The 288,358-nt window shown below is 37.7% G+C and overlaps 1 protein-coding gene, 1 long non-coding RNA gene, 1 other non-coding gene and 3 pseudogenes across 11 annotated transcripts; 4 read left to right on the top strand and 2 right to left on the bottom strand.

The window, feature by feature from the left end:
• Positions 1–130,758: 130,758 nt before the first annotated feature.
• On the bottom strand, positions 130,759–134,116 carry LOC143680813 (E3 ubiquitin-protein ligase RNF19B pseudogene; annotated as a pseudogene).
• A 405-nt stretch (positions 134,117–134,521) lies between these two features.
• Positions 134,522–199,014, bottom strand: LOC143648176 (uncharacterized). The gene is made up of 3 exons (XR_013158423.1): positions 198,723–199,014; positions 148,597–148,727; positions 134,522–136,854 (listed from the first exon to the last, which is right to left on the bottom strand). It is a non-coding gene; the product is annotated as an uncharacterized LOC143648176 (long non-coding RNA).
• LOC143678325 (zinc finger MYND domain-containing protein 11 pseudogene) lies at positions 153,372–154,810 on the top strand (annotated as a pseudogene).
• Positions 198,929–259,209, top strand: LOC143648126 (uncharacterized). Of its 9 annotated transcripts, XM_077117713.1 has the most exons (9): positions 198,929–199,011; positions 231,742–231,855; positions 232,467–232,540; positions 238,989–239,045; positions 247,297–247,382; positions 248,987–249,113; positions 250,647–250,742; positions 251,275–251,357; positions 251,798–259,209. In XM_077117713.1, exons 5-9 carry the CDS (start codon positions 247,371–247,373, stop codon positions 253,169–253,171), a joined length of 1,692 nt encoding a protein of 563 aa, XP_076973828.1. In that variant the 5' UTR covers positions 198,929–199,011; positions 231,742–231,855; positions 232,467–232,540; positions 238,989–239,045; positions 247,297–247,370; the 3' UTR covers positions 253,172–259,209. The 9 variants fall into 9 exon arrangements, with proteins under 9 accessions (XP_076973828.1, XP_076973822.1, XP_076973855.1 ...); XM_077117740.1 differs by lacking the exon at positions 231,742–231,855 and having other exon boundaries at positions 198,932–199,011; positions 251,801–259,209; XM_077117699.1 differs by lacking the exon at positions 231,742–231,855 and having other exon boundaries at positions 198,932–199,011.
• A 4,593-nt stretch (positions 259,210–263,802) lies between these two features.
• LOC143648083 (polypyrimidine tract-binding protein 3 pseudogene) lies at positions 263,803–269,975 on the top strand (annotated as a pseudogene).
• On the top strand, positions 264,786–264,889 carry LOC143653270 (U6 spliceosomal RNA). Its single transcript, XR_013161214.1, has one exon. It is a non-coding gene; the product is annotated as a U6 spliceosomal RNA (small nuclear RNA).
• Positions 269,976–288,358: the final 18,383 nt, after the last annotated feature.

The raw sequence follows: 288,358 nt of genomic DNA, 5'->3' as shown, positions 1-288,358 counted from the left end.
GATAGACAAAGTGCACAAATATAAGAATCATTGGTGTCACAGAAGGAAAAGAAAGGAGTAAAGGGCTAGGAAGAGTAGTTGAGGATGTAATGGGGGAAAACTTCCATCTTTTAAAGGACATAAATACAAAAGTCAAAGAAGCCAAATTAACTCCAAATAGAATAAATCCAATGAAGCATCCCCCAAGACACATACTAATCAGTCTGTCAAATGTTTAAAAGAAGCAGAAAATTCTCAAAGCAGCAAGAGAAAAGCAATCTACTGCATACAAAGGAAACCACATAAAATTGAGTTCAGACTACTCAACTGTACCACCGAGGTGAGAGGCAGTGGTATGATATATTTAAGATCCTGAAAGAGAAAGACTTCCGGCCAAGAATTCTGTACACAGCCAGATTGTCCTTCAAAACTGAGGGAGAGGACAGGCCATGGTGGCTCAGCAGGTAGAGTTCTTACCTGCCATGCTGGAGACCCAGGTTCAATTCCCAGTGCCTGCCATTGCAAAAAAATAAAAATAAAAACTGAGGGAGAGATTAACATTTTCACAGACAAACAAATCCTGCAAGAATTTGTCAACAAGAAACAGGTCCTACAAGAAATACTAAAGGGAGTTCTGCCAGTTGTAAAAAATAACAGGAGATGGAGGTCTGGAGGAGGGCACAGAATTGAAGAGTACCAGTACAGGTAACTTAAAGGATAAAAAAAAGAAAGAGGGAAAAGAATATATAGATCTGACAAATAAAATCCAAAAGATAAGATGGTGGAATTAAGAAACACCTTTTCAATAATAACTTTGAATGTTAATTGACTAAACTTACCAATTAAAAGATACAGCTTTGGCAGAATGGATTAAGAAATATAATTCAGCTATATGCTGCTTACAAGAGACTCATCTTAGATGCAAGGATGCAAATAGATTGAAAGTGAAGGATGGAAAAGGTTTTCCACACAAGTTGTAACCAAAAGAAAGCAGGAGTAGCTATATTAATATCAGACAAAATAGATTTTAAATGTAAAGACATCAAAAGAGACAAAGAAGGATGCTATACATTAATAAAAGGCACAATTCACCAAGAAGAAATGACAATCAGAAATTTACATAAAATCTGATTGCTTTTTGCTTATAATACAGAATATAGGGGACTTAGAGACACATAGAAGTTAGAGATGGGTGAATGATTAGCTAATGAGGTTGAACTTCAGTGTAAGGGAATAGAACTTAAGGTGATTCTCTAGTAGGTCTATAAGTAATATTACCATATTGAAGATGAACAAGATTGAAAGGGGTTGTGGTTTGAAAGGATTTATGTACCCTAGAAAAGCCACATTTTAATCCTAATCCCGTTTTGTAAAGGCAGCCATTTCTTCTAATCTCTATTCAGTACTGTAAATTAGATTATCTCCAAGGAAATGTGACTCAATCAAGTCTGGGTATTAAACTTGATTAGGTGGAGATGTGTCTCCACCCATTCCAGGTGAGTCTTGATTAGTTTACTGGAATCCTTTAAAAGAGGAATCATTTTGGAGAAATCTTCAGAATAACATAGCTATGAGAAAGCCACAACAGAGAATGTCAGTGAAGTGATATCCAGATAATCTAGTGGTTCTTCATTTTCCATTTTGTCCGACACTGTCATTAGACTCCTTCAATTTTAAGCTATACTTTAGCTCTCTGCTATCTACCAACATCATTTTTGCATCATGCCTGATATTTATAACCTCATGAACCTACTTTTTCCATTACCTGAACATCTACACATCAAAAACAAGGGAGTTTTCCTTACATTCTTGTGTTCCAGGCACATTCCTTCATCTGAGCCCAGGGAAATTTTCAGCCCCTCAGACTGGCAATGTTTTCTACTGATATCTTATGGTCATGAGATGTATGGAGCCATCACATAATCCTTTGGGGCTTGCTTGACCTACCACAAAGCATGGCATTTGTACAATTTGGGTAGATAAATGCATCTCAGTCCTACAAACATCAAGGTATTAACATTTTCAGGGTTAGAAGAAATAATAAAAGCTATGCAAGAAAAGACTTATTTTCTTTGTTTCTCAACCCTATATACAGAAAATAATAATTGGAAACACTCAAATAACCATAATTAAAACTGTTCTAAAAGGTTTGTAGTTCATAATCCATTTCATCTATACAAGTTTATAAGGCAGGAACTATTGGTATTTCCATTTTATAGATGAGGATACTGAGGCTTTTCAAGGTAACTAACTTTCCCAACCGGTAGGATTTCCACAGACTCCTCTTCCCTTCTTTCTTTCAACATGCACACTATATTGACAGCCCAGAGGTTGATGTAAATTTCAAACTACTATGTTATTAAGCCAAAGGGATCAAGCATTACCTTAATCCTGTCTCTAAAAATAGCCTTCCACACCAAATTTCCCTATGGAAAAATGTGAACAAATACAATGAATAATAAGAAAGCAAACTATTTTAACTTAGCTTGTCCTCAAAAGTTTAATGCATAATATTGGTAAACTGGATTGAGGCACAAGACATAAGTTGACAGTCAACACAGAACTCTTTCAGTCTAAATTCATGATTAGCATAGTCTTCTTAAACCACTGACCTCTGGCATATTTTTTGAGACTGCCATGTTTTCTTACATTAATTATTAAATGACTGAAATTTAACTTCATTTTTATTTTAACTGAGCAATATTAATATAAATAATTTGTGGGCTTTGTGGTTAATTATTTTAAATCTAAGGATGACAAGTGATTTAATTTGCTTTTGCATGCTTTACTGGTTACATGTTTCTTAATAATTTTGGTTGGTTAAGCAGAAATGGATTTGATAAATGTTGGATTTTTATTCTCATAAAGGTAAATTTAATTTCAGATCAAAAAAGAATATATATTTTGCAATCTTTGAATATAGGAAAGTGTTAAGAAAATTTAACCACCTCCAGAAACAGAGTAGTGGAAATTGGCCAAAGGAAAACAAAAGAGGGCAGAGCAGCCAGTACAGTAGTTACATACTAAGGTGCAATATGGTTTTGCTTATTTATTGATGTGCACTTTATTAGTTTCAAAAAATTTTCTTATTAAATAATATATTTATACTTTTAAAGTTGTGTAAGAGATGCAAAAAGTGATTTTAGATATATTTATCCTTATAGGTTTACATAATTATAAAAAAAAATGCTCAAGTGCATTTAAGTTAAAAAAATTTAACTAGTATCCTGAATTCACTCATTCATGCAGACACAAAAGCAACATCACTACTCCTCTGAAATCTTCCTATCTGACATATCAACAAAGTGGGACAGTTAAAAAATTTCAAGGGCTAAATCATGCAAAAGCTGGACCCCATGCCTCACATCTTGCAGGCACAAAATGCAGTGAGAACATATTCTATAACTTAGATAGATACTTATTCACTAATATAATTGTTGATGGCTTTCTAAACAGGGTGTTCTATAAAGTTTAGCTCTAGCATTATGGAATACTGGAAGATAACAATTGTGACACTGAGTCAATTGGTTCATTCACTCAACCAATATTTATTAAGTATACTGGACACCTAACAAGATTGTGTGGATACAATACTGATTTTTAAAAACATTTCATTGTCTCTGCCTTCATGGAGCTCACTATCTAATAGAGGAAAGAGCTATTAATCCAAAAATTGTGCAACTAGAGAGTAATAGCCAACTGTGGTATGCACTCTGAAGTCACCTAGTGCCATGAAAGAGTTGTACAACTAACAATGTTAGGTTTAGCAGACCCAATATCCTATTACTGTAAAAGGAATTCTTGTTTTCATATGAAATTTGATGTAGATCAATTTTCTAGCCATCAACACAAAATACACAAACCTGGAAATCACACAAGTCATATGTTTCATGATAGTATCTGCAAATCAAGGCTTCAAAGGCATAACTGGCCTGAAACTGAGATTAGAGGGAAATATTGATTGTTGAGCTACCAGAAGGAGAAGGAGAATGTTTTAGTTTGCCAATGCTACCAGAAAGCAATATAACAGGATTTGAATGGCTTTTAAAAAGGGAATTTAATAAGTTAGAGGTTTACAGTTCTAAGGCCATAAATATGTCCTAAGTAAGACATTCAGAGAAAGATAACTTGGCTCAAAGAAAGTTCATTTGGGAAGGCACATAGCTGGTTTCTATTGGTCCTTGTTCCCAGATCCATTGCTTCCAGCTTCTGATGCCAAGGGTTTCCTCTCTAAGCATTTGTGAGCTTTCACTTATCTCCTCTCATGGCAGGACACATAGTGACATCTGCTGGGCTCTACCCATGTTTAGGCACCTGCTTTCTCTGTCAGTACTCCAAACATTTTCAAATATCTTTGTCTTCATCACCTCTGAAGCAATTGTTTCCCAAACATCTGCACGGGCTCTGGGCTTTCTCCAAAATGTTTTCTCTTTTAAAGGACTCCAACAAACTAATTAAGACCCATCCTGAATGGGTGGAGTTGCATCTTCATCTAACCAAAAAGCCACACCCGAAATTGGGCATACCACAATTGCGCAGATATAATCTCATCAAAGGTCATGTCCATAACTGGGCACACTGCATCCCCACATAGGTAATCTAATTAAACAGATTTCCACCCTAAAGTATTTTTTAAACACTTTTTATTGTAAACTATAACATATATACAAAGGGAAAAAAAAAAGCAATGTTTAAAAATACACTTCAACAAAGTACATACAGAATAGATTTCAGAACTTGTTATGGGTTACCATTCTACTATTTCAGATTTTTCCTTCTAGCTACTCCAAAACACTGGAGGCTAGAAGAAATATTTTTCTTTCTTTTTTGTGGAAAGTAATATATATACAAAAAAAAAAAGCAGTAAGTTTCAAAGCATGCCACAACAATTAATTGTAGAACAGATTTCAGAGTGTGGTATGGATTAAAATCCCACCTGTTTTTTTTTTTTACTTCTTGCTACTCTAAGTTACTGGACACAAAAGGAAATATCAATATAATGATTTAGCAATCATATTCATTTGTTAAACCCTACCTTCTCTCCACATCACCTTTGATCTTTCTCCCACTCTTTAGGGATATTTGGGCTATGGCCATTCTAACTTTTTCATGTTGGAATGGGCTGTTGGTAATATGGGATAGGGGGATGGAACTAGGTATTCTGCAAAGTCTGGTCCCTCTGCATTTCAGGAGTTATCTGGACCAAGGACTCATCTGGAAGTTGTAGTTTTCTGGAATGTTATGCATTTGTAGAATCTTATATAACCCCCTAGGTGTTCTTTAGGATTGGCTGGAATGGTTTCAGTTGGGGGTTGGCAAGTTATGGTAGATAGCAATGTCTAACTGAAGCTTGCATAATAGTGACCTCTAGAGTAGTCTCTTGACTCTATTTGAACCCTCTCAGCCACTGATACTTCATTAGTTGCACTTCTTTTCCCCATTTTGGTCAGAATGGAATTGTTCATCCTATGGTGCCAGGGCTGGACTAATCCCTGGGAGTCATCTACCGTGCCACCAGCTAGACTTTCACCCTGAATGTCATGCCCTATGTAGGGGGGCGGGCAATGATTTCACTTACAGAGTTGGGCTTAGAAAGAGAGAGAGAGAGAGACACTATTTCTGAGCAACAAAAGAGGTCCTATGGAAATGACTCTTAGGCATAGCTCTAGGTAGGCTAAGCTTTCTCTGTTACATATATAAGGTTCTCAAGGGCAAGTCTCAAGATCACAGGCTTGGCCTATTGATTTGGGTGTCCCCAGTGTGTGACACGGTATTGGGGGTTTCTCCAGTGGTAAAGTTTAATAGTTCCATATTTTTCTCCTATCCCTCAAGGGACTTTGCCAATACTTTTTGATTATCTGCTTAATATACTCTTGGATATACCCAGGCATTACATTAAGCTATATAAGATTAAAAGCCCTTATTCTTATTCTGGGTTCCCTGTGTTTGGATTATCTAAATGATCTATCCAGACAGGTTGAGTTAAATTATGTGCTAAAGAAAATTTAGATTCTGGACAAAATAAATCTTCTTCCTTTTGTCTCAAAGAGTAGATGAAGTTCTAAAATATAGAAAATGTCTTCCTTATAATCTGTATTCTAAATTACCTTAATCCTGACATGATCAGCTTCATTCTTAACCGTAAGTTCCAGGTTAAGCACATAAAATAACAGCCTCTTAAAATCCAGAAATAATTACCACTCTGGGCTAAACATGACTGCTATATGAGCTTACAAACTAGGCCCCTGTCTTCTCTTAAGTACTTCCTAAATGATACCATACAATAATTACTCTTTTGTTTCTGGTTTATTTTGCCTCACCAAATGTTCCACAGGTTTACTCACACTGTTGCATGCTTCATAACTGTATTTCTTTTGTTGCAGCACAATATTTGATCATATGTATAAACCATCATTTGCCAATCTACTTCTCAGTCAGTGCATCCTTCACCCACTTCCATTCATTGGGCATCATGTATAATGTCCAAAGTCCATCAACACTCTTAAGTTTAGATAATTTCATTGTTCCCAAGAGAAAGATAACCAATAAACATATGCTTACCAAATAGAAAATGTTAGCCTCCCCTTAAATCTTGTCTCTCCCCTCAGTCTTTACTCCATGTGTTGCTGTGGTTCTGTTGATGTTTTCCTGTTAAACATAGTCCATAGCATGCAATAGCAATTTTCACCCTTAGACCCTGAATTTATATACTCTTTGTATAAGATTCATACCTTTGACATAGTTTATGTGAGAACCTATTTATACTTGTAGTGTTAATAAGTGAGACTCATGGATCCATATAACCCATTTCAGTCATGTTCACTTTCTATATAGTAATGTTACTTATAGACCCACTAGTGAACCACCTTCACTTCTACCTATTCCCTTACATTTAAGTTCAACCTTAGTAGATAACCATTCACTCTTCTCTAGCTTCCATGTATCTCTAGGTCTCCTATATTCTGCATTATAAGCCTCTGATTTTACCTTTGCCATGCTAAAAGGAATCATACAGTATATGTCTTTTTGTGTCTTGCTTATTTGATTCAGCATTATGCCCTCAAGGCTCATCCATCTTGTCATATGCTTTAAGATATCTTTTCATCTTATTGCTACATAATATTCCATTGTATGTTTATACCACATTTTGTTATTCACTCTGTTGATGGGCATTTGGATTGTTTCCATCTTTTAGCAATTGTGAATAATGCTGCTATGAATATCAGTGTGCAAGTGTCTGTTTGTGTCACTGTTTTCAGCTTTTCTGAGTATGTACCAAGTAGTGGTATTGCTGGGTTATAGGGTAACTCAATATTTAATTTCCTAAGGAACTGCCAAACTGTCTTCCATAGTGGCTTTACCATTATACATTCCCATCAGCAGTGCATAAGTGTCCCAATTTCTCTATATCTTCTCCAGCATTTGTAGTTTCCTGTTTAATAACAGCCATTCATATGGGTTTGAGGTGGTATGTCATTGTAGTCTTGATATTCCCTTATAGCTAAAGAAAATGAGCATCTCTTCATGTGCTTTTTAGCTATCTGTAATTGCTCTTCAGAAAAATGTCTATTCATGTCTTTATCCCATTTTATATTTGGGTTATTTGTTCTTTTGTTCTTGAGTTGTATGTTTCTTTATGTGTATAGGATATCAAACATTTATCTGATGTGTGATTTCCAAATATTGTGTTGTATTGCCTCTTTGCCTTTTTGACAAAGTCTTTTGAAGTGCAATAACAATTGATTTTGAGGAGTTTCCATTTATCTTTTTTTTTTCTTTTGTTGGTTGTGCTTTGGGTGTAAAGTTTAGGAAGTTAACACCTATTACTTTTCTTCCACCCTACATTATTGAATCAAGATTAAAGGACATGGCTTTTCTGCAATACACAACACTTTCAAACTGAAACAAAGAGGAAGAGAAAGAAGAAGAAGAATGGAAAAAAGGCAGAATGAAAAGACAAATGGACAGACAGAGGAATGAATCTGAGAAGAAAGGCAGGGAGAGAGAGAAGGGGAGAAAGATAAAGAAAGATAAGATTATGATATACAAGCCAAACAACTTATTCTCCATTCATATCCCACAATTACCCTCATCTCACACAGAATATCTCACATTAGAAAGACCAACAAGACCTAATGGAGCTGCTTCAAGCCACACCTCAGTCCCGCCTTCTCCATCCCCCAACTCCAACCACATCATCACATGCTTGCCATATTGCTCTCACCCCAATGGTCCCCTGAGTATTCCTTGAACACAGCAAGAACTCACTCCCACATCATATCTTTTGGGTGAGTACTCTTACCCCAGATATCTGCTGTGTCACTTCTACTTCCTTCAGGTATTTACTAGAATGACTCTTCTGGTGATCCCCTGCATGGCAACTGTTCTAGTTTGCAAGCTGCTGGAATGTGATATAGCAGAACTGGAATGACTTATAAAAAGTAAAGTTTAATAAGTTGCAAGTTTATAGTCTTAAGGAAGTGAAAGGGTCCAAATTAAAGCACCAACAAGAGGTTGCCATAACTCAAGAAAGGCCAGTGTGTCTACAACACCTCTGTCAGCTGAGAAACCACATGGCTGGCATCTGCTGGTCTCTTGCTCTTGGGCTCTGTTGTTTTCAGTCTCTGTTCCTGTATGGGTTCCTCAATTTTTTTTCTGGGGCTGGCTTTAGTCTCTTGTCCTCCCTTGGCTGTCTTCAATTTCTGCCTTGTTTAACATCTCATGGTGACATCTTTTGGGCTCCAAGCATCTCCAAATATCCGTATCTCTGTTCTCTGACTGTCAGCTCTTCTGAAGTTTCTGTTGGCTCTGAGCTTTCTGTCATTTCTGAAGTTTCTCCAATTTTTTCCCCGTTTAAAGACTCTACTAATCTAATCAAGACCCACTGAGAATAGTTGGAATCACATCTTCATCTAATCAAAAGGTTACGTCCATAATGACATATCAAATCTCCATGGATTAATCTAATTAAAAGTTTTCACCCTGCAATATTGAATCAAGATTAGAAGAAATGGTTGCTGCCACAAGATTGAATCAGACTTAAATTATGGCTTTTGGGGGATATGTGATATTTTCAAACTGGCACAACCTTTAAAAATTCCCTCCCCTCCTAACACTCTCCTCTGATAACATCTTTCTCTCATACTGTTTCAATAGCACGCATGTTTTAAATAAATGATGTACTTATTTCTTAGGTATATTCCATCCCCACCTTTTTAAAGACCACTGTTATTGAATGATTTTCATTGCTCTATTGACAGGACAGGAAATATTTCTGGCACAAAACAGGGTATCCGTGAATACCTGTTGAGTAAATGAATGCTTGAAAATTTTGGCAAGATCCCTACCACGACTCCACTAGCAGAACTCTGTTATGTAATGTGACCTCAGGCAAGTCAATGATAACATGCAGAGATTTAAAAAGGTATTGAGGAAGATAGCAGAATAGGATAAGCCAATTTCACCCTGGCTCCAAGGAATAGCTAGAGAACTGATAGAAAAATGACTGGGTCAGTGATATTAAGGTGCAAGTGACCTGAGAGAGTCTTCTACACTACATAGGGAGGTCCTGGATGAAAAAGCTGAGGAACTGAGTGAGGCACAGAGAATTGGAGACCATCCTGCTAGTACAAGAAGCCTAATGCACCCTTTCCAAACAGAGAACTGAAGAACACAGGAGTGCATGGAGAGGGAGGTAGAATGAGGAAGTACACCAATCTGCACTCCTTGAATGTGCCACACTCAAGTGCCTGCATGGGCTGTCTCCACACCACACCCCACAGCACATTCACCCAAGCCCTAACCTCCACCTGAGCTCCAAGCAGTCCTGCACCACCATACTGTGACCCGCGACTCACAACCACCCCATGCACTGTTCATGTGCCACACCCCAATCACATGCACTCATTCCCCACTCCCATACCCGCACCCCACAGTCCCCATATGCCCCACATGCACTTGCACCCATGCCCCTATCTCCCCCCATAACCTACACACATGCACCCATTGCCACACCCTGGATCCTTGCCCTATGTCCCACCAGCACACACCCACACCTGTGCCTTGCCCCATGACCCAGAACATGCCCCCACCCCATGATCCATGTCATGTGAAATTCTACAAGAGTCCTAAGTACTATGACTATTTCCAGAAACCTACAACCTCCAGATGGGTTCCTAGACCAGATAAGTTCTGAAACCCAGAGGGGCCAGCCTCTCAAGAACATCAACTAGTTCTATCCCCCATCCCATATTATTGACAGCCCTTTTCAACATGAAAAAATTAGTATGGGCATAACCCAAATACTACTAAAGATCTGGGGAAAGTTCAAAGGAGGAAGTAGAGTTAAAACAGAGAAGATAGGATTTAACAAATGAGCATGACTGCTTAATCATTATATTGATATTTCTTTTAGCTTCCAGTGTCTTGGAGCAGCTAGAAGAAAAAAAAAACTAAAATTGTGGAACTGTAACTCATACCAAAGTGTGAAATCTGTTCTATAACTAATTGTTGTGGTATGCTGTGGGATTTATTGCCTTTTTCTATATATGCTATTTTTCACAATAGAAAATATTTGAGTACTGTTTTAGCCTCCTTGGTTGCTCAAGCAAATACAATGCAATGGGTCAGTTTTTTTTATTAATTAAAAAAAATTAACTAACACAACATTTAGAAATCATTCCATTCTACATATGCAATCAGTAATTCTTAATATCATCACATAGATGTATGATCATCATTTCTTAGTACATATGCATCGATTTAGGAAAAGAAATAGCAAGACAACAGAAAAAGAAATAAAATGATAATATAGAGAAAAAATAAAAATAAAAAATACAAAAATAAATAAGAAAAAAACTATAGCTCAGATGCAGCTTCATACAATGTTTTAACATAATTACATTACAATTAGGTAGTATTGTGCAGTCCATTTTTTTTTTTTAGAAATCATACCATTCTACATATGCAATCAGTAATTCTTAACATCATCACATAGATGCATGATCATCGTTTCTTAGTACATTTGCATTGGTTTAGAAGAACTAGCAATATAACCGAAAAAGATATAGAATGTTAATATAGAGAAAAAAAATAAAAGTAATAATAGTAAGAAAAAAACAAAACAAAACAAAAACCTATAGCTCGGATGCAGCTTCATTCAGTGTTTTAACATGATTACTTTACAATTAGGTATTATTGTGCTGTCCATTTTTGAGCTTTTGTATCTAGTCCTATTGCACAGTCTGTATCCCATCAGCTCCAATTACACATTATCTTACCCTGTTTCTAACTCCTGCTGAACTCTGTTACCAATGACATATTCCAAGTTTATTCTCGAGTGTCGATTCACATCATTGGGACCATACAGTATTTGTCTTTTAGTTTTTGGCTAGACTCACTCAGCATAATGTTCTCTAGGTCCATCCATGTTATTACATGCTTCGTAAGTTTATCCTGCCTTAAAGCTGCATAATATTCCATCATATGTATATACCACAGTTTGTTTAGCCACTCGTCTGTTGATGGACATTTTGGCTGTTTCCATCTCTTTGCAATTGTAAATAACGCTGCTATAAACATTGGTGTGCAAATGTCCGTTTGAGTTTTTGCCGTTAAGTCCTTTGAGTAGATTCCCAGCAATGGTATTGCTGGGTCGTATGGCAATTCTATATTCGGCTTTTTGAGGAACCGCCAAACTGCCTTCCACAGTGGTTGCACCATTTGACATTCCCACCAACAGTGGATGAGTGTGCCTCTTTCACCGCATACTCTCCAGCACTTGTCATTTTCTGTTTTGTTGATAATGGCCATTCTGGTGGGTGTGAGATGATATCTCATTGTGGTTTTGATTTGCATTTCTCTAATGGCCAGGGACATTGAGCATCTCTTCATGTGCCTTTTGGCCATTTGTATTTCCTCCTCTGAGAGGTGTCTATTCAATTCTTTTTCCCATTTTGTAATTGGGTTGGCTGTCTTTTTGTTGTTGAGTTGAACAATCTCATTATAAATTCTGGATACTAGACCTTTATCTGATATGTCGTTTCCAAATATTGATTCCCATTGTGTAGGCTGTCTTTCTACTTTCTTGATGAAGTTCTTTGATGCACAAAAGTGTTTAATTTTGAGGAGTTCCCATTTATTTATTTCCTTCTTCAGTGCTCTTGCTTTAGGTTTAAGGTCCATAAAACTGCCTCCAATTGTAAGATTCATAAGATATCTCCCTACATTTTCCTCTAACTGTTTTATGGTCTTAGACCTAATGTTTAGATCTTTGATCCATTTTGAGTTAACTTTTGTGTAGGGTGTGAGATATGGGTCTTCTTTCATTCTTTTGCATATGGATATCCAGTTCTCTAGGCCCCGTTTATTGAAGAGACTGTTCTGTCCCAGGTGAGTTGGGTTGACTGCCTTATCAAAGATCAAATGTCCATAGATGAGAGGGTCTATATCTGAGCACTCTATTCGATTCCATTGGTCGATATATCTATCTTTATGCCAATACCATGCTGTTTTGACCACTGTGGCTTCATAATATGCATTAAAGTCAGGCAGCGCGAGACCTCCAGCTTCGTTTTTTTTCCCTCAAGATGTTTTTAGTAATTCGGGGCACCCTGCCCTTCCAGATAAATTTGCTTATTGGTTTTTCTATTTCTGAAAAATAAGTTGTTGGGATTTTGATTGGTATTGCATTGAATCTGTAAATCAATTTAGGTAGGATTGACATCTTAACTATATTTAGTCTTCCAATCCATGAACACGGTATGCCCTTCCATCTATTTAGGTCTTCTGTGATTTCTTTTAGCAGTTTTTTGTAGTTTTCTTTATATAGGTTTTTTGTCCCTTTAGTTAAATTCATTCCTAGGTATTTTATTCTTTTAGTTGCACTTGTAAATGGGATTCATTTCTTGATTTCCCCTTCCGCTTGTTCATTGCTAGTGTATAGAAATGCCACAGATTTTTGAATGTTGATCTTGTAACCTGCTACTTTGCTGTACTCATTTATTAGCTCTAGTAGTTTTGTTGTGGATTTTTCCAGGTTTTTGATGTATAGTATCATATCGTCTGCAAACAGTGATAGTTTTACTTCTTCCTTTCCAATTTTGATGCCTTGTATTTCTTTTTCTTGTCTGTTTGCTCTGGCTAGAACCTCCAACACAGTGTTGAATAATAGTGGTGATAGTGGACATCCTTGTCTTGTTCCTGATCTTAGGGGGAAAGTTTTCAATTTTTCCCCATTGAGGATGATATTAGCTGTGGGTTTTTCATATATTCCCTCTATCATTTTAAGGAAGTTCCCTTGTATTCCTATCCTTTGAAGTGTTTTCAACAGGAAAGGATGTTGAATCTTGTCAAATGCCTTCTCTGCATCAATTGAGATGATCATGTGATTTTTCTGCTTTGATTTGTTGATATGGTGTATTACATTTATTGATTTTCTTATGTTGAACCATCCTTGCATACCTGGGATGAATCCTACTTGGTCATGATGTATAATTCTTTTAATGTGTTGTTGGATATGATTTGCTAGAATTTTATTGAGGATTTTTGCATCTATATTCATTAGAGAGATTGGCCTGTAGTTTTCTTTTTTTGTAATATCTTTGCCTGGTTTTGGTATGAGGGTGATGTTGGCTTCATAGAATGAATTAGGTAGTTTTCCCTCTGCTTCGATTTTTTTGAAGAGTTTGAGGAGAGTTGGTACTAATTCTTTCTGGAATGTTTGATAGAATTCAGATGTGAAGCCGTCTCGTCCTGGACTTTTCTTTTTAGGAAGCTTATGAATGACTGATTCAATTTCTTTACTTGTGATTGGTTTGTTGAGGTCATCTATGTCTTCTTGAGTCAAAGTTGGTTGTTCATGTCTTTCCAGGAACACGTCCATTTCATCTAAATTGCTGTATTTATTAGCGTAAAGTTGTTCATAGTATCCTGTTATTACCTCCTTTATTTCTGTGAGGTCAGTAGTTATGTCTCCTCTTCCATTTCTGATCTTATTTAGTTGCATCCTCTCTCTTCTTCTTTTTGTCAATCTTGCTAAGGGCCCATCAATCTTATTGATTTTCTCATAGAACCAACTTCTGGTCTTATTGATTTTCTCTATTGTTTTCATGTTTTCAATTTCATTTATTTCTGCTCTAATCTTTGTTATTTCTTTCCTTTTGCTTGCTTTGGGATTAGTTTGCTGTTCTTTCTCCAGTTCTTCCAAATGGATAGTCAATTCCTGCATTTTTGCCTTTTCTTCTTTTCTGATATAGGCATTTAGGGCAATAAATTTCCCTCTTAGCACTGCCTTTGCTGCGTCCCATAAGTTCTGATATGTTGTGTTTTCATTTTCATTCACCTCGAGGTATTTGCTAATTTCTCTAGCAATTTCTTCTTTGACCCACTCGTTGTTTAGGAGTGTGTTGTTGAGCCTCCACGTATTTGTGAATTTTCTGGCACTCCGCCTATTATTGATTTCCAACTTCATTCCTTTATGATCCGAGAAAGTGTTGTGTATGATTTCAATCTTTTTAAATTTGTTAAGACTTGCTTTGTGACCCAGCATATGGTCTATCTTTGAGAATGCTCCATGAGCACTTGAGAAAAAGGTGTATCCTGCTGTTGTGGGATGTAATGTCCTATAAATGTCTGTTAAGTCTAGCTCATTTATAGTAATATTCAGATTCTCTATTTCTTTATTGATCCTCTGTCTAGATGTTCTGTCCATTGATGAGAGTGCGGAATTGAAGTCTCCAACTATTATGGTATATGAGCCTATTTCCCTTTTCAGTGTTTGCAGTGTATTCCTCACGTATTTTGGGGCATTCTGGTTCGGTGCATAAATATTTATGATTGTTATGTCTTCTTGTTGAATTCTTCCTTTTATTAGTATATAGTGTCCTTCTTTGTCTCTTTTAACTGTTTTACATTTGAAGTCTAATTTGTTGGATATTAGTGTAGCCACTCCTGCTCTTTTCTGGTTGTTATTTGCATGAAATATCTTTTCCCAACCTTTCACTTTCAACCTATGTTTATCTTTGGGTCTAAGATGTGTTTCCTGTAGACAGCATATAGAAGGATCCTGTTTTTCAATCCATTCTGCCAATCTATGTCTTTTGATTGGGGAATTCAGTCCATTGACATTTAGTGTTATTACTGTTTGGATAATATTTTCCTCTACCATTTTGCCTTTTGTATTATATATATCATATCTGATTTTCCTTCTTTCTACACTCTTCTCCATACCTCTCTCTTCTGTCTTTTTGTATCTGACTCTAGTGCTCCCTTTAGTATTTCTTGCAGAGCTGGTCTCTTGGTCACAAATTCTCTCAGTGACTTTTTGTCTGAGAATATTTTAATTTCTCCCTCATTTTTGAAGGATAATTTTGCTGGATATAGGAGTCTTGGTTGGCAGTTTTTCTCTTTTAGTAATTTAAATATATCATCCCACTGTCTTCTAGCTTCCATGGTTTCTGCTGAGAAATCTACACATAGTCTTATTGGATTTCCCTTGTATGTGATGGATTGTTTTTCTCTTGCTGCTTTCACGATCCTCTCTTTCTCTTTGACCTCTGACATTCTAACTAGTAAGTGTCTTGGAGAATGCCTATTTGGGTCTAATCTCTTTGGGATGCGCTGCACTTCTTGGATCTGTAAATTTAGGTCTTTCATAAGAGTTGGGAAATTTTCAGTGATAATTTCTTCCATTAGTTTTTCTCCTCCTTTTCCCTTCTCTTCTCCTTCTGGGACACCCACAACACGTATATTTGTGCGGTTCATATTGTCCTTGAGTTCCCTGATACCCTGTTCAAATTTTTCCATTCTTTTCCCGATAATTTATCTTTCTTTTTGTAATTCAGATGTTCCATCCTCCAAATCACGAATTCTATCTTCTGTCTCTTTAAATCTATCATTGTAGGTATCCATTGTTTTTTCCATCTTTTCTACTTTGTCCTTCACTTCCATAAGTTCTGTGATTTGTTTTTTCAGTTTTTATATTTCTTCTTTATGTTCAGCCCATGTCTTCTTCATGTCCTCCCTCAATTTATCGATTTCATTTTTGAAGAGGTTTTCCATTTCTCTTCATATATTCAGCATTAGTTGTCTCGGCTCCTGTATCTCATTTGAACTATTGGTTTGTTCCTTTGACTGGGCCATATTTTCAATTTTTTGAGCGTTATCCGTTATCTTCTGCTGGTGTCTGCGCATTTAGACAGATTTCCCTGGGTGTTGGATCCAAAAGTTTGGAAGATTTTTTTGTGAAATCTCTGTGTTCTGTTTTTCTTATCCTGCCCAGTAGGTGGCACTCATGGCACACGTTTGTCTGCGGGTGCCACCAGTAAAAGGTGCTGTGGGTCCTTTGACTTTGGAAAACTCTCGCCGTCCGGGAGGTTCGCTAGCCGAAGCGGCTTGGAAGAGTGCCAGCTGGCCCGGGGTCCGAACGCGGGGAGGGTTGCTGGCCGCCGCTGCCCGGGAAAGTGCCCGTCCGAATTTCCTAGTCGGCCCGGGGCACCAAGCATGGCGGGAGGGCACCAACTGCTGCGGCCCGCCCGGGAGAGTGCACGTTCCCGGGGAGTCACGGGTTTGGAAGGGGCCCCCCCCGTCACCGTTCTCCGTGGCCTGGGGATTTCCGATCCAATTCTCTCAGTTGGTCCAGGAGGCCGCGCGTGGTGTGGGTGCCAGCCACCGTGGTTTGAGGGGACCGCCTGTCCAATTCTCCCAGCCGGCCTGGGAAGGGGAAGGGAGTGACTCCAGCCGCTTGCCGCCCCACCCGGTGAAGCCCACGCCCCTCGGCGATCTCACCAGAGCGGGTTCTCTCAGCCAGCCAGCCATTCCAGGATGGGGTATGCTGTCTTTTTTTATCTCTGTCATGGCTTTGGGAGCTGTTCTGTATCGTTTCTACTCCCCTAGTAGCTGTCCTGGAGGAGAAACTAAGATCCACGTGTCTTACTAAGCCGCCATCTTCCAAGGGCCATGTTCTTTTAATCCATTCCTTCTGTGAAGATCAGCTATCAGAAAGCTCAGCCTCCTCTCTCCATGGGTCAGTTTTTAAAATGGGAATTTAATGGCTCACAGTTCTGAGATTAGAAAAAATGTTCAAATCAAAGTATCTTAAGTGATGCTTTCTACCTGAAGTCTGTGGCATACTGGGGCTGCCCAGTATCCTTGGTTCTGGGCCTTTCTGTCACATGGCATTGCACATGGCCATTCTGTTCTGGGCTCCGTTAGTGTTCAGTTTTTGGCTGTTCCCTCTGAGATTTCTCTCTCCATGTCTGAATTTCAATCTATTTGTAAAGGACTCCAGTAGTAGGATTAAGAACCACACTGAATGAGGTGGGCCACAACTTAACTGAAATAACCTCATCAACATGTCCTATTTAAAATGCATTCACACCCATAACAATGGCTTAAATTTAAGAACATGTTTTTTTGGTACATTTATCTCCAAACCACCACAAGCACTTAATATGGGCCAGGCATTGGGCTAAGTGCTGTTCCTCCTTTAACTGTCTGACAACCCTGTCATGTGTCATTTTACTCTCTTTTATAGATGGGGACAACTTAGCTTTTCAGAGGTCATGGGGTGATCCAGAGGTCACACAGGGAGAAAACAGGAAGAGCCAGAATTACAGCAGGACTTTAATGTTTGTCTGTGTAGACTAAGTTCTCAATCACCATGTTATACTGCTTACCCATTATGTGACTGTGGGTCTAGAAAATACCACAGTTAATGTGGTGCATGTGGGCAGCAATCCAATGTGCTGCCTGCCGAAGAAGGATTTTTACATTCCAGCAGGACTAGAGAATAGATGGACTGCATCACCTTTCTCATACAATAACAATAACCACAACAATAAAAATTACAAAGAGAAAGAAACCAGTAAGAGGATGGTGAGAGGGGAATGTCTACCATTTATTGAAGGATTGCCATGTGTTATGCTAACCTGCTTTGCTTCAAACACATTTCTATAAATATCATTTCTTAATTTTGATAAGTATTAAAATTTACCTCCTTCATCTTGAGGAGGCTAGGGAAACACTAGAAGCAGGACTACACATTCTCCAGGGGTCAATTCTGGGTCACATAAAATGACAGAAAATGTGTGGCCAGTATGAGTAAAGTTAGCTACATTAATTCTCAGTGGGCAGGTTCTTTAAATTAATTTTGCCAAATGCTGTGTGTTCCACTGCAATTTAAAATAATGATAATAATAGTTTTTATAAAAGCTTTGGTAATTAGCCAGAAATATCTTCATGCATTTTACTCTCAAAAGTCCTAAATGAATTGTACCCACTTTTTTTTAAAGAGGGTTTTTTTTTTGAGGGGGTGGGGGCAGGAGTTGCATGGTCCAGAAATCAAACCCAGGTCTCCCACATGGCAAGTGAGAATTCTACCACTGAACTACCCTTGCACTGCCCTGAACCAACTTTGAAAAGCAATTAACAAAGGACCTTTAAAGAGACAGTTTGGGTTTTTGAAGAGAGGATCTTATGTAATCATCTCTGACAATAATCCATACTCTAATCAAAGGACCCCTAGAAATAAACCTTATTACCAGCATACAGGATCATGCTTTCCATTCTGATTTCCACTGCTAAAAAACAATGTCATCTTGGGTGGGCCATGGTAACTCAGCAAGCAGAAATCTTGCCTACCATGCTGGAGACCTAGGTTTGATTCCCGGTGCCTTCCCATGCAAACAAAAAAAAAACACAATGCCATCTCAATTGAGAAAAAAGCTAGGTTAAAATGTGAGAAGGAAGTTTCTCAGTGCCTGCCCATGCAAAAAAAAAAGTGAGAAGAAAATAATGAAAGGGTAAAGAGCCATTAAGTGTTCCTCTGTTTAAGTTGACTACCTGTTTGATACTGTGATAAACATCAGAGATACAGAAATGCATCAAGACTTTTATCCTGTCCTGGAAAAAACTGCAATTCTCATAGAAAAAACTGTCTTAGAAATTCTTTGCTACTTCATAAGCACAGAAGGAAAGACTAGTTCTTCCTGGTGAATCAGGAAGAGAGACTATTTGACTAAATCTAAAATAATAAGAGGAGTTTCTTAGGATGAAAAGGAGGTGAGAGAAACAACTGAAATATTTAGGAAGCAAGAATTGAGTATTGTAACCTACACAAATCTGGTTACATTCTTGTGGGAACAAACTTCTTGGCAGGAAGTGGAAGGAATAAAGTAATTATGCAACATCTTTGTTGATATCCACACACAGTGTTTCTAACAATCACTGTGGTACTCACTGAAACATTGGAAAACTGAGAATGGCATGATGGTAACCTAATTAGATCAGAGGAAAAGATTTGAACATAAAACATGAACATAAGTTCTTGCCTAAGGCAACATTTTTTCTAAATAAGTATGAAAGTGAACTGATAATAGAGAATTGAAATTGGCATGCCACAGTAACTCACCTTAAGCAGATTAAGAAGCTTTCTGTTTTGAACCTTAACCCAACTTTGTGTGGCTAATTACCCCTATTGAAATGGATCCAATTTACAAAAGAAATAAGAGGGAGAATTTTGACATAAGAGAGGGAGTATGTGTTATTTACACAAGATTTAAAGTGAAATTCAGTAGGGCACTGTAGCAGAGGAGATACACACTTATGCATATTAATGTCTTACCTTGACACCCCACTGGCAAATAACCTTCATGTCACACCATGATCATGAAAGTACTGGTGACCCATTCATTGTTTTAGTTTCCTCGCAGATGAAACAAAGAACATACAGTGGCTTAGCTTAACAGCAGAAATCTATAGCCTTTAATATCAGAGGCAAAAAAGTTTGCTTCCTCCTAGGGTAGGTATCTTCAGGCTGGCCAGCAATCTTTGGGGTTTCTTGATTTTTCTGTTACATGGTAATGTCTTCCCCTTTCTTCTCTGGGTTCCATTGACTTCCAGCTTCTGGTTGCCTCCTATCACTTCTCTCCCTCTTAATTTTCCTCTATTTACAAAGGACTCTGGCAATCTGGATTAAAGCCCAGCCTGATTCAGTTGGGCCATACCTTACCAGAATAACATCATGGAAAGATTTTATTTCCAATGGGTCCAAACCTAGCAAAATGTGAACCAAGACCAAGTCCACATCCAGAGAGGGGTAGGCAGTTCACCCAAGATAGGTGCATATACAGGAAGTCTCAAGCTAAAACAGGATAATTGTATTGTGTCTATGACTGACTATGAGGAGTGCTCACAGCTGAGAGATCACACTTTCTTTTTAAACTAGAATTTACCACCAATGTTGGAAGAAAGCAATGGCCTTCTAAGTAACACAAATAACCCTATCATATCCTTTTTTACTCATGTTTCTCTAATAAATCAACCCACATACAGCAAAAATGGTGACAGAGGAAAGGTAAAGAAAAAGCAACTAATAGATTTCTTTCCTTCCTAGCCTTTCCTTATCTACTACTAAGCAAAATGTAGAGAATATTGGTAGAATATGCACATATCAGAGGTTAAGTAAACACAGCTGAGTGAATTTCTTGAAGGGTTTCCACTGTTCTGGTAAGAATGAAATACAAACTCATGAGGCACTGTGCAATAAGAATTGTGTAGTTTTAGTGGTCCCAAGTTAAATGCTCTTATATTTGCATTTAAAACTTACATTATATATATAAAGAACAGTAAAATTCATGTAATAATTTATATTTTTAATTTAGTTGACTGAGAATGATGTTGAATAAGAGATAAAACATTTTCTATTTGAGAGAGAGTTTACAGGGGAAATGAAAAAGTTTTATGTTTTGGTATCTTTAATGGGATCTTTATCTTGCTTTTAGAACATAGGCCTTATTTTTTATTTGCTCTGAAACCTGAAAATGATGTAGCTCGCCTTGGTATGAATTCATGATTTTCAATATACATGTGTATAAGCATAGAAGTAAATATAGATGTAAATATCTTTATGTATATACATACATACATAAATCTAGATAGAAAATGCATATATTTACAGAGTTTCTATATTCTCATTTCCTTAGATCTGTCCAATGAAAAGCCCTGGAAGGGGTAACACTCCAGCAGTAATGAGCTCATCTAGCACCCAGATTTTGGATTTAGATCATTTTCTCCAGGAAAAAGACCTAGAGCTCTAGTAGAATTCACTGATTCCAGGGATGGGGCAGGGAAAGTACAAAATGAGGATTGAACACCTGGTTGCACCAGAAATCAGTGTTGGGGGCCTATGTCTAGAGAACATGGTAGAAAACTTGAAGTGGTTCCCAGTGATAAAATCTGAAACAGTTTGGGAATCAAAATAAATAACCCATTGAATAAGATAGGCATTCATGAATCCATTCAATATAAGTAAATGAATGAATATTTTGAAAGTTTGATGAGGAAAATAGTGTTTACATGACCTCTGAGTAACTTCCCATACAATTCTTATTAATTACAAAAGGGGAAAATGACATCACAATGAAGGAGCCTGGAAGAAAATGAAATTAAGTGACTCAAATGAACATCACTAGTGAAAATAAAAGCAAAAAAATTAAAACCAAGAAATGTAGTATCTCACAGCTTTATTGGGTGATTCAAGAATCAGGGAGAATCCTATCCAGAAAATATAGAGGGGAGCTGTGTTGAGAAAATGCAGAGATGAAATAGATAGACTTTCACAACCAACAAGGAAGCTAGCAGTATAAATGATTCTATTGGATGTATGATGGCATTTTTCCTTATTTGGCTAATGCCACACCACAGGTGCTGGAACACAGGCTAACTGGAGTTGATTGGCCTTAGATTTAGGTTCTTAGGGGAGCAGATGGTTACAAGAAACAGAAACTATGTAAAATTTTAGTTTTCTGATATGGGGTTTAGCATTAATGTCTTAGTCTTGGGGCCACATCCATTGTTAAATGCAAGATGGGGACAAATAGAACCCATTTACCCTTCACAGGGCCCAATGAGGAAAATACAGCATCACTTTGTGATATTATTGCCAAACATGCATTATTTAAATCTAATATAGGAAGGGACTATAATCTCAAATTAATGGATATTCTAGAAAAAACTGGCCTGAACTCTCAAAGTATCAAAGAAAATGTACTCAAGAAAGTCTGTTAAACATGAGCATTTTGAAAGATACTAAGGAGAAATAATAAGAAGATATACCATATGATTCTGTACTGCTAGGAAAGACATTATTAGAACACAGTGAAACGTGAATGATATCTGAAGATACAGGGAAGGAATTTCTCAGTGTTCATTTCCTGATGTTTTTGGCTGTCTTGTGGCTATATAGGAGAAAATATTTATTTGTAGGAAGTGTATATTAAAATATTTTGTGGTGGGGCGGGCCGCGGTGGCTCAGCGGGCAAGAGTGCTTGCCTGCCATGCCGGAGGACCCCGGTTCGATTCCCGGCCCCAGCCCATGTAAAAAACAAACAAACAAACAAAATATAATAAAATAAGAAAATGTTTAAAGATGTTTCCCTTTCTTCCTCCCTTCCTTCCTTCCATCCTTCCTTCCTTCTCTGTCTGTCTTTCTTTCCTTCCCTTCCTCCCTCTCTCTTTAAAAAAAAAAAAAAAAAAAAAAAATATTTTGTGGTGATTGGTCATTACATTGACAATTTACTCTCAAAAATTCTAGAAATCATAAATTTCATTAAATGTCATTGCAACTTTAACATGCACTTGAAATCATCTCAAGAGACAGTGAATAATTTAAAATTTCAAGAAAATATTATCTAACTTCAAAGAACAAAACAAAAAAGATTCAGGTGATATGCATTTTAGACTTCCATTAAGTCTATTCCAACAGCATAAACAAATCCTTTTACAGAATCCTCTAATGCTAGTATAGAACACATTGAAAGGAGAAAAGAGGACAAATTCTTGCATCTGTTGATCACAGAGCAAAAATTTCTAGAATAACAGAAAAAAAAGTCACAACCAAGAGATTTCGCTTAGACAGGGGAATAATGGGGCATCTATGGATAGTGACACTGTTGGAGATCAAGGGAAAGGAGGATTTTAAACCTTGAGGCATATCAAAGAAATAGAGATTGAGAAGAGGGGACCTGCAGCTCTTTTGTTTTGCAGATGTAACCTGCCTATTCTCTGTCCTTGTACATACTCCAGAATGGAGAATTTAAGAGAAAGGGACAAATTAGAATATCATACTAATGCAGTAGCAAATTTTCTATTCATGTCCCAACACCAGAAGAGACGGAGTTACTAAAAAAGGAAAGATATGGGAGAACAGGCAATAGGAACTGGGACCTAGTACCCAAAGAAATACAGGCTACCATCAGGACCTGAACTAATACACAGAGCAGTTTTATGGGAACTAGGAGCACAGGCAAACCTTTTTCCCAGGAGAAATGGTTCCAGGGTGGGAAAGGCAGTGGTAGGATGAGAGCCCATGCTCACTCTGCTAACCTGACAAAGCTGTGAAAGCATAACTAGCCTACTGTTCAGGGAAGCCCTGGCTATTAGTGAGGTCCTCCCTGTGGGGGAATGAACAGTGAATTTTAACCAATTAGGCATCATTTCATAACAGAAACAAACAAATCCATTGCTATTGTACCAACAAATATCACTAAATATAATTAAACTAAAGAGTAAAAAAGGAAATTGGGGATAGAGTTGCTCACATCTTTCCAGCATTTAAAGTGTTCAAACTTCATATGTTTTGGCTTAGTTTTAACCTATGAAAACAAAAGGAGGCATCTTACAAGTATTCAATTAAAATAAAACTGAATTCTTATTTTAAATACTTTTATTGACAAATCTTCACACACATACAGTTCATACATGGTGAATAATCAATGGCTCACAATATCACATACTTGTGCACTCATTACCATCATCATTTTTAGAACATTTGCATCACTCTAGAGAAAGAAACAAAAATACAAAACTCATACATCCCATGCACCTTGCTCTCCCTCTCATTGACAGCTAGTATTTGAATCAACCCAATTTATTTACCCCTTATTTCCCTAATATTTGTTTATCTTTATCCATATTTTTTATTGATCTGTACACACCCTGGAAAAAAGAAGCATCAGACACAAGATTTTTACAATCACAAAGTCACACCATAAAAGCTATAGCATTACACAATCATTTTTAAGAATCAAGGCCACTGGAACATAGTTTACAGTTTCAGGTACTTTCCTCCAGCCATTCCAATATACCATAAACTAAAAGGGGATATCTATGTAATGCATAAAAATAACTTCAAGGGTAACCTCTCAACTCTGAAATCTCTTAGCCACTGAAATTTTATTTTGTCTCATTTCTCTCTTCCCCTTTTTGGTCAAGAAGCCTTTTTCAATCTCACGATGGTGGGTCCTGGCTCAGCCTGAGAGTTCTGTCCCACATTGCCAGGGAGATTTACACCCCTGGGAGTCATGTCCCATGTAGGTGTGAGTTCACCTGACAAGTTGGCCCAGTGAGAGAGACCACATTTGAGCAACAAAAGAGGTTCTCTGGGAGTGTAATTTAGGCATAATTCTAAGTAGGCTTAACCTATCCTTTGCAGGAATAAGTTTCATAGGGGTGAAGCCCAAGATCAAGGGCCTGGCCCATTAATCTGGTTGTCCCCACTGCTTGTGAGACTATCAGGAATTCTCCAAATGACAAAGTTGAATATTTCTTCCTTTCTCCTCAGTCCCCCAAGGGGATGTTGCAGATACTTCTTTATCGACTGCCCAAATTACTCTGGGATATATTGGGGCATCACACTAACCTGGACATTCCAGCAAGATCTCACTCTGTATTCAATATTATGTATTCATAATTATGGTGTTCAACTATTATGTAACTTAATACAAATTAAGTTAGGTAATGTGCTACCCAAAATATAAATTTTGAACCAAATAAATATCTCTCCCTTTTGTCTCACACGAAGTCAAAGCTTTAATATATGGAAGATATCATCCTTTACCCTGTATTCCCATCTACCCCTTTCTATCAAGATTAGCTTCATTCATATTAAAGTCTGATCCCTTTTTCAACTTTCTTTTTAAATTCCCATTTGGGATAGTGCTGACTTTCATAGATTCAGAGCTCTAAGTCAGAATCCTGTGTGTCACATAAATTCCAAAAGATTCTGGAAATGACCAGGTTATATATCAAGAGCTCAAGTATTTCAGAATTTAGAAACAACAGTTACAACTCAAGTAACTGTTCAACAAGCTTTTATATTATAGTAAGCCCATATGAGTGGGGCATGATAATATTCATCTTTTTGGTTCTAACATTTCATGCAACATTCAATCCTTAAGGTTAATTCACCTTGTTGCATCCCTCACAAATTCATTCCTTCTTACTGCCACTCAGTAGTCCATTGTATGTGTATGTGAGAGTTCCACCTTCCATTCCTCAGTTGTACTCTTAGGCCACTTCCATCCATTGTGAATCATGAACACTGCTTCCATGAACACCAATGTGAAAAAGTCCATTCTTTTTCCCACACTCAGTTCCTCCAGGTATATATTGAGCAATGTGGTTGCAGGATCATATGGCAATGCCACCCCTAACCTCCTGTGAAACCACAACACTGTCCTCCAAGGGGTTGTACCTCTCAGTTTCCTTACCAACAGTGAATAGGTATATCTCTTTCTCCACATTTTCTCTGGCACATGTTTCACTATGTTAATTTTTAAATAGTTGTACTCACCACCATACAATCCAACCTAAGTAAATAGACATGTCTTCACCACCATAGTCTACATGAAGACATTTCCTTTTCTTCCACAAAGCATCCATACCCCACCCTAAGCCACTCAGCTGTTTTCATTTAGCTTTGATATAATGCTTTTGTTATATTCAGTGGAAGCATATTACAATGTTACTGTTGACTATAGATCCTTAGATCGTGCTTTTTCTCATATACCATCTGTACTGGTTTGAAAGGATTTACATACCCTAGAAAAGCCATGTTTTAATCCTGATCCATCATGTGGAGTCAGCTGTTTCTTTTAAACCCTATTCAGCACTCTATGTTGGAAACTCAATTAGATTATCTCCACAGAGCTGTGACTCACCCAATTGTGCATACTAACTTTTTTTCTTTTTTGCATGATTAGGCACCAGGAATCAAACCCTGGTCTCCAGCATGGCAAGCAAGAATTCTGCCACTGAGTCACCATCGCAACACCCTGTGGGTACTAATTTTTGAATAGAGGGAAATGTGACTCCACCCATTCCAAGTGGGTCTTGATTCATTTATTGGAATCATTTAAAACAGAAAGTATTTTGAACAAGCTTCAGAATGACAAGATAGCCATGAAAACTGCCAGAACCCACAGCCAGAGACCTTTGGAGAAAAATGCCCATAGGGGACCTTCATGAAACAAGAAGCCTGGAGAGAAAGTTAGCAGATGCCACCATGTTCACCATGTGCCTTTCCAGTTGAGAGAGAAACCCTGAACATCACTGGCCTTCTTGAACCAAGGTATCTTTCCCTGGATGCCTTAGATTGGACATTTCTATAGCATTGCTTTATTTAAAACATTTTCACAGCCTTAGAACTGTGGCCTTGCAATTTAATAAATTCCCCCTTTTAAAAGCCATTCAGCTTCTGGTATATTGCATTCCAGCAGCTAGCAAACTAGAACATCATCCATTTTCAATACCTTGCTGTGTTGACAATCTTTTGTTCTACTTTATACAAAACCTTTTTTTATTTGTGCATTTAATTACCATCATTGTCAATTTTAGGCATTCCTTATTTATACTGTGTCTGTCTATATCCTTTACCTCTCCTTCTGGTTTCATATGAACCTTCACCCCTTCTACCTTAATCATACTCACATTCAGCTTCATTCGCTGTATTTATATTATTATGCTAACAACAGGAAGTATTGTGCTATTCATTTCTGAATTTTTACAATCAGTCTTGTTGCACAATCTGTAATCTTTCAGCACCAAATACTCAATCTCTACCCTATTTCTACTTCCTGATAACCTGTGTTCTTAACTTCAACTCTCAAAGTTCACTCACTAATGTTAGTTCATATTAGTAAGACCACACAGCATTCATCCATTTATTTCTGGTTAGTTTCACTCAGCATAATATCCTCACAGTTCATCCATGTTTTACATGCTTCATGCCTATATTGTGTCTGACAACTGTGCAGTATTCCATCGTATGTATATACCACAGCTTGTTTAGCCACTCAGCCGTTGATGGACATTTGGGCTGTTTCCAACTCTTGGCAATAGTAAATAATGCTGCTGTATACATCAGTGTGCAATGTCTGTTTGTGTCTTTGCCTTAGTTCCTCTGAATATATATGTCATGTGCCTTTTAGCCATTTCTATTACTTCTTCTGAGAAGTGTCTGTTTATGTCTTTTGCCCATTTTTAAGATGTGTTTCTTGTCTTTCTGTTGTTGTGCTGAAGAATCCTTTTAAATATTTTAGATCTGAAGCACTTATCTGATGTGTGGTTTCCAAATATTGTCACCCATTGTATAGACTGCCTTTTTACTTTACTGACAAAGTTCTTTGATGCAAAAAAGTGTTTCATTTTGAGGAGATCCTGTTTATCTGTTTATTTTTTCAGTGCTCATGCTTTGGGTGTAAGGTCTATAAAACTACCTCCTATTACAAGATTTATAAGATATTTCCTTACATTTTCTTCTCAGCATTTTATGGTCTTAGCTCTAATGGCTAGGTCTTTGATCCAATTTGGGTTAATTTTTGCATAGTGTATGAGATATGGATCCTCTTTAGTTCTTTTGCATATCAATATCCAGTTCTCCAAACACAATTTATTGAAGAGGCTGCTCTGTCCCAGGTGGTTTGACTTGACTGCCTTATCAAATATCAATTGTCTGATTTGAGAGGGTCTATTTCTGAACACTATGTTTAATTCCATTGGTCATTGTATCTATCTTTATGCCATTAACATGCTGTTTTGACCACTTTAGCTTTGCAATATGCTTTAAAATCAGGTAGCATGAGATCTCCCCGTTTTTCTTTCTCAAGATATTTTTTGTCATTTGAGGTACACTGAACTTCCAAATAAATTTGGTTATTGGTTTTTCTAATCCTGCAAATTAAGTTGCTGGGCTTTTAATTGTATTGCATTGAATCTATAGATAAATTTGGGAAGAATTGAAATCTTAGCAATATTTAGTCTTCCAATCCATGAACACAGTATGCTTTTCCATTTACTTGGGTCTTCCATTATTTATTTTAGCAATTTCTTGTCATTTTCTGTGTATAGGTCTTTTGCGTCCTTACTTAAATTTATTCCTCTATATTTGATTCTTTTGATTGCTACTGTCAATAGAATTTTTTCTCAGATTGTTCATCATTAGTATATAGAAACACTACTGTATTTGTGCATGGATCTTGTATCCTTCCATTCTTATGTACTCATTTATTAGCTCTAGTGGTTTTGCTGTATTTTTTTTCAGAATTTTTCACATATAATGTCATGTCATCTGCCAATAGCGAGAGTTTTATTTCATCCTTTCCAATTTGGATGCCTTTTATTCCTTTTGCTTGTCTAATTGGTCTGGCTAGAACTTCCAGCACAATGTTGAGTAGCAATGGTGACAGTGGGCAACCTCATCTTGTTCCTGATCTTAGAGGGAAAGCTTTCAGCCTTTCCCCATTGATGATGATGTTAGCTGTGGAATTTTCATATATTCCCTTTATCATGTTGAGGAAATTTCATTCTATTTCTATCCTTTGAAGTCATTTCATCAGGAAAAGATGTTGAATTGTGTCAAATGCCTTTTCTGCATCAGTTGAGATGACCATGTGGTTTTTTGCTTTTTATGTGTTTATGTGGTGCTTTACATTAATTAATTTTTTCCCAATATGAACGATCCTTTTGTACCTGGAATAAATCCCATTTGGTCATGGTGTATAGCTCTTTTAATGTGCTGCTAGATCTGATTTGCAAGCATTTTGTTGAGCATTTTTACATCTATATTCATTGAAGAAATTGGTCTGAAATTTTGATGCCTTTAGCATCTTTGTCTGGCTTTGGTATTAGGGTAATGTTGGCGTCATAGGATGAGTTAGGTAGCTTTCCCTCCTCTTCAATGTTTTTGAAAAGTTTGAGCAGGATTGGTGCTAATTCTTTCTTGATACTTGGTACAATTCATAGATGAAGTAATTTTGTCCTGGACTTTTCTTATTTGGAAGATTTTAATGACTGATTCAATCTCTTTACTTGTGATTGGTTGATGAGATTGTTTATTTCTTCTCAAGACCTTGTAGGATGTTCATGCCTTTCTATGAAGTTGTCCATTTCATCTACACTGTCTAGTTTATTAGCATATTGTTGCACATAATATCCTCTTATTACCTCCTTATTACTTCCATTTCTGATTTTATCTATTTGCACCCTCTTTTTTTTTCTTTTGTCGACCTAGCTAAGACTCCATCGATTTTATTGGTTTTCTCAAAGAACCAACTTCTGGTTTTGTTGATTTTCTCAATTGCTTTCATATCCTCAATTGCATTTATCTCTGCCCTAATCTTCATTGTTTCTTTCCTTTTGTTTGCTTTTGGGATAGTTTGCTGTTCTTTCTCTAGTTCTTTGAGGTGAAGAGTTAATTCCTTGATTTTTGCTCTTTCTTTTTCTTTAATATAGCATTTAAAACAATAAATTTCCCTTTTAGCACTGACTTTGTTGCATCCCATACATTTTGATATGTTGTATTTTCATTTTTATTTGCTTCAAGATATTTACTGATTTCTCTTAGAATTTATTCCTTGACCCACTGGTTGTTTAAAAGTGTGTTGTTTAGCCTCCATATATTCATGAATTTTCTAGCCTTCTGCCTATTGACTTCAAACTTTCATTACATTATGACAGGAAAAAGTCTTTTGCATGGTTTCAATCTTTCAAAATTTATTGAGACTTGCACATATGTCTGTCCTTGAGAATGATCCATGAGCAGTTGAAAAAAATGTGTATCCTGCTGCAATGTTCTGTAACATGTAATGTTATGTAAATGTGTAATGTTCTGTAAATGTCTATTATGTCTAATTAATTTATCATATTATTCAAAATCCTTGTTTCCTTATTAATTGTCTGTCTAGATGTACAATCCATTGATGAGAGCAGGGAATTAAAGTTCTCAACTATCGGTGGCAGTGTCTACATCTCCCTTCAATAATATCAGAGTTTACCTCATGTATTTTGGAGCACTCTGGATCAATGCATAATTCTTTGTGATTGTTATGTCTTCCTGTTGAGTTCTTCCTTTTATTCATGCATAATGTATTCTTTGTCTTTTTTAATTGTTTCAATGTTGAAGTCCAAATTTGTTAGATATTAGTATAACTATTCCTGCTGTTTTTTGATTGTTGTTTGCAAGAAATATCTTTTCCCAATCTTTCACTGTCAACCTATTTTTGTCCATTGATCTAAAATGATTCTCTTGTAGACAGCATATAGATGGGTCCTGTTTTTAAATCCATTCTGCCAGTCTTTGTCCTTTGATTGAGGAGTTTAATCCGTTAACATTTAATGTTATTACTATAAAGGCTGTATTTCTTTCCACCATTTTTCTTTTAGATTTTATATGTCATTTCTAATTTTTCTTCTGTTTTTACCTTTACTGATAGTCTTCATTTCTACACTGTTCTCTAAACCTCTCTCTCCTGCCTTTCCTATCTGCCTACAGTGCTTCCTTTAGTAGTTCTTGCAGAGCCAGTCTCTTAGTCACAAATTCTTTCAGTGATTGTTTGTCAGAAAATATTTTAACCTCCCACTCATTTTTGAAAGACAATTTTTCTGGACATAGAATTCTTGATTGCCAGTTTTTCTGCTTTAGAATCTTAAATATGTCATAGCTTCTGCTGAGAAGTTCACACATAGTCTTATTCTCTATCAAAATTCTCTCTCTTTGATATTTGACAATCTGATTAGTAAGTGTCTTGGACTATGTCTATTTGGATCTATTCTGTTTGGGGTGTGCTGCTGTTCTTAGATCTGTCATTTTATGTCTTTCATAAGAAATATGAAATTTTCAGTGATTATTTCCTCCATTAGTCTTTCTCCTCTTTTTCCCTTCTCTTCTCCTTCTGGGACACCACAACACATATATTCATGCACTTCATGTTGTCATTCAATTCTTTAAGAACTTGCTCATATTTTTTCTCATTCTTTTCCCTATATTTTCTTTTGTGTGTCAGATTTTAGATATCCAGTCCTCCAGTTCATTATTCATTGCTTCTGCCTCCTCAAGTCTTTTGCTATAGTTTTCCACTGGTTTTTCATCTCTTCTATTGTGCCTTTTATTCCAGTAAGTTCTGTGATTTGTTTTTTCAAACTTTCAAGCCCTACTTTTTATTGACCCAGTGTCTTCTTCATATCACCCCTTAACTCATTGATTTGGTTTCTGATGAGATTTATCATCCTGAATTAGTTGTTTCAACTTCTGTATCGCATTTGAAGTGTTGTTATTTTCCTTTGACGGGGCCATATCTTTGATTTTCCTAAAATGACCATTATTTTTTGTGGACATTTAGGCTTTTGATTTCCTTAATTACTTTATTCTGGAGGTTCTTTTCACTCTTTTGTCTAAGGTTTTCTTGCTGTATGGCTTTGTTCTCTCAGAGGTGAACAGATTTATCAAGTGGTGTAAGTACAAAAAAATTAAATGAGAATTTAAATAAAACAGATGCAAATAAATTTTACTTCACTTAACCAATAAAACCAGACACTGTCTTTGGCCATGGCTAGATTCAGAGACTGAGTGACAACAGGGCTCTGCCTTTCTCCCCAGCCCTCTGCTTTTCCTTCATCCCTTTTTTGTTTTAATTCTGCAGAAATCTTTTTTCACATTAGTGGACATGGTTAGTCACCATCTTGGGTCCTTGTAATACAGATTCCCAAAGTAAAAGTAGAGCTCCTTCTTGGAGTCCATTGATTGAGCCTTGAGAGTCTAGTTGGCCCATGTTAAGTCATGATCCCAACCCTAGATATTTCACACAACCAAAATCAAGAACTCAGTTTGTCTGAGCTCACCTTGAAGGCAAAACTCAGGAATGGGAGGGGGACTGAGCACAGTAAGAGGCAGCTCAGCAAGCCCTGATGGAGTGTAAAGCAGTGGCTCCACTTCAGAATAAGCAGCTTTCCATGTCAGAGTGGTGATAGCTGCTGTATTAGAATAATTTGAGTCACTGTAACACACGAATGCCGACATTTTCATGTTTTACATTAAAATTTCTTTTCTCAAAACAGTAAGTGCGTCTTGATCAGACAACCATCTTTGGAGAGGATGCAAGTTCTTCTATTTTGTGTCTGTGCCATCTTCAGCAAGTGTTTTCCAAAATAGTAACACTCATTTCCAATAAGCCAACAGAGTGGAAAGAGAAGATAAAAATGACATAGCCTTCTTAACCACCTGTGGTAAAAAGTACAGGCCCATCCATGTAGCCCATCCTGCAGGTGATGGAGGCTTGGAAAAGAATTTCCAGACTAAACAGTAATTTCCCACAGCATCTCTATACTCTGGATATGAGGAGAGCTCATGTATAACTGTGTTGCTATTAAATTTTCCCTTAATATGTCTTACAGCATGCCACATACTATCCTGAGCACTTTACACATTTTAGCACTTTTAAAACTCACAAGAATTCATTAAAGTTGGTACTATAACTATCTGCAGATGAAGAAACAGAGGCAAGAGAAATCAGGTCAATTGCTTAAAGTCACAAAGCATTATACAGACTGTTCATGAAATCTGTTTCATCTTTCTAGGCACAGGAATACAGTTAAGCTATGTTTCACAGCACTTCTTGCACTTAGTTGTGGCCATGTAACACAGTTTTGGCCAACGAAACATGAGCAGAAGCATGTACCCCAAATCCAAACTTGGCCCATAAAACAACACATGCATGATCATGTTCATTCATAGTCCACTGGCTTAATGCAGATAAGACCTATCATGGATATTACAGATTGAAGATGGCACAGCAATGGGCCACAAAGAGTCTGGAGGAACCACCAACTGTAGCAAAGTTACCACTCACCAAAAAGAGTCACTTTTGCCTTTACATAGGTGAAAAATAAATATCTATTTTATTTGAGCCATTATATATTTAGGGCTTGTTTTCACAACATCAATTCGATATTGTGCTCATTGTGAGACCCTGCCACAACAATAACCATAAGTCATATGACACTGACTTAATGGCTAGGTGGGTGGCAGTGAGAAAACTTTTATCAGAAGCTGAAAACACGGAAAGCCATGTTATACCAATCATTTGGTAAGGCTGTTTCCTGCAATAACTTGAAAAATATCATGTCTAATTTCATGTATCATTTGGGCCAGGTTATGGGCCCCAGTTGTTTGGTTAAAATACACTGTCCTGAATGTTACCATGAGGGTTTTTTTATGGATTTACATCATTAGTCACTTGATTGCATCTATGGATGGTTATATCTACAATCAACAAATCAGTAATTTGAGAAGTCTCATTCAATCAGTAGAAGGCATTAAAGGAAGACTGGAGGATTTCAGCAGTCAGAAAGAATTTCTATCTCTACTTCAGTCAGCCAGCTCCTCTAGGGGAATTCCCTAAAACCTCCATAGGGAAATCAAACTTGTCAAACCCAACACTCTTGTGAGTGAATTCCCATGATACATTTCATAACAGTTTCATACCCAGCCATATATACATATAAATATACAAATAAACCACCAATTCATCCCTACACTATACATCCTGTAATTTTTGTTTGACTGGAGAACCCTGAGTATTACAAATTTTGAGACTGAGAATGGGGTGCTTCCATGAGAAATACCTAAGAATGTGGAAATGGTGAATGGCATAAGTATTTGAGGAGACTTACATGCTAAGTGTGGAAAGTGTAGTATGGTTTCACCTTGCAATTTATAATAAAACATGAGTGAAAAAGGATAAGTTGGGAATTAAATTCTTATTTACATAGAAGAAACCATGGGAAGAAAAGTGCTTAAAATCTTTGGGACCTGGAAGAGAAAGAAGAAGAAAATGTCCTGTACCTCGCTATGTGACAGAAAAGCCAAAGACCATGAGTTGCAAGTAGCAATCCCAGTAATACTGCAGTCTTTGGAGAGGAAACATTGCCTTGTTGACCCACAAGTTTGGACTTCTCCCTACCTCAAAACCATAAGCCAAATAATTTCCATCATTTCAGCCAATGTATTGTATCATAGTTGTTTTTTTTTTTTTTTTGGCAGCTAGGAAACTAAAACACAAGGCAAGTGCTTACAGAAACTGCAGCTCTAGAGTAATGGAAAATCATCAGACTGATAGGGTGAGGTGGCTCTCACTTTCTTCCTTAAGTAGGACAGTACAGGAAATTGGAGCATTCAGGAACAAAGTAACCAGGCTATAAGCAAAACTGAAAGAAGGTATAGGATGGATGTGCTGACTATTCCTAACCCCCAAACAGTGAAATATATAAAATAAGAAATTCTCTGACCAACAAAATATGGATACAATCCAAAAGGGTAGATAAATAAGCATATGATCTACCACATAAACCTATAATTTTTATGGTTTGAGGTAGCTTGAATTAATTGATGGGAGTGATGAAGCAAGCAATCAACGTCGAGAATTATGTCCAGTAAAGAATTTTGGAAATTGTTACTGAAACATGGAACTGGTTCAAAATAAAAAGATAAAAAATCCACAACTTTTTAAGGGAATTGTAGTGCCAAAGAAAGAATGGATTGTATCAAAAAAAGTGTTTTTTAACTTTTTTATTGTGTAATATAACATATATACAAAGCAAAGAATGATAAAAGCAATAGTTTCCAAAGCACTCTTCAACAAGTAGTTTCAGGACCGATCCCAGAGTTTATCATGGGCTACCTTATGATCCTCTCAGATTTTTCCTTCTTGTACTTCCAGAATACAGGAGGCTAGAAGGCATGAATATTTTTTTTATCATCACAATTGACTTTTCTTGTTTTTTGTGAAAAATACTATATATACAAAAAAGCAATAAATTTCAAAGCACAGCACTGCAATTAGTTGTAGAACATATTTCAGAGTTTGGCATGGGTTACAATTTCACAAGTTTACACTTTAAGTTTTAGCTGCTCTAAGATACTGGGAACTAAAAAAGATATCAATTTATTGATTCAGCAATCATATTCTTTTATTAAATTCTATCTTCTCTGTACAACTCCACCATCATCTCTGATCTTTCCAGCCCTCTCTTTAAGGGTGTTTAGGCTAAAAAAGCAGTCTTTTACTATTCAAGTTTTTAAATATCCCTCACAGCTTCCACATTTGCATGGATGAAAAGTGAGCCTTAAAAGCTGTATATCTGTCAAGTAAGGGAAACTCCCCATAACCTAGTTTAAATGAATCCTTTAGGACAATGTACAAATAAGGATCTCCCAGATAGTAGAGTTAGCAGCCATGAGAGCAGTGCATGAAACACTTCCACCATCATCTCTGATCTTTCCAGCCCTCTCTTTAAGGGTGTTTAGGCTAAAAAAGCAGTCTTTTACTATTCAAGTTTTTAAATATCCCTCACAGCTTCCACATTTGCATGGATGAAAAGTGAGCCTTAAAAGCTGTATATCTGTCAAGTAAGGGAAACTTCCCATAACCTAGTTTAAATGAATCCTTTAGGACAATGTACAAATAAGGATCTCCCAGATAGTAGAGCTAGCAGCCATGAGAGCAGTGCATGAAACACTTCCTTCCAGATAAAAGAATGAATGTCCAATCAGGGAACTTCTCTCACCTCAAGGATAGAACTTTCCTAATGTCTGTCTACTGAGATTTCTTAGCTGCTATGGTGGATTGGAAGCTGCTATGTACTCTGGAAAAAAACCCACATTCTTTAAATCTATTCCTGTGGGGTCAGAACTATTCTGGGTGGGACTTTTGGTTGGTTATTTCAATTGAGATGTGACCCAGCCCATTCAAGGTGGGTGTTGATCCTTTCACTGGTGTCTTTTATGAGGATAAAAATAGGGAAATCCCACAGAGCTAAAAGAGATAAAAGTCCCAGAGAAGCTAAGAGAGAACCTATAGGACACAAAAAGGAAACCACTGGACCAGAAGCTGAAAGCAATAAAGCCCAGGAGAGAAGGACCAACAGACACTGGGTGTGTACCTTTCTTCGGCACAGAGAATATCCCAAACACCAGCAGCCTTTCTTTGGGACAGAGATATCCCAAACACCATCAGCCTTTCTTCAGAATCCATGTATCATCTTGTTAATCCCTTCAGTTGGATATTTTCATGGCCTAAGACTGCAATTTGTAAGCTAATAAATCCCCATTGTAAAAAGCCAACCCATTTCTGGTATATTGCATTCCAGCAGCTTTAACAAACCAAACCAACTGACTTGTGCCATGGGTTTCTGAGCCTTTCTTCCTTTTTCTAATAAGAGTTTTTATTGTGGGTGATGGGGTAATGCTCCTTCACATATAATGGGTTGGAATTGGAAGTTCAAACCAATACTTGTCTTTTTTTATTTCATAAGTTACCAGGCCACAAAGGGCCACAAGAAACATAATAGAGAAGAATGCACATTATCAGGAGACCAGGACATGGAACTAAAAGCTGTGAATGAAGAGAACTCTAAGTTGTGCCCCTCAGAGAGGGGATAAGTGTTTGAAAAGTGGGGAATGAAACATGTATCTGGAAACCAGAAAGTCAGATTAAGCTGAGACTGACATCTTGTTCAGTGCACCAATTTTCACTTTGCTGGGAACACAATAAGACTACATTTCCCAGTGTCCCTTAAAGTTTTGTATTGCTGTGTGAGTCCGTTCTAACCAACTATATATGAGAAGTAGTTTTGTGTACAGGAATTGACTCATGAAAACTTCCTGTGATGGTCAGGTTCATGTGTCAGTTTGGCCAAGTGATAGTGCGCAGTTGTCTAGTCAAGCAAGCACTGGCCTATCTGTTGCTGTGGGGACATTTTATGGATTTAAATCATGAGCACATTGGCTGCATCCACAGATGATCATATCTGCAATGAGTGAAGCTTAATCTAATCACAGGAGGATTCAGAAGAGATGATCCTTTTCTGCTTCAGCCAGCCAGCCTCTTCTGAGAATTCATTTAGAATCTTCATTGGAGCTGCCAGCTCACAGTCTGCCCTACAGATCTTGGGCTTTTACATCCCTGTGGTTGTATGAGATACTTTTATAAATCTCATATTTACAGATGTCTCCTATTGGTTCTGTTTCTTTAGAGAACTCTATCTAATAAAACTTGGCACTGGGAGTGGTTCTTGAGAAACAGAATCTTAAAAATGGGGTTTTATAATTGGTTTTCTACTCTTACTGGACTCAGAGGCACTAATGACACAAGTTTGTGAGGCGAGTTGGCAAAAGAGATAGTCAAAATATCACCATTAGATTCTGCTAATTGTAAGCTTATATAAAGCAAGGCTCTGGGTGAGTGTTTTTGTCACTTTTATGGGGTTTTTGGAATTAAGAGGTATAATGATGTTGGCTGTTGTTAGATATGCTGAATACAGTGATGAGGGAAAGGGATGAGCTGAATGCTTCAAATGAGAACTTTAAGCACTGTATAAAAGATGTAACAGTTTCTATGAGTACCCTGAAGGAAAATCTTATTTCCTGTAGCTGCAGACTTGAGATCTCTGAAAATCAGACTCAAAGTCTCATTTATAGAGTAGTGGATTTACAACATAACCTGAAATCTCCACCTTGCAGAGTGTCTGCTGTTAAAGTGGGGGCATTGATTGGAAAGGAGTAGGATCCTAAAAAATGGCATAGACACATGGATTGATAATAATGGCTGTGGAGACGTTGAAACTCTGGATTGTGCTGAATCTTTTCTAGATAACTCTGTAATGGGTCTGCCCTGAGGATATAGCGACCCCACTTCCAGCCTTCCATGATGGAGGAAGTGGAATGGCTTCTGGAATTCTGGTCAGTCCTGAGGATTCAGCCACCCAACCTCCACCTGAAGAGATTAACTCTTCAGTGCCTGTGAGGCATGTAACCACCTGACATGGAGAAACAACCCTTTCTTCTCTGCCTGGAGTACCAAACCCTGTTTTAATTCGCAAGCTGCTGGAATGCAATATAACAGAAACAGAGTGGCTCTTTAAAGGGGGGAATTTATTAAGTTGCAAGTTCACAGTTCTAAGGCTGTGAAAATGTCCAAATTATGGCATCCACAAAAGGTTATCTTCTCTCAAAGGCTTATGAAGTTCAGGGCTTATCTCTCAGCTGGAAGGGCATATGGTGAAATCTGCTAGCTTTCTCCCCGGGATTCTTGTTTCATGACGCTCCCTGAGGGTGTTGCCCTTCTTCATCTCCAAAGGTCTCTGGCTACATGGGCTCTCAAGCTTTTTCCAAAATGGTTTCCTCTTAAAGGGCTCTAGAAAGCAATCCCACCTTGAATGGGTGGAGACACATATCCATGGAATTCATCTAACCAAAAGTTACTACCCACAATTGTGGGGATCACGTGTCCTTGGAAACAAACAGAAAGGTCTCACCCAACAATACTGAATGAGGATTAAAGGACATGGATTTTCTGGGGTACACAAGATTGAAAGCAGCACACTTCCCATGAGCATTTTTCCATGCTCTTCCCATTTTGCCAACTTGTTGCTAACAAGTACAGTAACCATAGAAGCCACACATTGAAAAGGCACAGCCACAAGATAATGTCCTGGGTCTCTGAATCAGAAATCAAGGAAAAGTAAGTAATCAGCTAGATAAAATACTTGGAGCTTCATATGAGAGAAAGCTTCTATAGCACTTAAGCTATTCTACATTTACAGGTTCTTACTATAGCAGCTAGCATTTACCTTAACTAAAAAACACACTTAATAAGGGAGCTGAGATACAAGCCAGGCACCCTGACTGCAGAATCTGTACTACACCACCTCTCTAGGAACAAATATACAGTATTTATTATGAACTATTGCTTCTGATACCTTTTAAATGCACTAAGAGACAAGGCACTGAAAGACCTATTTGGTATTTTCCCTCTATGGGCCTCAGTGATAGATGGTGCTGGCTGTGAGCACTCTCAGCAAAGTGGAGGACATTTTTTTAAAGGATATGAATTGTCTGTCTTTTGTAAATGACTTGACTAGTTAATATTATCAATGTCTATTTGTCCCCATAATCTTAGTGACAAGAACTGTAATACATACCACAATTTAGACATGATCTTAATCTTAGCCCACATTTAGTGGGTGTGAACTCATTGTAAAGATGATCTCTCAATGACATCATTTTAATTAAAGTGTGGCCCAACTGAATGAGGCTGGGTCTAAATCTGGGTTGCTGGAGGCCTTATTAAGAGGAAGAAATGGGAAGCAGGAGTCATAGAAAGTGATGGAGAAGGAGCCAGAACCCGGAAACCAGCAGAAACCCAGGAGAGAAAGAGGATACCACCATGTGATGAACAACCAAAGAATCCCAAGGACTGCCAGCAAACTTGTATCAGGACATCACTGACCCCAGGAAGAAACAAGCCTTTTAACCTGTTAAACAATGATAAAATCAATTCTGGTGGTTTATGCCAATCCATTGTATAGTATTTGTCAGAGTAATGCCACTTGCTCAATACACAAGTAAAATTAGAGTACTAAAGCTAGAATCTCAAGATCCTTTCTCCCAAATCCTTCATTTGACAGAAAGGAAATAAGGCCCCAAACAGGCATCTTGACCAATATCATCCATGTGCTGTAAGCACCAGAACCAGGCTTCTGAGTACCGAATTCATTGTTCTCTCCATACTCTATAAGAAGGCTAGCTGCAGGGTAGAGCATCAGGTCCAAGGCCTTCACAGATACTACAGCCAGGTTGTCAAATGTCTGTATGATGTTGGGATATTAACTAGTGACCCTCAGCCAGTCCTTATTTATAAAACAATAAAGCTCATATTTTCCTTGCAATATGATAACTATATAAACTCACATCAGCCAATAAACATAATGTTAATAGGCACAAAACAATGGGCTAACTACTGGAGACATACAAATTAATAAAAATCTAGCCTGGATCTTTATGGAGTTCATGTTTAGTGGAGCAGAGAAAAAAATGGAATCCCCATTAAATTAGGCATTAATAGGAGTGATGAGAACAACTTGGATGAATTGAAAGTAAAAGGACTAGCATTTGGCAAGAAAAAAGTATTAATTCTCTTTCTGCTTTCAACAGTAAAGGCAAACCAACTTGTGTTTAACAGGCATCTTGAGAGCAAAAGTACTCTCATTACTCTTACTAGCACACATAGAATTAGTAGCAACAAACACGAATTTCCTAAACACAGGTCATGCAACTTCACTGACCTTTCCATTTTAAGGATAGCGTATTCATACTCCAGATATTATTGCCCTAGGTAAGCTCTTGCTTTCTAAATAACACAGCATGTCAAATACCACTAGTCCAGAAGCTTATGAAAAATACATCCTGCAATAAAATCTGATTACTTTTTTCTCCTAGCATTAAGACAATATTCTGTGTGTGGTTAATGCTTTAAGATTTTATAATATAAAATGAGAACATAATAATTTAGGGTATGAAATACAGTGCCATTATATTACCAGAAATGGAATGGCTTTTCAAAAGGGAAATTTAGTAAGTTGCTAGTTTACAGTTCTAAGGCCAAGGTAATGTCTGAATTAAAACAAGTCTATAGAAATGTCCAATCAAAGGTATCCAGGGAAAGATACCTTGGTTCAAGAAGGCTGATGAAGTTCAGGGTCTCTCTCTCATCCGAGAAGGCACTTGGTGAACACAGTCACAGTTTCTCTCTCACTCAGCTGGAAGGGCACATGCTAAGCAAGGCATCATGTTCTAGCTTTCTCTCCTGGCTTCCTGTTTCATGAAGCTCCCTGGGAGGCATTTTCCTTCTTCATATCCAAAGGTTGCTAGCTTGTGGGCTCTCATGGCTATGTCATTCTTCTCTGGCTCTCTCTGAATTGCTCTCATTCTCAAAAATGTTTCATCTTTTATAGGACTCCAGAAACTTCTCAAGACCCACCCAAATTGGTGGAGACATGTCATCATCTAATCCAGTTTAACAACTATTTTTTATTAAATCACATCTCCAGAGAGATTATTTGATTACAGTTTCAAATATACAGTATTGAATAGGGATTATTCTACCTTTATGAAAGGGATTTTGGTTAAAACATGGCTTTTCTAGGGTCCATACATCCTTTCAAACCAGCACAGGCAGCATAATGTAGACTGCAACACAAATTATCCACCTTAAGGCCAAAAGTGAATTTGTGGCTTTAAGACAAGTGTGCAATCTCAATGTTCATGTCACCCTCCAATTGCAGATTTTCTGCCTTTTAGGTGCTATGGACACTACACTTCTAGTAATGAACTGCACAGAAGTCACTATTAAGAAGACATTGTCTCGGGCCTCCTTTACTTTCATGCTGTCCTGAGCCATGATATAATGAAATGCCTCCCATGCACTAGCATATTCCAGGACAAAGCACTGAACCTTCTCACCAGCAATGTATGTGGGTCAAACTTTATCCACGTCCTCACCAAGATATGTTGTATTCCTGTTTTTTTCCCCAGAGCATCAATTCTAGTACTCGTGAAGTGATGTGTTATTGTGATTTTGATTTGCATTTCCCTAATGACTAGTGTGATATTAAGCATCCCATCAAGTGACATTTTTTTTTAGGTGCATGCTCCAGGAATTGAACCTGGGTCTCCCACATGGAAGGCAGATCAAGTGACTTTTGAAGTAGAAATGCTTTAGTTTTGATCAAATCCATTTATCTGCATTCTCTTTTGTTGCTTATTATTTAGATTTAGCATCCATTGCTAAATACAAGGTCATTGGGATTTATTCCTACCTTTTTCTGTATGAGTTTTATTGATGGAAGTCATATTTAGGTAATGATACAATTTGAGTTAATTTTTTTCATTGCATAAGGTATTCATGTTCATTCATTTGCAAGTGGAAATGCAGTTGTCTCATAACAATTTCATCAAGAGACTGTTAAGTTTCCCATTAACTGGATTTGGAATCCTTTTCAAGCACCAATCATTCATGGATGTATGGGTTGATTTCTAGACTATCAATTCTATTCCTTTGCTTTATATGCCTATCTGTAGGCCAGAATGATGCTTCTTTTTTTCATGGGCAGGCACCGGGAATCAAACAGAATGGTACTGTTTTGATCATTGTTGCCTCATAAGAAGCTCTGAGATATGGAAGTGTGATTCCTCCTAATTGATACTTCTTTTGAAAAATTCTCTTGGATATGCAAAGCCCCTTAAAATTTCACATGAATTTGAAGATTTACTTTTCCAAATGAAAAATAAGGGCTTTTGGAATTTTTATAGATTGTGTTGAATAAGTAATATACAAAATGTATGAATGTTCATACCAATGCAGAAAGTTTGTCCTCCAATTTATTCAGGGCATATTTAACATTATAAAATGTTTTGTAGTATTCAGTGTACAATTAATCTCTTTAATTTCATTGACAAAATTTATCCCCCAGAATTTTGTTAAATCAGATAATATCTCATATGGAAATGCTTTCTTAATTTCCATTTGAACTATTCATTGCAGATTTATAGAAACATAGCATTTATTATTATACTGCCATTTCCCAGACCCACTCTTCAGCATCAAAATCAAAACAGCAGGCAACACAACTCTGACAGCCCAACTGTGTCTCACACAACCTTACTCACAGAGACTTACTCTATCTCCTAGCAAGGTGTGTAGCATGGCCCAGTGACCTCTTCTGGTCTCCCAGTCATCTCCTGAAGGCTGTTTAAAACCGAAACTCCTTTTATAGACTGGTAACAATGGCTACAGGAACTGCCTCAGGGATCCTTGCATGCCCTGGTTATTGCCAGAAGGGTAGGCTGCCCTAACCCCTCAGGGAAAATTTCCCTGCTCACTCATCACATGGTGTTCCCCCTTGTGAACAGAGTTTTTCTTGGAAACACTAGGGGTGATTGATCCCTTCAAGGTCCCCATCCCCAATGTAGCTGATGTGTGTGGAAGGTAAGAACACAGGGCCAAGCTGGGGCCCAGGTTTGCTTAGGGTCCTTCCCAGAGACTCTTCCTATGGCAGAGCCCTGAGGACTGGATGGGTTGCACCAAGGTCACTAGGAGTTGCTGGTGCAGGTAGGAGCAGGGCTGTGAAGTCTGCAGCTGAAGCAGGAACCTTGGAGGGTTCCAACTCTAGTGCATTTTGGCTTTATGTGCCCTTCTCACTGGAGAGCTGGTCAAAGCTAATCTTGTACAGAGGAGAGGTATTTCAGGGTTGACCAGTCCAGGTGGAAAGATTGTGTGTGGAAGGAAGAGAGGTGGGCTTCTGCCATTCCTGGGCTGGTAAGGGGCTGGCAGGGATGTTGGCAATGCTTTAGGACTTCCACATGAATTGTACTTCCTGTACTTATGGTTCTTAGATAAGTAATCCATGGGGAGCAACGTGGGTTCACTAAGTCTCCACCGCATGGGCTTAGCAGACACCATGCTGTTCCATATGCTGTGGGGATGGAGTGCCACTGTGCATCTGATAAGGTGAGGGCTGGAGCTGTAGGCTGAGGTAGAGTTTTCCTGCTCCTGCCTGTTCTAGCCCAGAAGTAGATAGATTGCCTTGACTTAATCATGATTTTCTTCAGTTGGTGATTCCCTGATCTCTAGTATACCCCATTAATAGCATCAATGCTGTGCACCGGAGTCCTGGCAATTTGGGAGGGGCTCCATATAGGGCTTTTATTTTATATTTTGATAGTGCACATTTACTCATGACATGCAGTATCATCTCTGTCTTACAAGGGACTATGATAAGACATTTTTTATCAGGTTTACACAGATAAAATGTTCCATGTACAGTGGAACATAGGGCACCCCACTTAATGCCTGTGCCCCAAAATGGCATGATACATATTCTTCTCAAGTGCTCATGGAACATTTGCCAGGATAGACGACAATGCTTGGGCAAAAAACAGGTCTTAAAAACTTTAAAAGCATGAAAATCATGCAAAGCATGTTCTCTGATCATAATGAAATGAAGCAACCAGAAGTTTCACAAATATATGGAGGTTAGACAACATGCTTTTAAATAATCCATGGGTCAAAGAAGAAATTCCAAGAGAAATCAGGAACTGTCTTGTGATGAATGAAAATGAGAACATCCCAAACCAAAATCTATGGGATGTAGCAAAGGCAGTGCTGAGAGGGAAATTCATAGTCTCATATGACTGCATTATAAAGGAAAAAAGAGGCAAACCCAAGAACCTAACTGAACAATTGGATGAACATAAAAACAGCAAACTAATCCCAAAGTATGCAGAGGGAAAGATATAAAAATACTGGGCTGGAAATCAATGAAATGGAGAACAACACAACAATAGGGAGAATAAAAAAAAAACCAAAAGTTTATTCTTTGAAAAGAACTCTACTGACTTGAGAAGAAAGTGAAGACCTCAACAAATTAAACACAACTTTGATGAGATCGAATCACTCATCAAAATCTCCCCACAAAGAAAAGCCCAGGTCCAGATGGCTTCATGGGGGAATTTTACCAAGCATTCCAAGGAAAATTGTTACCATTTCTGCTCAAACTCCTTAAAAAAAAGTTGATGAGATAACACTACCTGACACATTCTATGAAGCCAACAGCACCCTAATATTAAAAGCTTTTGAAGATACTACAAGAAAAGGATACTTCAGGCAAATCTCCCTCATGAATATAGATGAAAAAAATCTCAAGAAAATAATGATAAATCAAATCCAACAGCACACTCAAAGAATTATATACCATGACCAAGTGAGTTTTACTCCAGTTATTCAAGGGTGGTTCAATACAAGAAAACAATTAATGCACTATAGTACATCAAAAATGAAGAAGGAAAAAATACATAATCTCTTCATTGATGCAGAAAAGGCATTTAACAAAATTCAGCATCTTTCTTAATAAAATCATTTCAAAAACAATAATTGATGGAAGCTTCCTCAACATGATAAAGGGCATAAATAAAAAACCAACTGCTAACAAGATACTCAATGGTGAGAGATTGGAAATTTTCCCACTTAGACCAGCAGTAAGACAAGGATGTGCACTGTCCCCACTGTCATTCAACATTGTGCCAGAAGTTCTAGGCAGACCAATTAGGCAAGATAAAGAAAAAACATCATCCAAATTGGAAAGGAAGAAGTAAAACTTTTGATATTTCCAGATGACATTATCCTATATTGTCATTCCTCAATTTTATGGACTATCTCTCATATAAGAATTCAGTGAGATGACTTTAAAAACAAGTTATCAGGTTGAGGCCTATTGTGAAGGGTCCTGGTTTGTAAGCTCTTACAGCAGTCATATGTATTCAGGAGGTGTAAGTGTTATTTCTAAATTCTGAGATACTGAGCTGTTTGTTTATAACCTAATTGTTCTTCAGGCATATGTGTGACACCTGAGACTCAGAGCTACAGCTCCAAAGCTATGACAGTCAGCAGTACACAACTTTAAAAAGTTGAAAACATAATCAGACTTCAAGAAGAGATATGAGTGAAGCTGATCTGAATGGTACTAAGGTATATCAAAATACAGGGTAAAAGATGATATGATCCATATTTGAAAACTTCAACTTCTGTGTAGACGGTGAATAAAGAAATAGTTGCAGGGTCCCCTTGGGGGACTGGAAAGAAAGGAAGAAATAGTCAACTTCCTCATTTGGAGAATTTCTGATATTCTCACAAGCAGTAGGGACAAACAAATCAATAGGTTGAGACCTTGATATTGGTGTTTGCCCCTATGAAACTTATTCCTGCAAAGGTTGGGCAAAGCCTACTTAAAATTAGGCCTGAGTCACCCCCAGAGATCCTCTTTTGTTGCTCATCTGTGCCCTCTCTCCCTAAAACAACTCAGCAGGGAACTCACTACCTTCCCTTCTATATGGGGCATGACTACCAGGGGTATAACAGAAATCCCAGGATGAGTTAGGACCTGGCATGAAGGGATTGAGAAAGCCTTCTTGACAAAAGGGGAAGAGAGAAATTAGACAAAATAAAGTTTCAGTGGCTGAGAGATTTCAGACAGAGTTGAGAAGTTATCCTGGAAGTTATTCTTATGCATTATATAGATATCCCTTTTTTAGTTCATGGTGCATTGCAGGGGCTTGAAGGAAGCATCTGAAGCTGTTGAGCCATGTTCCAGTAGCCTTTATTCTCAAAAACAATTGTACAAAAATATAACTTTTACAACATGCCTGTGCAATTGTAGAAAACCTTGTGTCTGACGCTCCTTTTATCCAGGGTATGGACAGATCAGCAAAATATATATATGAATAAATAAATAAATAATAGGGGGGATAAAGGGTAAAATAAAATAGGTAAGTGTGTGGAGGGCCAGGAGCAATCAATCAGGCCCAAGCAGGAACAATTAATCAGGCCCAAGCAGGGAAAGTCTCCACAACATTGGGGTGGAATGTCCCCAAGAGTTAAACAATAACCAATGTTAAGAAACTGAGAGAATGTAATGTGTTTTGGCAACAGCTAATGGCATTTTTCTGCTTCTATGATACACTTGCTTGCTAGCAACTGCAAAACCACAACATAATTTTAGCCTTTATAAGCACACTTTGAAAACCTCTAGGTGCTGCTCTCTGAATCTTCCTTCCTGGAAGTTTCTGGGGCAGTCACCAGCTGGCTAATAAAGACTCCAAATTGGCTTGCAGTTTTGAATTATGTGGTCTTTCTTTCGGTGCACCCCACAACAGGTGGAAATACTAGTGGTCAATGAGAGGGAGGGGTAAGAGGTGTGGTATATTTGAGTTTTTTTCTTTATTCTTTTTATTTCTTTTTCTGAAGTGATGCAAATGTTCTAAAAAAAGATCATGGTGATGAATAGTCAACTATGTGATGATACTCACAATTCATTGTATACCATGTATGGAATGTAGGTGTGTGAAGATTTCTCAATAAAAATATTTAAAATGAAATAAAAATGCATATATATATAATTTATATATATATATTTACATAGAAAATTCAGAACAAGATTATCAAGCTATTTGAAGTAATAAATGAGTTCAGCAAATTGGTGGAATACAAGATCAACATGCAAAAATTAGTAAGGTTTCTATACATTAGTAAAGCTAACTGAAGAGGTAAGCAAGAAATAATTCCATTTATAAAACAACTAAAATAATTAAATATCAAGAAATAAACTTAACTAAGGATGTAAAGGTTCTGTACACAGACAACTGGAAAAACTTTGCTGAAAGATGTCAAAAAAAGACCTGAATAAATGGAAGTAACACCTATGTCCATGGACTGGGAGGCTAAATGTCATTAAGAAGTCTATTCTACCCAAATTGATCTGAAGATTCAATACAGTATGAACCAAAATTCCAACAGCCTACTTCACAGAAATGAAAAGCTATTCAAAATTTCTGGAATGGTAAGGGACACAAACAGTCTAAAGGATCTTGAAAAATAAATGAAGTGGTAGGTATCATGTTTCCTGATTTTAAAGCACATTATAAATTCACAGTGATCAAACATCATGGTACTTATAAAGGTAGAATATTGATCAATGGAATCAAATTGAGAGTTCAGAAACAGATCCTCAGATCTATGGTTAATTGACTTTTTTTTTTTTTTTGCATGGGCGGGCACTGGGAATCAAACCAAGGTCTCTGGCATGGCGGCAAGAACTCTGCCTGTTAAGCCACCATGGCCCACTGGTGAATTGATTTTTTAAAAAATTATTTTTATTGACAAATCTTCACACACATACAGTCCATACATGGTGCACAATTAATGGCTCACAATATCATCACATAGTTGTATATTTATCACCACTATCATTTTTAGAACATTTGCATCACTACAGAAAAAGAAATAAAAAGGAAAAAGAAAAAAGACTTGTACATCCCACATCCCTTACCCCTTCTCACGTTGACCAATAGAATTTCAATCTACACGATTTATTTTACCCCTTATCCTCCTATTATTTATTTATTTATTTATTATCCACATTTGTTTACCCATCTGTCCATATCCTGGATAAAAGGAGCATAAGACTCAAGGTTTTCACAATCACCCAGTCATATTGTAAAAGATATATCATTATACAATCATTTTCAAGAATCAAGGCTAGAGGAGGCAGATCAGGATGGTGGCACAGTGAGATGTGGAATTTAGTTTGTCCTCAAGAGAAGCTAGTAAATAAGCAGGAATGGTAAAGAACAACTGCTGGGGAGCATCAGTGACCAGACACAGAACATACATCAGCCTGGACCAGGTGGAATGGCTGAGATACCACATAGAACCACAAGTCCCCAAACCATGAAGGCTGGTGCCCCTCCCCCATGGACACTGCAGGTTGCTTCCCCGAGGGAAAAGGAAATAGACTTTACTAAGAGCAAGGGCTTAGCTCAAGCAAACATTAATTGCAGAATTAATTAATAAATACTGACTACTGTAAACATGCCTCCAGCACAGATAAACTTGGAATAAGTACTAAAGGAACTAGGGGCTTTGTTCCAGCAGAGAGGGTGGGGGGACTGAGAAAAAAAAAGAGGCTTTTCAAGCTGGACAGCACAAAATACTCAAAAAGGGCTGGATCTTAAGAAAATGGGATCCAGATTCTCCACAGAGCCTGGAGAAATATAGAGCCATGTGCCAACTTAAGCTCATGATTGACAAACCCAAGGAACTGGGGTCTGGCTGTGAAAAGACATTTCATCTTGCTTTTATTCTATTCCTTAACAGCTTATTATATGGAACTTGAAGCCTTCTCAGGATCCAGCACTGCCCCAAGGCAATGACAGAATTAAGCTTGTCTGAGAGACAAAGTAACTAGTCAGGTGAAAGTGGTTAATTTTCTTAAGGGTGTATCTCCCCAGGGAGAAAGGCAGGGCCCAACTCAAGTGGAATCTCTCTTTCAAGAAATTCAGACCCCAAGGACTGGAAAACTAAAGCAATTAAAGCCATCATATTACCTCATCTCTGACTCAACCACAGCCCTGAGAGGGAGAGTCTGATGAAATTAGAGGCACCACATTACCTTAAGTTGGTGGGAAGCTGCAAGCAGACAAGTGCCACATGCTGGACAGGTTAGGAGAAGCACAGAATCCAGAGGCCTCATAAGAACATCTGCAAATCTACTGTGTCCCACCCTCAGAGAAAACTGATGCTGGCTACACTTTCATCCTGAGATGTGGGCCTGTCTAGCCTGGGAAAATATGACTGGGGTCTATAATACCCGAGGAAACCCTCCTAAAAAAATTTCTCTATAAAGTCAGGGCAAGAAACAGAAAAACAAGTACTGAAAATATTCTGATCAGTTAAACAGAACCTATATTAGAGTTCTAGAATAAGTTGAACTGAATGTTAAAGAACAGATAGAGAACAAAACCATTGAGCAAAAGGAGCCTAGGCAAAACAGTGAAAACAACCTCTAGAATAAACTAATTAAAGAACTCAAATGCCTAGATGACAGCAAGAAATAATGAGTCATACCTGGAAAATTGAAGATATGGCCCAGCCAAAAGGACAAACCCACACTTCAAGTGAAATACAGGAGTTCAAACAACTAATTTAGGATGTTCAAACTGATGGAAAATCTCATGAAAAATCAAATCAATGAGTTGGGAGAGAGTATAAAGAAGACATTGGGTGAACAAAATGAGAACTCAAAAGTTAGTAAAAATAAATCACAGAGCTTAGGAAATGGAAGACACAATAGAAGATGTGGGGAAAAAGGAAACCTATAACAACAATAGTGTTGATGAGGCAAAAGACAGGATTAGTGAATTCGAGGACTGGATGTCTGAATTCTGACAGAAAAAGAAAATATAAGCTAAAGAATTGAAAGATATGAACAATATTGACTCAAGAAAAAATAGATGACCTCAAGAAACCAATCACAAGTAAAGGGATTGAATCAGTCATCAGAAAGCCCCCCAAAAAGAAAAGTCCAGGACCAGATGGCATCACATGTGAATTCTTACCAAACATTCAAGAAAGAATTTGTACCAATCCTGTTCAAATTCTTCCCAAAAAATAAAGAGGTGGGAAAAACAACCTAACTCATCAACATCACTCTAATACCAAAGCCAGACAAAGATACCACAAGAAATGAAAATTACAGACCAATTTCTCTAATGAACATAGATGCAAAAATCCTAAAGGAAATACTTGCAAATCAGATCCAATAACACATTAAAAGAACTATACAAGTTCTGGGAAGATGGCAGATTAGGATAGATCAACTTCAGCCTTGCTCCAAGAAACAGTTGGAGAAGGGATGAGAGGGTGACTGAGACCACGGTTCCAGAGGGTACTAACCTGGGAGAGTTTTCTGCACCACATAGGGCAGGCCTGGTTTCAAAAGCTGAGGAAATGGGAAGCAGAGATACAGAGATCATTGCACTAAAAGCCTAACATGGAAGCCTGGAGCCCTCAGGTGACAGGGACTAATAAGTGAACCAAGCCATGTTCCTTGAATGTGCTATCCTCATCAGTGCAGCCACATGACATGCAACTTACCCACACCCAATGCACCTGAACCCCTTCATCCCCTCACTCTTCATGTCCAAGGGCCCCTGCCCTGCCAACCCCTTGTGCATGTACCTGCCCCAACCCCCAACCCCAAGTGCAGCCCAGCCCACCTCTCCTCCACCCTCCTAAGCACTACATCCCACTCCTTGCTTCCTGCAGGCTGTCACCAGTGCATAGAGGTTGTGGGCACTTACCTGCATACACAGGTTACACCCAACCCCAGCCCATACAGTCACACAGCCCTATTCCATCCACTCTGAGTTCTGTGCACAGGTACATCAGTTTGTGGCACTCCTAGACCCACACATGTGCATGACCCCAGTTACACACTGCCAGCTCTGGGAAAGTGTTGACCTGCGAAGCTGGTTCGCATACACCCACAGTCCATGCAAGTGCAATGCTGACCAGTTGTCATAGCTCTGTGCATGTGCACAAAGGGCCCCATGCCTTAGATAAGCACACACCAGGGCCATGATCCCCAGACCCCTACACCTGCACAGCTGCATCCTCCCCATGCCACTGGGCACCAATGTTCACAAGCAACAATGTAGCATCCCCAGCATTTTCCTATACATGCACTGCAACATATCACTGCACTGTTCTGCCCAATCCCATGCCCTGCATCCTGCTGCACATCAATCCTACAAATACAAGACTTTAGACTATTGAAGGAAATCAACTTCCAAAGTAAACCAATGAAGATATTTACGTGTGGCAAAAACAACAGAAGGACACTAAGCATATCACAATGTAGATAGATATAACCCAGCCTAACCACCAAATTAAAACACTAGAGGAATCACAAAATTTGGAACAACTAATCAAAGATGTTCATATAACTGTACTAAGTCAAATAAGTGGGATGGCTAATGACATAAAGGAGACCAAAAAAATACTAGAAGAGCATAAAGAGGAATTTGAAACAATAAATAGAATAATAGCTACAACAGAGATTAAAGATTCTGTAGACCAAATAAAAAACATACTAGAGAACACAACAGTAGATTTGAAGAGGCAAAAGAAAAAATAAGAAAACTAGAGGACAGGATGACTGATTTCAAACACTCAAACAGCAAATGGCAAAAAAGATGGAAAAATTTGAATTGGATCTCAGGGAAATGATGGAGAAAACAAAGTGCACAAACATAAGAATCTTTGGTATCACAGGAGAAGAAGAGAGGAGTAAAGGGCTAGGAAGAGTAGTTGAGGATATAATGGGGGGAAACTTCCCAAGCCTTTTAAAGGACATAAATGTAAAGTCAAAGAATCTCAACAAACTCCAGTAGAATAAATCCAATGAAGCATTCCCCAAAACACATACTAATCAGACTTTCAAATGCTCAAGGGAAGCTGAAAATTCTCAAAGCAGCAACAATCTAATACATACAAGGGAAACCACATAGAACTGAGTTCAGACTGCTCAACTGGCACCATGGGGGTGAAAAGACAGTGGTATGATGTATTTAAGATCCTGAATGAGAAAGACTTCCAGCCAAGAATTCTGTACCCAGACAAATTGTCCTCCTAAAGTGAGGACAAGATTAAAAATTTCACAGACAAATCCTGAAAGAATTTATCAACAACAGACCAAACCTACAAGAAATACTAAAGGAAGTTCTGCCAGTTGAAAAAATAAAGACAGGAGGGACAGGTCTGGAGGAGGGCACAGAATTGAAGAGTACCAATAAGGTGATCTTAAGCAATAAAAAGAGAAAGAAGGAAAAGAATATATAGATCTGACAAATAACATACAAAAGATAACATGGTGGCTTCAAGAAATGTCTTTCCAGTAATAACTTCAAATGTTAGTAGACTAAACTTACCAACTATATGGTGGCCACGGTGGCTCAGCAGGTAAGAATGCTTGCCTGCCAAGCCCAAGGACACGGGTTCGATTCCCGGTGCCTGCCCATGTAAAAAAATATATATATATCTTCAACCACAAGAAATAAAATTCCCTTTGTCCTACATTTCCTATTTAAAAAAAAACTTACCAACTATAAAATACAGATTGGCAGAATGGATTAAGAAATATAATCCAGCTGTACACTGCTTAGCAGAAGAGACTCATCTTAGTCACAAGGATACAAATAGATTGAAAGTAAAAGGATGGAAAAAGATTTTCGTGTATGTTGTAACCAAAAGAAAGCAGGAATGGTGTCATGGTCAGGTGCATGTATCAACTTAGCCAAGTGGTGGTGCCCAGTTGTCTAGTTGGGCAAGTGCTGGCCTCTCTGTTGCTATGAGGATTTTCACAGACTTTAATTATGATCACATCAGCTACCTCCACAGCTGATTTCATTTGTAATTAGCCAAGGTGTATGTCTTCTGCAATGAGTGATGCTTAATCTAATCACTGGAAGGCTTTTAAAGAGGATTCAGAAGAGACAGTCACTCTTCCTGCTTCAGCCAGCGAGCCTCTCCTGTGGAGTTCGTCCAGACCCTTCATTGGAATCATGAGCATCACTGCCTGCCCAATGGATTTTGGACTCTTCCATTCCCACAGTTGTCCATCCAGCTTCTCCAGAGAGTTCGTTGAGGACCTTCATTAAAGTTGCAAGATTGTGACCTGCTACAGACCTTGGCCCTTTGCATTCCCACGGTTACCCAGCCAACCTCTCCTGAGAGTTCATTGAGGACCTTCATCAGAGTTGCCAACTTGCAGTCTGCCCTACAGACTTCAGACTCTAAATTCCCATGGTTATGTGAGACACTTTTCTGAATTTTATATCTATGGATAATCTCCTGCAGTTTCTGTTTCTCTAGAGAACCCTAGCTAATGCAGTTACTATACCAATATTGGACAAAATATACTTTAAATGTAAAGACATCATAAGAGACAAAGAAGGACACTATATATTAATCAAAGAGACAGTTCACCAAGAAGAAATTTGTGGTCCCAATCAAGGAGCTCAGAAGTACATGAAACAGACATTGGAAAACTGAAGGAAGTGATAGATATTTCAACAATAATAGTAAGAGACTGCAATAAACCACTCTCTTCTAGAGATAGGACAACCAGACAGAAGATCAACAAGGAAATAGAGAAGTTAAGTAACTTGATAAATGAACTAGACCTAACAGGCATATATAGGTCATTGCACCCCAAAACACCAGGATATACATTCTTCTCTAGTGCTCATGTAACATTCTCCAGGATAGATCATATGCTGGGGCACAAAACAGATCTTTATAAAATTTAAACATTGACATTATTCAAAGCACTTTCTCTGGTCACAATTGAATGAAGCTGGATCTCAATAACCACCAAAGAATGAGAACATTCCAAATATATGGAGATTAAACAACACACTCTTAAATAACTAGTGGGTCAAAGAAGAAATTGCTAGAGGAATCAATAGCTATGTGGAGAAAAATTAAAATGGGAATACAACAAATCAGAAATTATGGGAGGTAGCAAAAGCTATGCTGAGAAGAAAATTTATTGACCTAAATACCTATATTAAAAAACAAGAAAGAGCAAAAAACAAGGACTTCACCACTCATCTAGAGGAACTTGAGAAAGAACAGCAAACTAACCCTAAAGCAAATAGAAGAGAAATAATAAAGATTAAAGCAGAGTTAAATGAATGGGAGAACAAAAGAACAATAGAAAGAATCAACAAAACCAAAAGTTGCTCTTTAAGAAAATCAATAAAATTGATAGGCTACTAGAAAGACTGACAAAGAAAAATAGAGACAGAATGCAAAGACATAAAATCACAAATAAGAAGGGGTACATCACCACAGATCCTGAATTAATAAAAGAAATCAAAAGAGAATACTTTGAACAACTATATGCCAACAAACTAGACAATTTAGATGAAATGGACAAATTCCTGGAGCCACACAAACAGCTACGCTGACTCAGGAAGAAATAGAAGATTCCGATCACAAGTAAAGAGATTCCATCAGTCATCAAAAATCTTCCTACAAAGAAAAGCCCAAGGCCAGATGGCTTCACAGGGGAATTTTATCAAACATTCCAAAAACAACTAACACCAATCCTGCTCAAACTTTTCCAAAAAATTGAGGGAAAAGGAACACTACCTAACTCATTTTATGAAACTACTATCATTTTAATACCAAAACTGAGTAAAGATGCTATAAGAAAGGAAAACTACAGGCCAATCTCCCTAATGAATACAGATACAAAAATTTTCAATAAAATTTTAGCAAATTGAATCCAACAAAACATTAAAAGAATTATACACCATGACCAAATGAAGTTTATACCATGAATGCAAGGATGGTTCAACACAGGGAAATCAATTCATGTAGTACAGCACATTAACAAATTGAAAGAGAAAAATAACATGATCATCTCGATTGATACTGAAAAAGCATTCAACAAAATTCAACACCTTTTTCTGATAAAAACATTTCAAAAATAGAAATCAAAGGTAACTTCCTCAACATGATAAAGGGCATATATCAAAAACTGAGAGCCAGCATAGTACTCAATGGAGAGAGACTTAAAGCTTTCCCCCTAGGATCAGGAACAAGACAAGGATACCCACTATCACCACTATTATTCAACATTGTGCTAGAAATTCTACCTAGAGCAATCAGGCAGGACAAAGAAATAAAAGACATCCAAATTGGAAAGGAAAAGTACAGATTTCATTACTTGCAGATGACATGATTCTATACTTGCAGAATCCTGAGAAATTCACAGCAAATTTACTTGAGCTAATAAATAAATTCAGCAAGGTTGTGGGATATAAAACTAATGTGCAAAACCAGTGATTTTTCTATATACAAGCAATGCCTAACTGAGGAGTCAGTTAAGGAAAAAATTACATTCAAAATAGCCACTAAAAGAATCAAGCACTTAGGAGTGAACTTAACAGGGACATAGAGCACTTGCACACAGATAACTACATAACATTACTAAAAGAAATCAAAGATGATCTAAATAGTGGAAAGACATTTCCTGTTCATGGATAGGAAAGCTAAATATAGTTAAGAGGTCAATTCTACCCAAATTGATCTACAGATTCAGTACAGTACCATTCAATATTTGAACAACCTATTTTCCAGACTTGGAAAATCTAGTTACCAAATTCATCTAGAAGGAAGAGAGACCCTGAGTAGGTAAAAGTATCTTTAAAAAGAAGAAGAGAGTGGGAGGATTAATACTTTCATACTTTACAGGTTATTATAAAGCCACAGTGGTCAAAATAACATGGTACTGGCACAAAGAGAGAAGTATTGACCAATGGAATTGAGTTAAGAGTGCATAAATTGATCACAAAATCTATGGTCAACTGATTTTTTTTACAAGGCATTCAAATCCACAGAAGTGGAACAAAATAGTCTTTTCAATAAATGGACATGGGAGAACTGGATATAATTAGGCAAAAGATGAAAGAGGATCCTTACCTTATGCCCTATAAAAAAATTAAATCAAAGTGAATCAATCACCTAAATATAAGAACTAGCACCATAAAGCTTCTAGAAGAAAATGTAGGGAAACATCTTCAAGACCTAGTAATTGGAGGTGGCTTCCTAAACTTTACACCCAAAACACAATCAACAAAAGAAAATAATAGATAAATGGGAACTCCTCAAAATCAAATGCTCTGCACTTCAAAAGACTATCAAATAGGTGAAGAGGCAGCCAACACAGTGGGAGAAAATATTTGGAAATCATATATCAGAGAAAGTTTTGATATCCTGTATACATAAAGAAATCATACAACTCAACAACAAAAGAACAAACAACCCAATTACAAAATAGGCTAAAGATATGAATAGACATTTTTCTGAAGAGCAAATGCAGATGGCTCAAAAACACATGAAGAGCTTTACACATCCTTCACCTGAGGTGACCAGATTTGAGCAGCACCATCCCACCTGAAGTTTGGGGACCAATGACTCCTTCGCGGGCTGCCACCACTGCCCTGCTCACTATGAGGTCAAGAGAAAATGGAAGAAATAAACAGAAACTTGCCAAAGAAAGAGCTGGGTTTTCCAAGTTACCAGATCTTAAAGATGCTGAAGCTGTTCAGAAATTTTTTCTTGAAAATATACAACTTGGTGAAGAGTAGTAGCCCAAGGTGAATATGAGAAGGGTGTGGACCATTTGACAAATGCAATTGCTGTGTGTGGACAGCCACAGCAATTATTGCAAATATTACAGCAAACTCTATCACCACAAGTGTTCCAGATTCTTCTGACTAGGCTCCCAACAATTAGTCAGAGAATTGTAAGTGTTCAGAGCTTGACTGATGATGATGTAGAATGAAAAACAAATATCAGCATAATAAAATCTCAATTTAAAATATTTTAAAAATTCTCAACTTGGAAGATGAACAGCTCTGAAGTGATAGGGACAAATACACTTTGAGGTGGACTGTACCACACTGAAATCTACTAAAGTCAATTTTTATTTTGCATAGATCCATTTGCCTGTTTTATTTATTTTTCCCAATGAAAAGTCTGTTTTGATAAGTATTTTTCATTTTATAAATACACTATGAGTTAGCTAAAATATCATGGATTTTGTTTCTTACTAAAATGTACATGCATGTAACAATACTTAGATTAAAAGTACTCAGTGCTCAGTTTTTAAACATAAGGCATTAAAAAATTATAGGAGAAAGATGAAGAATGTGCATTTTTTTTAAAAGCTAATACATTTTGCTATATATCAGAAAATTGTATGAAAACTTGATTGTTTATCAAAACTCACCATTAATATTTGAGATGATTTTTCCCATTTAATCTTTCAAACATAAATATATTTGTGAAACATGCTGCTATGCTGTATTAATGTCATCCTTACCCCTTGTGTTAGTCTTGATGTACTCTGTTTAAATCACTGGGCTTAGTGAAATGTTTTATTTAAATGGTGGGCTTAAGATGTTCCAGGTACTTATCACCTTGTCCTTTAAATATATGTAGTAGTTGCAAATAGCACTAGCTGTGTGTGAGCATCACCAAATCATGTCTCCTCACTTTCCTCATTTATAAAATAAGGGAACTGGTTCACTGATCTCTGAAGTATCCCTTTCTGCTCCTACTTTATGTAGCTCTGTTCAGCATCTTCAAATCCACCTTCTCCTGAGGAGCATCTTTGTTTGGTTACCAGGCCTTGTATTGCTTTATACTCTGAATTTTGCATGCTTGCCTGACTTAGTGTTTCCACATTGATCTTTTGTTAATGTCTGATTATTGTGTTGATTTTCTCTGAAAACATATTGTTCTATTGAAACTCTGTAAATTAATCTGAAGTCTATGCTTTAGGGTAACTGGGATGACCTGCTTGTAAAAAAAAATTTCCCTTTGCATTTATCTTTAGTGTATTTCTTTAATCCTAATTCAACTTGATTCATTTATCTTGTTGAACACTGAGAGTATCTTGTTGAACTCTAAGAATAAGGAATAACCTTGTGGCTTAAGACTGAAAAGGATGGAGCTAGTGGGACCTTTTGTTCTCAAATACTGACATGCAGTCACAGATTCAATTTCAGAACTGAGAATAAGTATCCTTGGTATTGTGTATAATGTGCTGAACTGAGCAGTATTTCTCATTGTTCAAATTGGCTCCATGCTATATAAAAGTCTGTGGAGAGATTCCAGAGATTTTTCCTTTGTACTGGGCTTTTTATCTTGATTTACTTACTAACTTTTCTTACCTTAGCCTAGGGGGTTATGTGTGTGTGTGGTAGTTGTGGTATAGTGGAAAGAGTTTGAAATACAAGTCTAGCTTCTTCCTCTAATTAGCTGTATATATAACCTTGTGCATGTCATGTCATATCATCTCTGGTATTCTCATCTATGAATTAGAACATCAGGAAAGATGGTGCAAACATTTAAGGACTCTTCCTCCAGGTATCCCCCAGGTTTGTGAGAACTCTTGGTGTACTTTTATTATTATTATCACGATTGTGTGCTTTTTGGGGGAGTGAACAGTAGAAACCTGACTAATGGGATCTAAATGCAAAGCATTGTAGTAGTGATTGGTCAATAATTGATCATGCAGCAAAGAAACAGTCTTCTCTCTAGGTATAGATTGAGGGAGATAGAGGGAGAACATAGGTAGGGAAAAAAGCAGGGAGCAGAGTATAGTATAAGAATGCCTAGAGTATATAGTGATAGAGACTAAATGTGCAAATTTAAAGACGTTTTTGCATGAGGAAGAACAAAGGAATGTCAATAATGCAGGGTGTTGAAAATAGATGATAACTAACATTTTAAAACTTTAACTTACATGTGAGACTAAATGAAAAATATTTATTTAGTACAAAATTTATACTTTGACTAGAGCATTTCCTAATATAACTTATGTGGACAGCTTAATTGAACATCATAGTACTTGGAACCTTGAGTAGGGCATGAGATTTTGTAGATTTGTCCAGAGTGATGTCCCAATAAATCCCAGAGTGATTTGAACAGGAATAAACTATGCTACCCTTGGCATAATGGTGAGAAAGGGGGAAAATTCAACTCCCCCAAGTGGATAATTTTTAATATTCTCAGAAGCAGTGGGGAAAACCAAAGCAATAGGCTGAGCCTCCAATCTTGGGGTTTGTTCATATGAAACTTAACCTGACAAAGGATAGACCAAGCTTACTTCAAATTAGACCTAAGAGTCACCCCCAAGAGAACCTCTTTTGTTGCTCAGATGTGGCCTGTCTCTCTCTCAGCCAACACAACAAGCATACTCACCACCCTCCCCTTCTCTGTGTGGGACATGACTCCCAGGGGTGTGGACCTTCCTAGCAACATGGGACAGAAATCCTAGAATGAGCTGGAACTCAGCATCAAAGTATCAAGAAAACCTTCTCAACCAAAAGGGGGAAGAGTGAAATAAGACAAAGTGTCGATGGCTGAGAGATTCCAAACAGAGTCAAGAGGTTATCCTGGAGGTTATTCTTATACATTAAATAGACATCACTTGTTCAGTTAGGGTGTAATGGAGACACTGGAGGAAACTGTATGAAAATGTAGAGCTGTGCTCTAGTAGCCATGTTTCTTGAAGATGATTGTATAATGATATAGCTTTTTCAATGTGACTGTGTGATAATGAAAATCTTGTGTCTGATGCTTCTTTTATCTACCTTATCAACAGATAAGTATAACATATGGATTAAAAATAAATAAAGAATAGGGGGAACAAATGTTAAAATAAATTTAGTAGATTGAAATGCTAGTGATCAATGAAAGGGAAGGGTAAGGGGTATGGTATGTATGAATTTTTTCTGTTTTCTTTTTATTTCTTCTTCTGAATTGATGCAAATGTTCTAAGAAATGATCATGATGATGAATATACAACTATGTGATAAAAAATCTGGCTGACAAATGTCAATATAATGAATAACTATGATACTTCAATAAATATGGAATAAAACTATTTTTCTAAAATAAATAAATAAATCAGGTAAGAAAGTTGTGAGGCATGCAAAGATGTGAATGAATCTGAGGGACATTTGGTGAGGGAAAATGAGCCAGAAATGAGAGGACAATTGTTGCATGGTCTCCTTTAGAAATGCTTGTAAAAAATCAGGGGCCTAGATTGTTAGCTCTTACAACAGACACATTTAGTCTGGAGTGATAATTGTTATTTCTGGATTTTGAGAAGCTGTTTTATATATATACATAATCTGTTATTTAAAGATAGTAATGAAGTTGATCAGGTCAGGGTTAAAGTAATTCAGAACACGGTAAGGAAGACATTGTCTATATATTGGAACCACACATATTCTTTGAGACTAAAGGAAGAAAGTTTATTTTGTTTGGAACCTAATTTTTTTGTAGTGCACAATCAAACTCAACCTGTCTGGATAGTTCCTTGAATAACTGAAACACAGGGAGCCCAGAATAAGAAAGAAAGCCTTTAATACCATATAGCTTAATGTAATGTCTGGATGCATCCTAGAATATATCAAGCAGATAATCAAAAAGTATTGTCAAAGTCCCTTGAGGGATGGGAGAAAAAATATGGAAAAATTAAACTTTATATTTTGAGAAGTGCATGACATAGTTTGGCCAGTTTAGTTCAACACCATGGGTAACATAGGAATTTTAATTGGGTGAAAGATTTTATTGGGCTCTTCAGTTTAGTGTCATACCCTGCTATATACCAGAGTAATTTGGGCAGTGAATAAAGAAGTATTTGCAAAGCCCCCTTGGGAGACTGGAGAGAGAGGAGATGTTCAATTTCCCCATTTGGAGAATTTCTGATATTATTGCAAGCAGTAGGGACAATCAGATCAATAGGCCAAGCTCTCAACCTTGGGGTTCACCCCTATGAAACTTATTCCTGCAAAGAATAGGCTAAGCCTACTTAAAATTATGCCTGAGTCACCCATAGAGAGCCTCTTTTGTTGCTCAGATGCAGCCTTTCTCTCTAAGTCATCTCAGGAGGTGAATTCACTGTCCTCCTCCCTGAGTGGGACATGACCCGCAGGGTTACAAATCTCCCCAGCAGTGTGAGACAGAACTCCTGGGAGGAGCCAAGAACAAGCATCAAGGGATTTGGAAAGTCTTCTTGACCAAAAGTGAGAAGAGAGAAATGAGACAAAATAAATTTTCAGTGGTTAAGAGATTTCAGAGTTGGGAAGTGTATTAGTTAGGGTTCTTTAAAGAAACAGAATCAGCATGAGATATACATATATATAAAGTTTATAAAAGTGTCTCACATAATTGTAGGAATGTATAGTCCAAGGTGTGTAGGGCAGGTTGTGCAGCTGGTGACTCCAATGATTCCAGCAACTCTGAAGTGTCTGGATGAACTCAATAGGAGAGTAGTTATCTGCAGCAGATGGTAAGGCTTTGCTCCAAATTCCTATGGGCCTCTGTTGTGATTCTTCTATAGGGGTCTGCCAAAGTTTCCAGACCTATTTTCCAATAACACCACCAGTACCATTGAATCTGCTGGATCATATGGTCCAAGTGAAAGAGAAGCTTGTACAGCAGCCTGGACTGTTGCAGAGCTTCCTCTGGTTCAGATACCCACTCAAAATTAGCTGCTTTTCTGGTCACTCAATAAGTCAGCTGGTGTTACAAATCCAAATGTGGAATATGTTGTTTCCAAAATCCAAAGATGCCTTCTAGGCATTGTGCCTCATTTTTGGTAATAGGAGGGGCCAGATGCAGCAACTTACCCTTCACCTTAGAAGATATCTTGACATGCCCCACACCGCTGAACCCTAGAAATTTCACTGTGACAGAAGGCCCCTGTGTTTTTGTTGGATTTATTTTCAATCCTCTGACATACAAATGCCTTCCCTATAAGTTTAGGATAGTTGCTACTTCTTGCTCACTAGGTCCAATCAACATGATATCATCAATATAATGAACCAGTGTGATGTTTTGTGGGAGGGAGAAATGATCAAGTTCCCAGGGGACAAGATTATGATATAAGGCTGGAGAGTTGATATACCCCTGAGGTAGGACAGTGAAAGTATATTGCCAAACTTGCCAGCTGAAAGCAAACTGTTTCTGGTGGTCCTTATTAATAGCTATTGAGAAAAAAGCATTTGCCAGATCAATAGCTGCATACCAGGTACCAGGGGATGTATTGATTTGCTCAAGCAATGATACCACATCCAGTACAGCAGCTGCAATTGGAGTTAACATCTGGTTGAGCTTATGATAATCCACTGTCATCCTCCAAGACCTATCTGTTTTCTGCACAGGACAAATAGAAGAATTGAATAGGGATGTGGTGGGAATCACCACCCCTGAATCCTTCAAGTCCTTATGAGTGGCACTAATCTCTGCAATCCCTCCAGGAATCTGGTATTGCTTCTGATTTACTACTTTGTTAGGTAGGGATAATTTTAGTGGCTTCCACTTGGCCTTTCTGACCATAATAGCCCTCACTTTGCAAGTAAAAGAGCCAATTTAACTGGCAGAGTGGGGATTCTACCAGTTGCTCAGAATGTCTATTCCAATTATGCATTCTGGAACTGGGGAAATGCAGAATGGGTCTGGGGGCCCACTGGGCCCACTATGAGACAGATTTGAGCTAGAACTCCATCAATTACTTGACCTCCATAAATTCCCACTCTGACTGGTAGAGCAGAGTGATGTTTTGGGTCCCCTGGAATTAATGCCACTTCTGAACCAGTGTCTAATAATCCCCCAAATAGCTGATCATTTCCTTTTCGCCAAAGCACAGCTAGCCTGGTAAAAGACTGTCAGTCTCCTTGGGGAAGGCTCAGAGGAAGATTAACAGTATAAATTTGTCACAGTGTAACACGGCCCTCACCCAAAGGAACTGGCCTTCCCCTCGTTGAAGGGGCTTTAGGTCTAGAAATTGATTAAGGGGCTGTAGCTCTCTGTTTTTATAATTCAAGTTAGACTTCTGTTCACTTGACCTAGAACTCTTTTACTTATACAGCTCAAACAAGAATTTAGCAGACTGCTCATCTATTGTACTTCTAGGTATCCCATGATCCACTAGCCAATTTCACAAGTCTCAGATTATTTTGACACGTGCTTTGAGTCTGCTGTCCATTATGGTAGCCACCTTGTCTTTGGTGATTAAGTGCTGCCAACTGGCTTGTGCCAACTCAGGATCCAATCATCCCCATTGTGTTAAAGGATTCCAGATCAGCGATAGCAGTTCCCACAGTACTATCTGACCTACAGAGGAGGGCAACTACAAAGCTCTTTAGGATGATGGAGCTAGTCTCACAAGTTTATTTCTCACTGTTCTGGTAAAAGGTGCATCCTCCAGACATTCCTGGGATGTATGAGCAGGCTTTCCATGGAACGCCTACTCTAACATTACAATCTCTCTAAGCCGTTGGATCCCCTCATCTACATTATACCAGGGTAGCTCTGGCATTTCAATCTCAGGTAATGTTGGCCTCTTTTTGATCCATGCTTCAGACAACCATCCAAACAAACTGCTAATGCCTTTTCTAACCCACCACAGCTATAACATTGAGTGCAGAATCTCTGTTTAGTGGACCCATATCAATAAATTCAGCCTGATCCAGCATTATATTCCTCCCACCATTATCTCACACCCTTAAAATCCACTGCCACACATATTCCTCTGATTTCTTTCTACGTAAATTGGAAAACTCATGCAGTTCTTTTGGAGGATAATGTACCTCCTCATGGGTGACACATTGTACCTCACCTTTTGGGGCCTGTTGGGCCTTTAGTCTAGTTATAAGTCTGGAAGAAATGAAGTGGGGGGTGGGTGGGAGTGGGTCATGAAAAGAATTGGAAGTATCATCCAAGCCAATTGCTTGAGGGTATTCATTTGCAGTTTCATCTGGTGAGATATGATTAATCACCCTAGCATTAATCCCTTCAGGTAGAGGCTGGGTGGCCAACTCCTCATGTTAGGCTGGAGGTGGGGCAGCAAAATCCTGAGGGCAGACTATTACAATTATCTAGTTAAGACTCAGTATGACCCACAGTTTCATCCTCTCCACCGACATCCTTATCAATCCATATATCATCATCCCACTTTTCAGGGTTCCATTCCTTTCCGATCAATGCCCCCACCTTAATGGTGGACACCATGGTACAGTTGCTACTCTAACAAGATTAAGTCTGATTTTCAGAGCTCTCAAGTCTGCAGTTACAGAAAATCAGATTTTCCTTCAGGGCATTCATAGAAATATTTACATCTGTCACAAACTTCTCATTTGAAGCCTTCATCTCTCTTTCCCTCATTAATGAATACAGCATATTTAACAACAACCAGCCAACATCTCTAAACCTCCAATTTCCACAAAACTCCCTAAAGGTATCAAAAACATCCCTCAGGGCCTGGCTTCATATGAGTGAAGAATTAGAAGAATCCAATGGTGATATTTTGGTTATCTCTTTTGCCACCTCACCCCATGGATTGGCACTGTCATTCTGATTATGGGAAACAGAGTCCTTGGTGCCTTTGAGTCCAGTCAGAGTAGAAGACCGATCATAAACCCACCCATCCCCATTTTTTTTTTTTTTTGCATGGGCAGGCACCAGGAACTGAACCTGGGTCTCTGGCATGGAAGGTGAGAATTCTGCCACTGAGCCACTGTTGCACCACCCTAAGATTTTTAAGATTCCATTCCTTAAGAATTACTCCCAGTGCCAAGCTGTATTAGCTAGGGTTCTCTAGAGAAATAAAATCAGCAGGATATATCTGAAGATATAAAGTTTATAAAAATGTCTCACATAACTGGGGAATGTAGGGTCCAAGGTACGTAGGGTAGGGTGTGCAATTGGTGACTCTGATGAAGCTGGCAACTCAGAAGGGTCTGGATGAACTCCACAGGAGAGGCATGCTGGCTGAAGCAGGAAGAGTTACTGTCTCTTCTGAATCCTCAATAAAAACCTTCCAGTGATTAGATTAAACATCACTCATTGCAGAAGACATTCCCCTTAGCTAATTACAAATGAAATCAGCTGTGGATGCAGCTGATGTAATCATAATGTAAGTCCATGAAATGTTCTAATATTAACAGATAGGCCAGTGCTTGCCTGACCAGATGACTGGGCAAAATCACCTGGCCAAGTTGACACATGAACATGACCATGATGTATTATGTGTCTGTTTTATCCATATTTTTTCTTGATCTGCCCATATCCTGGATAAAAGGAGTATCAGACACAATGTTTTCATGGTCATACTGTCACACTGTAAAAGTTATATCTTTCTACACCCATGTGCTGGTTTGAAAGGATGTTATGTCCCCAATAAAAGCCATGTTTTAATCAAAATCATATTTCATAAAGGCAGAATAATCCCTATTCAATACTATATGTAATTATATCATCTCCCTGGAGATGTGATTAAATCAAGAGTGGTTGCTAAACTGGATTAGGTGACACATGTCTCCACCCATTTGGGGGGTCTTGATAAGTTTCTGGAGTCCTGTAAAAGAGAAAATATTTTGGAGAAAGGAGATTCAGAGAGAGCAGAGAATACTGCAGCACCACGAAGCAGAGAGTCCATGAGCCAGGGACCTTTGGAGATGAAGAAGAAAAATGCCTCCTGGGGAGCTTCATGAAACAGGGAGCCAGGAGAGAAGAAGCTAGGGGATGACATCATTTTTGTGGAGGGCCAGGAGCAATCAATCAGGCCCAAGCAGGAGCAATCAATCAGGCTCACGCAGGGAAATTCCCCACAACTTTAGGATAGAATGTCCCCAAGAGTTAAACAAGAACCAATGTTAGGAAACTGAGAGAATGGGATATGTTTTGGCAACAGCTAATGGCATTTTTCTGCTTCTATGCTATGCTTACTTGCTAGCAACTGCAAAACCACAACATGATTTTAGCCTTTATAAGCACACCTTGAAAACCTGGGGGCTGCTCTCTGAATTTTCCTTCTTGGAGATTTCTGAGGCAGTCACCAACCAACTAATAAAGACTCTAAAATGGCTTCCAGTTTTGAATTACGTGGCCTCTCTTTCAGTGCACCCCCAAACAGTGTTCACTATGTGTCCTTTCAGATGAGAGAGAAATTCTGACTGTGCTCCCCATGTGTCCTTCCATTTGAGAGAGAAACTCTGAACATCATTGGCCTTCTTGAGCCAAGGTATCTCTCCCTGGATGCCTTAGATTGGACATTTCTATAGATTTGTTTTAATTGGGACATTTTCTCAGCCTTAGAACTGTAAACTAGCAACTTATTAAATTCCCCTCTTTAAAAGCCATTATGTTTCTGGTATATTGCATTCCAGCAGCTAGCAAACTAGAACAATCCATCTTCAAGAATCAAGACTACAGAAACACAGCTCAACAGCTTCAAGTACTTCCCTCCAGCCACTCCAATACACCACAAACTAAAAAGGGTATCAATATAATGCATAAGAATAACTTCCAAGATAACCTCTAAATTCTGTTTGAAATCTCACTGCCATTTAAACTTCATTTTGTCTCTTTTCTCTCTTCTCCTTTTTTGGTCAAGAAGGGTTTTCATCCCATGGTGCTGTGTCCTGGCAAATCCCATGAGATCTGTCCCATGTTATCAGAGAGATTTACACCCTTTGGAGCCATGTCCCATGTAGGGGCAAGGGCAGTATATTCTCCTGCTGAATTGTCTTAGAGAGTCACATCTGAGCAACAAAATTTGCACTCTGGGGGTGACTCTTAGGCACAATAATAAGTAAGCTTAGTGTATCAGTTTCATAGGCATGAACCCCAAGATAGAAAGCACTGCCTATTCATTTGTTCATCTCCACTGCCTGTGAGAAAATCAGGAATTCTCCAAATTGGGAAATTAAATATTTCCTCCCTTCTCCCCAATCACTCAAGAGGTCTTTGCAAATACTTCTTTATTCACTGCCCAAATTACTCTGAGATTTATTGGGGCATCACACTAACCTGGACATTCCAATAAGTTGTCATGCCCCGTTCAAGAGTCCTTGTACTTATGTTGTTCATCTAAACTGAACATACAAGTTAAATTAGGTATTACACTACCCAAAATACAAATTTTCCATCAAATAAACTTCTTTCCTTTTGGTCTCACACAGAAATTGAAGTTTTAAAATACGTATGATAGTATTCTTTACCCTGTGTTCTCTAGTTTGCTAGCTGCGAGAATGCAATATACAGAAATGGAATGGCTTTTAAAAGGGGGGATTTAATAAGTTACAAGTTTACAGTGCTAAGGCCATGAAAATGTCCCAATTAAAGCAAGCCATAGAAATGTCCAATTTAAGGCATCCAGGGAAAGATACCTTCATTCAAGAAGACAATGAAGTTCATGGTTTCTCTCTCAAGTGGAAAGGCACATGGCAAACACAGCCAGGGTTTCCCTCTCATCTGGAAAGGCATGTGGTAAACACGGTGGCATCTGCTGTCTTTCTCTCCAGCCCTCTTGTTTCATGAAGCTTCCTGTTCTAGTTTGCTAGCTGCCAGAATGCAACATGCCATAGACAGATTGGCTTTTAATAAAAGGGGATTTATTTCATTAATTCTTCAAAAGAAAAGGCAACTAACTTTCATCTGAGGTTCTTTCTTATGTGGGAAGGCACAGGACAATTTCTGCTGGCCTTCTCTCCGGGCCTCTGGGTTCCAACAACTTTCCCCAGGGTGATTCCTTTCTGCATCTCCAAAGGCCTGGGCTGAGCTGTGAGTGCTAAGATGAGGTATGCTGAGCTGCTTGGGCTGTGCTATGTTGTGCTCTCTCATTTAAGCACCAGCCAATTAAGTCAAACATCATTCATTGCAGCAGGCACGCCTCCTAGCCAACTGCAGTTGTAATCAGCAACAGATGAGGTTCATGTACCATTGGCTCATGGCCACAGCAACAGAAATAGATGCCCTCACCTGGCCAAGCTGACAACTGAATCTAACTACCACACTTGCCAAGAGGCATTTTCCTTCTTCATCTCCAAAAGTGACTGACTGGAGAACTCTGCTTCATGGCTCTGCAGTGTTCTGTCATCTTCCACTGCTTTCTCTGAATCACCAGCTTTATCCAAAATTTCCTTTTTTATAGGATTCCAGTAAACTAATCAAGAGTCACCCAAGTGGGTGGGGTCATGTCTCCATCTAATCAAGTTTAATACTTGATTGAGTCATATCTCCAGGGAGATAATTTAATTCAAGTTTCCAACATACAGTACCGAATAGACTTTAGAAGAAATGGCTGCCTTTACAAAATGGAATTAAGATAAAACATTTTAGGGTGCATACATCCTTTCAAACCAGCACACCCTGTATTAATATCTTCATTCATATCTCTAGCTGAAGATATTTTTCAGCTTTTTCAACTTTTTAAACAGTTTCAGTATGGGGTACAGCTTCAGAGTTCTAACTTTGAGTTTCAGTGTTATATACATACCCAAACACTCTGAGAATGACAAGGTTATATACAAACAGCTCAGTATCTCAAAACTTAGAAATAATAGTTACAACTCCTCATTATATGTGACTGCTGTAAGAGCTTACAATCTAGGACCCTTTACAATAGGCCTCATCCTGATACCTCATGCTTTTAACTTTAATTCACTGAGTTTTTATAGTAAAGTTAGTCCATATGAGTGAAGCTTGATATTTGTCTTTTTGTTTCTAATATTTCATTGAATATACAGTCCTTAAGTTTCATCCACCCACTTGCATGCCTCACAAATTCATTCCTTCTTGCAGTCACTCAGTAGTTCTTTGTATGCATTCACTACAGTCCCACCTTCCATTCCTCAGTCGTTGTATCCTTAGATCACCCCCATCTATGGTGAATCATGAGCACTGCCACATGGTCAATTGATTTTTGATGAGCCTCCCACATCCATTCAACTGGGACAGAATAGTCCTCAATAAGTAATGTTGGGAGTACTGACTATCCATATACAAAAGAATGAAAGAGGACGCCTATCTTATACCCTATGTAAAAATTCCAAGATGGTTAAAAAATCTGAATATAAGACCCAGTACCCTGTATCTTCTACAAGAAAATATTAGGGTAAATTTAAAGTCTTGTATGTCACCAGAAGGAGAGGTGGAGTTTAAAACATGGGAATTTTACACCACAATGTATCTTGTGGTGGATTATCTCTGTGATTAAATGTACAATTAAAAAATTTTCCAAAATTGTGAACATAACATCTGTTTATAAAATTAAGAAAAAATATATTTATGCTCTAATCTGAAATAATCTACTTTTTCACATGCTAGACTTGGTATGATAGTTAATGGATGGTGGATATTAGTGTCACTCAAGCTAAAGCTAATGGCTGGAAAGAGATCATATTTTGTGGCTTTTTGTGAGGAGGTGACCCTGGGGTTCAAGGGTCTATGGCAGTGGTGGTATAGTAACACAGGTCTCTGATATCTCTATTGATATCTTTTCCTGATCTCCATAGTGCATGTGCAACTTAATATCTATATAATACAACTATTGAACTTTTAATAACAGGCTCAGATCAGTTAGTACTGTGCAAAATCAAGATCCAGGAGAAGTCACTGGTACTGAAGGACTTTATTGATGCAGTTTTAGAATCATCCTTCTTTTGTTTCAAATGACATTTGGCATTGATTCAAGTATTCTCACGTGTTATGGGAGGATGCCAAGGCTTGAAGCCCCTATGTGGCTATCCAAGTTGCATGTGGCCCAGGCTTATCTTTATTTATTAATTTTTATAAAGATTTATGGCTAATAAGACAGTAGAGCTTCCTCTATAGTTTCTAAAATAGACGACACATCTCTCAGTATTGAAGTTTAGTGTGTCTAGACTTCTTTGCACATATCTTAGATCCCTATCAGATTGGACATTGTCCTCCTGAATATATCAAGGTCATGTGGTTGGGGTTGATGTGGTGTAAATCAGATTTTCATTTTAAATGAGTGAAGCATATGCTCCATATAAAACAGGAGATTTCACCAAATGACTAGCATCAGGGAAAATTGGCCATTCTTATTTGTCCCCAAAGTTGCTGATTCATTGGGACTCCCTTGGCATGACTATGAATGCCATCTTTTATTAGTTGTCATCTGGTTTGATTTGCATATGCCTTCTGTGCCTAAGTTTGTCATCTATTAAAGTGTGTAGTAATACTGAATAATATTTTGTGAGAATCAATGTTAGTACATCACCAGATACACATTAAGATTTCAAGTACAGTTTATTATGACCTGATCACTTGTTCATGTGTTCAAATAAGGGTTATGGTTCCATTGAGGAAATTTCATTAATTTAGGAAATTATATGAAAATTGATAAGAACTATAAGAAAGAATTGAGTTTTCAATACAATCAACCAGTGCAAGTAACTTCAATCCCCCAGAATATGTAAGGAGCATTCACATTTTGACATTTTACAGGGGATTCCTAATGTTGTTCCCCTCACTGTTGGGCTTACCTGCTTACTTTTAATTGTGACCAAAAAAAAAAACTGTATCATGGAATGTTTGGCTCATTTTCAGTGCAAAAGGAGGAAATTTTGCTTTCTAGTGCTTCTTTTATTTAGTAGTTTATTGTTAATTGTCTGATTATAAATATGTAGGATATAAACCAAGATAAGAAATTGAGACCGACACTCAGGGAGGGACACACATGTACTACAACATGTATGAGGTCCTGGGCTAAAGAAACTGTGGAGGGTGATTGCAATCTGCCTTTCTTGCCCCAGGAGAAAATAAGAGGAGTTATGCCTCATAGTGTTCCCCAGGTGAGCACTTTATACTCACTAAGACATTTTCACATCTCAGTAACCTTGTGAGGAGGAAGAGCCCTCTCTACATTTGTGTAACATTCAGTATATGGAGTCAAGTGGCTGAGTCCATATTCTGCGCTCTTGACCCATGAGCCATTTGGCCCCAGGAGGTGCTAATTCAATAATCTTCTGACCTTGGGGGCACTAGTAGTTTACTGTGATGAAGAAGATTATTAAAGTGATGAGGATGATGACAATGAAGAATATGAGAGAGATGACACTATGTGGAACAATTATCAACATTGAGCCCTTGCCGTGTGACAGCTACCTCCTATCTTAGATGAATTCAATTAACCTCCATAGAACATTAGGAATTATAAGTATTACCATTTTGAGCCACATTCTCAGTCACAGAAGTTACCAGGAGCAGTAACATGGTACAGTGAGTAATAGCTTAGACCCTGACTGCACATCTTAGAGTTGTCTCTCACTGACCATGAGAGCTTGCACAATTTATATAATTCTGCTGCTACATGGCAGAACAGGGAAATATTAGTGCCTATCTGGTAGATTGTAATGGGGAATTATATCATGCAATGATGCCTATATCCTTGAGAACCTGCTCATAATAAATTATTTTCTCAAAATCCTGGTATCATGTTATTGACCTCTGTGTATCTGACAGTTAACTCATTTTGGGCAATAACAATGGATACAGGAATTGTTGTTGACTGCACGACAGTGAGATAGATCATTTGACAGATCATTTAATTCATCTTCATAGTAGGAGGCAATTCCACCCAATGAAAGTAAAGGGAAAGATGAGAATGTGTGGGATACAAAAGATATGCAGAAAAAAAGATATGCAGAAGGTCTGATGGACATGATAATTTTGGGTCTAGGTAAATGTATGTTGATATGTTTGGGTTAAACTGGGCAGTAAAAATGAGTAGTGGTGGGGGATGATGGAAGAAAAGAAGAATTCCCATTTTTGGAGGGAAACCTTGTCATGCAGACTAATTTTCTCAGTAAGCTGAAAGGAAAGGAGCTTGTAATTAGATGGTGGGGTCTCTGATTATTGTTTTGAAAGGTGACATTCTTGGTAAAATCCATGTGACAAACTTACTTAGAAATTGAGGTTGCTAGAAAATTTAAGAAAAATTCATATCCTAGCTGTGCCATTTTCCAGCTATATAATTTTGTCATATTACTAAAGCTTTCTGATCTTCTGGTTATGTAATTGCCAAATTCACAAATAAAACAGCAGCAACAGGATTGATGTATTAATTAAGGAATTATATGTAAACAGCTAAGCAAAGTCTCATTTAATAAAATCTTTATTTAATTTTATTTCATTTTTCAGGAACTCAAATACAAAAGAATGAATTAATCCTACTTCTTTTGATGAAACATTACCATCATATATCTGTGATATTAATTTATTAACAAAGATTTCCATGAGAATTTTAAGTTTACAAATGCTTTTGAATATAATTTAGAAAATTTAGGATTTGCTGCTAGTGATAAAGCACAGGATTATACATGCCACTTTCTTAAAATATCAAATGGAGCAAATACATTTCCTCACAAATCCCATTCATTCTGTTTTCTAAGTTGGGGATCCTATAATTTGGGTAGAGAGAGGGAATTGAATAACACTTTGAACACCATAGTCTGATTATCTTATAAAGTTAATGACTTAATATATCTCCATTTGTAAAATAGGTGTATTCATATCTTATTTATTAGTAGGAATAGCCAAAGTTTTGTTACTTTTGAACCATGGAAGAGAGAATTTCCTCACTTCTCTTAAATTACACTGAAGGATCATGTAGGTTGGGCTAGACAGTCATTCCCAGTAATGTTTCAGGGATCCTAGGAATTGTGGAAAAGACTGGAATGACATGTATTCTTTGTTCTTTCTTTGTTTTGCCTGAATTAGGTCTTGTGCTGTTTATGAGTGAAAACCCAGAAAAAAACAGGTAACACCTCAGTTATAGTAGATGTAACCACAGGTGGTCTTCTAGTTGATAAGTTGTCAGAATGCAATATACCAGAAATGGAACAGCTTTTGAAAAGGAGGAATTTATTAAGTTGCAAGTTTACAGTTCTAAGGCTGTGAAAATATCCAAATTAAAGCAAGGCTATAAAAAAGGCATCCAGGGAAAGATACCTTAGTTCAAGAAAGCCAATGATGTTCAGGGTTTCTCTCTCAGCTAGGAAGGCATAGAATAAAATCTGTTAGCATTCTCTTCAATGGCTTGCCCAGGGCATCGTCCATTCCATTGACTCTGTTGGTTCTGGTGGTTCAGGTGGCTCTGAAGCTTTTTCAAAAGTAGTTCCTCTTAAGAGACTCCAGTAAGCAACCCTACCTTGAATGAGTGAAAATACATGTCCATGGAAAACATCTAATCAAAAGTTACCACCTATATCTTAGAGCAGCTAGAAGTAAAAACCTAAAATGTGGAGTTGTAACCCATGTCAAACTCTGAAATATGTTCTACCAGTAATCATGGTGCTGTGCTTTGAAATATATTGCTTTTTTGTATGCATATGTTATTTTTCACAAAAAAAGAAAAAAGTCTATTGTGATGATGAAAAAAATACTTATGCCTTATAGCCTCCTATATTCTGGAGCAGCTAGAAGGAAAAATCTGCAAGGATCATATGGTAGCCCATGACAAACTCTGGGATCAGTACTGTAACTACTTGTTGAAGAGTGCTTTGAAAATTATTGCTTTTTATTTCTATGCTTTGTATATATGTTATATTATACAATAAAACAATTTAAAAGTTACCACCCACAATTGGGTGGGTCTCATCTCCATAGAAACAATAAAAAGTACCACCAGGAATATTGAATGAAGATTAAAGAACATGGCTTTTCTGGGGGTATATTATAGCTTCAAACCAGCATGTTCCACCCTTTGGATCCCCCCAAAGCATGTTCTTTCCAAATGCAAAATACATTCATTCCATCATATATCACAAAGCCATAAACGTTTCAGTAACAATACAAATACAATACAAAGTCAGATACAGTACAAAATTCTTATCAAAGTCAGCTATAGGCATAGCCTGTTCTAAGGAAAAAATCTCCTCTGTCTCTGTACCTGTAAAATAGAACAAGTTATTTGCAGCCAAATGATAAAGGAGGGACAGTCATAGGATACATATATCCATTTACATAGAGAGAAATTGAAAGGAACACATATGTTCCAGACCCAAGCAGTTTCACAAACTTGCAGGGCAAAGCCCATTGGATTTTAAAGTCTGACAGTCATTTATCTTCTGGGCTTAAAAAGCAGCAGTTCTACCCTTTCCAAAGGCTTATGCTGTGGCCCACGTTTCTCCAAATGCAAACTTGGGGAACATTGGGGAAACCACCCTTTTCTTGGCTCCACTCTCTCTAAGAATTGGGACCATACCCAGAATCTCTGCCATTTCTGGGACACACACTCAATGCCTCCAAAATGATAGGATGCTCCTCCCACTCCAAGGCCTGAGCAAGCATAACTCTTCCACTACTACCAGGTGGAAGGCCCACACTCTGATTTCTGGGCAAATTCACCCTCTCCAAGTGCTTGTGTTGGTCCACTCACCTGGCCTGATGTCTCTTGAATTCAGACCTTAGTATCCACGGTTCTGCCTCTAAAGATACTTTACCTTTATTTTTTCCCTCTTCTGAGCCTTTTAGTCCTGACTGGCAGCAGTTCCATTTACACAGATCCCATGATGTTCTTGGTTTTTTATGCAATATGCTTGGACCATGCTCATCAGACAAAAGGAATTTCTGCAAATCCTTCCTGGATAGCTCCATATCCAATCCTGGCTTTTCCTGAAATGGCTTACTGGTTTTATGCCTTGTTAAATCCTCATGTGAGACAGAATTCTCTGGGTCTCACTTTCTGGCAGCCCAGAATTTTCAAGACCATCAATTTCTGGTTTCTTTATACCCAAGAGTTAAGTTCTCAGTTTAGCACTTTCCTGTCGCATTTCACTATGAGCTGAAGGTAGAAATCAAGCCATACTTTCCACATTTAATTTGGAAATCTCTTCTGCTAAATATACAAGTTCATGGCTTTTAAAATATGCCTTCCATCTAAAGGCAGCAGTCAGTTATTTTTTGATACACAGCCACATAGAAACACAAACATATTTACCATAAGATCATTCCATTCTTGTCATATAATCAATAACTCAAAATTGAGTATATTAATTATCATGGTCATTTCTTAGAACATTTGCATCAATTCAGAAAAAGAAATAAAAATAAAGCAGAAAAAAATCCATACGTACCCTACCCCTTACCCCTCCCTTTCATTGATCACTAGCATTTTAATCTACTAAACTAATTTCAACATTTGTTCCCCCTATTATTTATTTTTAATCCATATGTTTTACTCATCAGCAGTCAATTTTGGTAAATTTTCTGCAACCTTAAAACAAGAGTTGACTTTCTTCCAGTTTTTGCAATGGAAGAGATAAAAATTGAAGAGATGGAATATTTAAAGAGGCATAAGAAAGTATTAGTTAAGTGGAGGACATGACATCTGAATTCTTAAACACAAAATAACATGTAGGGATAAGAATGAGAAAATATGAGCAGGTTGTCAGGGAACTGAATGACAAAATTAAGCACATGAATATATGTGTTATGGGTGTCCCTGATAGTGAAGAGAAGGGAAAATGGGCAGAAAGAATAATGTAGGAAACAATCACTGAAAATTTCTTATCTCTTATGAAATAAATAGAATGACAGATCCAAGAAGTGCAGAATACCCCAAACAGAATAGATCTAAATAGATCTGATGACCCATGTGTTCTTTCCAATTTCTCCCTATGGAAATATTTATCTTAAGACTCTCCCTCCTTTGTACATTGGCAGAAGAAAACTTTTTCTGAGTTTTACAGGTCCAGAGCCAGAGAAGAATTTTGTCTTGGGACAGACCATGCCTGTAACTGACCTTAATAAGATTTGGTACTGTTTCTAAACTTGTATTGTGTTTATATTGTAACTGAAATGGTTTAAGGCTTTGTGATATTGTGATGGAATGAATGTATTTTGCTCTTTGAAAGACTATGCCCTTAGAAGTTCCAGAGGGTGGAATGTGCCAGTTTGAAGCTGCAGTCATCCCCAGAAAATTCATGTTCTTTAATCTTCATTCAGTATTGATGTTTAGGCACTTTTTATTGTTCCCAGGGAGATGTGGCCAACCCAATGGTGGGTGGAAACTTCTGATTAGGTGGTTTGCATGGCAATGTTTCTGCACTCATTCAAGGTGGGGTCTCTGGATGGACCTTTTAAGAGGGAATCATTTTTTGAAAAGCTTCAGAACCAACAGATCTTACACAGCCAGGAACATTTGGAGATGAAGAAGGCAAACATCCCAGTGGAAGATTTATAAAATGAAAAAAGAAATCTAACAGATGTTACCAGGTGCCTTCCCAACTGACATGGGTGTGAAGAAGCTAAAGACCCAGGCAGACACCAACTGCAGGAATTCCCAGCTTTAAGAGTTCTAGATGGCATCAGCATTTCTTGAGTGAAGGTAAACTCTTTTTGATGCCTTAATATGGGCAGTTTCATGACCTTAGCACTGTAAACTTACAATTTAATATACTTTCTTTTCAAAACCATTCTGTTTCTGGGAGATTTCATTCTGGCAGCTTTAACAAACTAAAACACAAGGTGAATAGAGAAAAAATAAGATGTGACATATAAAATCCAAAAGACAAAATGGTAGAAGAAAGTACTGCCTTTGCAGTAATAACATTAAATATTAATGGATTAAACTCCTCAATCAAAAGATGCAGACTGGCTGAATTTATTTTTAAAACAGGACTCATCTATATGCTGTCTATAAGAGAACCACTCTAGACCCAAGGACAAAGAACAAATTGAAAGCAAAAGGTTGAAAAAATTGTTTCATGCTAACAACAACCAGAAAATGGGGAGGGGAGCTATACTAATATCAGACAAACTAGACTTGCAATGTAAAAGAATTAAAAGAGATAAAGAAGTACACCATTGGTGTTAGTTTGAAAGCTGCCAGAGGTGATTGTGCTGGTTTGAGAGGATGTATGTATCCTTGAAAAGCCATGTTTTAGTCAAAATCCCATTTTGTAAAAGCAGAATAATCGCTATTCAATACTGCATGCAATTATATCATCTCCCTGGAGATGAAACCCAATTGAGAGTAGTTGTTAAGACAGATTAAGGGGGATATGTATCCACCCATTTGGGTGGCTCTTGATTGGTTTAATGGAGTCCTATAAAAGAGAAAACATTTTGGATAATGAGAGAGTCAGAAAAAGGAGAGAAGAATGTCATAGCCATGAGAAGCAGAGAGAACCAGCCAGTGACCTTTGGAGATGAAGAAGGAAAATTCCTCCTGGGGAGCTTCATGAAACAGGAAGCCAGGAAAGAAAGCTAGCAGATGATGCCATGTTTGCCAGGTGCCCTTCCAGCTGACAGAGTAACTGTGACTGTGTTCACCATGTGCTTTCTCACATAAGACAGAAACCCTGAACTTCATCGGCCTTCTTGAACCAAGGTATCTTTCCCTGGATGCCTTTGATTGTACACTTCCATAGACTTTTTTTAATTGGGACATTTTCTCAGCCTTAGAACTGTAAAGCAGCAACTCATTAAATTCTCCTTTTCAAAAGCCATTCTTTTTCTGGCATATTGCATTCTGGCAGCTAGCAAACAAGAACAGTGATATACCAGAACTGGAATGGCTTTTATAAGGAGAAATTTAAGAAGTTAAACGTTTACAGTTCTGCATCTATAAAAATGTCCAAACTATGGCATCCTGGGAAAGATGCTGTTCCAGTTTGCTAGCTGCTGGAATGCAATATACCAGGAATGGAATGGCTTTCAAAAGGGGGAATTAAATGAGTTGCCAGTTCACAGTTCCAAGGCTGAGAAAATCTCCCAATTAAAACAAATCTATCAAAATGTCCAATCTAAGGCATCCAGGAAAAGATACCTTGGTTCAAGAAGGCTGATGAAGTACAGGGTTTCTCTCTCAATTGAGAAGGCACATAGTGAACACAATCAGGGCTTCTCTCTTGGCTGGAAGGACACATGATGAACACCGTGTCATCTGTCAGTTTTCTCTCCTGGTTTCTGGTTTCATGAAGCTCCCTGGGAGGCATTTTCCTTCTTCATCTCCAAAGGTCACTGGCTGGTGAACTCTCTGCTTCATGGTGCTGCTCTCTCTGAATCTCTTTCTTTCTACAAAATGTTTCCTCTTTTATAGGACTCCAGAAACTTATCAAGACCCACCCAAATGGGTGGAGACATGTCATCAGCTTATCCAGCTTAACAACCACTCTTGACTAAATCACATCATCCAGGGAAATGATCTGCTTACAATTTCAAACATACAGTATTGAATAGGGACTATACCACCTTTATGAAATGGGATTTTGATCAAAACATGGCTTTTCTAGGAGGCATACTTACTTTCAAACCAGCACACTAGCAAAAAATAACAAGTCATATTCTCTCAAGCAATGGGAACAAGCAAATCAATAGGCCAAGACTTCAATCTTGGGGTTTGTTCATATGAAACTTATCTCCACAAAGGAGAGGCTAAGGCTACTTAAAATTAGGCCTAAGAGTCACCCCATAGGACCTCTTTTGTTGCTCAGATGTAGCCTTTCTCTCTCTCTCTCAGTCAACATGACAAGCAAACTCAACTGCCCTCCCCCTCTCTATGTGGGACCTGACTACCAGAGGTGTTTACCTCCCTGACAATGTGGGACCAAAATCCTAGAATAAGCTGGGACTCAGCATCAAGGAACTGAGAAAACCTTCTTGTCCAAAAGAGGAAAGAGAGAAATGAGACAAAATAGAGGGTCAGTGGTGGAGAGATTTCAAACAGACTCGAGAGATTATCCTGGAGGTATTCTTAATGCATTATATAAATAACCCCTTTTTAGTTTAAGATGTGTTAGAGAGTCTGAAACTGTACAGTTGTGTTCCAGTAGCCATGTTTCTTGAAGGTGAATGTATAATGATACAGTTTTTGCAATGTAACTGTGTGATTGTGAAAACCTTGCATCTGATGTTCCTTTTATCTACAGTATGGCAGATAAGTAAAAAAATATGGATTAAAAATAAATAAATAAAAGGGGAACGAATGTTAAGACAAATTGAGTAGATTGTAATACTAGTGATCAAGGAAAGGGAATGATAAGGGGTATAGAAAAAAACAGGGGGAACAAAGGTTAAAATATAATTGGGTAGATGGAAATACTTGTGGTCAATGAGAAGGAGGGATGGGGGTATGGTATGTATGGGAGTTTTTTCTTTCTATTTCTTTTTCTGAAGTGATGCACATGTTCTAAAAAATTATAATGGTGATGAATATACTACTATGTGACAATATTGTGAGCCATTTATTGTACACCATACATGGAATGTTTCTATGTTAAGAATGTTCACATTTAAATTATCATGGTGATGAATATACAACTATGTGATGATATTGTGAGTCATTGATTATATACCAAGAATGAAACATTCATTTGTTAAGAATGTTTGTGTTTGTATGTTTGTTATGTTTTGTAAAAAAATTTTTTAAAAAAAGAATGTTCATGTTTGTATGTTGTTTTGATTTATCAATAAAAATAAAAAATAAAAAAGGAAGAAGAAAAATGGTGAAGGGCTTAAATAGCCATTTCTCCAAAGAAGATATACAAATGGCCTTTTAGCACAGGAAAAGATGCTTAACATCCTTAGCCATTATAGAAACGCAAATCAAAACCCACAATGGGCTTCTAAAATTGCTATTTAAAAGTAAACAAAAAATAAGTGCTGGAGAGGATGCAGAGAAATAGGAACACTCGTACACTGTAGGGGAGAATGTAAAATAGAGCATTCACTGTGGAAAACATTTTGGTGATTCCTCAAAAAGTTCAACACAAAACTACCACTTGACCCAGAAACCTGACTTCTAGATATATACACAAAAGATCTGAAAGCAGTGTGTCAGTTTGAAAGGATTATGTACCCCAGAAAAGCCATGTTTTAATCTTGATCCACCTTGTGGAGACAGCTATTTCTTTTTATCCCTATCCAGAACTACAGATTGAAGGCCTGATTAGATTTTCTTCATAGAATTGTGACATGCCCAACTGTGGGTATTAACCTTTGTGATTAGAGGGAGATGTGGCTCCACCCATTCCAGATGGGTGTTGATTAGTTTACTGGAATCCTTTAAATGAGGAAACATTTTGGAGAGAGAAGAGAGCAGCAGAGCCATGAGAACCAAGAGAGCCCATGCAGCCAGAGACCTTTGGAGATGGAGAAAGAAAACTCCCCTGGGGGAGCTTCATGAAACAAGAAGACTGGAGAGAAAGCTAGCAGATGTTGCTATTTTCACCATGTGCCTTTCCAGTCAAGAAGAAACCCTGAACATCATTGGTCTACTTGAACCAAGGTATCTTTCCCTGGATGGCTTAGACGGGACATTTCTATAGCTTTGCTTTAACTCAGACATTTTCATAGGTTTAGAACTGTAAACTTGCAACTTAATAAAATCCCCCTTTAAAAGCCAAATAAATAAATAGCAAGTCATACTAGGAAAATTGAAGATATGGCCCAGTCAGAGGAACAAACCAACAATTCAAATGAGATACAGGAGTTGAAACTGTGACTGAGAAATCAGGATTTAAGAGACATTTTTTTTTTGCATGGGCAGACACCAGGAATTGAACCCGGGTCTCCAGCACAGCAGGTGAAACCTCTGCCACTGAACCACCATTGCCCACCCTAGGGGATGATTTTGAATATTGAATCATTATATAAATATTCCTTTTTGCTTTCTGGCATATTGGAGTGGACAGAGGGAAATACCTGAAATCTCTGAATTGTAATCCAGCTGCCTTGATTTCTGATAATGATTGTATAGACCTTATCTTCTGTCTCTGTGATTGTAAAAATCTTGTGCTAACCTTCATTTGTACCCAGTTCTCCAATTTTTCAACTTTAGAGTCTTGTAATTACTAGATAGCCCTTTATGTTTATTAATGAAAGGCCTTAGGTTGGCCTAGAACTAACCCACCCCAAATCTAAAGATATCTTGATAACAGAGATTGGATCTAACCAAAGTGGGCTTGCCTAACATGCATAGTAGCTTAGACTTTAACCTACAAGTCACCTATACCTATCCGGATGTACAGTAGCTTAGATTTTAATCTATATATCACCTATACCTCTCAACCATTTCTTTCACACATTCCATGACTAAGCATATAATCAACATGCACATGCTCAATAATTAGCTTATCCCTAATTACATCATCTACTTATTATCCTAAATGCTTCCCATCTTTTTCTCTAATAAAACTATCAGAATTACTGGAGATTGGGGAGATAGATTTTGGGCTTTTAGTCCATCTGCTCTCCTACTACACTCCTAGTAATAAACTCTTTCTCTCTTTGAAACCCCAATGCCTCAAGAATTGGTTATTGAGTGCATCAAGCAAAAAAATCTATGGCCTTTGTCCAGTAACAAAACCAACTCAGGATTTTTAAACAGACATGGAAAATCTCATCAAAAATCAAATCAATAAGTTGAGGAAAGATATAAAGAAGCCATTAGGTGAACAAAAAGAAAAAATTGAAAGTTTGAAAAAACAATAACAGAACTTATGGGAATGAAAGGCACAACGGAAGAGATGAAAACAAACAAAGGAAGCCTACAACAAGCTCTCCCAACTGTAACAAAGGCCTGGTTGGGTGCTAAGCTCCACACCCACCTGGCACCAACAGGTTGCAATGAGGCAAAATGTTTGGCACTCTCCTTCCCCGCCCCCCCGATATTAGTCATGGCATCATGGATCTGCTTCCAACCCCCACCCTAATTGTGCCAGTTTGAAAGGATTACGTATCCCATGAAAGCCTGTTTTAATCCTGATCTAATCTTGTGGGAGGCAGCTGTTTCTTTTTTATTTTATTTATTTATTTTAGTTTTCAGCTGTTTCTTTTAAATCCTATTCAGTACGGTATGTTGGAAAGTCAATTAAGTTATCTCCATGCAGATGTAACTCACCCAATTGTGGGTATTAACTTTTCATTAGAGGGAGATTTGACTCCACCCATTCTAGGTGGGTCTTGATTAGTTTACTGGAATCCTTTAAAAGAGGAAGCATTTGGAGAAAGAAATTCCTTAATGGCGAGATAGCCACTAAAACTACCAGAGCCCACACAGCCAGAGACCTTTGGAGCTGTAGAAGGAAAACATCCTCAGGGGAACTTCATGAAAGAAAAGCCTGGAGAGATAGCTAGCAGATGTCACCATGTTTGCCATGTGCCTTTCCAGCTGAGAGAGAAATTCTGAATTTCATCAGCCTTTCTTCAGTGAAGGTAATTTCTTATTGATGCCTTAATTTGGAAATTTTTATAAACTTGCTTTAATTGGGACATTTTTATGGCCTTAGAACAATAAACTAGCAACTTAATAAATTCCCCTCTTTAAAAGCTGTTCTGTTTCTGGTATATCACATTCCGGCAGCTAGCAACACTAATGAATACGGTTTTAAATGGAGTTAAATCAAGGTCACCACAGACCACTCTATTTCTTGCAAAAGATGATATTTTGTTATCAAAAAGGCAAGTACAGACTACTTAGGCCTAGTGGAAGGATCCCCATTTAGGTTAATATTTAATCAGAGTAAACTAGTACCAAGAACATCAATAAAGTATAATGACTTTAAATAACAGATGAGAAAATAAAGCAGGAGGATTTACTGTCAGTTTTATGAAGTGTTCTTCTGCAGATATTACATCAAAGCAATGTGGTTTTGTCTGAAATATGAAGACTAACACTTTCTGTGATGTGTTTTCTTTACAATCACCATGCTTGTGTAAGTGCATAATTTTAAAAAGACAAACATTGCCACGGTGGGCTCTAGGAAACATTCCCCAGTGTAGAAGGGCCAACATGATTGGGTTCCTATATAGCCCTGTCTTTAATCACAGCCTTTCTGACTTCTTCAGTTTACAGATGGGATTTCAATTGTTTAAAGACCTCAGTTTTGTTTTTAAAATATAAAGTTTAAAAACCAGTGAACTCACTGTTTTTGTTTCTTGTCAGGTGAAAAACAAATGCACAGAGAAGTTTGATAATTATCCCTTGGACCAGATGTTAAATACACCCAAACCCACTCCAGAGCCACTAAATCTATTGCATTGATCTACCCATTGTAGAAAATTATACATAATCACGGGATAATAGTTTTCAGTGTGAGTGTGAAAATCCAAACATGGAATGTGGCAGACTGAAGAATGTCCTCCGTAAGTGATGCAGGGTATAATCACCTGAAACTGAACACTTTCTTTGAAAAGGTTTTTCTCTCTTTTTTTCTTTCTTTCTTTCTTTTTTTTCCTGCTGATATGATTATCTTAACATCTTGGGATATTATCTTGGATTATTCCAGGAAGCTCTAAATGTGCCCTGCTAAGAGGGAAGCAGGAGACATTTCTACACAGAATAAAGAAGGTGATGTGATAATCTAAGCAGAGAGAGAGATGTCAAGATTTTATGCTGTGGGTTTTGAAGAAGGAGGAAAGGACCACGGAATACTGGCACTTACCAGAAGGTGAAAAGCAAAGAATGCAGCTCTAGAGGCTGGAAAGGCAAAGAAACACACTATCCTGCATCCTCCAGATGGAGTATGGCTCTGTCTGCACTTGGCTTCTGAGAAGTAATGTCGATTTCAGACTTCTCACCTCAGGAATTAGAAGACAATATATTTGAATTCCACGAACCGAAGCCTGGAGCACCTGCCTAGCTGCCTGCCCTGCACCTGGGGCAGCCTCGACTGCAGCCACAAATGACTGCATGCCCTGAGCACACAAGAGCTTGGTCACTTGCCCTGGCTATAAATTTTGATGCTGCATCACAACATCATGACCGAGTTGCTCTGGGGTCCTTCTGGGCCCACGACTTGCATATGCAGAACCTCAGTTACACCAACTGGTCACCCTGCTGTGGTATACTGGGCTGGTGCAGAATAGCCTGGGCACTTGCTGGTAACCCCTTCCATAAGCTCCAGCCTGGGACCTTCCCCTGCTTTCTTAAGTTTTCTTCCACCACCCTGGGCAGAGGCAGCCCGGAGGGCATCACAGAGGAGGCTTTAGATGGAGAGGGAGGTGTTGCTTCCTATGAAATGGAGCTCGAACGATATTAAGGAATGATGAGAAAGGAAGACAGATGGGATCATGGGGTCTGAAGATGAGCCATAACAGACAACAGACAACTTTATTCTTAACTAGTCCCTACTTATATATTGCAGGGTTTACGTGACTAAAAGCATGCATACATTTCGTGATAAAACAGAGTGCCTACTTTTCAGTATATTACTCCCTACATACAAGAGATAGCTAACAAGACCTTGGGGCTTAAGAAACAACAAATTTTCCCTCTCAGACTGTCCTCCAATTAAGCAGATATCAGTCTCCACAGTTTATTGCTGATGCCACTCTGAAGCCAGTTGCTCCCAATAAATTCTGCAGGTTTTCCATTAACCCTGGCCCCTATATTTCCCCCTTTTTATTTTATAAGCTGAGGTGACTGTGTCTGCCTTAGGTTGCCCTTCAGCTCTGAAGGAAGGGTCTTACCCATCATTGGCTACCAGTCAAGATCTCTGACTTTGATTTGGGAGGGAGCCAAGGATTCTCGCCAGAATCATAGTGTTAGCACGGCTCTGCTTAGTGGTGCGGCTTGCTACTTTGAACATTTGTTGTTTGACACAGCTGAGAAGGAAGAGTAAGATTATAAACAGACCCAAACCTAAGCCTATAGTAGTCAAAAAATGATGTGATTTCCACCAGTAAACAGGATTAAGATTTTTTAGCTCTTGGGTAAGTGATTGTATAACATCATCTCTGTTAGTTATATGTAAGTTACTTTGAGATATTTCTAAAACCCGCTTTTGTAATTTAAAAATATCAAGATTTAAACTATCTGAATGCCCCAAAAGATGCCTCTTTACCTTTTACCATTCTATTTCAGAATGATTATATCTTAAAGCGGTAATACAAAAATTGCTCTCATTCTAGTCACATTTTAAACTTCGTAAAAAATTTAAATTATACATTTGATTTCCAATATGAACCAATGCTGTCTCTATTATTAATTTGCTCATCATTGTGAGATAGACTATGCCACAGTTCACTGGCATTTTTATGCCACTCTCTAACATAATACCGTGTCTGTATAGTTTGATGCAGTGCAGTTCCAGCGACCACAGTCACTGTGATAATTCCAATGATTTCAATGACAGCTGCAATAATGAATCCAATTAGTCTCTTAGTCCTTTTCAGATATTCTTTTGCCAAATGGATCAGAATTTGTGTTTCTGGAGAGGATTGCCAAGATCTTGACATCTGCACCGGCAGCCAAATACCTCTTCTTCTCCTTACTGCTATAATCGTCTCATTTTCCTGAAACATAAATGCTTGGAGACAAGTGAATAGAGAACAATTCTCATAATTAAAAGTTTGATTTCTCATATGCATATGACCTTTAACAAATACATATGGATCTCTAGTACATATTTGTATATAGTGTTTATGGCTGCTATTTAAAGAGAAGTTATAGTTACTAGAATTTGCTGTAAAAATTGATCCCAGTTCTAGGAAAATTTTCCATAAATTTCTCTGATTAATGTTATATTTATCATCCCATGGATTTGGCACAAATAGTCCTCTATGTATTAAACTCTGATTTAGCTTGTCTGTCCATATAGTTTCAGTTATCTTCAAGTTAGAGATGGGAGGCCCCACAGGGGCCGCATCTCTTACAATTCCATAGGAATCATTAGTTATGATAACTGCTCGATCCATGTGACATAACTGCCATCTATTCCAACTTTCTTTCCCATTTAACAGGCAAGTATTATTTGGTTCCATAGAGTTAAGAGAGGGATATACATATAGGTAATTATGAGAATCATTCTGAATCTTAAACCATGTAGTTCGATTACTTATTGTCATACATGGTAATTCATTACCCATGCATATGGGTCTTTCTAAAAATGGAAGAGTTAAATTTGACACCATTTTTCCTTCTTCCTTAAGTAGTTTTGGAAGCCTTGAATCTGTTGGACCTGGGAATCCTAAACTACTATTTAGATATATTGGTAAAGTTGGATCTGCCCATGTTAGGGCCCTCAGCAGAAGTGGGTTAGGAATATAAGCCCAATAAGTATAATTATATCCCTGTCCTTCAGCAATTAAAGTTATATGTCCTATAATACACATTACCCATTTAGTTATTTTCATCAGAGTCAACAGGTCTGGGTTTTATTCTTTTCAAGGGAATCCAAACCGAGGTTCAGTCATCTGCAATGACAAGAGCAAATCCCCTACCCTACACCTTTATCATGCCTGGTTTCCATAACTCATCTTTAACATCTTTCCAATAGATCAGCTGCAGCTGCAGTTCTGTTTGGGTTGTATCATTTTTCTTTTCCAAATTACTAAAATGTTGTTCTGCAGGGGTTTGTGATGAATTATCATAAATGTTTAAAAAATTTAAAGTAAACAGTGCTTTTGCTAATTGATCTTTAGGTGTACTTATTTTCACAACATCATCCTCCTGATAATCATCATATTAAGAAATTGTAAAAGTTTTGACATAGGCAAATAATTATCAGTCTATCCTTTAAAATTACTTAATGTTATTTGCCAAAATGTATTGAAGATAAATAGACTTTGAACCTCTTCCTTTATGAGGTTCACACACTATGTGATTAAGATTGTGACCTCTTAATTGATATCTTTGGTGACCTTTGGCTATTAAAGAAATGATTTTTTGCAAATAAGTATTTAAATGTTTTTGTCAATTGTTTGGTAAAAAAATCTATTTTAAAATACCATCTTGCCAAAATAGGCCTGTGAGAGATTGCAAGGTATTTAAAATAATAAAATCAACAGGCTTTTATAGATTTATTTGAACAAGCTGTCCTTCCTGGATGCATTGTTCAATTAATTGTAATTCTTATTCAGCCACAGCTGTTAACTGCATTTTGCTTAATAAATCAGAACCTCTTGGTAAAATATCAAACAGGTTCTGTGACATATAATTTAGAAACCCTAAAGTGGCAGGTAGCAACAGTGAAAGCAGAGTGTCAATAGTGACATGTACCTATAGTAAATGATCAGATTTTGTAAAATAAATTCATTGGATTGATTGAAAAGGAATGCAGGAATGAGGATTTTTAATAATTGGCTGTGCATTTTTGGCAATTTTAAATTTGTTGCATGCAGTTTTTATGATATTTTCCCAAAATATGACCAAATTCCAATTTGCTTGCATGACTGGGCCCAGTTGGATCCTCTGGGAACTGGCTAGAGACCAAGAGGAGCTTCCTAGGACCTAGATATCTTTATTAAAGTACACCTTCTTCTGGGAGGATAGCCAGTCCTCCCAGCTAAAGTGCACATTTTAATTGTTTCTTTCCAAGGTCATGTGATAGCAACATCAGTTGCATTTAATGGCAACATCAGGTGAACAGAACAGACTCCACAAGTATATTTTTTCCTTGCACTTAGCCATTGAATTTGATTTGCTCCCAACATAAGCCATGGTCATTTTGGGATAAATTTAGTTTATAATATGTAGTTTATATAAACACTGGACAAAGCATTGAAATATTTTGGCTTAAAGGAATTTAGGTATTTACATGATTTGGATATTATTTAGCCAGTAATAGATTTGTTTATAGCAATATTATTTAGATTAATAGATTAAGCCACCTGGTTTAGGGCAAGAAAAGAAACAGTTTCTTGCCAGTATAATGATACCCAGGAGAAAATCAGTATTTTTAATATAGATAATGACATGATAAAAGTTAACATGTTATTTTTGATAAAACACAGACTCTTTGCTTTTTACACTGATTGTTTAGAAATTTTTTTTATATCTTTTCATTAGAACAGGCTAAGAGTCCAAGAAAATGTTGTCATTTTAGACTCATTAAATCTTTCTTGATTTTGACCATAATTTTCATTTTTTACAAACCCTCAGCAATTATTATATTAGTTTAGGCTTTGTCCTATATTTTTCTCACTTTGTAACAGTTATTCATTTTATTTTAAGATAAAACTATTCTCCTTTTCCTATTTATAAAAATACATCTTTTGTATTTTTCATACTTAAGTCATATTTTAAGCAACTATTTTACCACATATAATTACCATCAAAATTAAATTTGTTAGAATAATGTTAAATACTTAAAATACTTTAGTTAATGCATATTTGAAACATCAATATATAGTTTTTAACAAGAATTTTCAGTTTTAAAGTTCTGAAAATATATTTCTTTTTCAAATATGAATAGGAGCTGAACTCATGGCCAGTTTCCAAATTGCTGTTTGTCAAGGATCTAAGTTAACAAAAGGAGATGGAGCTGCCATTTCCATTCCTTGTCACAAGATTTTATTTGTAGCATTGGTATAAATTTCAGTAGAATAATTATTTAGATTAAACCAAGGTAACTTAACAGAACACTTTGAGTCAGAACTACAATCCTGAATTACATACCTTTTAGGGGATCAATCTGTTATAATTTCATAGGATCCATTAAATGAGTGCTGACTTTTGTTCAGCATGACATTGTTCCTATTGAATATTTTCTGACTCAGGTTATATGAATTTTTATATAAAGGCAGCTCATTAAGAACAAGCTCAGAAATTAATTTTTCTTTATCTTGCTCTTCCAAAGGTACAGTAAAGAAGCAATTTTTAAAATCTATTATAATAATAAAGAAGTTTTTAGGAATTATAATGGGTGTGGGCAAGCCAGGCTGTAATGACTCCATAGGTTGAATTACAGCATTAACTTTTTTTTTTTAATTTTAAATTTTTTTATTAATCAAAAAAAGAAAAGAAATTAACACAACATTTAGAAATCATTCCATTCTACAAATGCACTCAGTAATTCTTAGTATCATCACATAGATGTATGATCATCATTTCTTAGTACATTTGCATCGATTTAGGAAAAGAACTAGCAAAACAGCAGAAAAAGATATAGAATGTTAATATAGAGAAGAGAATTAAAATAATAATACTAATATATATATATATATAAAGGAAAAAGAAAAAAACAAAAACAAAAGATACAAACGCACAAACAAACAAACAAAAAACCATATTTCAGGTGCAGCTTCATTCAGTGTTCCAACCTAGTTACATTACACTTAGGTATTATTGTGCTGTCCATTTTTGAGTTTTTGTATCTAGTCCTGTTGCACAGTCTGTATCCCTTCAGCTCTAATTACCCATTATCTTACCCTGTTTCTAACTCCTGCTGGTCTCTGTTACCAATGATATATTCCAAGCTGATTCTCGAATGTCGGTTCACATCAGTGGGACCTTACAGTATTTGCCCTTTAGTTTTGGGCTAGACTCACTCAGCATAATGTTCTCTAGGTCCATCCATGTTATTACATGCTTCATAAGTTTAGTCTGTCTTAAAGCTGCATAATATTCCATCGTAGGTATACGCCACAGTTTGTTTAGCCACCCGTCTGTTGATGAACATTTTGGCTGTTTCCATCTCTTTGCAATTGTAGATAATGCTGCTATAAACACTGGTGTGCAAACGTCCGTCTGTGTCTTTGCCCTTAAGTCCTTTGAGTAGATACCTAGCAGTGGTATTGCTGGGTTGTAATCCATTCTGCCATTCTATAACTTTTGATTGGGAAATTCAGTCCATTAACTTTTAGTATTATTACTGTTTGGATAATATTTTCCTCTACCATTTTGGCTTTTGTATTATATATATCATATCTGATTTTCCTTCTTTCTACACTTTACTCCATACCTCTCTCTTCTGTCTTTTCGTATCTGACTCTAGTGCTCCCTTTAGTATTTCTTGCAGAGCTGGTCTCTTGGTCACAAATTCTCTCAGTGACTTTTTGTCTATAAATGTTTTAATTTCTCCTTCATTTTTGAAGGACAATTTTGCTGGATATAGGAGTCTTGGTTGGCAGTTTTTCTCTTTTAGTAATTTAAATATATCATCCCACTGTCTTCTAGCTTCCATGGTTTCTGCTGAGAAATCTACACATAGTCTTATTGGGTTTCCCTTGTATGTGACAGATTGTTTTTCTCTTGCTGCTTTCAAGATCCTCTCTTTCTCTTTGACCTCTGACATTCTAACTAGTAAGTGTCTTGGAGAACGCCTATTTGGGTCTATTCTCTTTGGGGTGCGCTGCACTTCTTGGATCTGCAAATTTAGGTCTTTCATAAGAGTTGGGAAATTTTCAGTGATAATTTCTTCCATTAGTTTTTCTCCTCCTTTTCCCTTCTCTTCTCCTTCTGGGACACCCACAACACGTATATTTGTGTGCTTCATATTGTCATTCAGTTCCCTGATCCCCTGCTCAAGTTTTTCCATTCTTTTCCCTATAGTTTCTGTTTCTTTTTGGAATTCAGATGTTCCATCCTCCAGTTCACTAATTGTAGCTTCTGTCTCTTTAGATCTACCATTGTAGGTATCCATTGTTTTTTCCATTTTTTCTTCTTTGTCCTTCACTCCCATAAGTTCTGTGATTTGTTTTTTCAGATTTTCTATTTCTTCTTTTTGTTCAGCCCATGTCTTCTTCATGTCCTCCCTCAATTTATTGATTTGGTTTTTGAAGAGTTTTTCCATTTCTGTTCGTATATTCAGCATTAGTTGTCTCAGCTCCTGTATCTCATTTGAACTATTGGTTTGTTCCTTTGACTGGGCCATATCTTCAATTTTCCGAGCATCATCCATTATTTTCTGCTGGTGTCTGGGCATTTGATCAGATTTCCCTGGGTGTGGGACCCAGCTGGTTGAAAGCTTTTTCTGTGAAATCTCTGGGCTCTGTTTTTCTTTTCCTGCCCAGTAGGTGGCGCTCGTGGTGCTCGTCTGTCTGCACGGCAGTCGGTTGGGAAACCGCGCGTGGAGGCGGGGGTCGCTGGCCGCCGCGGCTTGGGAGAGTGCCGGTCCTAATTGCCCAGCTGGCCCGAAACGCCAAGCGTGACGGGAGGGCCCCGCTATCCAACGTTCCCAGTCAGACCGGGGAGCCACGTGCGTGGAGGGGACCCCAGTCGCCAGCCGCCCCGGCCGGGAAAACGCGCACCCCTCGGGTATCTCACCGCAGCAGATTCTCCCTGCCCATTCAGCTGTTCCAGAATGGGGTACGCTGTCTTTTTGGTCTCTGTCGTGACTCCGGGAGCTGTTTCGTATTGTTTCTGTTTCTTTAGTTGCTTTTCTGGAGGAGGAACTAAGATCCGCGCGTCTTACTAAGCCGCCATCTTCTCCGGAAGTCTCGAATTACAGCATTAACTTTTATTAAATCAGTTAACATTCTCCGTTTTCCTGATTTCTTTTTTATAATAAATACTGGAGAATTCCAGGGACTATGAGATTCTTCTATATGTCCTGCTTTAAACTGTTCTTCAACTAACTGAGTTAGAGCCTCTAACTTTTCTATAGATAAGAGCCACTGCTCAACCCACAAAGACTCATTTGTAGTATTGGTAGTGGATGTCCCTGGAGCATCTTCCTCACTTTATGCTTTAAGAGTTCCCCTATCAGATTCCTGTCTGGGCACCAATTGTCAAGTCCAGCTCAAGCAACTGTCCAAACAGGGTTAGAAAGGACAGTGGGAGATTGAGAAAAAACACAACTCAGAGTTTAAAAGAAAGAGCGGGCTAGGTGATTCATTGCCTGACTGAACACAATGACCAAATAAAAACAGGAATATCTTCCCCATTTTGTTATGCTCGCTGCAAAGCCTTCATCACCAATTTCCATTACCTGAGATTTAAAACATTATGGCCTTAAGGCTGAAACCAATAACAATGTTTTTGAATGAGATCAAATAAGCTTAATAATTCAGATGTTTTAACAGGCACTGCAGTAGCTTCTAACGATGTTTTCAACACACACACACACTCCTCCAGCTGCCTATTATGATTACCCATTACCCTGATGCTACAATGCTTACTTTACCAATATGACTTGAGTCCTCTTCTATCGGCTGGACACATGTGCCTCTAATGGAGACTTTTCCTTGGTTCCTAAATATTGTCTTGGAGTCTTCTTTTTCTTCTTCGAGCCCCATGATGGGCGCCAGATGCTGCTTCCTATGAAATGGAGCTCGAACGATATTAAGGAATGATGAGAAAGAAAGATGGGATCAGGGGGTCTGAAGCTTAGCCATAACAGACAACAGACAACTTTATTCTTAACTAGTTCCTGCTTATATACTGCAGGGTTTATGTGACTAAAAGCATGCGTACATTTTGTGATAAAACAGAGTGCCTACTTTTCAGTATATTACTCCCTACATACAAGAGATAGCTAACAAGACCTTGGGGCTTAAGAAACAATAAACATTCTCTCCCTTTCAGACTGTCCTCCAATTAAGCAGATATCAGTCTCCACAGTTTATTGCTGATGCCATTCTGAAGCCAGTTGCTCCCAATAAATTCCACAGGTTTTCCATTAACCGTGGCTCCTACAGGGAGGAGCCCTCTGGAGACCGTAGAGGTCCTGGACCTCAGTTGCATGTTCCTCAGCGGGTTTAGGCTGGGTGGATCACAGACATGCTGAATCTCTCAACTTTCCACTTCAGGAAGATGCCCAAGCTGAAGAGCTTGGAGGGATACATTTTCCAGAGGATCCAGTAAGCTTCAGGAGCTGGATTGTCAATACTCCCCAGCACTCCCCTCCACACCCACACACATTTTCCAAGACATTCCTTGCCTACAAGTCCTTCTATTCCAGAACTGCAACTTAAGTTGCTTCCTTCCATGGACCCCGAATTCTTTCCAGATCCTATCCATCAGCTTTTATGGCAACCCCCTCACTTGCAGCTGTGAGTAGTCCTGGCTCCCTTTGTATGCAAACAGAACTGTCCTTAACAGGGCTGCTGACAACAAGCCTCAGTGTCCCAAGCACCTTCTCAACCACTCTTGCTCTCCTCCAGCTCCTGGGCCTGTAGACTGAAGCACTAATGGCCTTCCTTCCCACTCAACCTCCTCTCACTACTCCACTCATGCACCACCAGCACAAAGCACTTCTCTCAGGAGCTCTTCCATCCTGACCAGTGGCACTCCATCCTCTAGTCTTACAGAGTCACCAAGGGCCTCCTCCCTCTCCGTAGAGTCACTTACAAAATCTGCACTGGTACACAACAGGGCATATACCCCCTGCTCTACAGCAGAGTTGAGAAGCTCTGGCCATCCACCCAGGTTACAGCTGCAGCTGGGACAAAGTGTGGGTAAGAACATGTTGCCTGCACTCCAATCACCAGCAATCCACTTGGTCTCTTTCTTCCCTCAGGTAAGCCAGTGATGACACCTTGGCCCATCCACAGCACACAGGCTACCCCCGAGGCTCCACAGTCCAGCCCTTTTGAGGGCAGGATCCTGTTCCTCCTGTTGGACATAGTGGGAGAAAGAAGAGTTGGAGTAAGTGGAATCGCCTCTCCAGGATGACTCTTGTGATTACCATCCTGGTTAGCACCTCGAGACGCAGTGCACAGAGCTGCAACAAAGCTTATAGAATGGATGTCCCAGCTTCACTGAGAAAAGCACCATACCCAACCCTCCCAAACTCTAGCAGTTGTCCCAGATGATGGACAAGCCCATGCTCTTCTGTCATGTCCCCAACTCGGAGGTGTGGTTCCAGATCTGCTACCATGCAGAGGGCCGGACCAGAAACCAGTCAGGGTGTGTGGCAGGGAGATCTATGCCACCGCTGGGCAGTACCCTCTGTAGGGGCTGTCTCTGGGTACCACAAACCTTGCTTGCATCCTGGTTGCCAACCCCGAAGCCCTGAGCCAGGGGAACAGGTTGTAGATGCGTGTGCATAACATTCACTGAAAAGTCCAGCATCCAGCTTATCCTGGCATGGCTAGACATCTTTTGTGGCCCATCGGGAGGACACAGGCCACACCCCTGACTACTGTCTCTGCAGGAGGGGCTGGACATCAGGTTTCAACAGCTGCCACACCCACCGGTGGCCTACGATGACTGGCCTTTGACTACCTATGAACTGCCAACCTTCAGTTCCCAGAGATTGGCAGATTCCTCGATTGGGAACTTATCTGAAAAACTAGCTGCCTGTGTGCAGAAGGAGAAATTTGGGTGGTCAAATATGCCTCCTTTACCTCTGGCATCTCCAATTCCCATGAAGTCAGCATTCCTCAGGCACGCAGTACTTAATGTATTGAGTTCTCAGCCCAAGATAGAACGGCTGCTTCCCCTTCCCTGGGTTTTATCATCTCTTTTCACATTTGGCTTTAATGTCTCTTTTCCCAGAAAAGTGATGACCAATGCCAGACCACTTCCTCACAATCAGGACATTCTTGTAGGCTGCTTCACTTGTTTTTGGTTTTTGTTTGTTTCTTTCAAGCAGTTAGTGATTCTCAGTATCACTTAGAATTGTTAATGGAAGTAGGAAGGAAAGAAAACAAAAAAATCACATAATTAACCCCTTCTGCTGTACTGAAAATGACCAATCCTCATATCTTGTTAAGGAAGTTCCCTCAAAGTCAAGAGCAACTGTGGCTGAAGCAAAAACACCACCCCTTACCCAAGAAAACTACTACAGTGGATTTTTATGTTAAGAATTGGGCACTATGGATAGGAAGGAGTATTTTCTGAGGTCTTCTAGGTTTTATTAATTTAGGATATTGCAAAAAAATGTAGTACAGCTAGCTTTACAGTTAAAACCACAGTTTCTGGTAACTTCATATGAAATAAGAAAAGGCTATTCTTTTAAAGTCAGCTTACTGTATTTTGCTGAGACTGAATGGAGAAAGGAACTATGAGCCCCTTTCTTAAGAAATATAATAAGCCCATTTTGAACAATTTTTTTTGGCTAATTTGCAGGAAGATATGGGCAAAACAATCTCAAAGCTCTAGGTAGAGGCAAAAACACTTCCAGCTCCGAATTACATCAAATGATCTTATTGAGTTGGGTTTGAGCCTTGTGCACGTCTTACCATACTTTTTTTCACTTTGATACAAATTTGGGGTAGGGGTGTTGGTTGAAATAATCACAGGGCCATATTTCTAGGTTTTCATTTTCTACATTATCATTTATTTCCACTGCATAAAAATCACTTAATTTTTTACAAATACAATACAAGGTTAAAACCAGTACAAAGTCAATTATAGGGATGATCTGTTCTGAGGCAAAATTCTCCTCTGGCTCTGGATGTGCAAAACTCAGACCAAGTTATTTGCTGCCAACATACAAAGGAGGGACAGTCATAGGATGCATATTCCCATTTCCATAGGGAGAAATGGGAACAATCACAGGGTCACTGGACCCATGCAGTTTTGAAAGTCTGCAGAGCAAAGTTCATTAGATTTCAAAGTCTGAGAGTCATTTATCTTCAGGGCTTTAGAAAGCAGCAGTCCCACCTTTTCCCAGGGCCTACATAGAGGCCTGCATCTTTCTGAATGCAACCTTGGGGAGCATTGGGGAGACCACCTTTTTCTAGGCTCCACCCTCTCCAAGTATCAGGACTGCACCCTGGCTCTCTGCGATCCCCGGGATATACACTCAACCCCTCCAAGTGGTGGCAACCAGGCCCTCCCCAAACCCCAAGGAATGTGCTCCACCCTCTCCAAGGCCTGAGGTGGCACAACTCCTCCATTGCAATATGTCCCTTCTCTGTCCCTCTCAGCCCCAAGTGGCAGTGGTTCTCTTTATACAGATTCCACAACATTCTTGTTGTCCAGTGAATTTAATAATTCCTGACTAAATTACATGGCTATCACATCCATAGGCAGATTATTTGTAGATTATTTGTTCAAAAAAACCAAAACATAGTAGGGAATGGGGACAACAATCAGAGGTATTTATTAATCTAATTATTAAATCTTTCATTAGCACTTCACTTCACTTGTCTGGGAATTTCTAAGAAAAATACGCACTTCAAACTAAAAGGGCCATTAGATTAAAAAAAGAGAGAGAGAGAAAGAGTAGCCTCCAGAATAGCCTCTCAATTATTTGAACTCTCTTAGCCACTTGATACCTCATCTGGGCCAATTACTTTTACAATGTTAGTGCAATTGAAGTGTCTGAATGGACTTTGCAAATCAGAAAATTTTGGCAACAGCAGAGGGTCATAGTAGCCACAGAGATTGACCCAAGTTGAAGGTAAAACTTTATTTTTAGTTATTGCATCACAGCCTCACAGAAATATTCTACATTAATCCCTCAATATAATATGATAATATACTATCAAAAGAAGCAGAAAATGATTAAGATAGCCATATCTTATAGTGACTCTGAGTCATAATTTTGTAACCTGATATGGAATCATTTTCTGACTCTGCCAAGAATTAGCCACATGATATTGGCAAAGTCTCACTTTTCTGTTTGTAAATGGCAGCAATACTTACCTTGGAGACAGATTTTGGGCCACTAGGCCATCTGCTCTCCTACTACACATCTAGTAATAAATTGTTTTTCTCTTTGAAACTCTGCTGTCTCAGGAATTAGTTATTGAGTGTGTTGGGTAAAAAGAAGCAATGGCCATTTTCTGCTAACAGAGCAGGTAAGCCAGGTAACAGCCTTTTGTGGCTGCTGAACTGAACTTAGTCTTGAGGCTTAGCAACTGGGGTTCTTTGATCTGCTGGCACTCCAGAAACTTTGGGTGACTTAAAAATCTTCAAAGAGAGAAACCATTCCCAGTTCCATGTCTGGACATCTGACTGAGTGAGTGGGTCATCAGGGTAAAAAGTGGATTGGGGAGTGTGCCAGTTTGAATCTGTGGTAGACCCCAGAAAGCTATATCTACTAATCTTCATTCAATATTGCTCACTAGGAGCATTTTGATTGTTCCCATGGAGATGTGACCCACCCAATTATGGGTGGTACTTTTGATCAGATAGTTTTCATGCAGTTGTGACTTCACCTATTAATCCTTTAAAAGAGGGAACATTTTTGAGAAAGTCCCTTTTCTAGAGCCATGAGAAAGCCACAGAAAGCCACAGCAGAGCTGAGCAGAGTCATGAGGCTGAGAGAACCACAGAGTCCAGGAGCCAATGACCTTTGGAGATAAAGAAGAAGGAGAACACCCCCATGGGAGATTCATGAAACAGGAAGCTGGGAGAGAGAGTGAGCAGACTGCCACCATGTTTGCCACATGCCCTCCTGGTTGAGAGAGAAACACTGAATCCATCAACCTTTCTTGCGTGACGGTAACCACTTCATGGTGCCTTTCTTGGACATTTCTATAGCCTTGCTTTTATTGGGACATTTTTTGGCTTTAAACTGTAAACTAGCAACTTATTAATTTCCCCTTTTTAAAAGCCATTACATTTCTGTTGTATTGCATTCCAGCAACTAGCAACTAGAAGAGGGAGTGAATAGGTGGTTCAAGTGCTCTTGTCCTAGACCTGGGTCACACTTCCAGAACAATCCTCCTATCACTGACCTCTACACCTTCTGTTTTCTGTGTACCATGCTGTATGGGATTTTAGTCCCTGACCTAAATTTGTCTGTTGAGTGTACTCCTAGAATGGGTAATCAAAAAAATAATTGGCATTTACTGAAATTAAGTAGGCCTGTTTAACTGCTAGCCAGTGTGTTCCCAAGATATAATGAGAGTTTAATGTATGTTTGTTAATCACTGTGTTAAGCACTTAATGTCTGTTAGTTGGTATGTTTGGTCTAGTTATTAATTGGTATGTTTCTTAAATGTAATGTGTTAAGCGTCTGTTTAAATTTGTTTATTGGTATGTTAGAAAGAATGCCATACCTAAAGGAGAAAAAATTCTCATCCAATTGTAGAGGAAAAATAATTTATTCATGATCTTGCAAGGACAGGTGCCTAGCTGAGCACAAAATGGTGGCTGGCATGCCAAACAATAGAATACCAAAATGATCATACCTGTGCCTGACCAGCAGGCCCTCCCGTTTCTCCACTTATTGGATACTCCAAAGGTTACAGCCTATCTTGAAAATCTAACTAATTTGCACTTCTCACCAAAGATTCCCCTTTGATTATGTTTTACATTTTTAATGACCCTGGTCTTTAAGGATTTGACACCAGTTCAAAACTTGTGTTACAGGCCCTCCTGTTTCCCTGCCTGCATCACCTTTGTGAAAGCTAAACTTGGCTTTGTGAAAGCTAAACTTTGGGGTGTGTTCTTGCATTCGTATTGGTCAAATGTTCCTAATTGGTTACTGATTACAGGAATTCTTTTAAAAGGGAAGCTTTGGGCTGTATTGAAAATTGAAAGTATTTTAATCATGTGTCTAAAAAAAGATTTTATTCTGTGACATAAACTGGCCTCAAAATGATTTAAAATGACGAGATAATAAATATTCAACCATTTAGTTATCCCTCTCAAAGATTTTCTGTGTTTCTATTTCTTATGTAACTTTCTATTTGTGTCTGTCTGCTTGTTGAATGCATGTTCTCATACCTCTGGATGGTAATAGCAAATTAATAAGCAAATTCTTAAGAAGCTCTATTTGAACTGCTTAGGAACAATTAGGCATTTTACATAAATATATAAATTGATACTTCTGAAATAGAAAAGGAAGGGCTCTCTGAGCAGCAGGATTTAGAGCCTTTGCTTTGTGATTACTGAAACAACCTGGACACTGGAGGGAAACCACAACTGGAATTTCCCTGAGGCAGAAGAAAAGTGTCAAAGGATGCCTCTGGAAAAGGCAAAGACCTTTTCTAATGATCCTGGTCACATCTTTCAGTAAAATAAATCTAATAACTGGAAATAGTTTAAAAAGGGCATAGGAACTCTCAATTCTAAAGGCCTTATCTAAAATTTTCAATAAGCCAGCTTCACTCTGCTTCAAGGCCTAATTACCTAAAGCAGTTATGGTGGGAGGATTAGAAACAGCAGGATATGGAGAGGTTGATTTAGAATTATTTTTTATTGGGCCTGGAGATTAGAATTGGTAAGCATAAAATAATGCTACAGAATAGGCTGTTTGTTAATGTTATTTTTTCCAATAATATCTTTGCAATGGTAACTGTAGTAATAAGATCATTATTAAAATATAAGTAGTCTTGGGATAGGAGTAACTGAATAAAGCTTAATTACCAAATATCAGTAACTAAGATGAAAGATCTTTGAGAAATATGGAAAGGCTTTCCTGGATTTAAGTTTGCAATGAATTCAACAATTGTAATAGATTTTCCAGAACTTGATAGTCAATGTAGTTTTAAAACTGCATTTTAAGATATGGAAACAGAATTTTTCAACCTCCAATAAAAGTAATTTTATAATAAATTTTGAATTGAACTAATGCAATTTTATTCTACTTGGGTATGTTCTCCCTAAATTTGTACACACTTACTCATGAAATAAACAAATACTATAAGTACATTCTCAATATTCCTCTTAAAAAATAGCCTAAGTAGACAGGTAAGTTATACGAATTGAGCAATGTATTTGGTTATAATTACACTCATATAAAGTAAAATACAATTAATAATACTTCAAACATTCTGGGTAAGAAATCAGTTAAGCTTCATAAGAAAATATAAATGGATTTTTAAAATAACCTTGATTATCTAGATTTCAAAAAAACTGACTTTTGATTACTTGGCCTTTTGTTACCTCAGTAGGTGGAAGAATTTGAATTTATAGTGGCTTTCTCAATGTCAATCAGTATATCATTGTTAGTAATGCTGTCGTAAATAGAAAAGACATGTCTTATATTCAAAGAGTTTATATTCTACTTAGAATATACTTGTATCAGGGCCTAGTGTGAGGCAGTTATAATGAAGGAATAAAAGTGCTGGAAGAATTTAAGAAGCATATAGATAAAGAATGACTTAAGAACTTCTCATAGAAGAGATAGCATAAGACTTTTAAATAAGAAAGTAGCATTTAAATAAATAAAACTATGAACTGGTTTTTCTTAGAAGCCATAACTTAATTTTATAAACTATCATATCCCTGGTATTATTTAGCACTTGAGAATAATGTTGTGGAGAATTTGAGCTTTTTCCTAGATATAAATCCCTTAAATGTTGCAAAATTGATTATATTTTAAACCTGACTTTTCTGATCTTTGAATGTAGTGCTCGATTGGACTAATGGATTTTAGGCATATTATAAAGTAATCATTTTTGTATCCTGAATATAAAGTACATAGATGCCTGGCTGTGTTCTAAACCCAAGCATAAATTCCTTCCTTCTTCCATTATTTTGTAGTATCTGTCTTTTTCTCTCCTTCATGGATACTGTTATTGGAAGAAAGTATGCAGGTTCAAAAAGCTTTGTGAATTTATTATCAAACATATTTCTGATATGTGCAGTGTGGATAAATAAAAATGATATGTGGACTGGATATGGAGGGTGATAGAAAGTTTAACAAATGGATTTTGTTTGTTATAGTCATTGTTTATAACATTGTTGACTATAAGTGCTAAATGAATACAGAGAGTTGTAAAAAGGTGCTTATGAAAGTGAATACTGTCTTAGTAAATGCTGACCAAAATTTAATAACCCTGTTTATCATATTTTTTAAAAAGAAAGCTTCCATGTCAAACCAGGTATTCATGTGAAACTGAAGTTTAGTTTTAGTCCTGTGAAAATAATGTGGATTGTTAGTCTGCTCTTAATGTAAAGTGTTTTTTTAATTATGAAAGGTAGCATATATACAAAAATGCAATACATTTCCAAGAACACTTTAACAATTAGTTGTACAAATTTCAGAATTTGGTATGGGTTACAATTCCACAACTTTAGGTTTTTACTTCTAGCTGCTTGGAGATACTGGAGATTAAAATAAATATTAATATGATTCAGCAATCATACTCATTTGTTAAACCCTACCTTTTCTGTATAATTCCACTGTCATTTTTTATCTTTTTCCTATGCTTTAAGGGTATTTGGGCTATGCCCATTCTAGCTTCTTAATGTTGGAAGGTGCTTTCAATAATATGGGATTGGGGAATGGAATTAGCTGATATTCAAATGTAGAGGGGTTTTTTTTTTTGTACACTGTCTAGAAAAAAATTTACATAAGAACAATAGCCTCTGTACTGGTTTGAAATGATGTATGTACCCTAGAAAACCATGTTTTAATCCTAATCCCATTTTGTAAAGGCAGCCATTTCTTCTAATCCCTGTTCAGTATTGTATGCTTGAAGCTGTAATTAGACCATCTCCCTGGAGATGTAATTTAATCAAGAGTGGTTGATAAACTGGATTAGGTAGAGGCATGTTGTGCTGGTTTGAAAGGAAGTATGCCCCCTAAGAAAAGCCACGTTTTAATATAAATCTCATTTCTTAAAGGTAGAATAATCTCTATTCAATACTGTATATTTGAAACTGTAATGAGATCATCTCCCTGGTTGATGTGATTTAGTTAAGAATGGTTGTTAAACTTGATTAGGGGATGACATGTCTCCACCCATTTGAGTGGGTCTAGATTAGTTTCTGAAGTCCTATAAAAGAGGAAACATTTTGGAGAGAGAAATTCAGAGAGAGCAGAGAATGCTGCAGCACCATGAAGCAGAGTCCACCAGCCAGTGACCTTTGGAGATGAAGAAAGAAAACACCTCCCAGGGAGCTTCATGAAACAGGAAGCCAGGAGAGAAAGCTAGCAGATGATGCCATGTTCGCCATGTGCCCTTCCAGCTCAGAGAGAAGCCCTGACTGTATTCGCCATGTGCCTTCTCACTTGAGAGAAAAACTCTGAACTTCATTGGCCTTCTTGAACCAAGGTATCTTTCCTTAGATGCCTTTGATTGGGCATTTCTTTAGACTTGTTTAAAATGGGACATTTCCTCAGCCTTAGAACTGTAAACTAGCAACTCATTAAATTTCCCTTTTTAAAAGCCATTCCGTTTCTGGTATATTGCATTCTAGCAGCTAGCAAACTAGAACACATGTCCTCACCCATTTGGGTGGGTCTTGATTAGTTTCTGAGGTCCTATAAAAGAGGAAACATTTTGGAGAATGAGAGACTCAGAGAAAACAGAGAAGAATGACATGCCACAAGAGGCAGAGTCCACCAGCCAGTGACCTTTGGAGATGAAGAATGAAAATGTCTCCTGAAGAGCTTCATGAAGCAGGAAGCCAGGAGAAGAAGCTAGCAGATGATGCCATGTTCACCATGTGCCTTTCCAGATGAGAGAGAAACTCTGACTATATTCGTGATGTGCCCTTCCACTTGACAGAGAAACCCTGAATTTCATCAGCCTTCTTGAACCAAGGTATTTTTCCCTGGATGCCTTTGATTGGACATTTCTACAGACTTGTTTTAATTGGGATATTTTCTCAACCTTAGAACTGTAAACTAGCAACTCATTAAATTCCCCCTTTTAGAGGCCATTCTGTTTCTGGTATATTGTATTCTGGCAGCTAGAAAACTAGAACAGCCTCCTTAATGTTTATGTTCACCTTATCCTTTATTTCAGAAGTAAGTCTTCTCACTGTTAAGAGAAAAACTGTTAGAAATAATTTGTTCTTTCACCTTGTATAAGTAAGGTGTTAAAATAGTTTAACCTATTGCATTGTACTTGTTTGGGAAGAATTCCAGTGGTTAAAAGGTTTTTTCTACCTTGTTGTGTGTTAAATATGTAAAGGTAAAATATTACTCATATATTTAGAGATTGTATAAAATTCTTAAAAAATTTGCCAATGTTTTCACTGTCCATGTTGTATATCCTGATACTAATCTATATGATGCTAAACAGTGGTGTGGTGGTGTTAGTCATAGTTTTAGTTATTCTTTAAAAAGCTATAGATCACAGAAACAGCCAATTTATCAGTTTCACTTCTTTTTCTCTATTACTTCTCTAAAAGTGTATGTAGACTTCCGGAGAAGATGGCGGCTTAGTAAGACGCGCAGATCTTAGTTTCTCCTCCAGGACAGCTACTAGGGGAGTAGAAATGATACAGAACAGCTCCCAAAGCCACGACAGAGATAAAAAAGATGGCATACCCCATCCTGGAACGGCTGGCTGGCTGAGAGAACCCACTCTGGTGAGATCGCCAAGGGGCGCGGGCTTCACCGGGCAGGGCGGCAAGCGGCCGGAGTCACTTCCTTCCCCCTTCCCGGGCTGGCTGGGAGAATTGGATAGGTGGTCCCCTCAAACCACGGCAGCTGGTGCCCACACCACGCGCGGCCCCCCGGACAAACTGAGAGAATTGGATCAGAAATCCCCAGGCCGTGGAGAACAGTGACGGGGGGCCCCTTTCAAACCCATGACTCCCCAGGAACGTGCACTCTCCCGGGCGGGCCGCTGTGGCTTGCGCCCTCCCGCCACGCTTGGCACCCTGGGCCAACTAGGAAATTCGGACGGGCGCTTTCCCAGGCTGCGGTGGCCAGCGACCCTACCCGCGTTCGGACCCTGGGCCAGCTGGCACTCTTTCAAGCGGCGTCGGCTAGCGAACCTCCCGGATGGCGAGAGTTTTCCAAAGTTAAAGGACCCACAGCACCTTTTACTGGTGGGACCCACAGACAAACATGTGCCACAAGCACCACCTACTGGGCAGGATAAGAAAAACAGAACCCAGAGATTTCACAGAAAAATCTTCCAAACTTTTGGATCCAACACCCAGGGAAATCTGTCTAAATGCGTAGATGCCAGCAGAAGATAACGGATCACGCTCAAAAAATTGAAAATATGGCCCAGTCAAAGGAACAAACCAATAGTTCAAATGAGATACAGGAGCTGAGACAACTAATGCTGAATATACAAACAGAAATGGAAAACCTCTTCAAAAACGAAATCGATAAATTGAGGGAAAACATGAAGAAGACGTGGGCTGAACATAAGGAAGAAATAGAAAAACTGAAAAAACAAATCACAGAACTTACGGAAGTGAAAGACAAAGTAGAAAAGACGGAAAAAACAATGGATACCTACAATGATAGATTCAAAGAGACAGAAGATAGAATTAGTGATTTGGAGGATGGAACATCTGAAATCCAAAAAGAAACAGAAACTATCGGGAAAAGAATGGAAAAATTTGAACAGGGTATCAGGGAACTCAAGGACAATATGAACCGCACAAATATATGTGTTGTGGGTGTCCCAGAAGGAGAAGAGAAGGGAAAAGGAGGAGAAAAACTAATGGAAGAAATTATCACCGAAAATTTCCCAACTCTTATGAAAGACCTAAAATTACAGATCCAAGAAGTGCAGCACACCCCAAAGAGATTAGACCCAAATAGGCATTCTCCAAGACACTTACTAGTTAGAATGTCAGAGGTCAAAGAGAAAGAGAGGATCTTGAAAGCAGCAAGAGAAAAACAATCCATCACATACAAGGGAAACCCAATAAGACTATGTGTACATTTCTCAGCAGAAACCATGCAAGCTAGAAGACAGTGGGATGATATATTTAAATTACTAAAAGAGAAAAACTGCCAACCAAGACTCCTATATCCAGCAAAATTGTCCTTCAAAAATGAGGGAGAAATTAAAACATTCTCAGACAAAAAGTCACTGAGAGAATTTGTGACCAAGAGACCAGCTCTGCAAGAAATACTAAAGGGAGCACTAGAGTCAGAAACAAAAAGACAGAAGAGAGAGGTATGGAGAAGAGTGTAGAAAGAAGGAAAGTCAGATATGATATATATAATACAAAAGGCAAAATGGTAGAGGAAAATATTATCCAAACATTAATAACACAATGTTAATGGACTGAATTCCCCAATCAAAAGACATAGACTGGCAGAATGGATTAAAAAACAGGATCCTTCTATATGCTGTCCACAGGAAACTCATCTTAGACCCAAAGATAAACATAGGTTGAAAGTGAAAGGTTGGGAAAAGATATTTCATGCAAATAACAACCAGAAAATAGCAGGAGTGGCTATACTAATATCCAACAAGTTAGACTTCAAATGTAAAACAGTTAAAAGAGACAAAGAAGGACATTATATACTAATAAAAGGAACAATTAAACAAGAAGACATAACAATCATAAATATTTGTGCACCAAACCAGAATGCCCCAAAATACGTGAGGAATACACTGCAAACACTGAAAAGGGAAATAGACACAAATACCATAATAGTTGGAGACTTCAATTCCCCACTCTCATCAATGGACAGAACATCTAGACAGAGGATCAATAAAGAAATAGAGAATCTGAATATTACTATAAATGAGGTAGACTTAACAGACATTTATAGGACATTACATCCCACAACAGAAGGATACACCTTTTTCTCAAGTGCTCATGGAGCATTCTCAAAGATAGACCATATGCTGGGTCACAAAGCAAGTCTTAACAAATTTAAAAAGATTGAAATCATACACAACACTTTCTCGGATCATAAAGGATTGAAGTTGGAAATCAATAATAGGTGGAGTGCCAGAAAATTCACAAATATGTGGAGGCTCAACAACACTCTCTTAAACAACAAGTGGGTCAAAGAAGAAATTGCAAGAGAAATTAGTAAATACCTCAAGGCGAATGAAAATGAAAACATAACATATCAAAACTTATGGGATGCAGCAAAGGCAGTGCTAAGAGGGAAATTTATTGCCCTAAATGCCTATATCAGAAAAGAAGAAAAGGCAAAAACGCAGGAATTGACTGTTCACTTGGAAGAACTGGAGAAAGAACAGCAAACTAATCCCAAAGCAAGCAAAAGGAAAGAAATAACAAAGATTAGAGCAGAAATAAATGAAATTGAAAACATGAAAACAATAGAGAAAATCAATAAGACCAGAAGTTGGTTCTATGAGAAAATCAATAAGATTGATGGGCCCTTATCAAGATTGACAAAAAGAAGAAGAGAGAGGATGCAAATAAATAAGATCAGAAATGGAAGAGGAGACATAACTACTGACCTCACAGAAATAAAGGAGGTAATAACAGGATACTATGGACAACTTTACGCTAATAAATACAACAATATAGAGGAAATGGACGGGTTCCTGGAAAGACATGAACAACCAACTTTGACCCAAGAAGAAATAGATGACCTCAACAAACCAATCACAAGTAAAGAAATTGAATTAGTCATTCAAAAGCTTCCTAAAAAGAAAAGTCCAGGACCAGACGGCTTCACATGTGAATTCTACCAAACATTCCAGAAAGAATTAGTACCAACTGTCCTCAAACTCTTCAAAAAAATCAAAGTGGAGGGAAAACTACCTAATTCATTCTATGAAGCCAACATCACCCTCATACCAAAACCAGGCAAAGATATTACAAAAAAAGAAAACTACAGACCAATCTCTCTAATGAATATAGATGCAAAAATCCTCAACAAAATTCTAGCAAATCGAATCCAACAACACATTAAAAGAATTATACATCATGACCAAGTAGGATTCATCCCAGGTATGCAAGGATGGCTCAACATATGAAAATCAATTAATGTAATACACCATATCAACAAATCAAACCAGAAAAATCACATGATCATCTCAGTTGATGCAGAGAAGGCATTTGACAAGATTCAACATCCTTTCCTGTTGAAAACACTTCAAAAGATAAGAATACAAGGGAACTTCCTTAAAATGATAGAGGGAATATATGAAAAACCCACAGCTAATATCATCCTCAATGGGGAAAAATTGAAAACTCTCCCCCTAAGATCAGGAACAGGACAAGGATGCCCATTATCACCACTATTATTCAACATCGTGTTGGAGGTTCTAGCCAGAGCAATTAGACAAGAAAAAGAAATACAAAGCATCAAAATTGGAAAGGAAGAAGTAAAACTATCACTGTTTGCAGACGATATGATACTATACGTCGAAAACCCGGAAAAATCCACAACAAAACTACTAGAGCTAATAAATGAGTACAGCAAAGTAGCAGGTTACAAGATCAACATTCAAAAATCTGTAGCATTTCTTTACACTAGTAATGAACAAGCTGAGGGGGAAATCAAGAAATTAATCCCATTTATAATTGCAATTAAAAGAATAAAATACCTAGGAATAAATTTAACTAAAGAGACAAAAAACCTATATAAAGAAAACTACAAAAAACTGCTAAAAGAAATCACAGAAGACCTAAATAGATGGAAGGGCATACCATGTTCATGGATTGGAAGACTAAATATAGTTAAGATGTCAATCGTACCTAAATTGATTTACAGATTCAATGCAATACCAATCAAAATCCCAACAACTTATTTTTCAGAAATAGAAAAACCAATAAGCAAATTTATCTGGAAGGGTAGGGTGCCCCGAATTGCTAAAAACATCTTGAGGAAAAAAAACGAAGCTGGAGGTCTCGCGCTGCATGACTTTAAGGCATATTATGAAGCCACAGTGGTCAAAACAGCATGGTATTGGCATAAAGATAGATATATCGACCAATGGAATCGAATAGAGTGCTCAGATATAGACCCTCTCATCTATGGACATTTGATCTTTGATAAGGCAGTCAAGCCAACTCACCTGGGACAGAACAGTCTCTTCAATAAATGGTGCCTAGAGAACTGGATATCCATATGCAAAAGAATGAAAGAAGATCCATGTCTCACACCCTATACAAAAGTTAACTCAAAATGGATCAAAGATCTAAACATTAGGTCTAAGACCATAAAACAGTTAGAGGAAAATGTTGGGAGATATCTTATGAATCTTACAACTGGAGGTGGTTTTATGGACCTTAAACCTAAAGCAAGAACACTGAAGAAGGAAATAAATAAATGGGAGCTCCTCAAAATTAAACACTTTTGTGCATCAAAGAACTTCATCAAGAAAGTAGAAAGACAGCCTACACAATGGGAGACAATATTTGGAAATGACATATCAGATAAAGTTCTAGTATCCAGAATTTATAAAGATTGTTCAACTCAACAACAAAAAGAAAGCCAACCCAATTACAAAATGGGAAAAAGACTTGAATAGACACCTCTCAGAAGAGGAAATACAAATGGCCAAAAGGCACATGAAGAGATGCTCAATGTCCCTGGCCATTAGAGAAATGCAAATGAAAACCACAATGAGATATCATCTCACACCCACCAGAATGGCCATTATCAACAAAACAGAAAATGACAAGTGCTGGAGAGGATGCGGAGAAAGAGGCACACTTATCCACTGTTGGTGGGAATGTCAAATGGTGCAATCACTGTGGAAGGCAGTTTGGTGGTTCCTCAAAAAGCTGAATATAGAATTGCCATACGACCCAGCAATACCATTGCTGGGTATCTACTCAAAGGACTTAAGGGCAAAGACACAAACGGACATTTGCACACCAATGTTTATAGCAGCGTTATTTACAATTGCAAAGAGATGGAAACAGCCAAAATCTCCATCAACAGAAGAGTGGCTAAACAAACTGTTTTATATACATACCATGGAATATTATGCAGCTTTAAGACAGGATAAACTTATGAAGCATGTAATAACATGGATGGACCTAGAGAACATTATGCTGAGTGAGTCTAGCCAAAAACTAAAGGACAAATACTGTATGGTCCCACTGATGTGACGGACATTCGAGAATAAATTTGGAATATGTCATTGGTAACAGAGTCCAGCAGGAGGTAGAAACAGGGTAAGACAATGGGCAATTGGAGCTGAAGGGATACAGACTGTGCAACAGGACTAGATACAAAAACTCAGAAATGGACAGCACAATAATACCTAATTGTAAAGTAATCATGTTAAAACACTGAATGAAGCTGCACCTGAGCTATAGGTTTTTGTTTTGTTTTGTTTTTACTACTATTACTTTTATTTTTTTCTCTACATTAACATTGTATATCTTTTTTGGTTGTGTTTCTAGTTCTTCTAAACCGATGCAAATGTACTAAGAAATGATGATCATGCATCTATATGATGATGTTAAGAATTACTGATTGCATATGTAGAATGGTATGATTTCTAAATGTTGGGTTAATTTCTTTTTTTTCCGTTAATTAAAAAAAAAAAGAGAAGGGGTAATTGGAGCTGAAGGGATACAAACTGTGCAACAGGACTGGATATAAAAACTCAGAAATGGACAGCACAATACTACCTAATTGTAATGCAAGTATGTTAAAACATTGAATGAAGCTGCATGTGAGGTATAGGTTTTTTTCTTCTATTATTGTTTTAATTCTTATTCTGTTGCCTTTTTATTTCTTTTTCTAAATCGATGCAAATGTACTAAGAAATGATGAATATGCAACTATGTGATGATATTAAGAATTAGTGATTGTACATGTAGAATGGAATGATTTCTAAATGTTTTGTTAATTTTTTTAATTAATAAAAAAATAAAAAATAAAAACGAACACAGAAAAAAAGTGTATGTAGTCAACTGTAGGTTAGATCTACATCTGTATGAAGGAAAGACTTTAAAAGAGAAGCAGAACAAATATATAAATTATATTTTTATCTGTTATCCAACACAACTCTGGTAAATGTGTAAAAGTGAAACAGAACAAAACCTCTACTATGTTTGTTAATATAAAATAACTGTCTAATGCTTTTATTTCTGAAAGTAGCTTCATTTAAAAATCCTTATAAAAATTAGAGCTTAGATTGCAAGCTTTACCTGATATCTTTAAATTCTGAAGTGCTTTACTTTTTATATAGCCTAGTAGTTCCCTGGGACTTTAAGTGTCTGTGTGACACCTGAAACTCAGATTTGGTTCTCCAGTTCTGAAAGCCAGCATGGGTCCAAACAGCAACTGTTTAAAAATAATTGAAAAAGAATGCCTGGTAAAGTATATTGAGTAGATAATAAAAAATTATTGGCAAAGTCCCCCAAAGGAGGAGATAAAGACTATGGAACTATTAAAGCTTACCATCAGGGAATCCCCTGATACTGTGTTAAACTTTAGGGACATCCAAATCAATAGGCCATGCCCTCCATCATGAGGCTTACTCTTGTGAAGCTTATGTAGGTAACATAGAAGCTTAGACTACCTGTAGGCATGCCTAAGAGTTACTTCTGGAAGACCTCTTTTGTTGCTCAGATGTGGCCTCAGTCTCTCTAAGCCCAATTCTACAAGTGAAACCATTGCCATACCCCCTACATGGGACATGACAGCCAGGGATGAAAGTCTTCCTGGTCATGTGGGAGATGACTACCAGGGATGAATCCAGACCTGGCACCATGGGATCAACTATTCCATCCTGACAAAAAGGGGGAAAAGAAGTGTAATGAATAAAGTATCAGTGGCAGAGAGAGTTCAAATAGAGTCAAGAGGTACTCTGGATGTTGCTCTTATGCAAGCTTCAGGTAGACCTTACTGCCTATCATAACTTGCCAACCCCCAACCAGGACCATTCCAGCCAATCCTAAAGAACACCTAGAAATTTATAAGACTCCACAAGGGTTCCAGGAACTAGAGTAACTTTCTAGAAACCTACAACCTCCAGATGGGCCCCTGGTCCAGATAAGTCCTGGAACCTAGTTCAGTCTCTCCAGAACATCAGATAGTTCCATCTCCCTATCCCATATTAATGAAAGACCCTTCTAATATAAAAAATTTAGAATTGCCATAGCCCAAACAACCCCAATGAGAGGTAAGGAAAGATTAAAGGTGATAGTGGAATCATACATAGAAGATAGGTCTTAACATGAATATGAATGCTGAATCATTAAACTGTTATCTCTTTTAGTCTCCAATATTTTAGAGTAGCTAGAAGTAAAAACCTAAAATTGTGAAATTGTAGTCCATGTCAAAATCTGAAATATGTTCTACAACTGATTTTGGTGCTGCGCTTGGAAATTTATAGCTTTTTTGTTTATATGTTGTTGTTCACAAAAAAGAAGGAAAAAAAGTTGATTGTGGTGACAAAAACGTATTTAAGCCTGCTAGCCTCCTATATTCTCGAGCATCTAGAAGGAAAAATATGAGAGGATCATATGGTAGCCCATGACAAACTCTGGGATCTATCCTGTAACCAGTTTTTGAAGAGTGCTTTGAACACTACTGCTTTTTTATTTCTTTGCTTTGTGTATGTGTTATACTATGCAATAAAAAAGTTTTAAAAAGTAATTGAAAAAGATGAAACCCTGATTAAAAATGCGATGAAACTGATCTGGTTAAAACTAAGGTAAATCATTTCTTTATGTATACAGAATAACCTTTGACCAATATTTCATTTCCAAATACTTTTTCCCATTGAGTTGGCTGCCTCTTCATCTTTTTGACAAAGTCTTTTGAGGTGCAGAAGCATTTGATTTTGAGAACTTCTATTTATCTAGTTTTTCTTTCGTTGTTTGTGCTTTGGGTGTAAAGTTTAGGAAGATATTTCCCTACACTTTTTCTAGAAGCTTTTTGGTGCTAGTTCTTATACTTAGGTGTTTGATCCACTTTGAGTTAATTTTTGTATATGGTGTAAGGTAAGGGTCCTCTTTCATTCTTTTGGCTGTTGATATCTAGTTCTCCCATGCCCATTTATTGAAAAGACTATTTTGTCCCAGTTCACCGGATTTAGAGGCCTTGTCAAAAATCAGTTACCATAGATTCTGTGGTCCATTTCTGCACTCTTGATTCTATTCCATTGGTCAATACTTCTACCTTTGTGCCAGTAGCATGGTACTTTGACCACTGTGGATTTATAATAACCTTTAAAGTCAGGAAGTGCTAATTCCTCCACTTTGTTCCTCTTTGTAAAGATGCTTTTAGCTACTCAGGGTCTCTTTCCTTTCCAGATGGATTTGGTAACTAGCTTTTCCAAATCCTCAAGGTAGGCTGTTGGAATTTTGATTGGTACTGCATTGAATTTATAGATCAATTTGGATAGAATTGACATCTTAGCTATATTTAGCCTTCCTAACCATGAGCAGGGAACGTCTTTCCACATATTTAGATCTCCTTTGATTACTTTCAGCAGATCAATTTGGATAGAATTGACATCTTAACTATATTTAGCCTTCCTTTCCATGAGCAGGAAATGTCTTTCCACCTGTTTAGATCTCCTTTGATTACTTCCAGCAGTATAATGTAGCTATCTGTGTACAAATCCTTTACTTCCCTAGTTAAGTTCATTCCTAAGTACTTGATTCTTTTAGTTGCTATTTTGAATGGATTTTTTTCCTTAACTGACTCCTCAATTAGGTCATTGTTTGGGTATGGAAATGTTACTGATTTTTGCACATTAATTTTATATTCTGCCAACTTGCTGAATTAGTTTATTAACTCAAGTTATTTGTTGTAGATTTCTCAGGATTTTCCAAATATAGTACCATGTCATCTGCAAACAATGAAAGTTTTACTTCTTCTTTCCCAATTTGGATGCTTTTCATTCCTTTGTCCTGCCTAATTGCTCTCACTAGAACTTCTAGTACCATGTTAAATAGTAGTGGTGACAGTGGGCATGCTTGTCTCATTCTTCATCTTAGGGAGAAAGCTTTCAGTCTCTTTCCATTGAGTACATGCTGGGTATGGGGTTTTCATATATTCCCTTTATCATATTGAGGAAGTTACCTTTGATTCCTATCTCTTGAATTGTTTTAATCAGAAAAGGATGTTGAATATTCTCAAATGCTTTTTCAGCATCAATAGAGATGATCATGTGATTTTCCCTTTTTGATTTGTTAATGTCCTGTATTACATTAATACATAAAAGACTATAAAACTATAGTCTGAAGTGCATTTATTTATTTATACATTTACTGTGTTCTACCTGCTCTGTGCTTGGCAGTGGAATGCATGGTGGACATTGAAAGCTAGCCTTGAGAGAGATGGGAACATTTCCTAGCAATTACAGTACAATGTAATGGATGCTATGGTAAAACTGGATGCTATGGTAAAAGTACAAGGACTGTAGCAATCCACACAGATGGTTTCTTCATGTAACTGCTAGGATGAGAGCTTCAAAGGTGATTGAGTCTGCCACAATGTAATTGAAAAGGAAAAAAGTGAGAACACAACTCTCAGATTTATGGAAACTGCCTCCTCACTGGAGGAAGACAAGCCAGTTAAGGAAAGGATTCAGATTAAAATGGTTAATGAAGGTGGGCCATGCTACCCAAGTTCAATTCCCAGTGCCTACCCATGCAAAAAAAAAAAAAAAGGCCTTTGTCATTTATATCACAGCCTTGTGTCCTACTGGGGGCATGAGATATTCTGTATACACAGTTACTTCCAAATTAGAAATAATTTAGTTGCAAGTTGAATACTTGTAGAATTCTTTAATATTGATCAAGAACAATGTGTTATTGATATTGTCATTGTTATTGTTATTGTTCTCCCATGCCATTTATTGAAAAGACTATTTTGTTCCAGTTCAGTGGATTTTTTTTCTCAAAAAATAAGTTGATCATAGATTTAGATTCATATTTATTTTTATTCATTCATAGATTTAGATTCGTTATTTATTTTGGGGGGGGGTGCATGGTCCTGGAATCAAACCTGGGTCTCCCACATGGAAAACGAGCATTGTACCACTGAGCCATATGTGCACCCTTCGATTCATAAGTTTTAAAGTCACGAAATGTTAATCCTCCCACTTCATTCTTCTTTCTTAGGATGCTTTTAGCTATTTGGAATCTCTTTCCCTTCAGATGAATTTGGCAACTAGCTTTTCTAAGTCTTCAAAATAAGTTGTTGGAATTTTGATTGGTATTGTGTTGAATCCATACATCAATTTGGGTAGAATTGACATCTTAGCTGTAATTAACTTTCTTATTCATGAGCAGGGAATGTCTTTCCACTTATTTAGATCTCTTTGATTACTTTTAGCTATATTACATAGTTTCCTGTGTATAACTCCTTTATGTCCTTGATGAAGTTCATTCCTAAGGACTTGATTCTTTTAGTTGTTATTTTAATTGGAATGTTTTTCCTTAAGTGACTCCTCACATAGGTCATTTGTTGTGTATACAAATGTCACTGATTTTGCACATTAATTTTTATACCCCGCCACCTTGCTGATTTAGTTTATTAGCTCAAGTAACTGTATTGTAGATTTTGCAGCATTTTCCAAGTATAGTATCATGTCATCTGCAAATGATGAAAGTTTTACTTATTCCTTTCCAATTTGGATGACTTTTGTTTCTTCATTCTGCCTGATTGCTCTATCTAGAACTTCGAATACAATGTTGAATAATAATGGTGACAGCCGGCATCCTTGTCTTATTCCTGACCTTAAAGGTAAAGCTTGCAGTCTCTTTCCATTGAGTACAATGCTAGCTATTGGTGTTTCATATATTCCCTTCTTCATATTGAGAAAGTTACCTTCAATTTCTATCTTTTGAAGGGTTTTTATTAAAAAAAGAATGTAGAATTTTGTCAAATGCTTTTTTTGGCATCAATTGAGATGATCATGTGATTTTTCCCTTTCAAATTTTTAATGTGCTGTATTACATTAGTTGATTTTCTTGTGTTGAACCATCCTTGCATTCCTGGTATAAACCTTACTTGGTCGTGGTGTATAATTCTTTTAATGTGTTGTTGGATTTGATTTGCTAGTATTTTGTTGAGAATTTTGCCATCTATGTTCATTACGGAGATTGGCCTGTAGTTTTCCTTTCTTATAGCATCTTTACCTGGTTTTGGTATTAAAATATTAGCTTCATGAAATGAGTTAGGTAGTGTTTCTTTTTCCTCAATTTTTTTGGAAAATTCTAAGCAGAAGTGTGTTAGTTCTGTTTGAAAGTTTGATCAAATTCCCCAGTGAAGACATATGGCCCTGGGCTTTTCTTTGTAGGAAGATTTCTGATGACTGATTGAATCTCCTTACCTGTGATTGGTTTGTTGTCTTCCTGAGTCAGTGTAACTTATTTGTACATTTCCAAGAATTTGTCCATCTCGTCTAAGTTGTCTAGCTTGTTGGCATATAGTTGTTCATAGTATCCTCTTATGATTTCTTTTATTTCTTCAGAGTCTGTGGTAATGCACCTCTTTCCATTTATGATTATTTTTGCATCTTCTCTCTTTTTTTCATCATCAGTCTTGCTATTGGCCCATCAATTTTATTCATTTTCTCAAAGAACCAAATTTTGGATTTATTGATTCTTTCTATTGTTCTTTGGATTTCTGCTTTTATCTTTGTTATTATCTTCTTCTATTTGCTTTGGGGTTACTTTGCTGCTTTTTCTCAAGAACAATTAAGCCCTTGATTTTTGCTTTTTCTACTTTTATAGTATAGGTATGTAAGGCACAAAATTTCCCTCTCAACACAGCGTTTGTCACATCTCATAAGTTCTGATATGGTCTATTCTCATTTTCATTCATCTCCAGGTAGCTATTGATTTCTCTAGCAACTTCTTATTTGACCCACTGTTCACATATTTGTGAATGTTCTCATTCTTTGGTTGTTATTGAGATCCAACTTAATCCCATTGGGGTCAGGGAAAGTGCATTGAATAATTTCAATGTCTTTAAATTTATAAAGACCTTTTCTCATGTCCCAGTGTTCTGGCTTGCTAGCTGCCAGAATGCAATACACCAGAAATGGAATGGCTTTTTAAAAAGGGGAATTTAATAAGTTAGAAGTTTACAGTTCTCAGACAATGAAAAGGTCCCAATAAAGCAAGTCTATAGCAATATCCAAGCACCCAATCTAAGGCATCCAGGGAAAGATACCTTGATTCAAGAAGGCTGAAGTTCCTCTCAAGTGGAAAGGCACATGGCAAACACAGTCAGGGTTTCTCTCCAGGCTTCCTGCTTCATGAAAATCCCCAGGAGGCATTTTTCTTCTTCATCTACAAAAGTCACTGATGGTGGACTCTCTGCTTTGTGGTTCTGCAGCATTCTGCTAGGGCTTTTTCATGGCTCTAAAAATGGAGTTTCTCCAAAATGCTTCTTCTTTTAAAGGATTAATGGATCAAGTCACAACTCCATGGAAGCTATCTAATCAAAAATTACCACCCACAGTTGGGTGGGCCACATCTCCATGGGAACAATCAAAATGTTCCCAGCCAGCAATATGGAATGAGTATTAAAGGACATGGCTTTTGTGGGGACCACCATAGATTCAAACCAGCACCACCAGCATATGATCTATCCTGGACAATGTTCTATGAGTACTAAAGAAGAATATATAACTTTGTGTTGTGGGGTGTAATGACTTCTATATGTCTGTTAGGTCTAATTCATTTATCAAGTTGTTTAACCTCTATTTCCATTTGATCTTCTGTCTGGTTGCTCTATCTGTAGAGAAGAGTGGTGTATTGAAGTTGAAGTCTCCTACTATTATTGTTGAAACAGCTATCACTCCCTTCAGTCTCACCAATGTCTGTCTCATGTACTTTAGAGTTCCTTGATTGGGAGCATAAACATTTATAACTGCAATTTCTTCTTGGTGAATTGTCCCTTTAATTGCTTTATAGTGTCCTTCTTTGTCTCTATGACATCTTTACATTTAAAGTCTGTTTTGAATGATGTTAATATAGCTATTCATGTTTTATTTTGGTTAAAGCTTTTTCCACTCTTTCACTTTCAATCTATTTGTATCCTTGTGTCTAAGATGAGTCTGTTGTAAGTGGCATGTAGCTGGATTATATTTCTTAATCCATTTTGACACTCTATAACTTTGAGTTGGTAAGTTTAGTCCATTAACCTTCAAGGTTATAACTGAAAAGGCATTTCTTTTCTCTTTTTTTTATTAATTAATGGAAAAAAAGAAAAAAAAGAAATTAACCCAACATTTAGAAATCATACCATTCTACATATGCAATCAGTAATTCTTAACATCATCACATAAATGCATGATCATCGTTTCTTAGTACATTTGCATCAGTTTAGAAGAACTAGCAACACAACAGAGATATAGAATGTTAATATAGATACAAAAAATAAAAGTAATAATAGTAAAAAAAAAAAGACAAACAACCAGACAGACAAAAACAAAAAAAAACAAAAACAAAAAACAAACAAACAAAACAAAAAACCAAAAACCTATAGCTCAGATGCAGCTTCATTCAGTGTTTTAACATGATTACAATTAGGTATTATTGTGCTGTCCATTTTTGAATTTTTGTATCTAGTCCTGTTGCACAGTCTGTATCACTTCAGCTCCAATTGCCCATTATCTTACCCTGTTTCTACCTCCTGCTGGACTCTGTTACCAATGACATATTCCAAGTTTATTCTCTAATGTCGATTCACATCAGTGGGACCATACAACATTTGTCCTTTAGTTTTTGGCTGGACTCACTCAGTATAATGTTCTCTAGGTCCATCCATGTTATTACATGCTTCATAAGTTTATCCTGTCTTAAAGCTGCATAATATTCCATCGTATGTATATACCACAGTTTGTTTAGCCACTCGTCTGTTGATGGACATTTTGGCTGTTTCCATCTCTTTGCAATTGTAAATAACGCTGCTATAAACATTGGTGTGCAAATGTCCGTTTGTGTCTTTGCCCTTAAGTCCTTTGAGTAGATTCCCAGCAATGGTATTGCTGGGTTGTATGGCAATTCTATATTCCGCTTTTTGAGGAACCGCCAAACTGCCTTCCACAGTGATTGCACCATTTGGCATTCCCACCAACAGTGGATGAGTGTGCCTCTTTCTCCGCATCCTCTCCAGCACTTGTCATTTTCTGTTTTGTTGATAATGGCCATTCTGGTGGGTGTGAGATGATATCTCATTGTGGTTTTCATTTGCATTTCTCTAATGGCCAGGGACATTGAGCATCTCTTCATGTGCCTTTTGGCCATTTGTATTTCCTCTTCTGATAGGTGTCTGTTCAAGTCTTTTTCCCATTTTGTAATTGGGTTGGCTGTCTTTTTGTTGTTGAGTTGAACAATCTCTTTATAAATTCTGGATACTAGACCTTTATCTGATATGTCATTTCCAAATATTGTCTCCCATTGTGTAGACTGTCTTTCTACTTTCTTGATGAAGTTCTTTGATGCACAAAAGTGTTTAATTTTGAGGAGCTCCCATTTATTTCTTTCTTTCTTCAGTGCTCTTGCTTTAGTTTAAGGTCCATAAAACTGCCTCCAATTAAGTTTCATAAGATATCTCCCAACATTTTCCTCTAACTGTTTTATGGTCTTAGACCGAATGTTTAGATCTTTGATCCATTTTGAGTTAACTTTTGTATAGGGTGTGAGATATGGGTCTTCTTTCATTCTTTTGCAAATGGATATCCAGTTCACAAGGCACCATTTATTGAAGGGACTGTTCTGTCCCAGGTGAGTTGGCTTGACTGCCTTATCAAAGATCAAATGTCCATAGGTCAGAGGGTCTATATCTGAGCACTCTATTCGATTCCATTGGTCGATTTATCTATCTTTATGCCAGTACCATGCTGTTTTGACCACTGTGGCTTCATAATATGCCTTAAAGTCATGCAGCGTGAGACCTCCAGCTTCGTTTTTTTTCCTCAAGATGTTTTTAGCAATTTGGGGCACCCTGCCTTTCCAGAAAAATTTGCTTATTGGTTTTTCTATTTCTGAAAAATAAGTTGTTGGGATTTTGATTGGTATTGCATTGAATCTGTAAATCAATTTAGGTAGGATTGACATCTTAACTATATTTAGTCTTCCAATCCATGAACACGGTATGCCTTTCCATCTATTTAGGTCTTCTGTGATTTCTTTTAACAGTTTTTTGTAGTTTTCTTTGTATAGGTTTTTTGTCTCTTTAGTTAAATTTATTCCTAGGTATTTTATTCTTTTAGTTGCACTTGTAAATGGGATTCGTTTCTTGATTTCCCCCTCAGTTTGTTCATTACTAGTGTATAGAAATGCTACAGATTTTTGAATGTTGATCTTGTAACCTGCTAATTTGCTGTACTCATTTATTAGCTCTAGTAATTTTGTTGTGGATTTTTCCAGATTTTCGACGTATAGTATCATATCGTCTGCAAACGGTGATAGTTTTACTTCTTCCTTTCCAATTTTTAATGCCTTGTATTTCTTCTTCTTGTCTAATTGCTCTGGCTAGAACCTTCAACACAATGTTGAATAATATGGTGACAGTGGACATCCTTGTCTTGTTCCTGATCTTAGGGGGAAAGTTTTCAATATTTCCCCATTGAGGATGATATTAGCTGTGGGTTTTTCATATATTCCCTCTATCATTTTAAGGAAGTTCCCTTGTATTCCTATCTTTTGGAGTGTTTTCAACAGGAAAGGATGTTGAATCTTGTCAAATGCCTTCTTTGCATCAATTGAGATGATCATGTGATTTTTCTGGTTTGATTTGTTGATATGGTGTATTACATTAATTGATTTTCTTATGTTGAACCATCCTTGCATACCTGAGATGAATCCCACTTGGTCATGATGTATAATTCTTTTAATGTGTTGTTGTATTCGATTTGCTAGAATTTTATTGAGGATTTTTGCATCTATATTCATTAGAGAGATTGGTCTGTAGTTTTCTTTTTTTGTAATATCTTTGCCTGGTTTTGGTATGAGGGTGATGTTGGCTTCATAGAATGAATTAGGCAGTTTTCCCTCCACTTCAATTTTTTTGAAGAGTTTGAGGAGAGTTGGTACTAATTCTTTCTGGAATGTTTGGTAGAATTCACATGTGAAGCCGTCTGGTCCTGGACTTTTCTTTTTAGGAAGCTTTTGAACGACTAATTCAATTTCTTTACTTGTGATTGGTTTGTTGAGGTCATCTATTTCTCCTTGAGTCAAAGTTGGTTGTTCATGTCTTTCCAGGAACCCGTCCATTCCATCTAAATTGTTGTATTTATTAGCGTAAAGTTGTTCATAGTATCCTGTTATTACCTCCTTTATTTCTGTGAGGTCAGTGGTTATGTCTCCTCTTCCATTTCTGATCTTATTTATTTGCATCCTCTCTCTTCTTCTTTTTGTCAATCTTGATAAGGGCCCATCAATCTTATTGATTTTCTCATAGAACCAACTTCTGTCTTATTGATTTTCTCTATTGTTTTCAATTTCATTTATTTCTGCTCTGATCTTTGTTATTTCTTTCCTATTGCTTGCTTTGGGATTAGTTTGCTGTTCTTTCTCCAGTTCTTCCAAGTGGACAGTTAATTCCTGCATTTTTGCCTTTTCTTCTTTTCTGATATAGGCATTTAGGGCAATAAATTTCCTTCGTTGTTTAAGAGTGTGTTGTTGAGCCTCCACGTATTTGTGAATTTCTGGCACTCCGCCTATTATTGATTTCCAACTTCATTCCTTTATGATCCGAGAAAGTGTTGTGTATGATTTCAATCTTTTTAAATTTGTTAAGACTTGCTTTGTGACCCAGCATATGGTCTATCTTTGAGAATGATCCATGAGCACTTGAGAAAAAGGTGCATACTGCTGTTGTGGGATGTAATGTCCTATAAATGTCTGTTAAGTCTAGCTCATTTATAGTAACATTCAGATTCTCTATTTCTTTATTGATTCTCTGTCTAGATGTTCTGCCCATTGATGAGAGTGGGGAATTGAAGTCTCCAACTATTATGGTATTTGTGTCTATTTCCCTTTTCAGTGTTTGCAGTGTATTCCTCACGTAGTTGGGGCATTCTGGTTCGGTGCATAAATATTTATGATTGTCATGTCTTCTTGTTTAATTGTTCCTTTAATCAGTATATAGTGTCCTCCTTTGTCTCTTTTAACTGTTTTACATTTGAAGTCTAATTTGTTGGATATTAGTATAGCCACTCCTGCTCTTTTTTAGTTGTTATTTGCATGAAATATCTTTTCCCAACCTTTCACTTTCAACCTATGTTTATCTTTGGGTCTAAGATGAGTTTCCTGTGGACAGCATATAGAAGGATCCTGTTTTTTAATCCATTTTGCCAGTCTATGTCTTTTGATTGGGGAATTCAGTCCATTACATTTAGTGTTATTAATGTTTGGATCATATTTTCCTCTACCATTTTGCCTTTTGTATTATATATATCGTATCTGACTTTCCTTCTTTCTACACTCTTTTCCATACCTCTCTCTTCTATCTTTTCATATCTGACTCTAGTGCTCCCTTTAGTATTTCTTGCAGAGCTGGTCTCTTGGTCACAAATTCTCTCAGTGACTTTTTGTCTGAGAATGTTTTAATTTCACCCTCATTTTTGAAGGAAAATTTTACTGGATATAGGAGTTTTGGTTGGCAGTTATTCTCTTTTACTAATTTAAATATATCATCCCACTGTCTTCTAGCTTGCATGGTTTCTGGTGAGATATCTACACATAGTCTTATTGGGTTTCCCTTGTATGTGATGGATTGTTTTTCTCTTGCTGCTTTCAAGATCCTCTCTTTCTCTTTGACCTCTGACATTCTAACTAGTAAGTGTCTTGGAGAATGCCTATTTTGGTCTGTTCTCTTTGGGGTGTGCTGCACTTCTTGGATCTGTAATTTTAGGTCTTTCATAAGAGTTGGGAAATTTTCAGTGATAATTTCTTCCATTAGTTTTTCTCCTCCTTTTCCCTTCTCTTCTCCTTCTGGGACACCCACAACACGTATATTTGTGCGGTTCATATTGTCCTTGAGTTCCCTGATACCCTGTTCAAATTTTTCCATTCTTTTCCCGATAGTTTCTGTTTCTTTTTGGAATTCAGATGTTCCATCCTCCAAATCACTAATTCCATCTTCTGTCTCTTTAAATCTATCATTGTAGGTATTCACTGTTTTTTCCAGCTTTTGTACTTTATCCTTCACTTCCGTAAGTTCTGCGATTTGTTTTTTCAGTTTTTCTATTTCTTCTTTTTTTCAGCCCATGTCTTCTTCATGTTTTCCCTCAATTTATCAATTTCGTTTTTGAAGATGTTTTCCATTTCTGTTCGTATATTCAGCATTAGTTGTCTCAGCTCCTGTATCTCATTTAAAGTATTGGTTTGTTCCTTTGACTGGGCCATATTTTCAATTTTCTGAGCGTGATCCGTTATCTTCTGCTGGTGTCTGGGCATTTAGTCAGATTTCCCTGGGTTTTGGACCCAACAGATTCAAAGATTTTTCTGTGAAATCTCTAGGTTCTGTTTTTCTTATCCTGCCCAGTAGGTGGCGCTCATGGCACACGTTTGTGTGTGGGTCCCACCAATAAAAGGTACTGTGGGTCCTTCAACTTTGGAAAACTCTCACCATGGGGGAGGTTCGCCAGCCAAAGCAGCTTGGAAGAGTGCCAGCCAGCCCGGGGGTCCGAACACGGGGAGGGTTTCCAGCCGCCGCAGCCCGGGAGAGCCCCCATCCGAATTTCCTAGTCGGCCCGGGGCGCCAAGCATGGTGAGAGGGTTATAGCCACCGCGGCCTGGGAGAGTGCACCATTCCCAGCCGGACCGGGGAGTCACGTGTTTGGAAGGGATCCCCCCGGTCACCGTTCTCCGCGGCCTGGGGACTTCCAATCCAATTCTCTCAGTTGGTCCGGGGGGCCGTGCATGGTGGGGGCGGCAGCTGCCGTGGCTTGAGGGGATCGGCTGCCCAATTCTGCCATCTGGCCCGGGAAGGAGGAGGGGAGGGACTCCGGCCACTTACCACTCCGCCTGGGGAAGCCCGCGCCCCTCGGCGTTCTCACCGGAGCGGGTTCTCCCAGCCAGTCAGCCATTCCAGGATGGGGTACACTGTCTTTTTTATCTCTGTTGTGGCTCCAGGGGCTGTTCTGTATCGTTTCTACTCCCCTAGTAGCTGTTCTGGAGGAGGAAAGGTGAGGATGGCAAGGCTGTCGAGGACAGTGGCAGAGGAGCCTGTGAAGGCGGAAGAGGGCACGTTGTGGTTGGAGAGCCGCTGGAGTAGGAGGAGAAAGGGAGGGATAAGAGAGTGGATGGAGCGCCGCCGGAGCAGGAGGGAAAAGAGTAGGGCAAGATGGCGGCGGGAGCGCCGCCGGCAGAGAGAGAGAAAGAGGAGGGCTAGATGGCGGTGGGAGCACTGGTGGAGAAAGAGGAAGAGGAGGGCTAGATGGTGGCGGGAGCACCGGTGGAGAAAGAGGAAGAGGAGGGCTAGATGGCGGTGGGAGCGCCGGCGGAGGAGGGGAAAGAGGAAGGCTAGATGTCGGCGGGAGCGCCAGTGGAGAAGAGGGAAGAGGAGGGCTAGATGGCGGCGGGAGTGCCGGTGGAGAAGGGGGAAGGGGAGGGCTAGATGGCAGTGAGAGCGCCGGCGGAGAAGGGGGAAGAGGAGGGCTAGATGGCGGCGGGAGCGCCGCCGGCGGAGAAAGAGGAAGAGGAGGGCTAGATGGTGGCGGGAGCGCCGGTGGAGAAGGGGGAAGAGGACGGCTAGATGGTAGCGGGAGCGGCGGAGGAGAAGTGGAGGGAAGAGGAGGGCTAGATGGCGTTGGGAGCGCTGGCTGAGAAGGGGGAAGAGGAGGGCTAGATGGTGGCGGGAGCGCCAGCGGAGAAGGGGGAAGAGGAGGGCTAGATGGCAGCGGGAGCGCCGGTGGAGAAGGGGGAAGAGGAGGGCTAGATGGCGGCGGGAGTGCCGCCAGTGGAGAAAGAGGAAGAGGAGGGCTAGATGGCGGCGGGAGCACCGCCAGCGGAGAAAGAGTATATTCAGTTTTTTGAGGAACCGTCAAACTGCCTTCCACAGTGGTTGCGCCATTTGACATACCCACCAACAGTGGATAACTGTGCCTCTTTCTCCACATCCTCTCCAGCACCTGTCATTTTCTGTTTTGTTGATAATGGCCATTCTGGTGGGTGTGAGATGATATCTCATTGTGGTTTTGATTTGCATTTCTCTAATGGCCAGGGACATTGAGCATCTCTTCATGTGCCTTTTGGCCATTTGCATTTTCTCTTCTGAGGGGTGTCTGTTCAAGTCTTTTTCCCATTTTGTAATTGGGTTGGCTGTCTTTTTGTTGTTGAGTTGAACAATCTCTTTATAAATTCTGGATACTAGACCTTTATCTGATATGTCATTTCCAAATATTGTCTCCCATTGTGTAGGCTGTCTTTCTACTTTCTTGATGAAGTTCTTTGATGCACAAAAGTGTTTAATTTTGAGGAGCTCCCATTTCTTTCTTTCTTTCCTCAGTGCTCTTGTTTTGGTTTAAGGTCCATAAAACTGCCTCCAATTGTAAGTTTCATAAGATATCTCCCTATATTTTCCTCTAACTGTTTTATGGTCTTAGACCTAATGTTTAGTTCTTTGATCCATTTTGAATTAACTTTTGTATAGGGTGTGAGATACAGGTCCTCTTTCATTCTTTTGCATATGGATATCCAGTTCTAAAGGCACCATTTATTGAAGAGACTGTTCTGTCCCAGGTGAGTTGGCTTGACTGCCTTATCAAAGATCAAATGTCCATAGATAACAGGGTCTATATCTGAGCACTCTATTCGATTCCATTGGTCGATATATCTATCTTTATGCCAGTAGCATGCTGTTTTGACCACTGTGGCTTCATAATATGCATTAAAGTCAGGCAGCGCGAGACCTCCACCTTCGTTTTTTTCCCTCAAGATGTTTTTAGCAATTCAGGGCACCCTGCCCTTCTAGATAAAATTGCTTATTGGTTTTTCTATTTCTGAAAAATAAGTTGTTGTGATTTTGATTGGTATTGCGTTGAATCTGTAAATCAATTTAGGTAGGATTGACATCTTAACATATTTAGTCTTCCAATCCATGAACATGGTATGCCCTTTCATCTATTTAGGTCTTCTGTGATTTCTTTTAACAGTTTTTTGTAGTTTTCTGTTAGGTTTTTTGTCTCTTTAGTTAAATTTATTCCTAGGTATTTTATTCTTTTAGTTGCAATTGTAAATGGAATTCGTTTCTTGATTTCCCCCTCCGCTTGTTCATTGCTAGTGTATAGAAATGCTACAGATTTTTGAATGTTGATCTTGTAACCTGCTAATTTGCTGTACTCATTTATTAGCTCTAGTAGTTTTGTTGTGGATTTTTCCAGGTTTTCGACGTATAATATCATATCGTCTGCAAACAGTGATAGTTTTACTTCTTCCTTTCCAATTTTGATGCCTTGTATTTCTTTTTCTTGTCTAATTGCTCTGGCTAGAACCTCCAACACGATGTTGAATAATAGTGGTGATAATGGACATCCTTGTCCTGTTCCTGATCTTAGGGGGAGAGTTTTCAATTTTTCCCCATTGAGGATGATATTAGCTGTGGGTTTTTCATATATTCCCTCTATCATTTTAAGGAAGTTCCCTTGTATTCTTATCTTTTGAAGTGTTTTCAACAGGAAAGGATGTTGAATCTTGTCAAATGCCTTCTCTGCATCAACTGAGATGATCATGTGATTTTTCTGGTTTGATTTGTTGATATGGTGTATTACATTAATTGATTTTCTTATGTTGAACCACCCTTGCATACCTGGGATGAATCCTACTTGGTCATGATGTATAATTCTTTTAATGTGTTGTTGGATTCAATTTGCTAGAATTTTATTGAGGATTTTTGCATCTATATTCATTAGAGAGATTGGTCTGTAGTTTTCTTTTTTTGTAATATCTTTGCCTGGTTTTAGTATGAGGGTGATGTTGGCTTCATAGAATGAATTAGGTAGCTTTCCCTCCACTTCAATTTTTTTGAAGAGTTTGAGGAGAGTTGGTACTAATTCTTTCTGGAATGTTTGGTAGAATTCACATGTGAAGACGTCTGGTCCTGGACTTTTCTTTTTAGGAAGCTTTTGAATGACTAATTCAATTTCTTTACTTGTGATTGGTTTGTTGAGGTCATCTATTTCTTCTTGAGTCAAAGTTGGTTGTTCATGTCTTTCCAGGAACTCGTCCATTTCATCTAAATTCTTGTATTTATTAGGATAAAGTTGTTCATAGTATCCTGTTATTACCTCCTTTATTTCTGTGAGGTCAGTGGTTATGTCTCCTCTTCCATTTCTGATCTTATTTATTTGCATCCTCTCTCTTCTTTTTGTCAATCTTGCTAAGGGCCCATCAATCTTATTGATTTTCTCACAGAACCACCTTCTGGTCTTATTGATTTTCTCTATTGTTTTCGATTTCATTTTTTCTATTCTAATCTTTATTATTTCTTTCCTTTTACTTGCTTTGGGGTTAGTTTGCTCTTCTTTCTCCCATTCTTCCAAGTGGACAGTTAATTCCTGCATTTTTGCCTTTTCTTCTTTTCTGATATAGGCATTTAGGGCAATAAATTTCCCTCTTAGCACTGCCTTTGCTTGTCCCATAGGTTTTGATATGTTGTGTTTTTGTTTTCATTCGCCTCAAGATATTTACTAATTTCTCTTGCAATTTCTTCCTTAACCCACTCGTTGTTTAAGGGTGTGTTGTTGAGCCTCCACGTATTTGTGAATTTTCTGGTACTCCGCCTATTATTGATTTCCAACTTTATTCCTTTATGTTCCAAGAATGTGTTGTGTATGATTTCAATTCTTTTAAATTTGTTAAGACTTGCTTTGTGACCCAGCATATGGTCTATCTTTGAGAATGATCCATGAGCACTTGAGGAAAAGGTGTATCCGGCTGTTGTGGGATGTAATGGCCTATAAATGTCTGTTAAGTCTAGCTCATTTATAGTAATATTCAGATTCTCTATTTCTTTATTGATCCTCTGTCTAGATGTTGTGTCCATTGATGAGAGTGGTGAATTGAAGTCTCCAACTATTATGGTATATGTGTCTATTTCCCTTTTCAGTGTTTGCAGTGTATTCCTCACATATTTTGGGGCATTCTGGTTCGGTGCATAAATATTTATGATTGTTTTGTCTTCTTGTTTAATTGTTCATTAGTAGATAGTGTCCTTCTTTGTCTCTTTTGACTGTTTTACATTTGAAATCTAACTTGTTGGATATTAGTATAGCTACTCCTGCTATTTTCTGGTTGTTATTTGCATGACATATCTTTTCCCAACCTTTCACTTTCAACCTATGTTTATCTTTGGGTCTAAGATGTGTTTCCTGTGGACAGCATATAGAAGGATCCTGTTTTTTAATCCATTCTGCCAGTCTATGTCTTTTGATTGGGGAATTCAGTCCATTAACATTTAGTGTTATTAATGTTTGGATAATATTTCCTCTACCATTTTGCCTTCTGTATTATATATATAATATCTGATTTTCCTTCTTTTTACACTCTTCTCCATACCTCTCTCTTCTGTCTTTCCATATCTGACTCTAGTGTTCCCTTTAGTATTTCTTGCAGAGCTGTTCTCTTGGTCACAAATTCTCTCAGTGACTTTTTGTCTGAAAATGTTTTAATTTCTCCCTCATTTTTGAAGGACAATTTTACTGGATATAGCAGTCTTGGTTGGCAGTTTTTCTCTTTTAGTAATTTAAATATATCATCCCACTCTCTTCTAGCTTCCATGGTTTCTGCTGAGAAACCTACACATAGTCTTATTGGGTTTCCCTTGTATGTGATGGATTGTTTTTCTCTTGCTGCTTTCAAGATCCTCTCTTTCTCTTTGACCTCTGACATTCTAACTAGTAAGTGTCTTGGAGAACGCCTATTTTGGTCTGTTCTCTTTGGGGTGTGCTGCACTTCTTGGATCTGTAATTTTAGGTCTTTCATAATAGTTGGGAAATTTTCAGTGATAATTTCTTCCATTGGTTTTTCTCCTCCTTTTCCCTTCTCTTCTCCTTCTGGGACACCCACAACACGTATATTTGTGTGGTTCATATTGTCCTTGAGTTCCCTGATACCCTGTTCAAATTTTTCCATTCTTTTCCCTATAGTTTCTGTTTCTTTTTGGAATTCAGATATTCCATCCTCCAATTCACTCATTCTAGCTTCTGTCTCTTTAAATCTACCATTGTAGGTATCCATTGTTTTTTCCATCTTTTCTACTTTGTCCTTCACTCCCATAAGTTCTGTGATTTGTTTTTTCAGACTTTCTATTTCTTTCCTTTGTTCAGCCCATGTCTTCTTCATGTCCTCCCTCAATTTATTGATTTGGTTTTTGAAGAGGTTTTCCATTTCTGTTCGTATATTCAGCATTAGTTGTCTCAGCTCCTGTATCTCATTGAACTGTTGGTTTGTTCCTTTGAATGAGCCATATCTTCCATTTTCTGAGCGTGATCCATTATCTTCTGCTGGCGTCTGGGCAGTTAATCAGATTTCCCTGGGTGTAGGACCCAGCAGGTTGAAAGATTTTTCTGTGAAATCTCTGTGCTCTGTTTTTCTTATCCTGCCCAGTACGTCGCGCTCGTGGCGCTTGTCTGCGCGTCCCACCAGTAAAATATGCTGTGGCTCCTTTAACTTTGGAAAGCTCTCGCTGTAGGGGAGGGTCACCGGCCGAAACAGCTTGGGGGAGTGCCAATCCGAATCTCCCAGCCGGCCCAGGAATCCGCGCGTGGGATGGGTTGCCGGCCTCCGCGGCTTCAGGGAGCGCCTGTCCAAATTTCCCAGCTGGCCCTGGGCGCCAAGTGTGGTGGGGGGGCGCTGGCCACCGTGGCTTGGGGGGGTACCTATCCACCGTTCCCAGCTGGACCGGGAAGCCAAGTGTTTGGAAGGGACCCCGGTCACCGGTCTCCGCGGTTTGGGGGATCTCTGATCCATTCTCCCAGCTGGTCCGGGGGCCCGCCAATGGGGGGGGGGGCGCCAGCTGCCGCGGCTTGAGAGGATTGCCTGTCCAATTCTCCCAGCCGACCCGGGAAGGAGGGAGGGAGGGACTCTGACCGCCTGCTGCCCCGACCTGGGGAAGCGCGCGCCCCTCGGTGATCTCACCGCAGCGGGTTCTCCCAGCCAGTCAGCCATTCCAGAATGGGGTACGCTGTCTTCTTCGTCTCTGTCATGGCTCCGGGAGCTGTTCTGTATTGTTTCTACTTCCCTAGTAGCTCTTCTGGAGGAGGAACTAAAACCCGCGCGTCTTACTAAGCTGCCATCTTCTCCGGAAGTCTGATGACCCTTTCTTTACTCCCACATCTCTTGGACCCAGAGTATGTGTCAAGGAGTGAATAAGAAATTGTCCATTTTCTCATCAAATGACAAGATATGGTGCACTTGGAATGGACAAGCTATATTCAAGTACCAAGTAAGTGGAATATGCTCAGACATGTCATGAACATAGGAGTTAGAAACAAATAAAAGATAGAATGACACAGTCTTGTTGGGGAGGTAGGCACATCATCAGGAGAGTTCATCTATCAGTGCTACAGGTGCTGGTGTTGAGGGGAATGTCAGTCCAAGAATATTTTTGGTTCCTCAGCAAAAAAATTCCCCAGAATCCTGAGTCAGGATTGATAGCACACATTATATTGCACATTTTTGTATCACTTCCAATAAGATCTAAATTCTGTGAGGTTAGGAATTTTGTATATTTTACCACTCAGTCCCCAGAAAAATCCAGGTTCTGGTATGTTGAAGACCTTCAATAAAATATTAGCAACTAAAGCACTGTTTTATGTATGATAGAATAAATTCATTTATATTGAAAATACTCCTCCTATATGCTACATCTGTGCCATTGATTCCTGAATATTTGTGTCATGTTCTCCTTGAAGATCACAGGGATGCTATGGACCCTCTCACTAGTTATCTGAATATGCAAACAGAAACAGACATGCTATATCCACCTCAGGTGCTATGTTCACCCCTTGCATTCTCTAGCTCCATCTATTAGGATTTCACAGACCTCAGGTTTATAATGAATTTTCAGGGAAGGAAAGGGAAATTAATTGCTCTGAAGAAGGGTCAGAACTCATCCTGCAGCTCCTGCCCTTTCCCTAGCCAGCTTGCTCAAGGTCTGACTTCCAAGATGGGCATTCTCCTTAGGGAGCTGTTTTTTTCTCTCAGGCTTTTCTATATTGTATCATTTAATCCAGACATAGAATGGGGTTTTATGGGGGAAACTTAAGAAATATATCAATAAATGTCAGTGCCATTGAAATGCCTTAATTAGTAAATGTACCCCTTGGCTGTTCTAGGGCATTTTGATAAAGTACACTCCCCACATCTACAATGATTTTCCATCTGCTCACCTAGACAGCTCTATGTTCTGTGACAACATATTCTTTTCTTTTTGAATGATAAGTATCCATTTACCACTTGCATACGTTTCTTTCCACTGACCCATCCAACAAGGATTGGTAACCAGACATGCACTCCTCCTCCTTCAGTTTCAGGCCCTAATAAATTTGCCTATGAGCACCCCATCTTTGTGACTTCCTGGCCTCAGAGGAACCTAGAATTTCCTTTTCTTCAGCATTTTGTTGCTCATCTACATAGTCTTTCCTCTAGCCACCCCTTTAACTTAATCTATTCTTTTTCATTCATTTGCTTCATACAGGCCTCTATGTTCTTCTGTGTTTTTAAAACAGAAGATAATGGTAAAGTGCCATTTTTCTCATTTGGCAGGCTTAAGAAGAAGTAATTTAAGGGGTATTCTGATGTCATCTAAGAAAGAAGAAGTTCACATCTTAAGACCAGAACTTATGAAAAACAGCTAATTCTAACACTTAGGGGCCCTTGCACTTCATTGTTTCCTCTTGTCTCATATGGTTTTCCCACAGATATCAACATGGTTCTCTTCCTCACTTCATTCAGGTCTCTAATAAAATATACCTTCACCAAAGAAACCTATACCACCTGTCTAAAGTAGTCCTTTCCCTGTTTTTCTTGAATGCACTTATCCTCAGCCAGATTATATATCTAATAGTCTCCCCCCACTAGAATTTAAGTTCTAGGGGGACAAGAATTTTGTCCCTACTATGGAAACATAGTAGGACTATCTAAAATGAAAAAATGCTATGTGCAAAGATTCCACTTTCTCCTTTTCTAAGCTGAGAACCAGTGTTTTCAATGCATTACTCATTATCTTCTCCAGGTGACTGAGGACTGTATTAGCTAGGGTTCTCAGAATCAGCAGGAAATATCCATAGATATAAAACTTATAAAAGTGTCTCATGTAACCTTGGGAATGTAAAGTCCAAGGTCTGTAGAGCAGGCCACAAGCAGGTAACTCCAATGAAGGTCCTCAATGAACTTTCAGGAAAGGCTGGCTGGCAACCATGGGAATGTAAGGGTCCAAGGCCTATAGGGCAGGCTGCAAGCTGGTAACTCTGATGAAGTTCCTCAACAAACTCTTAGGAGAGGCTGGCTGGACAACCATAGGAATGGAAGAGTCCAAAATCTGTAGGGCAGGTTGTGAAGCTGATGACTCCAATAATGGGTCTTGGCGAACTCCCCAGGAGAGGCTCACCAGCTGAAGCAGAAAGAGAAACTGTTTCTTCTGAATCCCCCTTAAAAGCCTTTTTAAGGCTACAATGTGCATCACACATTGTAGAAGACACTCCCCTTAGCTGATTAAAAATGCAATCAGCTGTGGATACAGCTGACGTAATTATGATTTAAGGCCATGAAATGTCCTCATAACAATAGACAGGCCAGCACTTGCCTAACCAGACAAATGGGTACCACCACCTAGTCAAGTTGACACATGAACCCAACCTTGAAAAGGATGAACCATTTCATCTGAGAGATACAAGGGCAGTGTTGCAAAGTGTTAGAATTAGCTGTTTTTCATAGGTTCTGGTCTCAAGATGTGAACTTCTTTCTTAGATGACATTAGAATCTCCCTTAAATTACTTCTTAATCCTGCAAGATGAGAAAAATGGCACTTTACCAAAAACATTGTCAGTATATCATTTCATTTAACTGTAATCCCATAATTAGAGTATTATCCCCACTTTGGCTATGTGAAAACAGATTTAGAGATTAAGTCCCCAAGTCTGACAACAGTAAATGCTGGAACCTAGATAAGAGTAGAAGTTTGGCTATAAACTCTAGTCTGTCCATCGGACTTCTTTGATTGTATCCAAGTTAATTGTTCCCTTGATAAGGCTTCAAGTTAATTTGCATTTCAGAGATCTCCAGACTGTCTGCCTCTTTTTTCCAAAGAGGTTCCATTTGATATAAAGAAACCCTCTAGGCCATTTTCTTTCAGAGACCCTAAGTTCACTAACAGTATTTTCTATCCCAGCTACAGGCAGCCCAAGCCTGGCTGCAGTGTCCAACAGGTAAGAATCTTCCAAATTGGCTGTCATCCAGACACAGCATCCTTACTGTAAACGCAGGCCAGAGAGACAGATCAGGTGCATGTATGAAAGGAAATAGAAAGAAGACTAGTCCCCAGCAAAACGATATTTCCAATTCTTCCTCTGGGCCCAAGCCTAAGATGATAAAGAAGTTGGCACTGGAAGCTCCTTAAATACATTCTGAGAGTTGAGGAAATTAGGGGCATGAGAGTGAAATAGACTTAGACAGCCACAAAGTAAGTTACTACCAGACTTGGAATCTTACATTAGGTCTCATGAATTCTATTGTTTAATTTTCCTGCCATGCTACGTATGATTTTTCATTTCTGAGGACACTATCCTAGGCTGAGAAAAAATCTAGGTAGTACTAATGTGGCTTGATAATGATGAATTTATAAGATCAGGAAAAAATATGCTCAGAGATTTTGATGTGTCTTCTCTCCCCTTTCACTATAAGTTTCAGTCAGGTTCCTTAGTCTTTCTTACTTAAACTAGAGTGAGAAAATGTTGAGAAAGCTAAGAAACTGAGAAAGCTCTTTGAACTGAGAAAACTTTTTGAAACAGGAAGAGTGTACATCAGAACACAGCAAAAGCCTAAGATTTTGCTTGATGATTATGCAGAATTAGTACATTTTGCTCTCTAATAAGAATACTTTTGTTCCCTAATCTGTAACATCCACTGGAGTCTCTCTGAAGAGTTTCCTGAGACCACCACCTCTTCCCTTCTCTGTAGCACATGACTATAAGTGATCACTATGCAGAAAAGGGTTAATAATGCTTTAAAAGGAAAACTGCATAGCTGTCTCTACAGGGCAAATAGGTCCTCTTTAAAGCCCAACTTCCCCATCTGGTTGACTCAACTAATAATTCTTCAGTCTAACTATAAGGCCCAAAGCCATGATTAGTTTGCATCTTTGCATACTGGAAGGTGCCATTGTTCCAAGATGGCTTTCAACTGTAGAGACTGTCAAAGACATAGCATTCTGTTTGGATCAAACACAAGGAAAATGAGATAGGTTGAATTACGACAGAAATCTTTATCAAAATGTATTCTTCAGTGATGTGTTAGCATTCATACAATATGCACACATACACTCTGACACATCTTACAGATCACCACCATCAGTTTATCCCTGATTTAAAACTAAAATGGGGGAGGGGATTATAGGGGTGGGACTAAGAGCAAAATCTCCATATTTTATCTGGTAAGAAATGGCAAATTTCTCAGAATTTTACTTGGAAAAACCTGTGACCAGAGACTCTTTGAAATAAAATACATACCCCTTCCCTTAAAAAAGAGATTTGAAATGAGGTGAGTTACAGGTATGTTTCTCAGAACAGTAGCATTCAATCCACATGATACTCAGGCTGCTGTACCTTCTTGCTTCAAGACAATCTGATCCTCAGTGGGGAAGAGGTTCACAAGGGCTCTTGAGCACTATGCACTTTGGGCTCTGGGAGTGGAGGGATTAAGAGGGAGCTGGGTGACCCACACTTATTGAGATATCTGGCATACCATCTTACTGCCTATCAGAACTTTCCAGTTCACTACAGATGATCTCAGGCTGGGCCAGGCTGATGTTCCAAGGTTTCCTGGCCAGGCAGTCCTTTTGCTCATGGCTTTGGTGTTTGAAAGGGGATTCCCCTCACTACTGCTGTCATCACCACCTCCTTTAGCTTCCTCATTTTCTGCCATCGGAGCATGAACATGGGGTGAACTGCTTCCACTCACCAGCTGATAGTGGCTTGGTTTGGCTTCAGTGTCCACTTGAATTTCCATGCTGTTCCTTGCTCTGTGCTGTGGCATGTAAGAACTGATCATGTATCTAGCCATGACATATGCTTCCATTGTCACTAACCATAACAATATCAGCTATCCTTTGGGACATCAGCTTGGACTTCTAACCTGTTGTTTTCTTGCCCCTGGACAGAATTACCCACTCAGTGTGCTTGAAATAGCTGCAAAGCTGATTGTTTCATTGTAGGAACCTGTATGACAGGAGTTCATCTGGAGGGCTCCACCAGTGCTGCATACATGTGCTTGCCAGGTATCTACCACTATGATTGGACCATTATCTTCATCAAATCCAATTTTCACCCCCTTTCCATTGGCTGTGCTAGCTCCACAGCCTCCTCCAGGACAGAGGGAAATGGTCACTACCCTATAGATGTATGCCAGCTTAATGGGGATGCCAGGACAAGCACAAACTACAGAAATAAAGGGATGACATGCCCAACAAAGTTACTCCACCTGTGATGGAGTAAAATTCCTCCTATTTTGGTAGGTCTTCCTCCCCTCACATTTGCTAAGAATCTTCCTGCCAATTCAAACAGGAATGTCAATGACCAGGGCAGGAAAGAGATGCCAGCCATGAGGGAGAGCCCCTGCTAGAGTACCAATCAATAAGCCCAGAAGCCGAAGAATTTTCTTCTTAGGGCTCCCAGGCTTCTTGTCCAGAAGGTACAGCAAGCTGGGCTGAGGTATGTCAAGTCTGAGATTTCTTTTAGACAAAGCCAACAAAATCCACAGCCTCCCTCATTCATCTTAGTGATGCCAATGCTGCATCATGGGCAAGCTTGATGTCATCTGGCCCAGATTCTTGCTTCTAAGACCTGAAGGGCACTTTGGTCCTATACTTGCAAACTCTCTGGCCCCTGCTAAATGGCCATATTGCAGGTCTGTTTCAAGGGCAGGTCTGCTTGCAGTGGTCACAGAACTCAGTCTGTCTGCCCTTCCCCTCACAGGTCAGCCTTGGACAGCTGGCATAGCCACAGGCAATGACAGCATCCACACAGGCTGGCCGACCAGTGGCATCAGGGTCAGAGACCAGGTAGCTGTGAAGTGGGAACTCCTGGTCTTCCTGTAAGAGCACAGGGTGGGTGAGCAGCAGGGAGGTGACTGCAAGTGGAGCTCCTTGTTACTCTTGGGGTGGCTGGTGGGCACCAGCTAGGGCTGGTCTCTGGAGTCAGGTAGAGACAGAGGCACTCCTGGCACCTATGCATAGGCAGCTGATGTGGGGCAGGGTCCTCCTGGATGGCAGCCATCCCAGGCACCATGCATGCTCCACCTCCTCCCACACAGGGTTCCAGAGGATGGCAGCAGGTTGGCCTGCCACTTGGGGTCGAGAAGTCACTGTGCAAAGTGAGGCTTGGCACCTGAATGGGCAGCAGCACTGTGGTCCCTCATGTTTACGTGCATGGATGTGGAGCACAGAGATGAGGAGTCCTTCTTGAAGCCCGTGGCCAGCAGGTGCTGAGGAGCCCAGTGCTACCAGAGCTCCCTCTGATGCCTTAGTGGCCCTCCAGGACCTAGAAAGAGGCAACTCATTTTTAATGCAGTGAACGAGCTAATGTCTGATAAGGATTATGGGGGATTTCCTACCCAGGACCCCCAATACTTCAGGATGGCTAACCTTATTTTTCTTTTAAGATTTAAAGTAATTTTAATTCAATTTTAAGTTACAAGACCAATAATAACATTGTAAATGGAAAATGCCTGCATCAAAAGAAATTGCTCCCAATTTATCTGTTTATTTATCTATGTTTCACTCATCATTGTGTATACATACCTTTTAACACTATATGACAACTATGACACATCATCTTGGTTTGTACATTTTTCAGTTAGTATTCAAAGTTATTTTCTGATTCAACTTAGTCATTATAACTATGGTTAGAATTGTGTAAAAATAAAAACTGACCAACATATAGCATTTTCACCTGCAGCTTTTAACTCATCAGTACTCACAAGTATTAAGCTACTGAAAAGAATTTTGATATCCTTGCCTACTACTCACTACAAAACTCTGCATTCAGCAGTCCTAGATCACTTCACAATCCTACATTAAAAATTTTTTTCATTAATTAAGCATTAGGCAAAATTCTGAACTCAACTCTGGGTTGAACTGTGTGATTAAGCATTCTTATTAGATGCTTTCCTCATCATGATGTTCCTGATATGAGCTCCAGCTGAAGGCTTTTTTTCACTTTGATTTTAGGGTTGACATCAGTAGAATTTTAATATTGATGAAGAAATTCAAAACCACTGTAGACATATTTCATATACAGGGAGTGTTTTATACAATGTGAAACCTCACATATTCTCCACATGTTGCTCTGTAAGTAAAGGATTTCTCTCTTTTTTTTCATGGAATAACTACTGCATCAAAATTCTCCTCCTTTTAGACTTCCAATCTGGTTTTCTGGTTTAGGATTTACTCCTACCCTGAACTATGTTTGTGCGTGTCAAGGCTGGCACTCAGCTGAAATCTACCACAGGTAACTACATCATAGAATTCCTCCCAGGAGAGTACAATATTATTTAAGAATGGATAGTAAGTAAAGGCATTTACACATGGATTACATTGCCATAGATTTACATTCTTGTAATTTTTTGGCATACTGTTGTTCAGAGATGGAGTTAGTAACATACAACTGTCATGTGCTCTTGACCCCAAAGATGCCCTCCCCAACAAGACAAGGCAGTATGGTTTCTTGCCAACCACTGATGTTACCAAGAGAAAATACTAATCTCCAATACTCACTTATTTAATAACAAAAACTGATTTAAAAAAACAGGAAAAATGTTATTAAATGGGACTTCAAAGTAGATATATGATAATATAGGTAAGAAATTTTAAGTTGAGAGAATGGAAAATTGACTTGGCAGAGTGGCTAAAACTTCAAGTAAAAGCAACATAAAACTATTTCAGAGAAGAGACACATGGGATATAACAGAAAAGTAACACTGCTAAAAGTCACTCATATGCTTGGAGGACATGCTTGAATATTAGCAAAAGGAAAATGAGTTGAGTAAAACATTTACATGAGTACAGAGAAATTGAAATGTATTGAAGACTGTGATAGTTAGGTCCGTGTGTTAACTTGGCCAGCTCTTGGTGCCCAGTTGTCTGTTCAAGGAAGCACTGGCCTAACCATTACTGTTAGGACATTTTGTGGACTTAAATTAATAGTAATTTGATTGCATCTATGGCTGATTACATCTATGATCAACTAAAGGGAGTGTCTTCTGCAATGAGATGTTCAGTCCAATCAGTTAAAGGCTTAAGGAAGAGGTAATGAGTTCAGCAATCAGAAGGGAGAACTTTCATCTCAACTTTAGCCAGCCATCCTCTCCTGGGGTATTCACTGAAGACCTTAACCTTTGTGGCCAGCTCACAGCCTGCCTTATGGAATTTGGACTCATGCATACCCACAGTTGTGTGATACACCTTTATAAAATCTCATATTTTTGCAGATATCCCCTGTTGTTTCTTTTTCCCTAAAGTACCCTGACTAATATAAAGACAGGCCCTGTTCTAGTTTGCCAGCTGCCAGAATGCAATATACCAGAAATGGAATGGCTTTTAAAAGGGGAAATTTAATGAGTTGCTAGTTTACAGTTCCAAGGCCGGGGAAATGTCCCAATTAAAACAAGTCCAAAGACACGTCCAATTTAAGGCATCCAGGGAACGATACCTTGGTTCAAGAAGGCCAACAGCGTTCGACGTTGCTCTCTCAGCTGGAAGGGCACATGGCGAACATGGCAGCATCTGCTGGCTTTCACGTGGCTCTACCAAAAGGGACTCTCTCCAAAATGTTTCCTCTTTTAAAGGATTCCAGCAAGCAACTCCACCTTCAGTGGGTGGAGACACACCTAAATGGAAATCATGTATTCAAAAGTTACCACCCACAACTGGGTGGGTCACATCTTCATAGAAACAATCAAAATGCTCCCACCCAGAAATATTGAATGAGGATCAAAGGGCATGGCTTTTCTGGGGTCCACCACAGATTCAGACGGGCACAGGCCCACAACTGATAAAATTAGTATTATTAGTAAAGAAAATAAAGTGAATGATATGACAAAATTAATTTATGATGGAATTCAGTAAAAATAATAAAATAAAGCACAGTTTTAGAGTTTATAACACTCTGTGCTTGGTTAAACCAAAAACAAAAATTCATAGATTTCCTCTCACACTGTAACTCAAAGATAAATACTGTCTAAACATCAGTGGATAAAAATCAAATCAAATATGGGAAAAATTCATTTCACAATATGAGCTATTATAAAACGTCTAAATACATTCAAGAAAACAATTTTACCACTTGTAAATAAGTAAATTCTTCCTGAAACATCAAGCAAGATAAAACTTACATATCAGTGGGACCTACAGACAATTTAAAAATTTTAAATCATCAAATACAGATTGTTACAGAGACACATATTATGGGAAGGAAGTCAAAGCAAGCTCATTTAAGAAAGAATTTTAGGATGGAGTCAATAGAAGTTCTATCAAGAAATGAAGATAAAAATGTTTTACAAACAAGATACCTACACAGTTAATATTGACCAGAAGATAAAGTTTTTAATGCTTCCAAATCATTCATTCAAAAATACATTGTACAAAATATATATGATAAAAACTGTCAACAAACAGAGTAGTGATTTAGGTCTTTGGTGCCATTAGGATGGATAAATGCTTGCTTAGACTCTCCTTCCATGTCTCTTAAATAGCCACCATGAAGAAGGAATTTTCTTCCTAATTTGGGCTTTAACATTTTAGAGTATTCTCTGCCATTCAGAGTCAGGCTTGTGGTTGCCAGCCCTTCCTGGACTTTGTGGACACTTTGGCTAGGTGGGGTGGTGCAATATTAGGGACCTCTTTGCTTCCACACAACAAAACTATGCTCCACAAGCTTTTTATTTAAAACAAAAGATATCCCATATCTAGTCAACTGTCCATTGTCTTCCTTTAAACTCAAAAATGCACAGGGGGTGGGGGGAAGAGACATATTAAGTGGGTTCTCTCAAATCCCAGCACCAAAAATGGGCTAGGTACCAGTTCAGGCACTATAGACATAAACAGGCAGTTAAACAAAAAGAAATATTCTTGCCTCTTACCTTATAGCAATATATAGAAATGCAAAGAAAAGTCATGGAATAAAAAAAAGTTTCAATATGAAGAAAGTAGTGAACTAAAAAAATCTGTCTGCCAATTAATACTGAAAATGGTAAACCTCTCATCTCAGATTGGATCATATATCAAAACCCATCCTTTCTTGATGTTCAATATCAAATATATCCCCAGAAATTCAGTAATTATGACAGTAGAATGAATTCAAAGCTGTATTGTGAAGTTGCCATTGCCTGGTAGCCTATGTGGTCTGGTCAGTACCTGAGACCTTCGATGTTGCTGCTGGCACTGGGCCACCTATCACATTGCATAGGTCCAGACTACTGTCACACAAAAGGCAATAAGATATTTGTGGCCACTTAATTTATAGGTTCAGATTCACGGACAACACAGACTCCAGTGATTAAAGACAGATTTTATTAGGGAAGTAATTAAAGAAAATAATTAAAAGAGCTTTCAAAAATAAGGCATAGTTACATCACCAGATAAGATGGCATCAAGATCTGAAGAGAAGTGCTGGGAAGTTTTGGAAGCAGAATTCTAAGTCTCATTTGTAAAAATCCACAGCAATCTTAGAAACAGCATTCAGAGTCTTAGTAAAAATCCATAGCAGAGCATTCTTTTCCTAGATAAGATTCTGAGATGCTGTCTCTTTCTCATAAGACTCTCCTCTCTCTTTTGAACTGCTTGCATGCAGTTTTTATGGTAACTTTACACAATAGTGGCCAAATTCCAATTAGTTTACATGACTGGGCCCAGTTTGGTTCTCTGGGAACAGGCTAGGGACTGAGAGGAGCTTCCTGGGCCCTAAATATCTTTATTAAAATACACCTCCTTCTGGGAGTATAGTCAGTCCTTCCAGCTAGAGTGTACATTTCAGTTGTTTCTTACCAAAGTCACGCAATAGCAACATCAGTTGCAGGCAGTGGCAATATCAGTTGAATAGAACAGACTCTACAAATGTATCTTTCCCTTACAACTAACTACACTATGGGATATAGGGAGATGTGGATCCTTGGAGCCTCTTTAGTGCTGAAACTCATTATATAGTCAGTCCAGTGGAGGGGGAAGAACAGAACTTCTGGGTGAACTCTTCCTGGGGAAGCTCTGCTAATTTGCAGAGGCTGGATAATATTCCTCATTAATTTATGTCAGCATAATCATTACATCATTTCACTGTGGTGGCAGGGACTCAGTTCTGGAATTCTATCTAGAAAAAGCACTGGATCCCAGTCTTTTAATGCCTTGGAGACAACCATAAGTATCTGTCTGCTCTTGAGCCTACTTTGTGACATTATCTAGTTCAGTTCCTGGCTATTTTGATTTTTAAGTCTCCAAAGTAAGAACAATCCAGAACCCTGGTGGAGCTTTTTTCAGTTGAGAGATGTGGCCCAACAGTTCAATATCCTTTAGTTGTAGTCTCAGAAGTTATGAACATTTAGTAGGTTACCATTTAATGAGGGTCTCGGGTTGTCTTTCATTGGTGTCATTTCCTGTAGACAGTCTCCTGGTTCCACATAATGGTTAATGGGGTATCTGTCTGGTTGGTCAGGAAAGGTGTCCTTTACATACTGGAGATAATCTTTGGCAAATACATTAAGGATCTGCAAATTTGGCCATGTCCTGGTGTGAGAATAAGTGATCAGAGCCAAATTTATTCATGGAGACATAGGTATGCTAGTAACTATTTCATATGGGGAGTGGTTGTATTTCCCAAAGGAAGTGTTATGAATGTTCATCCAGTGCCAAAGGTCAAATTTTGGGTCACTGAAGGTCAGTTTCTATAGTTAATTTAAATAGTTTTAATTTATGCCTTTATAATCTCATCTGGGTATTTTACTTGATATTCAGCCTTGTTTCTTTTTGTATGAGCCTCTGTCATAATGATGCAAGCATATATGGGAATAAAATGGCAGAAGGAGATTATTGCTTGCCCAATTTTTTATTAAAGGCAATTTTATTGAGATATATATTCACACACCAAATAATCCATCCAAAGTATACAATCAATGGCTCACAGTATATCATATAGTTGTACATTCGTCATCACAATCAATTTTTGAGCATTTTCATTAAAAAAGAACACTCAAAATATTCTATACCCCTAATGTCCCATTTATTTATTTGTCTTTATTACTCATCTCCCATACACTGGATAAGGAAGCATCAGTCACAAGGTTTTCACAATCACATGGACACACAATAAAAGCTATATAGTTATATAGTCATCATCAAGAATCAAGTCTATGAATTACGGGTCAACGGTTTCACATATTTCCTTCTAACATAGTACACTAGAAACTAAAAAGGAACATATATAATGCATAAGAATAAACTCCAGAATGAAAGCTTGACTCTATTTGAAATCTCTCAGCCACTGAAACTTTGTTTTGTTTCATTTTTTCCCTTTTTTGGTCAAGAAGCCTTTCTCAATCCTATGAATGTCAGGACCAGGCTCATCACTGGGAATCATGTCCCACATTGCCATGGAGTCTTACACACCTGGGAGTCATGTTCACATGGGGGGAGGGCAGTGAGTTTATTTACAGAATTGGCTGAGAGAGGCCATATCTGTGGACAAAAGAGGTCCTCTAGGGGTGATTCTTATGAATAATTATAAGTAAACTTCCCTTCTCCTTTGCAAGGAAAGGCTTCATAAGGGCAGGCCTCAAGATCCAGGGCTTGACTTATTAAATTGGGAGTCACTAATGCTTGTGAGAACATTAGGAATTTCCAAGGTGGGGAAATTTAATATTTCCATATTTTCCCCTAGTCCCTCAATGGGTCTTTGGCAAACACTTTTTTATTTTCTGTCCAAAATACTCTCAGATGTATCACGATATTACTTTAACGTGTACAGACTACCAAGATCTTATTCCCTATTCTAGGTTCCATGTAATTATGGTGTTTAAATAACCTTACCAGACAGGTTAAATCAGATAGTATGCTAAAGAAAATAGAAATTTTGTATGACATAGATATCTCTTCCTTTGGTCTCACACGAAGTTTTAAACTACTATCAGTATCACCTATTATCCTGTATTCTGATTTACTTTAGTCCTAACTAAGTCCATTTCATTCATATCTCTAATTGAAGACTGATCTCTTTTCCAGCTTTATAAACAGTCGCTGCATGGAGTAATGCTGTCTTCCAACTCTGAATCTCAGGTGTCACACAGATACACAAAGTTCCAAGGAACAACCAGGTTATACACAAAGAGATCAGCATCTCAGAATTTAGGAAAAGCAGTTAACACTCAGGAATAGATGTGATTGTTTTAAGAGTTTACAATCTAGGAAACTTTACAGTTTTATTGAACGTTCCATAATCCTTAATCACTGATTGCCTAATTTCTATTCATTCTCTATCCCCCAATAACCTGTGTTCTCAAATTAAATTCTCAGCATTTTCTCATTTAGTTAGTTTATACTAGGGAGACCTTAAAATATTTGTCCTTTCTTTTCTGGCTTATTTAACTCAACATAGTGTCTTCAAGGTCATTCATATCATTGTGTGCTTTACAACTTCATCCCTTCTTGCAGCTGCTCAATATTCTATTTTATGTGTACACCACAATTTGCCCTTCCATTCATCTGTGGATGTATCCTTAGGCTATGTCCATCCATTGCAAGTTGTAAATAATGTCAGTTTAAACACCAATGTAAAAATGTCTATTCATGTCCCTGCTTTCATTTCAAGTATGTACTAAATAACAGGGTTTCAGTATCATATGGCAATGCTATACTTAGCCTCCTGTGGAGCCATACTACATTGCTCCCAGAGGGAGGCACAGGTATTATTCACACTCCATGCAATCCATCCTAAGTGAGCAATCAATGGCTACTGGTATAATCACATAGTTATACATTTATCACCATACTCTATTTGGGGACAATTCAATTTCTTCTGCAGAGAAAAAAGGAAAAATAAAAAAACATTTAAAAAATTAAAAAGGAAATAGAAAAAGAAAAAATAAAGAATAAAAAGAAACAACAACAACAAGAATCCTATAACCCTCATTTATAAACCCCTCCTTTTGACATTTAGCTCTGGTATATTGCCTTTGTTACAATTAATGGAACAGTATTATAATGTCATTTTTAACTATAGACCCTAGTTGCTTGTTCTTTTTAATGGGAGAATCAGAAGTGAGGAGCCAGCCACCTTTGTTTTCATAGCAGACTGAAATCCTGGATTGCACCAAAAGCACATCTCATATCACTATAGATATTGACAGATTTTCCTTCAGATAGAAAGCATAGAGGTCTTCCTGTTCAGCAGATGAAAATCATGGAAGGCTACCTTATCCAATCAGTTCACAGTGTGTGGAAACCACATAGAGCCTGCTTGGAATTTACCATCAAAATTTCTATCATAAGAACCATTAAAAAATAGAATGACATTGGAATGGTTAAAGGAGCACTGTGGAGTAACTAATTGTGAAGTTACCAATTTGCAGTCATGAGGTTTCCCCAGCATTGTATACAAGCAAAAGAGAAGCAGGGTTAAGGACACTATATAACTTTAGTTGCAGATTAGGAGGTGAAAGTAGAAGGATCTTATAAGAAGGCAGTTTTCTGGAGGAAAAATGTTGTGTCTGCTCAGAGTTACATTTGCTGAGGCTTTGCCTAATTTGGCAACTTCTGCTATAGCTTTTACACAATTTGGGTAAGCACAAGCAAATGCATCAAGTTGTAGACTACAATAGGAACTAGGTTTGGAATTTCCTCTGTTCTTGAGTTACCATTCCTAAGACTTGGTTATACAATCAGTGCTTCCTATTATTTCCTGTTATCAAGGAGGACAGATTTTGAGTAAACACATATGAATAATTATATTACAATGAAAGTATAATATTCAATAAGAATTTCCAAATTCTGGAGGGGTCAGGCAGGGAAATAAAGATGAATGTGTCAAGAACAATAGATAGCTTAAGGGAAAATAGTAAGGGATCCTGTGTATCTGGAAAAGAGAATTGTAAAACAGTAACATTAAGTCAAACAAAATGATAATCATTCTTTATCATTTCATTTAGTCCTAGGTCAGTAAATCTTGTTTCATTTGATCTTGTGTTACCAATCTCATAAACCCATAAGCTTCTTCAGTAGAATTCTGGAAATCAACGCAGTTGAGTTGGATGGTGTGCTGGTTTCAATCTTGGTGGACCCCAGAAAAGTAATGTTCTTAAATTCTCATTCAATATTCCTGGCTGGGAAGTTTTTATTGTTCCCATGGAGATGTTATCCACCCAACTATGAGTGGTAATGTCATTAGATGGCTTCCATGGAGCTGCTTCTCCACCCATTCAAGTCGGGGTTGTTTACCTCAGCCCTTTAAGAAGGAACCATTTTGGAAAAAGCAGCAAAGTCATGAGAGCCACAAAGGCCCATGCAGCCGAATGTCACCATGTTCACCATGTGCCTTTTCAGTTGAGAGAGAAACCCTGAACTTCGTTGGTCTTTCTTGAGTGAAGGTAACCTCTTATTGGTGCCTTAATTTGGACATTTTTATAGACTTACTTTAGGCCTTAGATCTGTAAACCAGAAACTTAATAAATCTCTCCTTTTAAAAGCCATTCCATTTCTGGTATTGCATTCTGGCAGCTGGCAAACTAGAACAGATGCTTTAAATGCTATTTAAGCAATATCATTAGAAGCCAGTGCCTCAGAGAATTTGGCATACATAGTCCTTTCCATAGGTGTCCTTCTGTTGAAGGTGAAGCAAATTGACATGTAGTTGATTACAAGTGTTTTCAGGGAAGTATCAGAATAAAAATTATTTGTAGAAGACATAAGACTTAGTATGACTATGGTTGATTTATTGCTGGCTTACAAAAGTGAATGATCTGTGAGCTCATTAAACATTATTTTAAAGATAACTGAACTTATGAAAAATAATACTGTTGTAGTCTAATATCTGGATGATTTTGTTTTATCTTCAAGTTCCCTGATTCTTTTTATCTGCCAACTCTAATCTGTTTTAGAAACCTTCTTTGGGTTTTAAAATTTCAGTTACTGTTTCTTCAAGTCTGCTTGCTTCCTTTTCATAGTTTCCATCTCTCCATTGATAAACTCTTTGTGGTCAACTTTCTTTCTAGAATTCCTTTATTTCTTGTCAATGTTCTCCTTTAGCTTTTTGTGCATATTTAGCACCATTAAAAAAAAACTGTCTGGTATGTACAAGGTCTGCCCTCCTTCTTGATGGTTTCCAATGCTTTAATATTTTCCCTTGCCTGGGCCATTGCTTCCTTTCTCTTGGGTTGCTTTGCAATCTTCTGTTGAAAGCTGGATAATTTGATATTTTAACCTATTACTGGAATTTGAGTCTGAGGCATTTATTCCTTAAGCTTATGTACAAAGTTCTTATGAAAGAATTTTTCTTGAATACCAGGAGCTAAAAAAACTGTGCTGGTTTGACACTGTCATGTACCCCACAAAAGTTATGTTCTTTAGCCCTCATTCAATATTGCCGGGTGGGATCTCTTGTTTCCATGCAGATGTGACCCATCCAATTGTGAATGGTAACTTTTGATTAGGTGGTTTCTGTGGAGATGTGTTTCCATCCATTCGAGGTGGGGTTGCTTACTGGAGTCCTTTAAGAAGGAACCTTTTTGGAAAAAGCATTAGTGCCAGCAGAGCCCACACAGCCAGAGACCTTTGGAGATGTAGAAGGAAAACATCCCTGGGGAAGCCCTATGAAACAAACAGAAAGCCAGCAGACATTGCCATGCACCTTCCCAGCTGACAGAGGTGTTCTGGACCCATCACCCTTTCTTGAGTGAACGTAAACTCTTGTTGATGCCAACAGGGTGCCATGAGTACCTACTATTTTTAAGATGCTCCTTCCTAATTTAGTACTTTACATGTTACTGCAATCCTTTAATTGTATTTTGGACCTTTGAGAAAGATACTTTTGCAAATATTTGTTGGTTGAACACAACTCCTGTTGGTGAATTAGCCTTGAAGTTTCTCACTCTGTCATCTTGATTGGGGCAGGAACTACAGAAAATTTACTTTTTATCAAGGGTTACAAGTCCACTCAATGGTAAAGAACAGTCTCTCCAACAAATAATGCTATGAAACTTGATACACGCATTCAAAAGAATGAAAGTGGACCCCTATTCTCACACCATATATAAAAATTGACTTCATACGGATCAAGGAACTATATATAACAGCTAAAAGTATAAAACTCTTAATAGACATTTTTCCAAAAAGGGCCAATAAGAATAGGAAAACATGATCAACACCTTTAGCCATTAGGGAAATTCCAATAAAAATACAATGAGATACCATCTCATACCCACTAGAATGCTACTATGAAAAAGTAAAAAAGAACAGAAAATAACAAGTGTTGAGCAACACGGGGAGACATATGAATACTTGTACATTGCTTATGGGAATGTAAAGTAGTTTAACCACTATGGCCACACTCAAAAAGTTAAACATTAAACTACCATGTGACTCAGATATCTCACTTCTAGGTATATACACAAATGGATTGAAAGCAGGTTTCAGGCAAATATTTGTATGCTAATATTTAAAACCAAAAGGGGGAAATAACCCCAAAGTGTTCATCAAACAATGAGTGGATAAATAAATTGTGGTATATACATGCAATGAAATATTTTTCAGTCATAAAAAAGAATGAAGTTTTATTATTTGCTACATTGGATTACCCTTGAGGATATTCTACTTTGTGAACTATGCCAGACACAAAGAACTACTGTATTACTTCACTTCTATGAAATAACTAGAATATGCAAGCACATAGAGACAGAAATTAGATTATAGGTTATCAGGGGTGGAAGGTGAAGGTGAACGGGGAGTTAACGTCTAATTGTTACAGAGTTTCCGTTTGGATAATGGAAAAACTTGGTAATGACATCATGGTAGCAAAACATTGTGATTGAAGCAATACCACTGGCTTGTATACTTGAAAGTGGTTAGAATAGAAATTTGTATGATTTAAATATGTTACTACCACAATAAAGGGAAAATGAATGCTCCCCAGGAGTTGCATTATAAAATCAAAACAAAAACATAATGATGGTTAAACAAAAATGACAATGTATTATCAAGTGATTTAATGTAGAAATCCAAAATGAAACAAAACAAAAGTTTAGTGTTTGAAGTAAAATTAATAAAATATTATGAAAGTATTTTAATGTAAAACTAAAATTAAAATATAATTTGTACAAAGAGTGGGAACGGAAGAATGCCACTGCAATATTTTAATGTTTGAAGTTTACAAAGATAGATTGTGATGAATTAAAGAAACATATTTTGAATTTGCATGGTTATTGTAAGATTCAAAACACGTTTCTTTAATTCATCACAATCTATCTTTGTAGGCTTCAAACATTAAAATATTGCAGTGGTATTCTTCATAACCATGTAAATGAAAAGAATTTAGCTATAAAGTCAACAACAGAAATGTAATGGAATCATAAAAATAATCAAGAAAGGTAGTAAAAAGTGGGGGGGAGAGGGGGGACTAGAAAGCATAAATACAAATTAGATTGCAAAATAGTACACCTGAACTCAACTATATCAATGAACACATTACATGTATATGATGTAAACATCCCCATTATAAGACCATTTTTCCCTTTCTTTCCTTTCTGTTTTAAATGTTTTCACTGTGTTGTATAATGTATATACAAAGCAAAGAAATAAAAAAGCAATAGCTTTTAAAGTACTCTTCAAGTAGTCACAGGACAGATCCCAGAGTTTGTCATGGACTACATATGACCCTTTTAGATTTTTCCTTCTACCTACTCCAGAACATCGGAGGCTAGAAGGCATATATATATATATATATACATATACATCTTTTTTTTTTGCATGGGCTGGCACTGGGAACTGAATCACTTATATATATTTTTATCATCACAACTGACTTTTTTAATTTTTATTTTTGAAAAATAACATAAATTAAAAAAGCAATGAATTTCAAAGAACAGGACAATTAGTTGTAGAACATATTTCAGAGTCTGACATGGTTACAATTCCACAATTTTACGTTTTTACTTCTAGCTGCTCTTAGATACTAGAGAATAAAAGAGATTATCAATTTAATGATTTGGCATTAATATTCATTTGTTAAATCCTATCTTCTGTATAACTCCACCACCACTTTTGATCTTTCCATCCCTCTCTTTAGGGGTGTTTGGGCTATGGCCATTCTAACTTTTTTATGTTGGAAGGATCTGTCACTAATATGGGGTCTGGAGATGGAACTATCTGATGTTCTGGAGAGGCTGGGCCCTCAAGGATTCAGGACTTTTTCAGTTTCAGGGACCCTTCTGGAAGATGTAGGTTTCTGGAAAGTTACTCTAGTGCATAGAACCCTTGTGGAATCTTATATATTGCCCTAGGTATTCTTTAGGATTGGCTGGAATGGTCCTGGTTGGGGTTTGGCAGGTTATGATAGGCAGCAAGGTATAACTGAAGCTTACATAACAGCAACCTCCAGAGTAGCCTCTCGACTCTATTTGAACTCTCTCTTCCACTGCCACATGATACTTTATTAGTTAATGTCTTTTCCCCTTTTTGTTCAGGATGGAATTGTTGATCCCAAGATGCCAGGGCCAGATTGATCCCTAGGAGGCATATCCCCTGTCCCAGGGAGACTTTCACTCCTAGATGTCATGTTCCATGTAGGGGGGATTGCAATGATTTCACTTGCAGAGTTGGGCTTAGAGAGAATGAGGCCACATCTGAGCAATAAAAAGAGGTCTTCCAGAAGTAATTCTTAGGCATACCTATAGGTAGTCTAAGCTTCTCTGCTACGTACATAAGTTTCACAAGAGCAAGCCTCAGGATGAAGGTCATGGCCTATTGATTTGGGTGTCCTTAAAGTTGGACACAGTATCAGGGGATTCCCTGATGGCAAGGTTAGAAGCTTCATATTCTTTCTCCTATCCCTCAAGGAACTTTGCCATTACTTTTAGATTATCTGCTTAATATAATCTAGGATGTATCCAGGCATTGCATTAATCTATACAGGATTAAAGGACCTCTTTCTTATTCTGGGCTCCCTGTGTTTCAACTGTTCAAATGAGCTATACAGATAGGGTGAGCTAGATTATGCGCTACAGAAAATTTCAGTTCCAGACCAAATAATCTTTCTTCCTTTGGTCTCAAAGAGCATGCGTGGTTCTACAATATAGACACTGTCTTCCTTATCCCTGCGTTCTGAATTACTTTAACCCCAAAATGATTGGCTTCATTCTTATCTCTAAATATCAGGTTTTATATATATAATCTATATAAATAATGTATATATATAATATAATATATATACAATATATATACATAAAACATCCTCTTGAAATCCAGAAATAATAATTATCACTCTGGACTTAATGTGTCTGCTATAAAGGCTCAAAATCTGGTCCCTTGTTTTCTTATAAACATTTTCTAAAGAGATCACACCATTGTTGTTCTTTTGTTTCTGGCTTATTTTGCCTCACCAAATGTTCCACATGTTCATTCACATCGTTGCATGCCTCATGACTTCATTCCTTTTTGTAGCAGCACTAACTTTGTTCGTAAGTATACACCATCATTCACCAATCTTCTCAGTCAGTGCATCCTTCACCACCTGCAATAATCAGGTATCATGTATAGTGCCCGAAGTCCACAGTCCACCAACATTCTCAGTTTTAGATAATTTCTTTGTTCCCAAGAGAAAGTAAACAAATAAACCCACTCTTGCCAAATAGGAAGCCTAAACCTCTTTTTAACTCTTGTCCCTCCCCACATTATTTTCCTCTGTTGTTGCTCAGTGCTGATGTTTTCCTTTTGAACATAGCCCATATCATGCAATAGCAGTTTTCTCCTTGTACTCTGGACTTAAACACTCTTTTTACATGAATCATAGCTTTGAAGTACTTCTTGTAAGAACTAATTTACATTTCTAGTGTTAACCAGTGGGACACATAGGTCTATACAACCTCTTTCAATCTTGTTCATCTTCAATATGGTAATATTACTTATAGAACCATGAGAACCACCTTTACTTCTATCTATTCCTTTACATTAGAGATCAGCCTCATTAGCTAACGATTCACCCATTTCTAGCTTCTATGTATCTCTAAGTCCCCTATATTCTGTATTGTAAGCCTCTGATTATACCTTTATGATAGTCACAAAAGTGGAATCATACAGTATCTATTCTTTTGTGTCTGGCTTATTCCACTCAGCATTACGCCCTCAAGGCTCATTCATCTTGTCATGTGCTTCAGGACATCATTTCAGCTTACTGTTGTATAATATTTCAGCGTACGTTTATACCACATTTTGTTGATCCATTCATCTATTGATGGGCATTGGTTTATTTCAACTTTTGGCAACTGTGAATAACACTGCAATTAACATCAGCGTGCAAATATCTGTGACATAGCGTTCAACTCTTCTAGGTATATACCAAGTAGCGCTATTGCTAGGTCATACGGCAACTTGATATTTACCTAAGGAACCGCCAAACAGTCTTCTACAGTGACTGCACCATTATACATTCCCACCAGCAGTACCTGTGTCACAATTACTCCACATCCTCTACAACATTTATAGTTTCATGTTCATTTAATAGTAGCCATTCTTATAGATGTGAGGTGCTTTGTCATCGTAGTCTTGATGTGTATTTCCCTTATAGCTAATGAAAATGAGCATCTCTTCATATGCTTTTGAGCCATCTTCAGAAAAATTCCTATTCATATCTTTAGTCCATTTTATAATTGGGTTGTTTGTTCATTTGTTGTTGAGTTGTATGTCTTTGTGCATACAGGATATCAAACCTTTTTCTGATATGCGATTTCCAAATATTTTCTCCCATTGAGTTGGCTGCCTCTTCAACTTTTTGACAAAATCTTTTGAGGTGCAGTAGCATTTGATTTTGAGGAGTTTGCATTTATCTACATTTTCTTTTGTTGCTTGTGTTTTGGGTGTAAAGTTTAGGAAGCTACCTCCTATTACTAGGTCTTAAAGATGTTCCCCTACATTTTTTCTAGAATGTTTATGGTGCTAGTTCTTATATTTAGGTGTCTGATGCACTTTGAGTTAATATTAATGTAGAGTGTAAGATAGGGGTCTGCTTCCATTCTTTTGGCTATTGATATCCAATTCTTTTAATCTATTTGCATCCTTGTGTCTAAGATGAGTCTCTTGTAAATAGCATATATCTGGATTATATTTCTTAATCCATTCTGCCAACCTATATCTTTTAATTGGTATCTTTAGTCAGTTAATATTCAAAGTTATTACTGAAAAGGTGTTTCTTGAATCCACCATCTTATCTTTTTTATTTGTCAGATCTTTATATTCTTTTCCCTCTTTCTCCTTTTATCCTTTAAATTACCCTTACTGGTACTCTTTAATTCTGTGCTGTCCTCCAGACCTCCCTCTCCTGTCTTTTTTTTTTTTCAGCCAGCAGCACTCCCTTTAATATTTCTTGTAGGGCCAGTCTCTTGTTGATAAATTCTTTCACGTCTTCTTTGCCTGTGAAAACTTTAATCTGTCCCTCAGTTTTGATGTACAATTTGGGTGGGTACAGAATTGTTGGCTGGAAATCTTTATCTTTCATGATCTTAAATGCCTTCTTGACTTCATGCTGCAAGCTGAATACTCTGAACTCAGCATTATGTGGTTTTCTTTGTATGTAATAGATTGCTTTTCTCTTGCTGCTTTCAGGATTTTCTGCTTCTCTTCAACATTTGACAGACTGATTAGTATGTGTCTTGGGGAAGGCCTATTTGGATTTATTCTGCTCGGAGTTCGTTGGGCTTCTTTGACTTTTTTATATTTTTATGTCCTTTATAAGGGTTGGGAAGTTTTCCCCCATTATATCCTCAACTACTCTTCCTAGTTCTTTACTCCTCTTTTCCTTATGGGACACCAATGATTCTTATATTTGTTTGCTTTGTTTTGTCTATCATTTCTCTGAGATTCAATTCAAAATTTTCCATCTTTTTTGCCATTTGCTGTTTTGAGAGTTCAAAGTCCTTTATATCACTTATTCTTTCTTCTGTCTCTTCAATCTGCTGTTGTGTGCCTCTAGTGTGTTTTTTATTTGGTCAACAGAGTCTTTAATCTCTGTGATATCTCTGTGATATCATCTATTTTTCTATCCTTTCAATTTATGCTCTCTGTGTTCGTGATTTCATTTATGTCATTTGCAATCCCATTTATTTTACTAAGTAGAGTTGTATGAACAGCTTTGATTAGTTATTCCAATGTCTGCATCTCCTCTGGTGTTTCAATTTGACCATTAGGGTGAGATGTATCTGTCAACATTGTGATATGATTAGTGATTTTCTGTTGTTTTCGTCACATGTAAATATCTTGATTGATTTACCTTGGGATTTGATTTCTTTCAGTAGTCTAAGGTTTTGTGTTTGCGGGATGGATGTGCAGCAGGGTGCAGTTTATGGGGCGGGGCACAACAGTGTGGTGATTCATTGCAGGGCAGGTATAGGTGCAGGTTGGGGATGTTATGCTGGTGCTTGTGAACATGGACACCCAGTGGCCAGGGAGGATGCAGCTGTGTGGGGGCATAACACACAGGTCTGTGGGGCATTACCCTGGTGTGCAAGCCCTAGGGCCCAGGGCCCTTTGTGCACATACATAGAGCTGTGGCAGCAAGGTGGTATTATGCTTTTGTGGGTTGGGGGCAGATGTGACCCAGCTGTGCAGGTCAGCACTTTGTCAGAGCTAGGAAGCATGACTGAGGGCTGTGCACATGCACCATAAACTGAAGTTCCCAGAGCTGAAGGATGTGATTTGGGGCCCGTCCCTATGCGCGGGTCTAGGAGTGCTGTAAACACCAGGGCTGAAGGATGTGATTGGGGGCCCATGCACATGCATGGGTCTAGGAATGCTATAAACTGATGTGTAGAGCTCAGGGGGTACAGGCTGAGGCTATGCAACACTATGGGCAGGGGGCAGGTGTAGAGTGGATATGGAGGTTAGTGTCTATAGTCTTCGTGTGCTGGCATAGCCTGCAGGGAACAGGGAATGGGGCAGTGCCCAGGAGGGGTGCAGGAGAGGTGGGTTGGGCTGCACTTGGGATGGGGGTGTGGGGCAAGTACATGCATTGGGGGTTGGTGGGGCAGGGGTGCCTGGGGTGTGAGGAATGGGGGCCGGTGATGGGTCTTGAGTGCATGGGGTGGGGGGTGGGGGGTGAGTGCAGTTCACGGGGCTGTGCTGGTGAGGGCAGTACGTTCAAGTAATGTGGCCTGGCTTACTTCCTAGCCCCACTCTCCCGTCTGTGCACTCCCATCGGCTCTGTGCCTTCATGCCAGGCTCCAGCTTTCTGCTTCTCAGTTCCTCACCCTCTACAACCAGGGCCACTCTATGTGGTGCAGAAGGCTCTCCCAGGTCAGCTGCACTCTTGAATTGCCATCTCAGTCACTCTCTGTCCCTTCTCTAACTTTTTTGTGGAGCAGAGCTGAACTTGAGCTACCCTATTTGGCCATCTTCCCAGAAGTCCCTAAAACAAAGTTTTTAAGAATGGATAAAAGACCAGGACTCAGCTATCTGCTGCCTATAAGAATTTCACTTTAGATATAAAGACACAAATACAGAATAAATATTTTTAAAACCATCCATGGAACAATACTACACAAACAGTGAACAATAAGTTAAATCAGGGACTTTAATTAATGGTGCAATTATAGAAATGTGGTATCATTGATTGTAACAAATATTGGTGATGGAGTGATATATGGGAATCCTGTATCTTAAGCATGATTGGTTTGTAAACCCACAACTTTTCAACTAAAGAAAAAAATATTTAGGACATTAAATTTAATCCCCTTGGTAAGCACAAAGAAAACATGCAACCTTACGGTGAAAGAAAATACAGTACAGTTTACTAGGGAAGAGGAGTAGGGGCAATGGAAAAATTAATGCATAATGGGTAAAGGGTTTCCATTTGGGGTGATGGGAAAGTTCTAGTAACAGATGGTGTAAGAATACTGCAACATTGTGAATATGATTAATCTCATTGAATTCTATGCTTGGGGGTACTTGAGATGGGAAGTTTCATGTCGTATATATGTTTCTATGATTGTAAAAAAAAAAGAGCAAAGAAAGAGACAAAGACAGAGGTGGCAGTGGCAGTGGTAAGGAGCCAGAGCATAATGCATTTGAAGATATTACTTCATTTTCTCCTGACTTGTGATTTCAGTTGTGAAATTAGCTTTTAGTTGTATAATTGCTCTTATAAAGCTAAAGAAGTAAACAGGTCATGGCACATTCAACAAAAAGACAACAGGCAGATACAAAAGCTCTCCAGCATCTCTGGGCAGCTATTGAGATTATACAGAAACAGAAGCAAATTGCCAACATTGCTCGTATTACAAAGTACGTCTTGAATCCACAGTATGCATCCAAAAGAGAACACCCATCAGCTGAGCTTAGCTATGGAAGATGGTCTTATTGCTGGAACTCTAACAGTGGGATGCAAAGGTTCAAAAGTTGGTATTGAACAAGAAGGATATTGGTTGCCAGGAGATGAGAGTGCCTACTATATGCAGCCTTTCTTCAGGACAGCAACCCCAAACAAGGACTGGGAAAGGAAAATCATGACCGGTATTGTTTTGAATGCCACTTGCCTGGAGAGATGTTGATATGTGACCTGTATTTTCATGTGTATCAGTCCAAGTGTTTGTCTGATGAGTTCAGGCTTAGAGACAGCAGTAGTCACTGGCAATGCACAGTTTACAGGAACATTAAGAAGAAAAATACAAACAAACAGGAGATGAGCACTTATCTGAGATTCACTGTCTCCAGCATGAAGGAGAGGGCTATAGATCTTAATAAAAGGTGAAAGACAATAAGCATCCAACGTACATGTGGCTGGTACATTCAGCTGTTGATGTTCCCACCATACAAGAGAAAGTAAATGAAGGGAAATACTGGAGTTATGAAGTGTTCAAAGCTGATGCTCAACTACTTCTCTACAACACAGTGATTTTCTATGGAGCAGACAGGAAACGAGCTGACAAAGCAAGGATGTCATATAAAGACACATGTCATGAGCTGGATGAATTACAATGAATTGCTTCTATTTGGCAAATGCTCATCCTGACAATTGGTTCTGCCATCCTTTTATACCTAATCATGAGCTGGTTTGGGCTAAAATATAAAGGTTTTGGGTTTTGGCCAGCAAAAATCATGCAGAAAGAGGACAATCAGGCTGATGTTCGCTTTTTTTGGGTAGCATCACGAGAGGGCCTGGATTCCTTCTGAAAACATACAAGATAACACAGTCAACATTTATTGATTGCATGTTAAGCACAGCATGGGTTGAAATAAGGCATGTGATGAGCTGGAACTGCATCAATGTTTCCTTCATGAAGGAACATTTGGAAGTCTAAGAATGAGTACTGAGGTGAGGAAGAAACAGAATTCAGTATCTCCTTTACTAGTAATGAGCTGTTGAAGGTCACTCAGGAACCAAGAGCAAAGAAAGGATGACATAATCAAAGTGTGGAACCCAAAAAAGAAGAACCAGAGCCTGAAACTGAAGTAGTAAATTCTAGCCAGAAAATTCCCACAATGCCTCAGCCAATAGAAAAAGTTTCAGTTTCAACTCAGACCAAGAAGTCAAGAGCTTCTTCTCTAAGTATGCTGCATCAAAGCACCTAGACCAGTAATGATGAAGTGTGTCAAAGCATGTGCTAGAAAGGCCCAGAAATAATATTTGAATGAATAACAGCTAAAAATTTCCCAACGCTTATAAAATAATGAAATATGCAAATCCAAGAAGTTCAATGTACTCCAAACAGAATAAATCCAAATAGACCTACTCCAAAGCACATAGTAATCAGACTGTCAAATGCTGAAGAGAAGGAGAAAATTCTGAAAGCAGCAAGAAAAAAGTGACTCACCACATACAAGGGAAGCCAAATAAGGCTAAGTGCTGATTTCTCATCAGACAGATGGAGGTGAAAAGACTGTGGTATGATATATTTAAGAAACTGAAAGAGGAAAATGGTTAGCCAAGAATTCTCTCTCCTGCAAAGCTGTCCTTCAAAAATGAGGGACATTAAAATTTTCACAGATAAACAGAAAGCTGAGGGAGTTCATTAGTAAGAGAACAGAATTTCTAAATTCTGAGATGCTGAACTTTGTGTATAACATGGTTGGTCCTTGGAACTTTGGGTATTTGTTTGACACCTGAGACTCAGTATTAGAGTTCTGGAGCTATGAAAGTCAGTTTATTTGAACATGGTAATTACATGGAACCTTGAATAGGGAATGAGATATTGTTGATTTGTACGGTTAGTGTGATGTATCAAAATATCCCATAATAAGTTACTCTGGAGGTTATTCTTATGCATTGTAAGATATGCAATGTTAAGTTTTAGTGTATTAGACTAGTTATAAAGATATACTTGAAACTGTTGAAATATATTCCATTTTTTACATTTTTCCCAGTTCCTCAAGGACTGGGAATATATACTGGAAATATATTCCAGTAACCTTGATTCTTGAAGATGACTGTATAACTCTACAGCTTTTACAGGATGACTGTGTGGAGCTGTGAAAACCTTGTGAGTGACACTCCCTTAATCCAGAGTATGGATAAATGACTTTAAAAAAAGGACAAAAATAAATAAATAATAGGGGGATAAGGGGTTTGGGGTGTTTTGGGCATTCCTATTTCACTTTCATTTTTATTTTTATTCTTATATGTATTTTTTTTGAGTAATGAAAATGTTCAAAAATTGATATGGGGATGAATATACAACTATATGATGACACAGTTGAGCTGCTGATGGTACACTTTGGATGATTATATCATATGTGACTATATCTCAATAAAATCGCATTAAAAAAGAAAAATAAATCAGAGAGCAGCCCTATCAGATCTACTAATGGGAGTCCTCTTGGCTGAAAAGAAAGGACATGAGAAAGAGAGGTCTGGAAGAGGGGACAGAACTGGAGAGTATTACTAAGGGTAGCTTAAAGAATAAAAAGGAGAGAGAAAAAATAGATCTGACAAAAAACAGATGATAAGATGGTTGAATCAGTAACTGCCTTTACAGTAGTAACTCTGAATGATAATAGATTAAATGACACAACCAAAATACACAGATTAGCAGAATGGATTAAAAAATATGAAACATCTATATACTATTTACAAGTGACACATCTTAAACCCAAAGACAGAAACAGGGTGAAAGTGAAAGGATGGGAAAAGATATTCTATGCAAGTAGTAACCAAAGGAAAGCTGGGGTAGCTAGTCTAATATTAGACAAAATAGACTTTAAATGCAAAAATGTTATAAGATACAAAGAAGGACATTATATATTAATAAAAGGGGCAATTTTCCAAGAATAAATAACAATTATAAATGTCTATGCTACTAATCAAGGTGCCCCAGAATACATGAGGAAACACTGGCAAAAGTAAAGGGAGTAATCGAAAACTACCAAAATGTTCTATCCACTTTCTCCAATGGATAGAACATGGAAACAGAGATCAATAAAGAATCAGAGAACCTAAATACTATGATAAATGAACTAGACCTAACAGACATATATAGAACATAGCACCCCAAAAGAGCATGATATATATTCTTCTCAAGTAGCTCATGGAATATTCTCTAGGATAGGCCATATGCTGGGGCACAAAACAGGTCTTAATACATTAAAAAAGAGTGAAATTATACAAAGCACTTCCTCTGATCATAACGGAATGAAGCTGAAAATAAAAAAAAAAGAGAACCTGAAAATAAACAAATGTATGGAGGTTAAACAACACCCACTTAAACAATCAATAAGTCAAAGAAAAAATTGCAAGAGAAATCAGTAAATATCTCGAGATGAATGGAAAAGAGAACACATTCTATAAAAACTTATGGGAAGTAGTAAAGGCAATGCTGAGAGGGAAATTTATAGCCTTAAATGCTTACAATAAAAAGGAAGAAAGAGATAAAATCAGTGACCTATCTGAACTGGAGAAACTGAAGAAAGAACAGCAAACTAATCCCAAAACAAGAAGAAGGGAAGAAATAACAAAGATTAGAGAAGGAATTAATGAAATGGAGAGTGAAAAACAATAGAGAGAATCAATAAAACCAAAAGTTGGTTCTTTGAGAAGAGTAAGAAAATCGAGAAATCTTTAGCTAGACTGACAAAGACAAAAAGAGAGAAGCTGCAAATATATAAAATCAGAAATGAGAGGGGGGTATTAACCATGGGTCCTGAAAAAAAAAGGTCATAAGTTGTTACTATGAACAACAGTGTGCCAATAAACTAGACAATTTAGATGAAATAGATAACTTCCTACAAACACATGAAAAACCTACACTGACTCTGAGAAGAAATAGAAGACAAAAAACAAAACAATCACAAGAAAAGAGATAGAATCAGTAATAAAAAATCTACTAATGGGGCAGTGCAACAGTGGTTCAGTGGCAGAATTCTCACCTGCCGTGCGGGAGACCTGGGCTCGATTCCTGGTGCCTGCCCATGCAAAAAAAAAAAAAAAAAAAAAAACTACTAATAAAGAAAAGACCAGAAATGGACAGCTTCCCAGGTGAGCTTTACCAAGCATTCCAAGAAGAATTAAGACCATTCCTGCTTGACTTTCAAAAAATTGAAGAAGAGTGAAAACTTCCTAACTCATTCCATGAAGCCAAAATCACCCTAATATCAAAGGTGGATGTGCTGGTTTGAAAGGATTTATGTACCCTAGAAAAGCCATGTTTTAATCCTGATCAGTCTTGAGGAACAGTTTTTTCTAATCCTTATTCAGTACTCTAGGTTGGAAACTTGATTAGGTTATCTCCATGGAGATGTGACTCACCCAATTGCGGTATTAAATTTTGGATAGAGAGAGATGTGACTCTACCCATTTCAGGTAGGTATTGATTACCTTACTGGAATCCTTTAAAAGAGGAAGCATTTTGGTAAAAGCTGGAGAATGACAAGAGCAGCAGAGACATGAGAACTACAGAGTCCACCAGTCAGTGACTTTTGGAGATGGAGGAGAATGCCCATGGGGTAGCTTCATGAAGCAAGAAGTCTGAAGAGGAAGCTAGAAGATGTACCATGTTTGCCATGTGCCTTTCCAGTTAAGAGAGAAACCTTGAACTTCATCGGCCTTTCTTGAGTGAAGGTAACCTTTGTTGGTGCCTTAATTTGGACATTTTTATAGACTTGCTTTAATTGGGACATCTTCTTGGCCTTAGAACTATGAACTAGCAATTTATTAAACTTCCGTTTTTAAAAGGCACTCTGTTTCTCATATACTGCATTCCAGAAATTAGCAAACTAGAACACTAGATAAAGATAAAAGAAAACTTCAGACTAATCTATTGAATATAGATGCAAAATTCCTCAAAAAATTATTTGCAAATAGAATCCAAAAGCATATTAAAGTAATTATATATCATGACCAAGTGGTCTTATTCCAGGTATGCAAGAGTGGTTCAACACAAGAAAATCAATTAATTAAATACAATACACTAACATATAAAAAGGAAAAAAATCCATGATCATCTCAATTGATGCAGAAAAGGCCTTTGAAAATTCCTTTCTTAATAGAAACACTTCAAAAGATAAGAATTGAAGGAAACTTCAACATGATAAAGGGTGTGTGTTGGTTTGCAAGCTGTTGGAATACAATGTACAAGAACTGGTACAGCTTTTTAAGAAGGGGAATTTAATAAGTTATAAGTTTACAGTTCTAAGCCTATAGAAATGTCCAAAGTAAGGCATCCAGGGAAAGATACCTTAATTCAAGGAAGATTGATGGGTCAGGATCACCTCTGTCAACTGGGTAGTCACATGGCTGGCACCTGCTGTCCCTTGCCCCTGGGATCCATTGCGTTCAGCCTGTTCCTGTGGGGGTTCCTCACTTTGCTATTCTGGGACTGGCTTTTATCTCTTGGCTTCCCAAAGCTCTCTCCAGTTTCTGGCTTGCTTAACATCTCATGGTGATGTCTGCTGGGCTCCAAGTATCTCCAGACATCTGTATCCCTATTCTCCAAATATGTATTTGTGTCAGCTCTGCCCTGAAGTTTCTGCTGGCTCTGTCACGTCTATCATTTCTCACTCTCTTCAGAATGTTTCCTCTTTTATAGGATTCCAGTAAACTAATCAAAACCCACCCGGAATGGGTGAAGTCACATCTCCACCTACTCAAAAGGCACTGGGATAACTGGGTGTGCCACATCTCTGTGGAGGTATTCTTATTAAGTTTCTAACCTATAGTACTGAATTACGATTAAAAGAAATGGCAGCTCCCACAAGATTGGGTCAGGAATAAAACATGGCTTTTCTGGGATACATAAGAAAAATGAACACTTACATTATTTATGATGGTGAGAGATGAAAATTTCTCTCTAAATCAGGAATAAGACAAGGATACCCACTGTGACCACTGTTATTCAAAACTGTGTTAGCCCTGATGTTTATGGCAGCAGTGTTTGATTCACAATGGATGGAGGTGGCCTAAGGGTTCAACTGAAGGAAGGAAGGAGGAACTGTGGTGTATACATACAACAGAGTACTGAGTGGCTACAAGAAAGAATGAAGTTGTGAGGGATGCAACCAGTGAATGAACCATAAGGACAGTATATTGAATGAAATGGCAGAAATAAAGAGATGAATATTCTCATGCCTCACTCATATGGCTAACTGTAATATAAAAACTCACTGAATTGAAGTTGAGAGCACAGGTTATCAGGTTGGGGCCTACTGTAGAGGGACCTAGGCTGTAAGCTCTTATATATTCAGGAGTTGTAACTGTCATTTCTAAATTCTATATTTATTTCTATATTCTTTGAATATAACCTGGTTGTCACCAGAAACTGCAGATATTTATGTGACACCTGAGACTCAGAGTTAGAGCTCTGAAACTAAGAAGGTCAGCACTACCCAATATAGGAACTGTTTAAAACGTTGAAAAAGGGATCAGCTCTTGAATAGAAATATGAATAAAGCTGATTTGGACTGGACTAAGGTAGATCAGAATACAGTGTAAGGGATGCTATTGTTCATATTTTGAAACTTCAACTTCAAAATATGAGATGAAAGGGAGAGATGTTTATTTGGTGCAAAATGTATATTTTAGGTAGCACATTACCTAATTTCACTTCTACGGTCAGTTTAGTTGAACACCATAAGTTTATGAAATCTTGAATAGGGTGTGAGATCTTGTTTTTCTGTACAGGTTAGTGTGATGCACCGATATAACCCAGAGTTATTTGGGTAGTGTTCTAGTTTGCTTGCTGCCAGAATGTGATATACCAGAAATGGAACAGCTTTTAATAGGGGGAATTTAATAAGTTGCAAGTTTACTGTTCTAAGGCTGCAAAAATATTCCAATTAAAGTAAGTCTATAAAAATGTCCAAATTAAGCAACCACCAAGAAGTTACCATCTCCCTCTATTCAAAAGTTAATACCCATAATTGGGCAAGCTGCATCTCCATGGAGATAATCTAATCAAGCTCCCAACATACAATACTGAATAGGGTTTAAGAGAAATGGTCACTCTCACAAGATTGGATTAGAATTAAGTCATGCCTTTTCTAGGGAACACAAATCCTTTCAGATCAGCACAGGCAGCGCATAAAAAAAATTTGCAAAGTCCCTGTGATAGTTTCAGGTGTCAGTGTGGCCATGTGATGATACCCCAAAGTTCTGCTGCTGTGGACTTAAATCATCAGCATATGAAATTCATCTATGGCTGATTATATCTGCCATCAGCTAAGGGGAATGCCTTCCAAGATGAGTGATGTTTAATTCAATTAGCTGGAGGCTTAAAAGGGAGGTCAGAAGAGGGGGCTCAACATAGCACAGACCAAGCAGCTCAGCATACATCATCTCAGCACTCTGAGCACAGACCCAGATGTTTGGAGATACAGAAAAGAATTATCCATGGAAAGCCACTTGAATCCAGAAGCCAGGAGGAGAGCCGAGCAGATGTCCACCAAGTGCCTTCCCATGTGACAGAGAAAGCCAGAAGAAAGCCAGCTGCTTTTTCTCTTTAGAACTATAAATTTGTAACTAAATAAATCCCCTTATCAAAAGATGATCCATCCCTGGTGTGTGGCATTCTGGCAGCTTTAGCAAACTAAAACAGTCCTCTTGGGGTACTGGGGAGTAAGGAGGAAATACTCAACTTCAGCATATGGACAATTACTGATATTCTCACAAGCAGTGTGGACAAACAGATCAAAAGGCTGAGCCTTCAATCTTAGGGTGTGCCCCTATGAAACCTATTCCTGCAAAGGAATGGGTAAGCCTACTCATAATTATGCCGAGTCACCCCTGAGAGAACCTCTTTTTCTGCACAGATGTGGCCTTTCTCTCTCTAAGCCAAGTCAACAGGTAACACACTGTTCTTCCCCTACATGGGACATGATTCCCAGGGGTGTAAATCTCCCTGGCAACAGGGGAGAGAGCTCCCAGGATGAGCTGGGACCTGGCATCATGAGATTTGGAAAGCCTTCTTGACCAAAAGGGCGAAAAGAGAAAAGAGACAAAATGAAGTTTCAGTGGCTGAGAAATTTCAAACAGAGTTGAGAGGTTATCAGGGAGGTTATTCTTATGCATTATACAGACATCCCTTTTTAGTTTATGGTGTGGTAAAGTGGCTGGAGGGAAGTACCTGAAACTGTTGACCTGTGTTCCAGTAGCCTTGATTCTGTTTCTAAAAAAATATTTTCATTAATAAATCTTAACATACAAATATTCCATACATGGTGTACAATCAATGGCTCACAATAACATCACATAGTTGTGTACTCATCACCATGATCATTTTTTTAGAATATTTGCATCAGAAAGAGAAATAAAAAGAAAAAAGAAAAAGTTCATACATATCATACCTCTTACCCCTCCCTCTCACTGACCACTAGTATTTCTATCTACCCAATTTATTTTAACCTTTGTGCCCCCTATATATGCTTATTTTTATCCATATTTCTGACTCATCTGTCCACAGATGAGTAAAAGGAGTATCAAACACAAGGTTTCACAATCACACAGTCACATTATAATAGCTATATTGTTATACAATCATCTTCAAGAATCAAGGCCAGTAGCCTTGGGAATGTAAAAGACAGTGAAATTTGTTGTGGGCAATGCCTGTGATTAAGTGTACAAATATAAAAAATTTCTTCCATGACCTAGAAAAATGTATAAATTATTACAAGGAGTTACTAATAGAGGGGTTTATGGGAAAAATATACTTCTTGCAAGCTATGGGCTATTGTTAACAGTAATGTATTTTTATGCAATTTTATCAAGATATATTCACATACCATATAATTATCCAAAGTTTACAATCAATGGTTCACCATATCATCATATAGTTGTGCATTCATCATCACAATTAATTTTTGAACATTTTCATTACTTCAAAGAAAAAAGAATAAAAATAAAAATAAAAAAGAACACTCCAAACATCCTGAAACCCTTACCTTCCTTATTATTATTATTTTTTACTCATCTGTGCATACCCTGGATTAAGAGAGCATCAGTCACAAGGATTCCATATTCCTATAAGGTCACACCATGAAATGTATATAGTTATACAATTAACTTCAAGATTCAAGGCTATTGAAATACAATTCAACAGTTTCAAGTATTTCCTTCTAGCTCTTCTAATGTACTAAAAACTAAAAAGTGATACCTATATAAATGCATAAGAATAATCATCAGAATGACCTCTCAACTCTGTTTGAAATCTCTTACTCACTGAAACTTTATGTTGTTTCATTTCTCTCTTCTCCATTTTGTTCAAGAATGCTTTCTCAATCCCATAATGCCAGGTCAAGGCTCATTCCCAGGAGTCTTGTTCACATTGCCAGGGAGACTTTCACCCCTGGAAGTCTTGCTCCATGTAGAGGGAAGGGCAGTGAGTTTATCTGCGAAGATAGCAAGAGAGAGGCCAAATCTGAGCAACAAAAGAGGTCTTCTGGGGGTGGCTCAGGCATAATTATTAGTAGGCTTAGCTTCCCCTTTGCAGGAAAAGTTTCATAAGGGCAAGCTCCAAGATTGAGAGCTTGACCTATTAAACTGGTAGTCCCCAGTGCTTGCAAAAGTATCACGGAATTCACCTGATGGGGAAGTTTAATAATTCCACATGATTTTCCACTGTCCTCAAGGGGGCTTTGCAAATTCTTTTTCACTATCTGCACTAACTACCATAATAGTAATATTTTAAAAAATATATTTATTTTGAAATATGTGTATGCTGGATGTTGCAAAACTCTGCTGTATGATATTTAAGATAACCTAAATAAATTGAAGGGCAAAATTTGTTCATACTACCCAAAACAATCTACTTCTTCACTAAGAACTCCATCAAAATTCCAAAAGCCTTTTTTTTAGAATTGGAAAAGCAGATCTTCTATATCATGTGAAATATTAGGATGCTCTGCATAGCTAAGATATTTTTTTAAAAGAAAAACCAACTAGGAGGACTCACATTTTTTTATGTCAAAACAATATGGAGGCTTACTCTAGTGAAGCTGATGTAGATAGCAGGGAAGCTTAAACTACCTATAGGTATGCATAAGAGTTACTTCTGGAGTACCTCTTCTGTTGCTTAGGTGTGGCCTCACTTTTTCTAAGCCCAACTGTGCAAGTGGAATCATTGCATTCCCTCCTACATAGGACATCATATCCAGGGATGAAAGTCTCCTTGACAATGTGGGAGATGACCCCCAGGGACGAATCCAGCTCTGGCACTGTGGGATCAACAATTCCATCCTGAACAAAAGGGGGAAAAGAAATATAACTAATAAAGTTTCAGTGGTACAGAAGTTCAAATAGAGTCAAGAGGCTACTCTGGAGGTTGTTCTTATGCAAACTTCAGTTAGACCTTGCTACCTATCATAACCTGCCAAACCCCAACCAGGACCATTACAGCCAATCCTAAAGAACACCTAGGGCAATATGTAAGATTCCACAAGGGTTCTAAGCACTAGTGTAACTTTCCGGAAATCTACATTCTCCAGATGGGTCCCTGGAACTGGTAAGTCCTGAAACCCAGAAGGCCCAGCCTCTCCAGAACATCAGATAGTTCCATCTTCCTACCCCAAATTACTGACAGGTCCTTCCAACATGAAAAAGTTAGAATGGTCACAGCCCAAACACCCCTAAAGAGAGGAATGGAAAGATCAAAGGTGATGGTGGAGTTATACAGAGAAGATAAGATTTAACAAATGAATATGATTGCTAAATCATTAAACTGATATCTCTTTTAGTCTCCAGTATCTTAGAGCAGCTAGAAGGAAAAACCTAAAATTGTGGAATTGTAACTCATGTCAAACTCTGAAATATGCTCTACAACTAATTGTGGTGATGTGCTTTGAAATTTATTGCTTTTTTTGTATATATGTTATCTTTCAAAAAAAAGAAAGAAAGTCGATTGTGATAAAAAATATTTAAGCCTTCTAGTCTCCTATATTCTAGAGCAGCTAGAAGGAAAAATCGAGAGGATCGTATGGTAGCTCATGACAAACTCTGGAGTCTGTCCTGTAACTACTTGTTGAAGAGTGCTTTGAAAACTATTGCTTCTTTATTTCTTTACTTTGTATATACATTATACTATACAATAAAAAAGTTATAAATATGAAGTTATAATGATCAAAAGAGTATCATACTGGCTTAAGGACAGGCATATGAGAGCAAAGGAATAGCACTGATAGTCTAGAAATAAACCCACACATTTATGAATAACTGATATTTGAAAAGGGTTCCAAGTCCATTCAATGGGAAATGAACAGTATCTTTAAGAAACTGTTGTGGGACAGTCATATTTCCAAATGCAAAAGAATGAACATGGATACTTTATACCATAAACAAAAATGAACTCAACATGTATCATTGACTAAATGTACACCCCCCACAAATAAAACTCTTACAGGGAAAGAGGTATGAGTAAATCTCAGTGACCTTATATTTAGCAATGGATGTCATATCAAAACCACAAGCAACAAAAGAAAATGTAGATAAATGGGAGTTGATTAAAACAAAAATATTTGTACTTCAAAAGGCACTTGAAAAGATGTTCAATATCATTAGGGAAATGCAAATCAAAACCACAATACCACATCACTTCAAAAGTACTAGAATTGGTGCCCTGAAAGAAAAATCAGGAAAATAAGTTTTGATGCAGATGTGAAACAAGTGGAGTGCGCATAGATTGCTGGTGAGAAAGCACAGTACCTTGTCCAGTAGTACATAAGTGTATGGGAGGTTTTTGATTATCTCATGGCTCAGGGCAAGTATGGAAGAAAATGATGCCTGAGAAAATTTCCTCCCAATAGTGTCTGTTATTCAGTAGTTACTAGAAGTTAGTGTTTATAGTCTTAAAGCCAGAAAATCTGCACTTGGAGGGTGATGTGAGATTGCATAACTGTGCTAAAATCACAGATCTACTTTGGACAACAAGGTGGATAAGCAGTCTCCGTTATGGTGCCAAACAACACTTCTGGGACTGAGACTGTGATGGATCTGCAGTGGATGTATGTATCCTAGGCATCATCATCTACACAATGGTCAGTGGGTCCCTACCTTTTGATGTAAAAAACATCAGGAATTGTGGGAGCAGGTACTAAGCAGAGAAGACCATGTTCCCTTTTCCATGTCCATGGAGTGTCAAAACCTGCTCAAAGAATATCTCATTCTCCTTCCCCACAAGAGAAGAAGTTTGTAACAAATCATGAGATTCATGAATGAAGAGGAGTCACGAAGTTGAGAAACTAAAGCTTTATGTAGATCTACTCCTCTAAAGACAAGGGTCCTCAGCAGTGATAGGATAGTTTCCTTGGGTTACAAATGAAAGAGATCCCAGACTCTGTAACAGACCAGTAGAGTAAAAGGTGATGGTCACCTATCTGTTCTTCTGGTATTAGAACAGGTCTTCCCCCAATTACTCAGAATTCCCAGACTTCAATTATATAAACAATTGCACCAGTTTTTCCCCAGGCAACAAGGTAAAGCATAGTATCTCTGTTATGCTAGCAAAACCTAACCCACCTCAATCAACATCTCTGATCAATAATCTAAGGATACTCAAAAGTACACAGAAAATAAGTGGCCTACAGAGGGCTGGAGCTCAGGTCAGCAAGCCTGGAGCCCAAGCTATATGCCTGTAAACTTCTACTTGGCCTGGAGAGGAGGAAGACCACTTACTTCCTCAGGGAGCAGTGACCACAACACCAAGAAAATGAAAGTAGGGATTCTCTACTTCTGAAAAGGTCTAGCCTTGACCAGAAAAGACATTCCAACCTAGCCAGTATTCAGGCCTCCAGAGCTCCTGACTGTGAACCTGAAAGGCAAGAGTAAGTGGAGATACTTCCACTGCTAATGGTGGACAATGGAGGAATGCATCAAACAAACAAACAAAAAAAATGTCAATTGGACAGATTTTTCTCACTAGACTTTCCATGGAGAATGAAGATCGTAAGCTCCATGGAAGCCAAAAAGATGCTGTGGGAGATGGGCCAGTGCTGGCTGCCAATAGCTGTAAGCTGGACTTCAACAAAAAATTCAGTCTGCTGGACATGTGTGACACCCCGTGCTGGAGGACTTTAGAGAGTAGAAGATGGAGGTGTGCAGGTGTGGGATTCACCTGCAGAGGACATCCACACCTCCATGGTCTTCAAAAGCACTGCCTCCAAAGTATCTAAGAAGCTTTGGTTTTCATGGGCTGTGAGGAAGCAGCTTGGAGACCAGAAACTCTAGCTGCCAGGTGGTCACTTGCCTCTACCAGGGCAACTGCAGAGACTGGACTCATATGTTTCCCATGGCCCTGCTACCCTCTTGCATTTCTCCACTTTTTCCTTTTCCTTGGAGGGTAGAATTGGTTCTGCAGAAATACACTGAGTTCAAATGAGGATAGATCTTTTAATTAAAGCTGGCTATAGTAAGGGGATCAGCAACCATCCCTTGCACTTGGGAAAGACCCCAAGGTAGGAAGGACTGCAGGAAAGCTTCATGATGAATAGTAAGGTTCTGGTGTGCTCCTATGGAGGACGGTTGGCATAGAAACTGGAGGAGGCCTAACTAAAAGACATGATTACTTGGGGAATTTATTTGGCTTCCCTTGATAGATCCTTGTTTGGAAGAGGAGTTGAGACATGGAGGACCTGATGCATACAGGGCTTTTGGGTATCTCACTTCTTTCCATGCCCAGAAATTCTTCTTCCCACCTTGCCCCTCATAGGAGTCCTCAGATGTAGAAGAGGGGAAAGGGTGAGAGGGCTCTCTCACCAAACAGGAAACAAAATTTCCTCCAAACTACAAAAGAAAATAAAATTCCAGGGGCTGAACTTTCTCCTGCTCCAGGAAAAGTAGAGACTAGATCTCTGGGGTTTACTGTGAGGCTGGCTAAGAGTGAAACACTCTTGTGTCCAGCTGTGGAGTTCCCTATCAGTCCTCCCCAGGCTCTCTTAGGCTTCTATCCTCTCTTTCATTCTTTCCCTCTAAGCAGATCATGAAGGTGGTCTGTCATTGATCTTCGGACACTGGACTCTGTGTCTGGATATCTGTGGACTTGGTCAGTGCAGTTCTGAGTAGGTGGGTCTGGCAGCTACTCTGGGCTGCAGAGGTAAGGGTGAGAGATTCTGATCATCCTCCATACTGAACCCTGTGCCCTGCCTCCTTCCATGGAGCTCAGCATGTTCTTCCCTAAGATTCTGGACACAGGAGCTTGTCCTCTGAAGAGTCTACATCATCATCTTTCACTGCTTCCCAGAGTAGAGGGAGGGTCCGACCCAGGTCTGAGATCTTGACCATCTCATCATCTTCCTGGTGAGAGAGTGAGGCCACATCTGAGCAACAAAAGAGGTTCTCCAGCAGTAACTCTTAAGCAAACCTATAGGTAGGCTAAGCTTCTCTGCTCCCTACATAAGGTTCATAAGAGTAAGCCTCAAGATCAAGGGCATGGTCTATTGATTTGGATGTCCCTATAGTTTGACACAGTATCAGGGGATTTTCTGATGGTAAAGTTAAATAGTTTCATATTGTTTCTCCTATCCCTCAAGGGACTTTGGCAATACTTTTTGATTATCTGTTTAATATACTCTAGGACATATTCAGGCATCACATTAAGCTATACAGGATTAAAGGACCTCTTTCTTATTCTGGGCTCCTTGTATTTCAATTGTTCAAATGAGCTATACAGATAGGTTGAGTTAGATTATGTACTACAGAAAATTTTGGTTCCAGAGAAAATAAACCTTTCTTGCTTAGGTCTCAAAGAGTATGTGTGGTTCTAAAATACAGATATTGTCTTCCTTACCCCTGTGTTTTGAATTACTTTAACCCCAACATGATCGGCTTTGTTTTTATCTCTAAATATCAGGATATATATATATATATATATATATATATATATATATATATATATATATATATATATATATACATACACTGCTTCTCAAAATCCAGGCCCATTTTCTTGAGAGCATTTTCTAAAGGGGACCATACCATTGTTCTTCTTTGTTTCTGGCTTATTTTGCCTCATCATATGTCCCACACATTTGTTCACATCATTGTTTGCCTCATGACTTTGTTCCTTTTTTGTAGCAGCACAACATTCATTTATAAATATACACCAATTTTTCGCCAGTCTAGTTCTCAGTCAGTGCATCCTTCAGCCACCTGCATTCATCAGGGATCATGTATAGTGCTTAATTTTAGATAATTTTGCTGTTCCCAAGAGAAAGGAAACCAATAAACACACCCTCACCAAATAGGAAATCTAAACCTTCTTTTAACTCTTATCCCTCCCCCATTATTTACCTCTGCTTTGCCTGTCAGTGCTGATGTTTTCCTTTTAAACAGAGAAGCCATTACATCTTTATTTTTCTTCTATTTTGAGATGTTTGGGAAGGGGGCCATACACAGAGGTGCTTCCACCCTCACCTAGGCTGTTCATTTATTTGTGATGCTTTTTTACTTAATAGTTATTTGAATTTATTACATGTTGTGCAAGTTTGAAACTGCCATGAACCCCAGAATAGCAATATTCTTTAATCCTCATTCAATATTGCTGGGTGGAATCTTTTTTATTGTTTCCATGGAGATGTGACCCACCCAACAGTGGGTGGTAAACTCTGATTAGGTGGTTTCTATGGAGATATGCCTCCACCCATTCAAGGTGGAGTTGCTTACTGGAGCCCTCTGAAAGGGGATCATTTTGAAAATGCTTCAGAACCAACAGAGCCCACACAGCTTTGGAGATGCAGAAGGAAAATGTCCCTGGGGAAGTCCTTTGAAGGAGAAGCCAAGGAGAAGTTCGTAGAGAAAGCTAGCACATGTTGCCATGTACCTTCCTAGCTGAGAGAGAAACCCTGAAAGTCATTGGCCCTATCCTTGGAGTTTAGTTATCTGTCTCTGGAGGTCTTAGTTTGGACATTTCTATGGCCTTAGAACTGTAAATCTGCAACTCAATAATTTCCTTTTTAAAAAGCCATTCCATTCTGTTACATTGCATTCTGGCAGCTTTAACAAACTAAAACACATTTGCACACACATTCTTCATCCCCCTCCTTGGTCCCAACCCAGTCTCTGAGGAAGGAGGTCAAGCCCTTGGGAATATGAAAGATGCCCAGTGAACATCTGCCCTCCAATTCTCTGCCCCACCCTGGGCACACCCTTCCTGCATTTCTCTCCCTGCCCTGTTCTATTTGCTTACAAGGTTGAAGCCGATTAGTGGGATGTACTTGCTTGACTGTGTTCCAGCTGCAAGGGAGACTAGGAAGGCAAGTGTCTGCACTTTCTTCCTTCCCTGATTAGATGCCTCCTTCTGTGGCTAATGAAGTTGGGAAATCCCTAACATACATGGGGCAGCAGATTTCAGCAGACTAAAATGACAAGTGCCCCTAAGAAAAAATATATCACATCAGGACCAGTAAATGTGTTATAAATATATAATAAACAAAGCAACTCATAGTGGCTCTAATCTATACTAACACAAGTAGAAGGAAATTACAAAAGAAAAAGTACAAAATTTTCCCATTCTTCCGTTTTATGAATTATTCTCCTGAAGAAACTGTGTTCAATGATAACACTCCTTAGGATATTTGTATAAAAATTGTCAAAAGAATGATAAAATTTGTATGAAAAATTCTGATTATGTATACAAATATACATGCACACACAAACACATGCACACACACACACACACACATATATTGAGACAGAGAAATAATGAGGAAATACGAAAACCCTAAAGATATCATTTGGCACTCTGCCTTTCTCCAACTGTACCTAGAGCTGAATAACATTTTTGAAAATCCAGGAACTCAAACCAATCAGTTACCTTTTGGGTAACAGTTAGCTTGTAATGAGTTTCTGTCATTTATGTCTTAGAGAGTCTAGAATAAATAGACAATCATAGGAAAAAAATTGGTAGTTAACATCTGCTGATTCTTTTTTGCATTCTAGACATAAAAGGATAATGTGAGAGCATTTGTATCTACTATAAGAAGGATATGGGGTATAAAAACTAAAATGATTATAGATTGTTTTTATAATCTTCCATCTGCCAGAGGTATAAAGTAATTTCATGAAAATATTTTAATTAGTGTTAAAGATTTACTGTTCTCTGTGGAGGTGGGACATAAACATGTTTCTTATTGTACCTTGAAATATTATTTTTAAGTTGCAGTTATATTCATTCCTTGATTTGCTTTGACAATGAATCAACATTATTTGTAAAAGGAAGATTAATATTTATCAAAATTAAGAAATAATATTTATAGAAATTTGTCTGAAGCAAGACAGGTTAGCATAATACATGAAAATCTTTCAATAAATAGTGGACTTTGCCCTTTCCCCATCATCATGTTTCTTCTTGCTATTTGTATGACTGTGTTTATTGTTATTACATGAGAAATTTGATGCAGTCCATTTATTCTCTAGTCATGCTGGAACCTCTAAAAATCCTTAGAGAAAGCAGACCATTGGATTGCTGCCCACATGTACCACATTACTGTGATCTTTTGAAGACCCACACTTAGGAATGGGCAAGCAGTATACTGTGATTGAAAACTTGGCCTTTAGAGGAAGACATTACTGATTTGAGTCCTGATCCCATTCTGGCTTTTCCTGTAGCCCCCTGTTGACCACTGTAACTTCCCAGACCTCTCTAAAGCTCAGCTTTCCCATCTGTAAAATAAGGTAAGATGACTTCTGTCAGGACTTGAAACCACTGAAAGAACAATTCATAGAGAGCACTTAGTACAGTTCCTGATCCATTGTGCTTGTGGTTTGGTGCTGAATGCACTGAATAAAAACATGTCCTTAAACTTAATCCATTCCTGTGGGTGTGAACTCATGGTAAATGAGACCTTCTGATGAGGTTACTTCAGTTAAGGTGGGACCCACCTCAAGCAGGATGAGTGTTAATCCTTTTTACTGGAGTTTCTATAAGCAGAATGAAATTCAGGAAGAGAGAAAGCCTCAGAGGGAAGTAACCAAAAATGGACCATCTATGGAACCCAGAAGAGAAGGGCCATGTGCCCTGCCATGTGACAAAGAAGCCAAGGAAAAAGGACAGTCAGCAGCTAACCCCAGAATGCCAGTGTTCAGGGAGAAAGCAATGCTTATATGATGGCTTGATTTAGACATTTTTCCTAATCTCAAAATGGTGAGCCATTAAATTCCCATTGTCCAAACTGACCCACTGCCTGGTATTTGCTCAAGCTGCCAAGGAGACTAATACAGAGCATAGTCTTACATTTTTTATCAATTTATATTATATATTCACATACCATGTAATCATTCAAAGGGTACATAGTTCTTAACTACACATTTGGTGTGTTGTCATTGACCAGCCTGGAGTAACATATGACACAGTTCCCTTAGTGGTGTCATAGTAGGGATGTTGCTAAGAATGTTCACTCATTCATTTATTTAGGAAGTATTCGTGGATGACCTGTATTGTGCCAGGCAAATTTCCTATTGCTGCCAATAGAGCAATGAAAAAAATGTAAAATAATCCTGGGCCTCAAGAAGCTTATATGCTAGGTGGGGGTGGGATAGACATAACTAGGTAATTTTAAATATGAGTAGGTGAGAGTGAGATAGCATGGGAGGAGAGCATTAGAGGAGGAGTAGGAATTTTTAAATGTTGTCATGCAAGGCATTATCCAGAAGGCTCATTCAAGCAAATGTTGGAAGGAAGTAGAAGTGAGGCATACAGATATCTAGGGGAATTTTGAGCATTCCCTCAAAAGACATGATGTAGGAGTGAGTTACTGATGTCTTAAAGGAATACAGGAGACCTTTGGTGATAGAAAGGAAGGGGGATAGTAGATGATGATGAGTTGCGGTTGGGGGAGAAAGTTGGACTCTGGGGACAGGAATGGTGCAGCTCAGTTAGGACTTCTTGGCCCACATAAGGACTTTGGGCTTTGTTTTGGGTGAGATGAGGGTTATTGTGGGATATGAATGGGATAGCTGTTCAACTTGTATATCACATTTCCTTTTTTTTTATCCTTCTCTGAATCCATCCTTTCCTTCTTTCCATCCTTCCTCCATTTGTCCACCCATCCTTTCATCCTCTTTTCTTTTTGTCATTCTCCTCTTGTCTCCTTTCTTCCCTCCTCCTTTCTCTGGTAGATCAACAATTTTTTCCTTGAATTTCAGTTTCAGGTTATCTATGCCCCTGAACCCTTGGTTAGGTTTCAGATAATATCATGAGGAGTGTGATTTCATTTTCAGGTTTGTGTCCTTTGCGTTAACAGCCAGAAAACTGGTCTACATAAACTTTAACATCAAAGTAGGGACTCCTTTTACAGGAAGATATTGGGTTGACTAAACCTGACATAGTTAGCTGTACAATTCTCTCAGGGCACTAGAGTGCATGCTACAATTGGTTACTAATCTCTAGTTGCATAAGTTTTGGATTAATAGCTCTTTCTTCTACTAGACAGTAAGCTCCATGAAGGGAGAGTCTATGTGATGTTTCAAAAATCAGCATTGTATCCCTACAATCTAGTACAGTGCCACTGGGCTTACTAAATATACCAAATATACTTACTAAATATTGGTTGAATGAATGAACAAATTGAATCAGCGTCACAATTGCTATCTAGTAATCTACAATAATGCTAGAGCTAAACATTACTAAACCTCCTGTCCAGAAAGCTATTGATAATTATATTATTGTATAAGTATGTAAGTTATAGAATGTTTTCTCACTGAATTTATATCTTTAGAATGTGGGGCCTGGGGCCCAGCTTTTGTCATGATTTAGCCCTTGTCTGAAATTTTCCCTCTGTGCCCCTTTGTTGTAAATTCAGACAAGAAGATTTTAGAGGAATAGCGAAGTTAATTATGTGTCTGTGTGAATGAGCAAATTCAGGAGGCCAGAATACTGTTTTCTTTAAAATGCAGTTTTATTAAGATATATTTAAATACCATAAAAGCCGTCTGAAGTAAACATTCACTGGCTCATATTATCATCACATAGTTGTGCATACAATCCCATGATCAATTTTAGAATATTTTCATTACTCCATAAAAGAAATAAAAAAGAAAGCCCAAATCATCCCCTACCCCTTATTCCCCACCAAACTCTGAAAACTGTTCTATAACTACTTGTTACAATGTACTTCAAAATTTATTGAAGTACATGGAATTTATAAAGTAACATGGAAAAGTTAATTGTGAATTTTATTTGGAAGTGTAAGGGGTCTTGAATAGCAAAAAACTTCTTGGAAAATAATGAAGTGGGAGGACTCACGCGTCCTGACTTTAAAGCATATTATAAATCCACAGTGGTTAAAATAGCATGGTATTGACATAAAGATAGACATTTTGATGAATGGAATCAAATTGACTATTTGGAAATAGATCCTCAGATGTATGGTTAATAGATTTTTTTTAAACATTTTCTTATTATGAAATATAACATATATACAAAAAAGCAATACATTTCCAAATACACTTTAACAAGCAGCTATAGAACGGACAAAGTTTGGTATGTTACAGTTGCAGAAATTTTTTTTTTAATTAATTAACGGAAAAAAAGAAATTAACCCAACATTTAGAAATCATACCATTCTACATATGCAATCAGTAATTCTTAACATCATCACATAGATGCATGATCATCGTTTCTTAGTACATTTGCATCGGTTTAGAAGAACTAGCAACACAACAGAAAAAGATATAGAATGTTAATATAGAGAAAAGAAATAAAAGTAATAATAATAGTAAAAAAAAAACAAAAACAAACAAACAAAAAAACCTATAGCTCAGATGCAGCTTCATTCAGTGTTTTAACATGATTACTTTACAATTAGGTATTATTGTGCTGTCCATTTTTGAATTTTTGTATCTAGTCCTGTTGCACAGTCTGTATCCCTTCAGCTCCAATTACACATTATCTTACCGTGTTTCTAACTCCTGCTGGACTCTGTTACCAATGACATATTCTAAGTTTATTCTCGAATGTCCGTTCACATCAGCGGGACCATACAGTATTTGTCCTTTAGTTTTTGGCTGGACTCACTCAGCATAATGTTCTCTAGGTCCATCCATGTTATTACATGCATCATAAGTTTATCCTGTCTTAAAGCTGCATAATATTCCATCGTATGTATATACCACAATTTGTTTAGCCATTCTTCTGTTGATGGACATTTTGGCTGTTTCCATCTCTTTGCAATTGTAAATAACGCTGCTATAAACATTGGTGTGCAAATGTCCGTTTGTGTCTTTGCCCTTAAGTCCTTTGAGTAGATACCCAGCAATGGTATTGCTGGGTCATATGGCAATTCTATATTCAGCTTTTTGAGGAAATGCCAAACTGCCTTCCACAGTGGTTGCACCATTTGACATTCCCACCAACAGTGGATAAGTGTGCCTCTTTCTCCGCATCCTCTCCAGCACTTGTCATTTTCTGTTTTGTTGATAATGGCCATTCTGGTGGGTGTGAGATGATATCTCATTGTGGTTTTGATTTGCACTTCTCTAATGGCCAGGGACATTGAGCATCTCTTCATGTGCCTTTTGGCCATTTGTATTTCCTCTTCTGGTAGGTGTCTGTTCAAGTCTTTTTCCCATTTTGGAATTGGGTTGGCTGTCTTTTTGTTGTTGAGTTGAACAATCTCTTTATAAATTCTGGATACTAGACCTTTATCTGATATGTCATTTCCAAATATTATCTCCCATTGTGTAGGCTGTCTTTCTACTTTCTTGATGAAGTTCTTTGATGCACAAAAGTGTTTAATTTTGAGGAGCTCCCATTTATTTCCTTCTTCAGTGCTCTTGCTTTAGGTTTAAGGTCCATAAAACTGCCTCCAATTGTAAGTTTCATAAGATATCTCCCAACATTTTCCTCTAACTGTTTTATGGTCTTAGTTCCAGAAATTTTTGTTTTTCCTTCTAGCTCTGTTCCAAGACACTAGAGACCAACAGAAATGTCAATATATTGATTCAGCAGTCATACTCATTTGCTAAATTCTATCCTCTCTGTCATACTCCTCCTTCTTTTTAAATAACACATATACATAAAAGCAATTAATTTCAAACAATTAGTTGTAGAACAGATTTCAGAGTTTGACACAGATCACAATTCCACAATTTTAGGTTTTTATTTCTAGCTGCTCTAAAGTACTGGAGGCTAAAAGAAATATCAGTATAATGATTCGGCACCCATACTCATTTGTTAAGCCCAACCTTCTCTGTACACCACCACCATCACGTTTGATCTTTCTCTTGACTCTTTAGGGGTATTTGGGCTATGCCCATTCTAACTTTTTCATGTTGAAAGGGACTCTCAATAATATGGGACGGGGGACAGAACTAGGAGATCTTCTGGAAGGGCTGACCCTTCTGCATTTCAGGACTCTAGGGACCCATCTGGAGGTTGTAGATATTGGAGAGTTACTCCAGAGAATGGAATCTTTGCTGAATCGTGTATAATGCCCTAGATATTCTTAAGGATTGGCAGGAATGGTTTTGGTTGGGGTTTGTCGAGTTATGATAGGTAGTAATGTCTAACTGAAGCTTGCCTAAGAGTGCCCTCCAGTGCAGCCTTTCAACTACATTTGAACTCTCAGTCACTACTTGTTACATTTCTTTTTCCCCTTTTTGTCGGGATGAAATTGTTGGGCCCATGGTGTCAGGGAGGCATTCATTCTTGGACGTCATGTCCCACGTAGGGGGGAGAGCAATGGTTTCACTTGCACAGTTGAGCTTAAAGAGAAAAAGGCCACATCTGAGCAACAAAAGAGGTTCTCTGGAGGTGACCCTTAGGCATACCTATAGGTAGACTAAGCTCTACCACAAACATAAGCTTCACAAGAGCAAACCTCAAGAACAAGGGCTTGGCCTATTGATTTGGGTGTCCCTAATTCTATGGTCAATAGATTTTTGACAAGGTTCCCAAGCCTACTCAAATGGGACAATGGGGGATGTGGATATCCATAATCAATAGAATGAAAGAGGACCCGTATCTCAGTCCCTATACAAAAATCAAATCATAATGCATCAAAAACCTAAATATAAGAACTAATACCACAAAACTCCTAGAAAAATTATAGGGAAGAATCTTCAAGATTTAGTGATAGGTAGTAGTTTCTTAGATGTGACACCCAAAACACAAGCAACAGAAGAAAAATAGACTTCAAAATCAAACATTCTATGATTCAAAGGACTTTGTCAAAAAAGTGAAAAGGCAGCCAACTCCATGGGAAAAAAATATTTGGAAACCACATATCTGTTAAGGTTTTGATATCCAGAATACATAAAGAACACTAAAAAAACAAACAAGCCAATTGAGAAATGGGAAAAACAGATGATAGACATTTTTCAGAAGAGGAAATACAGATGGCTAAAAAGTACATGAAAATATGGTCAGCCTCATTAGGAACTAGGGAAATGCAAACCAAAGTGATTATGAGGTATTATCTCACACTTACTAGAACGGCTACTTTTAAACAAACAGACAGTTACAAGTGTTGGAGAGGATGTTGAAAAATTGGAACACATTCCCAGTTGGTGGAAATGTAAAATGGTACAGCTGCTGTGGAGGATGGTTTGGCAAGTCCTCTGGAAGCTAAATAAGCTAATCCTACTATTTGAGATATACCCAGAATCTGTAAGCAGAGATGCAAACAGAAATCTGCACACTGATGTTTATAGCAACATTATTCATAATTACCAAATGACAGAAACAACCCAGGTGCCCATTAACAGATGATGGATAAACAAGATATGCTATATGCATACTAAGGAATATACTCAGAAATAAGAAGGAATGAAGTCCTGAAGCATGCTACAAAATGGATGAACATTGAGAACATTATATTAAGTGAAATAAGTCAGATACAAAGGACAAATATTCTATGATCTCAGTGATTTGAATTAATATAATATGTAAACTCACAGGCATAAAATATAGAATATGGGTTACCAGGATACAGAATGGAGAGCAGTTCCTTACTATGTGCAGAATGTTGAAGAAGGTTGAACTTAAATGTTTGGGAATGGACAGAAGAGACAGTAACATTTTATTGTGAGAAGGATTAACACTGCTGAATGCTGCATGAGTGGTGGAGATGGGAAGTTAAGAGTCATGTATGTTACCAGAAGTACAGTTGGAGGACAAAACATGGGAATGCATTACACAGTGAATCTTGTGGCACACAATGCCCCTTATTAACTGCAGAAATACAAAAATTTAATACACTCTAATCAACAGTAACAAATGTACTACACGAAAACTATGGGTCAACAGTGGGGTGGGAGTCTGATAAGGGATATGGGAGGATTTGGGTTTTCTTTTTATTTCTCTTCAGGAGTGATAAAAATGTTCTAAAATGTATCATGGGGTTTTATACACAACTATGTGATGATACTGTGAGCTATCGATGGTATACTTCAGACAGTTTTTATGGTACGTGAATATATCTCAATAAAACCACAATACAAAAAAAATGGCATGGTCCTAGTACAAGGATAGTGATTGAATTGAGAAATCAGAAACAGACCCACACGTAGGGCCAATTGATTTTTGACAACACCTAAATATTTGAATGCCTCTTCAAAAAAATGGTGCTGGGAGAACTGGATAGACACATGCAAAAGAATAAAAGAGGAGTGCAATATACAGAACATTAAAGAAATGAACTCAAAACAGACCAATGACCTTAATATGTGAGCCAGGACTATAAAACTCCTAGAAGAAAAAGTAGGGATGTATCTTCAAAATTTGGGGTTAGGCAATGGTTTCTTAGAATTTATACCCAAAGCACAAGCAACAAAAGAAAACATAGATAAATGGGACCTCCTCAAAATTAAAAGCTTTTGTGCATCAAAGGATTTTGTTATAAAAGTGAAGAGACAACCTACTCAATGGGAGAACATATTTGGAAACCACATATCCAATAAGGGTTTAATATCAAGGACATATAAAGAAATCCTATAACTCAAAAAGAAAAAGATAACCAAATTAAAAAATGATCAAAGGACTTGATAAACATTTCCCCAAAGAGGATTACAAATGGCTAAAATCCACATGAGAAGATGTTCAACATCACTAGCCATCAGGAAGTGCAAATCAAAACCATGAGATATCATTTCACACCTAATAAAATGGCTATGATTATAAAATAAAACAAAAAATTACAAGTGTTGGAGAGGATGTGCAGAAATAGGAACATGCATTAATTCCCAGTGGGATTGTAAAATGGTGCAGTTTCTGTGGAATATTTGCATATTTCCTCAAGAAGTGAATTATAAAGTTACCGTATGACCCAATAATCCTTCTACTACATGTATATCCAGAAAAACTGAAAGCAGACAGTTGAAAAGCCACTTGTGCAGCAGTGATCACACCAGCATTATTGACAATTTTCAAAAGATGGAAACAGGCCAAGTGTCCATCAAATGATGAATGGATACCATTAGAGAAATACAAATCAAAACCACAATGAGATATCATCTCACACCCACCAGAATGGCCACTATCAACAAAACAGAAAATGACAAGTGCTGGAGAGGATGTGGAGAAAGAGGCACACTGATCCACTGTTGGTGGGAATGTCAAATGGTGCAACCGCTGTGGAAGGCAGTTTGGCAATTCCTCAAAAAGCTGAATATAGAATTGCCATATGACCCAGCAATACCACTGCTAGGTATCTACTCAGAGGACTTAAGGGCAAAGACACAAACGGACACTTGCACACCAATGTTTATAGCAGCATTATTTACAATTGCAAAGAGATGGAAACAGCCAAAATGTCCATCAACAGAAGAGTGGCTAAACAAACTGTGGTATATACATACGATGGAGTATTATGCAGCTTTAAGACAGAATAAAGTTACGAAGTATGTAACACCATGGATGGACCTTGAGAACGTTATGCTGAGGAGACTAGCCAAAAACAAAAGAACAAATACTGTATGGTCTCACTGATATGAACTGACATCAGTGAATAAACCTGGAATATTTTGTTGGTAACAGAGACCATCAGAAGACAGAAATAGGGTAAAATATTGGGTAACTGGAGCTGAAGGGATACAGACTGTGCAACAGGACTGAATACAAAAACTCAGAAATGGACAGTACAATACTACCTAACTGTAATACAATTTTGTTAGAACACTGAATGAAGCTGCATGTGAGAATGATAGAGGGAGGAGCGCTGGGGGCATAAATGAAATCAGAAAGATAGATGTTAAAGATTGAGATGGTATAATCTAGGAATGCCTAGAGTATATAGTAATAGAGACTAAATGTACAAATTTTAAAAATGTTTTGCATGAGGAAAAACAAAGGAATGTCATTACTGCAGGGTGCTGAAAATAGGTGGTAATTAATATTTTAAAATGTTATGTGTGAGACTAAAGCAAAAAAATGTTTATTTGGTACAAAATTTATATTTTGACTAGTGCATTTCCTAATATAACTTATGTAGATAGTTTGATTGAACACCATAAATACTTGGAATCTCAGGTAGGACATGAGATTTTGCTGGTTTGCCCAGAGTGATGCCCCGATGAATCCCAGAGTGATTCGATCAGTGAGTGGAAAAGTATTTGCAAAGCCCCCTTTGGGGAATGGTGAGAATGGGAAGAAATTCAACTTCCCCAAGTTGAATTCTTGATATTCTCAAAAGCAGTGTGGACAACCAAAGCTATAGGCTGAGCCCCCAGTCTTGGGGTTTGTTCATACGAAACTTAACCCCACAAAGGATAGGTCAAGTCTACTTAAAATTTAGGCCTAAGAGTCACCCCCAAGAGAGCTTCTTTTGTTGCTCAGATGTGGCTTCTCTCTCCAGCCAACACAACAAGCAATCTCACCACTCTCCCCCCGTCTACATGGGACATGACTCCCAGGGGTGTGGACCTTCCTGGCGGCATGGGACAGAAATCCTTGGATGAGCTGGGACTCGGCATCAAGGGATTGAGAAAAACCCTAGAATGAGCTGAAGCTGAGCATTGAGGGATTGAGAAAACCTTCTCGACCAAGGGGGCGAGGAGTGAAATGAGACAAGGTGTCAGTGGCTGAGGGATTCCGGGCAGAGTCGGGAGGTTGTCCTGGAGGTTGTTCTTACGCATTAAGAATAACAAGATATCATCTTGCTATTCAAGATGTAAGGGAGAGGCTGGAGGGAACTGCCTGAAAATGTGGAGCTGTGTTCCAGTGGCCATGTTTCTTGAAGATGATTGAATAATGGTGTAGCTTTCACAATGTGACTGTGTGATTGTGGGAACTTCGTGTCTGATGCTCCTTTTATCTACCTTGTCAACAGACAAGTAGAATATATGGGATAAAAATAAATAATAGGGGGAACAAATGTTAAAATACATTTAGTTTGAAATGCTAGTGGTCGGTGAAGGTGAGGGGTATGGGGTATGGTAGGTATAATCTTTTTTTTTTTCCTGTTTTCATTTTCTTTTTCTATTGTCTTTTTACTTCTTTTTCTGAATGGATGCAAATGTTCTAAGAAATGATGAATATGCAACTAAGTGATGATATTGTGAATTACTGATTATGTATGTTAATTTTTATTTCATTTGTTAATTTTTTAATTAATAAATTTTAAAATGACAATAAAAATGACGAATGGATAAACAGAATATGTTACATACATTCAATGGAATATTATTCAAGTATAAAAAGGAATGAAGTCCTGATGCATGTAACAACATGGATGGGCCCTGAGAACATTATATTGAGTGAAATAAACCAGGCATGATATTATGGGCAATAAATATTGCATGAGTTGATATGAACTAATTATAATAAGAAATCCTGTAGGGTGAGAGATAGAATCTAGAATAGAGGCTACCAGGAGATAGTTTGGAGTAGAGTATAGGGAGTTCATGTATAATTTATACAGAACTTAGGTTGATTATAAAAGTTTGGAAATGGATGGTGGTAAGGGTTGCACATTATTGTAAGTACAATTAACAGCACTGACCTATGTACATGAATGTGGTTGTATATTAGTTTGTTAATGTTGCCAGAAGGCAATACACCAGAAATGGAACAGCTTTAAAAAGGGAATTTAATAAGTTACAAATTTACAGTTCTAAAAGGCCATAAATATGTCCAAACTAAGTCATCCAGAGGAAGATACCTTGGCAGAAGGCTGAGCTGGGAAGGCACGTGGCTGGCATCTGCTGGTCCTTGTTCCCAGTTCCACTGATTCTAGCTTCTGATGCCAGTGTTTTCATCCCTAAACATCTGTGGGCTTTCACTTATCTTCTCCGGGACACAACTCTCGGTTCTGGTGCTTAGCTTCTCATGGAAATTCACAGTGATGTCTGCTGGGCTCTGCCTGTGTCTAGGCATCTGCTCTATCAACACTCTAAGCATCTCCAAACATATCTATCTCTGTCAGCTCTGAAGCAACTGTTCTCCAAGTGTCTGCATCTGACGTTTCTCTGAAATGTCTCTGGTAAACTAATCAAGACCTGCCTTGAATGGGTGGAGTTATATCTCCATCTAATCAAAATCTCACACCTACAATTGTACATCACATCTTCACATGAAAGTAATCCAATCAAACTTTAAACCCTAAACAATAGGTCTGGTCCCACAAGATTGCATCAGGATTAGACCAGGGCTTTTCTGGGGTACCTCATAGTTTTAACCTGGTACATTCCACCCTCTGGACACCAAAAAAGATATGTTCTTTCCACATACAAAATACATTCACTTCATCACAATACCACAAAAGCCTTAAACCAATTCAGCAACAACGCAAATACCATACAAAGTACAAAACAGTATAAAATGTCACGAAAGTCACGTACAGGTATGGCCTGTTCTAAGGCAAAATTCTTCTGTCTCTGGACCTATGTAATTCAGAAACAGTTATCTGCTGCCAATATACAAAGGAGGGACAATCATAGGATAGATGTTTCCATTGTTATAGGATAAAATAGAAAAGTAAATGGGGTCACCTAATCCAAACACTTCTGAACACCTACAGGCCAACTAAATTAGATTTCAAAGTCTGAGAGTCATTTATCCTCAGGGCTTTAAAAAGCAGTAGTTTCACTCTTTCTAAGGGCCTATCACAGTAACTTTGCTCTCTCCAAATGCTGGGGTGAGGGTTGCAAGACTGGAGCACAATGGGGGAACCACCTTTCTCTTGGTCCACTCCCTCCAAGCTTCAGGTCAGCAACCAGAATGAATCTCTGCAACCTCTGAGGCACACACTCAACTCCTCCAGAATAAAGGATGGCAGCCAGATGCCATTGCTTTTTTTCATCTTTTCTACTGTGTCTTTCATTCCCATAATTTTTGCCATTTGTTTTTCCAAACTTTCAAGTTGTTCTTTATGTTCACCCAATGTCTTCTTTTTATCCTTCAGCTCTTTTGCTATATATATCTTCCCTCAATTCATCGATTTGACTTTTGATGAGATTTTGATTGTCTGTTCGAACATCCTGAATTAGTTGTTTTGACTCCTGTATTTCATATGAAAAGTTAGTTTGTTCCTTTGACTGGGCCATATCTTCAATTTTCCCAGTACGACTCTTGTTAGCGCCCAGGCAATTAATTTCCTTAATTAGTTTATCCTGGAGGTCATTTTCACTTTTACCTAGAGTTTTCTTGTTGGATGGCTTCATTCTCTATCTGTTCTTTGGTATTCAGTTCAACTTATTCTAGACCTCTAAGCATAGGTTCTCTTTAACTGATCAGAATTTGTCAGGTCTGTTTTTCTGTTTCTTGCCCTGACTATATGGAACATTTTTTTTTTTTTGAGGAGGGTCTCCTTAGATATGATCGACTCCAGTCAGATTTTCCTAGACCAGACAGGCCCATATCTCAGTAGTAGAGAGTAGCCAGTATCAAGTTTATCTGAGGATGAGGCCCAGCATGTTGTCAGACTTTCCTATGAAACCTCCAGACTCTGTGCTTTTCTGTCCTGCCCAGCATGTGGTGCTTGGCCCTAGCTTTCTACCCATGTAAACTGATGTGGCACCTTTAATTTCAGCAGTCTCTCCCTGCCAGTGGTGTGGTTGAGACAGAGGCTAAAGTTATAGTCAGGCTTAGGATGCTTCTGTTTTACAGCCCCTGGGGCCTGAAGTCCCTGAAGGAGGGACACTACTTGAGCTGGGCACCACCCCACTTTTCTTGGGGAAGTAGCACCCTTTAGGGAATTAACCCCATTCACCTGCTGAGTTACTTTCTTTCAGACATGATTCAATTCCACCCTTGTCTGGTGCAGTGCTGAAACCTGCGAATGTAGGCAGTTCTATCTAATGATCTAATAAGCTATTAAGAAAAAAAAAAAAAGTTTTTAGAGTCAGCCCCAGCTCCCCAGGTCTGCCAATTAAAAGCTGGAGTTAACAAACACCAGTACATAGGATGGCTGGCCACAATCAAGTGTGACCAGCACATCATTATATGATAAAAGAAATGTATGGGGAGAAAAGTATCTGTAAGATAGTCAGAACAAACTTGTTTTCCCCTAAATGCTATGGTATTCTCATTTCTCAACATTGCAAACTAAACTGTAACCTCCCATTCCCAGGCTCAGGGACTTATGAGGAAGAGGTGGCAGAAAGATTTTAAGATTGGTGGGATGGGGGGGATTGTAACATATAATGTTTTGAATTTCCCCCAACCCTTCCAACACTGTCAGCAATTATGTACATTCATAGCATGTACTCTCTCAATTCCATGAAAATATAAAAAATTCATGCCTCTATCTCCCCTTTAGGATAAAAGGGACTGAACTTCTTTTTTTGTGGGGGGGAGGGGTGGTTGAAGCAGGATAAAATAGGACAACTGTAAGTCCCTGGTTTCCTATCTAGCTCCAAAGGAACTTATACAGAGCTGAAAACTTCCTAGGACAAAAATTTCACTCAATTCCCCAAACTTCCCCAAACCACCGAAACCTCCCCAAACTGTAAAAGTTTGTAAAATTCTGGGCCCAAAGCAAATTCTTAGTTAATACTAGGAAGCACAGGGTCATAAGATTGTTAACCATTTGCCCAAATTTTAGGCATGTGACAAAAACCAAGTGCTATATATATCCTCCACTAGCTATCTCCTTCTAAAACAAAGAAAATGCCTGCCTGGCTCCCAAAGACCACCACGGGAACCCGCACAATGAAGATACCTAGTAGTCAAAGGTTACTACAGAAACTTGCTACCTATAAAACTTTCCTATAAAACAAGCTAGCCTACTCCACTTAGCACATGTCCCTCTCTTAGATATGTCTGTTTAGCCTATTGTGTACTTTCTCCTTTTAATAAACCTCTCTCTTAATAAACTTTTCTACTTAGTCCTAAAAAAAAAGAATCTGGAGCTGGTATGTGGCTCTATGTGTCCCTATGCTCTATATATGCCCCCATTCCTTGGGGTCTAGCCCTTGTCCAGTATTTGGTGCTGTCCAACTCAAAAAGCCTGTTTTTTTTTTTTTCCCCATCAACTCAACCCCTTTCTGCCAGGGCAAAAACTCCTGGTTCCTTTAGCGCTTACTCCAGGTTTATCTGTGCTAAGGGCCTATTTTCAGCAGTCTGAATTTGTTAATTAATTCTGCAATTGCAGCTTGGTTAAGGTAATCCCTTGCTATTAGCAAAGTTTGTTTTCTTTTCCTTCAGAGAACCAGCCTGCTGTGCCTGTGGGTCAGGGGTACCGGCCTCTGCAGCTTGGGAGACTTACAGTTCTGCATGGGATCTCAGTCATTCCACCTGTTTCAGATGGGTGTATGATGTGTCCAGTCACTGATGTTCCCCCAACAGTTGCTCCATACAGTTCCTGGCTGCTATTTACTAGCTGCTCTGGAGGACAAACTAAATTCCACACCTCACTATCTAAATGCTTACATTAAAAAAAAAAAAAAAAAATTCTTACCTCTCCAGGCAGATGTCAGGGGAAGGACCCACCTTGACCCTTCCTTAGTGCTGGAGCTGGCAGGAGTCCTGAACTGACTAGGCTACAGTTGTGCACAGTTACTTCCAGGGGAGGACACCAACCTTTCAGGGATAGCTGGGCTGACACAGTCTCCACTGCAGTGTGGTGCACTGGCCAGGGCATCTAGGACGCCCAGACTGAGGCTCCATGGAGCCCAACATGGAACCTGTGCATCCTGCCCCTCCCAGGGTCCCTTGGGCCCTCATTCCCTTGTCATGGCCCCAGTTGGGCTGAAAACTCTGTATCACAGGACCTAAGGAGTGGGGCAGCAAGGGTGGGTGTGCTCCGGAATTGCATTAGGATATGAAAAACCAAAGCAAATTTAATCTAAATAAATAAAAGAAAGGAAATAATACAGATAACTGTGGAAATCACTGAAATAAAAGTAGAAAAAGAATAAAAATGAGGTTCTTTGAAAAAATGAGTAAGATTAATAAATCTCTAGCTAGACACATTAAGAGAGGCAACACAATGAAGGTACTGATGATGAAAGAAGGGAACATAACAAGACCTGAGGTCCTTAAAAGGAAATTAAAGGAATATTATGAACAACTTCAGGCAATTAAATGAAACCATTTTAACAAAGTGGAAAATTTCCTTAAAATACACAAATTACCAAAGCTAACAGATTAAACGAACAATCTGAATTGCCCTGAAAAGAAATTATATTTGTAATTTTAAAAATTTTCAGGCCCAAACACTTCTGTGCTGAAAATTATGAAACATTTAGGGGAAAAATAATTAACAATCTTCCCCAAAGAGGAATAAAAGAGGAGGGAATACTTCAGAACAAATTTATGCAATAGTTTAACTCTAATCAAAACCAGGCAATGAAATTGATGAGCATGGAAGTTTTGGGGCTTATTAAATTTTTTATATCTTGATTATAGCAGGTAGCAGTGGTTTCATGAATGGTGGTATTTGTTAAACTCAGATCATACACCAAAAAAGGGTGAATTTTACTGTACATAAACTAAAGCTTAATTAAAATTGTGATATTTATACCAAATGGAAAATTATGCAGCCATGAAAAGGAATGAAATTCTGATAATTGTGAAAACATGGATGAACCTTGAGGCTATCACGTTGAATGAAATAAGCCAGACACAGAATAAGAATCTAGAATATGGATTAACAGGAGCAGAGGGGATAGGGAATAGGGAGGTCTGCTGGTTTGAAGTTGTTATGTACCACAGGAAAGCCATTTCTTTTTTCCTGATCCAGTCTTCTAGGGACAGCCATGTTTCTTTTAATTCTAATTCAATATTGTGGGGTAGAAATTTTGATTGGTTTCTACGATGTGACACACCCAGCTATAGGTGTGACCTTTTGACTGAAGTGCTTCCATGGAGAAATGACAAATCCAACTGTGGATGTGACCTTTTGATTAGATGGAGGCGTGCCTCCCATTCAAAACAGGTCTGGTTTAGGTTACTAGAGTCCATTAACAGAGGAAACATTTTGGAGAAACCTCAGATGCAGACATTTGAGGACAGTTGCTTCAGAACTGACAGAGACACCTAGAAATGGATGTTTAGAGATGTAGAGCCCAGCAGATTTTGCCATGTGAAAGGAAAACTAAGTTTATAGAGTCTGTTTGGCCCAACGATGTGGCCATTACATGACTTCAGTAATAAATTGTTATAGAGTTTATTATGCCTAACTGAGGTGGCCATTACATGATTTTGGTAATAAATTTGTAGTTTGTTATACTCAACTGAGGTTACCATAATGTGACCCTGAAAATAAACTGTTGTGGAGTTTGCTATACTTAACTAAGGTGGCCATTATATGTGACCTTGGTAATAAATTGTTGAAATGTACACTCTAGCTGGGAGGACTGGATAGATTCCCTGAAAGAGAAGCATTTTGATAAAAAGAGTTATCTAGGTTCCAGGAAACTCCTACTGGTCCCTAGCCAGTTCCCAGAGGACCACCTGGGCCCGGTCATGTAAGCTAATCAGAATCTGGCCACTATTGTGTAAAGATATCATATTAAACTGAAAGCAAGAAGTTAGATGAGAGAATCTCATGACAGAGAGTCTTATCTGGGAAGAAGATGCTCTGCTGTGGATTTTTCACCAGTAAGACCCCAAATGCTATCTCCAAGATTCCCCAGAACTCCTCTTCAGGTGTTGGTGCTGTCCCATTTGGTGATGTAACTATGTCTCATTTCTCATAGTCTTTTAATCACTTTCCTAATAAATTCTGTCTGTATATCACTGAAGTCTATGTTGTCTGCAAATCTGAACCTACAAATTAAGTGGCCACAAATATCACATTGTCTTTCCTGCAACACCATGTGCCTTCTCATGAGATGCTAAGCAAGCCAGAATCCAGAGTCGTGTTCTGGAGGAATTAAGTAAAGGCCCAAGATGCTTAGAGAGGAAACCATTGGTATCAGGACCTGGAAGAAACAGAACTAGGAACAAGGACCTGCTGCCACCAGCCATACGCTTTCCCAAGTGGCAGACATTGGCCTTTCTTGAGTCAAGGTATCTTTCCCTAGATGGCTTAGTTTGGACATTTCCATGGCCTTAGAACTGTAAACTTGTAATAAATTTCTTTTTAAAAGCCATTCCATTTCTGGTATATTGCATTCCAGAAGCATTAGCCAATCAATACAGGAGGTAAGGCTGAAAAAAAAACTAAGTAAAATTTCTGAGCTTGAAAGACAAGAGATCTGTGGCAAGAACCACACCTTGCCTCAAAAAGTGAGCACCAAGGACAAAGAATCTCGGAGACATGGATGCACAAACCTCTATCAGTGATGGAAAAGGCTTAGGCTGATGGCAACTTCCCCACCCCTACATCAGTGTTCTAATCCCTGACCCTTCTTGAGTGCTTTCATTAAACAGAAGAAGGACAAGTGCTGAATGGAAATGTCATGGTTAGTGTCCAAGAGAATAAAGCAAGACTCTCAACACCATCTGGTAGTGCTGAACCTTTGAAAAAGTGGGAAGAACCTGAGTGAAACTGACAACATGATCCTGTTTCAGATTAGCCACAAAGAACTACAGAGGTGGTGACCATATGTTCTGCTTTGTGCCTGCTGCTCAAACATCCACATATCATACTCTTTTACTCTCAAAAGTGTCCCAGATTGTCTGACAAATCCAATTATGAGGCTTCTGGCTGAAGTCAAAATGGAGTAGTCCCATTACTCACTAGTTTTCCCTCTTACAACAAAAACTTCAGACATCATATAAGTAACATAGGAAAGGATTTGAACTGTGGAAAGAAAAAGGTGAGTTGGCTAAGGACCTCATGACTTGAAGGAATATCTGTAGTGGTGAATTCACAATGCCTCCTCTATATCCCAAGCAGAGTGCTAGAGAAGCCCACAACCAAGAACAGGTGCAGATTAAAAGGCCTGCCCCTCTTGTTAAATGACCAAGAAAAGGCACAACAAAAATGTTTTTGATATTACACACATGTTCAAACAACAAAGGAGAAGCTGCCCAAATTGTCGGCAGGGCTGAAAAGGAGCTGAATGTCTACCCTACCGGCAGCAACACAGCCAGAGTAAGGCAGCAAGAGTTAGTGCTCTGCTTTTGAAGGGGTGGTGTCAGCAGGTCCCATCAGGCAGCTGAACTTCCACCCTCACACAGCAAGTGTGGTGGAATGACTCAAAACAAGTCAATGCTGGTCAGCCCTTTGCATCCCCTCCCTCTACCTGCTTACTCCCTAGTATCATTAAGATCAAACAAGGAACTGGACTTGCAGCTACCATGTGGGGGTGGGGCAAGGTGAGGTGAGGTGGGACCAGCCAGGCTCTATTCTGTGCTGGCGTGATATCAGGTAAGCCCAGCAGGGAGCTGAACATCTTCCTCCAATTGGACCTGTATACTACACATCAACAGGGAGACAGCAGGCAAAGAGAATAGAATCTATGATAATATAACATACACCCAGTGTCCTGTGTACAATGAAAAATTACTTGTTATACCAAGAACTCAGAAAATGTTGACATGAATGAGAGAAGACAATCAATAGATGACAACACTGAGATGGCACAGTGGTTGGAATTATCAATAAGGATTTTAAGTTGTACGACTGCCCTAACTGCAAACAAAATGCAGGTCAGCTTCCAGTCTCTAAACTGTTTTGTCAAGCCTGCCATCAAAATTAACTCCAAATACGTTCATTTTAAATAGACATTTATCTCAAAATAACTCAAACCTGTGCATACTCTTCTAAATTTCAACATTTCTTGGAGCAAATAATATATACTATTTTGGTATTTCAGCAATCAAAATCTGAAGAGTGCTTCAACTGACCCCATTTAACTAACTGAAAGCATTTCAGACTTTCAGATATTTAGACTGCTGTTTCAAGTCATCTTCTGGTTTGGGTTTATACCCTAAATAAGCACATCATCTACATCATCCTTTATTTGCAGGCTGGGATTTATTGGCATGAACAATTCACACCAAAATGCATCCTCATTACGTGAATAGATCAAATCTTTGGTTTACTATAGGAAAAATGGATGGTGTGTGAGATGGCCTGATCAAATTTTAGGGCCAACAACACAAAGCAGAGAAAGCAGTTACTAAATAAGTCACATGTGCAACCTAATGCAAAAGTTACACAACAATGCACAGGGCAGATTTGGATTTTGTTATCCATAAGGCAATAACTGTTCAATACATGTTCTGGCCTGAATGCCCATTTCTTATTTCTTAAAAAATATGTCATTTAGGTAATAGCCTGTGGATCACGGTATAACATCTTTCCCTGAACATAAATCTTGAAGACACTACCTGTTCAGAGGCTTGTTATCAGAGGCACTCCTGAGACTAACTGAGAAACAAAGCCTGGGAGAATCCATTGTGAACAGAGTTGCCTTACAAGAATTATTACAGGAAATCCTTTAACATGAAAGGAAATGATATCAGACAGTAACCTAAATTCACTGGAAGAAATGAAAAGTAAAAATATGGTAACAAGGTGGGTAAATATGAAAGATGGCAAAAACAATTTTTTTCTACTTTTTTAAAAGATGTAAGATTTCAGGATTAGCCTGAAGCAGGCTGTGATAAATTAAAATTAATACCGTAATCCCAGAGCAACCATTTAGAAAGTAAAACTCATGTAGGTAAAAAATCAAGAGGGACTGAAATGGTAAACCAAAATAAAATATTTGTTTAATACAAAAGAAGACAGAAAGGAGGGACACAGGAACACACACACACACACACACAGATACATACATGAGCATGAGACAGAGGGGGGAAAAATAGCAAATGGAAACCTGAACTGCACATATCTATTATAGCTACATTAAATACGAGTGGCCTCCCACTCCAATCAAAAGGCTGACACTGTAAGAATAGATAAATAAGTTAGTTCTAACTACATGTTGTATGTAAGAGTCCCTAAATTTAATAACATAAATACTTAGAAAGCAAAAGCATAGAAAAAGATATGCCATGCAGACAGTAACTATATTATGCCTGGGGTAAAGTGCAGGCAATATCAGATAAAGTTGACTTTAAGGCAAGAAATATTACTAGAGAAAAAGAAGGAAAAAAACATGGTAAAATGGGTAATTCATCAGGAAGCTCTAACAATTACAAATGTATGCACCTAACAATGGAGCCCCTAAATCATGAAGTAAAAACTGACAGAACTGAAAAGAGAAATAATTCAACAACTGTAGGGGTTTTAATATTTCACTCTCAAAATGGTAACAGTTCTGTGAAAATGGCGGAATAGGATAGGTCAAGTTCATCCCTGCTCCAAGGAACAGCTAGAGAAGGGATGCGAGGGCAACTGAGATGGCGATTCCAGGGTGTAACTGACCTGGGAGGCTCTTCTTCACCACATAAGGAAGCCCTGGTTGCAAAAGCTGAGGAGAGAAGCAGAGAATCTGAGAATGTACGGTTGATGCAAACAACCTAATGCGAAAGCCCACAGTCCTCAGGAGTGCACATATGGGGAGACAGGGACTAGGAAGTAAGCCAAGCTGCATACTTTTAAAGCGCTACCTTCACTGGTGAAGCCCCATGACCAGCTACCCACCTAACACTCCATGTACCTGAACCTTGTCACCTGCCTCCCCCCATGCTCTAAGCATCCCTGCCCCGCAAAGCCCCGGCATTTGTACCCACCCCACATCCCCATCTGAAGCATGTGCACATGCTTGCTGCAGCCCAACCTACCTCTCCTGTGGAAGTGCAGTTTCGCCTTGCCCCTCCCGAGCCCTACCTCACCCCCCTGCCCCCTGCAGGTGGTCAGCAGCACATAAATACTGCGGATGTTTACCTTCATACCCAACTACACCTATCCCCAGCCCATACAGTTGTGTAATCTTCCCAGACCTCACCTACTCTGCACATGTGTATATCACTTTACGGTTCTACCAGATTTGTGCAAACACATAGCCCACAGTCACACCCCCTAGCTCTGGACAAGTGGTGACCTGCACAGCCGGGCCACACTTGCCCCCACCCCACACTAGCAAGACTGACAAAGAAAAAGAGAGGATGCAAAAAAAAACAAAATCAGAAATGAGAAGAGGTGCATTACCACAGACTCTGAAGAAATAAAAGAAATCATAAGAGGATACTATGAAGAACCATATGACAACAAACTAGACAACTTAGATGAAATGGACAAATTCCCAGGAACATACAAAGACGATACACTGACTCAGGAAGAAATAGAAGACCCCAACAAACCAATCACAAGTAAAAAGATTCCATCAGTTATCAAAAATCTTCCTACAAAGAAAAGCCCAGGGCCAGATGGCTTCACAGGGGAACTTTATCAAACATTCCAAAAAGAACTAACACCAATCCTGCTCAAATTTTTCCAAACAAAATGAGGAAAAAGGAACACTACTTAACTCATTTTATGAAGCTAATATCATTTTAATACCCAATCCAAGAAAGGATGCTATAAAAAGAAAAACAATCTCCCTAAAGAACACAAATTGCAAAATTTTCAACAAAATACTAGCAAATCAAACCCCAAAATACATTAAAAGAATTATACACCTTGACCAAGTAGGCTTTATACCAGGAATGCAAGGATGGTTCAACACAAGAAAATCAATTAATGTAACATAGCATATTAAACAAATCAAAAGGGAAAAATCACATGATCATTTTGATTGATGCTGAAAAAGCATTTGACAAAATCCAACACCTGTTTTTGATCAAAACACTTCAAAAGATAGTAATTGAAGGTAACTTCCTCAATATGTTAAAGAGCACATATGAAAAGCCGATAGTCAGCATCGTACTCAATGGAGAGAGATTGAAAGCTTTTCCCCTTAAGATCAAGAAGGAGACAAGGATATTCGCTGTCACCACTATTATTCAACATTGTACTAGAATTTCTAGCTACAGCAATCAGGCAGGACAAAGAAATAAAAGGCATCCAAATTGGAAAAGAGTAAGTAAAACTTTCATCATTTGCAGATGACATGATACTATACTTGGAAAATCCTGAGAAATCTACAAAGTTATTTGAGCTAATAAACTAATTCAACAAGGTGGTAGGATATAAAATTAAGGTGCAAAAAATCAGTAATGTTTCTATTACATAAGAATGACCTGAGGAGTTCGTTAAGGAAAAAATTTCACTCAAAATAGCAACTAAAAAAATCAAGTACTTAGAAATGAACTTCACTAGGGACATAAAGGACTTGTACATAGAAAACTACATAACATATCTAAAAGAAATCAAAGAAGATCTAAACAGGTGGAAAGACATTCCCTGTTTATGGAGAGGAAGGTTAATTATAGTTAAGATGTCATTCTACCCATATTGATAATACAGATTTAACACAGTACCAATCAAAATTCTAATAACCTAGTTTGAAGACTTAGAAAAGCTAGTTGCCAAATTCATCTGGAAGGGAAAGAGACACAAATAGCTAAAACCATCCTAAAAAAGAAGAATGAAATGGGAGGATTAACACTTCCTGACTTTAAAACTTATGAACTGAGAGGGCAGAAATAAGACCACCAGAAACATATTCTCACCATAATAGAAAATCCAAACCACCACTTAACTCTTGCAATTATTTATCCCCTGGTTTGCCATGTGATAATCTCCATGTTCATTGATTTCGAACATTATACCCAATGTAGATTAGATCATTTAGTGATTTTTTTTTAGAAGTTGAAAACAGAATCACCATATTAAGTTACTATGACTAATTTCACATATCTGATTTACCTAAGAACAAAGAATTATATGATAATTTCAGAGTTTTAGATAGCTACTATATATGCTTAAGATCTTCCTTAGGCTAATAATAATTGACTCAAAATAAAACAAGAGGTTTTAATATAGCAAGAAAATGCTTCTATGTCAAATCTGAAGTCTCTCTAGGTACACAGACTCCCTAAGTGTATAAACTACTGGGGTCCAAATATACTACAAACTTGTCAAAAATAAGATATATAATGAAAAGATAAATACTTGAACCCAAATGAAATATTATCAAATGTTTCTGAACATCTGAGAACACAAGATGTGATATGATTCAGTTTTTAAACTAGTAACTATAAATAAACTGTACAAATATGTCTTTATACTTCAATATGCATAATTATGCCATATTCTATAACTGGGGACATCATTTATTTGGATACAACAAAATAAATGAAATATACATAAACATTCTCAATTCATACTTAAGACACACCCAGGCAAGAGTCTTGTCATAGCACTGTGCCTGACACACTACACATGCTCAACTGAACTGAAAGGAAATTTCCTATAAAACGTACCTTCATTTTATTCAAATGGAACATTCAATGGCTTCCATGTATACAGCTACTTAAAGCCACGAACCTTCTCCTGGGTTAACAGTAGTGCTACCCCATACAGGCATACAGACTGAGTAAACTGTCACATTTCCCATTTCAAAACAGAGTTCATTAATTTTAAAACTGTACTTATTAATCCAAAAGCACAGAAGTCAGGTAATGATTTTTCTGGTTTTGGTTGAAAACATGGTATCACCATATGTTCTTAACTTCTGTGACTACATGTACTTGAGTCACACAATCAAAAGAGTGTGGTGAGATTGGGAAGGGGAAAGATGATAATCCTAGGGCAAAGTGGCTACATTTCTACTGTAGCCAGAAGTGAGACTCTTAAACAGAATAAAATAGTCATTTTATATAAAACTTTCTTAATAGATACTCTCTCTCAAAAACAAAAAACTTTCAAAATGATGCTTACTTTCTTAATACTTATTAAAATCTTGAGATAAGGTCATATCTTAGAAAACAATACACACTCAATTTTGGATTTATCATCTATACTAAAGCACATGCAGTTTTAATATTCTACCAAACTTTCAGGGAATAGTGCTAACCTTACACAAAATCTACAGCAGAACAGGAAAAGTAGGAATACTCTCTAATTAAATCTACATGGCAACAATAAACCTGATATGATAATGAGCCAAGTGGAAGCAAGGATAGTTCCTGGCCCACACATGAACAGAGATGCAAAATTCCTAACAAAATAATATCAAATTGCATCCAGCAATTTATAGAAATTTGAGTTAACCCAGAAAAACAAGTTCTTACTGTTAAAAAATCAATTAATTAATGTGACTCCCACAGTAACAGACTGAAGAAAAACAAGATCATCTATACAGATGTAGAAAAGCATTTGACAAAAAGATATCACTTATTAAGTTCTTTTTAAATGGTCAAAGCATGTGAGGACATGTAAAAAGATATAAAATCCTTTTTTATACATAAAAAAGGATATAAAGGACATGTAAAAAGGATATAAAATCCTTGAAATATCTGTCAAATTTGGAAAAACTCAAGCACCAAATAAACATAGAATAATGCATGATAGTCAAAATAAACAAAAGACATGAGTCCATACAGATTAGATAGATAGGCAGAGAGATGAACAAATACAACATTTGATTAAGAACAGGTTATTTGCATAGTGTAAACGTATTTCCCTATAAAATAATAATCAATTACACAAATACAAAAGAGTAACTCCACTACGGAGAACCATACCAGATATCACTTCAAATGAGGTAACCGAAGTTATAATTAGTAAAGGAATAGAAACCGTACTCCACCCAATAGGAGGCAATGAAAAGCTTTAGATTCACTTTCATGATATTGCTGCTGAAGGTGTGTAACTTGAATTTGATCATGTGGAAATGTCACAAACACAAGCTGAAGAACATTCTACAAAATAAATGTCCTGTGATTGTCAAAAATGTCAAGGTTTTGAAAGTTAAGGAAAGACAGAAGAAACGCTTTCATACTGAAGGAGACAAAAGAATGATGACAAGCAACAAAATCTGATGTTGAACTGGTTCTTTTTGCTAGAAAGGGCATTTTTGAGCTAATGAGTGAAATTTAAAGGTTTAAGGACTAGTTAGCACTGTATCGATATTAATATCCTTTTTCTTATATTAACAGTACATTTTATTTTCAGTTTAAATATAATTCACCTTATACAAATTTCTTTAACAAATCTTTGACAAATTTTCCATTTTGTAGTTTTTTAAAAATTTTATTCACAAATCTTCACACACATACAGTCCATACATGATGTACAATCAATGGCTCACAGTATAATTACTTAGCTATATATTCATCACCATGATCATTTTTAGAACATCTGCATCACTTCAGAAAAAGAATTAAAAGAAAAACCTCATATATCCCATACCCCTTACCTGATGCTGTCACTGATCATTAGTATTTTAATCTATCTACTTTATTTTACCCTTTATCCCCCTATTATTTATTTTTTAACCCATATTTTTTACTAATCTGTCCATATCCTGGATAAAAGGAGCATCAGACACAAGGTTTACACAATTGCACCATCACATTGTAAAAACTATGTAGTTATACAGTTCTCTTCAAGAATCAAGGCTACTGGAACACAGTTCAATAGTATCAGGTGCTTCCCTCCAGCCACTCCAATGCACCATAAACTATAAAAGGATATAAAGGATATCTATATTATGCATAAGAATAATCTCCAGGATAACTTCTCAACTTTGTTTGAAATCTCCCAGCCACTGAAACTTTATTTTGTCTCATTTCTCTCTTTGCCCTTTTGGTCAAGAAGGCTTTCTCAATCCCATGATGCCAGGTCCTGGCTCATCTCAAGAGTTCTGTCCCACATTGCCAGGGAGATTTACATTCCTAGGAGTCATGTCCAGTGTAGGGGGCAGGGCAGAGAGTTCACCCAGAGCTGGCTTACAGAGAGAGGGCACATTTGAACAAGAAAAGAGGTTCTCTGGGGGGTGACTCAGGTATAATTTTAAATAGGCTTACTCTATTCTTACAGGAATAATTTTCAGAAGGACAAACCCCAAGATCGAAGGCTCAGCATATGGATTTGGTTGTCCCCACTGCTTGCAAGAATATAACAAATTCTACGAATGGTGCATATGGATTAAATTGCTATAAATTTAAGATATTTTTTCAAAAGAAAAAAACGTCTTTACAAACTAGAAATAAAAGGGAATCTTCCTTAACAAAGACAAGCAAAAAAAAATCATTTATAGCAACACTAGAAAGATTCTCTTTAAAAACACAATGCTCATTATCACTATTTATGAAGAATCATTTCTACATGTCCTAGCCAAGACATTAAGTTAAGCAGATTACCACTAGGCAGAGACTAGATTAACTAAAAATTCCAAATAATCTAAAGATAAATTTTTAGAATGAGAGCTTACCAAGATTGTTGAAAATTAGCCAAGTATACAAACAGATGGAGTTTCACAAAATTTAGTATTTAATACTAGTAACTTCTCTTCAGCAAAACATACTATAAAGAAAGTGAAAAGCAAGTCAGAAACTGGGATAAAATATTTATATTAACTGACAAAGCATCAGTATGTAAAGTATTGAAGAATTATGATTCATTTTTTAAAAGACAACACAGGAGAAAAATAGGAAGATTAGAAAAAAAGCACGTTACTAAAAAGAAAACACGAAGGGCCTATAAACATACCAAAATCTGCTCAGAATTACTGAGAATCAGAGAAATGCAAATTCAGGTCACCAGATACCGTTTTACACCTACCAGATTGATAAAATGAAAAGACGATGTAAAAGAGCATGAAGCATTATACACTGCTGCTTCAAGTGGTTCTATTATTTTGGAAAAACAATTTGGTATTAAATTATGATACTAAACAATAAAGAATTCATTAATCAGTTATTTTATTACTAGAGAAATACCTTAATATACAAATCCAAAATATATGTGTAAGGATCACATCTGTCCCTTCTGCGTCCTCTTCCTTTGTTACTTCCCCTTTAGTCAAGTGTCTGCGGATGCTGGTATTTTTGATCCCATGACAAGTGAGATGCTCCTAGAGCCAGGAGCTGCTGGGCTCTGAGGCCAGGATCTGGCAGGGCCATTCTGCTGGGGAATCCTTACCTATCAGTCTTTTCTTTAGAGCTGGGAGCTGCTGCAGAGAGGAGACCAACTCTCCACAGAGCCTTAGAAATAGATCAGCTGGGCTTCTGAGCTCCTCTCCTGGAGCTCACTTCCCAGTCACTGTTGGAGCTCAGGAGGTCATGCTTGCCAGCGGCATGAGTAGAGAAAGAGTTCTAGGGTCTCTTCTTTTTCCAGCTGCATGGAAAAAGCACGATGCCTCAGGCACTGACTTCCATGTCCCAATCTTCTTCGGCAGTGACCACTCTCCATTTAGCTCCAGCACCACAAAATTCTCACCCTTCTACCCGCCTAGGTTTTGGCTTATATCAAAACCCTTTCCTATCATATTAGAGGAGTTTCAGGAGGAAGAGATAAATCTGCCATATTTAACAAGAGCTTTTCTATATTAAATTCTAAATTTTGTCAGGGATGAAAAGAGACTTGCCCGACTGAGCAAGCCATTCTTCTTGAGGTTTATTGAGCCAACAGTCTCGGGTGTCTGACCTTACAGAGTTGGTTTCTCCCGGGTCGGAAAACTGAATTCCAAGCTCGGGAATGAATCCACCATATGGCAACTGCCCAGGGCAGCTTTTCCAAAATCCTGGATGACCACGCTGAGCCTTTTAACAGTTCAAGTACTAAGGCCAAATCAGTTAGATTCAAATTCTACCTGCTTGTTTCATTGAATCTATGATACCATCAGTTTTATGCTGCACTCTATTGTTTTCCTGAGTCACTAGGAAAGAGAAAACGCTGTCACACCCTGACTTTTTAGACATATGAAAATGCAAAGAATATATACCTCAAAGTAGATGAAATATGGCAGTTCTTTCCTCACTTTTCTCATCCCGATAGTGTAGGGAAATGGATTTCTGCGCCTTCAGCCGGGGAAGAGGAAGGGTGCTACTCTACCGGCCTTACTGGTGAGGGTGAGTGGGCGACACAGGAAGTGCATTCCTCCTTTCCACTTGCTAGCCAAAGACCTATTATCGCGAGAGTTAAGTTGGCCAGGGCGCTTCCGTCAGGGCCCAGATCGCGTGAGACCTCAGAGGCATCAGTAACCTGAAAAGCGCAGGGAGGCTGCGGAGGAGGTAAGATGGCGTCGGCGGTCGTGTGTCTCGTGTCCTGATTCTGCGGTTCCCTTGGGCTGCCTGTACTTGAAAGGAGGAGGTCACGGGCTCGGTCTAGGGCACGGAGGGTCCCGTAGAGCCGCGGTAGTAGTCAGCCGGTTCTTCATACCAGGGGAGGGAGGGCGGAGCGGGAGTGCGCTGGCAGTACCCGCTCCTGTATAGCAGGTAAAAGTTTTTAATTATGTCATTTTATTTTCCACCAAGGAAAACCAACTTATAGAGATGTTGCTGTTCTAATAATAATATGTTAAGATTCCAAAAAGGTAGTATGCGTTAAGATAACTGTGAGCAGTTTCTTACATATTCTATTTGATTGAACATACTTGTATAGGCATCGTGGATTGCTGGATCAGTTCTTCCTTATGGTTATTATCAGTTTGCATACGTTTTTCTAATTTGATAATAACTTCGCAAAGGAGAGTTAACCTTTCTTTTGACAGCATGGTAGGGTTTATCAGGGCATAATAAATCTTAAGAAACCTTCATGTACATCAGACAAAATTCCGTATACTTGAAATGTACTAACTCATTGTTTCTCACAAAATATTGCGTAGAAGGTAGTCATAATTATTCACATCGATAGATGAGAAATCTTAGGCAAAGAAAGGATAAGAAACATGACAACCTCTGACAATGAATAAAAGTTGCAACTCATATTCTCCGGGGTTCTCAGGATCAGCGATTATAATCCTAAGTAATAGCTTGGTCCTCTTATATATCATATCGCTGCCTTCTCACCTCCATCGTTTCTGATGAGAAATCCACATTTAAGTTTATCAGTTTTCCCTCAAATGATGGATTGTTTTTCTCTTGCTCCTTTTAGAATTTTCTCTGTCTTTGGCCTTTGACAGTCTGATTAATAAGTGTCTTGAAGTTGATCTATTTGTTTGGAGTAAGTCGTGCTTCAGAAAACATCTCCAATAAAACAGATCCATGGGAAGGGCATCTGAATAACAGGATCCAGCAAACTTCATCTGTGCAAGATGGGCATGTGATGGAAGGGAAGAAACAGCACAGATTCAAAATGTCAAACCCCATGGCTTGAATGTGTGTATGCCCACTGGGTTCTAAGGTGTTTTCTATTCCAGAGAATCTGGATAGAGGGTATCATGCTCTCAACTCCCTTTTTACCTTGACACTGAGATACTGAAGGTATCTTTTATGAAAACTTCTTAAACTGAGGCCAAACTGTAAACTTAATTGTTTTTCAGTATACTTGAATTTTACCTATAAAATGGTGAGTGAAAGAGGACACATCGAAAAGAGTTTATATGTAATGATTCAACTCATGAAATTCATACATAAGCAAAATGCCAACACAGTTGTTTTTGAGAAACATTAGGGTAAAACTTGCCTTAATTATGTGCAAGAAGCCATTTTGTACTGCTTTGGTTTAGACTAAATAATTATAGCAGTGGTGTATTGGGAACTTCTCATTCCCTGATTTTGGGTCATTTGTCCTAGACAACAATTTTAATTACTGCTTACTAGGTAAATAATGTTTATGATGTTCCAAAACCTAGGCTTCTTGATTCCTTTACCAATAGACGTGTACATTAACAAATCATAGAGTAGTGGTGTTCCCTGAGTAATGTAAACAACCTTGGTCCTCTTAACACTGTTCTGGATCAGTGCTCTGGTCCCATGTTTTAAATCAGATGAAATCAAAGTGATTTGAAAACTGCCCTGAGAAAGACTTTACCAGTTTGAACCATGTGGCTTGTTTAATAATTTCATTCAAATTGTGTCTGAACTTCCCCAGAGGTGTATTCCCAAGTATAAGAGATGATGTTGGCAATGATAAAATATATCATTGTTCAACTAATAAGTAGTCAAGGATAACGATGCTGTTGTCTAAAACAAGCTTAGTTAATGAATCTAATGTTTGTTGCTGTGTAGCTATAGCTCTAGCAGTAAATTTAGCAAGTTCTTCTATTGTGATTGATAGATGTCTAACTGTATTTCATGATTACCTAAGTCAAGTAACAGCAATCTACCAAAAGAGGCAAACCCAGAATCATGAACACCCTGGGTAATTCCCATTTTTTTCTGAGATGTAGATTGAGGGGCATAGTCCAATGAGAAGTTCCAGATTGATTATAAACTGCTCAGGGGTCAGGGAGAAGACTTAAGTGTTTGTTGCCCAGACATTTACCAGCTATTAAGACATTAATGCCCAGACAAATACTTTATCAAAATCTCCTCAAATAAAAAGATAGCCTGGCAGAACAATGTAATTCCAGCCAAGGTGATGCTTTTTATAGACCTGTTACTACAAATCCTATCATTTGTCGTTAGTAATCAATAGTCTGTGATATTGGGAATACATATAAGGAGTTGGTGAAAAATTATTTGTGTTGTGAATCTTTCTCATGTTCAGAATCTTAAATCTGAAAGTGAACATGCATTTTTAATGTAACTTGTAGTTCATGAAGGTATGTGCACAATTACAGCAAGGTCTCCAAGCTCCTCTGTGATATTTTTATAATTCCCTAGGCTAGTTGCATCCATAATGACGTTACACATCCAAGAAAGGTTATAGCAGAGTAAAGAGGACTTTGGGTCCGATATTGATGTGTGATATGAAACATGATGCAGCTTAATCTAAATAGGCTTAAGCATTTGGGACAGGAAAGAAATTTGTTTATGGACTAAAGAATGGGGTCCCATGCTGTGTGCATAGATCAGGTTTTATAGCAACAAATTTAATATACTGTGAGGTTCCCTCCCTTTGATATGGCCTGGGAGAAGCAGACAATGGTGTTGCTTTTCTAGGCCAGTCCAAGGGCAAAGCATAGGGATGGATTTTATGCATTTAAAATTATTAGTAAGATAGACACCATGCAAGGACTTGAGCCATCGTTTTGTGAATAAGTAATCTAGTCTGTGACATGCTTTACTTCACTTTCTGGCTAGTTTGATTATTGTTCCCCATTTAAAACAAGTCTGGGACTCTATTAGAGCCTTTTCTGGTTTAAATATGTGGACTCTTGGTTTAAAATTCTATAAATTAATTGCAATATCAGAAGTTCCTGTCAATTGGTAGGTTTCCTTTTAATGAGGCTCTTGGACTGTATTTTGTTGGTGTCATTTCCAGTAGTCCCAATCTCCTGGTTCTGGGTTATGATTAATGTATTATCTGTATGCAAATCAGAAAAGATGTCCTTTCCCTGTTGGAGATAATCTTTGGCATAATGCATTAAGGATTCCAAGTTGGATCCCTTCATGATACGGCAATGAGTGATCTATGTCAATTTTATTCAAAGAGCGATAGGCCTGCCAGTAACAATTACATGTAGGGAGAGTTTGTGTTTTACTGAGGGAATGCTGTGAATAATCATGGTCAAAGATAATGTTTGGGACCAGGGAAAGCCAGTTTCTTGTTAATTTAGCCAGTTTTACTTTAAGCCTATAATTTCAGCTGTTTTAGTAGAGGCTTTTTCCACATGAAAATCTGCAACAGCATTTTATTCTTAATATTCAGTCTCAGTTCCTTTTGTATGAGCTTGTTTTTTAAATATGACAACTATAGATGTGAGTAAAGTGGCAGAAAGACATCTATATTTGTCTGTTTTGAATCAGAGTACCAGAGAAAGTGAGAAACCATCTTTGTTTCCATAGCATGCTAAGATCATGGGTTGCACCAGAAGCATATGTTATAGTGTAGATGTTAACAAATTTTCATTCAGACAGAAAGCAGGCTAGGATAAGAGCATAGAGGTCCTTTTGTCAAGCAGTTGTAGTTGTAGAAGTTGTAGAAGACTACCTCATTCTTTTAGTTCATAGTGAGTAATAATAGAATAATCTACTTGGAATTTACTGTCAAAATTTATATCATAAGAAGCAATAACAAATACAGTGACACCTGGAATGGTTAAAGGAGTATGTATGGAGTCGTTTGTGAAGTTACCAATTTACAGTCATGATGTTCTACCTCATCATATTAAAGGGTTAATTAAGAACACTGCAGCAGCCTCTCTCTGGAGTTTGTCCAGACCCTTTATCATTGCCGCCATCTTCACAGCCTGCCATGCGGATTATGGACTTTTCCATTCCCATGGTTGCCTGAGACACCTTCATAAGTCTTGTTTTTACAGATGTCTCCTGTTGGTTCTGTTTCTCTGGGGAACCCTGCCTAACACAAGCAGGGAGATAAAGATATTTATTTCACGGATTTTAAGTAGTTTAGGGGAAAAAGGAAAAGGATTTCTTATATCTGGAAAGTAGAATATAAAACATCAGCATGAATCCAAACAAAAGTATAATATTTCTTTATCAGTTAATTAATCCTTGTTTCACTTGATCCTAGTGGTTTCAATTTCATAAACCCATCAGTTTCTTCACTAGAATGCTGGAACTCTTCTATCAGTTCAGTGGTATCCTTTCAAATTTACTTAAGTAATGCCATTAGAAGGCTGAACCTCAGAGAATTTGACATAGTCCTTTTAATATGTCTTTGAGTAACTCTGTTGTTGACGATGAAGCACACTGCCCTGTAGCTCATTGCGAATGTTTTCAGGGAAGCATTAGGATAAAAATATTACAGGACAAAAGTCTTAAAATTGCCACGGTAAGCTTCCTGTTTTACAAATGATCTAATAAGTCCATTAAACATTTTTTTAAAAATAACTGGACTTATGAACAATAATACTATTGTCCAGTATCAGGCACATGAGTACATGGACATCTTAGACAGGGAGGGTATTGAATCACCATTAAGAACTTTATATAAAACTTCTCAAATATTTATATTAATAACATATCCTATAAAGTTTTACCAACAAGGAAGGTTAGAGGATCCTTTTTAATTTGATAACAATTCCCATGCAACTGATACAATAGTAAATAAACCTAACAAGTTTTAGCACTTCCACAATTATTCAATAAATGTATTTATGAAAATATCATATACAAAAAGATCTATCTTTAAAGAGCTTATGGACCCAGCACACAAATCCTTCATAAAATAAGATGAGGGAAAACCTCAAAAAATTGAAATAGGGATTATTCAAAATTTCGAAAGGAAATAAAACCATAAAATAGTGAAAGACAGAAAATACAATCTAGAAACTGAAAATTAACAAGGGAAACACCTCTAAATTTGACATAAATTTTTATAATGTGCTTATGAAATAAAAACCAATAGTTGAATACATTACAAAGTTGCCAGAATCACAAAGCTAAACCAATATTCCCAGAAAAATTATTGGTCTTATGCTGTGAAAAATATTTATATTAAATAGTATAAGTAATTTAATTATGGTTACTCTTTACCATAAGAAATTAAAATAAGTACAATAAAACATCATTTCAGGAAAGACAGAAGGGTGTTAACAGAAAGAAACAAAAAACAAATCATTTAAAAATAAGAAAAAGTAAAATAAATTTCTGAGATCCACATCAATGAATTAATTCAAAGGTATGAATATTGTACAAAGGATTTGTAATATCTGGGTATAGGGTAAACTGCTATTGCATGCTATGGGCTATGTTTAACAGGAGAACATCAACAGTGCCACAGCAATACCAGGGGCAAATAATGGGGGACAAGAATTAAGACAAGGTTGGGATTTTCTATTTGGTGAGGGTGTTTATCAGTTAATTTTCTCTTGGGAACAATGAAATTGTCTAAAATTGAGAGTGTTGATGGACTGTTGACTTTGGCCATTATACATGATGCCCAATGAATGGAGGTTGTTGAAGGATACACTGATTAAGGAATAGAACAGTGAACACTGGTGTATACATATGATCAAATATTGTGCTGCAACAAAAGTGAATAAAGTTGTGAAGCATACAACGTTGTGAATGAACCTATGATACATTTTGTGAGGCAAAATAAGCCAGAAACAATGGAGCAAATATTCTATGGTCTCATTTAGATAACACTTATAAAAAACTTGCGGCCTAGATTGTAAGCTCTTATAGCAGTCACATTTAGTCCAGAGTGTTAATTGTTATTTCTAGATTTTGAGAGGCTGTGCTGTATGCATATAGCCTGTTGTTCAGAGATAAGAACAAAGCTGATCAGATCAGTGTTAAGGTAATTCAGAATACAGGAGTAAAGAACATTGTTTGTATTTTACAACTTCACCTACTCTGTGAGACCGAAGGAAGAGACATTTATTTTTTCCAGAACTTAAGTTTTCTGTAGTACTTAATCTAACTCAACCTGTCTGGATAGATCGTTTAGACAACCCATACACATGAAGCCCAGAATGGAAATGAGGGCCTAATAATCCTGTTTAGCTTAATGTAATGCCTGCATACATCCCAGAGTATATTAAGCAGATAATCAAAAGTATTGGCAAAGTCCCTTGAGGGATGGGAGAAAAAATACAGAATATTAAACTTTACCACCAGGGAAACCTCGGATACTGCGTCAAATGTTAGGGACTCCCAAGTCAATAGGCCAAGCCTTTGATCTTGAGGCTTGCTCTTATGAAGCTTACTTATGTAGTTGAGAAGCTTAGCCTACCTATTGTTATTCCTAAGAGTTAATTCTAAAGGACCTCTTTTGTTGCTCAGATGTGGTCTCTCTAAGCCCGAGTCTGCAAGGAAAATCATTATCCTCCCATGTCAAAATATAGAAATAACATTTACTGCTCTGGGCTAAATGTGACAGCTCTTAAGAACTTACAATTTAGGGCCCAGTTCTCTTATAGATATTTTCTAAAAGAGACCATACAATTTTTGTTCTTTGGTTTCTGGCTTATTTTGCACCAGATAATGTCCCCCAAGGTTCATTCCTCATTGCATGCCTCACAACTTCATTCTTTTCTGTAACCATACAATATTCCATCATATATATATATATATATATATACACACACCACAGTTCACCATTCTACTTCTCAGTTGATGTATCTTTCAGCCACCTCCATCCATTGGGCATCATGTATAAAGTCCAAATTGAGCAATCCATTCCTCACATTATCTCATTTAGTTGTACAATCATCAATAGTCTCAATTTTAGACAATATTCATTGCTCATAAGAAAGAAATAACTGATAAACACACTGTGTGCTGGTTTAAAACCATTGTGTACCCCAGAAAAGCCATTCTCTTTAATCTTCATTCAATATTGCTGAGTGGGAGCTTTTTGATTAAGTTGTTTCCATGAAAATTCAACCCACCCAATTGTGGCTAGGACCTTTGATTAGATGGTTTCCATAGAACAGTTTTCTACTGATTCAAGTCTAGGTCACTTCTTGGAGCCCTTCAAGAGAGAAGCATTTTGGAAAGAAGTGACAGAACCCACAGTGCCAGAGAGCTTTGAAAATACAGAAGGATAATGTCCCTGGGGAAGCCATTTGAAGATGCCAGTAGGGAAAGCTAGCAGATGTTGCCATATGCATTCCCAACTGTGTCCCAGACTTATTGACCTTTCTTGAGCCAAGGTATTTTTCTCTGGATACCTTAGTTGGGACATTTTTATAGCCTTAGAACTGTAAACTTCTAAGTAATAAATTCCCTTTATGAAAGCTGTTTCATTTCCGGTATATAGCTTTCTGGCAACATTAGCAAATTAAAACACACTGTCACCAAATAGAAAGTCCAAACCTCCACTCAACTCTTCCCCCTCCTCCCCCATTGTGTGTCCCTGGTATTGCTGAGGTACTGATGATGTCTTCCTAGTATAGCATGCAAGAGTAGTTATCCCCCTATACCTTTGTACAGATTCATACCTTTGAAGTTGTTCGTACAAGAATTTATATTTGTAGTGTTAGTTGATGAGATGCATGGCTGTATACAACCCCTTTCAATCATGTTTAAGTTCAATATGACAATATTGCTTATGAACCCACTGAAGAACTGCCTTCACGTCTATCTATTCCCCTACATTTAAGTTCAACCTCATTAGCTAACTGTCCACCCATCTCTAGCTTCTGCTTATCTTTATGTCCCCTATATTCTGTTTTATAAAGCTCTGAATTTACCTTTATCAAGGTCATAATAGCAAAATCATACAGTATCTATCTTTTTGTCTCTGGATTATTTCACTCAGCATAATTTCCTCAAGATTCATCCATGTTCTCATGTGCTCCAGGACATCATTTCATCTTTTACTGCTGCAATATATTCCACCATATGTATATACCACATTTTGTTTATACACTCATCTATTGATGGGCACTTGGATTGTTTCCATTTTCTGGCAGTTAGGAATAATGCTACAGTGAACATCAGTGGGAAAATTTGTTTTTGTCACTGCTTTGAGCTCTTCTGGGTGTATACCAAGTAGTGGTATCACTGGGTCATAAGGCAACTTGGTATTTAGTTTTCTAAGGAATGGCCAAACTATCTCCCATAGCGACTGTACCACTGTACTTTCTCAGCAGCAGTATATAAGTATTCCAGTTTCGCCACATCCTCTCCAATATTTGTGGTTTGCTGTTTATTTAAATAGCAGCCTTTCAAATAAGTGTGAGGTGATAACTCATTTTGGTCTTGATCTTCATTTCCCTTACAACTAATGAAAATAAGCACCTCGTCATGTGCTTTTTAGCCATTTGCATTTGCTCTTCAGAAAAATGTCTATGTATACCTTTATTCCATTTTATAATTGGGTATTCTTTTGTTGTTGAGTTGTATGATTTCTTTATACAGGATATCAAACCTTTATCTAATATGTGATTTCCAAATATTTTCTCCCTTTGAGTTAGGTGCCTTTTCACCTTTTTTGACAAAGTCCTTTGAGACACAGAGCACTTAATTTTTTTTTAACATGGTATAATTGTAAAATACAAGATATACAAAGCAGAAAAAGAAAAAAGCAATAATACTAAACACACACTTCATCAAGTTGTTAGAGAACAGATTTCAGAGTTTGTTATTGTTTACCATCCCACCATCTCAGATTTTTTGTTCTAGCTGCTCCAAGACACTGGGGACTGGAAGGAAGATTAATATAGTGATTCAGCAAACTCATTTGTTAAATCCTATTTTCTCTGTTATACTTCCTCCTTTGATCCTTCTCTCAATCATTAGGGATCTTTAGGCAGTGCCCACTTTGACTTTTTCATGTTGAGAAGGAGTATCAACAACAAAAGATAGGGAGATGTAATTAATTGATAATCTTGGACAGGCTTTTGTCCTCTCTGAGTTTCAGAATTTATCTGACCCACCTAGGAACCCTCTGGGAATTACATGTTCCTGGACAGCAAATCGAGTACATGATAACTTTATAAAGACTCAGTTTGAACTCTAGGTGTTTTCTTGTTTTTAAATATTTTTATTAATAAATCTTCACACACATACAGTCCACTCACAGTAAACAATCAGTCACTCACAGTATCATGACAGTTGTCTGTTCATCACCATGATCATTCTTAGAACATTTACAACATCCCAGAAGTAAAAAAAAGAAAAAACAAAAAATTCATACATCGCATACCCCTTACACATCCATCTCATTGACCACTAGTTTGTCAGTCTAGCCACATTTTTTCACCCCTCATCCCCCATTATTTATTTATTTTTCCTTAATTTTTTACTCATCTGTCCATATCCTGGATAAAAAGAGCATCAGACACAAGGTTTTCACAATTGCAGGATAACAGTGTAAAAGCTATGTAGTTATACATTTTCTTCAAGACTCAAGGCTACTGAAACACAATTCAGCAGTTTCAGGTGCTTTCCTCTAGCCACTCCAATGTACCATAAATTAAAAAGGGATATCTATATAGTGTGTAAGGATAACATCTTGACTCTGTTTGAAATCTCCCAACCACTGAAACTTTATTTTGTCTAATTTCTGTCTTCCCCCTTTTGATCAAGAAGGCTTTCTCAATCCCGTGATGCCAGGTCCTGGCTCATCCTAGGGGTCCTGTTCCACATTGCCAGGGAGATTTATACCTGTTGGAGTCATGTCCCATGTAGGTGGGTGGGGAGTGAGTTCACTGCTGAGTTGCCTTAGAGAGAAAGGCCACATCTGAGCAACAAAATAGATTCTCTGCAAGTGACTCTGGCATAATTATAAGTAGGCTTAGCATGTCCTTTGCAGGAATAATTTTCATAGGGTTGAACCCCAAGATCAAGAGCTCGGCCTGTTGAAGTGGTTATCCTGACTGCCTGCGAGAATATCAGTTCCCCAGATGGAGAAGTTTACTATATCCTCTTTTCTCCCCAGGTCCCCAAGGGGACTTTGCAAATACTTTTTAATTCTCTGCCCAAGTTACTCTAGAATATATCAAGGCCCCACACGAATCTGTACAAACCAACAAGATCTCACGCTATATCCAAGATTCCATGTAATTATGGTGTTCAAATAAACTAACAATAGAGGGTCCATTATATAATACACTACCCCAAATATAAATTTTGTACCAAATGAACATCTCTCCCTTTGGTCTCACACAAAAGTTGAAATTTTAAAGTATGGACCATATCGTCTTTGACCCTGTATTCTGAGTTACCTTAGTCCTGTCCAGATGTGCTTCATTCATATGTCTAGTTGAAGTCTGATTACTTTTTCAACTTTTTTTTTCTTTATTAGTTCCTCTGTGGTGTAATGCTGACTTTAATAGCTTCAGAGCTCTAACTCTCCATCTCTAGTGTCACACATAAATAGCAGAAGTTTCAAGAAATAACTGGGTTATACACAAATAGCTCAGTATCTCAGAATTTAGAAAGAACAGGTGCAATTCTAGAATAGGTGTGATGGCTGAAAAAGCTGACAATCCAGGACCCTTTACAATAGGCCCCCCCCACCTAATATCCTATGTTCAACTTCAATTCTCCTAGTTTTTATATTGTACATAGTCCATATGAGAGAGGCATGATAGTATTTGTCTTTTTGTTTTTGACATTTCATTCAACATGTTGTCATCAGGCTTCATTCACCTAGTTGCATGCCTCACAACTTCATTCTCTCTCAGTAGTCCATTGTCTGTATACACCACAGTTCCACCGTCATTTCCTCAGTCGTTCTACCCATAGGCCACCTCCAGCGATTGCAGATCACGAGCACTGTTGTCATAAACAGCAGTGTGCAAGTGTCATTCATTTCCACGCTCTCAGTTCCTCTTAACACTTGTTTCTCTCTGTTCATTTTAAAAGAGATTTATTCACATCATACAGTCCAACCTAAGTAGCCAAGCCTTTGCCACCATAATCTAAGTGAATTCATTTCCTTTTCTTTGTAATCTAAGTGAATTAATTTCCTTTTCTTCTGCAAAGAATCCATACCCTTCCCCCCATATCCCCTGCCTGTTAACATTAAGTTTTGGCATAAATGCCTTTCAGTGGAAGCATATTAGAATGTTAATGTTGACTACAGACCCTAGCTTATATTGATTATACTTTTCCCCTATTTGTTATCCCATTTTCAACACCTTGCAATGCTAACGTTTATTTGTTCTCCCCCATGCAAAAACGTTTTTATGTCTGTACGTTTAATCACTGTCATTGTTCACTCTAGACATTCCTAAGTTATACCATCTCAGTCTTTATCCTCTATCTTTCGTTCTGGTTTCATATATGCCCCCAGCCCTTCTCTCTCAACCATACTCATATTCACCTTCATTCAGTGTACTTACATTATTGTGCTGCCATCAGCTAGTTCTGTGCTATCAATTTCTGAATTTTTACATTCAGTCCTGTTGCACATTCAGTATTCCTTCAGCACCTAATGCCCAATCTCTACCCTCTTTCTACCTGTAGGAAGATTTTTGATGACTGATTGAATCTCTCTACTTTTGATTAATTTGTTGAGATCTTCTATTCTTTTTTTTTTAGGTTGAAGTGTCCAAATTATTAACCAGAGGCAGGAGCCAGTAAATTATTAGATGTCACCTTGTTTCGCTTTCAGATATTTGGCCTTTGATGATGATACCAGACTGTTATCTGAAAAGCAAAAAAAAAAAAGAAAGAAAGAAAGAAAAGAAAAGCAATTAACCGTGGTTCCATAGAGATGATCAAATGCTAAGAACAGGCCCAGGATCAAGCTGACAAGGCAAAGGGAACTTGAATCAGAATAGAGGAAGCTTCCTCTCGACCTCTTTTTGTTTTGTTTTTAATTTTTAAAAGAAAATATGACAAAGAAACAAACATTCTTAGCATATGATCATTCTGTTCCACATCTATAATCAGTAATTCACGATATCATCACATAGTTGCATATTCATCATCATGATCATTTCTTAGAACATTTGCATCAATTCAGAAAAAGAAAGAAAAAGACAACAGAAGAAAATTCATACATACCATACCCCTTACCCCTCCCCTTCTTTTTTTAATTAATTTTTTAGGATGCATAACCACATACAAACACAAACATTCTTATATCATTCTGTTCTAGTTATATAATCAATAACTCACACTATCATCACATAGTTGTGTATTCATCATCATGATCATTTCTTAGAATATCTGCATCAATTCAGAAAAAGCAATACAAAGAAGACAGAAAAAAATTCATACATACCATACCCCTTCCCCTCCCTTTCTATTTCTTCTTAAGTAAGTGTAGCTTGTTCATGTGTTTCTAGGAATTTGTCTGTTTCATCTAAGTTGTCTACGCATTGGTGTATGGTTGTTCATAGTATCTTCTTATGTTTTTTTCTTCACTGTCCATGGTAATGACCCTCCCTCATTTCTGATTTTATTTCCATCCTTTCTCTCTCTCTCTCTCTCTCATCAGCCTTGCTACTGGTCCATCAATTTTGTTGATTTTCTCAAAAAGCAAACATTTAGTTTAATTGATTCTTTCTATTGTACTTTTGTTCTCTCATTCATTTAACTCTGCTTTAATCTTTGTTATTCCTCTTCTATTTACTTTGGGGTTAGTCTGCTGTTCTTTCTCTAGTTCCTCCAGTGAGCAGATATGTCCTCAATATTTGTTCTCTTTTAATATAGGCATTTAGGCATTTATGGCAATAAATTTACTTCTCAGCACTGCCTTTGCCACAATCTATGAGTTTTGATACATTTTATTCTCATTTTCGTTGGTTGCCAGAGAGGTACAAGTTTCTCCTTTGACCCACTGATTGTTTGAGTGCATTATTTAATCTCCATATATTTGTGAAACTTTTTGTTAATTGGTGGTCATTGATTTCCAGCTTCATTTCCTTGTGATCAGAGAAAGAACGTTGTATCATTTCAATGTTTTTAAATTTATAAAAATCTGTTTTATGTCCTAGCATATGCTTTATCCTGGAGAATGTTCCATGAGCACTAGGGAAGAATGTGTATCTTGGTGTTTTGGGGTGTAACAACCTATATGTGTCTTGTTAGGTCTAGTTCATTTCTCCCATTAAGTTCTCTGTTTCTTTGTTCATCCTCTGTCTGGTTCTATTTATAGAGGAAGGTGGCTTAATGAAGTCTCCTACTGTTGTTGAAATTTCTATCTTTCCCTTCAGATTTGCCAGTGTTTGCCGCATGTACTTTGGAACTTCTTGATTGGGAGCATAACCATTTATGATTGTTATTTATTCTTGGTTAATTGTCCCTTTTGTTAATTTATAGTGTCATTCTTTGTCTTTCATGATGTCTTTACATTTATTCTATTTTGTTTGATAATAGTAGAGCTATTTGTTCTAGTTTACTAGCTGTGAGAATGTGATATACCAGAAATGGAATGGCTTTTAAAAAGGGGAATTTCATAAGTTTCATGTTTACAGGTCTAAGGCCATGAAAATGTCGCAATTGAAGCAAGTCTTTAAAAATGTCTAATCTAGACTTCTGGGAATATGGCCAAGTAGAGTACCATGAGATTAGCCCTGCTCCATGGAAACATTAGAGAAGGTACAGGAGGATGACTGAGGTGGTGATTCAGGAATGTGGCTGAACTGGGAGAGCCTTCTGCACCACATAGGGCAGCCTTAGTTGCAGAGGCCAAGGAACTGAGGCAGAAAGTTGGAGCCTGGCACAGAGGTGTGGAGCCTGCGGGAGTGCACGAATGGGAGCAGGGGACTAGGAAGTAAGCCAGGTCATGTTCCTTGGGTGAGTTACCCTCACCAGTGCAGCCACATGACTGGCAACTCACCCCACATTCTGTACACCTGAACCCTGTCACCCGCTCCCATTCTCTGTGCTCCAGCCATCCCCAACCCACCTGCCCCCATTGCACATACCTGCCTCACAACCCCAATGCAAGTGCAACCCAACCCACCTTTCCTGCACCCCTCCAGAGCCCTACTACCCCCTCCCTCTTCCCTGCAGGCTGTTGCCAGCACATTCATGCTGTGGACACTAATCTCCTTACCCAGGCTACCCCTGCCCATAGTGTTGCACAGTGTCACCCTGCTGCCACTGAGCTCTGCACATCAGTTTATGACACTCCTAGACCTACACATGCATGTGGGCCTCCAATCTCTTCATTCAGCTCTGGATACCTCAGACACACTTCCCTGCTCTGAGAAAGTGCAGACCTGTGCAGTCGGGTCACATCTGCCCTGAACCCAGAAAGGTATAACACCCACCTGCTGCCACAGTTCTACATATGTGCACAAAGGGCCCCATGCCTTACACCAGTGAACACCAGGGTTACACCCCCCAGACCCATGCATCTGCACAGCTATATCCTCCCAGGCTTCTGGGTGCCCACGTTCACAGGCATCAGCATAACATCCCCAACCTGTGCCTATACCTGCCCTGAAACAAATCACTGCACTGAGTGACCCACCATGTACCCTGCTCCCTAATGTTTGACCATCCTGCAAACACAAGACCTTATATTACTGAAAGAAATCAACTCCCAAAGTAAATCAGTCAGGATATTTACATGCCATGAAGACAGCAGAAGATCACTCAGCATATCACAGTTCAGATATAGCCCTGCCTAATGACCGAATAAAACCACCAGAGGAGACACAGACATTGGAACAACTAATCAAAGATGTTGATAAAACTCTACTTAATAAAATAGATGGGATAGCAAATGACATAAAGCAGATCAAGAAGACAATAGAAGAGCATAAAGAGGAATTTGAAAGAATACATAGAAAAGTAGTAGGTATAACAGAGATTAAGGATTTTGTTGACCAAATAAAAAACATACTAGAGGCACACAACACCAGATTTGAAGAGACAGAAGGAAGAATAAGTGATAGAGAGGACAGGATAACTGACTTCAAAGATGCAAAACAGCAAATGGCAAAAAAGATGGAAAAATTTGAATTGGATCTCGGAGAAATGATAGACAAAACAAATCACGCAAATAAAGAAATCATTGGTGTCCCAGGAGAAGAGAGGTGTAAAGGGCTAGGAAGAGTAGTTGAGGATATAATGGGGGAATCTTCCCAACCCTCATAAAGGACATACATATACAAGTACAGGAAGCCCAGCAAACTCCAAAGAGAATAAGTCCAAATAGGCCTTCCCCAACACACATACTAATCAGTCTGTCAGATGTTGAAGAGAAGCAGGAAATCCTGAGAGCAGCTAGAGAGAAACAATCTGCTACATACAAGGGAAACCAAATAAGACTCAGTTGAGACTACTCACCTGGCACCCTGGAGGCAAGAAGGCAGCGGTATGATATTTTCAAGATCCTGAAAGAGAAAGACTTCCAGCCAAGAATTCTGCACCCACCCAAATTATCCTTCAAAACTCAGGGAGAGATTAAAGTTTTCACAGACAAAGGAGTCATGAAAGAATTTGTCAACAAGAGACTAACTCTACATGAAATACTAAAAGGAGTTCTGGCAGCTGAAAAAAGGGAGGAGGCAGGTCGGGAGGAGGGCACAGAACTGAAGATTACAAATAAGGGTAATTTAAAGAATACAAAGAAAAAGAGGGAAAAGAATATATAGATCTGAGAAATAAAATTAAAAAGATGGTGGATTCAAGAAATGCCTTTTCAGTAATAACTTTGAATGTTAATGGACTAAACATACCAATTAAAAGATACAACTTGGCAGAATGGATTATGAAACATAATCAGTTATATGCTGCTTATAAGAGACTTATCTTAGATAGAAGAATACAGATAGATTCAGAGTGAAAGGATGGAAACAAATTCCCATTCAAGTTGTAACCAAAAAACAGCAGAAGTAGCTATAGTTATATCAGACAAAATAGACTTTAAATGTAAAGACATCATAAGAGACAAAGAGGGACACTATCTACTAATTAAAGAGTCAATTCACCAAGAAGTTTTAACATTCACGGAGCTCCGAAGTACATGAGACAGACATTGGCAAAACTGAAGGGAGCAATAGATATTTCCACAATAATAGTAGGAGACTTCAATGCACCACTCTCCTCTAGAGATAGAACAACCAGAAAGAAAATCAACAAGGAAATAGAGAAGTTGAATAACTTGATAAATGAATTAGACATAACAGACATATACAGGTCATTGCACCCCAAAGCACAAGAATATACATTCTTGTCTACTGCTCATGGAACATTCTCCAGGATAGATCATATGCTGGTGCACAAAACAGGTCTTTATAAATTTGAAAACATTGAAATTATTTAAAGCACATTCTCTGATTACAGTGGGATGAAGGTGAATCTCGATAACCACCAAAGAATGAAAACATTAACAGATATTTAGAGGTTAAATAACACATTCTTAACCAGTGGGTCAAGAAAAAATTGAGAGAGAAATCAGTAGCTATCTGGAGATGAGTGAAAATGATTCTACAGCTTATCAGAACTTATGGGATGCATCAAAGGCTGTGCTGAGAGGAAAGTTTATTGCTCTAAATACCTCTATTAAGAAACAAGAGGGCCATGGTGGCTCAGCAGGCAGGAATGCTTGCCTCCAATGCCAGAGGACCCGGGTTCGATTCCCAGTGCCTGCCCATGTGAAAAAAACAAAAAACAAAAAACATTCCCATCTTTTGGGTGGGCCACAGTGGCTCAGCAAGCAAGAATGCTTGCCTGCCATGCCAGAGGACCCGGGTTCAATTCCCGGTGCCTGCCCATGTTAAAAAAAAAAAAGAAACAAGAAAGACCAAAAATCTAGATCTTAACACACCAGGAGTAACTTGAGGAAGAACAGCAAACTAACCTCATAGCAAATAGAAAAAGAGAAATAACAAAGATTAAAGCAGAGATAAATGAAAGGGAGAACAAAAGAACAGTAGAATCAATAAAACCAAAAGTTGATTCTTTGAAAAAATCAATGAAATTAATGGGCCACTAGCAAGACTGACAGAAAAAAAGAGAGAATGCAAATAAAATCAGAAATGAGAAGGAGCGCTTTTTGTTACAGACCCTGAAGAAATAAAAGAAATCATGAGGATACTATGAACAACTATACGCCAACAAATTAGACAACTTAGATGAAATGGACAAATTCTTGGAGACACACAAGCAAACTACACTGACTCAGGAAAAAATTGAAGCTCTTAACAAACCAATCACAACTAAAGAGATTTAATCAGTATCAAAAATCTTCATTCAGGGAGAAAGAAGATGGCGGCTTAGTGAGGAGTGGAATTTAGTTTGTTCTCCAGAGCAGCTAGTAAATAGCCAGGAACAGTAGAGAACAACTGCTGGGGTCACATCAGTGACCGGACACAACATACACCGGTCTGGACAAATCAACTTTAAAGGAATTGATTCAGTCATTAAGAAGCTCCCCCAAAAGAAAAGTCCAGGAGTGGATAGCTTCATGTGTGAATTCTACCAAACATTCAAGAAAGAATTAGTACCAATGCTGCTCCAGCTCTTCAAAAGAAATTGTAGAGGAGGGGAGGCTACCTAACTCATTCTAAGAAGCCATCATTACCCCCATACAAAAGCCAGACAAAAATACTGCAGGTAAAGAACATTACAGACCAATCTCTCTAATGAATGTAAATGCAAAATCCTCAACAAAATTCTTGCAAATCGAATCCAGAAGCACATTAAAAGAGTGATACACCATGTCCAAGTAGGATTCATCCCAGGTATGTGAGAATGGTTCAACATAAGAAAATCAATTAATGTAATATACCATATCAACAAATCAAAGCAGAAAAAGCATTTGATCATCTCACATGATGCAAAAAAGGCATTTAACAAAATTCAGCATCCCGTCATCTCATTGAAAACAGTTCAGAGGATAAGACCAGAAGGACACTTCTTCAACATGATAAAGGAAATATGCAGAAAAACCATGTAATCATCTTGATTGATGCAGAAAACACTTCAAAGAATAAAAATAGAAGGGAATTTCCTCAACATGATAAAGGGAATATGTGAAGAACTGATAGCTAACATCACCCTCAATGAGGAAAAACAAAACTTTCTGCCAAAGATCAAGAACAAGACAAAGACGTCCACTGTCACCACTATTACTCAACATTGTATTGGAAGTTCTAGCTATAGTAATTACACAAGAAAATAAATTACAAGGCATCAAAATTGGAAAGGAAGAAACAAAACTCTCACTGTTCGTGGATGATATGATAGTATATGTTGAACCCCCCCCCAAAAAAAATCCACAGCAAACCTGGTAGAGCTAATAAATGAGTACAGCAATGTGGCAGGTTACAAGGTCAACATTCAGCAAAACTCTGTAGTGTTTCTGTACAGTAGTATAGACAATTGGCAGGGGAAATCAAGAAAAAAATCCATTTCCAGTTGCAACCAAAAGAATAAAATATTTAAGAATAAATTTAACTAAGGTTGTAAAAGACCTATCCAAAGAAAACTATCAGAAATTGCTAAAAGAAATCAGAGAAAACCTAAATAAATGGAAGGGCATACGATGTTCGTGAATTGGAAGACTAAATATAGTTAAGATACCAATTCTACTGAAATTGATTTATAAATTCAATGCAGTAGCAATAAAATGCTAACAACCTACTTCTCAGAAATAGAAAAACCAGTAACCAGATTTATCTAGAAGGGCAGTGTGCCCCGAATAGCTAAAAATATCATGAGAAAGAAAATGAAGTTGGAGGTCTCACACTACATGACTTTAAGGTGTATTATGAAGCTACAGTAGTCAAAACAGCATGGTACTGGCATAAAGATAGATATACTGACCAATGGAATCAAATAAAGTGTTCAGATATAGACCCTCTCATCTGTGAACAATTGATGTTTGATAAGGCAGTCAAGCCAACTCACCTGGGACAGAATAGTCTCCTCAATAAATGGTGCCTGCAGAACTAGATATCCACATCCAAAAGAATGAAAGTATCCATATCTTACACCCTATACAAACCTTAAAGACCTAAATATTAGATCAAAGACCATAAAACTTTTAGAAGAAAATGTAGGGAAATATCTTATAAATCTTATAATTAGAGGCAGTTTACTAGATGCTACACCCAAAGCATGAGCACTGAAGAAATAAATAGATAAATGGGCACTCCTCAAAATGAAACACTTTTCTGCATCAAAGAACTTTGTCAAGATGATAAAAAGAGCCTACACAATGGGAGACAATGTTCAGAAATGGCTAAAAGGACCTTGAAAAAATGCTCAACTACCCTGGCTATTAAGGAAGTGCAAATCAAAACCAAAATGAGATATCACCTCACTCCCACCAGAATGGCCATTATCATTAAAACAAAACTACAAGTGCTGGAGAGGATGTGGAGAAAGAGGCACACTTATCCACTGTTGGTGAGAATGTTAAATGGTACAGCCGGTGTGTAAGGCAGCTTGGCGGTTCCTCGGGAAGTTAAGAATTGCCATATGATCCAGCAATACCATTGCTCGGTATCTGTTCAGAGCTCATATTGGCAAGAACACAAATGGACGTTTGCACACTAATGTTTCTAGCAGCATTACTTACGAGTGCCCAGAGATTGAAACCATCCAGATGTCGATCAGCAGATGAGTCACTAAACAAGCTGTGGTATATACATGTAACAGGATATAATACAGCTGTAAGACAGACTAAAAAATCATGAAGCATGTAACGACATGAATGAACCTTGAGAACATTATGCTGAGTGAGATTAGCGAGAAACAAAAGGACACATGCTGTGTAATGTAAGTGAGACACATGTCTCACTTATATTAACTAACATTAATGAGTGAACTTGGAGAATTTCAGTTAAGGACAAAGGCTATCAAGATAGAAATAGGATAGATTCGGGGGTAATTGGAGCTGAAGGGATACAGATTGTACAACAAACAGAACTGATTGTAAAAATTCAGAAATGGATAGCACAATACTACCTAATTATAGCACAATAATGTTAGTACACTGAATGAAGCTAAATGTGAGAATGATGGAGGGACAAGGGCTGGGTGCACAAATGAAACCAGAAGGAAAGATGGACAAGAAAGACTGAGATTGTATGATCTAGGAATGCCTAGAGTGTATAATGATAGTGACTAAATGTACAAATTAAAAAAAGTTTTTGCATGAGGAAGAACAAAGAAATGTCAGTATTGCAGGTTGTTGAAAATAGAAGGTAATTCAGATTTTAAAACTTTGAATTATGTGTGACAATAAAGCAAAAACTTTTATTTGGTACAAAGTTTATATTTTGACTAGGGCATTTCCTAATATATCTTATTGAGAATTTAATTGAACACCATAACTACATTGGACCTTGTATAGGGAATGACGTTTTGTAGGTTTGTCCAGAGTGATACCCTGATAAATCCCAGAGTGATTTGAACAGTGAATAATAAAGTATTTGACAATCTCCTTGGGGGAATGATGAGAAAGGTGGAAAATTCAACTTGAACATTTGGAGAATCCCTGATATGCTCTAAGCAGTGGGGACAACCAAATCAGTAGGCTGATCCCTCAATCTTGGGGTTTCTTCATATGAAACTTATCCCTGCAAAGGGTAGACTAAGCCTACTTAAAATTAGGCTTAAGAGTCACCCCCAGAGAATCTCTTTTGTTGCTCAGTTGTAGCGTATCTTTCAGCCAACATGGCAAGCACACTCACTGCCCTCCCCCTCTCTATGCTGGACATGCCTCCCAAGGGTGTAAACCTCCCTGGCAATGTGGGGCAGAAATCCTAGAATGAGCTGGGACTTAGCATTGAGGAATTGAGAAAGACTTCTCGACTGGAAGGGGGAAAAGAGAAATGAGACAAAATAAATTGTCAGTGGCTGAGAGATTTCAGAGTCGAGAGGTTATCCTGAAGGTTATTCTTAAGCATTTTATAGATTTCCCCTTTTTTATTTTTAGGTGGATTAGAGAGGCTTGAGGGAAGGGCCTGAAACTGTAGAGCTGTGTTCCAGTAGCCATGTTTCTTGAAGATGAATGTATAATGATATACATTATATTGTGATTGTGAAAAATAACAAAATTAAAATTGTGATATTTTAATCCATGGCAGACTCTGAACTATGTTCTAAAATAATTGTGGTGCTGTACTTTGAAATGTATAGCCTTTTGGTATATATGTTATTTTTCATGAAAAAAAGGAAGAAAGGCTGTGATGATGAAAAAATGTTTAAGGCCTCTAGCCTCCTATATTCTGGAACAGTTGTAAGAAAAAATAGGAGATTGTATGGTATCCCATGATAACTCTGGGATCTGTCCTGTAACTACTTTTGAAGAGTGCTTTGAAACTATTGCTTTTTTATATTGTTGCTTTATATATATGTTATTCTATACAATAAAAAAAAGCCTTCCTCCTAAGAAAAGCTCAGGGCCAGATGGGTCAAAGGGGAATTTTATCAAACATTCCAAAAAAGAACTAACTCTAATCCTGCTCAAACTTTTCCAGAAAGTTGAGGAAAAAGTAACTCTACCTAACTCATTTTATGAACCTAATATCATTTTAATACCAAAACCGGGTAAAGATGCTATAAGAAAGGAAAACTCCAGGCCAATTTCCCTAATGAACATAGATGCGAAGATTCTCAATAAAGTATTAGCAAATGGAATCCAACAACACATTAAAATAATTATATATCATGACCAAGGGGGGGGGGGTGTTCCAGGAATGCAAGGATAGTTCAACACAAGAAAATCAATTAATGTAATACAGCACATTTAACAAATTGAAAAGGAAAAATCACATGGTCGTCTCCACTGATTCTGAAAAGTCATTTGACAAAATTCAACACCCTTTTCTGATAAAATCCCTCCAAAAGATATTAATCAATGGTACCTACCTCAATATGTTAAAGGGAATATAGGAAAAACCAATAGCCAGCATCATGCTCAATGGAGAGAAACTGGAAAGCTTTCTCCCTGAAATGAGGGACGAGGATGCACACTGTCACCACTGTTATTCAACATTGTGCTAGAAGTTCTAGCTATAGCAGTCAGGTAGGACAAAGACATAAAAGACATCCAAATTGGATAGGAAGAAGTAAAACACTATTATTTGCAGATATGATATGATACTTGAAAAATCCTGAGAAATGTATGGCAAATTTACTTGAGCTAATGAACAAATTCAGCAAGGTGGCAGGATATAAAATCAATGTGCAGAAATCAATAACATTTCTATGCATAAGCAATGACCTACTGAGGAGACAGTTAAGGAAAAACTTCCATTCATTATAGCAACTAAAATAATCAAGTATTTAAGAATGACCTTAACTAAGTATGTAAAGGGCGTGTGCTCAGAAAACTACATAATGTTGCTAAAAGAAATCAAAGGAGATCTAAATAGATTGAAAGACTTTCCCTGCCCATGGATAAGAAGGCTAAATATAGTTAAGATGTCAGTTCTCCCCAAATCTACAGATTCAACACAGTGCCATTCAAAATTCCGACAATCTACGTTGAAGACTTGGAAAACCTAGTTACCAAAATCACCTGTAAGGAGAAGAGACCTTGGGTAGCGAAAAGTATCCTAAAAAGGAAGAATGAAGTGAGAGAATTAGCACTCCCAGAATTTAAAACCTATTATAAAGCCACAGTGGTCAAAACAGCATGGTACTGGCACAAATATAGATGCATTAACCAGTGGAATCAAACTGAGAGTGCAGAAATAGACCATGAAATCTATGGTCAGCTGACTTTTGACAAGGCCCCCAGATTCCCTGAACTGGAACAAAATTATCTTTTCAATAATTCAGCATGGAAGAACTCTGGATATCAATAGCCAAAAGAATGAAAGAGGATCCCTATCTTACAAGCTACATAAAAATTAACTGAAAGTGGATCAGACACCTAAGTATAAGAGCTAATACCATAAAGCTTCTAGAAGAAAATGTAGGGAAACATCTTCAAGACCTAGTAATAAGAGGTAGCTTCCTAAACTTGATACCCAAAGCTCAAGCAACAAAAGAAAAAATAGATAGATGGGAACTCCTCAAACTCAAATGCTTTTGCACCTCAAAAGACTTTGTCAAAAAAGTGAAGAGGCATCAAACTCAGTGGGTGAAAATATTTGGAAATCACATATCAGACAAAAGTTTTGATTGTTGTATATACAAAGAAATTATATGACTCAACAGCAAAAGAACAAACAATCCAATTATAAAATTGGCTGAAGATATGAATAGGCATTTTCCGAAGAGCAAATATGGATGCCTCAAAAGCACATGAAGAGATGCTCATTTTCTTTGGCTATAAGGGAAATACAGGTCAAGACTACAATGGCATACCACCTCACACCTATAGGAATGTCTGCTATTAAACAAACAGGGAACTATAAATGTCGGAGAGGATGTGAAGAAACTGGGGCACTTGTGCACTGCTGTTGGGAATGTATATCGGTGCAGCTACTGTGGAAGAGTGGCAGTTCCTTAGGAAACTAAATATTGAATTGCTCTATGACCCAGCAATAGCACTACTGTAGACTTTGGACATTATACATAATGTCTGATTAATGCAGGTGGTGAAAGATGCACTGAATGAGAAGGACATTGGTGAATGGTGTGTATGCCTATGAATGAAGTTTGTGCTTCTACAAAAAAGAATGAAGTTGTGAGGCATGCAATGATGTGAATGAACATGTGGGATATTTGGTGAGGCAAAACAAGCCAGAAACAAAAGAGCAAGAATGATATGGTCACTTTTAGAAAATGCTTTTTAGAAAACAGGGGCCTAGATTGTAAGCTTTTAGAGCATAGACATTAAGTGAGGAGTGGTGTTTTTTATTTCTGGATTCTGAGAGGCTATTTTATATGTATAACCTGATACTTAGAGATAAGAATGAACCTAAACAGGTTGGTGTTAAAGTAATTCAGAACATAGGGGTAAGGAAGACAGTGTCTGTATTTAGGAACCACACATCCTCTTTGAGACCAATAAAAGAGGTTTATTTCATCTGCAACTGAAATTTTCTGTAGTGTATAATCTAATTCAACCTATCTGTATAGCTCATTTGAACAATTGAAACACACAGAACCCAGAATAAGAAAGAGGTCCTTTAATCCTTGTATGGATTATTGTAATGCCTGGATACATCTGAGAGTATATTAAGCAGATAATCAAAAAGTATTGGGAAAATCCCCTGAGGGATGGGAGAAAGAATATGGAACTATTAAACCTTATCATCAGGGAATCCCTCAATTCTGTGTCAGACTTGAAGGACACCCAAGTCAGTAGGCCATGTGCTCGATCAGTAGGTTTACTCTTGTGAAGTTTATGTCGGTAGTAGAGAAGCTTAGACCTCCTGTAGGCATTCATAAGAGTTACTTCTGAAGGACATCTTTTGTTGCTCAGATGTGGCCTCACCCTCTCTTAGCTCAACTCTGCAAGTGAAATCATTGCCCTCCTTGCTACTTGGAACATAATATTTCCAGGTGAAAGTCTCCTTGGTGATGTGGGAAATGTCTACCAGGAATCGATCCAGAACTGGAACTGTGGGGTCAACAATTCTGTCCTGTACAAAAGGGGGAAAAGCAGTGTAACTAATAAAGTATCAGTGGCTGAGAGACTTCAAATAGAGTCGAGAGGCTACTCTGGAGGTTCCTGTTATGCAAACTTCAGTTAGACTTTGGTACCTATCATAACCTGCCAATCCCCAACCGGGACCATTCCAGCCATTTCTAAAGAACTCCTAGGGCAATATAGAAGATTCCCCAGGGGTTCCATGCACTAGAGTAACTTTCCAGAAACCTACAGCCTCCAGATGGGTCCCTGGTCCAGATAAGTCCTGAGACCTAGCCCAGCCTCTCCAGAACATCAGATAGTTCCATCTCCCTATCTTATATCAGTGACAGATCCTTCCAGTATGAAAAATTTTAAATTGCCATAGCCCATACACCCCCTAAAGAGAAGGATGCAGAGATCAAAGATGATGGTGGAGTTATACAGAGAAGGTAGGGTTTAAGAAATGAATATGAATGCTGAATTATTAAATTGATAAGTCTTTTATCTTTAGATCAACTGGAAGTAAAAACCTAAAATTGTGGAATTGTAACCACTGTCAAACTCTGAAACACATTCTACAACTAATTGTGGTAGTGTGCTTTGAAATTTATAGTTTTTTGCATACGTTATTTTTCACAAAAAAAAAAAAGGAAAAATGTCGATTGTGATGATAAAAAAATATTTAAGCTCTGTAGCCTCCTCTATTCCGGAGCAGCTAGAAAGAAAAATTGAGAGGATATTATGGTAGCCCATGACAAACTCTGGGATCTGTCCTGTAGCCGCTTGTTGAAGAGTGCTTTGAATACTATTACTTTTTTATTTCTTTGCTTTGTATATGTGTTATAGTATACAATAAAAAAGTTAAAAAATAAATAAATATCTCTTTTAGTCTCTAGTATTTTAGAACAACTAGAATTAAAAACCTAAAATTCTGGAATTGTAACCCATATCAAACTCTGAAATATGTTGTATAACTAATCATGGTGCTGTGCTTTGAAATTGATAGTTATTTTGTATATATGCTGTTTTTCACACAAATAGGGGGGAAAAGTCAATTGTGATGAAAAGAAAAATTTAAGCCCTTTAGCCTCCTATATTCTGGAGCAGCTAGAAGGAAAAATATGGGAGGATTGTATGGTAGCCCATGACAAACTCTGGGATTGTCTTGTAAGTACTTGTTGAAGAGTGCTTTGAAAACGATTGCTTTTTTATTTCTTTGCCTTGTATATATGTTATACTATACAATAAAAAGAAAAATTTAAAAAAATGTCCAATGTAAGACGTCCAGGAGAACATATATTAGTTCAAGAAGGCCAGTGAAGTTCAGGGTTTCTCTCTCAACTGGCAATGCACATGGTAAACATGGCGATGTCTGATAGCTTTCTCTCCAGGCTTCTTCTTTCATGGGCTCACCTGGGGCGTTTTCCTTCTTCATCTCTAAAGGTCTCTTGCTGTATGGACTCTCATGGTTCTCATGGCTCTGTCTTGTGACTCTCTCCAGAGTGCTTCCTTTTTTAAATGATTCCAGTAAATAGTCAAGACCTACCTGGAATGGGTGGAGTCAGAGCTCTATGGAAGCCATCTAATCAAAACTTGATACCATAGTTGGGTGTGTCACATTTCCATGAAGATGATCTAATCAGAATATTCCAATCTATATTGTTGTATAGGATTTAAGAGAAATAATTGCTACCTCAAGATTGGATTAGAATTAAAACATGGGTTTTTGTGGGTACATAATCCTTTCAAGCCTGAACACTACTGCTTTCTTTTGGTTACAGATTGCGTGGGACATCTTCTTCCAACTTTTCACTTTCAATCTGTTTGTATCCTTGTGTCTAAGAGGAGTCTTTTGTATCCAGCATATAACTGGATCGTATTTCTTAGTCCATTCTGCCAATCTATCTTTTAATTGATAAATTTAGTCCAGTTACAAAGTTATGACTGTAAATGCATTTCTTGAGTCCATCATCTTGTCTTTTGGATTTTGGGGGGCAGAGCTATATATTTTCCCCTTTCTTTTATTTATCCTTTAAGTTATCCTTTCTCATACTTTTCAATTTTGTGTCCTCCTCTACACCCACCTCTCCTTTTTTTTTTTTTTCAGCTGAGAAACCCTTTAGTAGTTCTGGTAGGACCAGTTTCTTGTTGACAAATTATCTTAGCATTTGTTTGTGAAAATTTTAATCTCTCCCTCACTTTTGAAGGACAGTGTGGCTGGATAAAGAACTCTTGGCTGGAATTCTTTCTCTTTCAGGACCTTAAATATACCATGCCACTGCCATCTCGCCTCTATAATACTTCTTGAGTCATCTGAACTCAGTCTTATGTCGTTTCCCTTGTATTGTAGTAAATGATTTTTCTCTTGCAGCTTTCATGATTTTCTGCTTCTCTTTGTTATTTGACAGACTGCTTTGTGTGTGTCTCGTTGTCAGCCTGTTTGAATTTATTCTTCGGATTCCTTGGGCTTCTTTGATTTGCATATTTATGTCTTTTATGAGGGTTGACAAGTTTTTACCATTATATCCTCAGCTAATCTTAGCCCTTTACTCTTGCTACACTGATGATTCTTATATTTGCACACTTTGTTTTTTCTATCATTTCTGAGTTCCAATTCAAATTTTTCAATCCTTTTGCTATTTCTTTTCTGTGTTTGAAATCAGTTGTCCTGTCTATTAGTTTGCTTAATCTTTCTTCTGTCTCTTCACATCTGCTGCTGTGGGTCTCGTATACTTTTATTTGGTCTACAGCATCTTTAATCTCTGTAACATCTACTCTTTTTCTATTCTTTCAAATTCTTACTTATGCTCTTCTAATATTTTTATCTTCTTCATGTCATTAGGCAACCCATTTTATTTAGTAGAGTTATATGAACATCTTTGTTAATTCCAAAATCTTTTTCCTCTGATGTTTTAATTAGCTCATTAAACTGAGCTATATCAGCGTCTTCGTATGTTTTTTGATTTTCTATTGTGTTCAAGGCATGTAAATATCTTGAGATGTTTACTTTGGAAGTTGATTTTCTTCAGTAGTCTAGAATTTCGTATTTGCAGGATGGGTGTTGAGCAGGACACGGGGTGTGGGGTTGGAAACAATAGCCTGGTGATGTGTTGTGGTGCAGGTATAGTTACAGTTCAGGGACACTTCTGGTGCCTGGTTCATGGGGTTTGAATCATGGGATTGTGGAGGGCCAGTGCAGGGGCTGTGGGGGCAGGGTGGAGCTTGAGCAGGCCTTGGCACATGAGAGTCAGGTGTGTTGTGGGGAACACAAATGTAGGGTGTGGTGGAAGTTGTATTCAGTAGGGTTGTATAGGTGCACAGAGCTGTTGTGTGGGCAGGATATGAGTGTGTGTGTGTAGCACAATGTTCGTTGGTATGGGTGTGTGGTTTGGGGCACAGGGAAGGTGGTGTGTAAGTTTGTCCTTGCATGAAGGTAGGGTTCCAAGGGAAGCAGATGCAGATGCATGTGTACAGTGGTGAGGCACAGGTCACAAGAGTGTACATGGATTCAAAGGCAGGGCATGTGTACATGTGTTGTAGGTTGGTAGGGGTCTTGATAAGGGTAGGCACATACTGGGAGGTTGGGCATGGGTGCACCCATGTGCAGGGTGAAGGCTGTGTGGCAAAGGTGTGCATATTGCATGGAGAAATGGACTGGGGCAATTGTACATGTGTGCACAGGGCACGGTGGGCAGGGGGTAAGATTTGAGGGTCAGGGCACAGATTTGTGGATCTCAGTGGATGGGGTCCTGATGTGTGCATGTGTGGACATGATGCAGGGTAGGATAATACTGCATGCCTGTATGGGCTGGGGGCCGTTGTGGCCTGGATGCAAGGGAGAGTGATTGTGAAGGGCTGGGGGATAGGGTGGATGTGCCTGTGTGCATGGAGCCAGAGGGCAGGGGATGGTATGGATTTGTGAGTGTGTGGGTGGCTGAGACATGGGTGTCCACATGCTTGGGTCTAGGCATGCAGGATCTTCATGTGTGGATGCACAGAGCTATGGGTGGAGGGCATGATGGGGAGGTTGCATGACTACATGGGCTGTGTGTGTGTGGCCTGGATGCACAGGTAAGCACCTGCAGGGGCAGGTAGGAAAGATGGAGGATGAGGGGCTGGGTTCAGGTTAGCAGATCTTGGGAGGGTCCAGATTTTGTGCCTGTGTGAGAGAGGTGGGTCAGGCTGTGGTGGTAGGTAGGGATGTGTGGGTCCGGGTGTCAGGATGGTTATATGGGAGCCTGGGGGGGCTGCTCATGTGTGTGGGGTGTAGGGGAATCACAAGTCATAGGCCAGCGTGGTGTGCCTTGGTGTGGTGTCTTTAAGGAATGCTGCTTGGCTTACTTCCTAGTTACTGTCTCCCTGTCCATGGATTCCTGAGGGCTCCAGACCTCCATTTGAAAAGGGACACATTAGGCTGTTTGCACTAACTGGATGGTCTTCAGTTCTCTGTGTCTCAGTTCCTCAGCTTTTGCAACCAGGGGCTCCCTCTCAGGTCACTTATACCCTGGAATCAATGTCTGTGTCATTTCTTTGTCACTTCTTTAGCTGTTCCTTACAGGCGGTGTGAATGCGACCTATCCTATTCCACCATCTTTCCAGGAGTCTGCATTGCTCATTTATTAGCTCTAGTAGCTTTGCTGTAGATTTTTAGGAGTTTTCAACATATAGTATTATATCATCTTCAAATAGAACCACTGCCTTCTAGCCTGCATTCTGAGAAATCCACATTTAGTCTTACAGACTTCTCTTGTATTTGATGGATTGCTTTTCTTTTGCTACTTTCAAGATTCTCTCTTTGTCTTTGAAATCTGACCATCTGTTTAGTAAGTATCTTTCAGTAGGTCTTTTTGGCATTGTTCTCTTTGGGATATGATACAGTTCTTCAATCTGTAATTTTATGTCTTTCATAAGGATGAGAAATTTTCAGTGATTGTTTCCTCCTTTAGTCTTTCTGGTCCATTTCCCTTCTTTTCTCCTTCTAGGACACCCATAGCATGTATATTTGTGCAGTTCATGTTGTCATTCAGTTCCCTGAGATCCTGCTCATATTTTTCCACTCTTTTCCCTATATTTTCTATTAGGTGTTGGATTTCAGTTATTCTGTCTTCTAGTTCGCTACCTCTTCAAATCTATTGTAGATTTCCATTGTCTTTTTGCTTTGGTTCTTCGGTATGCTGTATGGTGGGGTCACAAATGAGTATCCCTTTATTGCAGCATAATTTATTGATGTTTTTGTTTGTTTTACTTGTTTGTTTTTTGGGAAGCACATGGACTGGGAATCAAATGTGTTGGTCTCCCACATGGCAGGTGAGAATTCTACCACTGTACTACCCTTATACCTCCTCCATTGTTTTTTTCATCTCTACTCTTGTGCCTTTCTTTCCCTTCATTTCTGCGATTTGTGTTTTCAGACTTTTGAATTCTTCTTTACGTTTGCCCAATGTTTTCTTTATATTCTCCGTTAACTCATTGATTTTTTTTTTTTTTTTTTTTTTGCATGGGCTAGTACTGGGAATCGAACAAAGATTTCCAGCATGGCAGGCGAAAACTCTGCCTGCTGAGCCACCGTAGCCCCACCCTGATTTGAATTTTGATGAGATTTTACATGTCTGTTAGAATTCTGAATTAGTTGTTTCAGCTCCTGTATCTCAACTGATTTGTTGATTTATTCCTTTGACTAGGTCATATTTTTAGTTTTCTTAGTATGACGCATTATTTTTCTTCCAGTGCCTAGGCATTTGATTTCCTTAATTAGTGTATTCTGGACATTGTTTTTACTCTTTTACCTAGGATTTTCTTATTGGATGGCTTTGCTGTTTATCTGTTCTTTGGCATTCAGTTCAACTTATTCTAGACCTCTAGCATAGGTTTTGTTTAACTGATAAGAACTTTTCAGTTCTTGTTTTCTTTTTTTTTCTTACCCTGCCTACATGGAGGGTTTTGTTTGTTTGTTTGTTTGTTTGTTTGTTTGAAGAGTGTCTCCTCAGAGATATTTAACCAAGTCATGTTTTCCCAGACCAGACAGGCTGACAGCTCGGTAGGAGACAGTAGCCAGTATCAAGTTTCCTTAAGGGTGTGACCCAGCAAGTTGTCAGACTTTCCTGTAAAGCCTCTAGACTCTCTGCTTCTCCTGTGCTACCCAGCATATGGTGCTTGTCAGCCTGCAGCTTCCCTTCATTGTAAACTGATGTGCTGCCTTTAATTTCAGCAGCCTCTTCTTTTCAGGGGTGTGTTTGAGACCTAGACTGGGGTAGTAGGTGAACTTTGAGTGCTTTTTTTTGTTTTCCAGCCCCTGGGGCCTGAATTCCCTGAAGGAGGGCCTCCACTTGATCTGGGCCCCACCCTTCTTCTCTTGGGGAAGATACACTGTTTAAGGAATAGTCTATCTAACTATTTACTTTGCTTCTCAGATATACCTTAATTATACCCTTAGCCTGGGACCATACAGGAGCTAGGAATTCTTTCTAATGAGTTGTTAAGAGGTTTTTTAAAAAAAAGCCTTTTTAGTGGTGGACCCCCACTCCCCAGGTTTGCCAAACAAGAATTGGAGTTGGTACATGGGTCTGTGTATTCCCAGGCTGTCTGTGCTCCCTTCCCTTGGGGACGAGCCCTTTTCTCATATATGGTGCTGTCCAACTCAAAAAGCCTCTGTTGGTTTGCTTTCAGTCAGCCCTGCCTCTTCTGTGCCTTGGCAAAAGCTCCTGGTTCCTTTGCTGCTTACTCCAGGTTTATCTGTTCTCAGAGCCTATCTTCAGTAGTCAGAATTTGTTAATTAATTCCATAATTGGAGCTTAGTTAAGGTAACTCCTTGCTACTTGTAAAGTCAGTTTCCTTACCCCTCAGGGAACCTGCCTTCCTTGCTGATGAAAGTTGGGTGCCAGCCCCCATGGTTTGGGAGATTTATAATTCTGTGTGGGATTTCAGCTTTTTCACTTGTTCTAGAGTGGTGTACAATGTGTGTCTGGTCACTGATGTCCCCCCAGCAGTTGTTCCATACTGTTCCTGGCTATTTCCTATCTGCTCTGGGGGATGAACTAAATTCCATGCCTCACTATGCTGCCATCTTACCCAGGCACTCAGCATTTGATTTTGAGAAGTTCCCATTTATCTGTTTTTTTTCTTTCACTCCTTATGCTTTGGTTGTAAAGTTTAGGAAGCTACCTTCCATTACTATATCTTGAAGATGTTTCCCTATATTTTCTTCTAGTTGTTTTATGATACTAGCTGCTATATTTAGGTCTTCATTCCATTTTGATTTAATATTTGTATAGGGTATAAGGTAAGGATCCTTTTTCATTCTTTTTGACTACTAATATCCAGTTCTCCCATACCCATTTATTTTGTTCCAGTTTACTGGGTTTGGGGCCCTTGTCAAAAATCAGTTGACTATAGATTTTTTGGCCTATATCCATGTCTCATTTCGATTCCATTGGTTAATACTTCTATGTTTATGCCAGTGCCATGCTGTTTTGACCACTGTGACTTTGTAATAAGCTTTGAAGTCAGGAAGTGTTAGTTCTCCCACATCATCCTTTTTAAGGATACATGTAGGTATTCATTGTCTGTCTCCCTTCCAAAACATTATGATAACTAGCTTTTTCAAGTCTTTAAAGTAGGTTGTTGGAATTTTGGTTGGTTTTATGTTGAATAGGTAGATCAATTTGGGTAGAATTGACATCTTAATTACATTTAACCTTCCTATCCATGACCAGGGAATGTCTTTCCCCCTATATAGATCTTTTTAAATTTCTTTTAGCAATGTTTTGTAATTTTCTGTGTACAGGTTCTTTACATTCCTAGTAAAGTTTATTCCTAGATACTTGATTCATTCAGTTGCTATTTTGAATGGAATTTTTTCCTTAGTTGTCTCCTCAATTAGGTCATTACTTGTGTATAGAAACGTTACTGATTTTTATACATTAATCTTGCATCCTGCTACTTTACTGAATTTATTAGCTTAATAAGCTTTGTCGTAGATTTCTCAGAATTTCCAAGTGTAGAATCATGTCATGTGTAAATAATGATAGTTTTTACTTCTTCATTTCCAGTTTGGATGCCTTCTATTTCTTTTTAGTGCCTGATTGCCCCAGCTAGAACTTCTAGTAAAATGTTGAATAATAATTATGACAGAAGGCATCCTGATCTCATTCCCAATCTTACAGGTAAGACTTTCATTTTGTCTCCATTGAGTATGATGCTGCTTAGGGGTTTTTCATATAAGCCCTTTATCATTTTTAGGGAGTCTTTGATTCCTACCTTTTGAAGTATTTTTATCAGTAAAGGATGCTAAATTTTGTTGAATGCTTTTTCAGCATCAAAAAAATCATGTAATCTTTTTTTCCCTTTTGTTTTGTGCTCTGTTAGATGGATTGATTAACTTTTGTTGAACCATCCTTGCATTCCTGGTATAAACCCCACCCACTTGGTCATGGTGTATAATTCTTTTAATGTGTCATTGGATTTGATTTGCTAGTATCTTGTTAAGAATTTTTGCATCTTTATTCATTTTGGAGATTGGCCTGTAGTTTTCCTTTCTTGTAGCATCTTTACCCAGTTTTGGTATTAGAATGATGTTAGCGTCATAAGATGAGTTAGGTAGTATCTATTTTTCCTCAATTTTTGGAAGAGTTTTAGCAAGATTGGTGTTAGTTCTCTTTGGCATACTTGAGAAAATTCTCCTTTGAATCCATGTAGCCCTGGGCTTTTCTTTGTAGGAAGATTTTTGTTTGTTTTTGTTTTTTGATTTTTTTAATCATTTTTTTTTTCTTTGTAGAAATATTTTTGAAGACTGGTTGAATCTCCTTCCTTGTGAGTGGTTTGTTGAAATCTGTTTCTTTTCAAATCAAGGTAGGTTCCTCATGTGTGTTTGCTAGCTGAAAAGGAGGAATTTAATAAGTTGGAAGTTAACAGTTTTTAGGCCATGGAAATGTCCTAATTAAAGCAAGTCTGTAGAAATATCCAATTTAAGGCATCCAGGAAAAGATACCTTGATTCAGGAAGGCCGATGAAGTTTAGGGTTTCTCTCTTAAGTAGAAAGGCACATGGCAAACACAGGGTTTCTCTTTCAGCTAGAAGGGCACATGGCAAACATGGCATATCTGCTGGCTTTCTTTCCAGCTCCCCAGGAGGTGTTTTCCTTCTTCATCTCCAAAAGTAGCTGGCTTGTGGATTCTTTGCTTCATGGTTCTGTGTCCTTCTCTGCTCTCTCTGAATCTCTAGCCTTTTCCAAAAATTCTTCCTCTTTTAAAGAATTCCAGTAAGGTAATCAAGACCCACCTGGAATGGGTAGAGACATGTCTCCACCTAATCCAGTTTAACACCCAGTGCTGATTGAGTCACATCTCCATGGAAATAATCTAATTAAAGTTTCCAGCATATAGTACTGAATAGGAATTAGAAGAAATGGCTGCCTTTACAAAATGGGATTAGGATTAGAACATTGCTTTTCTAAGGTACATACATCCTTTCATACTAGCATAGTGTGTTTCTAGGAATTTGTCCATTCCACCTAAGTTGTCTAGTTTTTTGGTGTATAGTTGTTCTTAGTGTCCTATATTATTATTTTTTTATTTCTTCAGGGTCCATGGTAATGACTCCTGTGTTAGTTTGCAAGCTGCTAGAATGCGATACATCAGAACTAGAATGGCTTTTTAAAAAGGAAATTTAAGAAGTTACAAGTTTACAGTTCTAAAGTAGTTAAATTATCCAAACCTAAGGTGTCCAATAGAGGTTACTTTCACTCAAGAAAGCCTGCTACTATCTGGAACAGCTCTGTTAACTGAGAAGTCACGTGGCTGGCATCTGCTGGTCCCTTGCTTCTGGGTTCTGTTGATGTCAGTCTTTGTCCAAGTAAGGGAGTTCCTTACTTTGTTTCTCTGGGGTTAGGTTTCATCTCTTTGCTTCCTTTGGTTCTCTCCATGTTCTGTGTTGCTTAACATCTCATGGGAAGGCACACAGCAATGTCTGCTGGGCTGCAAACATCTCCAGATATTCTTATCTCTGCTCTCTCTGTTGGCTTTCTGTCAGCTCTGTTGTTTCTGTCATTTCTCTCATTTCTGTGGTTTCTCAAGTTTCCCCAAAATGTTTCCTCTTTTAAAGGATTCCAGTAAACTAATCAAGACACCTTGAATGGGTGGAGTCACATCTCCAACTAAACAAATGTCACACCCACAATTGGGTGTACCCCCTCTCTGTGGAAATAATATAATCAAGGTTCCAACCTACAGTGCTGAATAGGAATTACAAGAAATGGCTGCTCCCACAAGTTTGGATCAGGATTAAAACATGGCTTTTCTGGGGTACAAAGTGACATAAACCCCCTCTCATTTCTGATTTTGCTGATTTCTCTCTCTCTCTCTTTTTTTTTTTTTTTTTTCCTTTCTTTTACTATCTAACTAAGGGTCTGTTGATTTCATTGATTTTCTCAAAGACCCAACTTTGGTTTTATGGATTTTTTTTGTTGTTTGTTTGTTCTCTATTTATTTATTTCTGCTTTATTTCTCTTCTATTTGAGGTTAATTTGCTGTTCTTTCTCTAGCTCCTTCAGGTGAACTGCTCAGTCCTCGATTTTTGCTTTCTTTTTTTTTAATGTATGCATTTAGGTTAATAAATTTCCTTCTTAGCACATGTTTATTGTATCCCACGAGAGAGAAAGATAAAGCTGCAGAAGCAAGAAGCTGAAAGCAATAAAACTGAAAAAAGAAGGGGGAGACAGTAGTCACTGCCATGTGCTTGGCATGTCTGTACAACATATTCTTATTTTCATTCCTGTCCAGATATTTACCCATTTCTCTCTCTGTTTCTTCTTTGACCCCCTCATTAAGAGTCTGTTATTTAATCTCCATACATTTGTGAAAGTTTTGGTTCTTTGGTCGTTGTTGATTTCCACGTTCATTCCATTGTGATCAAAGAAAGTGCTTTCAATGATTTTAATCTCTTAATATTTATAAAGACCTGTTTCCCATCCTGTAAACAAAAATTTGATACCTGTTATACATTAGTTCCCCATTCTTCCCACTCCTGGCAACATTTATTCTTTTTATGAGTTGCATATTCTTTTATATTTTCTTTGAAATTAAATTTAACATGCTAAATCTATAATAATTTCATTTTCTGTGCTATTAAATTAGCTTCAATATTATACACACACTGTGTTCCCTGTTCCCCTGCATCCCTTTACTTTTATAGTTATTGTCACAAATTACATGTTTATACATAATATTGCCAAATTATAATACATTCTAATACATAATAATAATGTATTATTACATTATAACAGTAATGTAATTATTATATCTTATGCAATTTTATTTTAGATCAGATAGGAAGAAAGTGGATTAACAAACCAAAGTGCAATATACAATCATTTATATTTATCCATGTTGTTACTCTGACTGGAGATTTTAATTTCTTCACTTAGCAGCTGTTTTCTATTCTTTCACATCTTATAGGGCCAGTCTGAGATTACAGACTACTTCAGCTTTTGTTTATCTGTGAATGTAAAACAGTTTTTCCCAAAATAGTATAATTACTTGGCATTTTTAACCGTAGAAGTTGTAGGTTTAGAGAAAAGTTATACAGAAAGTACAAAGTTTCCATATACCCCCCACACATGCAGATTACCCTAGTAACATATGTTTTATTTTTCTTTTATTAAAATTGCAAGTTCATAGTTTATTTTGGGGCTCACTGTGTTGTATAGTTTTATGTGTTTTTCTTTTATTTAAAATTTTTTTCTGGTAACATTTTCTGTTTATCTTTGCGTCCACTAGTTTGACTATAACATGTCACAGTGCTTTTGTGTATTAATCTTGTTTTGCATTCCTTGAACATCTCAGATGTGTATATATAAGTCTTTCATTAAATTTGGGAGTTTTCAGCCATTATTTGTTTTGAATATTCTCTCTGCCTCTTTCTCTCTTTCTGGGGCTTCCACAATGCATATATAGGTATGTTTTATGTGTTTGTTTCCTAAGCTTCTCAAAGCAAATATTGTGAAGTGGTACAACTTTAACAATGGAAATTTATTAGCTTTAGAGTATTGAGACCATGGAAGTGTAGAGTATTGAGACCATGAAAGTGTCAGAATTAAGGGATCATCAAGGCAATGCTTTCTTCTCAAAGACTACCTGCCAGCAATCCTTTTGAACATGTCAAGGCACATGGTGGTGTCTCCTGATCTCTCCCTTTGTTTCTGGGTTTCATTGCTTTCAGGTTCTTATTTTTTTAATTTGTTGTTGTTTTTTTTCACATAGGCAGGCACCGGGAGTCAAACCTGGGTCTCTGGCACAGCAGGCAAGACCTCTGCCACTGAGCCACCATGGCCTGCCCAACTGCTTTCAGTTTCTTGCTTCTTTTGTTTTATCTTTCTCTTCCTCTTTCTGTATTATTCCATATGTATAGGACTCCAGTAACAAGATCAACACCCATTGCTCTTGGCTCTCTTGGCTTGAAAAAATATTTTCAGACAGACTCAGCTTCTCTGTTTTTGACTTTGAAGGGATTTTTCCTTCACTTACCAGTAGTTCCATTCAAACAGATCTCACCTAAAACCTTTTGGGTTTGCTTATAATACATAGGGGTTCAATCTCTCAGATAGTAGGATTTTTCACAGATTCTTTCTGGAAAACTACCCCTCCAATCCTGATTTACACTGAAATGGCTGACTGGGTATATGTTCAGTTAAACCCTCACATTGAGCACTGTTGTCTGGAGACTCACCTTACCAAAATATATTATTTTCCAAACCATCAGTTTATTGTTTCTTTGATACCAGTAGATCAGTTCTCAGCTCCTCCCTTTCCTCTTGCATTTTACCCTAAGCTGCAAGTTGAAATCAGAAAATTTCCACACTTAGCATGGAAATCTTCTCATCCAAGCTCATCACTTTTAAATTCTATCTTCCATCCAGCATCAGAATTCAATTTTGCCAAGTTCTCTGCCATATTAAATTTTGCTCAAGTTTTGAATGGCACATGCATCTTTTCCATCTGACTTACCAGAAGGGCCTTTAGTACCCGTATCTTTGTCAACAGTTAGCTAAGCCTTTTTTTAATCAAACAGCTAAAAATTGCAGCCTCTGTCCATTACCTGACTCCAAAACTATTTCTGCATTTTTGTTGCTTAAAATAGCAGCACCCCATTCTTGGTACCAAAATCTGTTTTAGTTTCCTAGGTTACTAAAATGCTTCAGTTTAAACAATGCTAGTGAATTAGCTTAGAAGCTTAAGTTTTTAAAAAAATATTTTTATTGACACATCTTCACACACACGCATTCCATATGTGGTATAAAATCAGTGGCCCACAGTATCATCACATAGTTGTGTATTCATCATCACCATGATCATGTTTTAGAACATTTGCATCACTCCAGAAAAAGAAATAAGAAAAAAGAAAAAACTATACATACCATTACCCCTCCCTCTCATTGACCACTAATATTTCCATCAACCCAATTTATTTTACCCTTTTTACCCCCTGGTTTGTTTTTATTTTTATCTTTTATCTGTATTTTTTTACTCATCTGTCCATACCCTGGATAAAGGGAGCGTCAGAGCAAGGTTTTCACAATCACTCAGTCAAATTGTAAAAAAATGTATCTTTATACAGTTGACTTCAAGAATGAAGGCTACTGGTACACAGCTCAACAGTTTCAGGTACTTCCCTCCAGTCACTCCCAAAATACTATAAACTAAAAAGGGATACCTGTATAATGCATAAGAATACCTCCAGGATAACCTCTCTACTCTGTTTGAAATCTCTCAGCCATTGAAACTATTTAGTTTCATTTCTCTCTTTCCCCTTTTGGTCAAGTAGGCTTTTTCAATCCCTTGATGTCAGGTCCAGGCTCATTCTGGAAGTTCTGTCCCATGTTGCCAGAAAGATTTACATTCCTGGGAGTCATGTCTCATGTAGTGGGAAAAGTACTGCATTCACCTGCTGAGCTGGCTTAGAGAAGCCACATCTGAGCAACAAAAGAGGTTCACTGGGGGTGGCTCTCAGTCCTAATTTTAAGTAGGCTTAGCCTATCCTTTGCAGGAATAAGTTTCATAGGGGCAAACCCCAAGATCAGTGGCTTGGCCTATTGATTTGATTGCTTTTATTGAATCTGACCTGCTAATCTCTCTTTTTTTGACTGGAGAGTGAATCCATTAACATTGAATGTAACTTTCGATAATGAAGTACTTTCTTTTGCTGCTATGTCTTTATATATCAAGGCTTTTTTCCTTTAATTCTTTTGTTATAGCCTATATCTGTGTCTTTTGCTTTTGTTTTCTTGTGGGTTTTTTTTTCTTTTTTGTATTGTAACATTTTGGGTCATTTCTTTCTGAAACATTTTCATGTGTTTTCTTTGTGGTTGCCATGAGGTTTAAGTTTAATATCCTAAATCTTTATCAATCATTTGATTAGATACTGAATTACATATGATTCTCAATATGCACAAGTACATAGGGGATAGAAATGGAAGAACTAAAGGACATGTGGAAACAAATGAGCAATATGGGAATCTCCCCAGAGAAATGCTGGAGTTGAAGAACACAGGAACACAGTAACTGAAATAAAGAGTTCTCTATGCAGTTTCAACAGCAGGTCACAGTTAACATAAGAAAGAATCAATGAACTTGAAGGCAAGACAACTGAAATGATTCAGGCTGAGGAACAGAAAGGAAAGATAAAGAAAAAACATACAGAGCCTAAGAGACTTGTGAGAGACAATCAAGCATATCAATCAATACGTGCATTATGGGAGTCAAGGAGATGAAACTGGAAGTAGCATACAAAAACACTGTTCTCTACCCTTCCATTTTTGTACTTTTTAAAAATTATGTATTTGTACCTTGTAAGTACAAAACCATTGATTTTCTCTGCTTCTTATTAGTTTCCATTTTAGCTCCTGTAAGCAGTAAGAAGTGGAGTTATATAACAAAAACTACAATATAATAATACTTGTATTTTAAATGACTCATACTGTTTACCTTTATCAGAGTTTGTTTTACCTTTATGCTTCTTTGAACCACTGTATAGTGTCCTTTCCTTTCAGTCTGTAGAACTCCCTTTAGTCTTAAGGATAGGGCAGATGTAGTTGTAATTAAATCCTTCAGCTTTTTTATGGAAATGTCTTCCGCAGTTTTGAAAGGAAGTCTTGCTAGATATATAATTCTTGGTTGCAAGTTTTCTTTCAGCACTTTAAATATTTCTGACTACTACCTTTTTGTATCCATGGTTTCTGAATATAAATTGGAACTTGATTTTATTGGGATTCTCTTGTAGATAACTGGTTGCTTTTCCCTTACAGTTTTCAGAACACTCTCCTTGTCCTTGGAATTGGACAGTGCTGTTATTACGTATATGGGTATGTTTACCATTGAATTGATCCTATTTGAAGTTTGTTGAATTTTTTAAATCTCATATTAATTTCCTTCATTAAATTTGCATAGTTTTCTGCCATTATATCCTTGAATATTCCTCCTTCCTGCTTTATCTGTTCCTTTTTTATCCTGTTCCTTTGGATGGTCCATCATCCTGTTTCTTTGTCTGGTAATCTGTTATTGCACGGTGTACATTTTAATTTTTAACTCTGGGATTTAGTTTCTCAACTGTCCCTTAAATTGTACCTAGCTATGATATGAGATTTTCCTGCTAGCTAGGAGCTAGTCAAAACAGACCAGCCTAGGTGATTTAAAAATCACCTTTCTCTGTCTGCAGTTTGGCTCTGCTTTGGCTGCTGGTCTTCTTTAAATCAAAATCAGCCCCAAGGCAGAAGGGAAGTTTAGAGTTCTCTCTGTCTTATCTGAGACTGTGTGGAGCTGCAGCTGGGGAATCTGCTTCTTGCCCTGGGTTTGTTCTTGCTAGAAATTTTAGAATTTCCCTATTTACAGTTTCTATAAGTTTAAGCGAATGCCCCCACTTCCTTTGAAATAGACTTCCTCCTGCTCCTGGATTCTTTCTTGAGTTACTTTGCTCCAGGCTTCTTCAATTTAATTGTTTCTCACACTGTCGCAGCTGTCTGCATGGAGCTTCTCTGCCTTCAGAACAGACTTTGAGATGGTGAGCCTAAGACTTGTTCCCTAACTCATTCTCAGGCTTCTTCCTGAAAGATTTTGCTGACATATATGCACCCCAGTACACACACAGGGGCCACTCTTCTTCTTATGTAGCAGGGCCTGGAACCCACTAAGGAGAGCTAGTTGGCTATACCCTGCATAGTGGAGGGGTGTGGATGGAGGACTAGCAAGTGGGATAGGAACATCTTTTATAGCTTTTGAAGCTGTGTTTTTTTTTCACTCAGCACTTAGTTGGATAAAACAGCCCTTTAGCTGTTTCTGTGGACTTTTGAAAGGTAAGATCCCGCTGTCACTTTGCCAGAGTATGGAAGAGTGGACACCCTCAGAGCTGGCCCACAACAGTCTGAAGTAGCTGATCAAAGAAAGAGATCTGTGATCAAACCATACCCCCTCAGAGTTTGGAGGACTATGTCTTTATGTCCTACTCTGGCACCAGCAGGCTACACAGGAGCCTGAGCTCCATTCCTTACTGCTGCCTGCCATGAGGCTGGGGTAAGGGGGACAGCAGCTGCTACAGGTAGGTGAAACTGATTGGGTTTTTTTGTTGTTGTTGTTTTTTTTTGCATGAGCAGGCTCTGGGAATCCAGCCTGGGTCTCCGGCATGGCAGACAAGAATTCTGCCACAGAGCCGCCATTGCACTACCCCTGATTGATTTTAATTACAATCTACTAGCTTCTTCCTCCTGCTCTTTGTTCATGTATGTTTATTTCTTTTTCATAGCTTTATCTCTCCATTGATATTCTCTTTGTGTTCATCTGTTATTTTCCTGATTTCCTTACATTCTTGTCCATGTTTTCTGGTAACTCTTTAAGCAGTTTGAAGCCTATTTTTAATCACTTTTATTTCCCAGTTCGGGTTCTCTGCAACAGTTTCTAAAGCTCCTAGGCAGATTCAGTGTATAGGTGGTTTTTGAGGTCTATTTCCTTAGGGTATGCAATACAATATGGAAAACTTCTATATTAAATATGCAAATAGTCATAAGAAAGCAATTGCCTATATTTTGATGAAAGGAAATTATTTTCATATTTACATCAGGATAGGCCAGTATATCTGTATGTTTTTCTGGTGATACTTGCAACTATAGTCATATTTTAATATCTCCTAGAATTAAGGAATTAATAAAAGTGAATCCCTTGAATTCCACTCAAGTATAAATTCAAATTTTTAGTAACAAAATAATACAGTATAGTGTACTTTGCCAGGTATTACATTTTTTTACCTATGCAAAAGCACACTTATGAAATGGGCTTCCCACTTAATCTTGGGAGAGTTAGTAAACATATTTTCAAAATCCTAGTTTGAGTACTCTATGGCTTCAACCCCACCACTTCCCTCCCCCATCTTCCATCTCAGTGACTATTTGATTTTTGTCACATTTATACCCATCACAGATTTCCTTAATTCCCCATCTTCCCTTTATTTATAATCACAGCCTTCCCTCTGGGGATTCTAGCTCTTTGTCCAAATGGACCCAGCCTATTTCCTGGTTGTATCTCAAGGAATTTTTATATTTCTTGTTACAGAGAATGAGCTGCAAAGTATTTAATTATAATTAATTAGCTTTTAAGATCATCCTTTGTTTTCCAACATTTTATGAGGATTTAATTTTTATTTATCTTATAAATAAATATTTATAAGATCCAGTCAAGGTGATGAACAGGTTATGTCCTGTGGAGTGAAACCCTGATTAGATTCGGTATCTGTGCAATCAGCATTTGTTCCCTGGAGTTTATCACTCATTGGATTTATTAAATGTTTTTCTCTATAGAAAGGAAATACAAAGAGAGTTTGAATTCTCACATAGAAAAATAAGCTGAGGAGCTTTAGGTGGAGAGCAAAGTTGTACTATTCTGTGAAATTTACTTCAGAATTGAGTTGTCTTCAATGTCCCCTCATTTTTTGATTCTGGGAAGTTTTCCAGTGACTAAGGAGCTGACCTTAGCCATTGATATTTTATAAATACTGTCAATTTCCAAATATTCTATCAAAGTACTTTCTTAAAATACTTAAATTTTATTGGTATATGATTTTTAACTTCCCCAGTTACCTAAACTCTAGAAGTGGGAGAGAAGAAAGGATCGCATAAAGACTTGAGATGTTTTAATATTAATTGAGAAGTACCATGCAGAATACACAAGGAAGCAGAGAGTAGAATCACTATAATACATTCATAGGACTTAGATGTCAGAAAAGTTAGGAAAAAGAAAGTTATTAAAATTAGGTCATATTCCAATTGTTCTTTGGTTCCAAGCTATGTACTGAGATCCACAGACTAGATTTATTTATGGGGAGCCTATTGGAGATGGTAGCATGATTTATTTAAGAGGAATCTTTAGTGATATTGGTGAGTCAACATTTGAAGTAGTATGAGGCAGGGATAAAAATCAAATGGAGTTTGTGAGTAACAGTCTATTAGGCTTAAATGATGAAATTGGTATGGGGCATTTTGTTTCAAAATAGCACACAAGATAAGCTCAAGTGATGAGGGGATTGATTATGATAAGAGGAGAGATTGCTGGTAGAGATTTCAATCTTCATCACTAATATGGTTTCTGAAAAAAATAGGAAAGACAGGAATTCAGTCGGGTAATTTGTCCCTTCAGTGAGTGAGAAAGAAAAAATAATAGATATGAAACCAACAACAATTGTAAAGATTTTAGTATTAAACTGAGGTGACTTATCAAATTACATCATTCATCTAATAAGAACTTAATCCTGTCTGCTGAAGAAAATATGAACCATGAGAGTTTGTGAGATTTTAAATGGTGGGACTTGAAGTTATTACAGAATATAGAAGAATGGTTATATTATCAAGATGTATTTGGAAGCCACAATGTAATTGTGGCTCTGCATTTCAACCTAAGGCAATAGCTTACTAATGTGCTCTGTCAGATGCAGTAATAGGAAAGACAGATAATTAGAGTCAGCTCCCATCAGGGCAGATCATGTAAATGCTCAGATATTAATTGAATCATGGGGTAAATATTCAAAGGACATCAGAAACATTGTTCTCAGGAAGTATATGGGGTAGATTAATCTTTATCGTCAGAGTTAATAAGAGGATAAAAAAAAATTTTAACATGTAATTCTCCAAATATATTTAAGACAACTCTTGAGGATCCCTGTCTCATGGCCTGTACAAAAATTGACTCAAAATGGATCAAAGACCTAACAATTAGAACTAGGACCATAAAAGTTTTAGAACAAAATGTAGGAAAATATCTTATCTTGTATTAGGAGGCAGTTTTCTAGACCTTACACTTGAAGCATGAGCATTTTAAAAGAATAAAAAAATGAGAACGCCTCAAAATTAAACACTTTTGGGCATTGCAGAACTTTGTCAATAAAGTAAAAAGGCAGCCTACCCTATTGGAGATATTTGGTTATCACATATCAGATAAGGGTTGATATCCATAATATATAAAGATTCTTCAACTCAGTGTCAAAAAGACAACCCAATTAAAGAATGGGCAAAAGACCTGAACAGACATTTCTCGGAAGAGGAAATACAAATGGGTAAAAGGCACATGAAAAGACGTTCAGTTTCACTGGCTATTAGGGAAATGCAAATCAAAACCACAATGAGATATCATCGGACACCCACTACGATGGCCATTATCAAAACAAACAAACAAAAAACCCAACAAGTGCTGGAGAGAATGTGGAGAAGGAGCCACACTTATCTGCTGTTGGTGAGAATGTCAAATGGTACAGCTGCTCTGGAAGGCAATTTGGCATTTCCTCGGGAAGCTAAGTATAGAATTGCCATATGACTCGGAAATTTATTACTAGGACCCGAAGGCAAAGGCACAAATGGACATTTGCACACCAGTGTTTTTATAGCAGCATTATTTACAATTTCCAGGAGATGGAACCAGCCAAAATGTCCATCAACAGATGAGTGGCTAAACGAGCCATAATATATACTTACAATGGAATATTACACAGCTGTAAGACAGAATAAGGTCATGAAGCATGTAGCAACATGGATGAACCTTGAGGACATTATGCTGAGTGAAATTAGCCAGAAGCATGAGGATACTCTTTGGTCTCACCAGTATGAACTAACATTGATCAGTGAACTTGGAGATAGAATCAGGGTAGAGATTGGGCAATTGGTGCTGAAAGAACACAGGTTGTGCATCAGGACTGGGTGTAAAAATTCAGCAATGGATATCACAATACTTTCTGATAGTAGCAGAGTAATATAAGTAAACTAAATGAAACTGAATGTAAGTATGATTGAAGGAGAAGGTCTGGGGTCATGTGTATGAAGCCAGAAGGAAACACAGAGGATAAAGACTGAGATAGTATAATTGAGGTGTACCTAGAGTGGGCAGTGGTGGTGATCAAATGTACAAATAAACATTTTTGCATGAGGGAGAACAATATCAGTATTGCAGGATATTGAAAATAGTTGGTATATGGGAAAAAGTACAATCAATGAAACTAGGATTTATAGTCAACAATACATTGTAATATGCTTCCACTGAATGTAACAAAGGCATTATCCCAAAACTCAGTATTAACAGGCTGGGGGTATGGGAAATGGGTATGGATTCTTTGTGGAAGAAAAGGAAACGTCTTCATATATGATGGTGAAGGCATGTTTATACACTTAGGTTGGATTGTATGACTTGTGAATAAAACTTTTAAAATAAACAGAAACAAGTGCTAGAGAAAATACAGAGAAAGAAATCTACTTATTCACTGTTAGTAGGAGAACTGAGAGGTGCAGCTACTTTGAGGGCAGTATGATTCTTCAGGAGAGTAGGGGTGGGATCATATATTGATCCGGAAACCCCATTGCTCAGTATATACCTGGAGGAACTGAGTATGGGGACAGGAATGGATATTTGCACATTTTATGGTGGCAATGTTCAGGACTCACAATTGATGGAGGTGGCCTAAAGGTACGACTGAGGGATAGAAGGGGGAACTATGGTGTATACATAAAATGGACTACTGAGCAGCTGACAGAAGGAATGATGTTGTGAGGCATGCAACTAGGTGTATGAACCTTAAGGACTGTATGTTGAATGAAATATCAGGAACAAAAGACAAATATTATCATGCCTCAATCATTTGGACGAAGTATAATATAAAAATTTAGTAAGCTGATGTCAGGAACATGGGTTATTAGGTTGGGGCCTATTCTAAAGGGTCCTACATTGTAAGCTCTAGAAGCAGTCACATATATTCAGGAGTTGTAATTTAGAATTTATTTCTAAATTCTGAAATACTGAGCTGTTTGTTCATAACCTGGTTCCCAGAAACTTTGGGTATTTATGTGATACCTGAGTTAGAGCTCTGAAGCTGTGAAAGTTAGCAGTACCCCATACACGAACTGTTTTCAAAGGTTGAGAATGTGATCAGACTTTGAGTAAAGATATGAATGAAGCTGATCTGGGTAGGACTAAGGTAAAGCAGAATACGGTGTAAAGAATAGTGTCCATATTTTAAAACTTCAACTGCTATATGAGAATAAAGGGAGAGACATTTATTTGGTGCAAAATTTGTATCTTGGGTAGTGCATTTCTTAATTTAACTTGTATAATCAATTTATTTGAACACCATAAGTACATGGAATCTTGAATAGTGTGTGAGATTTTGTTGGTTTCTTTTAGTGTAATGCCCCGATATATCTCGGTGTAATTTGGGCAGCGAGAAAAGAAGTATTTGCTAAGTTCTCTTGGTGGTCTGGGGAGAAAGGAAGAAATATTCAGCTTCCCCATTTAGAGAGTTTCTGATATTCTTGCAAGCAGTGGGAACATCCAAATCAATAGGCTAAGCCCTTGCTCTTGGCATTTGCTCCTATGAAACTTATTACTGCAAAGGATAGCATAAGCCTACTTAAAATTATGCCTAAGAGTTGCCCACCAGCCAACCTCTTTTGTTGCTCATATGTGGTCCTTCTCTGTAAGCCAACTCAGTAAGTGGACTCATTTCCTTCCCTCCTGTGTGGGACTTGACCCCCATGGGTGTAAATCTCCCTGGCAACATGGGACAGAAATCCCAGGATGAGCTGGGACCCAGCATCAAGGAATTGAGAAAGCCTTCTTGACCAAAAGAGGGAAGAGATAAGTGAAACAAAATAAAGTTTCAATGGTGGCTGAGAGATTTTAGTCAGGAGGTTATCCCTGAGGTTATTTTATACATCATATAGATATCACTTTTTAGTTTATGGTATACTGGAGTGGCTGGAGGGGTGTACCTGAAGTTTCAGCTGTGTTCCAGTAGGCATCATTCTTGAAGACAATTGTATAAAGATAGAACTTTTACAAGGTCGCTGTGTGATTTTGAAAACCTTGTGTCTGATGCTCCTTTTATCCAGGGTATGGACAGATGAATTTAAATGTACAGGTAAAAGATAAAAACAAAATTGAGGGTACAGGGAGTAAAATAAATTGGGTAGATGGAAATACTTAGAGGTCAGTGAGGGGGTGGGGTAAGGGATATGGTATGTTGAGGATTTTTTTTTTCCGTATTTCTTTTTCTGGAGTAATGCATATGTTCTAAGAAATTATCATGGTGAAGTATATACAGCTATGTGATGATATTGTGAGCCATTGATTGTACACCTTGTATGGAATGTACGTGTATGAAGATTTTTTTTCAATACAAATATTTTTTTAAGTTAGACAACCTTTTCCCCCCTGGCTTTCAGGTACAAATGGGTTAGTTAATCCTATCTATGTTTATGACACATTATTATTATATTAGCCCATGAAATGCATATAAATGTTAATTATCTAAAGGAGAATTTATATTATACACGTCTGTTCATATATATAATGTAAGATATAACCAAATATGGGTTACTGCAGCAGATGATGATCAATATGTGAAAAAGGTTTCATGTATATACCACTATACAAAAACTTCAGAGTGAGCAAAATAAATTTTCACCTAAATATCTTCATTCTATACCTTCTGAGCCTCCTAATTTTATGAGAATTGTGGGACATGGCAATGATATTATGACCCATATATCTTTATTTTCTGATGCAGAGGATTTTCATGATTGGATTTATATGGTGTTAGCCATTGATCCTTCCAAATTGATCAAGTCCTTGAGTAGTGAAACCGCATAATTAAATAAATATATCAAGCTTCATTGAAATGCACATCCATTGAGTTGAGATCTAGAACTCAGTGTTGATGAAGTTTCATTGTTATACATCATATGTGAAAGAACCAAGATGATTTAGGGCAAGGGTACTCTGAAGGGCAGGTGCTCATTAGAACAGGGAGAGAGTGAGAATCCAGGGTGTATGGATGGGGGTTGGAAAATCAATGCTATTGCATACACCAAGCATAATTATATCTGTGAAATTCCAGACTGCTTTCTTTTGTGGTGGAGACTGCATTCCACATGAGTCATAAGTCAGGGCCTGGTTTTTTTAGAACTCACTAGAGATTCCTGTTAGACTGAAACTGACTTTACTCCTAGGTGTACAGCGTTTGGGTTTCATGACAGGTGAGTCTTGAAATTGTGGTCAAGACTTAAGGCTGAAGGCTTCTATATCCTTTTTCAGCTTTGCTCACCTACAACTTGTTTACTTGTGAGTGAAAATCCAGTAGAGGACAGTTATCAGCTAAGATATTGACAATGCAACTATGGGTGAGTAGGAAATTTTTCTTTAGCTGATGTTACACCACCATTGCCACAAATGGAGAGATTTCACCTATTGGCATAAATATTCCAAATCCGTATTCAAGGATGTGAGCTTCATTTAAGTTTTTATGGAATCTAGAGTAATAAAAGAATTTGGGGCTTATTAATAAGTAATCTTCCAGTACTTCCAAAACTACATTGCAATGGTTTGTTTCAGCCTCTTTTAAAGTTGTATTTTCTCTGAAGAGATGAGTGGTGTTTTCTTTTTATCACCCAACGCATGGTCTTATTGGAGCAATAATGCCCTCCTGGGTCAAGTTGGTGCCTGAAGTTGGCTTAGACATGTGGTGAACATATGTGATAAAAATGAGGAAGAGAAGAAGTTAACAGTCACTGAGGAAGCTAATATTTCAGCACATGCATTCAATCAACCAGTTCTATAGGTGCTGGGGTGTGAGACCGCATTGTTGACTGGAGCACAAGAGATTAAGAAATAAAAGGAAATGAAGAATCATTTATTTTCTCAGTTTTAATTTTCTTAAAAGTGTTGATAGAAGAAATTTGCACATTTTGAAATATTCAAAAAAAAACTGATTTCCTTCCAACTGTTTTTCCTAATTTCCCAACTTCATTGTTTGTAAATCCAGTTTATTAAAATTTTATGAATGAATACAAGACTCCCTTAGGTAGAATAAAAGTTGTGATAGTGTGAAAACTTTAAAAGATTTGAAGAGACCAGAAGTAACAGTGGGTCTTGTTTTAATCTTGAACAGACAGATGTGATGAAAATGTAAGAGAGACGATGAAAATTGGTGTGGTATTCCCGGAAAATGTTGAGGATGGAAGGTTCCCTAACACAGGAATGGTCAGATTAGTGTCATCTTTCGGTATAGTTGTCTCAAGGGTCCATAACTTGTGATCCTATACCAGTTGTACTTAACAGTATCACAAACAACTGACTTATGTAGAATTAAGGGACAGCACTTAGTTATCCAGAATTCTATATGTAACCTGTTCAGTTCTACAGAATTCTAGACATTGCTTCAAAGTTCCCTGCCACTTTAATAAATTATGGACCAGTGAATTCAGTTTAAGTAGAAAGTGCTTCACACATTAGCACAAATGATCTATTCAAATGCTTAACATAATGTTAAACAATTTTATAAATGAGAGGAAAGTGAGGTCGTCCATATACAGGAATAATCTAATCCTGCAAATTTTAAAAAAGTGTTGTATCACAGATATTTATTGCCTTATGATGAACCTATATGTTTACTTGAAGTTACTGAAAAAGAGAATTGTAGTTATGGATACTCTAGAGCCAGTATTATAATCAGCATCAGTAAGTCATAATTGTAAGTCTATTGGAAATATTCCATCTGTCATGTGATACTCCTTTTCAGTGGAATTGTTTGTATTCAGATTGTTGATGTGTCTGTGAGTATATGTGAAAAGCAGGTGATAGTTTAACACTGAGAGTGAGCTTACTCTCCACATTTTCTGCTTTATAAATATGGTCTATCCTTCCTTAGTGCAGTCATTTTGAGCATCATCCTCAGGGTTTTGCTATAGATGGCATTGTGTGAATCTAAGTTTCTGTGATATTTTAGGAGTTAATAACCTTCAAAGATATAGCTGTACACTTCACTCATGAAGAGTGGGCATTGTTAGACACATCCAAGAGAAAGCTGTTCAGAGATGTGATGCTGGAGAATATCAATCATCTGATCTCAGTAGGTGAGTCTCTGAAACTTTATCATTTGTATTTTTCTATCAATTATTTATCCAATTTATGCTCCCTTCCAATCTATCATATGCTATCTTCTATTTATGTATTTCAGTACCTAGGTCAGCTGCTCCATATTCTAAAATCTTTTTATGTCTTTTATACTATATTTTATATTTTATGATGTTAGTACATTTAAATTATCAATACTGTTAAATTGTTTTATAACATACCACCACCTAAATATGTTTTCTAGCATTTTACTTATATGTAATTCACACTCTAGGACAAGTATTTAAACTTCTTGCCCACAACTTAATGTCTCTTTTTTTTAACTTATTACTAAATTATTTTTATTGGAAAATCTTCATATACATGCAATCCATCCGTAGTATACAATCAGTGGCTCACAATATCATCACATAGCTGTGTATGCATCACCATGACCATTTTTAAAACATTGCATCACTCCAGAAAAAGAAATAAAAAGAAAAAACTCATACATCCCACACCCTTTACCTTTCCTTCTCATTGACCACTAGTATTTCTGTCTTCCCAGGTTTTTTTTTCAGGGAATGACCAGGTATCTCAGAGTTTAGAAATAACAATTACAACTCTGGAATAGATGTGACTGCTGTAAGAGCTTACAATCTAGAACCCTTTACAGTACGACCCAATCTCATAACCCATGCTCTCAACTTCAGTTCTCCAAGTTTGTATATTATAATTAGTCCAAATGAGTGAGGCATGGTAATATTTGTCTTTTTGCTTCTGCCATTTCATTCAACATACTATCCTTATGATCCATTCACCTAGTTGCCTGCCTTACAACTTCATTCCTTCTTTGAATCATGAGCACTACCACCATAAATACCAGTGTGCAGTTGTCCATTTGTGTCCCCACTCTCAGTTCCTCCAGATATATACCTAACAATGGGGTTGCAGATCATATGATTGCCCCATCCCTAGCCTCCTATGAAACCACCATGCTGCCCTCCAGAGAGGCTGTGCCTCTCTGCTGCCCTACGAACAATGAATAGGTACATCTCTTTTACCACATTTTCTCCAGCAGTTGTCTCCCTCTGTTCTTTTTTTTTTTTTGGCATGGAAAGGCTCTACCTCTGTTCATTTTAAACAGTTTTATCTGCATGTCATACAATCCAACCTAAAGAAATACTCTCACTCTCCAACACTCAGAGCAGTGCTGGGAAGTCAATGAATAATATTTGAATGGATATATAAGTGTCCAAACATTTCAAACTAATTATTCTCTAAGGCCTATCCTGAGGCTTGAGAATACAATAGTAAAATACCACATTTATGGTGGAATTTATGCTTATTTGATTATTTTTTGAACTAGCTGTGTCTACTGTAATGGGAATAAGGTTAAGAGTTAGCCTTATACTAGTGAAATATTGTCAATATTCTGTGTTCTAAGTACTTTTGCCTTGCTAATTTTGAATGCTTACCTTTTTCTTTGGTACCTTGATAATGCACTATTATCAATTAACTCAGATTCCAGGAATCTTTTTTCCTATAAACAGGATGTCATGTCTGCAATTCAGATGTGCTTTCCCAGTTGGCACAAGGAGAGGAAGAGTGGAGGGAAGCAATGGAATTTCTCCAAAAACAGAGTCAAGGTGAGCTGTAGCAGCCTTCACTTCAGTAGTGGAGGGACTTTGTCAATTACTGAGTAGGTCCTTGGAAATATAAACTTCAGGTTTCTGTAAGTGAGGTAACATTTCTAAAATATAGGTGAGTTTATTGGGAAATTTTCTTATGTCATTATTCTGTACACTTAACAAGTGCTATTCAAGTGTCTTGTACTTTGGAAAAGGAACATTCAGGTGCTATTAGAATTAAACTTTCACATAATGAGTCTTATCCTGGACCTCCTTGTTTTTACCTCCCTGACATCTCAATTTCTTCTTATTTTCCATATTTCAATTCTGAAAATCTCTGATTCTTAGTGTCCTATAGTGTCTTGACCAAGTGTCAGTATTTTTTTCTTTCTTTCTTTCTTTATTTATTTTTCCATTGGCAGACACTGGGAACTGAAAGGTGTCAGTGTTTTGAAAAATACTGACAGGGATATTTGGGATTTTCTAACGTTTTCATTCTCATTATGTTACTCTTTAAGAATTTATTGTATCTTTCCCTTTATAATTATAGGCTGTAAAATTGCCTGTAAAAAGCAAGAAATGGTATTCATGCAACTGACCTGCACGAAAGAGAATTCTAATATCATGTCATTGGTAAGCTTCATTGGTGCAAACCCTAGTTTTCCAAATAGATACCTCGGGATAGAATAAATTAGGAATTCAGTACTGTGACCAAGCTCTACATAATGTTGGGATTAAATGTTAATGCAGCAAAAATATGATAGTTCGAATTTAGGGAAAAATTAAACTGAACTCAAGACTCTGAGTTGTTATAAAAGCATGATTACATAAACGTGGTACACATACATAAATTTTTTAAATATCGAATTCAAAATTGATTGGATAGTTCTTCAATTGTGATGTTATAACAGGGATGTCCATGTATGAAGGTGAATAATATGTATATAAAGCTAACATGGAAAAGATTTTAATTGGAGACTTATTGAATTGTTCATCAAGAATTCATATGTAGGGAAATGAAAATGTATGCATATTAACAAATGTTTGACAGTCTCTCATCTAATTCCCCACAGCAGGTATCTCCCATTCAGAAGAATTCCTTTCAGTGTAATTATGTGCAAGAAGATTCCTCTCTCAAATCCACAGTGACTCAACATGCATTAATTCCCATGAGAACGAAACCATATTTAAGGAAACCACTTGGAAAATTCATCAGTGGCCAGTCATCTTTTAATGAACATAAGCAGATTCACATTAAAAGTAAATCACATGAATGCCATCAAAGTGTTAAAGCCTTTATTAAAAACTCTGGCCATAGACAATATAATGGAACTCAAATTGGAGATAAACCACATGAAAGCCTTCTAGGTGGGAAAACTTCCAGTAGGTTATTTGACCTTAGACGACAAGAGAGAACTCATACTGGAGAGAAGCCCTATGAATGTAATGTATGTGACAAAGCCTTCAGTCGATATTCTAATCTTAGACAACATAAGAAAATTCACAGTGGAGAGAAACCTCATGCATGCCATGTATGTGGGAAAACCTTCAGTTATTATTCTTATCTTAGGATACATGAGAGAATGCACACTGGAGAGAAACCCTATGAATGCCGTACATGTGGCAAAGCCTTCCCACGTTGTTCTGCCTTCAGAAGACATGAGAGAATTCACACTGGAGAGAAACCCCATGAGTGTCATCTATGTGGGAAAACGTTCAGTCAGTATTCTTCTCTTAGAGAACATGAACGAACTCACAGTGGAGTGAAACCCTATGAATGTCATCAGTGTGGGAAAAGCTTCACTCAGTATTCTTCTCGTAGACAGCATGAGCGAATTCACACTGTAGGGAAACCCCATGAATGTCATCTGTGTGGGAAAATCTTCAGTCAATATTTTTATCTAAGGAGACATGAGAAAGCACACACTATAGGGAAACCCTACGAATGCCATACGTGTGGGAAAGCCTTCACACATTGTTCTGCACTTAACCGACATGAAAGAATTCACACAGGAGAGAAGCCCCATGAATGTCATCTATGTAGGAAAACCTTCAGCCAATATTCCAATCTTAGAGAACATGAGAAAACTCACACTGGAGTGAAACCCCATGAATGTCGTCTATGTGGAAAAACCTTCAGTAGTAAATCTTATGTTAGGCAACATGAAAGAACACACACTGGAGAGAAACCTTATGAATGCCATACATGTGGGAAAACCTTCACTTATTCTTCTGCCCTCAGGCGACATGAGAGAACACACACTGGAGAGAAACCCTATGAGTGTCATTTGTGTGGGAAAACCTTCAGTAGTAGTTCTTATGTTAAACTACATGAGAGAATTCACACTGGAGAGAAACCCCATGAATGCCACCTATGTGGAAAAGCTTTTGCTCGTAGTTCTGCCCTCAGGCAACATGAGAGAATGCACAGTGAACAGAAGTCATGAGACTGTCGTGTATATGGGAAAAACTTAGTCTATTATCCTTAGACAACATCAAATTCTAACTTGAGTGAAAACCTATGTCATCAGTGTGGAAAAGTCTTCACTTAATATTCTAACCTTAGAATGAAAGAATTCAAACTACGTGTTTTGAATATAAAAGTGATTTCAGTCAAAGCTTGAAACTTGCACACACCAGAGAATTCACATACTAATGAAACACAATGTTCGTAACCACTATAGTAGTGCCTTTAGTCATCAAAGTATTTCAGTTTATATAAGGAAATTCAGAAAGGTAAAAGTTCATATGAATGTCATCTATGTAGCAAAGTCCTTAGTTGATGGTCTGATGACATACCACATGAGATAACTCACAATCTAAATCTAATGGGTATGGACAGACTTCATCTACTGCTCTAACTGATAAGAAAGCCAGAGAAATTGTGAGGAATTCAGTGTCTACTCAAAGTAGGAGTGCCTTAGTTTGTTATTTATCCTTTAAATAAAACGGATGGACTCCATAGGAATGTATAATTACACATTTTTGTAATTACTATGCACAATCATTCATGAAACAAATCTTGGTTTACTAAAAAGTACTTAATTTAGGAATAAACATGAAGTGAAAAGTATTAGGGGTGAAACTTTGGAGATCAAGAAATTTCATCATGGAGAATGTATTCAATGTAACATGGGAAAGCATTTATTCATAAATTGGGTAGATTATAGTCATCATTTGTGTCTCTGAGAGATAGTGTTTGAGGGGACTGGGGGGTTATTTCGTATTTGTTGGCTGATTGTAGAGATGAATGATGGAAATGCTATAGGTTTAGGAATAGAAGAATGTGAAGTCTGATTTGGAAATCTTCTAGGATAAATGAACATACTTCAAAGGGCAGCTATGCGATATTCTAAATCTTTACAGTCCTGCCAGTCCTGTTCCTCCCTCTTTTTTATTGGCACCTATGATGGCCTCAACCTTTAAATTAAATCCGTTCCTCCTGATAGTTTTGTTTTTCTGGAGGGATCCCATCAGTTTCTGCATCATCTAATCTGTTTTATTAACCAAAGCCACCGTGCCCTGAAGGTGGGCATCCCTCCTTCTTTTGTCTTTCCCTCACCTTTTTTTAGGGGAAAAAAAAATCATACTCATCATCTATGACTTTATTACTTCTATTACATGTTCATTGGTTAATAAAAAGTATTTGCTAAAAGAGTAAGAAAAATCAGGGAAAAACTATTTCTTTGGAACTTTTTTGTTACTGTTTTCGATTTTTATTGATAAAGCCAAGCAACATATAAAAAAATGAAAACCAAGCAGAAACAACAAGCAACATACAAACACGAACATTCTTAACATATGAACATTCCATACTTGGTGTGCAGTCAGTGGCTCACACCATCATCACATAGTTGTATGTTCATCACCATGGTCATTTCTTAGAACATTTGTAATATATCTTTTTGCCTGGCTTCTTCTATCCAGGTCTGTCTCCATGTTACTGCTTCCACCCCAAAATGGGATGAGGTAGTGGATATTTTCCTTGACTTAGGCCACTGTCATCTCCAGGGGGGAAGAAAGGAATGGGGTGGCTTTCATTGGATAGGCCCTTGTCTCATTAATACCTTTAGTTCTGTTTGAGTCAGTACTGTCTCATCCAAATCCTGTCCAGGAGTGGAATCATATAGCCATGTCTATCCTTAACTTAATGGGTGGTTATGGCCTCATGAAAGTATTCCATAGGGATTTATTAAGATGCTCCCCTAAGTTGGAAAAGATAATAAATGGTCCAAGGAACCCAAAGTAAATATGGCATAGGTTTATTTCTCAGTTGTGTTCTGCTGTTCAGTGTGGGCAAAAATACGTTTTACAAGGGATTAGTAGTTAATTTCCACAGGCTATGCAATGAGCCTAGCTGGTTGTAAAGATTCAGAAATGGATAAGCTGAATACTGTATAATAGTAGTACAATAGTAGCACAATATGTAAGAGTAGTTAATATAGTTGATTGTGATTTATGCATGTTGATCATCTACCCTGCCACTATGCTGAACTCATTTCTTAGCTCTGTTAATTTTGTTGTAGTTTTTTTGAACTTTCTACATAAACGATCATATCATCTGCAAACAGTGAAAGTTTTAATTCTTCCTTTCCAACTTGGATGTCTTTTATTCCTTTTTCTTGCCTAATTGCTCTGGCAAGAAATCAGTACAAAGTTGAATAGCAGTGGTGAAAGTGTGCATCCTAGTCTTCCTGATCACAAGGGAAAGCATTCATTTCGCTATTAAATTGTATATTAGTTGTGGACTTTTCTTACAGGCTTCTTATGTTGAGGAAGTTTCCTTCTATTCCTAGTTTTTTATATGGAGTATTGGATATTGTCAAATGCATTTATCAATGGAGATCATGTCTTTTCCTTTGTTCTCTTATGGTGTAGTACATTAATTGGTATTCTTATGCTGATCCAACCTTGCTTACTAGGGATAAATCCTATTTTATCATTATGTATCATTATTTTAATGTGCTGCTGGATTCAATTTACAAGCATTTTTTGAGGATTTTTGCATGTGTGTTCATATAAATTTTTTTTATGAAGTCTTCATCTGACTTTGTTATGAGACTGATGGCCTTGTAGAATGAATTAGAACTGTTCCCACCTTTTCAATTTTGTTGGTAGAGTTTGAGTTGAATTGGTGTTAAATCTTCTTGGAATGTTTGGTAGAATTCCCCTGTGAAGCCTTCTGGTCCTGGGCTTTTCTTTGTTGATTGGTTTTTGATGACTGCTTCAATCTCTTTACTAGTAATTGGTTCTTTGAGTGGTTCCATTTCTTCTTGAGTCAGTGGAAGAAGTTTGTGTGTTTCTAGGAATGTACCCTTTCATCCGGGTTATTTAATTTGTCGGTGTACAGTTGTTCATTGTATCCTCTATACTCCTTATTTCTGTAGAGTTTGTGGTTTTCATTTTTGGGTTTTTTGTTATTTTTATCCTCTATCTTTTATCTTGGTCAGTCTAGCTAAAGGTTTGTCAGGTTTTTATTTGTTTGTTTTAACTTTTCAAAGAAGCACTTTTTGGTTTTGTTGACTCTCCCTATTGTTTTGTTATTCTGTTTTATTAATCTCTTTTCTAATCTTTGTTTTTTCCATCCTGCTCATTTTGAGTTTAGTTTGCTCTTTTTCTAATTTCTCCAGTTTTGAGGTTACATCTTGAATTTGAAGTTTTCATTTTTGATGTAATTGTTTAGACATTTTGCTCTCAGCACTGCCTACACTGCATCCCATAATTTCACTTCTGATTTCCTATTTAAACCATGGTTTAAGGTTGTTGTCTAATTTCCACGCTTTTTAAAATTTTTTAAATTTTTCCCTCTTACTGATTTCTAGCTTCATTCTGTGGTGATTGGAGAACATACACTGTATGATTTCAGTATCCTTGAATTTTTTAGAGGCTTGTTTGTAACTCAACATGTTCAGTCTGTCATAGCGAGAAGGATCTGTGTGCACTTGAGAAGAGTGTGTATTCTGTTTTGTTGGGTGAACTGTTATCCATATGTAAAAGAATGAGAGGACTCTATTTCAACCCATTACAAAATTAACTCAAAATGCATAAAGCACCTAAATATAAGTGCTGTGACTATAAATCTCTTAGAAGGAAATGTATGGAAGCATTTTCAGGATTGTATTAGGCAATGGGTTCTTAGACTTTGCACTTATAGCACAAACAACAAAAGAAAAAAATAGATAAATTGAACTTCCTGAAAATTAAGAACTTTTGTTCATCAAAGGGTTTTGTCAGAAAAGTGAAGAGACAAACTACTCAATGGCAGAAAATATTTGGAAGCTACATAACCAAAGTATTGGTTTGCTAAATGTTGCCAGAATGTCATATACCAGAGATGGGATGGCTATTACAAAGGGAATTTATTATGTTACAGGTTTACAGTTGTAAGCCATAAAAATGTCCAAACTGGGGCATTCAGGGAAAGGTGCTTGACTCAAGAAAGGCCAATGTCTGTCACATCAGAGGCACATGGCTGGCATCTGCTGGTCCTTGTTCCTGGTTCCATTGCTTCCAGCTTCTAATGTCAGTGTTCTTTCTAAATGTCTGTGGGCCTTCACTTAACTCCTCTGTGACACAAATCTGGGTTCTGATTTGCTTAGCATCTCATGGGAAGGCACATGGTGCTGGGCTCTGCATCTCCAAATATCTGTCTACATGTTAACACTCCAAGCATCTCTAAATATCTGCATCTGTTGTTGGCTCTGAAGCAAGTGTGTCTCCTGGGGGTTCTACATTTCCAAATGTTGGTGTCTGCATCTCCTCTGAGGTTTCTCCAAAATTTTTCCCCTTTTAAAGGTCTCTAGTAAACTAATCAAGACCTATCTTGATTGGGCAGTCACATCTGTATCTGGTCAAAAAGCTACACCTTCAATTGGGTGTGTCACATCTCCACGGAAGTACTCTAAACAGAAGGTCACACCCACAGTCAAGTGGCTCACTCTGCATGGAAACACTGTAATAGAAATTTCCACCCAAACAATAGATCTGGCCCCACCAATTGGTTTAGGATTAGAGCATGGATTTTCTGCGGTACATGATAATTTCAAACAAGCACAACCACGAAGGATTTACTATCCAGAAGATATAAAGAAATTCTACAACTCAAAATAAGAATACAATGCAATTCAGTTGAAAAATGGGCAATAGACTTAAATAGCTATTTTCCAAAGAGGTATACAGATGACATAAAGCACATGAAAAGCTTCTCAACATCACTACCTATTAGGGAAAAGCAAGTCAAAACCACAATGAGATATTTTACATGCACTGTAATGGCTGGTTTAAAATAAAATGAAAAGAATTGGAGGGGATTTGATGAAATAGGAAAGCCCCTTCATTGTTGGTGGAAATGTAACATGGTACAGCTGCTGTTAAACATAGTTTGGCAGTTCCTCAGGTTACCAAATATAGAACTACCATATGATCTGGCAACACTAGTTCTGTATCCAGAATTTTTAGTTTATACTTATGCTGGTTTGAAAGGAATATGTGCCCTAGAAAAGCCATGTTTTAATTCTGATCCAGTCTTGTGGGAGCAACCATTTCTTTAATCCCTATTCATCACTTTAGGTCAGAGACTCAATTAGATTATTTCCATGGAGTTGTGACTTGCCCAATTATGGGTATTAATTAGAGGGAGATATGACTCCACGCATTCCCAATATGTCTTGATTAGTTTACTGGAATCTTTTAAAAGGGGAAGCATTTTGTAGAAAGCTTCAAAATGATGAGATCCAAGAGAACCACAACAGTCCATGCAGCCAGTGACCTTTGGAGCTGAAGAAGGAAAACATCCTTGGGGAAACTTCACGAAACAAGAAACCCTGGAAAGAAAGCAGATGTCACCATGTTCAGCATGTGCACTTCTTGATGAGAGGGAAACCCTGAACTTCATTGGCCTTTTTTTTTTTTAATAAATATATTTATTGTCAAGTTTAAGCAAACATACAAACATTCCATACATGATGTACAATCAAGGTCATTGGCCTTTCTTGAATGAAGGTAACCTCTTGTTGATGCCTTAATTTGGACATTTTCAGTCTTAGAACTGTAAACTAGCAACTTAATAAATTCCCCCTCTTAAAAGCCATTCAGTTTCTAGTAAATTGCATTTCAGCAACTAGCAAACTAGAACAATACCCAAGATTTGAAGGCAAGGAGTTGGACAGCTATTTGCTCATCATTGTTCATACTGGCTTTATTCATAATTCCCAAAAGTTGGAAGCCACCCACGTGTTCATCAACTGATGAATGGATAAGCTAATTTCATTTTATACATAACATTCCTCTCAGCTGTAAATAAGTTCCTTTTGGCTATAGAAAGGAATGATATTTGATACATGCAACTACATGGATGACATGCTGAATAAAATAAAACACTAAAGGCAAGTATGATGTCACTGACATTAACTAATCATAATAAGAATATTCAGAGTTACAATCTAGAATATAGGTTACTAGGAGAAAGATTGGGGGTAAACAATGGGAAGATAATTACTATTGAATTTCTATTTCGGTTAATCATAAAGATCGGGAATTGGATGGTAGTGATGGTAACACATTATTGTGAGGGTAACTGAGTGTGAAATAATTTTCATGAATGATTTAGGTGGAAGTTTTGGGTCATGTTTGTTACTAGAAAGATAAAACATGGAACTGTATAACAGTGAACTCTTCTGTGGACAAATGGACAGGGATTAATAGTACAAGTAAAATATAATGCTCTTTCATGAATTAGAACAAATGTATTGCACAGTGTTCTAGTTCGCAACCTACTGGAATGCAGTGTACCAGAAATGGTGTGGCTTTAAAAAACGGGAATTTCTTAAGTTGCAAATTTGCAGCTCTAAGGCTATGAAAATTCCCAATTAAGGCAAGGCTAGGAAAATGTCCAATCTAAGGCATCCAGGGAAAGATACCCTGGTTCAAGAAGGCCGATGATTTTCTGGGTTTCTCTCAACTGGAAAGGCAAATGGCTTGGCAAATATGCTGCCATCTGCTAACTTTCCCTTGAGGTTTCTTGTTTCCCCAGGGGGCATTATCCTTTTTCATCCCCAAAGGTCTCTGGCTGGTTGGGGTGTAAAACTTTTTCCAAAATGGCTCCCTCTTAAAGGACTCCAGTAAGAAACAGTACCTTGAATGGGTGGAGACACATCTCCATGAAAACCATCTAGTCAAAAATTACCACTGACAATTTGGAGGGTCACATTTCCATGGAAACAGGTCCCACCCAGCAATATTGAATGAGAATTAAAGGTCATGGCTTTTCTGAGGTACACAAGATTCAAACTGGCACACTCCACCCTTTGGCCTCTGTGTGAGTTTGAAAAGGTTTATGTACCCTAGAAAAGCCATGTTTTAATGTTAATCAATCTTGTGGGAGCAGCCATTTCTTCTAATCCCTATCTAGCAGTATAGGTTAGAAACTTGATTGGATTATCTCCATGGTGGTGTGATGTGATCAATTGTGGGTAGTAAACTTGATTAGATGGATATGTCTGCCCATTTTATGTGAGTCTTAATTAGTTTGTTTGAATCCTATAAGAAGTATTTTGGAGAAAGCTTCAGAACACTGCAGAACCACAAAGCAGAGAGTCCACCAACCAGCGACTTTCGGAGATGAAGAAGGAATATATCTTTAGGGGAGCTTCATGAAACAAGAGGCCTGGAGAGGAAGCTAGCAGATGCTGTGTTTGCCAAGTGCCCTTCCAGCTGAGAGAGAAACCCTGACCATTTTCGCCATGTGCCTTTCCAGTTGAGAGAGAAACCTTAAACCTCATCAGCCTTCTTGAACCAGGGTCTTTTCCTGGATGCCTTAGATGGACATTTTTATAGACTTGCCTTAATTGGGACATTTCCACAGCCTAAAAACTGTAAACTTGCAACTTAATAAATTTTGCTTTTTAAAAGCCATTCTGTTTCTGATATATTGCATTCTAGCAGCCAGCAAATGAGAACAGATCCCAAAGAAACGTTCTTTACAAATACAAAATAAATTCATTCCATCATGATACCAGAAAGCCTTAAACCATTTCCATAACAATACAAATGCAAAACGAAGTCAGAAACAGTACAAAATCTAATCAAAACCAGTTATATACATGGTCTGTCCTAAGGCAAATTCTCGGGCTCTAGACCTGTAAAACTCAGAACAAGTTACTTGCTGTCAATATACAAAGGAGGCACAGTGACAAGATACATATTCTCCTTTCCTTAGGGAGAAATTGGAAGAAGCACAGCCCTCCCTGCACCCAAGCAGTTTCAAAAATCTGAAGGGCAAACTGCATTAGATTTCAAAGTCTGAGAGTTATTTATCTTTGGGCTTTAGAAAGCAGCAGTTCCACCCTTCCCAAGGTCCTGCCCAGCAGGCCATCTCTACAAATATAACCTTGGGGGACATTGAGAGGCCTCCTTTTTCTTGGCTTCACCCTCTGCAAGCATTGGGGCCACACATGGGCTCTCTGCCATCCCTGGGACACATGCTAAATCCCTCCATATGGTGGTAGCCAAGCTCTCCTTAATCCTCAAGGAATGTGCTCAACTTTTTCCAAGTCCTGAGGCAGCATAATTCTTTCACTGCAGTGAAGTGGAAAGCCCACCCTCTACCTTCAGAGCAAGCTCACCCTCTCCAAGTATGTAGGTGGGCCTGCTCTCCTGACCTGATACTTTTTTTTTTCAAATTTATTTCAACATTTTTTCCCTCTATTATTTATTTATTTTTAATCCACATGTTTTACTCATCTGTCCATACCATAGATAAAAGAAGCATCAGACACAAGTTTTTCACAATCACATAGCCACATTGCGAAAGCCACATCATACATTCATCTTTAGGAAACGTGGCCTGACATTTCTTGATTTCAGATCTAAGCTTCCATGGTTTTACCTCTGAAAACATTTTAGCATCACTTTGTCCCTTGCCCAAGCCTTTTGGTCAAGACTGGCAGCAGTTCCATTTATACAGATCCGCAACACTTTTGTTTGCTTTCTATGTAGTAAGCAAGGATCATGCCTATCAGATGGGTTTCTACAAATTCTTCCTGGATAACTCTATATCCAATTCTGGCTTTTTCTGAAATGGGTGACTGGTTCTACATTTGGTTAAACCCTCAGATGGGGTCTCCATTCCTGGAAGCCCACAATTTTCCAGGGTTTTCCACAATTTCTGGTTTCTTTGTACCAAAGAGATCAATTTTCAGCTTATCTTTTTCCTGTGACATTTCACTATAAGTTGCAAGGAGAAACCTGTCTGCACTTTCCACATTTAATTTGAAAATCTCTTCTGCTAAATATCCACATTCATGGCTTTTAAAATCTGCCTTCCATCTAAAGCCAGCAGTTCATTTCAATAAAATTCCTGTAACTTTAAAACAAGTTCTGCAACTTTAAAATAAGCCCTCCTTATAATTTGCAATAACATGCCTCATTTCTGTCTAAAGCCATATCAGATATGTCTTTAGAGCCTACATTTCTACCAGCAGTCTCTTTAGAGCATTCTAGGCCTTCTCTATCAAGCTTATATCCTCCAAAATCTTCCCCTTATCCACTTAAAAAGCTGTTCAAACATATTTGTTATTTGCAAACTGCAGGAGCACCCCACTTCTGGTACCAAAATCTGTTCTAGTTTGCAAGCTGCCAGAATGCAATGTACTATGAACAATATTGCTTTTAGAAAGAAGAATTTATTAAGTTGCAAATCTGAAGTTCTAAGGCTATGAAAATGTCCAAGTTATGGCAGGGCTTTGAAGATGCCCAATCTAAGGCATCTGGGGAAAGATACCTTAGTTCAAGAAGGTTGATGTTCAGGGTTTCTTTCTCAACTGGAAAGGCTAGCTTTCTGTCCAGGCTTCTTGTTTCATGAAGCTCCCATTCTTCAGGAAGGAAAAAATGAGGTGTTTTCCTTCTTCATTTCCAAAGGTCTATGGCTGTGTGGGCTCTCTTGGCTTTTTCCAAAATGGTTCCTTCTTGAAGGGCTCCAGGAAGCAAACTCCACCTTGAATGGGTAGAGGCACAACTCCATGGAAATCATCTAAAGTTGCCACCCTTAATTGGGTGGGTCACATGTCCATGGAAACAATCAGAAAGGTGCCACCCAGCAATATTTAATGAAGATTGAAGGAAATGGCTTTTCTAGGGTACACAAGAATCAAACTGGCACACAATAATACAAGTTTAGTAGTGTGGCATATGGAAAAAAATACACCTACTGTAAACTGGACTATAATTCATAGTACTATTTTAGTATTCTTTCTTAAGTTGTAACAAAGCTACCACACTAATGCAAAGTGCCAGCAATGGAGGGTATATGGGATGTATTTTTACATGATTTTTTTTGGTAAGCCTACAACTTCTTAAATTAAAAAATAATAGTGCATATTTCTCAGAATTGTGTATTCAGTATTGTAGGTGAGATAATTCATGTAAATTGCTTTGCACAGTGCCTAGAACATAGAATTTCTTAATAAATGCTGTGTAGAAATAAAATAGTGGTAATAAATACTGGTAGAAAATAAAAGTACATTTAGAAAATGTGTTATTATCAATTATAACAAATGTTCCATGCTGTGCAGAGTGCTGGGGGTTGTGTGGTGTCCATGGATCTTGTAGTTTATGAATGATTATCCTGTAAAAACACAATGTCTCTAAAACATGAGAAATAAGATCTGTGAACAGTGATTGGTTGTGCCCACGCTTCTTCTTGGCAAAGATGAATTTTATGTCCTTTTGTGTCATTCTGTCACCAAGAAGCTAGTCAGAGGATGGGCCCTATGTTGGCCTGCCATCAGATTGTGGGATGGACATTGGTACCATCTCATGGTACATTACTGTAATGTTTCATCCTCTTCCTCCTGCTCTTCCCTGGATGCTATAGTGTGTTCTACAGGAGTTTCAAAAGATTTCTTGATTTCTTCAAAAGATTTCAGAGATTTCTTGCCAGTTTAATAGTTGTTATGGTAGAAGGACTAAGTCCTGGAACTCCTACTCCATTATCTTCCCTTCTTTCTTTTTTTTTTTTTTTGAGAAATTATAAATGGAAATATATATTTAAAAATTTTTAATTTTTTTAAAATAATTTTTATTAGAGAAATTGTAGAAAAATTTTTTACAGAAAAATCATGCAGATAATACAATTCCCATCTACCCCCTCCCATTATTGACAATTTTTTTTGTAGAGTGTGTTTGTTATTGCTGATGAAAGAATATTAAAACTATTGGAGGCATGGGTGGTTCAATGGTTGAATGTTCACCTGCCATACAGAAGATGGTTCAATTTCTGGCAAATGGACCCTCCCCCCCCAAAAAACAAAAACTGTACCATTAAGTATAGAACACAGTTTACGCAGACTTCAGTGTCATCATGTATGGTCCCATGTTTTTTTAAATATGTATTAACATATACAACCTAAAATTATCCCTTTTAACTGCACATGAAGACATAGTTCAGTAGTGTTACTTACATGCACAGTGTTAACCATCAACTCCATCGATTACAAGTTTTCCATCACCCCAAACAAATTCTTTACCTAATAAGAATTAACTTCCTTTTGCCTACCTCTCTCTTGGCACCTGCTATCCTGTAGTCTAGTTTATGACTCTCTGAACTTATTCTAATTATACCATATCATTGAGATCATATAATATTTACACTATTGTCTGGCTTATTTTACTCTATACAATGTCTTCAAGGTTCATCCATGTTGTTTCAGAACATTACATCAGTAAAGGTATCTGTCACTGCAAGCAGAATGAGTTGACTCTGACCTGAATATGTCAACTTTTAGCTACAATGTTTTGTAGTAGACAGTTCCTTAACATTCTCTGATGCTAGAGTGCTTTCTATACAATTCCACTTAATGAAATGCTGAATAAGGGAGCCAAAAATAAATTAATAGGTACAATCACATTGGAAGAGAAGTCAGGCTAATTGAGGAAGTGAAAAAACACAATTTATAACAGATCTAGATGAGAGTGGACTACGGTGGCTCAGCAGGTAGAGTTCTTGCCTGCCATACTGGAGACCCAGTTTCTGCCCATGACAAAAACAAAAAAACACCTTCCTTTCTGCTCGGTTCGGCAGCACATATACTAAAATTGGAACTATACAGAGATTAGCATGGCCCCTGCACAAGGATGACATGCAAATTCGTGAAGCCGTCCATATTTCCAAAAAAAAATAGATCTAGATGAAAAATACAACAATTCTGCATTGGACACTGATAATAAAATATATATGTGCCTTGAACTCTTGAGTGAACTGAATCATGGAGTAAAGATCAGATGACCCACACTAGTCACAATAGAGTACAAAATGAATTAATGTAATTTACACTTAAATTCTGCACAAAAATAAATGTAAATGGATCATTGACCTAAACATAGAGTGAAAACCTATAAACCTTCTGAAAGTAAATATATGACTGAGGCAGTGGGGCTAGGTGCAGCAGGACAAGCTCAGGGAGGGGAAGATGGTGCTTTAAGCACATCCAGTCCCCACCCATTTCCCACTCTCCTTCCACCTTGGGCAGGCTGGACTTTCAGGAGAGGCTCTGCTCTGCATTCCTGTCCCCAGAACCGCCCACCTGCTGCTGCTGCCTACTCTATTCACTGTGAGCCATCACTTCCCATATAGAGCTTCTATCAGTGCCATGGGTGGTGGGGAAATAGTAACCTTTCTTCTGACATTATTAATGAACATTTTACCATGACCAGTTGTACCACAGTGTATACTAATGGGAATGACAATAAGAAATGCAAAGAAAATAGACCTCCCTGTTTGCCTTCCTGTGTTTTCCATCTTTACCATATTCCAAGTGATGTCACTGAAATAGAGATCATGCCATTAGATCTGCCATTCAACAAAGTAACTAATATTTTGCTGTTGAAAGGAAGAAGGCAATCTTAATTCGAAATGGCTCTGAGGAAGCTCCTGTTATTACAGTGAATTGTGACATTCCTGTTACTCCCCCCTCATCTTTGAAGCCAGCCTGTTTATATTCAATATTCCAATCATAGAGAACTCAAGACAGACAATCTGCCTAATCAAGCCAGGACCCACGCTACATTGCAGGCCAGTCGGGAAACCTGGCCCTTACAGGAGCTCTTGCCAGTGAAAGTGTAGTCCTGCCCGGGCAAAGTCCTGTGTTCTCAATAATTATTGAAAACCATACTCTAGAAGTTGTCCATCAGATATTTTCTTAATTTGGCCTGGTCTTGAAGATTATCACCTTTACAAAGGAAAATCAGTTTCATGTCTTGCTTCAGAATGCTGACCCAATGAATGCACCATTATGCCAAAATGGCTATGGATGGCCAGAATATTGATAATGTGTGCTACACTCTGCCTATTGACTTCTCAAAGCTCCTCAGCCTTAATGTGAAGTATAATAATGACAAAAGCAGATAATTCACTGGGTAGACCTTACTACTGGTAATGGCCAGCCATCCCTTGAAACTATTTTGGCTGCTGCTTTTGGTACACCTTGTATAATTTCCTTACCGTATACAGGGGCTGCTGGATTTGCCCTAGCCATTGCTTCGTCAAGCTACAGCTGTTTCTAGAGCTCTTGGTCCTCTCACAGTCATCTCCTCTGTTATTAGTTGAAGAATGGCCAGTGGGATGCCAAAATATTCGATTCTTGTCACCAATCTCAATTTTGATCTTATCTCACCACATGAGCTTTGTATCTTATATGGAGTGAGAGAAGATTATGTTTAATAAGAAAGAAAATGTGTACATTCAGATGGCAGATCCATATCAAGCTCAACTAGAAACGAACCTCTGAGTAGTTAGAGAATTTATGGAAAAGTGCTTTGTTCTACACCATTCAAGTATCAAAGAGGGACAAGAAGACCAAGATCTATCTAGAGATTTCAGCAATAGTCCTTTGCATTGATTCAAAAATCCTGGCTCTAAAAACTTGCAGACTATCATTCCACATCAGCCATTGTGCATCTTTCCAACATTCCCCCTTTCTCTTACAGTGTATGATCTGAAGAATTATTTCACAGATTTCAGAAGTCCCGTGAAGGCTTTTAAATTGTCAGAAAGATTACAAAATGGTGCTTATTCATTTGGGACCTGGGAAAAGCAATCCAGGCCCTCATTGAGCTTCATAACCATGACTGATGAAAATCACCTTCTGAGTTTCTTTTTCTGTGAAATCTTCTAAGATTGGGCCATAATTTCAGTAAAATCTTCAGACATAGTGTGAAGCAACTTGAGATGCGATCTGCCTCTTTCACAAAAATAATTACTAAATTGTGTTGTTTGATTTTCAAGTATATTAAAAAACCAAGGTGTGGTCTCCTTTTCCATTTTTTTTCCCTTTGCCAGTAAGTGTGATCAAATATTTTTCTTTACACCACACTTTTGGCTTTGGAAAATTTGCAGTCCCAAGGAAAATATTCAAGTATATCATGGTTTGATAGATTTTTTACATTTTCTTCTAGTAAGGTCTTTCAGAAAAATTAATTTTAAGACCACTATAATCTCTGATACTTATTCAGAATTACTGTGTATTTGCTTAATTTCTTATTTTGTGCCTTATGTGCTTATGATACTTTAGGTTAGACTTTTCTTTAAGTATCTTGAAAGCAGTATTCTGGCTTCAATGAGCATTTTGTTTTATCTTTCCCTATTTGGTATGAATTTTAAAGATTTTTTTTTCATTGTAATTTGCAATATTTTTTAGAAAGTAAGAGGTTTTATTCAATTTTTTGTGTGCTTTGATACAGAGATGGGTTTTTGATGGGGTGAATGATTTGGGGAATAATTCTGCCCACTATAGGCCTCTCCACATTGGGACTGATAGCAGTCATTGCTGGTGATAGAATACCAATTTGGTGCTGTAAATGCAGTGTCAGTTTCTGGATCTTGTCTAAATTTTTTTCACCTTACAGAATTTGTCTCAGGATTACTTGTTTTTCCTTAGTACTCTAGTGAGAACTTGGCTTTTCCTTGCTAATTTAACTTCATTACTGAGTGTCCACATATTTGGGGGTTGAATATTTTGTATTGCCTCATTAGTTATGTAATGTAAATTTGTTTCTTTTTAAAAGAAACTTAATTAAAAATTGTTTCCTTAACACTTGATTAGATTTTAATGCAGTTTTATTGAGATATATTCACACAGCATATAATCATAGTATGTAATCAGTAGCTCATGTTATCATATAGTTATGCATTCAACACCACAATTTTAGAAGATTTTCATTACTCCAAATAAAGAAATAAAAATAAAAGGAACAGCAAAAACATCCTATCCTTCTTACTGCCCCCCATAATGTATTTTTTGGTCTTTATTTTATTATCTACTCATACACTAGGAAATGGAAGTGTCAGTCACAAAGATTGTACAATCACACAGTCACACCACAAAAGCTATACAGTTATACAATCATTATCAAAGATCACAGCTTGTGGATTATGATACAACAATTTCAGGTATTTCCTTCTATCTAATACACTAGAAGTAAAACATAGATATCTATATAATGGGTCAGTAGTCATAATCATTTGCTAAATGTTAATATCTCAGTTACACTTCCTTATCATTTGGCCAGTCTCTGAATCTTCAGGAATATGTGGGCAATGACCATTTTAACTTCTTCATGTTGGAAAGGGATGTTGACCTTAAAGGGTAAGGGAGGGAAACTGGTTGATGTTCTCGGAGAGGCTGGTACATCTGGGCTTCAGGGCTTACCTGACTAGGAACAATAAAGATTCCTTAAGTTTCTAAATAAATAAAATTACTAAGGAAGACTTTTATAGAGTCTTAGATAGAACCTAGGGTATTCTTTAGGGTTTTCAGGAATACTGTTGGTTGAAGCTTGGCATACTTTGACAATTTGCAATATCTCACTGAAGCTTTCATAAGGGTAACCTCTAGAATAACCACTCAACTCCATTTGAACTCTCAACCACTGAAACTTTATTTTGTTTCCTTTCCTTTCCTCCTTTTGGTCAAGAAGGCATTATCAGTCCCACATTGCCAGGGAACATTACAGCCCAAGGAGACATGTTCCATGTATGGGGGAAGGTAGTGAGATTATTTGCAGAGTTGGCTTAGAGAGAGGCCACATCTGAGCCACAAAAGAGGTTCTATGGGGGTGACCTTTAGGCATAATTATAGTGAGGCTTAGCTTCAACATTTTAGAAACAAGTTTCACGAGGGCTTCAATATCAAGGGTTTGGCTTATTAAATTGGGAGTTCCTAATGCTTGAGAGAACATTAGGAATTCCCCATATGAGGAAGTTTAATAGTTCCACATTTTTCCCAGTCCTTCAAGGCAACTATGTAAATACTTGTTCTTTTCTGCCCTGGAATTCTGCTCTGGAATTATTGGGGTGCTATATTAACCTGTACACATAACAAGATCTCATTCCGTAATATAGGTTCCATGTAATTATGTTGTTAAAGTAAACTTAAATTAGAGAATGTACTAAAGAAAATTTAAATTTTGAACCAAAAAAATATCTCTTCCACTGGAATGACACAGAAGTTGGAGTTTTAATGTACTGTATTCTGATTTACCTTAATCCTTACTCTGTCCAGTTCATTCATATCTCTAATCAAAGTTTGATCTCTTTTTCAGCTTTTTCAACAGTTGTAAGGAATAATGCTGATTTTCTGAGCTGCAGAACCCTAACTCTTAGACTCAGGTGTCATATGGATACCTAAAGTTCCAGGGAACTATTACCTTATACACAAAAAACAAAGCATCTCAGAATTTAGAAATAACAGTTAACACTCAGAGATATATGTATCTGCTGTAACAACTTACAATCTCAGAACCTTTACAATAAGTCTTATTGGACATTCTGTACTTCTTGATTATTGATTGCCAAATCTCTGCCCACTTCCTATCCCCTGATAACTTGTGTCTTGAATTTATTTCTCAACATTTGCTCATTACAGTTTATATTAGTGAGACTGTACAATATTTGTCCGTTTGTTTCTTGCTTACTTCACTCAGCATAGCAACCTCAAGATTCATGCACCTAGTTGTATGCCTCACGCAACTTCATACCTTCCTGCAGTATCTCAGTATTCCATAGTATGTATACACTACTGTTTGCCCTTCCATTCATCTGTCTATGTACCCTTAGGCTACCTCCATCCATTTCAATTCAGGAAAAATGCTACCATAAATATGAGTATGCAACTTTCTATTCATTTCCCTGCTTTGAGTTCTTCAATGTATATACCTAAAAATGTGGTTGCAGGGTCATATGGCAACCCTGTACTTAGCCTCCTGTGGAACCATCATTCTGCCCTAAAGAGCGGCTGCACTGTTCTACTCCCCTATCAATATCGATTAGATATATCTCTCTCCTCATCTTCTCCAGCACTTGTATCTTTCTGTTTACTTTTAAAGCAATTTTATTCACATAACATAGAACCCATCCTAAGGGAATAATCATTGACTCTTGGTATAATCACATAGTTATGCATTCACCACCACAATCTATATGAGAGCATTTCCATTTCTTCAATAAAGTAGGAAGAAGAAGGGGGAAAAAGGAGAAACAACAGCAACAAGAGTCCTGTATCCCTCTTTTATATTCCCCTCTTATGGACATTTAAGTTTGGTGTATTGTGTTTGTTATACTTAAATGAATAGACCCTAGTTTGCATTGTATTTTTTCCATATCCCATCCCATTTTGAACACCTTACAATGCTGATATTCTTTTGCTTTTCCTCATGTAAGAACTTTCTTATATTTGTATATTTAATCACAGTAATTGTCCACTCCAGGTTTTGTTAAGATTTAATCCCTTAGCATTCCTTCTACTGCCATACATTCCCCTAACTAGCCTTCCTTTTTCAATCACACTCACACTCAGCTTTATTTATTATACTGAACAATACTGTGGTACCATCATACAGTATTGCGCTATTTGTTCTGAATATTTACCATCAATCATGTTGAACATTCTGTACCCTTTAGCATCAAATGCCCAATCTACCTTCCTTGTATCTCCTGATAAACTGTATTCTCAACTTTAACTCCCAGAGCTTGCTCATTACAGTTCATTCATATTAATGAGACCATAAAATGTTTGTCCTTTTGTTTCTGGCTTATTTTGCTCAACTTAATGTCCTTAAGGTTCATCCGTGTTGCTTGCATCATGACTTTATCTCATCTTAAAACAAGCAGTGCCATATACATACAATGGAATATTGTGCCGCTGATTACATTTTTAACAAAAATTTGTCAAAAGGATAATTTTTCCTTCCCTTTTCAGATACTCAAGAGTGGTTCATCTCAACTTTCAAAACAATTATCTCCATCTCTTTGCTTTATTCCACTGATTAACTTGAAAACAGGGAGGCTTGTATAAAGGAAATGTTATAAAGATTTGGAGACTGTAAAAGATATAGGTTCTTTTTTTTTATTAATTAATGGAAAAAAAGAAATTAACCCAACATTTAGAAATGATACCATTCTATATATGCAATCAGTAATTCTTAACATCATCACATACATGCATGATCATCGTTTCTTAGTACATTTGCATTACTAGCAACACAACAGAAAAAGATATAGAATGTTAATATAGAGAAAAAATATAAAAGTAATAATAATAGTAAAAAAAAAAACCTATAGCTCAGATGCAGCTTCATTCAGTGTTTTAACATGATTACTTTACAATTAGGTATTATTGTGCTGTCCATTTTTGAGTTTTTCTATCTACTCCTGCTGCACAGTCTGTACCCCATCAACTCCAATTACCCATTATCTTACCCTGTTTCTAACTCCTGCTGGACTCTGTTACCAATGACATATTCCAAGTTTATTCTCGAATGTCGGTTCATATCAGTGGGACCATACAGTATTTGTCCTTTAATTTTTGGCTAGACTCACTCAGCATAATGTTCTCTAGGTCCATCCATGTTATTACATGCTTCATAAGTTTATCCTGTCTTAAAGCTGCATAATATTCCATGGTATGTATATAAAACAGTTTGTTTAGCCACTCTTCTGTTGATGGAGATTTTGGCTGTTTCCATCTCTTTGCAATTGTAAATAACGCTGCTATAAACATTGGTGTGCAAATGTCCGTTTGTGTCTTTGCCCTTAAGTCCTTTGAGTAGATACCCAGCAATGGTATTGCTGGGTCATATGGCAATTCTATATTCAGCTTTTTGAGGAACCACCAAACTGCCTTCCACAGTGGTTGCACCATTTGACATTCCCACCAACAGTGGATAAGTGTGCCTCTTTCTCCGCATCCTCTCCAGCACTTGTCATTTTTTGTTTTGTTGATAATGGCCATTCTGGTGGGTGTGAGATGATATCTCATTGTGGTTTTGATTTGCATTTCTCTAATGGCCAGGGACATTGAGCATCTCTTCATGTGCCTTTTGGCCATTTGTATTTCCTCTTCTGATAGGTGTCTGTTCAAGTCTTTTTCCCATTTTGTAATTGGGTTGGCTGTCTTTTTGTTGTTGTTGAGTTGAACAATCTCTTTATAAATTCTGGATACTAGACCTTTATCTGATATGTCATTTCCAAATATTGTCACCCATTGTGTAGGCCGTCTTTCTACTTTCTTGATGAAGTTCTTTGATGCACAAAATTGTTTAATTTTGAGGAGCTCCCATTTATTTCTTTCTTTCTTCAGTGCTCTTGCTTTAGGTTTAAGGTCCATAAAACTGCCTCCAATTGTAAGATTCATAAGATATCTTCCAACATTTTCCTCTAATTGTTTTATGGTCTTAGACCTAATGTTTACATCTTTGATCCATTTTGAGTTAATTTTTGTATAGGGTGTGAGATATGGGTCTTCTTTCATTCTTTTGCATATGGATATCCAGTTCTCTAGGCACCATTTATTGAAGAGACTGTTCTGTCCCAGGTGAGTTGGCTTGACTGCCTTATCAAAGATCAAATGTCCATAGATGAGAGGGTCTATATCTGAGCACTCTATTCGATTCCATTGGTCGATATATCTATCTTTATGCCAATACCATGCTGTTTTGACCACTGTGGCTTCATAATATGCCTTAATGTCAGGCAGCGCAAGACGTCCAGCTTCGTTTTTTTTCCTCAAGATGTTTTTAGCAATTCGGGGCACCCTGCCCTTCCAGATAAATTTGCTTATTGGTTTTTCTCTTTCTGAAAAATAAGTTGTTGGGATTTTGATTGGTATTGCATTGAATCTGTAAATCAATTTAGGTAGGATTGACATCTTAACTATATTTAGTCTTCCAATCCATGAACACGGTATGCCCTTCCATCTATTTAGGTCTTCTGTGATTTCTTTTAACAGTTTTTTGTAGTTTTCTTTATATAGGATTTTTGTCTCTTTAGTTAAATTTATTCCTAAGTATTTTATTCTTTTAGTTGCAATTGTAAATGGGATTCGTTTCTTGATTTCCCCCTCAGCTTGTTCATTACTGGTGTATAGAAATGCTGCAGATTTTTGAATGTTGGTCTTGTAACCTGCTACTTTGCTGTACTCATTTATTAGCTCTAGTAGTTTTGTTGTGGATTTTTCCGGGTTTTCAACGTATAGTATCATATCATCTGCAAACAGTGATAGTTTTACTTCTTCCTTTCCAATTTTGATGCCTTGTATTTCTTTTTCTTGTCTAATTGCTCTGGCTAGAACCTCCAACACAATGTTGAATAATAGTGGTGATAGTGGACATCCTTGTCTTGTTCCTGATCTTAGGGGGAAAATTTTCAATTTTTCCCCATTGAGGATGATATTAGTTGTGAGTTTTTCATATATTCCCTCTATCATTTTAAGGAAGTTCCCTTGTATTCCTATCTTTTGGAGTGTTTTCAACAGGAAAGGATGTTGAATCTTGTCAAATGCCTTCTCTGCATCAATTGAGATGATCATGTGATTTTTCTGGTTTGATTTGTTGATATGGTGTATTACATTAATTGATTTTCTTATGTTGAACGATCCTTGCATACTTGGGATGAATCCTACTTGGTCATGATGTATAATTCTTTTAATGTGTTGTTGGATTCGATTTGCTAGAATTTTATTGAGGATTTTTGCATCTATATTCATTAGAGAGATTGGTCTGTAGTTTTCTTTTTTTGTAATATCTTTGCCTGGTTTTGGTATGAGGGTGATGTTGGCTTCATAGAATGAATTAGGTAGCTTTCCCTCCACTTCGATTTTTTTGAAGAGTTTGAGGAGAGTTGGTACTAATTCTTTCTGGAATGTTTGGTAGAATTCACATGTGAAGCCGTCTGGTCCGGGACTTTTCTTTTTAGGAAGCTTTTGAATGACTGATTCAGTTTTTTTACTTGTGATTGGTTTGTTGAGGTCATCTATTTCTTCTTGAGTCAAAGTTAGTTGTTCATGTCTTTCCAGGAACCCGTCCATTTCCTCTAAATTGTTGTATTTATTAGCATAAAGTTGTCCATAGTATCCTGTTATTACCTCCTTTATTTCTGTGAGGTCAGTAGTTATGTCTCCTCTTCCATTTCTGATCTTATTTATTTGCATCCTCTCTCTTCTTCTTTTTGTCAATCTTGCTAAGGGCCCACCAATCTTATTGATTTTCTCATAGAACCAACTTCTGGGCTTACTGATTTTCTCTATTGTTTTCATGTTTTCAATTTCATTTATTTCTGCTCTAATCTTTGTTATTTCTTTCCTTTTGCTTGCTTTGGGATTAGTTTGCTGTTCTTTCTCCAGTTCTTCCAAGTGGACAGTCAATTCCTGCATTTTTGCCTTTTCTTCTTTTCTGATATAGGCATTTAGGGCAATAAATTTCCCTCTTAGCGCTGCCTTTGCTGCATCCCATAAGTTTTGATATGTTGTGTTTTCATTTTCATTCGCCTCTGGATATTTATTAATTTCTCTTGCAATTTCTTCTTTGACCCACTTGTTGTTTAAGAGTGCATTGTTGAGCCTCCACGTATTTGTGAATTTTCTGGCACTCACCTATTATTGATTTCCAACTTCATTCCTTTATGATCCGAGAAAGTGTTGTGTATGATTTCAGTCTTTTTAAATTTCTTAATACTTGCTTTGTGACCCAGCATATGGTCTATCTTTGAGAATGATCCATGAGCACTTGAGAAAAAGGTGTATCCTTCTGTTGTGGGATGTAATGTCCTATAAATGTCTGTTAAGTCTAGCTGATTTATAGTAATATTCAGATTCTCTATTTCTTTATTGATCCTCTGTCTAGATGTTCTGTCCATTGATGAGAGTGGTGAATTGAAGTCTCCAACTATTATGGTATGTGTGTCTATTTCCCTTTTCAGTGTTTGCAGTGTGTTCCTCACGTATTTTGGGGCATTCTGGTTCCGTGCATAAATATTTATGATTGTTATGTCTTCTTGTTTAATTGTTCCTTTTATTAGTATATAGTCCTTCCTTGTCTCTTTTAACTGTTTTACATTTGAAGTCTAATTTGTTAGATATTAGTATAGCCACTCCTGCTCTTTTCTGGTTGTTATTTGCATGAAATATCTTTTCCCAACCTTTCATTTTCAACCTATGTTTATCTTTGGGTCTAAGATGTGTTTTCTGTAGACAGCATATGGAAGGATCCTGTTTTTTAATCCATTCTGCCAGTCTATGTCTTTTGATTGGCGAATTCAGTCCATTGACATTTAGTGTTACTACTGTTTGGATAATATTTTCCTCTCACATTTTGCCTTTTGTATTATATATATCATATCTGACTTTCCTTCTTTCTACACTCTTCTCCATACCTCTCTCTTCTGTCTTTTCATATCTGACTCTAGTGCTCCCTTTAGTATTTCTTGCAGAGCTGTTCTCTTGGTCACAAATTCTCTCAGTGACTTTTTGTCTGATAATGTTTTAATTTCACCCTCATTTTTGAAGGACAATTTTGCTGGATATAGGAGTCTTGGTTGGCAGTTTTTCTCTTTTAGTAATTTAAATATATCATCCCACTCTCTTCTAGCTTCCATGGTTTCTGCTGAGAAATCTACACATAGTCTTATTGGGTTTCCCTCATATGTGATGGATTGTTTTTCTCTTGCTGCTTTCAAGATCCTCTCTTTCTCTCTGACCTCTGACATTCTAACTGGTAATTGTCTTGGAGAATGCCTATTTGGGTCTAATCTCTTTGGGGTGTGCTGCACTTCTTGGATCTGTAATTTTAGGTTTTTCATAGGAGTTGGGAAATTTTCAGTGATAATTTCTTCCATTAGTTTTTCTCCTCCTTTTCCCTTCTCTTCTCCTTCTGGGATACCCACAACATGTATATTTGTGTGGTTCATATTGTCCTTGAGTTCCCTGATACCCTTTTCAAATTTTTCCATTCTTTTCCCGATAGTTTCTGTTTCTTTTTGGAATTCAGATGTTCCATCCTCCAAATCACTAATTCTATCTTCTGTCTCTTTAAATCTATCATTGTAGGTATCCATTGTTTTTTCCATCTTTTGTACTTTATCCTTCACTTCTGTAAGTTCTGTGATTTGTTTTTTCGGTTTTTCTATTTCTTCTTTTTGTTCATCCCATGTCTTCATGTCCTCCCTCAATTTATGGATTTCATTTTTGATGAGGTTTTCCATTTCTGTTCGTATATTCAGGATTAGTTGTCTCAGCTCCTGTATCTCATTTGAACTATTGGTTTTTTCCTTTGACTGGGCCATATTTTCAATTTTCTGAGCGTGATCCGTTATCTTCTGCTGGCGTCTGGGCATTTAGTCAGATTTCCCTGGGTGTTGGACCCAACAGGTTGAAAGATTTTTCTGTGAAATCTCTGGGTTCTGTTTTTCTTTTCCTGCCCAGTATGTGGTGCTCGTCGCACACATTTGTCTGCGGTTCCCACCAGTAAAAGGTGCTGTGGGTCCTTTAAGTTTGGAAAACTCTCGCCGTGGGGGTGGTTCGCCAACTGAAGTGGCTTGGAAGAGTGCCAGCCAGCCTGGAGGTCCGAACGTGGGGAAGGTCGCCGGCCGCTGCAGCCCGGGAGAGCGCCCTTCTGAATTTCCTAGTTGGCCCGGCATGCCAAGCGTGGCGGGAGGGTGCCAGCCACCACAGCCCAGGAGAGTGCACCGTTCCCAGCCGGACCGGGGAGTCATGTGTTTGGAAGGGACCCCCACAGTCACCATTCTCCGTGGCCTGGGGATTTCTGTTCCAATTCTCTCAGTTGGTCTGGGGGTCACGTGTGGTGGGGGCACCAGCCACCGTGGCTTGAGGGGACCGCCTGCCCAATTCTGCCAGCTGGCCCAGGAAGGAGGAAGGGATGGTCTCCGGCCACTTTCCACCCCGCCCCGGGAAGCCCGTGCCCCTCGGCGATCTCACCAGAGTATGTTCTCTCAGCCAGTCAGCCATTCCAGGATGGGGTACGCTGTCTTTTTGATCTCTGTTGTGGCTCCGGGAGCTGTTCTGTATCGTTTCTACACCCCTAGTAGCTGTTCTGGAGGAGGAACTAAGATCCGTGCATCTTACTAAGCCACCATCTTCTCTGGGAGTCAAGATATAGGTTCTTGAAAGCAGAATCACCCAAAACTGAACAATAGTTAGTTGGAAGGATGGAAAGAGGGCAATAAATTGAGACTTTTCAAATTAATCAATTTTTTATTGGCTGAGTACATTTGGTATAATCATTCATCTAGGTTTCATAATTTTTCAGTTACAAAGTATACTTTTACTGAAACACTAAGGAAAGTTAAATTTTCTTTGGGAAATATTCCCAAAGGATTTCATTTTTTTTCTTCAACATGCACTATTATATTGATCAGAGACATATTAAATTGAACTGTGTAACTAGCTTTGGGTTAGGAATTATTGATTAATCTTTTTATTTTCATAGTATTGATTGATTTATCATTAATCAATTGCATATTGATTAATTTATTATTTTCATAGTATTCAGTGTAAATATAGCAAAATTTCATTATAACAGAAAGAGAGATCATATTGGTGTTGGATGTAATTTTGCAGCAAGGAATGGCCTTTAAATCTGAGAGAACGTTTGAGTCCTTTTCAGGTATTTGTGTATGTATGCACATGTAGAGATGAGTGTGTGTGTGTATCCATATTATTTTAATATTGTATATACATATGCATATTACATACATTTCAATTTATTGACAATATCAAATTAAGATTTTAAAAATGGGATGTTTTTGTTTTAAAATAGGGTGTTTGAAACCATCATTTTGCATCTAAAACTAGCTATAGTGTATGTATGTCGTCATTGGTCAATTTGCTGTTTGAACTATGGAGGTCTACAGACTTTTTTGAGCATAATTTCTGTAATAGGATTAAAAATATGATAATAGAAAAACTAAATTTTTGTTTTGGCATGCATTTATTACACATGTTGAAAGCAGTGGTTTGTTTTCACTGTTGATCTGTCATAGAGATGCTCTCCATCTTTGTGGAAGTCAGCTTACCTTTTATAACCTTAGGCTTATATTCCAGAGAACAGGATATTTATTTGCTCTGCTGTTGTTGGAAATAGTAGTCATGATTTTGAGTTGCTTATGGCAAGCTTACATCAGCATGGCAGATTTTTGTTGTTGTTGCTGTTACTTTCAGCTATTGGGTCTATGTAGTAATTATGATAGTTTGGTTCATGTGTCAACTTGACCAGGTAATGGTATTCAGTTGTCCTATAGTAGTAGACTTAAATCATCAACACATGAATTTCATCTGTGACTCATCGCATTTGCAGTTGGCTGGTGGGAGTGCCTACTGCAATGAGGGAGTCTTAGAAGGAGAAGTCTGAGGAAAGAGAAACAGCTCAGATCAGAGCTTAGAACTCTCATAGACCCAGACATTTGGAGATACTGAAAGGAAACACCCTGGGGAAAGCTCTTTGAACTTAGAACTTGGAAAAAAGGCCATATGTTGCCATGTGTCTTCCTTTGTGACAAAGGAGCCAGATGAAAGCTGGCTGCCTTTCCTCCAAAAAACTGTAAATTTGTAACTAAATAAATCTCTTTTATAAAAATCAGTCCATTTCTGGTGTATTGCATTCTGGAAGCTTTAGTGAACTAAAACTGTTGTAGTAATATATTTAAATAGCCATTCTTTGGTGTCATTTAAAAAGTTTTTGTCTGGACTTTTTACCCCCTTACCATTGATATCCAAATCTTTAAAAACTCATACCACATCCTAAAAGTACTTATTAGAAAGATTGCTGATGAAGCAAAGTTTTGCATCAAAATGTCACCTAATTGCTCTGACCTAAAGACTTGTCTCTTCTGGTTTTAGCTCCTCCCCATTAAGCGTTTTTAAATCCAAGCTCCTTTCTGAATGAAGATCCAGTGCAAATTGGCCTTTACTTTCTGTTTCTTACTGATGAATAGACTATTTAGAGAAATGGGAGTTTAAATGTGAACTGATAGATTAGGATGACAATGTTTTATGGGCATATTCAGTACAGTGCTGTATTCAACAACAGAAATACATAGCACAACTAGGAGCCTCTGACATTATCTCATATTTTATTTTAAATGGTCTGTTTATAAAATCCCTTTTGCCATTTCTGAGAATGTTCATCTAACAGAAAAAAATGCTACAAATATTTGTAACTTTTTTTAACCAGGCCATAAAAAGGGGTGGGGGGAGAGAAGGTCTTTGGGAATAAGTTGACATATAAAGTGGTTTTATATAAAGCATCAATTGTCTTGTATATTTTGACAAACAGCAATACCAGCTTTCATTTGTAAGTTTGTGGCATTGAATGAAATGGATTCTGTAATTGTTGGATTGGATTATGTTATAAAATACAGAAAAAATGAAATATTAAAAACATATTTACTAAACGTGTAGTGTACGGTTAATTCAAGTTTCTGTACACTACAGTATATTTCATTTTCTTTGTTTATATATTGGCTGATTATAATTTGAGATCTCTAATCTCCTTTTCTAATCAGTATAGCAATGTATCATGCTTTAATAAATGTCATGGCATCTGTACTTTTTTTTAATTTAATGCATTTTTATTTTTTATTAATACCATATATTCATCCAAAGTGTACAACCAGTGGTTCATAGTATCCCTGTATAACTGTGCATAATTATCATAATAATCTTTATTTTTTCTGAAAAATAGCATATATACAAAAAAGTAATAAATTTCAAAGCACACCACAACAGTTAGTTGTCAACCAGATTTCAGAGTTTGGTATGGTTACAATTCCACAATTTTAGGTTTTTACTACTAGATCCTCCAAGAGACTGAAGACTAAAATAAATATCAATATAATGGTTCAGCAGTCATACTCATTTGTTAAATCCCATCTTCTCTGTTACAACTCCTCCTCCTTTGGTCTTTCTTCCATTCTTTAGGGTATTTGGGCTATACCCATTCTATTTTTTTTTTTTGTATCTGTACTATCTTTAAAAAAAAGTAACTGGAATGCTTACTTACTGTGTATTAATAAAAAATAACTAGAAATGATGATATTTGATTCTGCAGAGGGTGATTTTAGAATTCTAGCTTCAGTTAATTTAATTGGCATAATATTCCCAATAAATGCTTCCATTTTGGTATTGTTCCTTTTCTCCCCTTTTTTCTCCAGCAATAGCTGTAGCATCCAGGAATTTTCCAGGCAAACTGCCTTCCCCAAATTTTCCAACTTATATTTATGAAACTAAATTCAATCCCTGGCTCCTGAGATTCTAGGTAATCAACATCCCTACTTCTATCCTAGCTTCATATACCTCTATTTGTTCAGAGACACTTCAGTCTGGAATTCTTGGAGATATGTATTGTTTTTACAATAGATCTATCTATTTTTAAGATACAAGTCCCTTATTCTCCAAGTGATGTTTATTTTGAAATACATTCAATAGCACAGTTATTTTGAAGTACATTCAATAGCAACATGTGGTGAGACTGCCCTGTCCCTGCTTCAGGCTGGGATTCTTGGTAAGGAAGTCATGCCCAGTGCCAGGCCACCAGAAGTACACAGTATTCTTGATCTTTTAATCTCTCAGGGAGGAAAGGGCTCTATGTAACATCCACAGTATCTCCAGCTCACTGTCCTCTCCTTTGTAAGGCCCCATGGGGTTCTGCATGGCACTGTTTGAAACCACTGAGATAAACTACTCTTAGAACCCTTCCAAGTCTAATTCAGTGTTTATCTGCTCTCTTGCCACTAAGGCAATATTTGAGAGAACTGTAGAAAATGAGAGCATATGTAGATATCAGCAGACAGGGATTCAAGACAAAGGAAGCAGAAAATGCAAAGGCAGGAGTTTAGTTGGCACATTCAAAGTCCAGCATGCAGGCCTGTGGGGCTGGAACAGAATGAGTGAGGGTGAGGAATGGAATGAGGTCAGAGAGTTCATGATTCAAATCAGGTAGGACATTTGTTAGTTTGCAAGCTTCCAGAATGTGATATATGAGAGTTGGAATGGCTTTTATAAAGGGGAATTTAATAAGTTACAAGTTTACAGTTCTAAGGAAGTGAGTGTCCCAAGTAAGGCACCAACAAGAGGTTGCTTCACTCAAGAAAGGCTGATGGGTCTGGAATAGCTCTGTCAGTTGGGAAGTCATGTGGCTGGCATCCACTGGTCCCTTGCTCTGGGGTTCCACTGATTTCAGCTCTATTCCTGTAGGCATTCCTCACTTTGCTTCTCCATGGCTGGCTTTCATCTCATGGCTTCCTTTGGCTCTTTCCAGGCTCTGGCTTACTTAACATCTCATGGTGGTGTCTGCTGGGCTCCAAGCATCTCCATACATGCAGGCATCTGTGTCAGCTCTGGGCTCTGTTGGCTCTGAGGCTTCTGTCATGTCTTGTTTCTGACTCTCTCAAAAATTCTCCCTTCTTTAAAGGATTCCAGTAAACTAGCCAAGATCCACCTGGAATGAGTGGAGTCACATCTCCATCAAATCAAGCATCATACCCACAATTGGGTGGGTCACATGTCCATGGAAATAATCTAAAGAAAAGATTCCAACCTACATTGTTGAATCAGAATTAAAAGAAATGGCTGTCTCCACAAGGTTGGGTCAGGATTAAAACATGGCTTTTCTGGGGTGCATAATACTTTCAAACTGGCACAGACCTCTTGGGTAATGTATGCATTTCTGCTTCTACATCGATTGGCTGGAAATGTATCAGAAAGTTTGAGTCAAGGAGTGATCTGACATGGTAAAAACCTGGTGTTTGGTAGAAAGCAGACTGCATGGGTGATGGTGGGAGTAGGAGCTTAGTTAGGAGGCAGTCTCAGTTATCCTGTAAAGAGGTAACAGTGGCTCTGATCAGTGGAACAAAAAGGGGAGATAAAGAAGTGGTCAGTTGTAGACATATTTTGAAGCCAGGGTTGAGAAGTCAGGAAAGGCTGCAAAGGTATGCCAAGCAAACCTGCCAGGATGGAATTCTTATATATGGATAGGGGGAGATTGAGGGAGAGCAGACTTAGGGCAGAAATTTAGTGTTTTGTTTTGGCATATTAGAAGCCCACACAGAGGTGTCATGAAGTCAGCTGGTCTAAATGGAGAGGTTTGGGATGGAAATATAAATTTATATATTTGTATTTTTGGTTTGTAAATCCACTCTTTATTTCTTTCATGGTTAAGATACAAATACATGAAAATCATTCATAAATCTATGTTCAACATATGTATAAAGGTGTAATTTGTGACAATAATAATATAGAGTGTGATTCTGGATTATGAGTGGAACTTGTGAGTACTCCTAAAGTTAAGATGGTAGCAATACACACTAGTTGGTTATAGATTTAGTATGTTAATGGTGATCTCCATGTTAATCACAAAGAACATATCTAAAAAATTTATGCAAAAAGAAATGAAAAATCATTCAAAATTGTTAATTAAAAAGATAAAAGCAGTAATGGAAAAAATAAGGGAACAAAATTGTATAATATTTTAAAAAAATAATTAGCTAAATGACAGAATTAAGTCTCTTTTCAGTAATCATGTAAAGTGTAAATAGGTAAACCTGCTAAGAAAGGCAGAGACTGACAGAATGATAAAAAATATGGCCCAACTGTATATTATTGACAAGAGGTTCAATGTAGATACAAAAACACAAATAGGTTTAAAATGAAAAGTTGGGGGGGAAAATACTCCAGGCAAAGTTACTCCATGTTAACAAAATGTATTACATACACATGATGGAATATTATTTGGGGATAAAAAATGAAAGTATGAAATATATGCAACATGGAGGAACATTGAAAACATTTTGCTCAGCAAAATAAACAAGACACATAAGGACAAATACATTATTAAATCACTTATAAGAGATGACCAGAAATAGCAATATTAGAGATAGAAAGTAAGTTAGAGATTATCAGGGGATGAAGGAAGAGGGTAGAGGGAGTGATGGGAACAGTTATATATAATGGTTAACTAAAAGAGATTGGGTGATTGTACTAATGGAAAAGAAAGACTTTATGTCAAAACTGACAATGATGAAGAACATTATATATTGGTTAAAAAACCAATTCATCAAGAAGATAAACCAAAGAAAAGCACTTAATACCTAACAATGGATCCCCAAATATATGAAGGGAACATTGGCAGAATTGAATGGCAAAATTGAAGGGCAGAACATATTTCCACAATTTCAACACATTACTTACAATAATGGATAGAGCATCTAGGCAAAAGATGAGTAAGTCAAATAGAAATAGAGGACTTGGACAACACTGTGAACCAACTATACTTAACAGGGATATATAGAACACTCCATCCAACAACATTGTACTACCCCTTCTTAAGAGGACCACATGTTAAGGCACAAAACACATCTCCATAAATTTAAAAACAATGAAATTATCTCTGACTACAAGGGAATGAAGTTAGAAATCAACAGAAGGAAACAGGAAAACTTCATAAATATTCTCCTAAACAACCAATTGGTTAAAGGAGAAATCACAAGGGAAATTATATAATATTACAGATATTTTCATATGAATGAAAACAATAGCATATTTGTATAATAAAATACTTAGAAAACAAAATAAAATAACCTGATTGAAAAAAATGGACAGAAAGTCTGAACAAACACTTCTTCAAGCAAGAAACTGAGGCAAAAAATAAGCAAATGAGTATATGCTTAATGTGTTTATTGTTCAGGGAGAGACAAAGTAAAACCACAAGGTAATCCTACATACGTATTCAAGTGGTTAGACTAAATAAAGTGAAGAATTCCAAGTGGAGGAGTGGATATGGAACAACTAGAAATTTCATACACATTGATGGTAAGATTGCCAGATATTACACCCAGCTTGCAAAACAGTGAGATTTCTTATAAAGGGAAACATACACATAGTATATGGTCAAGCACAACTCCTATGAATTTATCCAAAGGATATTAAATTTTACTTTTCACATGAAAACCTGTATGCAAATATTTATAGGGGGTTAATTCATAACCATCAAATCCTGAAAGAAGCCCAAATATCCTTTGACTTGTTTATGGATAAGATATTGTGGTTCATCATGCCAATGAAAATCTACTCATCAATAAAATGAAAGAAGTACAGATATATGCAGCATATATGAATCTTGAATGCTATGACAAATGAAAAAGGCCAGGTTCATAAACTTAAATACTATATGATTCCATTTGTTTGACATTCTGACAAATGAAAAGTGATGGGGACAGAAAACATCTTAGTGCTTGCTAATCTATGGAGTGGGAACAGGTGATAAAAAAGGAATACAAGAGAACATTTGAGGCTGAGGCCAGTGTTCTATGTATTGAATGGGGTAGCAGTTTCATGACTGTACACTTTGTGCATAGAGTGGCTGTACACTAAAAGGGTGAATTTTGTTGCATGTAGATAATACTTTAATAAAAATAGAATAGTGCCTTATTTATTCACAACACTATTTAAATGTTTTTAAAATACATTAAATAGGAGATATTTCCAGAAGAGAAATAGATTGTGACAATGTTGGTGACATAGTCTGATACATTTCTATGCATTATAATTCTAATTTGTGAGGAAGTTTTGTTGTGCTAGTTTGAAACTATTATGTACCCCAGAAAAGCCATGTTATTTAAATCCCAATCCAATCTTGTGGGGGGCAGACCTATTGTTTGTGTGGTATCTTTTTTTATTAAGTTATTTCCATGGAGATGTGACCCACCCAGTTATGAGTGGGATCTTTTGATCACGGGGTTTCCATTGAGAAGTGCCTCTGCCCATTCAATGTGGGCCTTAATCTCCTTACTGAAGTCCTTTCAGAGTAAACCATTTTGAATAAAGTCAGGGACAACACAGACCTGGACATTTGGAAGTCCAAAAAGGAAACACCCCAGGGGAAGCTGTTTGAAACCAGAAAGCAGCAAAGAATTCCAGCAAATGTTGACATATGTCTTTCCAGGTGACAGAGAAAGCCCAAACACCATCAGCCTTTTCTTCAGAGTCAGGGTATCTTTCCTGGATGCCTTAGTTTGGATGTTTTTATGGCCTTAGAACTGTAGCCATGTAATTTAATAAATCCTCTTCATAAAAGCCAGTTCCATTTCTGGCATATTACATTCTGGCAGCATTAGCAAACTGAAATATTTGTATCTCATCTACTTTTCTCCTTTGTTGAAAATGATAAGAGAAGAATTCCCATCTGTTAGTTGTTTTACCATTTTGGGAAAATAATTTGTAGAAGCATCCATTGTTCAATTTTTCAACCTTTTTGCAGGATTTTCTGTATTTGAGTTCTTCAACATTGTCTTTTGCACCTTTGGCTCTTAATCTTTTTGTTCTGTAATACATCAGAGTTTTAGTTTGTGAGTAATGAATGCCAGGAATATAACCAAATACATATTTTCTTCAAATGGATTTTTTTCTAAGCTGATTGTCCATGTAATACAAAATTTCCACAATGATTTCAAGGGCACTATTTACGTACATTGAATTATCACTTTAAGATATTTTCCACATTCTCTCCAGGCTATTTCTCTAGGCTATTTCAGCTGTTACCTATTTAAGCTTGATTTATTTTACCTTCATGTTATTTTATTTATCACTTATTTGCTTTATTAGAGAAGTTAAGGTTTTACATGAAAATAATGCATAAAATACAGGGTTCCCATATACCACCTAATTATTAATACCTGGTAATACTGTGATGCATTTACTATAACTGGTAACAGCACATTTTTATAATTGTACTATTTACATGGTGTGTGGTTTAGATTAGTGCTCCCTGATAGTGCTGTCCCAACCCATGGCTTTTTAAATTTTTGTATTTTAGTAACAGAATTTCCCCTTAAGATCACATTCAAATATATAATTCAGTGCTGTCAATTATGTTCACAGTTTGATTCTACAATCTGCATTTCCAAACCTTTTTCAGCATCCCAGATAGAAATTCTGTTCAATTTAAGGATTAATTCTGTATTCCCTATGCACAACACATCCCCTGGTAACATATGTTGTAGATTCAGACTCTAGGAATTTGATTCTTCTTCTGATTATTTTATGTCAGTGAGACCATACAGTACTTTTTCTTTTGTGTCTGCCTATTTCACACAATATAATGTCTCCAAGGTTTATGTTATCACATTATCAGAACTTCATTCCTTTTTAAGACTGGATAATATTCTATTATATATATATTGTTGCTTATCCATTCACCAGTTGATGAACACTTGGGTTGCATCCATCTTGTGGCAAAAGTGACTAATAGTATGCAAATATCAGTTTGAGTCCTTGCTTTCAATTATTTTGTGTACAGACAAACCTAGGAGATATTGTGGGTTCTGTTCGAGACCACCAAAATAAAGCAAATATCACAGTAAAGTAAGTCACCTAAATTTTTGGTTTCCCAGTACATATAAAAGTTATGTTTACACTATATTGTACTCTATTGTGTACAATTTTTTTAGTAAATACTAAAACAAAATGCTAACCGTGTGTGATGGTTTCCATATAAATTGCTATTTCCCATTGTGAAAGCCCATTTTTAAGATTCTGGTTCTCAAGAACCACCCCACTCCCAGTATCAAGCTGTATTAGTCAGGGTTCTGTAGAGAAACAGAACCAACAAGAGATATGTGTAAATAAGAGATTTATAAAGGTGTCTCATGCAACCATGGGAACAGAAGAGTCCAAAATCCATAGGAGAGACTGTGAAGTTAGTAGCTTTGATACAGAGTCTGGATGAATTCCACATGAGAGGCTCACTGGCTGAAGAAGCAGTGAAAAAGTCTTTTCTTCTTTAAAAGTCCTCAACTGACTGGATTATCTCATTTGTAGGAGGCATACCTTAGTTGATTGCAGATATTATCAGCCACAGCTGCAATCAACTGACTGATGGTTTAATATACCAGCCTTCCAGTCTATCAACCAGCCATGAAATATCCTTGCAGCAATGGTCAGGCCAGTGCTTGCCTGACCAGACAATTGGGCATCATCACTTGGCCTAGTTGACACCAGAACCTCACTATCATAGCACCATAGGAGCCTCCAGCAAGTCATAATCTTTTGGTAGTGATGGCTCTGGCCTTAATATTGATGGTTGCTGAGTGATCATGGTAGTGGTTGCTGAAATATGGATTGGCTGTGGAAATTTCTTAAAATAAGACAACATTGAAGTTGGCTTCATTGATTGACTTCTTTCACAAAATATTTCTCTGTAGCACACAATGATTTTTGATAGCATTTTTAACATAGTAGAGCCCCTTTCAAAATTGGAGTCAGTCCTCTCAAACTTTGCTGCCACTTTATTGACTAAGCCTGTAGAATATTCTAAATCCTTAGCTTTCTTTTCAACAAACTACCCAGTAACTCCACCCAGATTAATTTCCATCTCAAGAAACCACTCTCTTTGTTCAATAAGAAACAACTCCTCATTCATTCAATTATTTTCATAAGATTACAGCAATTCTGTCACATCTTCAGGCTACATTTCTAATTCTAGTTCTCTTGCTATTTTCAACACATCTGTAGTTACTCCCAGCACTAAAATCAAAGAAGCCCATGAGGGTTAGAATCAACTTTTTCCAAACTCCTACTAGTGTTGATATTTTATCCTCCTTCTATAAAATACAAGTATTCTAATATACTTTTCAGAAGGTTTTCAATTTACTTTGCTCAACTCGATCAGAGGAGTCATTATCTATGTCCAGATATAGCCTTCCAAAATATGTTTCTAAATACATGAAAGTTGAAATCATTCCTTGATCTATGGGCTGCAGAATGGTTTGTTAGCAGGCATCAAAACAGCATTAATCCCATTGTATATCTCCATCAAAGCTCTTGGGTGACCAGGTGCATTGGCAATGAGCAGTAATATTTTGAAAGAAATCTATTCTGAGCAGTAGTTCTCAACACTGGGCTTAAAATACTGAGGAAACCATGTTGCAAACAGATATGTGGCTTTGTTCAACCTATAGAGCACAAAGTAGATTTAGCATAATCCTTAAATAGGGAGACCTGAGTAGAGGAAGAGAGATGAGGGACTGGCTGGCTGGTTGGGCAGTCAGAGCATACAGAATATTTTCAGAATGGCAAATACCATAGGATTTTCAGAATGGCAAATGAGCACTGACTTCCACTTAGTTCCCATCAGCATTAGCCATTAACAAGAGACTCTGCATCTCCTTTGAAGCTTTGAAGTCAAGCATTGATTTCTCTTCTTTAGTTGAGAATATCCTAGGTATCATTTTCTTTCATATACCAATGTAGGTTGTTTCATCTACATTGAAAATCTGTCATTTACTGTAGTCAACGTCTTTA

This window comes from Tamandua tetradactyla, chromosome 1 (genome assembly GCF_023851605.1).
Source record: "Tamandua tetradactyla isolate mTamTet1 chromosome 1, mTamTet1.pri, whole genome shotgun sequence".
Lineage (NCBI taxonomy): Eukaryota > Metazoa > Chordata > Mammalia > Pilosa > Myrmecophagidae > Tamandua > Tamandua tetradactyla.
This window is presented reverse-complemented; position numbering and strand designations above follow the sequence as displayed.

Bases quoted from the DNA above. Each gene is read 5' to 3' on its own strand.
- LOC143648126 (XM_077117713.1), top strand. The intron at 250,743-251,274 runs GTGAGCTGTAGC...TTATAATTATAG, and splicing joins TCTCCAAAAACAGAGTCAAG to GCTGTAAAATTGCCTGTAAA. The intron at 251,358-251,797 runs GTAAGCTTCATT...AATTCCCCACAG, and splicing joins ATTCTAATATCATGTCATTG to CAGGTATCTCCCATTCAGAA.